Source organism: Taurulus bubalis, assembly GCF_910589615.1.
Source record: "Taurulus bubalis genome assembly, chromosome: 8".
In the NCBI taxonomy this organism is placed as follows: Eukaryota; Metazoa; Chordata; class Actinopteri; order Perciformes; family Cottidae; genus Taurulus; species Taurulus bubalis.
In genome coordinates, this window is record NC_136596.1 from 16,552,674 (window position 1) to 16,811,257 (window position 258,584).

The following is a 258,584-nucleotide window of genomic DNA, read 5'->3' on the forward strand; positions in this document are numbered from 1 at the left end:
TGTCACGCACAAAACAAGATGTATCCAGTTCAGGCACTCAAAAAGAGATCACGAATAAATGAACAAGCAAACAGGCATCTGGTGTATCACTCCAGTTATTAAATGAACAATAACATAGATTAGTAATACAGAGGCATTTTTCTCTCTATTTCTTTTTAACAGCAGTTTCTTATAGAGGCAGACATGTGTTTCTATTTTGTTTTATTTGTAACAAAAGGATTTTTTTTTTTTGGTGCAGATATATAGCTTTGTGCGTATGATGTGTTTTATACTAAGCACGTTATGGTTGTTTGGTTTTACACAGGTTTCTGGCAAGGTTTGGACTTTTATTCAATTGGGTGTATTTTAAGTTCTTTAAGTAAGATTATGCAAGAAACAGTCAATCTGATCTGGCAACACTGTTGACAGATACTAATTCACAGTCCACTAACATGTTCCTCATGTATTTGACAAACCACAATAACAGACCATTTTCATAAGGTTTATTTCTTCCAGAGATCAATACATTGATCACCATGTGTCATCTTGGTTTGACGTTCTTACTGACTAAATGTGTCCAAAAAAACATTTTATGAACACCAACAGTAACTTTTTTTTTTACATTGTCCATATGGCACATTAGTCTAAGAAAGCAGCATTCTGATTTTTTTTGTTGAAAACTACTCCATTATTCTGATAGCATCTGGTTGGTAACAGTCGCCTTTGTCCTGTTTAGCAAACAAACCCCTGCCGTGTCTGGGTTTGGTGACAGATGGCTCGCTCTGAGAGTTGTTGAGGAGTGCTTGCTTACAAAAGATATCATTTTGTGTGTGTGTGATTTTGAACACAGCATATGGTAATTAGATTGAACATTGGATATTTGTGAACTGACTTCAATGAAAAAGCAGCATTCAGTAAAAAAAAAATCTGATAGTGCAGTTTCTATTTACAGCTAGTTAGTTACAGTAGTTTGGTGATCATAATGATAGCGCAAACCAGAGATTCTGTTAAACAAATATATAAAATGGGAATAATTGTAATGCTTAACTGCAGTTGTGTGTATTATGTTAAGTAAAGTACAGTTAGCTGCATGATTGCAGACCAAACAAATGGTAGATTCAAACCCAGTCTTTAGGTGGCAGCAGTGCATCACAGTACTACACAGGACTCTGAGCTCGGAATCAGTGGGACTCATTTGTACAGTAGATGCATGAGTGCACAGTTTTACACATGCAAGGAGGCAAACACAGGCCCTCGTGTAAATGTAAACAGAAATGCAAACAGTCCTGGGAGAATCTGTTCGCCATACTGAGAGCACCTCCTCCTCTCAAGTGATAAACAGAATGCAGTAATTTAATCAAGGCTTGATTCATTCTAATTTTGTCACTTTCACAACAATTATTATTTTCACGTCCAGTCACCCGATCAATAAAGCATTGTTCCCTGAATACATGACAGGCTGCTCAGAATCCCTCTAATGTGGCTTAACGTCTATTTTGCTATTTTCAAAACACGCTCAATTTACTCTCAATTTTCGAGCCATGTGCTCATGAATAATCTACTTTACCTCTCCTCTAACAAATCTGCCAGCGATTAGTGCTGAAGACTTTGTGCACACACCTGTCGAGGGATCCCTGGGTGAAGCACATAATCTTTTTTTTCACTCTGAGGTTAATTTGTCCCTTTGCCACCATGTGGTCGCAAGAGCAAACTGTTTCTTGTCAGACAACAGTAACAGTAGGTGGCAACACACATACAGAGTTTGCCGATGAAAGCGTCTCAGCTGCAGGGCTCCTCTTTCCAGCTCTGAGGCTTAGCATTCATGCAGGTTCTTGAGGAAGTTTAGGAACATTACTATGGCACAGGGAGTGTCAATGTTGTTCATAAAGCATTGTATTTCAAGTGCCTGTAGTCATCAAAATACAATGTTCGAAACCGCTTCTTCAAAATGCCTCTGAGCCGCTGTTCTTTGTATTCTCCCTGGGGTAAAAGAAGGAAATGACCTGAAATACCGAGCATGTGTTTTTGGTCCTCTGTTAAAGCTTGAAATTCAGCTAAAAAAATGTAATCCAACAAAATATTTACCCAAAAAATGTCATAAACTCTCTTAATACTATATGTAACGAAATAACTCACAGGGATAGGTATCGAAGAGTAACGCTGAGAGTTAACAGCAAATCTTTGACCATTTTTTGTGCTGTGTGTCATTTTCTGTCCATCTAATTTTGAGCTGGATCGGTAGCAAAGAGCCAAAGAGGTAAAAAATAGGGAAGATAACGGCAGTTCCATTCCTACACCGCTTACGAGTAAATTGGCTCTTTATCAAATTTAGGCCCCATTTATCAATACAAAGAACGGTATCGAAATTACTTTGTTGGCCACAAATCGTTGGCAATAGATTGAGCCTCTCTTGAAACAAGGCCATCATTTATCTGGTTCACATTTCCTCCCGAGGTGAGAGGGAGCAGGACACAATAAGACTTTTATTTGTTCCCTGGGTGATAGATGTAACCCCCTCAAACCTCTGATTACCAGATTACTGCGAGTAAAATAAGAATCTATTAAACATTTAGACCTGTTGCCCTTTGAGATCCTCTCTATTTCTATCACACAATGCTGTCTCAGAGGAGCTGTAGGCATGGTGGGTCTCCCAACACTGAGAAGATTTACACAGCTACAAAGTATTCTGGGCTACGCAAAGATGTCTAGTTTGTCCCGGTAGGGTGATGTATAAAGGAGAAGTTCATTACCATGGATACAGAGTACTTTTAAGATGTAATAAAAGAGAACAAACACACAGAGAAAAATCGGCACACTCTGAGGTGAAAGGTGATTGAATAGCAGTGGTGAAGGTGAAAGTGGAGGCAGTGAAATTATAATAAAGTTGCAGAGCATTGTGGTTTGGTTTCCCTCAGTTCCATACAGAGAGCTGGAATTATCAGACCAGCAAGTCAGGGCCTAATATCCTTTTGTGCTGGCAGCATATTGCAAAGTGAAGATTGTGGATGGAAATAATCAGCTATTTTAAAGGTCAGAGGAAGTTACAAGCACACTCAAAGTAGACTATGACACATTCTGACTGATAAGAAAAAAACTGTCTGGTTAAGGAAGAATGAGGGGAGTTCACCTTCTCCCATTTATGCAATCATGATTGCTCAACTGTCAGTCAAATATAATCTGCACATATGCGTTCAACCACAACTAGGAAACTCTTTGCTCTGATTAACATACTTTTAGAGTAACAGAGTACTGCATTACAGTCACTGTAGCCTGATAGCATTGTAATATTCGTCTTTTAAGTATTTCAGAACAGCAATATGTTGAAATCATCATAAATTGCATCATGTTAACTTGTGTTTCTGGCCACGGGCAGAATGGATGTTCAGGTATTTACTCTCATTTGATCTCTATGTTTTGCTATTTCTGCTTTTTAGCTTACAGTCAGTTTCGAAAGCTTTTTATAAATTCCATGGAATATTTTGACATTTCCAGGAAATTTCTGCTCCCAGGTGGCACATAAAACCACACACATAACAATTCAGTTATTGTACAAACAAGATATGATGTGTTAATTAGTGAGTGGCAAGATTTAGTAACCATTGGACAAAGCCAGGCTCATTGTTTTTGTGCTAAGCTCAGCTAACTGGCAGCTGTTTATAGCTTCATAGTCAATGGACAGATACTAGAGCTGTATAATTGTATTAATCTAACTATTCACCCTTTATAAAAAAAGAACAAGGGTCGATACCGGCTTAAAATAAACACCCTTTTTGTATCATTCTATTGGTTTATTTAATTGTTTTTGTCTTGTTATAGGAAGAGGCTAACGTTGCTTTCAGTAGAGTTTAGGCAGCAAAATAAAGGACACATCATGTGGGAGTAGACTAGTGACTTACAGCACTGCGGGCTACAGGAAGGTCACCCTTTGCCATCCCTCTGGGCATCAGTCTTGAAAACAGAGTGACGGCCCCAGAGAGGCTGATAAGTAAATACAGTTTTAATGGGCTGTGAATGGCTAGTGGTAATCTGCGCAGGCGGCGAGTGGGCAAGGCGCAGAGGGCGACAGGGCATTCTGCAGCGGTTATTATTAATGCTATCATACATCAGATAGGCCAGGGGAGAACAATGAAAGGTAGTGATGAATTTGGGCCTCCTGTCTACCAACTGACTGGAGGACAAGGTACTAAGGCTGGTTAAGGTCATAGATGAAGTATACCACCCCAAAAGGAGATACAGGGGACGATTCATCATTGAGGATAGGATGGTATATTCCCCAGGGACCTACAGGACTGAAGGTCATGGGGACAATGGGAAAGTTCAAAAATACGGCCTGTCGTGTTTCTTTTCACCCAAATGGTATTCTTTGTTTCTGCATATCCCACAACATGAATAAATATACCACATTTACCAGGAATTGTTTATCAGAAAATATTTGCTCTTGCAGGAAAATTAACTTAAAAAAGTAAAATTTGACAACCGATGTCTGAAAGTGGAAATGCAGTGTCTTTGTGCGTCTGACATTTCAGTCTTGGGTCTATTTTCAAGGTATGAAAGCTTCCAGATCTTCTTCACGACATCAAAGACTTGATAGCTTTCCTCAGACATCGAAGTCGTAAACCTGTCCTTAGGTCTGCGCATCTAAACGGTGGGCGTGTCAAGACACAGTCGCTTGTGTTTGTGCCTCCTAGATTTCTCCTTAAATATTTATTACAACTGCTCTGGCTTTTTTTTTTAAACTTTCATTTTCCCCCCCAGTTTAATGTGACTTATCATCTTCAAGAGGGGGATGGATGGTGTGTGAGTTTTTACAGCAGCCAAGGAAATGGACTTACCATGTGCAGGACTGACAGGGTTTCAGCTACTTCTTTTTAATGACTTGCAGCTACACAGGCGATGTAACCCAAGCCATTCTGGCTCTGTCTGGTGCTCTCTCGGATTTCCAGCTGTTGAAGGGACCGCAGTGTAGTGTGGGCTTCAAGGGATTTGTTTGAGTGTTAGGCTATAGACGGGCTACTTTTGGACAACTACCAGCCTTTGTGTGAGTGATGTTCCAGCTCAACCATTACAGCTCGGGAAGTGACTGCTCTACATCAACACTTTTGTCCCCTCCACCTCTAATGCTTCTTGCAGCTGTAGTGGATTAGTTTCCACGATCAAATTGCACACATTTAGGAGAAAGCAAAAGCTTGGCTCCTTAAGGAGCAAATGGAATTTGAAGTCAGTTTGAAAGGATGGCTTAAATAAGGACAGATGTAGGCTGTAACTATGATTTAGTGTTTAAAGGGTTTTCAAATCTGCTCTTACCTTCAAAAACATCTTCACAACCACTAAAGGAAGTCACATTCACACACTACCTGTGTGAATGTAAGTAGTGCTCTAAGTGATTTCTTTTCTCTCTACCTTTTTATACATAACTGCTGAATAGTGTCAACGTATAGGTTGTGATGCCGCATCTTGATGTACTTTAGTCTAGCTTTTCAGCTGTGATAAACGGACTAGCAGCATGTGAGATGAGTTTTCAGTCGGGCCTGCAAGCTTTATGCATGTAACTAAAATATATCAAATTTGTGTTTTTGATGTAAGTCTGTGAGGTGTACCATAGCCAGAACATTGTACACATCATTTTAGTTTTAAAATGGTTAGGTTAGTATTTGTCGCCTTTAGTGTGTAGTTCATTTGTGATTAATAAACATGATTTTCCTTTGTCAAATTATACTTACATTAATTACATCCCAGAACAGCATGAGCTTCTTTCCTACTATCAAAGTACAAACCAACAGAATGTTAGGTCCCCGCTTACAGTGATCACAGCATGGCGGACAAGCAACGCTATGAAACAAACACTCATGAAAAGAATGATTCGACTGGTGGATGACTCATCTGATATTTCCGTATTTAGCGTTCATGGATCTTTATTTATCTTTCCTTCACAACACCATCTGGCCTGCTCAGAACAAACCTGGCTCACAGTTTAATCAATTACCAGATTACAGTAATAAACCATATTTCATTTCATTTTCCCATCTGAGGTTGTTTTAATTCTGAAAAATCACTCAGAGGTAACAATTACGTTGTGGAGTTGCATGTTTGAAAATTCTTTCAAACATGACCACTTCACTAGATAAAGTCATGGACAAATCGCTGCATCAGAGTTTGCTGATGGCAGTATGCTATTACCCATATTACATGTTTAGTGGACGATGTTACCTTATGAAAAGAGATTGTAATGTTCAGATAGTCTGCTAGAACATTTTAAAGGCCGCTATATACATTCAAGATGCATGCTGGGATAGAGCATATATATGTCTCTCATGGCCTTGAATACGAATACGTATGGAAAATAAAAAGAATGAAGAAGTAAAAATGTAACAGGGACACTAGAAACTCACTGTGGAGCACCACAGCCATGAGTGAACACACTGTAGTGACGGATCTCTCTCAGGCGAATAACATGGCAGTCAAGGTGTCATTGGTAACATGCTTTCATCAAATTGGAGATTTTATCGCTGTAAATCTCTTTAATCACTGGTTTCTAATTGGATCTTTAATGGTGCCCCACAGTGTTACGTGTCCATTGCCTTCTGTCCTCCTCCTTCACGCCTGAGCAGCTCTGTTCAGTTCACTTCGCTGCCACACGGGGTCACTAGTGCATGCCGAGTGGCGCAATCATGCAATCAATTGGACATGTTCGATATCAACTTTTTAAGTCCTTCTATTTGTCCACAGAGGGCAATGGTGTCGGTGGGAAAGTGTAAGGCATTTCGTAAGGAAGAAGATATATGACCTTAGGGGAGATGCCTTTTGGGTTTAATGAGAATGAAGTTGGTCAATAGTGATGAATACAAATACGCATGTGTATTCTCGCCACCTGTAATGAATGCTGTGCTGCTGGAGTGCCACACGCCTCTCCATGTGTGCCTGTGCGAGTTATTGTCAAGGCTCTCGGCTTCTCTCTCTCTCTCTCTCTCTCTCTCTCTCTCTCGCTCTCTCTCTCTCTCTCTCTCTCTCTCTCTCTCTCTCGACGCGCATTGGACGGCTGGCGGTGCGTAAGCTCCACTGAAACTGTAGCCTATTGCCTGTCTACATAAACATAGTAAGATGAAGGCTTGAAAGCGGACTTCAGCAGGTAATTTGAAGCACTTGGTGCCAAAGTGTAATTAGAAGTGGCAGCTGAACATTTGGCTGCAGAGCTCCGCGCGCTCTGCTGCGTGCTGCTAGAGTTGCGCTCGGGACTTGCCTGGGAGCGGATGTACGCTGACCTGTGTAGCAATTTAAACTTCTTTACTTTTATATATTATACCATACATGGTGCCGGGTGGGAACTGCTTCTGTTCGTCCCCAAGTGTTGTACTTTACGCACTGCATAGCAGCCAACTTCAAGTGCCTGGTGATGCGGAGAAAGCAGAACAGACAAACTGACCAACTGAGGACAAGGGATTGAGACGCTTTCACTGTGGCTGCTTTTGGAGAAATTTGTTTTTGGAGAATCATTGTGAAGATGTATAACAACGGACGTCTCCGCACTGGTCATTCTACCAGGCGTCTCAGCGTATTTCTCTTCTAAAAATGCTTCAAAGAGTAATGCAAAGCTGCACGCAAGTTTCTTCTCTTCAGTTCTTGAATTGTCCAGACAAAAACAACTAGATAAGACGCAAGTGAAGAGGATTTCGCTTTATTTTCCCCCACGCACTATGCTTTGTTAGCATTTGCAAATGACTGGATGAGGCATGAGACATTTTATGCCAGAAATATGATTTTTTAATTTTTACTAATGAGGCTGCAAGAAGGACTTTTTTCTTTGAATTAAGCCATTTCGGCTTCCATCTATTTTTTGGGGGGAATTCGTGTTTGCCTACACCGACTCAAGGAAACATGTTGCATATCCTTGCACTTCAGTCGGTGGTGTTACTTTTTGGAGGTAAGCACAATATCATTAAATCTGCCTTTGTTCTATTCCATTGTTTCCACTGAGGATATTGTGGTTACAAATAATATGCATCCAGACATGAAGAAGTTAAACGGAAACTGTCGCCGAGTTCAAGCCAGGTATTTGGGACAAATCCTACCTGACACATGGGGGACACACTGCTGTGTGGGTGTCAATCTGCTCTAATTCATATCTGAATATATGAGCCACACGGGGTTATTTTGCGTGGTATCTAATTAAGTTATACTCCATGACAAAAAATCAGAGTCCGTATCCGTTCAGATATGCATTATGTATTATGAAGACCCCCCCCCCCCCCCCCCCCCCCCTCTGCACCTGTACAACATACCCAGAGCAGTTCTGGCCTTAAATGACATTTATCTCATGCATATTTCAATATGACAGGGATTCTCTTGTGCAACAGAGGCATTGTGGCTGTATTACCTCTTGGTTTATCAGGTTATAACATCAAAATGCATCTCATACTCATGTCATGGAAAAAGTTACAGAGAGGTGCAGTGGTGAGATATCAAATCACAACATGACATAAGCAGTGATAATCACTGCATTCTGTGGACATATATTTTGCAGGACCTTTTCTCTATCTTTCAGATGTTTTGCTAAAACAGTGATAATGTAAGTTTTGCCAGTCATTAATTACCACAAGGAAGAGAGTGGCATTTACTTTGGTCAATTTACAGCCAGAATACACAGATCTAGGGGCCACTAGTGGTCTGGCGAATTATTCCCTTCTGTCTGTCTTGTGGCAAAAGGAGTTAACCAAAAAAGACTGTTTATAAACATCATGTCTTTATCTTTAGATTGTTTAAGTTTTTCAGCTGCAAGTATTACATGTAAAATCAACTGCAATGACAAACATCTTTCTTTCCAAGAATCACCATTTGATTATTGATGCAAAAGTCTATTGCGAATCATCAGTTATGGTCAAACTAAAATAAACATTTACATTGATTTCCATATAGAATTTAGAGGTCATGCATTTCCAGAAAGTTGATGTTAACACGCAAGCTGCATTTCACACGTCTTTTGTCCACGTACACCTTGATTATGCATCTTTCTCACCGCTCAGAGGATGACATCAGTGCTGACTCACTGACTGAAAGTGCACGGTAATGATGTTTTGCCATATGCAAAGGCCTAGTAACCATACACAGTATGATCCTAATTGAGCATTGTGTGTCATAAAGCTGCAGGACACAGATTCTCACTGTGAAAAGTGATGGGAATTGATAACACACTCCAGGAAATGAGAGGATCAAATCCATGCTAGAAAAATGCCTGCACAGCATAATGAAGCCGTAATTAGGGAGTGAAACCTTCTGGTATTCTGGTGTGACTGTGACTATACACTTTATTTGGAAAAGCACACTTTTTATCAGCACAGAGACCTGAAATATTGCCTCAATGTCATCGTGATAAAGTGAAGATAAAAGGTCTAACGGTATTTTTTTCTGTTTTCAGAGAACTGGCCTTATTTAATATATTTTAGAAGTATGTCCTCTCTATTGATTGCACCCGCTAGGGGTGTTCCAGTGAGACACCTCGCTGGGATTCCTGAGTGGAATATCCAATCTTCCCTCCCGTCGTCTTATCCTTGAGCTTAACATGATCCAAAAGGGGATAAAGCAAGGATAGCCTTCAGTCTACATCTTTAAGTACTAAGCACCATGCCTTCTCTTGTTCCTACTATATGCCTGTCCTCATGCGTCTATATCCCCAACAAAGGATTGGTCTTTTCCTGTATTATATATTTTTTTGGAACACCAACATTTTACCGACCCAGCAGAGGTTCTTTCTCAGTGGCAAGTTTTTATCTGTAATTGTCCTCTGAAAGATCCACTGCTGTGGTCCTGCGCCCCTGCACCGTGGCACACATCCAGCTCCTCTTCTCCTGCCCCTGGCATTATCTTAAGCCTTGCAACTCATGTCCTTGAGCCAGCAAGGACCAAGAAATGAGAAAGAGGGTTGACATAGGCTACTGCAGGTGCAGAAAATGGTTTGTTTTCACTAGGAAAAGAAAAATCTGACATAAATCAATGGACTTTTAAAAGTCATCTGTATGACATGTTGGGTTTAAAATCTCGACGGTCTTGATGTCTTTGTTAGCATACTGTCACGTTTGTATTTCTTTCTTTTACGTTGTATTACATCAAATTGGCATTAAACTAACAGATGTTTTTTTTGTTGAATTAAAGATAACCACAAGGCCTAATTTCATCAACATTCTGGTGGACATTTTCATCCTGACTTTACTCCTTGCCGTAGTGTTTTACAGCAATATATGTAAATATTAATAAAGAAGATAAATAAAGATGATTGCCGGAAATCTCATCGAAAACCACTAATCCTAAATTCAGTTTCAAATCATAAACAGATTAGCGATTATTTTTGTATAAGAAGCATTTTATCATTAAGGTGTAAATTAGTATTAAGACTTAAGACCTGTAATATAATTGTTCTTGTTTGTTGGCATTAGCTCGGTAATGGTGTTTGTTTACAGATGAAAAGAGGTAATCCCTGGCTTGGTGGTATTGTTCTCAAGGCTATCTCACAGCTACGCTTTGAGCACACTGTGCTGCACTTTTTTGATTTGTGAGGGAGGACACTGATAAAAAGAGGCAGATTTTTCCCTTTTCTCAAATTCAATTTTGCTGTAGCTTGGGTGTTTCCCGCAGTACTCTTCATGGTAGGAGAAAAGAAAGGAGAATCACAAGCAGCACAGCCTAAGCAGGGTTTGGACTTCTCTGCCGTGTGATTACCAACCATCACAAACGTTTTACGCCAATGGTTTGTGTGTCAAATTGAGCACCTTTGTTTGTTTAATGACCGTAAACACACTGAGTAGGTGGACTCACAAGTAAATCTCATGTATTGCTCTTTTACACTCATAATACTTAGTGTGTCTGTGGGAGGCATACATTGTAGCTTTCCAATCACTGAGTTTTTTTGCCCCCATAAATTCATATATCATCAGTGTAATGTCCTATAATATTCCCACAAAGCACATCTGCCTTGCGTTAATTGCCTCTTTATAACTGCCCATGATCTCACATTCAATTTAATCAAGTTTCGTGATTAGGGAAGGTGAATGGAGGAAATCTGTGTAAAAGCTTTAAACAACTCCTGATGAGAGAAAGCACAAACACTGCAATGCTGATGCACTGTTTGTGCTTTCTCTCATAGTTGTGTCTGAACAGAGGACTTCCTCCTCATAAATCTGTCGGGGCGTTCACAGCCAGACTGTACGCTTCAGTCGTGCTGCGTCGACTAGATGTGGTGCAAAACACCAGAGAACACTAGTTTGTGTCAGACTGCAAGCTGTCTCAAACTCATACTTTAATGTAACTTCACTCTTGAGCATGAACTCAAGCTATGCTTGAAAATTCAATTTAGAATTGCTAGATATCAGATTTAGAACTTCTAATTTAAAACATTTGTTTGACATGATTGTCTTGTGCGGTCAGTATGCTAACAGGCTCACAATAAAAATGGCACCATGCTGATGTTTAGCAGGCAGTGCTCGCCTTGTTCATCATCTAAGTTTAGCATGTGTTTGTATGCTTATATTAACCAACTAACATTAAACCCAAAGAACAACTGAGGCTGGTGTTGTGACATTAGGTTTGCATATATTTGGTCATACACCAACAAGTTGCACAAATCAATGTTTTGACCTGATGGTGGCGCTAGTTGAAAAGACATGGGACCGTCAACATTTTTAGGATTCATTGTCTGGGCGCCACAAATAATGCGCACCAAATTAAAGCCAATAAAAGTTTTGAGACCGTCAACATTTTAATTGTCAACCTCCTTGTTGGACTCGAGGAAAAGTCAGAGGACCAACAAAGCCCGTAGGATCCTCTGGGGACCATGACTGTCTGCATAAAACGTCATTGTACTCCATTCAATAGTTTTCTTGATATTTAACTCAAAATCTAAAATGTCAACTTCATTGTGGCGCAAGAGGAAAAGTCCGTCATTAGGAGCCACCATGACAACATTTGTTCCCGGACCAAAGCCCCATGCTATCCTGAGAGCCCTACCGCTAGCATGGCTTAATATCTTACTGAGAAGTCACTAAAGAGATCACATTTAAGTACGATTTTAAGGGTATTCTTAACTGAATACCAATGACAAGATATTGTTTAAAATGTTATCCCTAACACTCAACAGCTTAGTGTAAAATACTCTGGTTTGTCATGGTTTCAACAGTGTTTTGAAATGTGATGCTTTATTTCTTGCAAATAATGTCCCTATATCTTTACTGTGCATGTTGTTTTTTTTCTGCATGAAAGAGAGAGAAAATACATGTGCACTGTTTATTGTAATGTAAAAGCTATTGAATCATAAGATATTAGAAAGAAAAACATTAAAGTAATGAAAGGATTATGTATTTCCTTCTTCAATACAGTAATAAAATGCCATTAGCCTGGGAGCTTTCTCTGAATAAATAAATACATTCTAGGACAGTATCCCACAATATTAGATATTGATGTAATATATTCTGCATCAAGGCTTACAGTAAACAATATGAATAAACCCAATAACTTAATTTCCTCGTACTGTAATTTTTGGGCTTCAGTGCAAGCACAAATGTGAATTTATGCTAAATTAAATAAAATACTATGTAATTAATATTACATATAAAATCACACTGTTTGTAAAAAATATTTGGTACAAGGCATACTGAGACATATTTTCTATTTTTACAGCCAATTATAGCATTGCTTTTTTCATGTGCTGTTTCTAGCAGAGTCTTGCTTCCTTCCTGTCACCGGAGATGCATCCATAACTCGATTGGTTATGCATTTTTTATTTGAATAAGGTGGCTGGACAATAGGCTGTCACTACCTCTGAGAGAGAGGAGCACTTGGTTGTGTGCAGAGCTGTCACTGTCTATCAGAGGCATCAGAGCTTAATGCATTAGAGGCAATGATCTGACAGGTACATATTGTCAAGGCCCATTGACTTCTTTGTGGTGTGGCTGATTGATTGTTGAGATTATGTTAAAATGGGAGGGGTGCACCTCTCTGTGACTCAGAGTTGTGTGCTCATGCAATAATGCCGAACAGCAGTCTTAAAAACTATCATTGCATCTACATTTTAACCCATGAACAGTCCATTCTGTTTGTGAATAATCACTATTGTCTGCTGCTGCTGGAACAAGGCTGGAGAGTTGGTTGTGCCCTCTCATCTGTGAAAGCAAAACATTGTGCAGTTGCATGAGGAATGGATTATGGTAGATGGAAAGGTGCCTTTGACACAGCACATTTCATCATTTGAAACAAACACCATTATCAGAAAATGAAACTATTTTGGGAATAAGAATAAATCACTGTATGGAATAAACATATATATTGTCAGTTAAACAGCTCTGGGCTTTTACATCAGCAGGGCATGACATACTTATATAGAGATAGATAGATAGTAATTTTATTTATCCAGCAAAGGGACATTTTTTTCCCTACAGAAGCATTTATAGATACCTGGAAATAAAAATGTCAGTTTGACTGAGCCTGTTTGACAAAATATCAATATCTGAATTATCTTATACATGCTTAGCTTGTAGTTTAGGTATCAATAGTGGTGTCTAACAGCTGCTTTATCAGTATTAATTAACATTTATGTTATAATATTGGTTTGCAGGGACAAAGTATCACCAATATGCATAAACAGAGCAACAAAGCACTTTCACTGTGGTAATAGAAAGAGGTTAATTCATGGATATATTTACTTAAATTAAAACTTGTATTCATGTAAAAATGTAATTTCAGTCATGAACATCACACATAGTCCTCATCACTACTGTATATATAACAATGTTACATGCTGAGATAAAGAGTTCCATATGATTTAGTTTGACTGCTGCATTGCAGTAATCCTCATGAGAACCTGACCGATAAGTCGTGTGGGCCAACATATTGGACGATATTAGGTTATCGAGACTTATTGGTTTAGTGTATATATAGGTCATAAAAGAAAAAGAAAAGTCCGGCCATGGTGGAAGAGGCGAGCTTTGTTTATAGCTTGCGAGGTACTGTGGCGCAGGCCTCTACAGATGCCGCGCGAGCTACGCGCATGTACAAACGCATTTATGCTCAACGCGTTGTTCGTTGCATAATTCTCCAAAGCACCAGAGAGCAAACAAACTAAATATTGTGTGAAGAAGCAAGAAGTCAACATGTTACTGGCAGAATGTCATAAACTAACTCGTCAATGCCAGGGAGAAATTAACTGTAAACCTAAAACTGAGCTGAGCTAGCGGCTAGCAGCCAATGATGCTAAAAGCACCGTTGACGTTTCGAGCAGGTTTTTGTTTGTCACTTGTGCAAAGGATTTCTGCTGCCTCAAGATAGCAATGCGCCAACAATGCGCCTAAAGACACCTCATTTTAACACACAGGCACACAGATATATGCAGGGCTCTCAAGTGTCACGCATTGAGCGTGACTGTCACGCATTTCGGTCTTAAGTCACGCCCTCCCGCCACACATCGTATTTCTCACGCTGAAAAAAAACTCTAGGCTATTTAATGTGCCGCAGCGCGCAAACATGACCTGGTCGCGCTGCCCTCACCATGGAGGAATCAAGCACATCTCCCCCGAATCTCCTGCCAATCAATAAAAAGAAATGGGCTACACGAATAGCCAATCAGAAAAACGTATCTGTTGTATCTGGGTGAAATGTAATCCCGGCCGCGCCTCCTTCACAACCCCCCCCCCATCCCCCCCGGCCGCGCCACCGTCCGGGGGGGAGAGAGAGAGAGAGAGAGAGAGAGAGAGAGAGAGAGATGTCACTCTTACCTGTCTTAAAAACTTGAGAGCCCTGTATATGACACAATGTGAGCGCTGGTCATGGTAATGACAACTGCATCAGAACTAGCAATGACAGTTTGCTTTGCGGTGTGTGCCGCTTTGTGATATGGCCTAATATGGCAAACTTGCTAGAAATCAGTAACCTCACGGAGCAATATTAGCATTCATTAGAAGTCATATTTCAGGACAGCAAATGTCGAACACTCACTCTCCTTTTAACTGTTTTGCTCTCCACAAACTCCTGAGGGAAATGTCTTGCTCTTTACCTGCTAAATGCTCCACTATGTTCATTAGCCAGTTGTTAACTTTGTTTGTCTGCAGTTTTGTGCTTGACAAGTTGCGAACACTGGGTTTATCCTTGAAAACAGCTGCATTCGACTGCAAACACAGTTGATGAGATTAAATTAGTGAAAAATGCTCTGAGGGGAGCCAAGTCAGTTGGGTTTATCGCCATTAAAGATCTCTTGCTGTGTTCACACTAAAAGCTTTGCGAATATTCAAATTTCCGCGTCATTCGCGCCGCCCGGTGGAAATTCGCGTTGTTCGCCACCATTCGTATCTAATTTACTCGTTCGAAAAATGTGCAGAGCTTTTGGTGTGAACGCAGCATTAGAGACAGTTCTTATCCATTGTTAGTATAAAAATATTGAGTGGTGCAGCTTTAATGACCAAATTTAAGGGATCCCTATAGAAAATGTTTGCTTATGTTGTGTGTTTATAAAGACAATAGAAATCATTCACTGGCAAACTTCAATGCAAATATACAATGCATACAGTGTGGTGTTTTATTATACACAGGCATTTATAAATATGCATTCAAGTTTGACCAACTGACAAACTAATTTTCAAATGCCGGGTGTTGATTATGGGATGTGATGAATATTTGCAGCCTTGATTTTTAAAGCCGATATCTAACATAAATACATTTACAGAACAATCATGTGTTCATTCATTACAACTCTGTTAAATGTAAATGACCTGAAGTACGCTCTGACCATTGGCTACATGGTACTTGGTGTAATTGGAATGCCAGTGTATGTCTGCGTCCCCAATCGGTCTTGACACAATCACTGGTTCCCAATCAGTGTGAAAGTAATACCACCTCCGAGTGCAATCAGTGTACAAGTTAGTCAGCAGTGGCTCTAACTTAATGAACTCCCTTGAGGGAACTCACTGAGTCAGCGTGACTATGTTTATAGACAAAGAGCACAAAAGTCCTCTTACGCACATTCACTTTCTGGATCTAAAAAGCATTGCCCTTATGTAGTCTTCTATATGTGTAGCAAGGATTTCACACTGTCATTTTGCCCTGGGCTGGCTGTCTAGCAGCCTGCAGTCCTCAGTTTTTGGCAGCTTGGAGCATCGATGCTTCTTTGTTTCTCTCATCCTGGGGGAGAGTGAGCTGATGACGAGGGAGAATTAGATTTGCTCAGTCACAACATTGACAGTGTGGCAATAGTCAGTCATTGGCCCTGTGGGGCTCATGGTGTCGCACAGGCCAGGAGGAGAAGCCCTGGCAGTGAGCGAATCCGGCCGCAACTTGTTCTGAATCACTATCTGTTCCTCCAGATTCTCTTCTTAACCCTCGAGGCCTCTAATTTCACACAAATTGAAAAAAGCCACACCACGCTGAGACAGAATGACCCCAATGATAATGATGGGTTGAATTCAAATTGGGAAATACAATGTATGTTAATGCAACACTGAATGGTGTCTTTGCCACCTGCTCAGGACTACAATTTGGACCAGTATATTAGATCATATTCATTTTTTTTCATACTAGTATCATGGCTTTATGGATGACAATGTTGGTCGGCCTGTTTCTCTATTACCACTTTGGCCCAGACTGAAATATGTGTACAGACATTAATGATGCCCAGAGGGTGAATCCTAATGACCAGTAATCTTATTGATTCTGCTTATTGGTTCGGTTCCTTAACTCTTCCTTATACTCTTGTTTTTATTTTTTTTATTATTATTGTGAGAAAAGAAGACAATTAATTAAGAAAAGAATCAACATTGCTTTATTCTTCTTCTATATAAAGAAATTGTCTTTCTTGAGCAGCACTATAAGAAGTTCCAACATCTTTAAAATACATTCGCAGCTAAACAATTAGCTAAATTATTAGTTTTAATTTATGGACCTATTCTTATTAGCAAACTCCGTATGGCATCGCTAACGCTACCTGCAGTGGGTGAGGATGGACGGCTGCTCGCAAAACAGTCCAAACCTGTGCATGTCTGCAGATTTATGTTCTGCTTGTTTGTCAAATGTTTAGATAAATTTCTGGTATTCCTTACTTGTAGGAGTTTTATTTATTTATTTTATCAGCATCTACTGGAATAAAATGTAGCCACACTTTACATATTTTTGTTCTCTCTGCCATGATGTGTGTCTGCCATGAACCGATTCCCGTTTAGAACCGTGTTCCCGGGGTTATCCCTACTTATGTGATTTCTCTGAGTGAAATGTCTCAACAACTATTGGATGGATTGCCATGACATCTTGTCCCTTCTCATCTAGAGCCATGATCAGGCCAATATTTTAATTAAAATACTTTAGTTTATGACCAAGTAGGACTGAGTGACTGTGGCCAAATTGCTAATTGCAATTATTAATCACAATTATTGATTTGTAAATATATTTATTTCACATTTCAGTAAACCGACAATTGCTTTCCCTTTCACATTGTGCAAAATTCCTGCTAATGAGTAAATTACAAATTACACTTCAAATAAGGTTCCTCTTTACCTGGATTTAGTGCGTTTGCAAAAAGGAGTAACATACAGTATATTACTCTTCTACTCTGGACTGCAACTGTAGGATGCACGCACAGTGGCATGACAGCTTCCCAAAAGTACAATTATTAAAGAGGGTTTCTGGGTTGAAGGTTCAGAAATGTAGACTGGATACAGATCATTGACTGTGTTGAAGGTGCTGGTTAAAACCTTATAATTGACTCTGACCTTTATTGGCAGGCAGTGGAGGGAGGATAACATGGCGGTGGACTTTGCATCCATTAAAAGCTTAGCAGCATTTTTTCTGCAGCATAAAAAAAATAGTACCGACTTAAAAATTATACAAGCATATTGGCAGCATAGAAGTCATGAGTTTAAAAAAAATCCTGTGGCCAAAATAATATTAAGATTTGAATCTTTTTTTGGCGGTGGAATCTATTTGGCAAAATGCAGAATTGTGATGGAGGCCTTCACATGATTCGCTCACAGGACACTAACTATTTCCCTGTATAAGCCAGAGATAAATGCAAACAAGCAGTTGGCAATTGCTTGCTCTGCTGGGTTGCAGTTGACTAATATTGCTGTGTAGTTTCATACTGTTTTTTTGTTTTCTCGGAGAACCTTGAAGAGTGTTGTGTGAATGCCCCATAATTAGATGTTTTGGGAGTAAGGCAACCGCTGAAATTGAGTGATGTAATCAGTGTTCCATCCTTAATTGCACATGCCATGTGGAGGATGGCTAATTTAGCCCGCCAGAGTGAAGAAACCGCAAGCTTGTTACCAGTTGATGAAACAAATTATCCTACAGCATTTCTCTGTCCGGTTGTATTTTGTATAGCCAGTCTGGAGGGACTAACACCAGCTTATATTGTTATATATTATTTTGACAGAGGATGCAAAGTGTATCACACAAGTTGGGCTACCTTGTATTCTTGAAGCAAGCATGACTGCTTCAACAATATCCATGCTAAAGGACAGGGGAAAGCGGAGAAGAAAGTACCGCATGATAAGGAGATCTATAAAACAACTGAGCATGCTGCTCTTATCTGGTCTTTTCAGAGGTGGAAGCATGAGTTGTTCATCCAAAGACATTTTCAGGATCTGACCTGAATTTCGACAAAGCAACTTTTGTCCGAATTATAAATATGTTTGGGAATATACAGTGAGCTGACCAGCAGATAGAGGTGGGTTGATCTCTGAGACACCAGTCTCCTGTGAATGAAGACAGATGAGAGGTGAAGAATCACTCGCTGTGATATGGCACATTAAACATGAGCTCACCGCTGAGACAAACAGTAAGAGACAAAACACATAAATACAAATCCTCTCACACAAAAGCATACAGAGTCCATAAAACCTAAAAAAGTGTATTGTAGAGGAACATTCTATCCATTATTTGATAAGAGTTCAGGAGTTGCGCACAATTTCACAGAAAGACCTGGGAACTTGTATATCTCTTCATGTTGTAAGGAATAGAACAACGCTGTAACAACTGGGCAGCAGCAATAGGTCTTAATGTAGAATAAGAATGTAATTACATTCATGTTTGTGGTCTTTACACACTCTTGGTTGGAGATTTCTCTGCATGTCTCCTTTTATTTACTTTAACGCTGATTCAAATGACCGGATAAAACTGCTCCGGGTCTGTTGTCGATTTAATCTGCTCTGAATACTGCTAATTTGAATTGAAACCACCAACAAAGGTAGGGCTGGATCTATTTTCAGTCAAACCATGGTGTGATGTGAGCAACATGGACCAGTAAAATAATGTATTGATATTGGATATGCATATGTGACATTTCTTTGAAAGCTAATCCAGACAAATTCACCTGCTACACTGTACTCTTGACTGCAGATCCAACTGTGTCCTACTTTTTCTTTATTATCTCTTTGCGGTTCAAACCACCAGAGAAAATATATCAAGCCTTATAGCATAGAAGTGGAGAATAACTTGCTGTCAGGCTTCTAAATATTTTTTTTTTTTTCTTTCACAGGTTTTACAGTATTATGCTGACAAGTACCCATAATCATCCAATGAGCAAGTTAGCTGTCAGTCCATGTGACTTCACACTTGGTTTGTTTATAAATAAGGAAGTGGGAACCCTGGGTGCACGGAACTGAAATGCTGAATCCTTTAGTGTGGAGAATGGAAACCAAATTACAGTCCTGCTAACAGCCCCAAAAGGCTATTGCATGTTATACGAAAATGTTTTGCAGGTCCTGCTTTTGGTGTAGGATCTTCAATTTATTAAATATAAACAGCTCTTTTAATATTACATTTACGAAGATATCACTGTCTTGTCTTGGGCATGGAAGGCATACAGATTTTTGGCAACACTGTTAATGTAATGATGTTTTTATAGCACATTTTTCAGCGCATCACCAAATTTATGAAGGGAGGCAGCTGTGTCAAAGTTATACAGTTAGTAATATTTTACACCTGGAAGCACCATAGCCTCAGCTGTCTGATAGCAGCGCCACTGCAGCAGTATTCAGTTGATATGGATCAGGTGATAATAAACTCTCTCACCTGAGTGTTTAATGGTTTTCAGAGTAATGTCAGAGCTTGTCGAAGATATGTGGAGACATCCCAAAAGCCCACAGGTCATTATTATCTCCAGTAATAGTGTTTCACATCACAGTACTCCAAAACTTATTTTTGGACTTCAGTTAAATGTTTCAGAAGGGACATCCGGGACATGTGATTGACAGGGTTCACACTTTTGCAAGTGAGCTAATTTGCTAGCATATTTACTTTGGGCTGTGCAAGCTAGCTCTCATTACAGTGTGATGGACGACACTTGCTGTTGGTTTAAAGGTGCTGTTTTATGTGTTTTAATGTAACAATAGATAGATTTTCAGAAGAATTTATGTTTAAGATGTATTATTTGTCTCTCTGTTACAATAAGACTGAGCTGTGTTATTTTTCTTCGTGTGAAATACATTAAAACAGTAAAGGGAAAAATCTGCAATTCAACTTTTCTAAATCTAATCTACTAAACATTATGTGTAGATGAATGCACGCCAATAGTTAGTTTCTCTAATTCGTTTATACATTTGACCCTTTTTTTTGTATTGATTACATCCCCATCACAGTTAGTTTCTTTTAAAGCTAAATAGAGGTGAACTAATAAGGAAATGGTGCAGTACTGTAGTAATGGACTGTACTACTTACTAGTGCTAATTAACAAGCTAATGCTTCAGGTACGATTTTGTTTCGCATTCTTCATTGATTGGCTTCTTACAGTAACAGCAGACTAGCTAGCAAGGATAATGAAAAGTTGCACACGACTCCTATAGCTGTCTTTATCTGTGACCCTCATGTTGCAGCGAGGTATAATGGCTAACAGGATTAATTAAATATGCCAAGATTAACTTATTTTTCCTTTCCTTTTTCACAGCAAGAGCATGAGGATTCATAATACTTGCTGCCCCCTCCCGTCTCTGCTTTTCACAGGGGTTCAGTCTGACGTTAGTTAGCCAGGAAAACCTGTGGTGCTTTAGCTTTGCCTATTGAGGATTAACTCAGTAATGTTGTTATTGTTCTGCCTGCAGAGCAGCTCTACATACAAGAAATCTTTGTAGAACCAAAATTATAATTAGCTTCTGTTCCCTTACCTATTTTTTTTTTCTCAAAACAATGGAAAGCCCACGTCTGAAAATTTCACTCAACAGGAATCTTCTAGTCTTCTAGGATTCTTACAGACTTGTTTGCTGGAGCGCGGAGTGAGTTGCTGTCTGTCACTGAAATACAATTCAGCTTGGCAGCTGGACAGGGTGGCTTTTGTAAATAAAATGTGCCCCGTCGCATTGTGAGTTGGAAATATTTTGTGAAAACTAACAAATGTTGTAGGTGAGTGTGAAAGCACACCACTGTTCCTTCTGATCTAGTCTTAAATATAAACATTTCACTACCCTTACTTTAATAGCTTTCTTTTCCTGGCCCAGAATAGATCTACTTGTTCATGGAGTTAGTTTCCAATCTGACAGTTTTTAGGTTAAACTGCAGATTTAGCCAACCCATCTGCAACTACAAAAAAACGCTCTTTGCAGAAGGGAACTAGACAACGTTGGCCAGATGGACACTTCTATGGAGGGAAAGAAAACATAATATTTATATATTTCCAAGTATTAGAAAACTCAATATATATATATATATATATATATATATATATATATATATATATATATATATATATATAAAACTAGTGATTGCACTGACATTGCATTGACAACAACCCACTCGGGAATGAAGACCTTGAACCCATAATGTTACACAGAATCATGGCTCTCAAGTGTCACGCATTGAGCGTGACTGTCACACATTTCGGTCTTAAGTCACGCCCTCCCGCCACACATCGTATTTCTCACGCTGAAAAAAAACTCTCGGCTATTTAATGTGCCGCAGCGCGCAAACATGACCTGGTCGCGCTGCCCTCACCATGGAGGAATCAAGCACGTCTCCCCGAATCCCCTGCCAATCAATAAAAAGAAATGGACTACACGAATAGCCAATCATAAAAACGTATCTGTTGTATCTGGGTGAAATGTAATCCCGGCCGCGCCTCCGCCGTCCCGGGGGTGGGGGGGGGAGAGAGAGAGAGATGTCACTCTTACCTGTCTTAAAAACTTGAGAGCCCTGCAGAATGATGATAGATCTTGATGAGTGCATGTGTGTAGGTTAACTGTTAAAGACCCTTTAGACTTAGAAGTGAAAGATTTGTGCTTTTATTTTGTCTCTTGGTACAGTTTAGTGCAGAATGTGCAGCTCTCACTAAGAGCAGAAAATAGAGACCATGACTTGTTTTAAACGACAAAAAGACCAGTACAGAAAGCCAGTGCGGAGTGCAACATCAACCGTTGCTATTAATCACTACAGTCCTAAAATAATGATGATGAACACATTGGTGGGACTGGCAAGAGGGTGTTTAGTCATTAGCAAGTTTGAAAAATATTGATAGCGGCAAACAAATCCTATGTATGACACCAGGGATTTGTCCTTCGGACTTATAGGCGGAATCTCTCCAAACCTAGGACTCGTGACTGTACCCCTCTGTATCGGCGGGCGAAAATAGTGAATGTCGACTATCTATATAGCTTACTATCACGATATTTTTTAAAAGTCCTTTAAATTGCCTTGAATCCCTGTGTGTGTTAATCAACCTCCTCTTCTGCTCCTGTAACACTAGATGTTGCTGCCTATTGCTTTCTCCCAGCCTGTCACATGATCTGGCCAAAATCACAACATGGTGTCTCACAAGCAAGTGGCCAAATACTGAAGAGCAGCACTATGTGATCCCAAAGTTATGAATATATAAGAGTATATATAAGACTATTTATTTTATATTTGTATATGTATTTTCAGCTCTATAATTTACATTTTCATTAAAGAAATTGCAATATATTGCAATATGTAGCGTATCGCAAATCAAGATATATCGCGATATATCGTAGCATGACACGTGCATCGCAATATCGTATCGTGAGGTAGTTGACAATACACAGCCCGAGCCTGATGCGGTGTTGGTGTGGTTTTAGTCTTGGCTTTCAAAATGGCCTCTCTTTTTGTTTCAACCACATGGAGAAGTCTTCATAACAGAATTCACCAGTGAATTGTTGACAAGAATATATCATAATTAATTCATTGCTATTCTGTGATTAACTGTTTTTGTTACTAACTCTTAATTTCTTGCTCGAGATGAACCTTCAATGTATGCAGACAAATTTTTGCTTCAGTTTGAACTATCTACATTTTTTTCTCTCAATTAACATCTTTCTCATGACATTAAATACATTCGTAACGCCTCCAAAGTTTACTCAGCAATTTATCCAAATGCACCATTCAGTTTTAAATGAAGACATTAAGCATTTATAGGCTAATAGTACTGCAAAGTATTATCCAATTAGGGAAAATGTTCATCATAATTATTGTCTATTCAAATGGAATGCACCTAATGTCCAGTGCAGTAAAACTTAGACAAAGACAAAGTTTCTTAGGAACTCAGGGAGAGAGTCTTGCCGTGTTGCTGCATTTATAGGGATTCAGCCTTGTCAGGAGAGCTCCAGGCAGAATATATCATCCTATATGTGGGTGACCTTAGGGAGAGGTTTACCAGTAAATTTGGGGAGGGAGCACGGTTGGATAAGGAGGTACTTAAGCATACAAAGACACTGTGCTAGAGAACTCTTTCATTTATGAGCTCTGTTTTTCACACCTTCCTATAAATAAAGCGATTTGGGAACATTTCTGTACTGACTATATATAAAGGGATCTAATTAATTTACAGATTTTACAGCTATTATCCTGAGGTCCCTCAGCAAACATTTCAAAGACTTCCCGATTTTGGCTTCTCTGTAACAACTGTTCATTGTGAGATTTTTTTATTCGACCACAGTTGAACTCGGACGTTCTGTTTTTTGCTGGCTTTGTAAAAGTTTGAGTTGATGTGTCTTGGCCCTGGCAGGAGAGAAACATATTTTCATTCACACCCATTTTCATTATCAGATGCAGCCTCCTCACACTCATCAGAGAGACGCTACTTCATTTTCAAGCGGCATTTTCAAAGGCAGGCTTCATAATCAAACTGCTTGATTTTCTTTGGTTCCTTGATTTAGTGCAGTGTTAACATGATTTCTTGGTGATACCACTGAACGAGGGGAACTATGATAGAGTTGGAGAACATTGAAATGTGAATTACAGTAACAGATCAGAATTTCCATTTTTCAATGATTCCTATCAATCGTCATGTAATCTGCCCCAAGAATACTATTTGCTGTGTAATTGTATAATTTCTAACGTAGTTCTCATCAGTAGGTGGCCAATAAGTCCTGGTTGTATTTGTATCCACTTGTTCCTCTGCCCTAACAGAGCTCAATCACCATTAAATGTCCCTCTGCACTCACATAGAGGCCGACTGACTCGGCCCGGCGATTGCCTCTGTATTTAGCCTGATTTACGATATCGTTTCGCAATAAAGGCCAGTGGGAGGGGAAGAGATTCATTAAGGAGCTCAGTTTATGTTTTAGTGAAGTCCGGAGGGCCCATGTGAATACTGATTGTCACACAGATATGTTCTTGTCTCACGCTCCCAACCCAAGCCAAAAGCTCTCAACCCCTTTCCCCTCCAGCCATGTGCACTGGGTGGAACAAAAGAGGAGCTGTTCTCTGTCCGCAGAATGCCCAGGATGCTCAGGGTTCTTGCCATCCAGTCTGCAGTCTCCTGCTGTGGTAACACTAGTCCAGACATATCAGGCCACCTCGCAGCACCTGGAGGCCCTTCTTAGCATCCCATAATAACATCCTCAATGACCATCCCACTAACAGCGGCGCCTATTTGGGATTGCCTCTTGCATCCACAGCTTCACCAAGCAGGCCAGTGGCACGACGTTGCAGTGTTTACTCTTCATCGGTCGATACTCTTTAATCCCCGAGATGACGCTTTCTCTCATGAACTCAAAATAGCTCGTCCTCCTCCCTTGTGAAGGCACGGGCCCATTACTCTTTATTAGCTCTTAGTGTTTTAAATGTGGCCATCCATTAGCGGCGAGGCAACAAACAGCAGGTCCCTCGATAGTCTGCTAGCGCACACACACACACACACACACACACAGACACACACACACACACACACACACACACACACACACACACACACACACTTTAAACAAATTTAAACTGACTCTTAATCAAGAGCAATCATTGTGCATTGGATTCAGCTCATCTCCAAGATAAAGAGTCATCTGTGTAGAATATTCCCTTAGAAGATTTTAAAATGTTGTATTGTGTCCCTACCTCCATCCTCTATGGCTCTTACAGCTGGGCGGACTCCACAGACCTCTATGTGCCTGAATGATTTCTTTTCTATGGAAGCTGGCATGAAGTAAAACCATACTGTGTCATGTATTGATTACTTTCCTAGTCCTTCTTTCTTGAATTTCTTGGTGACTGAAAAGGATAAATCATCTGCAAATGATCCTTGAAGGAAATAGTGTAATTATTATTCTTGACGCATGGTCACAAATTCAATAGCCCTTATTAATAGAACATGGAGAGAAATATGATGTGGGTAATTCAATGGGACTAGAGAGCTTTCAGTCATCCCTCATGTTTAAGATTGTCCTGTTTGGCATTCATGACAAAGCTCAGAATGATTCAGGGTCAGGATGTGGGTCAAAGACAGTGTAATTGTAAACCTCGACAAACAACAGCTTTGCAATAACGTGCTGAAAATCCTTTTGTATGTGACCCTTGTGTAGGAGATCATTCAAAACTGAATATCTTAAGATAATTCGGATATCACAAAAACATCCAACCTTTTCTCTATTACTTTGTCCATTGTTGCTCACCATCTACTTTTGCTACTTCCCATTAAGCATTCTGTCCTTGTTGCTTATTTCTGGTCTGTCTTGACATGTGTGATGAAGCATAAAGACAGGCAACAGAGCAGCCAGCCATTCGCTTCTGTGTCCACCCATGTTACGACAGCCAGGAGTGGACAGCAGGAATGTTGCCTTTCCTCCCCTGGTGTCCTTTATTGTGGCTTTTTACTCAGCTTCTGTGAGTGTGAAGGCTGCTCTTCGCTCCGCCAGTCCTATTCGAGCTCTACATATCCTAGCGTGGAGCCCCGGTGGTGGGATGAGTGAGCCTGGCTGGGTATAGAAGGGGTGCTGCTTGACTAGTTAACACTCACCTGAGACCCTGCACACCTCTACACAGCCGTGTCTGACAGGAAAACCTCGGACTGTTAACCTCAGAAACTGGAAAACTTAAATTGACTGTATGTGTGGGAGTGGCATCAGATATTTTAAAGTGACAACTAAACTAATTGTAGCCGATATTTGTGTAAGGCTTTTACATTCTGTATGCTTGTACACTGCCGTAGAGACTACATTACACAGAAACTGGACCAGTGCTGACAGAGATTGTAGATCCTGTTTTCCACTGAGCTGTGTTATGGCCAGAACTAAAGTCTGTTCCCTCAAAACCATGAATGTAAATCTCATGGTAGCACTAGAAGAAAGGTCAAAGGATCATCTGGGAACTGTGATTGTCTGTCCAGAATTTTGTAGCAAGCAATCCAGTAGATATGGGAATGCTTCACTGGATGAGTAAAACATTTGACCTGCTGGTGGCATAAGATGAAATGTCAGGAGATTGCCAAAGTTATTAGGATTCATCCTTGTGGGACCATTAATATCTGTACAGAACTTGATGACAATACATTCAGAAATTGTTTAGACACTTCAATCTGGACCACAGTGTTGGACCAACCAATTTGGCCTGTGTGAAAATCTAAATAACTACTTTTGTGCAGCCATACAGTGCTTTAATAATGCCCATTTTCCAATAACCATTCTCTGTATTTGTTCGAAATCACCAGGGTCTCATCGGTGAGAGGTCCTGACAGCTGTTTCATGGGGGAAATACAGCTTCAACAGTGTTTCAATTGAGAGAGAAAGAAAAAACATACATCTTATTAAAAGCTGGAAATGAAGAAAGAGCCTCAAACATTTGAATTTATCTGGCTCAGCAAAATGCTGCCAATCGTTTTACAATTTAATGCCACACAATAGGAACATTTAATTATACATGATGTAGATCATAAAGTGTATGCTGAAATAGACATTTTTCTCAGTTGAATTATCATTATTTTTCCTTTGCCTTAGCATTTCTCTGCCAGCTAATAGTTATGTGCATCCCTCCACCTCCCCCTATACGGAAGAAATCTGACTGGTACACTTGGCATCTTTTAACATTCCCCATTAATATTTCTCCAGCTCAACTGCAATGAAATGCATTGCTATTCCTATTTGTCCACTGGGGACACACTGACATGCAGGAGTCATTTCCAGTAGAAAAGAGGACACAAAGTGTTAGGATTTTCAAGAAGAATGGACCAATTCCTATTTCTTCACAGAGTTAAATGAGAAGCCAGTGTGCTTGGTGTGTTCCCAGCAACTTTCAGTGTTCAAGGAACATAATATTTGGTGCCTTTATCAGACTCATCATGGCGAAACAAGAACTTACCAGGACAACAGAGATACAAAATGAGTTGTTGGCAGGTTTGAGGAAACAACAGATCAGCGAGACATCTCAGGATGTTTGTCATCTGTTTATTAATTGGGTTGTGAAGCCTAGAAGCACAGGGAAATGGCCACCTGGCTCTGTCTGAATGTAAAAGAATTACAAACGACAACATGTTGTTTTTACATTTTGTTTTTTGTGCAGATTAAACAAACAATGTCTAACATGTTAACTATATGGGTTTATGTGCTGGTAGGTGCATTTTGTTACAAATTGATAAAACCCGGTTCGCTGTTTCCCCTACTTTGCAGTCTTTATGCTATGCTAAGCTCGCTGGCTTATGGATGTAGCTCTATATTCACTGTACAGACGAGTGCTATCAATCTTCTCATCTAACTCTTGGAAAGAAAACTTTCAGAATTATTTTGTGAAATGTCCAACTAATCCTTTGAACATTATGCTGCACACTTATGTTAATGGTGCACATTCGGCTAATAAACAATCCAGTGAAGTGAAGTAAAGTGAAAGCTGGCCAAAGGGACATTATAACCAGCCAGTTGTAGGGGCCACAGCAGGAGGGGGCCCACACAGACTCCAAAAGAGAGCTTTTATTAAACAGGAGTGCCGTGAGCAATATTCTCTCAGGGGGTCCAGTTATCTGAGCTACACCCCTGCTGCACAGAAAAACAAAGAACCACTGGAGTTTGAAAAGTACGTTTGTACTGTGTTTTTCGATTTCTCCTCCCCAGAACAAAGGAGGAAGCTATTCCTCTTGAAATAGCTTTGTATAATTTATTAATTCCAATATCTAACACAGACGTGCTGATTCGGATTATACTGGATCTAGGTTTGGAGATTTCCAGGCTTTATGTGTCTTGCGATAGGATTATTGTAGTTTATATATTCAATGTTTTTCTTTCCAGAAACTGTTCAGAGAAACGGTTTGCTTAGGCTGCTGCTAGGTGAGCTGGTTCGCAACTGTTTGGACACACACGCACGCACACACAGACACACACAGGCACACACAGGCACACACACACACGCACAGGCACACACACACACACACACACACACACACACACACACACACACACACACACACACACACACACACACACACACACACACACACTGAACAGAAAAACAAGCATGGATTAAAGTCATTTAAAAAATAGTTTGAGCTAAGTTAACATCAAGTTTGACTTTTTTTATCATTGATCCCCATTGTCCAAAAGTAATTAGACACACTGTAAATTCTACTATTTAACACAGTAACAGTTTGGTGCAGACATACCAAGACCATTAGAATTGGATTCTCCATTTTTAGTTTTATTTCCCCCTTTCATCATGTTTACAGCACTTGTAATTTGAAATAGATAGAGACTCATTAATTTTGTCTGGTTCTTAATTTGATCTAGTCTGGCATCAAATATTTACAGAGTAGCGTTTTAGAAGTTCATTATTTGTAATGTTTTTATCATATTCTAACAAGTGGATAATTTGGTCCCTAGATAAATAAATGACAAGAGCCGCTGCACAATGTAAAATATCTAAGTTAAACAACAATGACATGTCCAGTCATAAATCATGAGCGTAATTTTGAAATGATGTTTAATGAGGAGTGATCTGCCATGTTTTCTGTAGAAGCAAAAGTCTGAGCACATTTGAGTCCTGTCTGTCAGCTGTGAAACATCCCATTTGAACGTAGTGAGTAAGGTGCGCAGTCCAGTGGAGAGAGCACTTTGCTTTCACTTTACTTGAGACAAGAGGGCCCAGACATGAGAGTGAAAGTAACATTACCACAGTACCAAGGGACCAGACAATGACTTTGTGCCCGACTGTTGTGTCGTGCCGGACTATCAAGCTTTTCAATTGTCAGCAGCACAAAGCCACGTATACAACAATGCCTATTGCCAGCAAACAACACATGGCTCCTGCTTGTTCAGGAAAAAAATACAAATTGCTCTGTTGCCCAGACGTCTGTGTTCCCTGTCGTAAAGACACGGTCCGGATGAGAGTGTTTTCCTCTGGAGAAGCTAACTGATGCCCGAAGTAGGACTGGTGCTGCCCCTGGGTTGAGGGTCGCAGCCTGCCTGCACCCTTGCACTCCCAGTGGGACAGCAGCACTGAGGTCAAGAGAGGGGCACCATGAATCACAAATCCCTGTCTGATTTGTAAACTATCGGGACATTGATTTACATGGATGATAAGAGGAAAGAAATCCTCTGGCAGCGAGCAGTAAGATTGTGGTATGCTGAGGGAGTGTAATCACACAGCAGATTGCTCTTGAGAAGAAGGTCAAAGCCCTTTCTTATTGTGATTAAAATCTTTTTTTGAGCGGGCTGTGCTGTTCCTCAACCAACAGGCAATAAAGCAAACTGTACTGTCAACTTGATCTTTGCAAAACTGCACATATTCGGCACATATCTGTTTTTAGATGATTTGATGAGCAGCCTTACCAGTACCAACATCCAAACATGATTTATAATAATCTCCTAATTGTGTTGGACCCTTAACAGAGTATATACTAGTTCACATTTTGGTCTGTACCAAAATAAAATGTACATTTTTAAATGTTACATAAACTCAAGAACATTTGCCTTAAAGTTATGATTTCCTACAGAAACTATATGATCAAAGCATAGTAAAGAAGATTGTGTATGCAATCAGGAATTCAATGGTAGATTTGATTTTTTTTGGACCATTTTTGATACCCTGTGTGGACACGTTTCGGTCCAACTCAACAACTCCCCCGTGGCACCAGACACCCAGGGGCCTCAAAAGTCAGACTTTTACTGCATTTTAGTTGGTTTGCAAACTTCTTTTGGAATATAAAGCAATGAAGTACAATATTTTGAAATAAGACATTTCTATTAAATTAGGTTATACAGCACACAGTAAGTTTATCAGAGCATCCAAATATTTCACATTAACCACAGATTTTTCTCATTGTTGTATTTGAAAATTAAATTATCTTTCGTTGAAACAATAAGTAATTTGGTAAATTGTCATTTCCTGAGCAATGAGAAAAAAAGTGTTATTCATGTATGTATTCATTATTTGAAAATAAAAGCAATATGGAGTAGCATGCTGGTTTTGATCATGTGGTCGAGAGTCTGACTTTACACTGCAGTAAATGCAAGACGAAGCATGTTATTTAGAGTTTTGAATTCTGTTTGTAATTTCAGTATTTTGTGTTTAAATGTAATACTATTCATCAAATCTGTTTTACTTTTTGCATCGACAAATTTGCACACAGATATGTTTGTTTTCAGTCACATAGCAGCAAGCTGGAACCAACAAATACACGTAATTTATAAATTGATTGAAGTGTTGTTTTTTAATCGTTTGATTAATTGCTTTATTGTTTCGGCACTAATTATGATGTGATGGAATGTGTCTTCTTTTTGACCGGTGTTATACTGTTACAATACAAAGACTTCACTACACTCGCTTTTATAATTCTCACAACCTAATTTCTATTGACCACAACACAAAGAGTGAGAGACAATTGGCAGGTAAACATATGTAACATCCCATTAAGAATAGGAACTATCAGTGTGTGGTGATTCACCACAGTTCAACATTAAGGTGTGTTGTACCAGTTTGTCATTGCTTCAAATGGCTGTCACTCACTATTTTCTAGTTTTGCTTAAAGACTGTCCGTTTACACCAAGTGAGCTTTCCCTGACTTTGTATTCTCCTCTGTCTTTTAGTAGCCGACTGTCGAGTCTTAGAGGGATTGCAGAGATATTCCTCCAGCCCCACATACCTGCCTGTCAACTATCAGGTGCTCAACGCGGACTTGGCGTTCTTCCTGAAGGAAGCCAACCAGGACTTCATGAGGAACTCAAGCCTGATGTCCCGGACTGAGCCCTTCTTTATCTACCAGGCCAGATGTTTGCCCTCAATGAACACTAGCTATGGGCCCCTCTCCGTGGAACAACCTGTCCCTTTAGAGCTCCTCCAGAGCCCAGGGACATTTCCTGCCTCTTCTGTTTTTACCTTCAACTGGAAGGTGCAGACCTTTATCATGAATACCAGGATTCACTTGGCCAAGCCCAATGTCCAGGTGCTGTTTTATGTCTCAGGCAGGGACTGGGACGATTACAGCGCAATCGACAAGCTGCCCTGCGTGCACATGTTTGCTTTCCATGAAACCCAGGAGGTGCGTGGCACCTGCCAGCTGAAGGGAGGGCTGGGGCTGTGTGTGGCTGAGCTAGAGCCCTTGGCCAGCTGGTTCAGCCCACCCAGTATAGTGCCAGGACGCCAGAGGAACCTCGACCTGTCCGAGGGCACACCAGTGGAGCTCTACTACATGCTGCAGTCCACAGAAGCAGGCGAGTGCCACTCAGAGGAGGCCAGGAAGGACAACTTCATCCGTTCAAGCCAGGAAGGGCTGTTTGGTTCCTACACCTCCACGCCGCTGCGTAGGATCGGTGGGGTCAGGCTCTACCAGAACCCCACTCCACCGCTCCTTGCTGAACACAGGCTTGATAACAACTTCATGGTCATGGTGCCAGCCACACCCATGAGACAGAGGGAAACCGTCTCTGCCTATATCACTGTGTCAGCCGACTCTCCTGTGGAGATGTTTACTCTACGGTAAGAACGCTTTTCTTTTTGTTCTCTGTCAGTCTAAGACTCTGCAGTCAGTGTCTATTGACTCTTTTTTCCACACTAAGGTTTTTTGAAAACGTATACATCAACACTGAAGCTTGGCTAAATCTTATTTTATTTCTATATACTCTTGACACTGAGATGCGCATCTCAGACTTTGTCACAGCAGGTTAAACCTCTGTTCTGTCCCCTGCGCTCCACGATCACTCACTTGTGTTTCATTATAATCACAGATTAGTTGTTTTCATTTCATGAATGGATAGTTACGTGGCTGTATTATTTGGAAGACAGAACGGCAACTTGGTACGTTAAAGTAACAGTTGAATTATTTATTTTCCTCCCTGTCTGCCTGTCTTGTATCGCGGACAAAGAGCTGATAGTGTTGCATTATATATATTCGAAAGATAACTTTTGTGAATTGAACGGGTCAGATGTGACATGAATACCACTTGTCCGCTTGCTGTAAAATCAGCTGTTCCCCGGGGAAGTTTTAGTCCCAATTTTCTAACCCTATCGTCACAATAATGTGTTGAAGGTTTTTCCACAGAGAAGAGAATAACTTTCTACTCACATGCACACAGATATTTTCAGCAAAAGCAGCCCTTATTATGTGTAAGGAGCCTCTATGTAAAATGATGATGTACATTCTTGCGTAACTGATAGCTAAGCAGCCATCGGCTATTATCGGAGCCCAGTTACAGCGATACGGATAATTTGGAAAACTTCATATCAACACAGATTAATCAGTTGACATCTACCTCTAAGTTAGTTTTTTTATGGTTTTAGTAACAAAAAAAATGTGTTAACTTCATAGCAACAACATTATTGAAGTTATGTTGTTGTTTTTATCTTCTCAGGTAACTAAGCATTTCTTCCACAGTGAAAGAGCATGGTTATCTCTCAGAAATAACTTGATTCAGTGAAGCTGTTGATAGGTACTAATTACAGTGAACATATGAGACAAAATGATTTAGATAATTAACATGCAATGCAATGCAAATGAGGATGTATTTAATTAAAATGCACGTCCATTAGTGTAATGACTGAAGCCGATATTAATCACACTGGTTTGGAACATTTATAAACCCTCTGCAACAAGCTGCAACAAGAGGTCAAGCCAATTTGTCAACCTGTGCAAATGAAAACAAGCCTTATGCTGAATAAGAGTGTTTCTGTTTTGGTAAGGTGAAAAGCGATGGCGATTTAAAAATGAAACTTATTGTTTATGAAGATCAATGAAGATCATTTATCCAGCTCACAAAAAAGATACACGAGTTAACAACAACACAATTGGAGCTGAGGTAAAGTTTACAATAGCTGTGAAGTTTGAACAAGTTAAATACATTCTCCAGACTTGTGTTTCATTGAATTACCAAATATTTCTTTCTGAAGTGATAAGGCATTGGAAACTTTTTTCCTCTAAATTGAGGAACTCCTTTCATCAGTCAAATGAGTCGGCCAGGCTGGCCGCAGAGGCAACGCCTGTGGTGTTTTTATTTGGCAGCGTAGCGCATGGCGGGCGCAGGTTGGCCATCTGAGAGCGACAGATATGGAAAGGCCTCTGTGTGGTCCTAGGTGATAAGACTGTCCTCGTACATACATTTGTTAGGACGCGTAATCACCAGAGCGAGAAGACTTTGATCTCTATATTCACAACATCATTATCATCTGTGTACTGCACACTTCTGTGTTAGCCATTGTTGGCTGTGGAGCCCTGAATGCAGAATGAGCTTATGAGGCTGTAAAATCTGTCAAACAGACCTTCTGCCACTTTGGTTTTACATGTTTATTAGATGGGCGGTTTCATACATTTAATAACGAAATCCTAGACCATCATACTTCTTTCAGCATGGGCATATGTGAACAACACGTCTGTATTTAAATGCTCACTATCTTTCTACATATGGCAGAAAAAGATGAAATCCAAAAGAAAATGTAAATGCCCCCGTACCCTTCAGTAATTATTTCCTCTTTTCCAATTCAAATTTCACCTTCGTCTTATCCATTTTGCTGAAAGACTCATGCTGTGATATGCAATGAGAGCTAATTTCACATATTTTTAATAGCCAATCATCCGGCCAATTTATTGCTTTGTGGATTCCCAGCATGGTATGCCTGTCTTGACATGCTACTTTTAATTTGATGGGCTCTGATTTGATATGACCTCTTTGGTGTTAATAGGCTGTGTCACTCAGGAACCAAACTTATTTTACTGTGGTTTACTTTGCTGGGATTTAGAGAGACTTTGATGTTCGGCATCAAATAGTTGCTGCTTTTAGTAACTATCATGAGTCCTCCTGATGTATGTGTAGATTTCTATTTCCTGTCTCCTCTCCCTATGACAAGCCATTGTCCACTGGAGAAATATTTTTTGATTCAGATGTGAATTGAAAGAGAAACTGCCTGAATATTAATATCAAAAGACTATTGTGTTTGCTGTTAATAATGTTTATTTTTACATTTGTTAAAAGAAACTTCCATCATCTGCATGGTACTAATGCCAAGATTGAGGGATCCACCATGTAAACAAATATAACCCTGTAAGGTACTTAAGGAGTGTGCATAATTATTAGTGTTCACCAAATGCTCATGAGAGGTTCTTATTTTATTTGATGGTACAAGCTATACTTCTCATTTTATTCTGAATTTATGAAAACGTTTGGTTTGAATTCAGCCCAGAGTATTATATGTGTATTCACACATTCAAATGAGAGTTACTTAAGTTATTTAAGTGGCTCAGGTTCAATCAGTCAAAATTATTTAAAAAAATTCAACTGTAGTTGTTCAAATTACATTATTTTAAGTAAGACACCACATATCAGGACATTTGGGTGACATTTGGGTGTCTGAATTAAACTAACAAACAGAGCAATATTTTTTTTCTTATCTATCTGAATGTGTGAACTCTTACACTATTACACTTATAAATATGTATCAATCAATTCAGACACTGTTTCAGGGTAAAATATTTAAATGCAATACATTTAGTGGCATTTTCAATTCAACATTTTTTGTTGCTAATAAGATCATCATAGCTATTTGCTTCAAGACAGGGATTCCTGCTTTGTTTTTTTTTATGTATCTTGTAACATCATAGAATATGTACTTAGTTTTATGAAATAAAGGATTCATCTTCCACAAAAAGAGCAGCAATAATACTTCACACAGCAAATGCCAAGTGGCAATCGTTAAGGCTGCCATTTACAAACTGAATTGCTGACGAGACCAGACGCGTCAGAATAGGTGGCTTACCCGTTTCTTAAACATTGTATTTGTTTATATAATAAAGAAAACAGTTTTTTAGAGAAACATGCCAAAATAATGAGGATATGTTTTTTGTTTTTCAACGTTGTCCACATCTGTAAAATGTTCACGAAAACCACAATTTAGTTACAGTTAATTACCTCAAGATGTTTTGAATGAAGTTTAAACATCCTGCATTCATTTTAATACAGGGTGATACACACTGTGTGAAAACTGACTAAAAACACAAGGAATTATTAAACACAACATCTTATGATGGTTTTCAAATGTCTTGTCAATGTCAAAGGATATCCTTAAATATATATTACCGTGAACAAAACTGGATTAGACAGGATTAACTCTTTGGCAGCAGTGTACTGCTCTGTTCCTTCTTTGATATCTCCCTGCTTTCTTGTGCTGAATGAGAAACAGGATCACATCATAGTCTACAGTAGAGCTGTTTCATCGTGAGTAGGAGTCACTCCTTCAAAGACATTTCTGCACACCAGCAGATTCTGCACTGTTGCAGGGGAGTCGAATAAAGGAAAGGACAATGAAAAGGCACTTAGAACTATAATGCCATTAAATTGAATATAAAAGTAATGTATACGCTCATTATCATAATATGTTTTCCGGTATCATTGCGCAAGATTTAGATTGTTGTATGTCATTGATAATTAATTATTATCACTCAGTAGATGGTTCATATGCAAATGAAATGCAGTAAAGGAAATCATTTTAAAGGATATGTTTTTCCTCCTGTAGTTAGTACTATAAAGAAGAAAAAACTGAGCACAAAAGAAAATGGCTGGATGTCTTGGTGCAGTGCTACCATACAGCATGAGTCACTGTACATTGAGGGTCATTACATGTGTATTATCCTCCCTGCGCGGGCTCAGCCATAATTTTAACAATAGATTGTTGAATTAAGTAACACAACATTTCACTATAGCAGACGGTCTCCCCAGCATATTGTATTTATAACCTCTTTGTATATTACTTACCAGACCTGCTTCAGTGAAGTAAAGGAGCACTCACACACTACTGCTGATAGCTCGACAGCCTGTTCAGGAATGTATGAAAATGATTTGGGGGCAGAATTTTATGTTTCAATTAAAAAAAAAAAAAAGTTAGGCCCTCCTCAGCTTTATTAAAAGAGCACTCACCCAATATAGCAAGATCTATCCAGCAGAACCAAACATATCGTCTTTATTACTCCACACTTTTAAAAACCTGGTGCCTACAATACCCACAATGCAACTCGAATGCTGACAATTCAGTTCAGTTCAGAGATTCAGGTGTGCTATGTTGGTAGAGGCTAATGTGTCCTCAAGCAAAGATGAGGGCTGCAGAGGCCCGTTAACCTCACTTGTCTCTAACCCCACAAACCCAGATACCTTTTTTAATTTCGTTGTGTTCAGTACCAACCAACACTCATTCAAGTGACATCACTTGAGACAATTTATCAAATTTTGCGCCTGGCTATGCCAACAAAGCAAGGAGACGATAAGGACACACACAGCGGGAGAGCGACTTCCTTCTCTGCTCAGGCAGCCATTGCTCGACTACACTTTTACTGAGCAATAGTTCTTTGCTTTAAATCCTCCCCATGACGAAGAGAAAAACTGCAACACTTATCCCCCAAATATTTCAAAATTAGTTTTACCATTGATAACTAAAAAAGGCATAACAAAATACATATTGCAGATAGTGTCGATATCAAATACAATATTTGTCACATAGGCCCGATTACACATATCAGAAAATTACCACATGGTCAAAATTACAAGATCGTAACTATTTCAGTCAGTATGAATAACGAGTTATTAATACATACATATTTTTTACGACCACTGAATGATGAACGGGGCAGAGATGGCGGCATTTTTGGGGCTGCATGGTGGACCACTGCAATACATTTTTTTCACCTCCCTCCAAATTATATAAATATTTACATCAAATGATGTTGTGTAAAATGTCATTTTAACCGTTGCCAGCCATGGTCAACATGTTTTAATTAATTTCACTGATTGGAACAAGTTCACAATGTATGATGCTGAATTATGTTTATGTGACACCCCACTGTTGTGCTTTCAGTGAAAAAGTTATTGTTTTTACTGATTACTGTAAAGATCCACTTGCACTGCATTCTCTCACAAGGTACGTTGAAAGTAAACATTAATCTGGAATGCAAACAAGACGAAAGGCCCACTCACACTCTGCAGTAAAAGTCAGACTTTCCCCCTTCAGCTCCTGGAAAGTGCATTTGAGAGTGACCTGGATCTAACAAATATTTGTTTGATCATTATTTGACTTCATGCCATTAATAGGCTCTGCAATGGGAAAGATTGGGATACAATTGGATTCAATGACTGTGAATCAATGAATTCTGTGTTGTCATCAGTGTGGATATAATAATGTTATTGTTGTGGTTGTACTCTCAGCTACGTTTTGTATGTGGTAAAAGCAGAAGCTGGGCTGGTCTGCTTGTATGTATTCTTTGTGTGAGTCTGTGTGTGTGAAGCAGACGTACGGCAGATGCAGGTGAGTTGTGTGATCATGACTGATTGTATGTTTCAGCTGACGTGTTTGCCAACCAGATACACACTGCTGCTCTTCTGCATGCAGTTTGTTTAATTGTTTGCCTCCCTTGGAGAACACTCTAACAAACATAGTGTTTGCAAACAAATAAAAAAACTGTCAGCCTTTTGCAATCACATTTGTGTATGCATGTGTGTCTGTGTACGTATGGGAGTTTTTGTCCGTGTACAGAAGTGTTTGTGTTTGTTTGCTGAGTGCCGTGCCATGTTCGCACTGTGAATACTAAAAGTAGTGTATGAGCCACTGCAATGGAATCAATTTGCCTCGTCTTTACAAGGCAGTGCATCAGTGAACAAATGATCTACCATTACGCTTCATTATGTTTACTGATGGACAACAGTGGCTAATGTATGCAAGAGGCAGGGTCCTAAAATATCAGGGGTTGGGGTGGGATAGAAGAGAAGAAAAAATTGTGTTTAAAAACAGCTTACCTAGGGTACAAGTCACAGTTCTGTACTGCCTTATACACTTTAAAACACTGTACGAGTCGAATATGTTTTCCCCTCGAACCACAGATTTAACAATTTTGCTTGATAATTGACTAAAATGATTGACTGAAACAGGCCATTGAAATTGTTGCAGATTAATTTGCTGTCAAGAATTCGACAATTGTTTTAATTGGTTAATGATTCATTTATTAATCAACTAATTATTTCAGCTTATCAATTATGGTGGCTTACATGGGCCAATAGTAGTTCACATGACACTGCAATTCTGTCTACTGTATATGTCAGAAACATGTGCCCCCTTGATTTTTAATTATGCTAACAATGTGGTAATTTACACATTAAACAGAATGATGTATTCTTCTAAATCGACAACACTCTGACCTTAAGGCTGACAGAATGCATGTGAAGTCTGCTGTACGCATTTGTGGAAGAAGTATTCAAATCCTTTTCTTAAATAAAAGTCACCACTGTAAAAATACTCCACGACCCTAACTTATGTATGTAAGTACTATCAGCAAATGTCTTATATATGATCAATATTACTGCTGCATTAATGTGTTATTACTGTTGGAAAATATGATCTACAGCAACGCACGGTATTTCAAAAGATGGCCTTGTGCTTCGCAGCTGTCGCTGCCCTGTAAAAAACACTTACTGCTGGAAAAGTCAACATTTTATGGGAAAACTCTGCCTTGTTTTCATCTTTGTGACAATGCATTTTCCGGCTGATCCAAGAGGATTTTATAGGTGTTTATTTAGCTTAAAAAGTAAGAGGATAAGTAAGAGGATTTCTTATTCCCAATAAGAAAACACAAGAAAAAATATTAAAAGTTGTGGATTTATCATGATGATACATGATATGACGCAGGAAGGTCATGGAATATTGTAATCTGAAAAAGTAGAAGGATACAGTTGCACAAAATGGTAAAAATTCAAGTAAAGTACAAGTACATTGCATTTGTACTTGAAGCACGGTCCATGAATAAATGTACTTACTGACTGTAGTTACATTTTATCAGTGGCTGTAAACATGTTGTTTCAGTTAGCAGCTGACCACTCATGGCTTGAGACAAAAACATCCCAATAAAACTAATAATTCATAGAAATAAATGAATAACTGCTCATGTTGAGGAATGGATAGCAACATAAATGATAGCCGCGGCTTAAGTATCAGACATAAGACCACAACGCACAGATGAACTCAGGGGTCACACACACCAATTCATTATGGTGCAATCTCATTTGAAAGCCATCATCGCTGGCTATAAACAGCCTCTGAATCACAACCACTAGGGTGCTTCTGCAAGGGGAAAATATGCGATGAAAGACAAAGAAAACGCCTTGTCATTTATTGGCAGGCATTAAAGCCATAAGCCATTTTGCAAAAAAAAAAATCTCCACTTGAAAGTGGGGGAAAGAAGCACTCCAGGGACGAGATATAGATGGTTAAGACTAAACGTATCTGAGAAAGCAGCTTCAAACGTGCAATAACTAAATCTTGTCAGATGTCTCCCAGTCATAATGAATAATTTCTCTAGTTTGTTTATATTTAGTTGGTGAGAGGTTGGTGCAGCAGATTGCTTGTGGATTTCCAAATCCTTTTTTTCTTTTAAAGTGGCCAATGGATGCAACATTATACATTCCTTAAAAAACAAACAAAAATAACAACAAAAACGGCGCACAGCACTGGGATGTTTAGGAACTGTTTTCTTTTCACGCAGTGAGGAGCCCCCTCACGTTTTCATCAAGGCAGCACAACGGGAGCCACGAGGTGTCAAACATCAACGTCTCTTATGCTGAGCTTGCCTATATAAATTTGTCAAATCAAGTTCGCGACATTTTCATAAGCTGCTAGAGTGTGTGGCCTTGCCAACGAGCTACTGATGTCCTGTTAACAAACACTGCTGCCAAAATCTGGGTGCACGGAGAGGTGGAAACTGTAATAGAGCAGGTCCAAGTGGTGCAGAGCTCCCACATCTAGCCCCATCGTTCCCACACAGCTCCACTGGGAAAGGACACCCAGGAATAGCTTTCCTTTCATATATAATTAGACAGCTATACTGTTGGCTTTCTCGTTACATAGCCAAATTTTTTTTCTTCGCAACTCGATGCATATGTATGCCGTTATATTTGTTTCTCTAATATAAAACATTTTTAGCACAGAAAATGGATTTGCTTCTTTGTCTCGTATTGTTGAACATCACATGATTCAGTAGTTTTGACAATACAGTCAACAGTGCACAATACAACTTGCAACTCTGCAACAATTAAATATGTGGCAATATCAAGATAGTGGAAGTTATCAACGGGGAACACTAGATCATATTTGAACACCTCAAAGCTCTTTGCATGCTTCCCTTGGAAACCAGCGTGCCACCTCCTCTGTCACATGATGCATATAACAGCTAATGTGTGCATATTACAAGTAGTGTGTGCATATTCGAGTGGGCTCCGTGTTGAGGTTGCCATTTATATCTGATACTGTATTGGGCGCTCTGGACAAATTTACCACCATCGCACAGTAATGCCCCTGCAGAGAAGAAAGTTCCGCACATGACAGCACTTTGTGAACAAACAAAACATGTGGGGATGTGGTTACATTTCTCATAATGTAAAGTTTCGCAAACTAATAAACACATCAAACATCAAGTCAAATGTTTAAAAGCTGAAACCGTCACCCATGAATATCTTTTCGTGCAGTTATTATTATGTAATGAATAATGTATTTTGAGCAGACAAAAGAAATGTTCAATCAATATATTTTTCAAGATTTTTGCTCTCCACATAAAAACCTCTCTCATTCAGTTTCACCACCTTGTCCTGCCGTCTTGGCCTCTATTCTTTTTGTGATGAGTATGTCTGTACAAAACATAATTAACGCACTTGCAAAAAAACCATCTCTTTATTCAAAATGTCCCATTTCCTATTCACAATTTAGAGACAGATATAGCTCCATTGACTTTATTGGATTTCAGCAGCAGTTTCAGTGTTGTTCAAGCTCTCCTCCTCTACCAATCAGCCATCATTTACATAAAGATGACTTTATCTTTCTGTTTGATCCACTGATTACATTTGTAACCGACTGTTACAGGTAAGATCAGCGTGCTAATTGTATGTCGTACGAAGGCTAATAGAGGCCAAGCTCACACCACTGATGAATATATTGACAAGAACAGAGCTTTAAAGATCACAATACGTTCCCGCTCTCAACATTATAAATGCAGCAGTAATTATGGAGAATGACTGAATTTAATTACAATAATTCACTGTTATTCGGCACTAACTAGTGGGTCAGCTTATTCAGTCCCCAGTCTTTCGCTTGCACTTTTGTTTGGCCCTTTTATTCCTTTCTCAGCATAAACATGATCAAAGCGTTTCTCTTGTAATTAATTAGAGTCTCTAAGCTAGACCCTGTTAGCGGGTAGTTTCATGTTTAATTTAGGGTCAGTATTTTATGGATTCTTCCCGGCTCGTATTAATAGTTGTCCATCCCAAAGTCCTGATTTAAATGTGTCTTTTGTAAAGCATGGCCATTCACCATTAGAGATGAGAATCTTTGAACAAATCAACAAATTATAGTATTAATTTATAGCTTTTTTTACACTCATCAATGGTCATATATATATATATATATATATATATATATATATATATATATATATATATATATATTATATGACACAATCTACGACGAAGCAGATGTAGAGAAGAGAGGTTTATTGGATTTTATAAAATGTGGTAAAGGAACCATCAATCTATCATCCTCATATTGACACAGTTTGTCACACAGACTACACTTACCTCGACTCCTTGGCTCAGTTGAATTGTGTTGTCCATTCGGTCTTGAATGATGCTCAGCTTATTAGCAGTTGGGAAGTACAAACATATGATTTAATGTCGTTTATTGGAGGGAACACAATAAGACAAAATTTAATAAGTTCCTTATTCATTTTCATGGACTTTAATGCTCCTTTAAAACTCAATAATTGTCAGTGTAACTGGTTGTATTATATTATCCCTGACGCTTGAAGCAACTTGTTCACTGACAGTGGCTAATTATCGCAGTTAGTTGCATTATTGCTGTTAGGAAGTAAATACAAAAAGTAGTCAGCGGTTAGAAAACATGGTGATTCTCGAGGGCTCTCTCACGACTGCATTCTTCTGACATCCAGATAAGAATAGAAATAAGAGGATTATCTTTGCATCACATACAACTGCAATCAAATGTATCAGATGCTTAGTAGATTCAATTTGGAAGGCATAGGACATTTTTCAATGAAAATGTTTTTTTTTCTTCCCACAGTACACTCGATGACAGTCTGGTTTGCCATCTTTGGAAATATTATTATTTGCTTCCCTGCCAAGAGTTGGAAGAGATGATTGATACCACTCTCACCACTTTCACATGAGCATCATATTAATTGTCTCATCTAACTCTCATCTAGAACGCAAACAAGCATATTTTTCCAAAATGTCAAATTCTTCATTTATAGCTAATTCCATTTTGAGACCTTTTTCTCGAATACAGACAACAACCAACATAACAAAGGATTTCATTGTTGAAGAACGGTTGCTTGTAAATTGTGCCTGTTATCGTTTTATTAATCAAAACAAAACACGTTGAACATCGCAGATGGCCTCTGGTTCAGTCTCACTAGTTCAAGAGTTTGAAGTCAGAGAACCAGCTGTTGCCTCTATTGAGATCAATGTGAGCATTTTAAAGTCATCTTCATCTGTAAACAGTTAAAGAAAAACTAGTATTACACGTATATGTATTGTAATCTATGCTTTAGCCTTGAAACTAGAATTGAGCAATTTGTGCATTTTAAATTTGACATAACTGCCAGTTAGATTAAATGGGTTTCTTGCAACTTTTTCATCCACAGGGACCAATGTGACAATCCGAACTACACAATTAGTACAAATACTCAAATAGTTAGAGCTACACTCTCTGCACCAACAACTAATTTGAAAATTCACAATCCTCAGGTATTTGACCTAGTGGTTGCCCTGCCAGTCATTTATTTTACACATTATTTGACGACCCCTGTCCAAAATCTGTTGGAGGCCACTTTGAATGTAGAAGTTATTTGGTTCATCCCCACCTTGTGTGTCAACTACAGTGCGAGTCTGGCTGGCTGGGTCTAGGGATCAGGGCAGTAAAATGAGTAGCTAGCAACAGCTCTGCTCACCACAGACAGACAGACAGACCAGTGATGACAATCCCCCAGTGCAGCTCACCCCTACAGAACCGCATCAAATCAATGGTTTCAGGCAGAGCACCATTATAGCTCTATATTGAAGCCAGATTCTTCCCTTTTCCCATCCTGCCGTGCCGTGCCTGCCTTCATGCTGTGAAGGGAAAGTACCAAGCATATCACAAATGCATGATACTAAAATCAATGACTATATGTACAGATGTACTGTATGACAGCACGCGGTGGCCTTGAAATGCTGCACTCACAGTCACCCACAATGATTAAAACCATTAATGACAAACTCGTTTTTGTATTTAATATAGATTGTAGAAGTAAAAGTAGTAATACCACTCCAATACATGTAAAAGTCCTGAATTGAAAATGTCACTTTAGTAAAAGCATGTAATACTAGAGACCTGCGACGGGATCACACAGCCACGTCATCTTATCGGGTCGGAGTGTAAAGTTAGGGAACGAATGACCCCTTCGCAACTTTCTACTCTCCTTCTTCCAGCGCCCTTGCTGTGAGTATTATGTAAATGTATCAGTAGATTATTATTATTAGATTTATTTTACACGTCGCTGAGTAGTACAATCTATAATGCATTATATCTAAAAAAAAAAATCTCATTATAAGTGTTGTATGTAAAACCTTTGTAGAGTTTGTCAAGTGTGTGGTAACTACAGCTGTCAAATAAATAAGGTTGTATAAAGTTCAGCCCTTCTGAATAGTAGTGAAATAAAAGTAAAAAGTTGCATGAGAGAGCGGTGAACGTCACATTCGTTCCCTTCATTACATGCCCTCCATTACATTCATTACGTGCTCAAAGATCACATTATTTTAACTTTATCCCTGCTTTACTTTTGTAAAACACGTACAGCTGAGAAATAATCTACAGGGAAAGCGTCTCTGTGTTGTAAGACCGGTAACCGATTCTAAATCAGTAAAAACAAGTAGTATTGATAAGGAGTTAACGGTTCTGCTATCGGTGCCAGAAGCTACAAAGGTAGGTAGATGTGGATAGCTCTCATTGTCACAAATGCAATAAAACATCAAAGTAATACAAAACATCAATTTAAAACATTTGACGAACAAGCAGAACATGAATCTGCAGACATGCACAGTTCTGGACTGTTTGGCAAGCAGCCGTCCATCCTCGTCCGCTGCAGTTTTGCTAATAAGAATAGGTATATGAATGGAAGCTAATCACTTAGCTAATTGGTTAGCTGCCAATGTATTTGAAAGATTTTGGAACTTCTTATATTGATGATCAAGAAAGACATTTGTTTACAAAGAAAAATAAAGCAATGTTGATTCTTTTATTAATGAATTGTGTTTTTTCGTCTTGTGTACTTCTGTCAAATAACCTTTTAATGAAAAGCAGAATTTATTTTTGTCTTTCAAATATACATCGGTACACAGTAATTAGCATACCTATACATCTATATTATGGAAAAGCTCCATGCTAACTGTTTAAACATGACAGGGATGCTGCTCATAAAGCCACGACACTTGCATGATAAAGAAAATCTATAACCCCTTTTTTTGCACTTTTTCTAAACGCTTTTTCTGAGTTTCTGAGCTCTCCTGAGTTTACTCGCTCGACATTATTCGCGTCATTCGCCTTTTCGCTTTTTCGCGGCGGAAAGGGTGCGCGGCTTTTCCGTGGCTTAACTCCGTGAAAACAGTTCCCTTTTCCGCCATCCAACATTGAAATAACCACTAGTTCTGCTTTATACTTGTTGTGAAAGTCCCTACAAACATCGAAACATCAAACACCATCGTGTCTGGGTTCATAATATTATCCGTAGGCACACACAGCTCCGACCTGCGTCTGAATGACTGCCGCATCCAGCGCTACTTCAGGCGGACCAGCAGCAGTTTGATTCAGCAACGGCAGGACGGCAGTGATGACGGGCAGAGCTTCTCAACGCTGATTGGCTTTCGCAACTCAGCGTCAGGTGAATTTTTCACCTGAGTTGAAATATTTCGCAATTTTTATTTGCATGTAATCTACTCGCACGAATAATTTGCAACGCTTTTGGTGTGAACGCAGCATTACAGAATTTTAAGTTAATTGCACATGTCATTAAAACACATTTTAGGTTTCATCCATGTTTTTGTATGCAACATCATACCCTGACACAGCAGTAGTTAGGTTGACTACACTTCAACATGACCCCAATTTATTAGCTTCCCAGTATATGTATGGAGTGAAGCGCTAGTCTGAAAGGGCATATGGATAGCATCATGCCGGGCATTTGTCTCTGTGGCAACATACTGTGTCCTTGTTGGATTCTAAATGGAAAAGCACTCAAACGGGTTGTATGCATGCCTATGTTTGCATTATTTTCTACTTCGTCAAGTATCCCATGTTGATAAACCATTTCTACATTCAGTCAGTCCCGAAAAGGAAATGGAGCAGAACTCTGCATTATCAAAATGCAAGCCCCCTTATTTACATTTCATCCTCGTCTTCCCATAATACTCTTTAAAGGTAGAAGAGGAGTAACAGTTTCTTCAATCTTTGGAAGAAACTGTTATTAACCAAGAATACCCTGTTCTCGTAAGAGGAATATGGAGATGGAATGTGAAATTACTTAAAGATTAGATTGTGTGCCAGGAAGTTGTGGTGGGATAATGTAATATTTGGCTTGCACGTACAGTACAGGGCTTGAGATTCTTGTTTCAAGGACCGATTTGATGGAGATGCATCTCACCTTGATTGACTCTTGATAATGCTAAAATGCACTCTGACTACAAATGAAACAGCAGTGGTCTTCTTGTATTTCAGTGCACTGGTGGTAGTTATGTCCAGCTCTTCTCACTCTCAACCCAACACCTCAGGATTTGACTGCTCAGATGCTGAACTCTGGCATTTTACATGCACCTCCAAATTTGGTTATGTTATTCAACTGTCTGGCATTTCCAAAGGTCACAACCTTTACTTGTTCATTTGGTGTCTTTGTTGTCAATGTGTCTGTGTTCAACATGAGTTTTTACTGGGCGAATGTCAGAGGTTTGGGCCTTGTTAGGGCTGCAGAGGGGGCTGATCGGCACCAACAATCAATTCTCAGCAGGCCGTCAGTGATCTTTTCTGCCTGTCACTCCCTCTTTGTTCTTCGAGGCCATAATCAGAGAACCTAAGGTTTATCCAACAGGCTGCAGAATTGTCGTTGCACAACAAAGACTCTTTGAAAAGCTCATTGGCACCAAAGCAAGAGAAAACATAAAAAAAAACAGCGGACCCCAAGTTTATCCCTGTCAAGTAAAACAAAAATCAAAATTGCTCTTTTGTTCGTTTGTTTTTTCCTTTTCACAATGTACTCTACAGTATGTGGCTTTCCTGCAGAGAGTAGTCCTGTCCTCTGCGTTTTATTTCTACCATAGACAGACATTGAGAATATGACAGCTCCTCCTGTAGCATTAGGCACTATCTGACAGGGAGGAAAGGAGAAGCGGAGCAAAGTGGTTGGTCTGAGTGGCTAAAGACTGAGAAAGATGAACCGTGGTGGCCTCTTTCTCTCCCCGTTTTGAGCCTGCGGGCCCATGCTGCAGCAGGAAGGTTAGGGATTCATCATTGACATCATTCAAGTGTGTGTGTGATCAGGGTGGCTGGCCCAGCGCTTGGCTAAATGGAAGACTAATGGGCAGAGGGAGCGAACCTGACGGCCTCTCAGGAGCCCTGTTCTCTCTCCCTCCACCTGCCATCCATCAGTTTTCCAGCTGATACTGGGAGATAGCTGTCCTACACTGGTGGGAGGGGGGCCGAGGGATCATGCAGGAGGGACAAAGGGGGGGGCACCAGCTGGCTGGAGACAGGGACGCAGCTACTGCACGCCATTAGGAGCATACAGTGTTTAGCGGCCTTTCTCATTCACAGACTGAGGCAGAGAGGAGCCTGTCTGTTTGGGTCAGGATGATACCTCGAACGATGATCAGACCTAAGGTTCTCGAAGAAGATCTTCATCATCTTCTGAGCTAATTAGAATGTATTTATTATCCTACGCCAGAAAGGATGATAGAGACCAAAATGACTGGCAGTACCAGAGAACGCAAAGGCTGGCCTTGGGACCATCATAATGAACATTGAAGCTTAAGTAAGCAGATTTGAACATTGCGTCTCATTGTCAGTATAAAAGACATAATGGTGTCCATAATGTGAGGGTTAAGCTTTTTTTCTTCCACTGTGAAGGCTTCAGAGGAACCTTTTTACATAATCATTGGCTCTGCTTTTTCTCTGTGAGACAGGGGACACCAGGGAAAGAAAAGCTATTGAAATGGCTTTTGAAAGTCCTTTTATATAAACTCAGATTAGAGTTCTTTTAAAACAGATGTCACCTTGAGGGCAAAGAAACGAGATTATGGATTTTTTTTGTATTTGATCACCTCTCTACTGTGTCCTTTACTATGGCAAAGCATCAGAACCCTCCAGGTAAAATGGCCCTTAGATTGAATAACAGTAAATAGAACAGGTATCCCTAGAAGATTAGTGTTTATTGCACCATTGCGAATAAAATAGGGAACAAATCTAGATCAAAATAATTAGAGTTCAATTTGAAATGCTGGTACATATGTGGAAAACCAAAGCATTCCATTATCTGAGAATTTAAAGGGACAGTTCACTCCAAAATGAAAAATGCATGTTTCCTCTTACCTGTGGTGTATGAACCTTTTTCTTTTTTACTATCTCTATTCTAGAGTGTGGTCTTCTAATTTGAGAGCATTACTAGATCAGCTTCAGTCTGACATGTGGGCTGCTTCTGTGTGCTTGTCAAACATCTGCTCTCAGAATTCTTCTGATCTTGGATTTTGTGTGCAACAACCATGCCAAAATCCCCCAATCAATAGAATCCCATGTTTAGTATTGACCCATGACATAATCCCTTCCTCGTTGTGAATGCATTCTTAATGGGTGGTTGACATTTAACCTACGCTGGCTACTAATACTGGTCCTAACTTTTTTGGGACGTGGTGATTCAACCATGGCCACACACTCATTATCAGCTGCACACAGAGAGCTATCCATTAATGCTAGCTAAAACTAAGCAGTCTGCCCCTTCTTAACCTTTTAAGCTCCGAGGCCCCTATATAGGTTGAATTTTACACATGATAGTTAAACTGTGTAAAACATTACAATAATCATGAGCAAATATATTCATGTTACACATCAAATTAAACAAGAGAACCTTAATTAGTCAGCCATTTCAACACAATTTAAACACCAACTAAAATAATGATTAAAATATCATAATCATAATTTAGTCAGCCCACTCGGCATGTTTCCGGAACTAGCAACCCGTAGCTCGGTGCTATCAGAAAAAAGCAGGTGGCAAAAAGATAATTCCACACAGATTCCAAATATATTCACTGAATCCCTCTGCTCCAAAGCATCACCAAGATATGAACCAAAGAACACAGCAACATGAATCACTTTATCTCTTTACATTCAGCAAATGCTGCCTACCTTTGTTGATTAGAAAAAGAAAAACACATTTCCTCCAGTAAATCCACACTGATATAAGTGTAGTGAACACCATAAGTAATATACAAGTGAAATATAAGGTTTGGTATATGAGAAAATTCAAATGGCACAGATGGCACAGATTTTGGAGACCTCGCCTGAATTCTCTCTGTACTAAACCCTCTCTAACTTTGTTCTGCTTCACTTTTTCAAAGTCAAACTTTGCAGAGAGACTGTTTACATATTGTGCTATGATTTGGGAGAGCTTTAGACCTTCGTGGGGCATAATTTCAAAGATATAAGATTTTTTTTATAGGCGGACCTGAAACTTCTATTTTTGCTGTTTCAATCTTTATTTACTCTTAACCAGTAACATATATACTAATATTTACACATCTGAACAAAAGCTCAAATGGGATGCCTTTATTATAACAACAAACTTATTCAAATAGCCCTTGTGGTTGTAGAGATACACCCTTTTTAATGTGGGTATGTTATTTCGAGCAGAATCCTAAAAAATACCTTGTTTTTCGCCATGGGGCTTAAAAGGTACATCCGTGGTCTGCCCACGTTACGATATCTACCTCTATGTAACTATAATTTAGTCTTGTAGTTTCTTTCCTTTTTCTCTTTTAAGCTTAAAGATACTTATGTTGAAAGTGCCCGATTGTCAGTCTCAGCTAACGACAGCTTGATGCACAGATAACATTTCTTTGTATCGCTCAGCCATGGGGGGTTTTGTAGGTGAAGGTCTCGGTGCCGTGGTATATAATGTTATTGATTTTCAGTGGTATTTCTGTTGACTACTGCTGTAGCATGCTCATGTTATAATCAAAATAGTGAGTTGCCTAGTTCTGGAGATAATTGCCATAGAGATGTGGGCTGCTGGAATGTTTAAAGGCTGCGATTTTTCTTGTTTAATTGGATTTCATTACAAGATGTTTATTAATAGTTTTCTTTTACAAAAACAGTATGCAATGGTGTGAATCTGCACAGGCCTCACGATTAGATCACGATTCACACATCAACAATCTAAATGCGCAACAAAAACAAAACATAAATCCTTTTGCTGCGCATTACAAGTATATTGTGATCGACAAAACAAAAGTTGTTCACTTTGCAGCTCTAAGACAGGTGACCTACTGAATGCCTAATATTGGTAGCCAGCAGACTGCCCAGGGTTTGAGTGTTCAAAGCTCCACTCTCAGTGAAACAGCAACAACGACGAGAGGAGAGAAAGAGGAAAGAGGAGAGAAACTAGCAAGACAATAAATGGCAGCAAAACACAGTAACGACTCTCACTGAGCTGAAATGAAACTAAACTCCCGATTATACTGTCACTGCATCCATCCAGAATCATCCACCACTGCATTGCGATACATTTTAGAACTAATACATTGTTCTAAAGAACAACTCAATGGTATAATAAACATAATGCTAATGACAAACCAGGGCAAGAAGATGTCAAAGACCGGCAGGGGGGGAACATATTGTTGAACTCTAAAAACAGTTTCACATGAACACACCTGAGCTTTTAACTTGCAGTAATGAGCTCAAGCCTATATTCCTGTATTACTCTGTTTAGGCCCAGCTCCCAATTTTACCATTGGCAACAGGTCTGAGTATGTTTGCTAAAATTGGCTCAGATGTAGTTTTGTGCAGGTATGTATCCGTAGCCTGGGTCCAGACTCCAGACCCTTGAGTCTGCTCCCCTTCCACCAAATTCAAATTGACTGATTAAACCTGCCGTGTCACAGTTAACAAGTGTTGACCAACAACAAGCACAGTGGGGGACAAATCATAAACCAATCAGCGCAAGGAGTGGGACAGACAAGCTGTTGTGAAGCACTGTCAGCTAGGCGTTTGAACCGATGAGGAAAAACAACAACAATGGAGACCACTACAGAAGACACTGATGCTGTTATCGAGGCTGTTCTAGTGAGATTACAAGTATTGAACAGCTATTTGCTTTGTTGTCTGAAAACATTATTATTTACCTCTTTCTCAACCCGTTATTTTGTAGCAGTATGAATCTGGCATAGATCTTTTGTCCGTGGCATCTTTGTTGGCGTATCACGGACCGCCACCTCTCTACAATACATTGTGAATCTTTAACCCTGACAAGTAACGTAAAACATTCAAACACATCCTCCAGAATAGACATTAAGTCTATGTGTCTATGAGACTTACCCCAACATCTCTGAATCATTCACTCAATGGCACTCATTCAAGTTTGGGCCCCTTGATTAAAAAATTCATTTGACATATTTTAATATTGCAGGATAGTTCTATTTTTTTTTACTTTCTCTTTTAACTTGCTCCAACGACGGCACAAAGTATGTTGTCATGGTAAAACATGACCTGTCGACTTTAATGACTTTAGATTTAGGCGGATACGTTGGTCTCTCGTGATTGGTTAGTGGAAATCAAACCCTCCAACCCCCTTGTCAGACTGAATGCAGGTGTTAAGTGTTAAGAGTTGACAATTCTTTACAATATTAGGAAAGCATGTTGAGGCCTATAGTTGCAGAATACAATGTCTTTGGTACACTCTAGTCAATCCAGTAATGATACATTATGTTTTTAGTGACCTGGTGAGATTACCTAACCTAATAGGTATTTTTATCACCTAAAAATATAGTATATACTTGCTCATCATCTGCCATTTGGGCCTGTAATCATCAGCCTGTTTATTTTGGATGGACAGATTCAGCCGCTTCTTGATCCAGTCATATGACATGGCTTTAAAAGTGTACAACTAGAAAATATTTGCATTTGCAGGTTTAGTATTTGCCTGACCTTTGATACCTTGAATAGGCTATTTAGTCTAAATTAAATGGCAAGTCTGAAAAAAAAATCCTGAATCCAACTTTTCCCCCTTTTTAATTTGAGTGAAAGGGAATTGAAAGACTATTCGGTAGAAACAGATCTCCTCCCTGATTATGTTTGTGTTTGACGTATTACACATACGTTGATTATACACGTATACACGTATACGTTGATTAAACACGTATTTTTGTTTTATTGTTTTTATTTTTGTGTTTGACGTATTACAAATACGTTTATAATCGTGTGTTTGTGTTATTGTTTTCTTGCTTTATTTAAGCATATTTTAATTTTTGAACTCTGCGGAGAAAAAAGAAAAGAGGGGCGGGGTGAGGCCAGTGACAGCCGGCCACATCAGGAGCCCGAGAGTCGGCCGCACCGGGAGGCGAAGACCGTTTGCCCGCCGTTGTTAGGCCGGTAATGGGCTCGGTCTTCAGACCGCTTGCCCGCCACCGTTTGGCCGTCGGTAACAGCCTCCTTCGCGTCTTCGTTTTCAAAATACTAAATGATATGAATGTGTTCAGAACATTTCTGCTTTCCAAACATCTTAACTGTACTGGTCATACAGAAATGTTGTAATATGTCAAACACAATGTACTGTTACAGTAAAGATGTTCTGATCAAACGTAATTGGGAATGCGTATTAGTTCTGGGGGAACGTAATTTTTAGGAGACAGGGTTGCACGGATACCATACCACAAAATGGAATTCCCAAAACCTTAAATCAAAAAGCTGTTTGTGTGTACATATTCCACCACTTGTACCCATGCATTGTTGGTGCTGTAGTCGTTTATGAGAGTTAATAGAAGTTAAGAGGGGATAGTAGGTGTAAAATTGCCAACGTACACATTCAAAACTGATAAGTTTCCTCATGTGATACCTGCCTCCCACTGGTTCTCACCCGTCAGACTCCCTTCACATATTCTCTCCCTCACCTCTTCCTGGTTTTCAGTGTACCATCTTGTATGGCAGTGGCTCTTGACACTTTTGTGTTCTGTAGCTGTTAAAATGCAAATTTCACAGGATTCAGCTTTCCTGTTCTGTCGGCAATTTACTGTGTGACGTCCCCATCTCCTTGCTGCTGAGCAGAGGACGCGAGTGTCAGCTATATCCATCCTCCTGAGCCTTGGTAAAATGCCACAATATATTTTTGCACAAACTGCAGCACTTCTCTCACTGCAATGGAACACAATGTTGACATTGTTTGTACATCTGATGCAGGTGTTTTAAGCTGGTGTCAGCTCGTCAGCCTTGCTGCACAGATAGCAGAGATAGCTTAAGATACCCTTTCCTCAACATTGTGTGGAGGTGATTTCAAACGCCATTTTACATTTTAAATAAAATTCAAACCAAGCAAGTCTCATAAAGGCAGATGTTTGATGGAGTATTCATGTCACACTGTGTTGTAATGTGACATGAGCATTATGCTTGGCACCTTGCCTCCTTTAGATATTATACGAGAAGGGCACATTGCTCTCTTGCTGCTCTAAAGTTTGTGGATTTGCAGAATTTATTAGACGTGCAGCAAACAGTAAAGTGTTTGCTCATTGCAAATGTACTGATCACATCTGTTCCGAACAGAAAAATCTCTTCTGTGGTCTTTCCTTCAACTGTGGGGAAGAGTGTTATTTGCAGACATTTGCCACACACAAGCTCTACGAACACCTCACTTACTTCCTGTAGTTCAAAGTTTCCACTTTAAAGAATTTAATTCAAGACAATTCAGCGGCAACAACATCGCCACTTTGTATACAAGTGGCATTAATTGTTATAGTCTCATTAACTCACAGTGTATGCCGAGCAAACAGCTTTAGCTAAGATTAAATGAAGCATACTGCAAATGTGCACTTAGCAGTGAGTAGAAAGAGTGTGTGTGGGAGTGTGTGTCTTTGTGGGTGTTCTGTACAATGGATTGGCTTAAGGGTGCTTACAGACAAGTGGAAATAGTAGTGAGAAAGATGTGAGGATGAACAATTAGGAGAGAATATAGAATGGAAATCAGAGAAACAGACGGAAAGAGATGGAAATTAAACAGCATTCCTCCTCTTTCCTTTTCTTTCCTTCATCCTTCACATCCTCAGCCTCATCATGCCACTGAGTAATCAGAGACAGATGGTCATAAATCAGCCTCTTTAATATCACACCCCTGTCAATGGAATAACTAGCCGTGAAATAAGCATCAGCTAATGCACATCCTTAATCCACATAGAACATGACACCCACTTACTAACGGGCATGGCCTACTGACACTATTCAGCATTAACTGCTCCTGCTACATACAGTATGGCAGGAGACTGATGAAGAGGTCAAAGTGACTCACTGAGATGTACTGTAGGCTGCTGAGAAGAGCTGTCTGTCATAAGAATGCCAGACGGGTTTGCATTGGGTTTGGTGTCTTTGGAGCTGGACATCTTATGATTGTGTGTTTGTGCACATGCATGTTGATGGGGATGGTGCATGTCCACCTGTCTCTGTCCTCTATCACATTGTACATGCATGTAGTCCTTTATGGTTGCATCAGCAAAGACATTGAATTATTCATGAAGCACATTTTAGCAATCAGTAGGGGTATAAAGATGAAACGATACATGGCGAAAAATCGATACAAGAGTCTTAGATACAGCTACATCGATACAAAAATCTGAATCCAATTCGCTATAGCGTAGTTTGGCGGTCCAGGCTATGCATAGCTGTGACCCGCCAGGAACCAGAGTGGAAGAAATAGAGGTTGTGAACCCGAAACAAAACAAGTCAGCTTGCTCATTCAATCTATCTACGTCAGAAAAAAGAGGTCTTCAGGAATTGTTTCAAGTAAGCAAGTTGTAATTGTTGTTCAATGCTGTTCAGAGATCAGGACAAGCATTTGCACATTATAGGAATATCCAGGAAGAAGCCAACAGCGGAAACAGCTGAGAGTAAAATGTCCACTATGTGAGAATTTATTCGGCAAAAGGCCTCTCTATTATCCATCCAGCGCATCAACTATTTGACAAAGGCAAAAATGTAAGACGTTTTTTCCATACAGCTTCTCTACTGTGATACTATTCTGTCACATCATCAGATCAGATGAAAGTCACGCAACAGTTAAAACTAGATTTTGAGCAGAAACAAACTAATAAAACGTCTCCATAAAAGGTTGAAGTTGTTTGCAAACATCTTATTTACTGATCGAATATTCATTTTGCAATCTATGTGTTGTCATCTTACAGTTAGTAGGCTAATTAGAATATTCACTCTTGTTTTGTTCTCCACCAGCTCTTAAAAGAAATAAAATATGTTTAAAAAAAGTACAAAACCAAAACGGTTCACTAGTCAAGGGTGAGCAAAACAAATCTGTCTTCCCTGTTAAAAATAAACAAATCACTGTATATCCGTCAAAATTATTTATTTGCTGTAACTTCCGTGTTTACACTTCCCAAAATACCTTGCAAAAACCTTCTTATCGGTAAAAGAGAGGCCCATGTACTGTGGTTCAGGCTGCTGCTGCTGCTGTCTCTTCCTCTTTCATGGTGGAATTATCTCTTCATAGGCCGAGAAAGAAAGAAGCCTGTGTTCTTTGCTGCCAGGCTTTTACGTGAAATATGTACAATTTTAAGATGCTTGACTGGGGAAAGACACAGAATATATGTGTCTATATGTAGCTTTCCTCGCTTTACACTCACACCGTGCGTATGTGTGTGTGTGTGTGTTAGCGTGAGAAACCTGAAGGACACATGTCCCTGCGGGATAGCAAAGAGCCTTGTGCCTTCAGAGCTCTAGGGCTGCTGCTCTGACAGGTGAGAAGCTCCCCTCAGCGCTATGACCACATATACTGCACAGGCCAAGGACACAATTTCCACTGCCCGCTTCAATACAGTGTCACCTGGCCTGTTATAGGCTGTGTCACTTGTCAATCACAGCTGAGTAATGTATTGCCAAGTGCACAGGCAAGGGCAAAATCAGCTGTGGTGATAATTAGCTCTGCAGAAGACCTTTGAGTAATAACAGCGGTCGTCACACCCTACTGTAATTATGTTATTAGTCAGGAATTGTCTGTACTACTAATACTGTTTGCTTCAGGCAGCAGGGGTGGAGTGTAGGGGGCAGTGATCATTGGTCCTCATGCAATGTGGTCTGCAGTCAGAACCATACACCATAAAGAAGTCTGAATAAACACTCAGTTAATGGTCCACAGGTTATCCCTCATAGTGGAACATTGCAACTGTGAATTGCAGTCTGTTATATGCAGCTGGCATCTAATTAGTGACATTTTATCAAAATATTAGTCTGTATGACAGCCAACACAGTCCAGTATTACATTATTTTTAGGAAAAAGTTTATTCGTGCTGCAGCAGGCGTAAATCACCCCAAAAATAAGGACAATAGCCCAAAACAGAAACAACATAATATTGGTGTTCCTGATAAAGTCGTAGTGTTTTCAAGATAAAGTTTTGTCATTAAAAGATATGCTCTCCCAATTCTACAAATACACTACAATCTGGAATTGATTATCATTACTTTGATAAAAACTTCAGAAACTCAAGATCCACTTATTATTAATTCTCACATCATGACAACAGCAGAGCAAACAACTACCAATGAAGACCACGGAAAGTGATTAAAATCTCCAGAATTGTCTGCGAGTTAAAGCTGCACTTGTGTTTATATATTAACAGTGGATCAAATGACTGCATGTAATGTGTAAGTGGTCGCTCATACAGAGGTACACACAGATAATTATCACACAAAGCAGCTTCCCTCTGCTTTACACTGTTTTACCGTCTTTTAGGTCATTGTTCTGGTATCACAGCCCACAGCAGCCTCATGGCTCTCATTAGCGTGTGTTTCTGTTAAACCAACTGCATGCTAACTGCCAAAGAGCAGAAAGGCAAAGCAAGCAACTATGTGATGAAGATAGCATTAAGTGATTTAAGAATACACGGTCAAAAATGAACTTTAGTGCTTCATTATGAAACCAGACAGATGCAAACAAACCTCATAACAAAACCCAGTCTTGTGTTCACACATTAAATCTCTAGGTGAAGACAATGTCCTCTACCCACTTAATTCACCACGTAAACAAGTAAGTCAGATGACGGATTTTTTGAAATTCAGGTGCCAATTTTCCAGATACGAATTGAGTCTTTAATAGACTGCAATGCTTTCTCACTGTACTGTATTAGGCCGTTAGTTTCTCTCCGTGGTTTTGCATGATTAGAAAAGTTGTGTCGTTGCATTAGCTGCCTTCTAATCCCATTTGCTTTGTGGTCGCAAACAAGGTGCCAGCAGAGCCACTCAGCTGAAGGCACAGGGAATCCATCCATTTTTTTCTTCACAGAGCAGTCCTAATTCCATTGACATTACTGACTGGCTTAATGGATTTTACCTGGTGAGCCTGCAAATTGAATATTTTAGGGCATATGAACCCTTTCGGAGTAACTGAAGAGAAAGGGTACCATTTTCATTTTGTGATGATTTGGTAACGAGACGGTGATATACTGGAGATTACAATCTATTTCTTGAGTTCAATTTGATTCGTCTTCGGTAAAGACACTGTCCCTCTTGTCCTGTGGTTTGGGCTTTTAGCTCCCTCAAGCCATTTGATGTTCTTACCCACTGCTTTTTGTTACTGGAACACACACTCACACACACTCTCTTACACTCACATGCAGCACATACACATAACTACATCCTTTTGTACACCTCAGACCTACTCGGCTCCAGGCTGGTCTTTCTGTGAGGAGTCAAACCCTTTGCTGTGTCATCTCATTGAGCGTCTGAGATTGTTATTGTTTTATCTCTCGGTGTGTTGATCTCGCTGTGTCGATCTCGCCGTGCGAGGTGGACGGCCGCCCTTCCCCTGCTCTCTCTGTAAAGGTCAGTGAGCTGCGGATGAAGTTGTGTCGATCAGATGAGTGCCACACACTGACAGCTAATTTTCATCAAAGCAACTGTGAGCGAGGGGGGCCGAGATGCAGGACGCCCCGAGGCTCCTCGCTTCTCTGAGGATTCTCCACTACTTATCGAGCTACTGACTCACTTTGTGGAGATATGGCCCTGCAGTCTGCTTCGATCCAGAGTCTACTAGCGCAATGAAATGTTGAAATTCACATGTAACAGGAGCTTATAAGGATATAGAGAGAATTTTGTGATAAAACATTTTTATTTAGAAAACAGTATCGTCTGATCTGCCAACACCAGCCTTTGCTCCTCTCTGTTAATTGTAATTAATTGTAATTGCTTTGCATTGAAAACTATTTTGTGAGCATTAGAGTAAGCCATGCCGGGAGCAGTTTACTGCTGCAGGCTGTTTATTACCTCATAGTGTGCTTGTGTGTGAACCTGCTCGTCTCCGTGTGAACTGCTGGGTGCCTCGGTTGGGCTTATTTTACTCTCTGAATGTGACTGCACATGCATGTGCGTACGCGCGAGTGTGGAAACGCATGCCTTTCCATTCATGTTTAGGTATGCATGAGCAGATGGGTGCGGGTGTGTATCAGAGATTCCCAGCACGTGCAGGGCATTAGTTCCCTGTTCGCAGGCTATATCCTCATGTCGTTGAAGCGGTATCGGTTGCCTCTGCCACAACACAAAGCTCATCTTTTAGCAACCCCCTTGCGAAGGGGAGACATGGGGGCCGAGTGGGGGTTAATGGGATGTGTGAAAGACGACAGGAAGCTCTTGGCTGGTGTGAATAACCCAGGCATCTGGAGGAAGGTTAAGAAGCCAACACCATGCTGTGTTATCCCTGAAGGACCGAGTTCCCTCTGCACCCACCGAGTCTGTACTATGATGGCATCACATCAGTGTGTCAGTAAGGTCTCTTTTTGTCAGTGACCATCACCCTCTTAATGGGCACCGGCTGTATTAATACTGTTTTGCTGTTGTAGTTCTGAGAGCTTGCAGTTGGAAGCAATTTGGCTATTTTCTCAGACAGAATGCAACAATAGAGTGTGCAAAAGGCTGGACAATACTACCTTACTTTGTTTTTTGTCAAACTCTTCATCACATGAGTTAACAATGGAAAACTATTGTACAGTAGCTCTAAAAGCAATGAGATGACTCAGTGACGTGTTTGGATAAGGAAAATGTAGAAGCAGGAGGGATATTTCTTTTAATAATTGAGTTCTCCTTAAAATCATCTGAAGTATTTTGAATCTCCAGCTTTACAGTAATGTCCCTTTGACCAACCCACCATATGAAACCAGAGATGAGACATCAATGTGTGAGCAGCGGAGACAAAGCCTTGAATCTAGTTTCTCATTTACTAACCATTTCCTCTGGGCATGCAACTATTTATTTCCCCTATTTTCACAAAACTGGAAATGAAATGAAAAGGAGCAAAAACAGGGAGAGAAAAAGGAAAACAAGTGTGTGTTAATCTCTATTGCCAAAGGCAGCATTGTGACATTATCTCTTCGTCACAGCTTAACAGAGGCCTGCTCCTATGGGTTTCTGCGTTTGTTTGAGGGTGCGTGTGAAAACATGTGGAAGCCATACGTGCACGAGTACATATGTGCATGTATGTATTTGTATATTTGTGTGCGTTTGTGTGTGGACGAGCACATTTTCCTGTTTCCTGTGAGCGGCTAGTGTAAATTCTGAGCGCATTTGCTGTTGTGCTCAAAATGATCTGTGTGTGTGTGTGTGTGTGTGTGTGTGTTTACACACAGACGTTCATCTGCAGATTAGCTGCCTGCCTGCCCCAATGCCAAAGAGTGGAAATATAGACTTTTCAGTGGCCTTTGTTCAGCCCCACTACCTGCTCATCCAAATCAGTTCCTCTGAAAATAACATCCTATTGTTAGACGAAACTGCAATTCACAGGCTAGAGGAGCTATTTCACAAACCCTCAAGCTAACTAACTGCACTGATTCATGTTGCAATAATAAAAAGAGACATTCATTTTGTAAAATTTAATTTGTGTCCGGCTTGATTGAAAAACATATCTGTTAAAGTGTAAATATTTCATAAGTCTTAAATTATCTCCCATCCGATTTTTATTAAATGTTTCTATTTTTCTCAGCCTCTTTTTTCCCCTGGCCTGCATTCATGGTTTTTCCCCTCTCGCTGTGCTCTTGAATGTCGTGAAAATCCAATTAGGTGGACACATTCTGCGAGAACACCACAAATCTGCGCTCCATGATAGCAATCATACGAATTCTTTAAATGGGATTTCCGATGCTCCCCTCTGGTTGTACACACCGTGTCTACACAAATGATAGAGTAATTGGCAAACAGATCTCGACACAAAATGTGTTTCCTCTCTCTTTTATGGCCACTCAGCATAACAATGGATGCTTCTGTAATCTCTGCTGTGTGATTTAGAAATGAAAAGCCAATGAAATGTGTCTCCTGGCATGTGGGGAAATGACTGCGACTGTAGGTAGAGCCTCTTACCAGCACCAGTGGCTCACCTATTGACACTTGCCTTATATATTGCGTTGTTTTAAAATATGGCTGTCTATATGCTGTAATAAATGTTATTATTTCTAAATGATTCCTTATCATTCATGTTGACATTATGTAGCATACAAAGAAGGAGAAAATGAATAATTCATACAAAGAGAAAAGGCTGATGTGAGGCTGATAGAATGAGTATATCATGTTTACCATGCTGATCGCCAACAGATAGTGAAAGTCTGGCCCTGCCTCATGCTTATATTAGTTTTCATAAAGGGACATAACACGTTAGGTCAGTGTATTATATTTAAATCAATCTGTTGTTGTCCTATTAACATTTTATGATAATTTCACGTAGCCTGTACGCCTACAAGAGGTGCTCATTCTGTATTCATGTAATGTATAGTATCTGTTTTCCTTCTGTTGAATGATCAAGATGAACAGAACGACACATTGATTTACCTGCAGTGCGCAGTCAGCCTCTGCTCTAACCTGCCTCACTGTTTTTCTATAAACCTAAACTCCCACATATGACATTATCTGCAGCAAGTTATTTCCCTTACCCATATTACCATACTATTTAGAATGCTAAAAATATATTTTGCATGTCACAATACATAGCCATGTCAAATGAAATATGTCAAAAATACCAGAATATCCTGCATCTATAGGCAGACTTTACAGAATGCAAGCCAGCATGGTTTTCTGGCTATGAACCACAACCCTCTGCTCAGTGGATATATGAGCAAGAGGGTTTAAAGTGCAATGTAATGACAAAGTAGTATGTTCCATTTAAATGCAACATGGAACAGTATGTGTTGTGTCAGGTCAGCTGCAGTACATACTAAAAGTAAAAAGAAAAAGTAGTCTACTTAAACACAGCGGTGATTTGAGCTAAATGCTAACACTAGCATGCACATATGTTCACCATGGTAATGTTGACAAGTGGATGCTAACCAGGTATATCATACTTACTATATTCACCATCATGCTAGTGCATGTTGTTATTTGCTAAGTAGCACAAAACACTCATGGGAATGTTTCTAGTGTTGGTATTGGGCAAGATGATGGCCCCAGATGGAAAGTTCAGGTACCACCAAAAATATTTCATCCTTAGGGAAACATGAATGTCTGCACCAAATGTCAGGGCAATCCATGACACGTTTCATTCCAAATCACACATGTCAACCTCGGGATGGAGCTGGAGAAAAAGTCACTTATTTGCGTAATCTGCACCATCCCCTGCAGGACATCAAGGCACAAGGCACTTCCTCCACCATTCTCAATCTTTGGAAAAACATTGAGCCCCACACAAACAAAAGTGGTGGACAAACGCAACATTTCCTTCCTTGTAGCTAACGTTGCTACCTAACTCGCATACATTAATCAGCAAGCAGGCACACCCCCTAGCTCAATACTGTCTAATCACTTGGTGGGGTAGGACTATCAATAATACTACAATGTATTAACACAGGACCCATTGCACTCTCAGACACACACAGACATCAAATCAGTACAACAAATCATTGAAAATACTTGTATTTCTTCTTTTTACGACTTTGCAAAAGTTTTTATGTACATTGCGGAAATAAAATAAGTATTTTTTGATGTGTCACTTCGGAGTGTAGGCGTTTGGCTTGATTTATTTTTTGTCTGCCACTATGTATGTGTCTGTTTCCGATGTCTGCTCCTGCAGCAGTTATGGTCTGTGAAGCAGCATGACTTGCAGATGAGCGCGGTGCTTTACACTGTTCCATTAGCCGTCAACCACAAACCATCACAAAGTGATGTCCTCCTGCTGTCTCTCCACCATTCCCCCCACTCTGCAGCTTCTCTCTTCCCCCATGCCCCACTGAGCTGTTGCATTCCCTGCACACTGTTTATGTAGGTGGGATGGCACAATAAAACAGGAAAGGCTTTCTCGGGCTGATTGTGGATGTATATGGTCCTCAGGGGAGTCAGTGGAGAGAAATGGTCAGAATAGGTCATGAAACCCTGTGATGCATGTGAGCCAGGAGCAGACCAACAGAGCTAGATGGAAGCGAGCCACAGCGGTAACTGAAGTGCAGTCAGGGCCGCAGGACACAGACCACTGGTTGGGGACTCCCATTGTCGTCCAGCCGCAACCTTATTGGATTTCTCTGGAAATGTTTATTCCTTTCACTGTCCCACTGAGGAGGAGCTCTCACTTATCTCATCACTATTTATTAAGGGAGCCCCTGTAGAGTCCAAACATACAATCATGTGTGAGGGTATATGGACAGCAGGGGCAGGGGAGAGAGACAGGGGTAAGAAAAAAAAAGAATAAGAAGATAAAATGGCACAATAATCTGGATTGGACTGCTCTGCGGTCTCTGATTGCCTCTGCACTACCTGCATTCACTCTTTGTTCTGCACAGTTTTGCTCGGACATACTATAGTGCCAATGAATACTCGTCAGGTTATTTTATGATTTCTGACAGTTTAAAAAGTTGTTACCCCTCGTCTCTCTGTGCACTGGTGTCTCGAAACGTCCCCTCTAGTTGTGTAATACTTGGTATTCAGAACGTCCAATCTTAATTGTAGCTCACAGGAGACCTATTCAGAGAAAAAGGAGAGCCCAGGTGTATTGATATAAAGTGTTCCCTCCTCCTTCATTTTCAATGGGGGTGTCAGCTTGTTAAACTTTGAGGTGAGTTCTACACAATTGTTATCTGGCTTGCCCTCGACTTCACTCCTTATTTGTGTCCTGGAATGCCTCCCAACAGAGTGATACAGTTTAGTTGTAGAAACTGGAGCACAAGACCGCAACATTGAGGAAAACATACAAAAATACAGCTCCCTGAATCATTGATCATGCACTTTTTACGTTATATAAGACGCTTATAATAGCAACAAGGGCAACATGGCTCGAGGTATGTCATGTCATTTAGTTAAAGGGTCTTTGGGTCATTATACCACGTTGGTCCAGACGGAATGTACTACTGGATGGAAGGCTATGACCGCTTGTGCAGACATTCATGGTCCAGAAACAATGACTCATGACTTTGGTGTTATCCTGTATTTTCCTTAAGCACCACCATGAATTTTTACGTGCGATGTCTCTAAAACTATTTGATAGATTACCATGACCTTTTGTTCAGACATTCACTCAGGATGATTTGTAAGTAATTTGGTGTTCATCCTATATGCACCATCATGAGGTCAAATTTCCAAGTTGTGCAATAACTTGGTTTGTGATGAAATAGCTGTCAAACTAATGACGTTCCCACCAGCCTCAGTTCATGTTAGCATGCTCCCATGCTTAACTATGAGGGCGGACATAGTAAACATTATACCTGCTCAACACCGCCATGTGAGCATTGTCATTGTGATCATGTTGCATTGTGAGCATGTCCATTTTAGGATTCAGTTCAAAGTAGCTAAATGCCACAAAGAAGAAATATTGTTCACACTCTCAAAATCTTACTTATGTAAATATACAGTAGGACTATAAGCAGCAAATTGTAATTAAAGTAAGTACTCATTATGGAAAATGGCTCCACTCCAAGTGTTGCATTTAATATATAACTAGAAAATTTCACAAGAAATTTTGAAAGTGTGGCTACTACTGCCGTAAGACGTCGCAATATATATACATTACCGGTAGTGAGATGTGCTATTGAGGTACATTATTTATTTATATATATATATACATATATATATATATTAATTCTTTGCATAAATATGATCAAAAGTCAAGAGTCTGAGTGCACGTGACCGTTTTACCATGTGCACGCGCGCGCACCTATGTGTGGATTGGATATATATATATATGCCAACATTAGCTGAGAGGGCTTGATGGTGTAAATATGAATGGGACAGCACTTTGCTGCAACATATCACGTGATTACATAACACAATATTGTGTACAACTGTCTATTTATTTTCTATTTAATACAATAATCCTCATTTTAGCTTTATGTTAAGATACACTTAAATCATGGGGCTTTTATGTTGAAAGGGAAGACAGAGAGACAGACAGGTAGACATAAAAGCCCTGCCTGTCACAGCTTGATTGATTGGCTAATTGGTAGCAGCTGTGACACTGTCACAGAGCAGGAGACTGGACTGTGGATTTAATGAGAAAACAACCTTTCAAACTATTGTATTTAACAGACAACCGTGGATCCCATCACGAAAATAACGCAATCATGAAAAGCACAAGACTTCTGAGAACGTTTCCGTGTACTTAAATATTTGTAAGGATTTATAAATGAGAGCGTCAATTCAGTTTGTAAAGTGCTCACGTTTCCGTCATGAGAGAAAATTGTGGTCTGATTTAACATGGAGGTTGATGGAGCAGTTGGCCGAACTTCATGTCGCTTTCAGGCTTGCTGACAAAACAGTATACATTTGTTGGATTCCACAACGCATGTGTACCACAAGCACAATATTTCCAACATTTTCATATATAAATTATGCCTCAAAAGTCAATATTGTGGAATGAATGGCAAAATACAAATACAAAAAGGTTCGTTAGGACACAGCTACTCGTGCTCTAGCGATGACATCACAGCTCTAACCTTCCCCATACACACCCATTGTAAACTCTGAAATGGTTCCCACATTTTCCTAAACTTGAACAATAATTGCATGAAAACTGTGCTAGCTATCAAAAAATGCCCAATTGGGCAAATAAACTCCAGACTTTTGTCAACGTTTTAAACTTTAAATCATTTCTCTACTATAAATTATGGCGAGTCACTGTGGGCACAAAGATGTATGTTTTTTTGCTCTCTTCAGTCCGAAACCCCAGTCAAGTGAATGGGACAATTTCTCGCCGTTTTTCGCACTTTTCGACTTTTCGGCCGGTCGAATCTCTAAGAAAAGTCATAGCACACGATTCCCGATCAGGCCGCACGTTTTGATGTATTTTTTACGCATGTGCTGGCAACGCTGTGGGAGGAGATACGCGGCAAAGTTTTTGTGGGAATATGATTATTAAGCCCGAGCAATACTATGAAGTGCGCTTTGCTGCAGGGGTCTATGACCCTGCAGCTGAAGCCACACTTAATAACTGTGTGCATCACCACTTGAGCAGCATCTCAAGCCGGTAAAGTTTATTTTGTCCCGCCCCAGTTTCATAATGAACCAAAAATATTTGTTTGGATGAATGCTATTTAACCTGCAGGAGACTGGCTGGTTACAATGCCAAATTGACCATATAGTCAATAAAAGACACTTCAAACATACTCAGTAAGCTTGGATATGGTCTGTGTAGTAATGACTGTCTCCCCTCTGAGACTTCACTGTGTTTAAAACATTCTGAAGCTTCACTGGTAACCACTGATAGACATCCTGATCACTGAAGTGTAAAGAAACCAGATACAAGGCCCCGCTGCTCCCGTTGGGGCCCGAATGAGCTCTTTGTGTTACAGTTGTATGCACTGCCAGTAAGTTCCTCCTCAGCACTTCCTTTCACCCTGGCTTGAATAGAGGAGCTTCCATTTAGTGGGACAAAAATATACCCTTGGACTGACACTGTAAGATATTTTGTGATGTCCTGTGTAGTTCAGTATTTGTTAAGTGTTGCTATTCACTTTTAGCCACTTCTCATCCATTTATTCCAGTTGAAGTGGACAATTTAGGTGATTTTCTGATTTTCCAAATTTTTTGAGTTTAGTAAGCTTGTTCTTGTTGCTTTCAGAGGATGAAAGGGAGAATACATATTGCATTTTAGAAACTACACTACACTGTGAACATTGGGGATTATTGAGGGGGCAAATATATAATATCTTATGGTTCCTACTTATACTACTGTAGTAGGAAAGTTCAGTAGCCTCTATTTGTATTTGGTATCAAACAATGTTTATTAATTTTATTTCAGTAATTCATTTATTTGTATTAATTTTCATTATTTTCATTGTTATAACAACTAGTGCAAACTTTCTCCCTCTTAAACTACGTCAGCTGCTCTGACCGTGTAGTAATGATGTGGGTTGTTTTACATTAAGAGTTAGTTAAATGCCCGGGACGTCTCATACAGACGCCAAAGGGTTCTCAAGGGCGTCCGTTCAAACGAGAGTCGCCGACCAAGCGTGCCTTCTTCTGCCGATTTTGACAACATTCTCATTGTGTTCCATAATGTTCATCCGTACAAGCACAGGGTACTGGTCAAAGCATGGATTTCCCCTGGAGATAAAGCTACAGCTAAAAAAAAACTTGCCCACAGTCACCTACATTGTGAGAGTATCTCGAACAGAGACCCGAAAAAAGTGTACATGGCTTATTGCAGCAGTACAACTGTCTTGCACAGACACTTCCAATAGTGAAAACATCCAGGTATATAGGTAAATAGGTAAAACAGATGTTTCTTCAACGCCCCCATTATAATCATCATTTCTGCCGGTATGATAAAGTAATGTTACTATATTTTCTGTTTATTGTTCTGTTCACGCTATTTATGAGTGATAAGATGGCCTAAACATAAACATTTCACACTGTTGTTACAGTCTGTAGATTATTTCAATTATTTCCCTTGCCCCACACTGATGCAAAAATAGAATTCCAGTGATTAAATAAAGCCATATCGTGACCCTTTTAAGTGCTTAAGTAGAAATACAGATTCTCCAGTTCAGGGAAAGGGCTGCTTTGACATACAGTGATACATTAATCTATGTGTCACAACCATCCTTTTGTATTTTCTGTTCAGACCTCTGACACGTAAGGTATATTATCTTGTTACATTTGTTGATGAAGTTGACTGAATAAAATATTAAAATATTAAACAGACACGTTTTCAATATCTATTTTTGGTCAATTCAATGTTATATTATACAATCTTAAGAATAACCGATAATTTAATGAATAGATAAACTGACAGATAAAACAGCCCTACTCCTTACTACACAACTATAAACACACGATGTTCTAATATCAATAAACCATAATGTTTTAACTGTCAGCCTCTGGTCAGGGGCATTACATCAAAGTAATCACACCTGTGGCACCATTTCCTGCACACATATTATGCTGCCCGCCCAAACATGCACCCTCTTTCTGTTGACTGCACAGAAACCACCTTCACTGCTGAGTTATGATGAATGGTTCAAGGTTGGATTTAATTAATAAATCAAATATTTGTTGGCGTTGTCAGGTGGAACAGTCACCTCACAGTTCACCCTCACGTCACACACGTTGTGAATGAAGGCGAAGACTGTTCGGGGTCCTATGAAAGGACGGAAATATTGTGTAGTGTGACCATAAGTCTAAATATCTGATGTGGCAAAATCTGTAAATGTGTCTAGGCCTTCATTCATAGACACACAACAGAGAGGGAAGCAGCTGGCAAAAAAGATATCAAATCATATTTGGAAGACTGCAAAGCACACTTACCCAAACACATTCAGACTGTCCCTCAGATGTAGTGTTTATCTTCATTCTTATAGAAAGGGAAAGCATACCCTTTGTCATATTACCTATTTCTACTTCGCATATAATCCTCATCACGACATGACATTACATCAAAGAAAAGAAGCATGACTGGAGAGGGCAGATGTGTTCATTGGTATACAGACAAGCAATCACAAAGTGCATGGTAGAGTGGAGCAACACATTCAAGATGAAAGCAAAGTCCTATTTTTGGTCTCATCTGCCAACCTTGTATGGATTGGATAGGGAACATTATTCTCTTATAATGTAGTATTTTCTTCAATCCTGGAACTTTGCTGTCACCCTCAAACAAAAACACACTGTTCACATGTTATGGAACATTAGTCTTAATATATTTGATGTCAAGACTTTCACCCAGATCACATATTTACAATATGGGTTACATGTATAAGAGATTTTCATTTAGTTTTGTATTTTTTTTTCTTCTCATTTTTCTCCTTTGTAGTCGACTGAGCCAAGGATATTGATGTTCTAATTTTGCCGCAGTCAAAGACACCTTTTCATAATGTCCTTTTCCAGATTGCGAGACGGGGTGAATGTATAACTGAGAGAGGTAAAGGAGGAAGAGGAGTGGCATATTGGGATGGTCATATCCCTCTTATACAGCACCCTTTTTGGCAAACAGCACATTCACTATGGATGGCAGATCCCAAAGTATGAGAGAGTTCCTTTATATTAGCTCATTTTAGCAAACAAATAGATTTTAGCAAAGATCTACAAAAACACACTCAGACTGTTTCGGATGTATTAACTGCTCATTAAAAAGCAGGTGGTTGCTGTGTTTCGTTTACTTGATTGACCAGTAGAACAGGTGAGATAACACACATGTTTAAATACAGCCAATTGTCCTAGCTGTTATCAAAAAAAAGACAACAGCTGGGACATCTTTTGAAGACAAGACAGTGCAGGAAACCATCTGGATAATGTACTGCTCGAGTGAAAAATGGCAGAAAAATAATTGTCTGTCTGGACGCAGCTGCCACGCATGGATCAGCTGGATACGTCCAATGACTCACTGAAATTAGGATATTGTTGGTAACAGAAGCAGGATCTCTCAGCCTAATACGTTCTTAAGCGCGTCTTTTTTTCTCCACAGAGTGAAGTTGAAAGAAGGATTGACGTTTCTTGGGGCTCGTCCCAGCAATCCCACTCAGTGGATAGTTAGCCAGGATGTGAGGAGCGAAGGTCACCGAGTGGTGACCCTCCACTGCCGCAGGAAGGAATCCGGATACGATCAGCAAAGGTGAGCACAGAAATTACATCACTATAAGGAGTATACACCAAAAATACACCAGGAACTGACAGTTTTGGTCACGTGGGGGAAGCACAACAAAACACAACATTTAGGACTACATACTGCCCTTTTTTGTGAGTATGCATAGCTTTTTTTTGTCACAAACAGCTGCAGGCTGCCAACAACATTCATGGGAGCCATGAGAGTTAATCCAAACATTAAAGTTTAGGACCATAACGTCACAACAATGATCTCCACAGAGATGAATGGAACTACAGAACTGGTTGATAATTCTCGGTGGGTTTATCATAACTGGTGACCCGTTTCACGTGACACGGTAATGTTTTCCATTGTTTTTGGTCTCCTATACAGGCCTCTGTCTTCACATTTAGTTGACACAGCAGATGTAATGCATTTGTTGTTTAAATGGTCTGACTTTTGTAGTATTTGTTTTTTACATTGTATGCACAAAACAAATCATTAGAAAAAACAGATTTTGATCCTGTAATTAAGAATTACTTGATCGCACACAGCTGCTACAAATTGTCATCCTCTCACTCTTGTGATACTCAACCATCGAGCCCCATCACGAAGACTGAGTGGCGGTTCAATCTCATAAAACGTTTACATTTTTCTTAGAAATTGCTTTCAGGGATACTTTTTTGCAAGAGATACATAGGACCTGATATGTAGAGTGTGAGTGTATCTAAGGGAAGTTCCCTCTGCTGAATGACACACTTGAGATAAAGACCTAAGATGCTTGTTGAGACCACTGTCGGAGGGAGGAGTTATTAGACCATTGCTATATTCACTCTTTTCTCTCTCTCTCTCTCTCTCTGTCTCTCTCTCTCTCTCTCTCTCTCTCTCTCTCTGTCTATCCTCTACCCTTCCTCTTCCATATTTTCTTTGCATACTTATTTTCTTTGCTGTCCACATCCTCCAAGTTGTTTTGGTCATCTGTATTCACGTCCTGAAACTAATCTGGCAGATACGGGTGATTGCCAGAACTGGGGAAAAGGTTGCTGTGTTAATTAAGTACTGATTGAAGGCCTTTGTGTTTTTTAATGGTTTTCCCCTCTCGAATCAGGAAGTAGTTTTAATAGATCTAACTTTCTAGTGACAGGTGTAATTTTTTGGATTAGAGGCAGATTTGGGTTTTGGGTAAAGCTCCACTTATTTTCTCTTCGCTTTCGTTCCACTTAACAAATTCTAAACCACTCCCTTAAGAAACAGGACACTTGACATCGCAACTGCAACTTTATAATCAAAGTTGTGCAAGGGTTATTTAAGTGTAGAGCAGCCTATGAAACATGTGTAGTTTGAATCAGTTGGTCGAGTGATTTGTTTAGACGTGCTGCTGTTAATGGATCTTTATGAGGAATGATTATAGTGTAACTGCAATGCACACAGCATGTTAAACCAAGATGTATATGCCTGCCTTTGAACTGCTGTAATAGACTCCTTATTCAGTGCATTGTTGTGTGATACTGCAGAGCCATATGCAGACCTGCAGCTCAGTCGTTGTTGATCCTTACACCACATCTTGTTTTTTTTACATGAGATTACTATTTTCACTTCTCAGAACATACAACTTTATTTTATTGTATTAGCAGTTTCAAACGGTCACCTACGCAATGAAACTTCTTTCCTTCCAGTTAGTCTTTTAACAAGTTTTGACATATGAAAATATACCGGGATCCAAAATTTTGTGTCAATGTCAATTTTCTTTGTATCTGCCTTAGCCAGGGCTTGACATTATAGCTTTTCCATTAGTCTGGGGCCATTAAACTCCATGTTCTGGCAAGTGGAATATAAAAATAAATGTGATCTCTATTAGGGGTCGATATTCAGTTAAAATATGTAATCAAGAGATCAGCATTAATTTGATTGAATTGTCGATCCTTGATAATGCTACATTGTGAACAACAAAACCGTTGAAATCGGCCAGGTAGCTGGCAGTTTGCAGCACAGTCCTGTTAACATTTAGAACTTAATTTAACTTAATTTAACAAGAAATGTATGCCTATCATATTGTAATTCATTATAGTGCATTTAAGCTCCAAACTATACAAATATATAAATATAATCTTTTAAAATTAAGTTTTTGGTGATAAAACTTGCATAAATACAATAATATACAATAAATACAATTGTTTAAAAGATATGTTCTCACAGCGATATAAAACAGATATAAAATTGGGACTTGTCACCTGTTTATATTCCTTTAGCAACAGTTTATAATACACAACTAAAACAAGTTTGATCAAAGCAAATATTGAAACTAGAAAATTTCACAAGAAATTTTGAAAGTGTGGCTACTACTGCCGTAAGACGTCGCAATATGTATACATTACCGGTAGTGAGATGTGTTATTGAGGTAACACATCTCTCAATAACACAATAACCTCAATAACCTCTGCCACCTTCAGAATTATCAGATCAAAGGACTTTCTTTGAGAGGGTGAAAAACGTAGTTTCTTACACAATGAAAAAAAAAATCCTTAACCGAAAGCCAAATAAAAAAGAGCCAATCAGACTTCTTCTATGGGAGGAGCCTAATCGGATTCGTTGTGTTGTCCATTTTTCCCCAGCAACAACAGACTCATTGGGTGAAAGGTCGATCCAAGTTGTATCTCCTCACTCACCAACTTTCTGGGGTCAAAAAACGTGCGCGCACACACACGCGGGCGCACATAGACACACACAGTCAATCGTTTTGTGATAATTCTGTGTGTGTCTAAGTCTAATGTATGATATATAAGAATGTGTGTGAAACGTTTTTTGTAGAGTTTAAAATAGATTTCAGAAATTTCTAAATTTCGGTTAGGGTGTTGTCTGAGATGTGTGTGTTTGTGTGTTAATGGGAGGTTATTAAGGGGTTAAACCCGTATATTCAGGCTTAACGAGAATTATACCGAAGAAAGATAAGGGGTAAAGTACCTGTAGTGGATTTCTATGTTCCTGAACTTGAATAAAAGCCAAGGGGATTGAATAAGTTCAAGGATTTAGAGATTAGTTTATATTTAACATTAATTAGAATAGGAGGAGGGGAGAGGAGCTCTTTGCAGGGGTCTGGGTGAAAGTCTCTGTGGGTGCAGCTCATTTGCATAAGGCGGGAAAACCGTGGGTGTGGCTCATGAGCGTCTGACAGAGGACGTTATTAATGGTCTAAAATGTCTATTTGTGTGCCTTGTTGGTAATATTAGGATGTTTAAACCGTGTCTATGAGTCTTAAGCTTGTTTAAGTGTTTAATAAGAGGAAGCATATGGAAGAAAAGAAGTTAAGAAGCGTTTATTTGTGTCTTGAGACCGGTGTAAGTGTAGGTAATGAACATGGGCCATTATTCGAGGTAGGGCGCAGAATTGAGTAGGGAGGTGTGGTTACACCAAGAAATAATACTATTGTATTTGACAGACAACCATGAATCCCATCCCATCACGAAAATAATGAAATCATGAGAAGCACAAACAGTCAGGATGTCAGCTGACCAACTGACAGTTCCTCCTGCGCGTGTGTGCGTGTGTGTCACCGTTGCCATGGCGTTCACTGAGAGAGAGAGACAGGATAGTTGATTTAATGAAAAAACTAACTTTCAAACTACTGTATTTGACAGACAACCATGGATCCCATCACGAAAATAATGACATCATGAGAAGCACAAGACTTCTGAGAACGTTTCCGTCTACTTAAATATTTGTAAGGATTTATAAATGAGGGCGTAAATTCAGTTTGTAAAGTGCTCACGTTTCCGTCATGAGAGAAAATTGTGGTCCGATTTAACATGGAGGTTAATGGAGCAGTTGGCCGGTCTTCATGTCGCTTTCAGGCTTGCTGACAAAACAGTATACATTTGTTGGATTCCACGACGCATGTGTACCACCGGCACAATATTTCCAACGTTTTCATATATAAATTATGCCTCAAAAGTCAATATTGTGGAGTGAATGGCAAAATACAAATACAAAAAGGTTGTTTAGGACACAGCTCCTCGTGCTCTAGCGATGACATCACAGCTCTAACCTTCCCCACACACACCCATTGTAAACTCTGAAATGGTTCCCACATTTTCCTAAACTTGAACAATAATTACATGAAAACTGTGCTAGCTATCAGAGAGAGAGAGAGAGAGAGAGAGAGAGAGAGAGAGAGAGAGAGAGAGAGAGAGAGAGGCAGGAGGAGAGAGAGAGAGAGAGAGGCAGGAGGAGAGAGAGAGAGAGGCAGGAGGAGAGAGAGAGAGGCAGGAGGAGAGAGAGAGAGAGAGACAGGCAGGAGGAGAGAGAGAGAGAGAGAGAGAAATCAGATTAACTAATATCATGTCAGCCACGGAAAGGGGGGGGCCAGACAGAGTTAGACAGACAGGGGGCGGTATATAGATCGAATGGCGGGAAAAAAATAGCACTCAAACACTCATGCGAAAAGCCCATTGGGAGGGGCAGAAGAGGGAGAAGACCTTGAAACAATCATGTCAGCCATCAATTAACCAGAGCTGCTCAATGTAAAAAAGTACAACTTTGCCTCTCTCCTACCCAAGACTTCAGTTGGTTTGTTTAAATAAAATGAAATGAATAACCATGTTTAAATCCATGAGTCAGTCACAACAGATATGAATAAAAGCAATGAAATCATGAGAAGCACAAACAGTCAGGATGTCAGCTGACCAACTGACAGTTCCTCCTGCGCGTGTGTGCGTGTGTGTCACCGTTGCCATGGTGTTCACTGAGAGAGAGACAGGATAGTTAATTTAATGAAAAAACTAACTTTCAAACTATTGTATTTGACAGACAACCATGGATCCCATCACGAAAATAATGACATCATGAGAAGCACAAGACTTCTGAGAACGTTTCCGTCTACTTAAATATTTGTAAGGATTTATAAATGAGGGCGTAAATTCAGTTTGTAAAGTGCTCACGTTTCCGTCATGAGAGAAAATTGTGGTCCGATTTAACATGGAGGTTAATGGAGCAGTTGGCCGGACTTCATGTCGCATTCAGGCTTGCTGACAAAACAGTATACATTTGTTGGATTCCACGACGCATGTGTACCACCGGCACAATATTTCCAACGTTTTCATATATAAATTATGCCTCAAAAGTCAATATTGTGGAGTGAATGGCAAAATACAAATACAAAAAGGTTGTTTAGGACACAGCTCCTCGTGCTCTAGCGATGACATCACAGCTCTAACCTTCCCCACACACACCCATTGTAAACTCTGAAATGGTTCCCACATTTTCCTAAACTTGAACAATAATTACATGAAAACTGTGCTAGCTATCAAAAAATGCCCAATTGGGCAAATAAACTCCAGACTTTTGTCAACGTTTTAAACTTTAAATCATTTCTCTACGATACATTATGGCGAGTCACTGTGGGCACAAAGATGTATGTTTTTTTGCTCTCTTCAGTCCGAAACCCCAGTCAAGTGAATGGGACAATTTCTCGCCGTTTTTCGCACTTTTCGGGAAAATGGCTGGTCGAATCTCTTAGAAAAGTCATAGCTCACGATTCCCGATCGGGCCGCACGTTTTGATGTATTTTTTACGCATGTGCGGGCAACGCTGTGGGAGAAGATACGGTCCAAAGTTTGGCGGAATAAGAAGAATAATAATAAGCCCGAGCAATAATATGAAGTGCGCTTTGCTATAGGGGTCTATGACCCCTCTAGCTGAAGCCACACTTAACTAGAAAATTTCACAAGAAATTTTGAAAGTGTGGCTACTACTGCCGTAAGACGTCGCAATATGTATACATTACCGGTAGTGAGATGTGTTATTGAGGTAACACATCTCTCAATGACACAATAACCTCAATAACCTCTGCCACCTTCAGAATTATCAGATCAAATGACTTTCTTTGAGAGGGTGAAAAACGTAGTTTTTTACACAATGAAAAAAAAAAATCCTTAACCGAAAGCCAAATAAAAAAGAGCCAATCAGACTTCTTCTATGGGAGGAGCCTAATCGGATTCGTTGTGTTGTCCATTTTTCCCCAGCAACAACAGACTCATTGGGTGAAAGGTCGATCCAAGTTGTATCTCCTCACTCACCAACTTTCTGGGGTCAAAAAACGTGCGCGCACACACACGCGGGCGCACATAGACACACACAGTCAATCGTTTTGTGATAATTCTGTGTGTGTGTGTGTCTAAGTCTAATGTATGATATATAAGAATGTGTGTGAAACGTTTTTTGTAGAGTTTAAAATAGAGTGTCTTGGATGTCAGCTGACCAACGTCAGTTGGCTCCTCCTGCGTTTGTATCACCGGTTGTCGTGGTGACAGCCCTGATTGGCTAACTTAAAACAGGTGTGACACTGTCACAGAGCGGGAGACTGAACTGTGGATTTAATGAGAAAACAACCTTTTAAACTATTGTATTTGACAGACAACCGTGAATCCCATTACGAAAATAATGACATCATGAGAAGCATAAGACTTCTGAGAACGTTTCCGTCTACTTAAATATTTGTAAGGATTTATAAATGAGAGCGTAAATTCAGTTTGTAAAGTGCTCACGTTTCCGTCATGAGAGAAAATTGTGGTCCGATTTAACATGGAGGTTAATGGAGCAGTTGGCCGGTCTTCATGTCGCTTTCAGGCTTGCTGACAAAACAGTCAGCAAGCATGTGTACACGACGCATGTGTACCACTGGCACAATATTTCCAACGTTTTCATATATAAATTATGCCTCAAAAGTCAATATTGTGGAGTGAATGGCAAAATACAAATACAAAAAGGTTGTTTAGGACACAGCTCTGTAGTGGATTTCTATGTTCCTGAACTTGAATAAAAGCCAAGGGGATTGAATAAGTTCAAGGATTTAGAGATTAGTTTATATTTAACATTAATTAGAATAGGAGGAGGGGAGAGGAGCTCTTTGCAGGGGTCTGGGTGAAAGTCTCTGTGGGTGCAGCTCATTTGCATAAGGCGGGAAAACCGTGGGTGTGGCTCATGAGCGTCTGACAGAGGACGTTATTAATGGTCTAAAATGTCTATTTGTGTGCCTTATTGGTAATATTAGGATGTTTAAACCGTGTCTATGAGTCTTAAGCTTGTTTAAGTGTTTAATAAGAGGAAGCATATGGAAGAAAAGAAGTTAAGAGGCGTTTATTTGTGTCTTGAGACCGGTGTAAGTGTAGGTAATGAAGATGGGCCATTATTCGAGGTAGGGCGCAGAATTGAGTAGGGAGGTGTGGTTACACCAAGAAATAATACTATTGTATTTGACAGACAACCATGAATCCCATCCCATCACGAAAATTATGAAATCATGAGAAGCACAAACAGTCAGGATGTCAGCTGACCAACTGACAGTTCCTCCTGCGCGTGTGTGCGTGTGTGTCACCGTTGCCATGGTGTTCACTGAGAGAGAGAGACAGGAGAGTTGATTTAATGAAAAAACTAACTTTCAAACTACTGTATTTGACAGACAACCATGGATCCCATCACGAAAATAATGACATCATGAGAAGCACAAGACTTCTGAGAACGTTTCCGTCTACTTAAATATTTGTAAGGATTTATAAATGAGGGCGTAAATTCAGTTTGTAAAGTGCTCACGTTTCCGTCATGAGAGAAAATTGTGGTCCGATTTAACATGGAGGTTAATGGAGCAGTTGGCCGGTCTTCATGTCGCTTTCAGGCTTGCTGACAAAACAGTATACATTTGTTGGATTCCACGACGCATGTGTACCACCGGCACAATATTTCCAACGTTTTCATATATAAATTATGCCTCAAAAGTCAATATTGTGGAGTGAATGGCAAAATACAAATACAAAAAGGTTGTTTAGGACACAGCTCCTCGTGCTCTAGCGATGACATCACAGCTCTAACCTTCCCCACACACACCCATTGTAAACTCTGAAATGGTTCCCACATTTTCCTAAACTTGAACAATAATTACATGAAAACTGTGCTAGCTATCAAAAAATGCCCAATTGGGCAAATAAACTCCAGACTTTTGTCAACGTTTTAAACTTTAAATCATTTCTCTACGATACTTTATGGCGAGTCACTGTGGGCACAAAGATGTATGTTTTTTTGCTCTCTTCAGTCCGAAACCCCAGTCAAGTCAATGGGACAATTTCTCGCCGTTTTTCGCACTTTTCGTGAAAATGGCTGGTCGAATCTCTTAGAAAAGTCATAGCTCACGATTCCCGATCGGGCCGCACGTTTTGATGTATTTTTTACGCATGTGCGGGCAACGCTGTGGGAGAAGATACGGTCCAAAGTTTGGCGGAATAAGAAGAATAATAATAAGTAATAATAATAATAACTAGAAAATTTCACAAGAAATTTTGAAAGTGTGGCTACTACTGCCGTAAGACGTCGCAATATGTATACATTACCGGTAGTGAGATGTGTTATTGAGGTAACACATCTCTCAATAACACAATAACCTCAATAACCTCTGCCACCTTCAGAATTATCAGATCAAATGACTTTCTTTGAGAGGGTGAAAAACGTAGTTTTTTACACAATGAAAAAAAAAATCCTTAACCGAAAGCCAAATAAAAAAGAGCCAATCAGACTTCTTCTATGGGAGGAGCCTAATCGGATTCGTTGTGTTGTCCATTTTTCCCCAGCAACAACAGACTCATTGGGTGAAAGGTCGATCCAAGTTGTATCTCCTCACTCACCAACTTTCTGGGGTCAAAAAACGTGCGCGCACACACACGCGGGCGCACATAGACACACACAGTCAATCGTTTTGTGATAATTCTGTGTGTGTGTGTGTCTAAGTCTAATGTATGATATATAAGAATGTGTGTGAAACGTTTTTTGTAGAGTTTAAAATAGAGTGTCTTGGATGTCAGCTGACCAACGTCAGTTGGCTCCTCCTGCGTTTGTATCACCGGTTGTCGTGGTGACAGCCCTGATTGGCTAACTTAAAACAGGTGTGACACTGTCACAGAGCGGGAGACTGAACTGTGGATTTAATGAGAAAACAACCTTTTAAACTATTGTATTTGACAGACAACCGTGAATCCCATCACGAAAATAACAAAATCATGAGAAGCACAAGACTTCTGAGAACGTTTCCGTCTACTTAAATATTTGTAAGGATTTATAAATGAGGGCGTGGAAGTTTGTAAAGTGCTCACGTTTCCGTCATGAGAGAAAATTGTGGTCCGATTTAACATGGTTATTTAAGTTAACATGGTTATTTAAGTTTATTATTATTATTATAGATTATAAATAATCTAATAAAATCTAGAAAATTTCACAAGAAATTTTGAAAGTGTGGCTACTACTGCCGTAAGACGTCGCAATATGTATACATTACCGGTAGTGAGATGTGTTATTGAGGTAACACATCTCTCAATAACACAATAACCTCAATAACCTCTGCCACCTTCAGAATTATCAGATCAAATGACTTTCTTTGAGAGGGTGAAAAACGTAGTTTTTTACACAATGAAGAAAAAAATCCTTAACCGAAAGCCAAATAAAAAAGAGCCAATCAGACTTCTTCTATGGGAGGAGCCTAATCGGATTCGTTGTGTTGTCCATTTTTCCCCAGCAACAACAGACTCATTGGGTGAAAGGTCGATCCAAGTTGTATCTCCTCACTCACCAACTTTCTGGGGTCAAAAAACGTGCGCGCACACACACACACGCGGGCGCACATAGACACACACAGTCAATCGTTTTGTGATAATTCTGTGTGTGTGTGTGTCTAAGTCTAATGTATGATATATAAGAATGTGTGTGAAACGTTTTTTGTAGAGTTTAAAATAGATTTCAGAAATTTCAGAAATTTCTAAATTTCGGTTAGGGTGTTGTCTGAGATGTGTGTGTTTGTGTGTTAATGGGAGGTTATTAAGGGGTTAAACCCGTATATTCAGGCTTAACGAGAATTATACCGAAGAAAGATAAGGGGTAAAGTACCTGTAGTGGATTTCTATGTTCCTGAACTTGAATAAAAGCCAAGGGGATTGAATAAGTTCAAGGATTTAGAGATTAGTTTATATTTAACATTAATTAGAATAGGAGGAGGGGAGAGGAGCTCTTTGCAGGGGTCTGGGTGAAAGTCTCTGTGGGTGCAGCTCATTTGCATAAGGCGGGAAAACTGTGGGTGTGGCTCATGAGCGTCTGACAGAGGACGTTATTAACGGTCTAAAATGTCTATTTGTGTGCCTTATTGGTAATATTAGGATGTTTAAACCGTGTCTATGAGTCTTAAGCTTGTTTAAGTGTTTAATAAGAGGAAGCATATGGAAGAAAAGAAGTTAAGAGGCGTTTATTTGTGTCTTGAGACCGGTGTAAGTGTAGGTAATGAAGATGGGCCATTATTCGAGGTAGGGCGCAGAATTGAGTAGGGAGGTGTGGTTACACCAAGAAATAATACTATTGTATTTGACAGACAACCATGAATCCCATCCCATCACGAAAATAATGAAATCATGAGAAGCACAAACAGTCAGGATGTCAGCTGACCAACTGACAGTTCCTCCTGCGCGTGTGTGCGCGTGTGTCACCGTTGCCATGGTGTTCACTGAGAGAGAGACAGGAGAGTTGATTTAATGAAAAAACTAACTTTCAAACTACTGTATTTGACAGACAACCATGGATCCCATCACGAAAATAATGACATCATGAGAAGCACAAGACTTCTGAGAACGTTTCCGTCTACTTAAATATTTGTAAGGATTTATAAATGAGGGCGTAAATTCAGTTTGTAAAGTGCTCACGTTTCCGTCATGAGAGAAAATTGTGGTCCGATTTAACATGGAGGTTAATGGAGCAGTTGGCCGGTCTTCATGTCGCTTTCAGGCTTGCTGACAAAACAGTATACATTTGTTGGATTCCACGACGCATGTGTACCACCGGCACAATATTTCCAACGTTTTCATATATAAATTATGCCTCAAAAGTCAATATTGTGGAGTGAATGGCAAAATACAAATACAAAAAGGTTGTTTAGGACACAGCTCTGTAGTGGATTTCTATGTTCCTGAACTTGAATAAAAGCCAAGGGCATTGAATAAGTTCAAGGATTTAGAGATTAGTTTATATTTAACATTAATTAGAATAGGAGGAGGGGAGAGGAGCTCTTTGCAGGGGTCTGGGTGAAAGTCTCTGTGGGTGCAGCTCATTTGCATAAGGCGGGAAAACCGTGGGTGTGGCTCATGAGCGTCTGACAAAGGACGTTATTAATGGTCTAAAATGTCTATTTGTGTGCCTTATTGGTAATATTAGGATGTTTAAACCGTGTCTATGAGTCTTAAGCTTGTTTAAGTGTTTAATAAGAGGAAGCATATGGAAGAAAAGAAGTTAAGAGGCGTTTATTTGTGTCTTGAGACCGGTGTAAGTGTAGGTAATGAAGATGGGCCATTATTCGAGGTAGGGCGCAAGAATTGAGTAGGGAGGTGTGGTTACACCAAGAAATAATACTATTGTATTTGACAGACAACCATGAATCCCATCCCATCACGAAAATAATGAAATCATGAGAAGCACAAACAGTCAGGATGTCAGCTGACCAACTGACAGTTCCTCCTGCGCGTGTGTGTGTGTGTGCGTGTGTGTCACCGTTGCCATGGTGTTCACTGAGAGAGAGACAGGAGAGTTGATTTAATGAAAAAACTAACTTTCAAACTACTGTATTTGACAGACAACCATGGATCCCATCACGAAAATAATGACATCATGAGAAGCACAAGACTTCTGCGAACGTTTCCGTCTACTTAAATATTTGTAAGGATTTAGAAATGAGAGCGTAAATTCAGTTTGAAAAGTGCTCACGTTTCCGTCATGAGAGAAAATTGTGGTCCGATTTAACATGGAGGTTAATGGAGCAGTTGGCCGGTCTTCATGTCGCTTTCAGGCTTGCTGACAAAACAGTATACATTTGTTGGATTCCACGACGCATGTGTACCACCGGCACACTATTTCCAACGTTTTCATATATAAATTATGCCTCAAAAGTCAATATTGTGGAGTGAATGGCAAAATACAAATACAAAAAGGTTGTTTAGGACACAGCTCCTCGTGCTCTAGCGATGACATCACAGCTCTAACCTTCCCCACACACACCCATTGTAAACTCTGAAATGGTTCCCACATTTTCCTAAACTTGAACAATAATTACATGAAAACTGTGCTAGCTATCAAAAAATGCCCAATTGGGCAAATAAACTCCAGACTTTTGTCAACGTTTTAAACTTTAAATCATTTCTCTACGATACATTATGGCGAGTCACTGTGGGCACAAAGATGTATGTTTTTTTGCTCTCTTCAGTCCGAAACCCCAGTCAAGTGAATGGGACAATTTCTCGCCGTTTTTCGCACTTTTCGGGAAAATGGCTGGTCGAATCTCTTAGAAAAGTCATAGCTCACGATTCCCGATCGGGCCGCACGTTTTGATGTATTTTTTACGCATGTGCGGGCAACGCTGTGGGAGAAGATACGGTCCAAAGTTTGGCGGAATAAGAAGAATAATAATAAGTAATAATAATAATAATAAGCCCGAGCAATAATATGAAGTGCGCTTTGCTATAGGGGTCTATGACCCCTCTAGCTGAAGCCACACTTAATAATAATAAGCCCGAGCAATAATATGAAGTGCGCTTTGCTATAGGGGTCTATGACCCCTCTAGCTGAAGCCACACTTAATAAAGATAATTTATTCCCCAATCCGTTGAATTGTGTATGTATATGCAAATAACCACTATACATGACAATACTACATTCAATTGATCATTTTTAGAATTTCTGACGGTTTTTTTGTCCAATTGTCCAACTCCCTTTTTATTTTATTTTATTAATATTAGGCCTACACTTTCCATCTCAAACAAGTAAGTTGGCTATTGGGCAAGTAAAACATCCCAGCTACCCGAATAAGCTTTATGTCAAGCCCTGCTAATCCATGCTCTTTTGAAAAGGTCCAATGTGAAGGATTTAGGGAGATCTATTAGCAGAAATGGAATAACATGTTTTCTTTAGTGTATAATCACATGAAATAAGGAATGTTGCGTTTTTATTATATTAAAATGAGCTCTGCACGGAGTTCGCCATGTTGCACTACAATGTTTCTACAGTAGCCCAGAGTGGACAAACCAAACACTGGCTCTAGAGAGGCCCTAATGCATTTTGGGCCACACGTTTGGGAAGGGATGGGTGAGCAGAGGGGTGTTCAGTTGGTTGCAATCTGCAACTGCACTGCTAGATACCACTTAATCCTACACAGTGGTCATTCAATTGAACTAAAAATGATGGCCAGAATATTGTCTTCAATTGTAAAATGAAAATTCTATTATCGTGATCAGATTTGTTTTTGCTATACATTACGATTTCTACTTGCCAGCACAACTAGGGCTGGCAGAGGCTGCCCAAGTTGAATTCTTGGCCTTTAACAATAACTCCCCCATCGAGGTAATATATTATGCCTCGGTGTGGCTGTAAGTGGAGCTGCAGCATCACTAACAACAAACCGTAAAAAGGAGCTTTTCAGCAAACTGCAGCAGGGAGCAGCAACACTTGTCAGCTGGCTCCTCCTTGCCTCAGGAGCCACTCTGCCCCTTTCTGCACGTTTTTTTCTCCCTGCCTGGTCTGATGACCTCTCCCTCTCTCCCACCCACACACACAGATTTTTTTATTGATTTTATTGATTTACTAAGTGAAGGAGCCAGAGACAAGAGTGAGCATATTTAGTCTAATCCCTGCTGTTTGGGCCATGTACGATGGACTGCTCCTTAATCCCCAAAGCTGTCAAAGTCACTTCACAAAGAAGACCCAGGACGCCTCGTGATGGCTATACAATACACAATGCTCCAATTTTTCTTTCGGCTTGTCCTCCCCGCTCCCAGTTATTTCTATGGAGCTCTTTTGAAAGAGGATTAAACATAGCTATCTCATCTGTTGGGCTGTCATTCATTCAGCCAGCTTTCTTCTTTTCTGCTCCTTCCTTGATGATAGGGAGACGATGAGGTGTGTGAATGCAGTAGGTCAAAAAAATGTGGACCCTGTTTGCACCTTTCTTTGAACAACAAGGTGACCATGATTATCCATGAATCCACGTGACTTTTATTCTCAAGAGCCCATGTTCCTAAAAAACGTATTAAACAAAAAGGACCTATTTAAGTGACACTTACTTTTCTACTTACTAGTTTAAGGTACATTTGTTTCATAGTTACATGTCTTTATCCTATTTGAAAAAAAGGTAGTGCACATACATGTGTAGGGTAGACATATTTAGTAGATTACTGAAAGTCTTCACTTCAAGTCCAGTCAAAAAGGAGCAATGGTACGAAATCATCTCCCCGTACAATCTCCCAGCTTTCTTTTTACCTTTCGAAAATTGGAATCAGAGCCTGAAATGTCAGCCGTGGTACAAATGATTGTTGGCAATGAAAGTGCACCTTGGATTTTGGAATGGACTTAAGTGTCACTGAATAATGCGCATGGGATAGTTAATTGAAGCCGGTGTGTATGTGTGCCATGATGGGAGCCCAACCCCTCTGCAAGCATGAGAGCACAGCAATTCTGATGGGTCAGATGTGCTCTGAGGTCAGGTTCACTCAGTTACTTGAAGCTGCTCACCCCGGCCAGCTGAGCCACTCATTTCTGCCCCGTTCACATCTGATGCTCCAACCACGCCTTACTGGCTGTGAACACCCTTTTTTAAATCAAGAAATCAAATAGATACATTGCCATTTATTCTTGCCGACACGCAAGCTTCAAATTGACATCTGCTTTACAGCTGAACATAGTATACATTTGTGTCAGTATTCATCAAACAATATGTATTTTTGCAAACATTATTTTCAGAGATGTGTCATATTTCGAATCTATTTCGCAACGCTGCAGACATGGAATCTTCATATGTTAATGCAAACCACACTTTCCCTGACTGGCGGCTTCCAGCCAAATAAAATACATACTGAGGTGACAGTTTTTCATCAACGGGTGCTACAGTATAAAGACAGGATGGGCTTTTGACTAAAAGAAACAGAGCTGAATTCACCCTCGAGGAAATGCCACCAAACAGCTGATTCTCAGTTCTTTTAAATTCAATGAAAGAAATCTACTGAGCCTGCACTAATGAGTTAATTGCTGTCTGCGATTTTGTCATGAGAGGTTTTCATGAAAAGCCAGATTTGCTCCAGCTACACTGCATGCAGGGTCCCACACAGTACTTTAAAGCTGCAGTCATGTATTGCCAAATCAGACTGCATAACAAAAGCTTTTGGGAAAAACAGTTGTTCATAAAGACCTCCAGCAAGAGATGGAATTTTCTGAAATTACCCCTCATCATCAGATACTGTCAGATAATGTGCTCATTTACAGCGTTATTACTTTAAATACTAAGTAATTAACTGATGGATTATTGAAGGCTTTTAAATAAATGCGTTAACATTAATTAATTGACTGTCCATTAAGCCCCGCCCCTGAAAAGCGATGGCCAATCTTATTTTAGCACCTATTACAAGGCACCTGATAGTACAAGGTCTAATAAGGAAACCATTCCGTATTGTAAAGAGTTTGGTATCTTTCTTTTTAAATCACTATCACAGAAGTGTGTAAGAAATTGATAAAATAAATAAATTAGGGCGTTTGTGTATTGTAAACTGCAATGTGTGCCATGCAAAAGTAACAAAGAGGAAAGGGCTTATTAACTCTTCATTTGAATTTTGTTGGAAACAGTTTGTTATTTGTCATTTTACAAATAATCAATTGATATGCTGTAAAGAAAGCGTGGGTTTCCTTACAGAACGTTACATTTTCTGTATGAGTTTGCATCATTAGGCAGTCGAAAGGTTGCATTTAGCGTCAAATGTTTTAACCTTCCATCATATTTTCATATTTTAAAGGGAACATGGCATCCTTTCTTTGACAGGTTAAGATTTTCACCAATGGTGCTAGAGCACATAAAATAAATTAAAAAGAGCCCTTATGGAAAGGGGCAAAATTGCAATGTGTGGTACACATAATACTGGCTGAAATGCACTCTGGTAGATTGAAAAGTTCACTTTGTCACCATTAAAGGCAAAACCATTCAAAACAAAAGCAGTCCTGCTTCCTCAGCATGTCATAAGCCATAAGTAGAGGCCTCAGTAAAAGTGCCATGTCTGGGCCTTGGTAGTTCATTAAGACTGTCTGGGTGCAGATGGATCTCCCTTGTGAGCCACCACTTCATTAATCCCCCACACCACACCCAGCAGCGGGACATCAGACAGTCCACTCATTACAGCCACTCCACAAGAGAGCAAGTGGGAAGGGGATATATAGAGGACATATATATATATATATATATTTAAATATCTTTTTTAATTCTCCAAACTTCAAACAGCCTCAATGTGGCCTGTTTTTACATTAAATCAAATCTGCAAAGAGTTTGGATTAATTAAATTAAATTCAACATACATTAATTTCACTATAAAGATGCATGACTTTTCCTCTAAAGCAAGCTTGTAAATCTCATCAGTGTGAATGGTTAGGATCCCAGAGGGTAAGAAATCATACAGCTATGTAATAACGGGTGAGATTTGGCAGCGACCTCACAATTTATCTCAATTTCAAAGTCTAGAGAACCTTTAAGAACATAATTATTTATAGTTTGTGACAATTACTGCAATACTGCAATGAAACAAAGGACCCAGAATATCTATTTTCAGCCCTCAAGGACCCTGAATTAATTTTTTACCATATCAATACAAGGATGTATTATTCTTTCTCTGATATCTTTGAATGTGTGCCTTTGAGCTTTGCTTCAGAGATATGGAAAGGTTACAGAAAGAATGACAAGGTATAAGACACCATTTTTTTCACAATCAGTACAGGGCATGATTCGTTGACAAGACTTGTCATTTACTAAACTAAGTAATTTACTAAAAATCCTTGATACAAATTCGATGCATCGAGACTTTGTTTAACCTTGATGATGAATCAGTGGAATAATCGGTAGAATACTTGATGACTCAAATATTCGATAGCTGCAGCCCTTTTTCCAACTCGATTTGAAATGTGTTGCTAAATCTCCCTGATGTGATCAGTTTTTAATAAAGGTGCAGCAGTCCTGATAATGAGCCACAGGCCGCAGGCTTTAATGCTGTATAATGCTGCATAAATCAAGGCTGAAATTAATTGGTCCAATTACATTAGGGCCAAACAGGAACGCTAGCTTGATAGTCTTAACGCTAACGCCTTTGATAATGAATCAGCCCTATTTCCCCTGGCCTCCATGAACCGTATACACTCTCAATGGCAGTATTTACCAATATTTACCAACTGTCTACACTGTTCTAGTTCCTTGGTCATTACTTGATGATAGAAATTACGTTGAATCAATGCTCGTGTGTGGCAGCCCAGACATGTCACCACGTTTTACACTACTACTTTTTATTGATTTATAAATCAAGATGGAGTCACCGAGGGTGATATTAGGTGCCGTATTGTAAGGTTGATGAGAAAGAAACTTTCAGATGTACGTAGTAGAATAGATGTGGCTTAGTTTACTATATCAGGAACGGAGCAGAGATGAAGCATATTCTTTCTCCCCGGAACAGCCATCTGATTACAGCAGTCAGCCCAGATTACATCTGACTGTTCAAGCTGCTCCTCTGTTCCTTTGCCAAGGAAACAATATGGGGAAATAATGTCTCAGTGTGCCTCATTGCACTTTTCCCCCGTTCACCAGAGAGACAGTAATACTGCAAGACTCAATGGGGAAGGTCTGATCTGTAGTCTTTACATCTTCGCAAAGTGACCATGAAGTTGCTACGGTAACCATTGTCAAAGGCTTCACGCGGTGACCTAAATTGTTTTTTCCGTGATTTAAGGAGCAGTTTGATTACATAGTAGCTCAGGTTGACCCAAATCAGGCCGTGGCGGATGCTGTCCATTAGAATGTGTTTGTGCAATGCACCACTAGCAGTTAATGCAAGCACAGTGGAGAGACAGATTGAGGTTTGCATGAGTCAGAGTCAGTGAGAGTTCCTGTGTTTCAGATTTATAAAGGTTTATGAGTGAATATCCTGCGCTCTTAAAAGCTTAATCCCCCAGAGGATTAGATTGAGGCTCCCAGTGTTTGGAGTGTTGCATTACCAGAGGTTATCTGTTTGTGTTAGAGTGGTTACTTACAGTAAACTGCTTTTTAAAAATTCTAACGTTAAAAGTTAGCATGTCTGGCTAACTAGCTTACTGCCGTTAGCCTATTTCCAAAGGTAAGGGCATGATATTAGCTTATGCTATACATAAATATACACATACATATATATATATATATACATATATATATATGTATATATATATATATATATATATACATATATATATGTATATATATATATATATATATATATATATATACATATATATATATATATACATATATATATATATATATATATATATATATATATAACCAGTTGTATTGCCTTTTTTTACACAAACCTAAGCAGTTTCACCAATAGTCATACGTACAAGTTAGTTCTAACAAGATTACTGAACTACTAAATAAAAATGGAAAAAAGTCATAAGTGACATACAGTATAAGCAGTCACCTTTGGATCATTATGCCTTTAAAGTGTATGTCATTCATACGCCATGATGTGCCATTTTTTAAATCCTTTTGTGGTTTAAAAAGTATATTGTATATATATTGTACATACCAGTTCATTACTTTCTGAATATCAACAAGTGAAGTGAAGAAGATAACAGCTTACTGTGAAGCAGGCACGGGAGAACCAGAAGCAGACTGTCAGACACCTGCTTCAGTAAAATCTAAAAGGTTTCATCACACACCGCTTCTGTCCAGAGGCACCGGAGAAATTGACACCTAATAAAAGTAGTAGTAACCCTGTAGTAGTAGTAACTTTAACAAGGAACATAACAACTTTACAGTTACATTATTTTGCAATGATCATCCAAATAAAAATAGCGTTGGGGTAATTACATTGTGTATCATTGTAATTGGAGAGCAAAGCATTAGGCTAAGCCAGGAAGAAGCTTATTGCTCGATAGCATCATTAGTAAATAGTGGTCCAGCTCACTACACAATTGGAACGAACAGACTGACTCCTCCCTGCATTTACATCCTCCCTCTGTGAAGTAACGGGAGCTTTTGTTTTTGTTTTAAAATGCTTCAGTGTGAAACAAAAGCCACGAATAAACAAAATTCCTTCCATACATAAATGTATGAAAGTACCCTCTGCAGAGATTTCCTTGTGTTTTCTGAGCAGACGGACACCGTTTAGACTTGTGGTTAGATCAACATTTTTGCTATGCTCACTGCAGGTAGCACTCTGCCAGAGAGGCAAAGTGGGTTGAGATGTAAACATGCAATTGTCGACAGGAATTCTGACAAACATCCAGGATGTTTCTCTTCTAATTACGTTTTTGTAGCGTCTATTTAACAAACACTCAGTTTGAATTTCATCGCGGTTTCCCTCATTCAGCACTCTCCTGATGAGCAACCACACAGCAGTGAGAATAAGCTCTACTAATATTGCCGGTCAAATTTCCGGCAAAAGCTCCTTCCCCACAGATTTATCGAACTGAATAGGCAAAAGAAACTTTGGCCTGCATTTGCCTCCAATTAACCTCAGTTTAGCTTGGCCTTCAAGATGATTGGCTTTTATACAGAAGCATATTCCACTTAAAGAAATGCCTGTTCTGGCACCAATGTTGTCTCGTTTCTATAACCTGCACAGGAGACATATTTAAAAAAGCCTATTAAAACAGGCCCTGGGCTGTTGAGAAAGGAATAGAAGCAAATTAGAAGAAGAAGAAAATACAAGAAGAGTGCAAAAAAGAACGGATGGTGAGACACTCAGCCCATGGAACACAAATGGGCAGCTCTGCTTTCAATCAGAAGCAGATTCAATCAACCAGAAGACAAACAGAGAAGGCACAAGTCACATCCTCTCATTTAAACTACACCACTTGAGTGTGGACTTATTGACAAGCAATGTTTTGCTGTCCTCTGTTATCATTCCCAGTCTAACAGGTTGAAAGCACAACTACATCCAGCTGATAACGTGCAAAAGGAAAAGCACAGGATACCACCATCTAGGCTCTCCCTCCTCTTGCCTGTTTAGCAGGACTTACAAGCCCTGACATGTAATCAGGCGGTGTGCACACCTCAGTGGGCCACAGAGATATCACAAGCTGCACCCTCAGCGCCTCAACATAGCAGGACCAGCGGACATGTCCACGCCTCCAGATGAGATGCCACGCTTTGTACATGTCATCTCTTCCACCTTGGACCTGCACCCACAAACACTCGGCACAGACACATGGTTGGGCATGTATGTCAACACACACGGACAAATGCGTGTGAGGGTGATTGGAGTTTCAACCTCAGGTGATAGCCGTCTGTGGTTTGTGGAGGTCACACTGGAAGGACTTCCACAGAAGCTCCAAGTGACGACTTTACTGCCTTTACCATAATTTGTGCGAAGACTATATTCACGATTAACCATTAGACCTTGATAGATATCTGAATGTTTTTCATAGCTGATGTGTCTGTCAGTGACGGCAAAGCCACAGTCGCATCTTAGTCATGTCGCGCAAGCGGCTCCCGCTGATGCAGTCAGACGTCTCGGACACTTGTCATTAGTCTCTCATAGTGTCATCTAACTCGACTCCTCACAGCCTCCAGATCAGTCCTCCATCTCCCACTGGCTGCTAGTGGGCAGGAAGCATTAAATGACTGTGCTGAATATGTAAATGGCTGCCATTAAAGCTCTCTGTCTTTAATTAGTCCTTAGATTTCATGACTGAGTGCTTCCAATTATGGATCAATGTCTCCTTTCTGCACATGGACCTCTGGGTGTGTGGAGGCAGTGTTTCCGTTAAAAAATGCTTTATAATTTCTCCTCTGCCCAGACGGCCGTTCACGTCACACTCTCTAACTGCTGACCAATGAGAAATTCTGCTGCTGTAAGCTTACTGATATGTGTATTATGTGCACCCATAGGATTTTTTTATATGGACCTGATCATATTTGAACAAATATGCATTTTGATTTATAGATTGGCCTGTCTGGATTTGTAGTGGATGCAGTGTGTCGAGAAATATACAGTTGATATGTGTGTGAGTGTGTGGGTGTGTGTGTAATTGCTCTGGTAGTCATTTAGCACTGAGCTCATTAAATGGGGCATAAGAGGGGGCTAAATTCTTCTTAATAACTAAATGCACTCCTGACTGGGAGTTGGGCGCATACTGGCAGGAGGTGCTGATATAGCGCTTTGAGACTATGCTATTTATGTGTTTTAAAAATGGCCATTAGGGTCTGTGGGTTCAGGTAGCCCTAAAAGCTGCTTAGGGGTTTTAGGAATCCAAAATGTTAAATATGTCTTACTGTTAATTGGCTTGAGACCGTCAATGTGTCCAGGTGCAATGCTAGCACTCATGTATAAAAGGATTTCAAAAGCATTTACTGATGAGGGAAGCTTCCAAATTTCTGATGCAGATTGGTTGGGCATCCCAAGAGCAAGTAACTTCAGAATCTGGAGCTTGCCAGGTTCAATTCATTTTGTCCCAATCTACAGACTGTAATACAGACTGTTATTCATCCTCTCAAATTATGTTTGTTTCCATACTTTTCAAGAGCAATCAAATAAGTAATCAAAGAATCTGTGATACAATTACTCAGTTTTCACAGTAAATGAGCAGCCGAATCATTATATTGTTCAAAGTGGATGCAAATTGACCACTTTCGCCTTTCGACAAGCTGCTAATGCACTGGCCTTTTATTGTTTTACAGCTAGAGCACATGCAAATATTTGCATAAACAGTGATACATGAGCAGTGAAATAAAATCATTCTTGGAAAGAGAATGTATTCTCAGCACATGTGGAAGCCAATCTCTCTTCCAGGTGTGCTTGAAAACAATGTACGCTAGAGGAGATGTCAAAGTATCACCAGTGTGTGGGTGTCACGTAGATGTATTGTGAGTCTCTGAATTAAAATGGATCTCATAAGGACTCCCTAAGAAGGTTGGAGTTGTGCAGGACTGACTCTCCATCACTGCCTCTTACCCCTCTGATCTATGGCACTGCATTAAGAGTAAAGAACAAGGCAATCATGCCCACACAGCCTCCGCATCACTTCCTCACCAACACTGCAATTATCACAAACAAAGCAGCTCCATTTACAAATATGAAACAGCAGGAATGTGACTTGTAAATGTAAGTGTGTGCATCTGAGCTAATGCAAGTGTACATGTGCATATTCAGTGCACATGCATTAGTTAACATGTATTGTATGACCTTTACTAAAAAGATCTTTGCACTACTTCTTCATAAGATGCTCCCACTGATCTCACTCTGCCGTTACAGCAAATTTGACATCTGGCTGTGTGCTGTACTTATTTACCACCGACCTGCTTGCAGAACACATGCTGTAATTCCCTTTCAGCCTTTTTCTGTCTCACAAAGTCGGAGCTTAACTTTACACATCCTACAAGCAGGGGGGTAAAGCATAGGTTGCATTAGAGTACCATTGATCTGATGGTCTGGACGCTTCTGGTCAATGACTCTTGTGTGTCCTCCAGGTTCCGTTGCCATGCCAACGATGGCAGAGCTGAAAGAACCCCAGGTTTTGTGGGTCTTTAAGGACTTTTCCGAGGAGGACAGGCGCTGCCAGTGTCGCAGCACCTGCAGGTGCAAGGGCAGGCCCGCAAGGTCACATGATGTCACCCGCAGATCAACCAGGGGGAGCATGTGGAGGGGTGACGGGGGAGGGAGAGTTTATCTGCACTTATCTGCACACTTATCTGCACATTTGCATCACTGCCCCAGGGCTCAGTGTCTGCTGCCCCCTAGTGTGTGTGTGGCTGAGTTATCAGCAGCTTTGCTGGCCATTCCCTGTGCTTAATGCCTGTTATCCAGCCTTGAGATGAGTGCTTTGATGTGAAGAAAATTGAGTGTAACTGTCGGGACAAGTAGCAATTTATTATATTGCAATTTGCTACTTATATAGCTTTGCTATGAATGAGACAGATATAGAGTGCAACTGACTGGGAAGTGATGTCGGATGCTCAAAGGTCTGAGGTCACCGGTGATGATAACTACCGTCATTAGGGATCCATTACACCATGGAGCCTCCTTCAGCTGATGGACTCTAATGATGTTGCACTGCAGAAAAGCATTTAGTTTTGATTAGACGATTGTTGGCATGGTGCATTTCATTAGCTCCAAGATGAGATGTTGTTGTCTGGGAACTGCTATGCCACTGTTTGAGCCCGAGCTAATAGACTGCGCCCTGTATCCCTCAAGGCAATCTGGAACACGTTAAGAAACAAATGGAATAATGGAATATACCCCTCTTGACACTCTTCTACCTTTTGCATCGAGCATCCTTCCCCTGTTTATCCCCCATATAACAAATCAACTTTTAACTATACTGTCTGGAGATATAGGGGCTCTACTTTCTTGGCGCAGCCTATTATAGCACTGTTAAAATGTACGTGTAAAATATAGTCTTTTAGTTTCTGTGTAGAAACCGACCAAACTGCCAACTAAACATTGTTATGAAGTGGCAGTAAATGATTTGAGTGATATAATTTAAAGCAATGAGAGAAGCTCTGCTGTGTCCAATTCAAGGCCACATTTGGCAGTTAGTTATTTAGAAAGAGGATTCTGCCTTTTCCCATGTACATTTAATCATGTGTGTGACAGTTGGTATTACTTAGGGAGGGAGCGGGACCAGCTGAGGAAGGAGATGCGAGCAGCGAGTATGGTGGGAGTTGAATATCCGGCGGATGAATGCTGCAGAACACTGTTAAGCTAATCGGAAATTTGATCCCCTTTTTGGGTTTGATGCACATAAGCCAGAAGCATTCGGTTTGTGCCCGTGGTTCATTATAATCGTATAATTAATAGTACTCAGCCCTTTTCTCTGTGTGCTCGTTAGAAAGGGGAAAAGAATAAATGATTAAATTAAAGGGAATCTGACGCTTATTAAAAGTGGGTTTAATTCAAGCACTGTAGGTTATTTGAAATGTAACAGTGCAATCTTTTTTTATGAGCTCCTGGAGAATAAGATGAATGTAAATTACATTTCCCAGAATGCCTATTGGGAAGTAAAAATCAGTACGGTGTAGTACTGTTACTGTATTAAAGCATTATTTTTATTATTTTCAGAGAATGTAATGTCCTAATTGGATAGCAAAGTGTAGAGATGACAGGAAATGAGTGGAGCGGGTGAAGGTTCACAAAATGCAACGAGGTTTCTTGACTGGACACGAAATGCATCAGGGTTCCCCATAGATAGACTACTTTTTTACATGGGTGTTCCTTAATAATTTTGTGAAAGTGGTAGACAATAATCATCTCAAAAACCTCCTGTAAAACAAACCATATTGGATCCTACTGGGTTTATATGGTAGTTATCATCAGTGCTGGAAAAAGTATACAACTCAAAGGCCCTCGCCCTGCATTCAAAATAAAGTGTTGAGGTATAATCAGCTAAATATTCTAAAAACAGCAAAACATTTGTCAGTGAATCTGCAAAGTTGCTAGTAACTAAGCTATTTAGTTGAGTGGCAGTATAAAGACGCAGTACACTACTTCAGAAATGTTACTTATATTCAACAGTGCTTAGCTTGTAAGTTACATATATAGTAAGTTACATATAAGTTACCTGAATGATAGTACCCCCTCTGTATTCTGGTTTAGGGATAAGGGTTGGTTCAAGTCTAAGTAGGCAGAAACCAGACTTTAAAACACAGATGTAGTCACCGTGGCGTAACCCATAACTTTCTGAAGAAGCATTTTGAAGCTCAATGTGGGTGGCTCTAGCCGACACCATCTTGGCAGTGAAAACCCAACTTAAATCTAATGGGACAAGAGGTGGATCTTCAGTGAAGCTGATGCGGGCTCCGATGACACAGCAGAGAAGACAGCTAGTGACCTGGTACGGCACTCACTTGTCACTCGAAGCAGCGATGTCCTTAATTATGCATACATTTAAGCCTTAATATAATTTATGCGGGTGAAAAACAACCCCCCTAGAGTTGTCATGAAATTGGTAATGGAAATTAGCTGGAGACCATAACCGTTTTTTGTATCAGGCTTTTAACATGTTACATTCTGCTTCAAAGTTAGACATTTTAACATGAGTAGAGCCAGCCTCAAGTGAACATTTGAGGTTTTTGCAAATTCCGCAAGGGCTTCAATTCTGAGCCCCTGAGGTTGCCGCTCAGTGTTAACACATATTGACGGGGAAACAGTATCTGTGCATAAAGCACCTTCAACTCCTCAATGAACTTGTTAAATCTATTCGGGCAGCTGCCCCTCTTGAGATAACATACGGTCCTCCAAGTTCTTAGGCAAACATAGGAAAAACTGCCTCTGGTTAAATGTTTTGTAGAAGTGTTGACGAACTCCTGGGACAGCGTACAGAACATGGTGCTGCAAATATGCAATGTTCTCAGAGGCCCACTTACTAAATTTCAAATGATTTCCATGATATAAGTCTTGTGGGAATAATTAGAATGTATTTTCTACTCTGCACAAGTACAACTCTTACCGCAGTGCTCACTCGTTGTCTGTGTAATTGTCTCCGTTTGAGTCTAAAAGTAACATTTTATTGAAAATATATGATGTAATAATTTCCCAAATCAACAACATGTTTTTATTTAACAAAAGATGATGCTTCAATACATATTCGTTGGTGTTTAGCCTTTCATAAACAACATTTTCACTGCGATCATGCATGTACACAAAACCGCACAGACACTCAAAACTTACTTCAAAAACCCCAATAGAAGCTTCAATTATACTAAAATAAATTTGGTACAATCCTAATGGGGTTTACAGGCCTCCATTTAAAATAATCTGTATGGTATAAATGGTATGGCAACAGTATCACATTTTTCAGTTCTCTAGTTTGCACAACAATCGTGAATGCCCACATCCCCACATGCTGCATTGTGGGACCTTCAATTTTGCAGTCAGGAAACAGGTCAACCATAATAAGACAATAATACTTCATAGCTCACAGTGAAGAATCACACCTTTTTTCTTCAATATAAATAGACAGATATGCACACCTTAACTTGTTGACCAAAACACCCCGCACTGCAGCAATGTCCTTATTCTCCTCCTCCCTGTTTTGGGTGTTATGGCATATGTCTTTGGCAGTTCTGTGTTCTTCGGCCCATCACTAATTAGGGATTGGATTACATTTGGCCAGGAGCAGACCAAAAAGATTCAGAAAGAGTAAATATGATGGATTCGTGCAGAGCGGCACAAGGTGCAGATCAAGTTCATTTGAGAAAATCCTCGCTCACCACTTATGGGAATGCTATGTCTGTTCCATCCTCTGTCCTAAAAACTGCCTCTGATTTAAGTGTTTTTTGTCGCTGGGTTTTTGTCCGGTCAGTGTGATGCTCTGGAAAGAGTTCAGCGTAGCTCCCTGGCAGATGTATGCAAAAATGATGCTACTTTCTCGTTTCGAATCTCGAGTGACAGTTCAAATCATTTTTGCAATGCATTGCACATGATGGCTAGGTTGTTTACAATGTATTGGGAGGTATGCACATAGCAAGTCTACTTTCTGCTTCATATAATACTTGTCTAGTGTTGCTGGCTAGTTCTCCCACACTGCTTCAACTGTTCTAAAACTTGATGCCAACCACCCAATGTATAATATTATACCTATGTATAGCTGGACATCCAAACGCTTGGCAGACTTTCTCAACTCCATTCGTTTCGTCAGATGTGCCATAAAATGCATATAGCTTGTCCATCAGTATTTTTAAATGATTTATAGCACTCATCCCTTCCAATACATTGCCTACTGCGAGCTTAAGCCGATAAACTGAGCTTGGAGCCTGCTCACTACTATGCTATTGCGCCATAAAATACAAATAATTTTAGAGATAAATTCATGGTTAAATGTATGCGCTCCACAGTGAACAAAAGAAATGACGCACAGTCCCTTCAGCAGTTAGATAATATAACAAGCCTGGGCACTCTTTTTGTTTAAAAAGAAAGTCACATCCAGCATTAGACTTTTAGAGTTTGGATGCACACTATTATACATTTAACTGAAATAGGTTTGTGTATAATGGCACATGCAGCATTGGAATGAATTCTCATGTGACCGATAACAACCACATTCAGCTACACAATCAATCTCATGTTCAAAGTCATTGGTGTTTTCATCACAAGCCAGGAGTATTAGCTATGTCTGTTTAATTTTGAGCTGAGTTGCTGTCAAAACAATTGTTTTTCGCATCCCTGAACTGTCACTAGACATCCCAAACGTTTCTCTCCTCTCCTGTAACGTTAACTCCTCCTGCGTTGTACCTTACCCAAATTTATGTTTTTCACCACACTCCTACATTCCCAACACAACATTTAAAAACAGAGAGCTTTTTTTAACAGCCCAGTTTAATATTTCCATTGTCATTCTGCCAGTTTAGAGGGGTGTAAATGAATGCCAGTTGAAGCACCATAAATCAAAGGTGATGGTTTAGTTTCTTAGAGGAAATGATTGCAACATGAGGGATGATCTGGCTCGCTTGATTGTAACACAGGGCTTTCACTGCAGCCTCCATGTAGGAAGCGTGATGACATGTTTAAAATACTGGAACCCAGCACACAAGCATGGATCCATGCACACTTGAATGCATATACACCCCACACATGCAACACACACCCATACATTCAGAGGCAGCTATGTGTTAAAGGTCAATCAAATGTAAAATTGGCGTCGTTTGAATGTCATATTGACAAGTTAATGTTTAGCGCTGGTGGCTCCTGTCAGCGGGCACTTTGTACAGAGGGATCTTTATGGCTTACATCCTGAAAGAGGATATAAAGAGCACTCCTGACTGCAATGTATTGCTGCTGTCAGGTGAAAGGAGATAAAGGTGCTTTGAATTTGATGTTTTTCTTTTCTCACTTTGTGTCAAACCGAGAGGGAAATTCTATATTGGCACTTGTTCGGCCGTGGCATACTTTAAATCGGCTAGAAACCTTCCATGAATGTGATTCTTGAAACATTTACTTATACTGCAAAGGTGTTATTGCATTTGTTCACTTTGTCCTACTAGTAATCAGCACATTGAGTATCAACAAGGCATAATACACATATATTTTTCTCTCATCTGCCTCAATGCTTCATAAAAATGAATTCAGTGAAAGACGTGTTGTCTATATTTCTGTTTCCACCATTGGCCGGAAAGTACTTATTTTATATATCATCACATGAATCCAGACTACTCTTTTATCTGAAATTGTCTGTATTCTTGTCTGATTTCTCTCTCGTATATCCGGCTCTAACTCTCTTGTGGCCAGTACATATCTCTGCTGCTGCACAACCATGAACCTCCAAAGCCACAGAGGCAGCTACACTTCACTGACATTTATCACTATTATTCTCATCCCTGTCTTCCCTTTATTTGAAAGTGTTTCAGGGGGAGTTTACACCTTTTTCTCTCCTCCTGTCACTATCTACCTTTCTATTATGGACATTGAAAAGGTTGACTGGTTATAGGCATCTGAGGGTGCTTTTCCTCCTACACAAACTTGCAATCCCCACGTCCCACCCTTTGGATTCCCTCCTTCCCTGATCCCCCTTCCTGTACTTTTGCAGAAACATGCTGGAAAACGATCTTTGGAATATCAAGATACTAATGGACTTACCATACCTGGATTTGTATTCAAGTTCCTCTGCATAACTTGCAAGAGTTTAAAACATCATTTCTTTTTTATATATTTTGTAATAAGTAAACAATATGGAAACAGCAGTCCATATGCAGTGGTTCTACTCTTTACTTTTCAAATCAAAGCTCTATACTTTTTGTAGATTGTAGAGTGGCTAATCAGATGGCTGGACAATCTGACTTAAGGACTCTGGTTTCTGGTCAGGGCTCCGCCAGCAGAGAGATTGGGCTTCACGCTGTGTCCTTTCTCAGATATCAGGACTAAAAATATGCTCTGACCTCTGAGATGGATGCTTGTTGGAAGTGGTCTGAAAGAATTGAATGGTCTTCAAGCTATAACCTTTTTTTTGTGTGTGTGTTATAAACAGTCTTGAGCATTAACTCTTTCTATTCATGTCATAGTATTGGTACGACGTTGTAAAATGTTATCAATCAGACACATAATCCACTAATAAATATGAATTCTGCATGAGAATATATTATATGTTATATGAGTTATATATATATTATATGTTATATGTATCTCTTCAACATGAAATTGCATGTTAAATTGATTGAATAATCAATCAATTGATTAATAGAAAATGAAAACTGTAACTATTTGGATAACCAATTAACAATTTCAGTTATTTTTATGCAAAAAATTCCGGACATTTTCTGGTTACAGCTTCTTAAAAGTAAGATTTTATATATAATGTCTTTGGGTATAGAAATGTTGGCCTGATCAAAACAAGGACATCACCCAGGAATGAAAGGAATTGTGATCAACATTTTTCACTGCCAATTAATCAAGAAAATAATAGGCAGATTAATTGATGATGGAAGTAAATGAGAAATGAGAGTTAGCACCTCCAAATCTGAGGCCATGGTGCTCTGCGGGAAACCGGTGGATTGCTCCCTCCAGGTGGGGACAAACTGCCTACCCCAAGCGAAGGAGTTAAAGTATCCCGGGGTCTTATTCACAAGTGAGGGTAAGGTGGAGCGGGAGATCGACAGGCGGATCGGTGCGGCTGCAGCTGTAAAACAGGCGCTGTACCGGTCCGGCTTGGTGAAGAGGGAGCTGAGCCGGAAGGCAAAGCTCTCCATTTTCTGGTCGGTCTACGTTCCAACCCTCACCTATGGTCACGAACTTTGGGTCGTAACCGAAAGAACGAGATCTCGGATACAGGCGGCCGAAATGAGCTTCCTCCGTAGGGTGGCCGGGCTCAGCCTTAGAGATAGGGTAAGGAGCTCGGACATAAGGAGGGAGCTTGGAGTCGAAGCTTCGTGTCGAAAGGAGTCAGCTGAGGTGGTTCGGGCATCTAGTCAGGATGCCTCCTGAACGCCTCCCATTAGAGGTTTTCCAGGCACGTCCAACTGGTAGGAGACCAAGGACACGCTGGAGGGATTATATCTCCCGGCTGGCCTTGGAACGCCTCGGGGTCCCCAAGAATGAGCTGGAAAATGTTGCAGGTGAGAGGGAAGCCTGGGTCGGCCTGCTGAACCTGCTGCCACGCGACCCGACCCCGGATAAGCGGTTGAAAATGGATTGATGGAAGTAAATAAAATTAAATAAAGTTTTAGCCTTAAAATCAAGCTTTTTGTAATTGTATAATTTAAATATTTGAAATAGTTTTTCAGTCTCTTAAAGAGGCATACTTACTCATCATTGCAGCACTACTGTTTTATAGCAGTGGTGTAATTGAGCTTGTTGACACAATTGCATATTACATTTGAATTTACAAACTGATGTGCTGCTTTGTGCATTTGATAAAATGTCATCGTGGCATGCAGTATAAGGTGTTGTGGAGATGCAAACACATGTAGATGCTATTATATTTCATAGTCAAGACATTGCATATAATTATGTTTATATTAGATTGAGAAAACTTCAACTAGATTGAGTGATTAGGTCCACAATGTTTGCAGGCAGAGATTCATTATGCATGGATGCTCTTGGGTACAGTATATCCTGTGCATGCACATACATGTATGCATAGCTATTTGTGCGTGCGTGTGTGGAGCTATGTGTGTGTGTCCGGGCTCCATTGTCCTGACTGGTTTATTGCTGTTCCAGGTGATGGAGCATGAGAACAGCAGAGCTTCAAGGTGCTGCTTTCAGGCACCACTGAAGCCACAAATTTGATTATTTTTTTCCCCTCCACAAGTAGTTTAGAGTTTCCATGAGGCCCCCCGCTCACACACACAGTTATACACACAATCACACACACAAACACATTCATAACAGCCTCAAACTGCCGTGGACCGCATCTCCTCTGGTTCCAGCAGCCTGCATTATGCATCTTCATCTGCCATTCTGTTTCCGTTCAACTTCTCTTGTTACAGTGAATCAGCAGTGTTGGACGTGCTGCTCTGCTGAGGTTTGTTATTGCCCTTCGTGACATGTACTCTACATCTTACTCTATGTATCGTATATATAAAACATACAAAAGTCCGGCCTGGGCTGCAAATGTTTTGCCAGACATCATGTTGTTCTGATGTTAGATACATGTCCAGAATACTTGATGTACAAGTTGAAAAATGGAGAAAAAAATTGTCCTGAAAATGTCACTTTATCTATCCCACAAAGCCTCTCTGTCTATCTCTCTCTCATTCTTTAATCCGCATTGGGTGCAGCAGTGGGCACGTGGATCTTATCACATCAGGGGGAGATTAAACAAGGAGTGTCACAATGACACAGTGAGTTTGATAATGGGACAATAGAAGCTCTTTCAATTACAGCTCTTTCTCTAGAGAAATCTGCGAAAAAGGAAATTCCTCCAATAACTTTATCCTGTTTCTGTTTATTCGTTTTGACATTTAAATCTATCTTTCTTTAACCTTCTTGCAGCCTAAATTCAATAGCTGTCTTACATGCTCCATCAAGCTAAGATGGACCCAAATCACCCCTGCAAGGAGCTTTCTACGCTGTGCAATTAGTGAAGAGAAGTTAAAAAAACAAAGTTTGGATTTGTTGGTGAAACGTTTTGAAAGGAATATTATTCCAAGTTAAAGGTTCTCTATTACGCTTAGTGGAGTAATCTGAAAGCGTTCTGCTAATGACTTGGCCTTTTTAGCTGAAACTATTAATCCAATAATCAATTTGATAGACAAAAAATAAATGCAATTATTTTTGATTAGGTACGTCTTAGGCTGCTTTCAAGCAAAAATGCCCAAAGATTCTCTAGCAATTATCAGGGCTTGCTTTTGTTCTCTGATATATATCATATCTTAAGATTTAGGAACAAAAGAGAATATGTAATGGCCATTTTAGAAGACTTTTTATAGATCAAATTATATCTGATTAAAGCAGTAATTAGACATTTTGGGCATTATTTGCTTACCCGTTAACAGTAGTGTGAGAGGTACAGTCACCGGTCATCACAACTGCTACTTTTATTCATGTCAAACATTACCTTTACACCGTCATGTGTAAAAATGCTAAATGTAGCATCTTAAACAGATACATTATGGTGCTAAGCTATTCACTTATGTCTCATTGTGTGTCACTGCATGTCCTACAGATCTGCTAGTGTTGTTGAGATTAATGAGCATCCTGAATATGCCTAAACAGCATCCTCACAGCCATCTCTCTGCTATTCCCAGTGGGTCCTTTGTCAGCGGTCATCGGGCAGCACCTTGTCAAGTCCTGTTTCCTCTCCAGTTCGCTCTCTGAAGCCAGAGGGCCAGCTGCTTCCAACTTGAGGGCCTGTTATCTACTGAGCCCTCCTCTATTGCCTTTGGCTGCCCTCCGGTCATCCGTCTGGTCTCAGATGTAGTCAAACCACAGCTAGTTTACAGATAATTATCAGGTTGAGACCAGCTGCGTGGCACACATCCATGGGCCCTTTGTTGCTAATTGAATTAGACCCCATGCTGGAAGTAACAGAAATGAACAGTTTCCCCCAGCGAGCCATGTGATTAGCAGACGTGGAGAGGGGAGGTCGGCTCATAATGTCACTCTGGTGTCTACAGTCATGTCTGTGACTCAATGTCTGAGTCACAGATGATTCTGTCAGGTTTCCTTTTATGACGTGTGTCAATGTGGGTTGAGTACAGCAGACAAAAATGGACTGCTTACAGACTTTCTACATGAGGTTAAGAGCCCAAAATGTCTGTTTATTATTCCTTGTTTTTGCCATCTGCTCAACAACTTACTGGCTCGCTAGATATACAGCCTCCAGCAGCTTTGGTTTTTAAGACTCATCATAAAACATGTAATAAATAATCCACTTTCACCATGAACATTGTATTATAGTCGTAGCTTTCACGATTTCTTACTAAAGCACACACACATTCTCCATACACTGGAGTATGGCTTCCATTCATTTCCATGTTAATCAAAGTCAAAGAATGACGAAATTATAGTTTGCATTTCTTTGCATGTCATTGCTCTTGTTCTTGATCTCAATTTTGCACTTCTCCAAAATCCTATTTCTCCGCTTCCCTTCACTCATCACCGTTTTTATGCTGCTGTCATCTTTTCAGATCCTCTTTTGAAGATGAATATTTCTGTCACAAAAATGCTGAATTAACAGCATGTCTGCATTTGTTGTTGGTATTTTTATTGTATGAAGAAATAAAAAAACCTCATAAAATTCATAGGATTCACAGCTGCTATTAAACTCTGCCAACTGGATCATGCGAGGAGGGAAATAATCGACATCTTTGAAGAGTAGAAAAAGCTAATAACAGTCAACTTCTCTGTCTTTTCTGGAGGCCCTTTAACTTTGTGAAGATGTGAATTTTGCTCCTCTCCTTGGTAGTGTAATCAAACCTTTCTGCTGTGGAATCTCTTTCATGCTCTGCCTGCATGTCTTGTTGCATGCCCAAAGTGTGCAATGTGTGCTAGAGCAAAAAGCGGCCTGTGCTGTGGAAAGTAGGCCATTTGGGCTGATGACACAGGTCCTGTGTGACGCTTGCTGACTCTGGAGCTCTCAAAGGTTTATTTCTGGACGTTCAGCGCATCATCTGTTAACTTTGTTTGCCTGATGAACCTTGTGGCATTACCGGCCTGAGATTAGCATCTGTCTTTTCCCACAGCATTGCGGGACGGTTATGTAAGTCCATGATGTCCTACTACGCCTTCAGAGGCTTGGTGCTCTGATTGGTACACTGTTATGAAATGTGACACAAGTTATTTGGATGTCATGTCAATTATTCATACACACCTTTGTTAGATGTGAAAATTGGGTTGTTGTGCTCTTCCGCGCAAGAAATCATTCATTCTCTCAGAATAAAACTGAATAATATGAGAATGATGTGGAAAGACCTTTGTGAATACAAGTGCAGTTGATACAACATTTTCCATTATTTATTGTTTTGCAGTTTTAATTTCCATATTCATAATTTAGGATGATATACATTTGTTGTGTTGTCTTTCCACATGTATCTCATATGTATTATCTCTCTTCGTCAATGTTTCTGTTGATTTACTGGCTCTGCCTCTTTTTTTAAACATATTTACGACATGTTACAAACTCCTCTCCAAACAAAGAACAAAGTGAATTTATTCATCTCTCCTATTCTCTGTCTCTTCCTCTCTCACCATGTTCGAATTACACGAAGCTGTTTTGTGCCGCTGTGCCACAGAGACCATGCATGAAATTTATTGGCCCTGAGTTCTGCCATTTGACACGCAAGACACGGCTAACAGATCTTGTGCCATTCCCCATCTCCTCCGGCTCCCGTGTAAAGCTGACCTTTCCTGCCTCCAGGCTATATTTAAACTCTGAGCATCAGAGACTTATGGTGCTATGGTAAATTTTATTATCGACGCTCTCCATTTGTCTGACTTAATTCGGGGCCTGCCGTAGATCGTGCCAAAGCATGTCGTATATTTACGCTCTGCTATATCAAACAAGGTCACATGTGACAAACCTGACCATCAACACCTTAGCGGGGGTGGCGCCTGGTGAAGCATTCCTTTGGACTGCTCTGAGGACCAGCCATGAGATGATTTGGTTTACAGTGCACAGCACATGTGGAAAAGTGTGAGAGGAATAAGGAAAAAGGGCTGCAATATTATTCCATGAAGCAGAGGTTTTACCACAGAGGCAAACACAAAGGGACTTGACATTTCGAAGCGTTTCAGTTGCTAAAATGTCATAGATTTCCGCCACAGACACATTCATCAGCCTTTACTATTTGTTGTCATTAGAGCAGACAGCAGGTGGAATGAGCTCACGAGCACAAACTTTCGTCCAGTCATCTGCGTGATCGTTCTCTGACGCACTTTTTTTCTATTCTGTGGCAGGTCTGAGATGGGAGTTCAGAGGGTGCTCCAGGTGGATCTGAAAATGGAAATCTTTCCTGAGCCGTTGGGCAGCCGCTGGATGGCCTGGCAGGTGGAGTACCCGGCCAGTCGTGCCACCACACAAGAGGCTGAGACAGAGATCCAACTGGCGCAGGAGGACCTGGCGGGCATCGTGCCCCTGGCCATGGTGAGTCATGCCACTTCCAGCTCAATGCCAACAGCTTGTCAATGAAGAATTTAGTAACATGCAGTGTATCAGTTAGGGCTCTGCAGTGGTGGACTGTAGTGGGAAGTAAACAACACATACTCAGGAATGAGAGGGACATGTTGTATTTGACATGGATCTGACAGCTATAGTTGCTACTTTTTCAGATTAGGATTTACATGCAAAACGTGACGAGTTTATCAAATAAAATGACTCAAGAGCATGCTGGTTCTACACGAACATGAACAATTATTTTGAAAGAAAGAACACAAAACATTCAGAACTAATTATAAATACCACTGACACTATCAACGCTATATTATTTCATCTTGGAAACATCAAACATCAATGTTTTGCTTACATGCTCATGCATCAGTAACAATAACACTCTGAGAGGGAGCATTCTGCAGACAGTTTAATTTACTTCAGTACATTTTGCTGATACATTTATTTTAGGACAATTTTGATGGCAGGACTTTTATTTACTAACTAACAGAGTACTATTATATTTGAGTATTACTTATTTTCCTTGAGTAAAGGATATGGAATACTTCCTCCACTCATTGCTGCTTAGATAAAGAAGGCAGAGGCTAAAGTGGGTCTGTGTTCAGGAGCATGGCAGGAAGAGAGCTCCAAGCAGGCCTCAGATGGTCCAGGGTCTGGCTCTGGCCCGAGGGTAAGCCTGGAGCTGTGTGTCTCCGTCAGCAAGGCGCAGGTACTCTGTTGTGTAGATTAAGCCAAACTCCTATAACTCCCCTATATAACTTATCATAGAGAGCTTTGTTTTGTGAACCAGAGGGCAATTCTTCTGATTTAGATCAAGAGCATTCAGTTGAACAAATGAGCAACATCCATTTGTGTTGGCTAAACAGAAAGACAAGATGTCACATCAGCGCTGATTACTAAAACAAACTGCCTTCATTTCTATTTCAGTGCTTGTGATCTGCATGATACAGACCTGACTGGTGTGTCAGTGTTATTCTCTAAGTATTGCCTGTAGCTGTGTAGATGATAGATGCATGTGGGTGGCTGTTCCTGGATTCAGAGGAATGCAGCGCTTCCTCACCCACTGATCCATTCTCTGGATAATTGAAGTAATGTGTTTAATGCTGCAGTATTGTCGAATTCCTACTCTCACTCTCTTTTCATGGCACTGATGTATCAACAGCCTGCTGTTGTCTAAGAATACATAGTTTGCTCCCACACAAAAGTTGAAATGCATGATTATCTCATAAAGGTTTTACTCATAAAGATAATTTAGAGTGTGCTGTTATCTTCTTAATGAAAATCATATTTGAAATAAAATATTTATTTGATTAACTAATGTGGCTTTTTGGCAAGACAGAGGAAGAAATCCATCTTCTGTTGAAATGAATTCTCCGAGTGCCGTCGCCTTAAAATCTAACAGGCACTCCTCAATCAATCCTGAAACTGTCTGCTTTTTAATATTCTGCTACGTTTTACACAGTAGAAGGGATTTTAATTGCTAACTATAAATCATGTTACTTGTTTTCCCCAGTGACAAAAATTCATCTCAATTAACCTGATATTACAATTATTTGCTAAACTTGGCAAAATCAATTAGGGCCAGGATAATTTAGGCAGGAGCCTGTCAGGAGATAAAGATGAACAGTGTTTCATGTGTACAAAAACTGTGTGTGTGTGTGTGTGTGTGTGTGTGTGTGTGTGTGTGTGTGGTGTGTGGTGTGTGTGTGTGTGTGTGTGTGTGTGTGTGTGTGTGTGTGTGTGTGGTGTGTGGTGTGTGGTGTGTGTGTGTGTGTGTGTGTTTGATTTGTCCCTTCCGTTCCTTGATGTGCTATTCTTGGACCTGTCAGTGAAGCAGCTGCTATCATGCAGGCTGTTCTCATACAGCGTCCGTAGTTATACCTATGCAAATGAATGCCCTGTAATTTGTAGATATCCCACAAAATCAATTTTGTATGTAATCCATGTAATCATAAACCAGGAAATATAAAGACTGCATGAACCCATACAGAGTGAGCGGGAGGGAAGTCAAACAAAAACCTATTGTTCATGACCTCTGTGAAACCAGAAGTCAATGTTGACTTATTTGTCACATAACCGTACTTAAGAGATGCTTTTTCCTAGTAATTTGAACAAAACCAGTTTAGGCAACGAAAAAAAGCCTAACCAAGTTGTTTCCCGTGAAAACAGAGGTTTATTTATACATTTCTATGCAGGTAAAGAACGGAAATGTACCTGTGTTGCTGGATTTGAAACATGAAACATTTTCATGATCTGACTTTAACTGAAAAGATGTTGATTGGGATAATTATGTTACATTTTATTTTGCTCCACCATAAGACTTTTGCTTTTTCTACTTCTTCCAAGGGCTTCTCCCATACAGATAACTTCCCCTGGTACTAAACACACAACACAAACAATACATGCAGAAACATTCAGAACTCATTACCTCTGTCTGTCTCCCTCTGTCCACTTTTCTCTCTCTCTCTCTCTCTCGCTCTCTCTCTCCCTCTCCCTCACTCTTATGCACACACACACACACACACACACACACACACACACACACACACACACACACACACACACACACAGACAGACAGAATGTAAGGCTTTTGCAATCTGCATGCACCAATATGAGAGAAGCACACAAGCGAGAAAGAGGAAGGCTGAATTAGATTACTCGGGATCACTGTGGCATGAAAGGCCCACAGATAAGTTCCTCTCTCTTCCCCCTGCTACACTCCTCACTGATAGAAAAGAGGAAGTAAAGTAATGTAAGAGCAGTGCCGTCAACCCCCCTTACACAGACACTCACATACACACGCACACACACACACGCGCACACACACACACACACACATACAGACACATCACCCTCCACCATCACCACCATGCTTCGAGGAGAAAACAAAATCAGGTTTGCCAATAGAAAAAAAACAGTTTCTGCACAAAGACCTGAAGTCACTAATAGAGTAGTGAAGACGAAGATGTAGCAAAGACTTAATATAAGTAATGTGGGCGGACAGAATATATACATACACAGTAATAATTAGCTTCACTGATAGTAGGGATGTAGTGGTTGTTGTGATCCAAGTGTTCATGCAAGAGATGTCAGATTATGTTAAGTGGTCCAACCAATCGTGCAACATGAGAATATAATAATGGAAAACCATGCAGAATAGTGGTCCAATGCTCATAACTGCTACAGACTGTTGGCAGTAATCTTTCCCCAGATTTCTTCAGATGTACACCAGAGAGAAAAAAAGAGTAAAAGTTAACTGACCATAATACATTTTCCACTACTCTTAGGTTCAAATGTTGAAGCCTTATAAAAGGAAATGGATCTTTATATATTTTGGCCTCGGATGCAAGAGTTGCAATTTTTTAAGCCACAAGGCCGCCTTGCAAATGGTGTTTGATGCTGGCAATGTTCAATTCTGCGGAAATCTCTAAGCCTGTGGTTACTCAGTAATCAGCAACTGATATGAAATGTATTGATGTATCCCTTATGGCAAGCTTTAAACATTAAAAGTAGCATTAATGATCTTTTTAAAAAAACATTTTTGATAGTTTGTTGAAATGTCATTACATTCTGACAGCAATCAATTAATCAAATGCTCTGACAAAAAAAGAAACCCGTCCAATCATTTCATTTGGCCCGAATGTTATGATTGAACAGACTACCCACCTGTCTGCCTACCCACCTGTCTGTCTGCGTTTACGCTTCCCTTGCATTGCACTCATTGCTCATCACCGGAGCTGTGAGTACTTACTAATGTCATGTTCATTGTTTACGGTCATACTGATCATTTTAGCAATATTAGATCACAGACAATAAATGTTATTAAAATAAAAAGTATTGCTTCATGGAAATTTGAAAGGAATACAATTGTCTTGCTGACTTTGTAGGTACTTTGCAGTAACTCCAAGTCAAGATGAACTAAAAGCTCTTTTTAACATAGTTTATTTGGTGTTGTTATGGTGACTACTCTTTTGCAATAGTAGATCATTGTTGTGATCAGTGATGTTGACATTAAATGAAGGTTACTGATGAAAGAAAGATGAAAAGAACAGCAGAGGAGATCCAGACTTAGAGGAAGAAGGGGGTGTTTTTAGAGATAGGGAGGGAGACACACAGAAGTATACCCTTTTTTTAAAAAGCGACTTCACAGAGCATGCTGAAGGCATCTGTTGGCACATCAGTTCTCTGGTTTTGCTCTGGAAGATAGTTTCAGCTTCAATTAGCACTAGTATAATAAGCTCACTGCATTTTGTTGTATTGGGAAAGCTGCTGTAATTATGTTTTGACCAGAAATAATCTCATTTTCTGAATGAGGAATCATAGCTGACCATATCATACAACCAGGTTGTAAAGTAATAAAGCTAACGGCTATTACAATCGGGAAGCTTATTTTGGGTTTAATCATATTTATGGCCTATTACTTCAATGGCTCTTCAGACCTGTTCCCGGCACATTTATGTCATGTTCTAAATTACTGCGCCCTTGCTGGAATGGATTATCATAAAAAGGTATTTTTATTGCATTTTCCCAGCCAAGTGATGGGCTCTGCTGCAGGTGACACCTCTGAGAAAGCAACGGCATCGCTTGGAAAGATGAAACTCTCTTTTTTCCCCTGCTCCCTTTGAAGAGGGCTCCTCCTGCGTGTTGCCACAGACCCACCTGCATTGGGAGGGCTCAGGGCACCGCTCACCACTTTGTCACCAATTTGAAACCTCGAAGCAGGAGTTCTGCAAATGCAGCAATTATTTCAAAAGCAGAAAATGAAAAGAGTACTCAAAAGTTTTAGTCAGTTTAGAGCGAGGAAACGCTTCAGAACTCCTTCTGTTGACTGTGAAAGCGCGTGCCTGTCCTGGCTTGTCTTCTCTTCACCAAATCTTTCCCCACCTCTTCTCTATGCCTACATTGTTCTGCTTGCTTCAGACAAACATACATTAATATATTAACAATGTAGATTAATCGCCTCCCTTGTCACCCTCCGCCTCCTTTCGTTGGCATCCTGTTTCATTTAAGTGTGAAAGATCTGTGTTTTTTTGGGTCATTTTGAGATGGAGCTTAACGGCAGTAATTGGATGCCTGAGCAGAATCCTCAGCACAGTAGGAGGCTGGTCCATTATCTTTTTTACCATCGTGAAGTAATGCGCTCCTGTCCAGGCTGCCCTCATCATCATTACCCATGCTTTGGATGCCTGGTGATGGAGAGGGAGCAGGAGGACAGGGCATACATCATATATGGACTCATCAGTCTTCCTGTTCCAGCCGAGACACCAAACTGTGCTCACTCACACCAGCATTCTCGGGCATAGAGAGGAGGAGAAATGAAAGCAGCCGTTTGTATTCACGTACCGCTCCAATGTATCGTTAAACAATACATCATCACCCTGGCCCTCTCTGGCCACTTCTGCTCTCACATGATAAAGTCATTTATCAAGATCCTCCAATGAATGTTTCATTTTACTCCTTTCGATTTCGATTCCATTCTCTCTGTTGCAATGCACATCTTCTCAGCCAGACAAGTTAGATCTTGGGAGTCATTTATCAAACACATAGTTAGACATACAGACACAAGCACTCATAAGCCAGCTAATCCTGCAGAAATGCCACATGAACGCATGTAACATCATACAAGCTGTTACTAAAAAGAGCATGCACTGTACACCTTGCTTGAAAGTACCTGATTTCAGTTATCTAATAACCTCAGCCACTCAGTTCTACTCATGCTGAGGTCTCTGCGGCAGGTCCCTGCTGTTTTAGTGGAACAGGATAAAATATTGCTTTTTTTTCCCACATGAATCATACGGTTTACAAAAAGGGGTTGATGGATGGACCCCCACGCGACCAATCCATTAGCAGCTACTACAGCTCAGAGCCTGCTGATGAAGTGGTCGCACAAATTGAGGCTGCCGCAATATGCATGTGACGTACTAAATGTAATGCTAATTAGGACAACAGATTGTGACAAATGTTCACTTATTTCAGAACATGATCGACCTTCTTGGCTATTTATGCCCTGACATTTTCCATATTCCTTAACCTTTGCCATCGCAGGATGTATGAGGTACTCAGGATGACTGGCACTCTTTTTCAATGTGAATGCATTCAAGGTGACAAGTGAGAAAGAGAAAGGGTGAACTTCTGTACTTTTTTCATCCCACTTATGCACACTGAGACATTCCTCCAATGTCACTCAGGAAGACAATATACCCTGAACTGCTTTTGCAATTGAAAGTGAGTGGGATGGGTTTGTTACCTTTTAAAACACAAACCCACACAACCTCCCTTGTGCGGTATGTGATCAGAGATTCAGAGGAAGTCACTGCTGCAGAAACTATTTTTGCAAAGCTTGCTCATTATGGTTCAATCGGAAAACAATCAGTCACCTTTAAGAACGCTAACCATCCCACAATGCTGTTGAAAGCAGTGAAGTCAAATTACTTGTTTACTGTGCCATTGACATTCTCCGACGATGACCCACAATGCATTGTGTGATTGATGCATTTGTGTAAAAGTGTATTTTCCTTTGCTAACAGAAAATGCTGAAGACCTGACCCTGAACCACTTATATTCTAGTTTCTCTAATATAATGCTGTGAACCTTCATCCCCGTCACTGTAAATGGCCCTGTACTTGTAAAGTGCTAGGCTATTCTTCCGACCACTCAAAGCGCTTTACCACTACTTGTCATCATTCACCCATTCAAAACCATTCATACACTAATGGCAGGAGCTAAGGGGCCATCTAACTAACAATTATACAAAGTTGGCACAGCTACGGGAGCAATTTGGGTGTTAAGTGTCTTGCCCAAGGACACATCAACGTGCGCAATCAAAGGATCGAACCACCGATCCTCTGATTGAAGGACGACCCTGCTTACCACTGAACCACAGTTGCCCGCTGGAAGCCTCTTTGTGCCCCTCACCCTTTCAGTTATGGTGAAAATAGTTTGTATAGCAAGACAGGAAATGCAGCAACAAAGTGAAGGGCGGGATCCGGACTGACAGATCAATCTCCTTGTGACAGGGTCTGCACACATCCATATCTCACATCTCCCCATAATTGTTAACATCCCACTTCACTCTCTGGCCAAGTGCTAGTCGTTCTGACTTTAATCTTGGCACATTGAGGTTTGAGAGGAATGTGTATTTCTTTCTTTTTTGCGGTAATGGACTCTACAGTGGAGCTGACCTTTGTGTCTGCTGAGAGAGGTCTGTGTCCAGAGGGCAGCTAAGCCAAGCTAAGTCAAGCTAAGCTGCCAGTATGGATCTCAATCACAACTGGGTGAAGAAATCTGAACAGAGATCAGGAGGTCATCTCTCGCAGGCATGGTTAGCCGTTGGTGAAGAACTCTTCATCGATCGGCTCAATGTGATAGATATTGGCCTGAAATTGAGCAAACTGGCGGAGGCAGGTTTGTTTCCTGGCCTTACAGCCTTCGGGCCCCGACTCAATGGGCAAACAGCAGGGGCACCAGTGAGACATCACAGTACCGGCGCCAGCCTCAGTCAAAGTCCCCGCCAGCTCCCTCCCCTGAGTCCCTGCTGCTCTTTCACTCATCTCTAGGTGAGCACAGAGCTGGTGCCTGACCTTCATTCTTCTGGTGCCGAGTCTGACTGTTGTTTAAATTCACCAGGGACGCCCGCTCCTCCCTCCTGACCCATTGATCTAGATGTATTACAGGTACGGTATTCTTGAGGATTGCAGGGGATTTGTCCTATAAACGTAAAATATTGTATTTCTACGTCCAGCCATGTTTTATTCACAAGCTCCTTTTCTCAGCATGAAGACCAATTCGTGGCCACTGGACTCCAGAGGGTGTCTCCCTCCCTTCAGGTCTCTTTTGAAAATTAAACGATAGATCCTTCCAGTGCATAATATAATTAATATTTGGCGGGGGGATTTGTCCTGTCAGCACGTTGTCATTGTGACAGTCAAAGTTCATCCGTAAATCGTGTGCACTCATAAATAATTTACAGTTGAGAGCATTTCCACGTGACTAAAACATCAATACAGTGAACTGTCGTGTGAATCCTCATGCAAAACTGACCAAGCTGCTCAGATGAAGAGTTCTTGAAACGTCACTGGTTGCCCTTCTTTTTAAGTTTCTGATGGAAACAATACAGCATAAATCATTTCACCACTAAATCCATTGTATGCTGCTGCACTTTTTCAGGATCAGTGCCAACCATTTTGTCTTCAGATGTTCTCTTTCTTACCATGCTGTTTCACAATCACACTGGCCTGGTCAGACATTCAGATGAAGTTTATTATTTTATTTCAGTCAGATACACTTACAGTAAGTCAAGGTATTGAATATTTAAAGCGTGGAGTTATACATTTTGATTTTTGCAGAAAAGGCTCTGCTCTTTAAGGGACCTCTGAGAATTTGAGCAGTAACGAGGATTCTGTGGGAGATTGGTTCCCCCTTGAAGGGAGAGATCTATTTTGGAACATACAGCTGCTTTCTGGAGACTTGTCACTAACATGATATGATCAGGCATCCAGCAGAAACTCTCGGAAAACTTCAGCCAAAAATGTGTAAAGCCAATAACTCCCTGTAAGAACAAACATGGATGTTTGTACACTTGTTTTTGAAACAATTAAACCAACGAGAGAGAACATCTAATTAGCTACCAGTAGAGGTGCTGGTAGTGTTTTGTATTTTACCTTTGGACAAGGCCATGCTAGCTGTGTCCACTTGTTCCCAGTCTTTATGCTCAACTAAGATATTTTGCTGCTCATTGTAGAATCATATTTAACATTCCAATATGAAAGTGGAACGACATTCTCTCAACAAGAGAGCAAAGAAGCTATTTTGAAAAATGTGAAACTATTCCTATGATACACACACGTGTTCAATGAACAATACAAAAAGCACATTAAGATGAGATTGTGATGGAGGGAGCTGTGGCAGCAAACCCGATTAACAGTAATCAGTAATCTACACTCGTCTATAACAGCAACCAGCCTAACAATTCATCTCATTCACATACTGACATTTTGTGTGTGTAGACTTCCACTATATAGTATGAAAGGGAATGAAGTGCCCACTCAATAATGCTACTGAAAGGATTACTATCCCGATTTTCAACCTGCTTTGTATTGTTCCAAAGCGGGAGGTTTGTGTAAATGAACGATAGTCGGCTACCCCTCCGTGGTACCGGTGCCCAGAGCGTTGGAAATCGGCAACGTAGTCCCCAAACATGCCTGCACCCATTTATCCTGTGCATATGATGCTTCCATAATCTCCCATTACCCCTCCTTTTAAACTGTCACTTCGCGGATCCACTATCAAAGCAGCCACCGGGTTAGTCTTCTCCCTACCAGCCACAGCTAACAGTAATGAGCAGATCAGATCTCTGACGGGCATCTACAGGGCACTGCCAGTCACTGGAAATGGGCTCTTTGTGCACCACGTAATGCCGCCACCTTCATCCAGTGAGCCGGGAAGAAGAGAGGGAAAAGGGGTACGGGAAGACTGGAGAGGAAGTGGCTCATTGTTGGACGAACAAAGAGTGGAAAGAGAAAAGAAGGGAGCAAGAGAGAGAGATCCTCATTAAAAGGCAGTGTGTTGGCTACACAACCATCCCACCACTTCAATGCGCTGTCATGCAGTGATGTATCGCTCTGCATGGTGCTACCAAGGCCTTTATTCCCACTCTCCTCCATGTTTCTAGTTTCCCAATTAAACGCCCACTGGAATGGAAGGGAGGAAGTGCCACATTGAGCATTGCACAATGTGGAGAGAGAAGCTGATGAAAGGACATGCCTCTTTTTGTCTGCTTAATAGCTTCAGGACATTGTCTGAGTGACGTTTAATGTCTACAGCATATCATTCCTTCTTCCCTCTACTCCCATTACCGTTTCCTTGCACGTACGCATGCCTTATCGCCAAAGGAGGAAAATGTTTATCAGAACTCTGAAAATTTCATTCAGTGTAGGCGACTATTGGCATACTTCACGGCCCCTTTTAATGGTTTTGCAAGAAAGATCATAAAGAGGAATTCATTGTTATGATAAAAGCACCAAATTAGATGAACTGGTTATAGTTTTGTTTTTACTACCCAGATTTGTGATTTTGAGTTCATCTGGTGAGCTAGTTGGCTTCAGGACAGCCACGACAATAAGGGGCTGACAGGAATACACACTAAGCATAAACACTGTGTGTACCACCCTCTCTCGGCTGCACCATGAATAATGCAGGCTCTAAAATCCCCAACTCAACACTGTGCTTGACCTGTTCATTTGTTGTCGTATAGCCAGGATGGCGAGGCCAGAGTGTGGATGTGTTAGTGCTGGGTAGAAGCAGAGGCTAATAGCAACAGCAGGACGGGCAGCAGCTTAGCTACTTCTCATGCTACCCGTGTCACTCAGGCTGACACTATAAATCTCACTTATTTTCAGATCCAACCGAGACACAGGCAGAAATTACGGCCCAGAACACATTACCAGCCACAGCAGCGTGCTGAATGCTAACACAGAGAGAGAGAGCGAGAGAGAGAGAGCCCTGATAAAGCAGACGGGCAGTTCTCCCACAGATTATTGAACAAAATCTGTGCGACTTGAGGACATATTTGCTAGTAAGAAAAGCACAAACAACTGCAACATGTTCTTCGTTTAAGCATTTCTATGTTAAGTGGTACACACATTATCATTATTATTCATACTAACAGGAGAAGAGAAAATAACCAAAAGAGGATACATGGCAATAGGGAATCACAAATAGATTAAGGACAGAAAGATGAAACAAGTAAATTATGACTCAATGCTCATTTTTACTTCACTTACTAGTTTCAACAATACAGGTTTGGGCTCCAATGCAGGAAAAGGATGAGGAGGCAGCAGGAACAATTAAATCATTTAATAAAGAACCATTTTCACACGCTGAATGTCCGATGGCAGACAGGAAACAGGCAGTAACCTAATCCACCGGGCCCGACCACAAGAAATACATTTAAAAAATAGGTGAAACACAGCACCGTACGAGCTATGACGAACTGACAATGAAACAGGGGAAGCACAGAGGGATAAGACACAAGAGGAACTAATCCGGACGGGGCAGAAATCACAAAGGTGGGAAAACACACAAAGATAAGAAAACCAAACATGACAGATGAGGAGTGAACTTTCAAAGAAAAGCAGAGGATATAAACACAAAACCTACCATGACCCATTGAGGTATTTTTATGGTTTTATATGTAATAGCATAGATACCACTCGAATACTCATTTGCTTGGTGTGCATTATTTTCAGATAAGTGTGTTACGTTGATACACTGGATTACCAATCAGCCATAGTGAAGAACTGCCAGGACTGCAGGCTAACTTTGTGGTGAATGTTATTGTTTGATTATTTGTAAATGAGTTCAGTAATACTGTATACATCCCCAACAAACACAATCTAAACTGGAATGACAGGCCTTAATGTCCATAATTACATATTCTTATATCTTTTGATCTAAAAGGGACCCAAAAATGTGACCCTAAAATAATTATGGTTTTATGGCTCTTGTAAAGACAATGCCTACTATTCTATTTAAAGAGCCTATTGCCCCAAAAAATAAAAAGCAATATACTCCACTGTGCACTTTGTTGGTCAGTAGTCATGATGTTGTGTAAGCAATTTAATCCAATTGCACTTCTAAAGAATATAATAATATAATAATAACCACTGCCACTTTAGCAGTAAATAATAGACAGTACTTGTGACCAAAATGAGGACACTACCAACAGGCACTGACCAAACTGCAATTTAAATGTTGTGGGATTTTGTTATTATTGATTGTTATTTGATACAAAGGGAGAATGCTTTATGACAGAAAATGAAAAGATGTGTTTACTTTGCAACACATCTGCATCATGTATCTTCTACTCAGGCTGTTTAAATCAACCTACCTGTTGATGAACCTCATCTGAATATTGTTTCACAGATGTTATCAAGGATTACTATTGTTTTTTTAAATCCTTTTTGGAGTAAATTCCCACATGACAGAAGAGAACGGGGCATTTAGTAACACCGTTACATCCTGCAGGCAATATACCTGAGAAACACAAATTGCTACTTGTTGCACCTTTTAATGTTCTATAAATAAGGAACATAAAAACAAAGCAGCTACATAACTAATTGTTGAATACATTTTGGTCATATTCCCCTTTTCAATAGCTGGCGTCTCATGTAAGAAACTCATTAATCTCTGACCATAACAGAAACTCTCATCGGGTCATTTTTCCAGTTTCCCAAATGTCTTCTTTCACACGAAACTGTAAGATATTCAGTCGAGTAATGCTGCAGGTCTCCATTCTGTGTTTAATTGCGCTGTCTACCTGAGTGTTGGACCATTGATGCATCACTGTGGGATCCCGCTGCGGCCTATTACCGCCAAGCTCTGCTCTCTGATGCTCTCAACCTGCTGGGTCATCTCCAGCTGCTGTAATATAACACTAGCCTCCGCTTTCACCAGGTCCCAACCATTTACCCCATCATGTATTATAGATGACCCTCTGGAAATGGAGGAATCCCAGCAGACACAGAATTAATTTACAGCAACACTCGATTTTAAGGGGAATTGAATCAAAGTCAGAGGCACAGGGAAAGGAAGAGGGGCGGTTATATTGCTATACAACACTTTTTACAGTCTATAAAATTGTAATGAAAAGCCATTTGAAGATTAAGTGTTTTTTTGTGATTCATAGCTATCTCTTGCCTCAACTAATAATCATTTCACTCCAAAGCTGACTGGTCTCAGTAATTGATGCTTACAAACGACCAGGCTCCTTTCAACCAAACTTAATCCTTCTTTTTCTCGCTCACAAACACAAGGGGAAGTGTTTAGAAACTGAGTTAAGAGGGCAGTGTACAAATTGTGTGTTCTTTCCTGGTGACAATGGGATACCCATGAATGTGCTTACAGGAAGTCAGGCACTGTAGATTGCTCCTGTCTGCGCTTGTCTGGTTTAACAATATTATTCAAAACAAATGTGACAATGTATTCAACAGGCATCACTTCGGAGTAAGATTTCAGTGTTAAAAGAAAAATAATAGCTTCCTCAATAGAAAAGCACTGAATTGTCTTCAGTGCTGGCAAAGCTTCAATATAGTGCCAAAAAAAGGTGTTTTGGGGTTCCTTCCCATTGAAATTTTGTAAGATCATCCCAGTAGTAGACTAAAAAAAACATAGTACAATAAGAGGTCTTTGACACGCTGTGCAATTAGCTATGGAAAGTAATTTCAGTTCCTCAATGGCAAAACAGCCATGTTCGTTACACAGTACAAGTAACACTTTGACCTCCAAGGCAGCTTTTTACTGAACTGTCCAGGGATCCATAGCAATCTTTCTAATTAAAGAGACATTTCCAATCCAATGTGGCTTTAGAGAGAAAAAGTTACCTCAAACTCATCTTAATTGGCCCCAATTATCTTCTGTGACAATAGTGGTGTGTGGGAGAATGTGTGCATGTGTAATGAAAGGTTAAGATTTATGTTCATAGTGATGAATCTGTGCCATCAAATTTAAAGAAACCATGGCTGTCTAGACTGCTGAGGCACCTCTAATACAGCCCAGTGGTAAATTGCAGCTTTAGTCACACAGAGGCTATGGCTGATTGGCCAATAAGTACTTATTTACACAAGACTGAATAACTAAATATTTAGTCACAATTCGAAAATTATTATAATTATAATTTCTGTGCATAAGAGAACTGCAGTCAAGTTTTTACTTTATAGTGGGATTCATGTGGTCTGGTGTGGTTAAGTTACCTTTATAGCACATATGTGAAGTAAATGTGTTTATTATTGATAACATAAACATTAATGGGCAGACACCAGACACAGCGACACAGAGATAGTTAATGCATATGCACCATGGAGTGTACATGGTTAAAATAAGGATATTTTATGGATAAGAAAGCTAAAAGAACACAGTTTGCTGAATTTTATTTTTCCATTCTGTGAAGATTATCCAAATGCAGAGCACAGTTTCTGCATTTATTTCCCCAGTAAACTGCTGGCATTACAAACTTCTGCTCTGCAGTTTGCCAGCGAGCCTAAAACACTTTAAACCTTTAATCTCAACTTCACTTTTTAGGGCATATGTTTCCTGGTACCACTTGTGTTTTCTGTTTACTGCACTTTGCATTCCTGTCAGAAAAGCCCTTTATCAATAAAATGTAACACTGATCATTTATGTATGAGCCTGATTCTATGATGTCCTCTCCAATCTGTCCAACCTCCCTGTGGTCTGGGAGATAAATGCTTTAGGGCAGAGGGTTTGCTGGAACTGTTTAGTTTTCACATTGAGAATAGAGGCCAAACGTATCACTGAAGGTAGAAACGACATTCACTATGTATTCCAAACAAGGCAGTGTTTGAGACGTCTTCTGGGCAATTATACATGCACAAGAGGAGGGTAATCACAACCACCACAGTGACTGCCAAGAGTGCCATCAAATTGCTGTGGATCCAGGACACGATGAATAAAGGCCACTGCCACAGAAACACTCAGTGCCTTCATGTCACTGCATCACTGTGCACGGTGACTCAGCAGAGAAGTGAATGACTCATAGAAAAATGTTGACGTATGAATAATTTCACCAAATGAAAATACGATTATTTAAGCGTATAATTTGTCTCCTGTTGATAATCAAGTGAAATCAAAATGTTATCTGCCGATCAGTAATATTTGTGACCAGCCAAGCACAATGTTATGCTAATTAGTTTAATCAATTAGCTGGCTGAAGAGCGTGGCAGTGAGGACAATGTTTTGTTTTCATCTTGACAAATTGCAATTACAATAATTAGAGAACCCAGAAATAGTTATGGCTCATTTCATATATCAACTCAGCTTAGAAACTCAAAAGTAGCTATTCAAAAATCAATCAACATCAAATGTTTGCACCTTTAAAATATGAATAATGTATTTCCAGGAGAACAAAGGTGCATAGTGTACCTGGTCCAGCTGAATTTAAATAACAAAAACAGATACTTTTAACTGCTGCACCACCGTCCACCCAGCAGTGGATCTGATGAGCAGTTTGCCCGATAATCACTAATTGAGCGCTGCAAAACCTCCTAAGCTCATTTTCAATACTATTTATATTCTTTCTGAGCTTGTAATCATGAAGGGTCTGGTATTGGATGGTGGTGGATTAGAGAACATTGCGGCGCTCATCTCTCTGCCTCTTTCCGTCTCCAGGACTCTGAGATTCTGAACACCGCCGTGCTGACTGGGAAGACAGTGGCTGTCCCTGTAAAGGTGGTGACCATTGGAGTCGACACCTCTGTCACAGACGTCTCCGAAGCAGTCAAGTGTCGCACGACAGACGAAGATGTGGTCAAGGTCAGTAAGATGAATTGATGGAGAAACAAGCCTTTCCATCCACCTGTTTATGCACATTTTCCATTTGAGCAAAACTCAAGAAAACCTGAAAAATACAATTTAAATATATTTTTAAAAGTTCTTACGCTTGGCTGAGGTGGACAAGTTGGTATATTGAAAAAACTAAAACTAAACCAAGACAAGACAAACAAAACAACCGCACAGGACTTTCACCCAGAAGACTGCTGTTTGTTTCCTATGTGAAACAAGTTCTTTAACATATTTATAAAACTTTTCTGGGTTCAGGAACGTCAACACTCAAAGTATCCCGTGGTTTGCAGAAACATACAATACCAACATCATTCCTGGTAACTGAGATGAAATAGGTGTATTTAATGACTGACACAACACAGGTATTGTTTGACAGACACTACATTAGAGCTTATGCGAAAGCAATACTGTGAATATTAAAAATGTGATGAGAAGATTTTCTATGTTTAGCACATCTATATAAATCCTCCAGAAAGGATAAACAAACACCAGCAAACAACATGAAAGTGTCTGTTTGATATGCAGTGCTGACAGGTTGCTCAAGTGTTCTTTTATTTTTAGAGCCCCTTTCAAACCTGGGGCACGAGGCACAGCAGAGCGAAAAGTCCCTTATAAAGTTGAGCCCTGGTATCAGTGTCGCTCTCCAACAGAATTCCAATGACTTCTTAATAATCTGCAGAAAGACTCAATAATAACCAGAGAAATAAATCACATCTGTTCGTGTTCTGTTTCCAATTATAAGTGGCTGAGATGTTGCTGGGCATAGAAACTGCACCCTGCTGTGCCAGGGCCTCCTTCCAATTGTGTTTGAATCTGTCAAGATCAGAATGGACCGGATGCAGAAACTCAAACGGAAGTCATGTACACCAAAGAACAACAATGAAACAAAAGCATGAAGTAAAAATATGATATTTTGCCACAACGATCGACTTCATCATGTCTGATGCGTGTGTGGTGGTCATGGTTAAGTGAGTTCAGAAGGAAATTAAAATGTAGTCAAAGGAGTTTAAAGAAACAGCCACAGCTCTGCGGCTGACATCTCTTGGTCAGAGCTTTCGTCCTGCACTCTCACTCGTGCTCACTCAGGGAAGTTCTTCTTTAATCAAGCCTGGGTTCATGTATGTAAACATGACTAATTTATCTAATTTTGACCCGGGGGATTAGTGAGAAGTAAACACAGAGCGACATTAAACTGGAATAATGAATCACTGTGCACAACAGATGATGACCGAATGAATTGCAGTGAAATTTTAAGAAATACCCTGGGTCACATACTTTTTCTTTAAATCTCTTTCAAGAAAAAGAGGTTTAAACTTATTTAAACACATTTTGTCTGACATGTAGCCTGACATAAGGCTCTGTCTCCATTATTTATCATGCACATGTTGAGCTTTCTGGTTTTGTAGTTTTGAGTTCAGTGTAGGGCCAATTGCTTGGTTAACTGGCTGTGAGTGGGTTTCATAGGACCACACAACTGTGCATCTACAACTGTGTTATAGTTCTCATTGTTGTAACTGCAGCTATACAGTTAGGACATTTTCAAAGACTAAAAGCAGCTTTTATCAATGTCCTTATATTACAATGGGTCACATGACTACTTTTATGTGTTTTAGGGGTCAAGGACAGCAAACGTCCAAGTGAAAATAAGGGACTGAAGCCCACAGACTGATTTGTTATTGCAGTTTTATATATATTTCTTAGATAAAAAGGTCCAAACATCATGCTTTTTCGGGAATAAAGCATGTTTCCGTTTAACCTGCGACTCCTCGTTTTTTTTTCTATAGAAGAAAATATTTCAATTGCTCACAAGCACACACACACACACGCACACACACACACACACACACACACACACACACACACACACACACACACACACACACACACACACACACACACACACACAATAATATTGAAACAGCAAAATCAAAAGCACAAAGATGTTCCTCAATTATGTTATGTGTAAATGAATTTCCAGAGCAAATAGCCATGAACTCCACTTACTCATGTGGTCATGCTTTTCAATTCAATTCAATTCAGTTTATTTTGTTTAGCCCATATATAGCTATGGGCTCCTATAACTACTGCATATCTTCAGACCTTCCCGTTGCATTAAGTGAGCGCTGTAACTTACACAGAGGAGTCTGAGCGGCTTAATTGCTTCTGTCAAGCCGACTGTGTGTACAAACCAGAGACAGGCTCACCCCACCTTCATGCTCCCTACTCCCATCGTTTATATCTGCTGTGGATTGTGTCCGTCTGGTGAGTTGTTAATTTCCTGGGCTAGATCCAGAGACAGCCTTAATGTCCTCTGTAAGTATTCTCCCGCTAGCTGCCTAATGCGTCTGATTAATGTGGCAGTGGATTCTCCTGGACGTTGATGATACTTTGTGAATCGGAATGACGGAGAGTTTGTAATTCACAGAGACAGTCCCACCCTCGGCCACAGCACACATCCTGCTGGCAGAGTGTATGAGGGGTTAAAGGCTGCTGATTAATTCAGGGTGTCTTTTTATGTTAAAATATTGATTCGGAGCTATGTCGGCCAATGATACAGCACAGCAGGAAGGTGTAAGTCTGTCAGTGTAATGTGTTAGGATGTCAGCTGTCATGTTTGCCATAATTGTTTCCGCTTAGATTATTTGGGAATAGATCAAAGAAATGCCAGCAGGCAGTTCATTTCCCTGTCATGGGACATTTTAGAGCAAACCTCTATGCTAATAAATCCCACACTCATTACACGTTCTTTTCCTAACACAAATAAGGGGAAACTGACTTCTCTGATTTTTGTGAATCTGGCAAAAAAAACTAGACCGGTAGGCATAAACATATTTGCCAGCAACATCGTCTTTATTGATCATCCAAATCACTGTTAGATTTGGTTAATGAGCCTTGCATGAAGCCCACTCAGATGTTGTCTCGCCTGCGAGCTAGCGCTTATGTGGACGGGTTGCAGGGCCCCGACTTGTGAGAGAAACGAGCTGTTAAAGGCACTCCAGTATCAGCCGACTGAGTGCAGTGAGAGAGACAAACAAAGAGGGCTGATAACGAGCAGGGACTCCTCTGACATCTTCATCCGATCAAACCCACTCTCACACTGGAAGCTCTGACGGAGCCCGGTCTGATCCATGACCGCCTGTAGCCAGGGAGCACCACCGCCCGTGTAGAAATGTTTAAAAGCTTCATTAAGCTACTCTGCCGGTCCCTGTTACTTTGGAGTGTTGTGCTGTATTAGTGCATGAGCAAGGTGTGCTCATGCAAGGTGAACGTGTGCCTTGTTGTATTGGCTGTAATAACAGAGCACCACTGATCCTCCAGTCCTTAGCAAGAGTTCTCAGATGGTTGGCTGCAGCCTTGTATGGTGCCCTGCAGGCTGCCGCAGGCTTTTCAGCTTTCTTACAGGGGTTTCTAGTGATTCTTGTTTTGAGTCCACTACTTTTGTGAGCTTGCTGTTTGGTGGGAAACCTCAAAGTCAAAGTCAAAGTGAGCTTTATTGTCAATTTTCTGAAATTTCATTTTTGGTAAGAAATTAGATTTTTGTGTTCGGCAACTAAAAACATAGTTGTGTGTTCTGTTTATAGTTCAACTCACCACACAGCAGCCTTTAGGCATTTTTCTGTTGTTTGCTAACAGACAAAAGTGACAGGCACCTTCACACAATACAAAATGCGATTAATTATTTTAAATCCGGTGTGGGCGAGATTTAATTAAACTCTGTCTTCATGCTTTTTCTACAAATATGTGCAAAATCGTATTATTTAATATAACATAACTGTGCAGTATAGCTGCAGTATCATAATACACATTTCCTTACACTCAAGTGAAAGGATTTGTAAAAATGTAAGTTTGACTTTAAAATGTAATTGCTTTTCAAATGATAATAGGCACCTTGACTCATTGTAGAATTGCTGAAAGATCTTTTGTACTACACTCATATTGCATGATTGGGAGAATTAATGAATTCCTTCAGGAAATTATGTTCATTTATCTTTTACACTTACAAGAACAGTAAAATAAAAGTTCAATATGTTGCACTATTCAAATGTCCATATACTGTAGAAACTTGCATCATATTCATTTACACATTGAAAGGAATCAACTGGAATGACTGTTTTGATTAAACCAGCACTGTGGTACTAATTGTGTCACTTATTGTGTCCGGCCACACACTGGTTCTTTAGGACCACAGCACAGAGTGTAAAACAATCAATCTCAAGTATCTGCTTGTATGTATATCAACAAGATACAATTAGTTTCCACACAAGTATTGTGTTGGCTTTACTCTAGAGGTGATGTGAAGTGGAGGGAGCTTGCACAAACTGTCACACACAAAGTGTTCTTCCTGGTCACAGAGGATATCCTGCCGTGGCTTCATGATTAATGGCTGTTTATGGTTTCATCTCGTTGTGGAGAAATAACTTGGGAATAGAGAAAAAAAGATATTTCCCCAGACCATCTAATTCCATCTGGTTCCAGCTGTGGTAGGCCCCTCTATGATGGGATCAATAGGATTGACAAAGTGCCCAGAAGAGAACAGGCTATCTCTGTTAAAGACATACTGTGTCTTCTAAATAGTCTTGAGATCTTCTTTGGCTTTTGTGTATTTGCATAATGTTATGTGTTTGTTTTGCTTGCATTGCCATATGATAAGGCTTTCAAAGAGATGGAGAAAGAGGAGATTCTGGACATTAATCAAATGCTGTTACAAGTACCATGAGAGGCTTTGGGAGGGGGGGCTTCAAAGAGAGTGAGCAGCACAACGCAACAAAGAGTTGTGTCTTTCTATAGCACACATTTGGCCCACTTACGCCTTTTGCAAAGCAATTTATGAAACAGATGGCTTTGAGTTTGGTAATTTTATCAAGAGACAACTGCTCTCCTCTTAGTTTCCATCTGTTGGTTCCTCTTTTAGCTGTAGGCAGAAATATAATAGAAAAGCAGACCACGACCTGTTTTCCCTGAGGTTCAAAGATGCACTCGCTGTCCCCGCTCCCACTTTTCCTGAGTGTGGAGCACATACAGGACCTTTCATCTTGTTCAAAGTAGTTACAGGAATACTGCATCAGTGAGGAGTGTAAACCTGATAACCAACTTGGAGAGCCCAGGCTACAGTCTACCCTATGCTGTATATTGCACTGTGTAGTCATCTCGTGCAACTGTCAGAAGAGCTCAACTTCTTAATCCTTCCCTCTCCTCTCACACAGGTGTCAGACAGATGCGACTATGTTTTCGTGAATGGAAAGGAGATGAAGGGCAAGGTGAAGATGATGGTGAACTTCACCTATGGATACCTGAGTGCTCAGCTAGAGCTCAACGTGTGGATCCCTCGACTGCCCCTCCAGATTGAGGTGTCTGACACAGAGCTGAGCCAGATCAAAGGGTGGAGGGTACCCATCATGGCCACCAGTCAGAGGTACAGTGCTGCATGCTTCTGACAGTTACAGACCAAGGTGTCTCTTATTCAACGCACGTTTTTAATCTACAGTGTTCCCCTTTAACAGACTCAATGATGAAATAGTAGTTTATTCAGGTATCTCTCTGGATTTGTCAGGGTGAGATTAAACCAGAGAAATAGAGATCATCGGAAGGTGTTGCCAGGTATGTTTGGCTAATTGGACACACTATAAATTGATTCAGTCTTTACGTTACACTTTACGTTTGTTCTTTTTCCGTGACAATTCAACATTCTGCCAAGGGCTCATTTTCTCACTTCAATATTGTTGTGTCATCATCTGTACAGTGTAATTCAGGCACAATTTCCAATTAATGAGTGCAACAGCATTACGGTCATAGTTTGTTTTTTTTTCATTCTCCACCAATAGGGCTTCTAGATTTACTTGTTGGCATCACAAAAAATGCTCCCAATCAGAGCCTTTTATCCTCCTTTTCGGCAGCACCAGCTTCTTTTAAGATGGCAACGAATGGCCTTTAATACAGGTGATGTATTTGATTTCAATCATGGCAGCCTAAGATAAGATAATGATGAGACGTGTGACTGAACACCACTCCGCTTGTCTCTTCCTGACTTTGGTCCTGCTGACAGTTCTTGACTGACCTGTGCAATACAGCTTGTCATTACGACTGGCTAAAGGTTGCCTGCCGTTTTGCCTCTTAGTCGTCAGTAGAAAAGAACATAATTAGAGCTGCCTTGAGGTCAGACCTCTTCGGGTGTCTCATCACTAGCAGCACCTCTGCCAAAACCGCTGTGGCGTGTTTCTCTGCAACTGTTGGAATCCATCAATTTATGAAGCAGCTATCAACCTACCTCCAGTAATTACCTCGAGAAAAGTGTTGAGGTTGGTCTTGGCCTTTGAGTCATCCCACGCACCAGTGTGGCCGCTCTAATTATCCCTGCTCCCCTCTTATTTTGAGTGACATAGGTACAGCATTCGACTAATGCCATGGCTTGTCTGGGATGTTGCTTTCCCACCTGTGTGCTGGTACGCCTTTATCAGCGGGGACAGCTGAGTTGTGTTGTCATTGTTGACGCCGGCACCACAGCTGACGGACAGCAGAGAGCTTCGTTTCTATGTGTCTTCCACCCGTCTTTGTTTATCAGGGGATAACAGCCGTGACCTTGCAAAGTGGCACAATGCCTGTTGGTGAGAATGGGCACTACTCCACTGTCCATAAGCCCACAAGGAACTGAGTCACAGAGTGACAATAGCAAGTAGCGGGACCTTCCTTTATCAGCCAGGCGGGCATGTCGGGGCCACATTGGGTTGAGAGAGAAATGAGAAATAGAGATATCAGGCCAGCAAGTTGGATAGTCACAAAAAGTACTCACACTGTTTTTGACTGGCACTGCCTGTATGGCTCACCTCTTCCCTCCCTAAGCCGTGTCAAAACAGGGACAAGATAAGCCTCCGCAGACAGCGAACCTGAGTGTAGGCGTAGCACTCAGGCATGTACCACTCCTTTTACACATCTCTCAAGATGTGTATGTTGTGATTCCTTTTCCTCCTTGTTGTATTGTGTTAACAAAAATGTCTTGCAATTACCCTTTCTACTGTAAAACAAACTTGTACTTGAATCCCCTACAAGATTACAATAATAGAAAAAGAAATCAAGCGTCAGATGGAGCTTAATGGATCTGTATATATAGAAGCAGCCCTGCCTTCTTCTGTCTAAATGACCTTCGTCATGTTGTATCAAAAATAATATGCATCGAAATGCCAAAACAAATACAGCACACGATCCACGGGGCACAACAAAAACAAAGCATGACACACACACAAATTAATATGCAGCATCCCCTCTGAAGTCACAACTGGGCTAGAAAGTGAATGAAGCGGAAAGAAAGATTGCTTTGTGAAGCAGGTTGTTCTCAACACTGAGTGTGATTTGTTTATTAGATTAACCTTAGATTAGATTTTGAGGTGGCAACACAAACACCGGTATATCAGATTTATATAGCTGAGCTAAAACGATCCGACTTCACTATCATGTTGTTTACTCCTGAAACCATTACATCCTCCTTACAAATGCACTGTTTGAACGCCGATTCAGTCAATATGTGGGTACAGACTCCTGGAACATCAGTGCCATTTGTCAACTCATCATCTGTGAATGTCAAATAACAAATTCTGTTTACGCTCAAAACACTCACAATAAAATTCAAAAGGATTTAACTAAAGCAGTCAGTGGTGAGAAACCTTCAATTACTGCCATTGGAATAATTGGAAGGTGGTGACTGAAATCCTCGGCAGATGGTTTTCTCCTCTGCATATAATATGTAAATGAGTGGATAGTCAGTCGTGAACAGGAATATGTTAAAGGAGAAGAGAACATTTTAAAAGAGAAAAATCAACATCAAATTAATGTTAAGAATTGAGGAATCAAAATTCATGTTGGTCAGTTGGAGTCTCACGTGCTACATGTGGTGCAGAAGGTTCTTTGTGGATCAGAGTCACTCGGGGAGGAAGCTTCATACATTTGACGAAACTAAAACTATTATTGACCAGAAGGACTCCTGTCTGGAAATGTAATGCAGTGTTCCACTTTTGTGTGGAAAGTGACATAAAAATCATAAGCGAGTTAGCGTTTCATGAATATGCATTAAATGTGTCAGGTCTGCTTAGGCACAACGGATCTGCTATGTTAATCTAGTGTTACAGGCGTTTCTAAAATTGTGCCAAAAATGAAACTTTTTAAAAACACAGTTTGGAAACATGCTCAGTGCTCTGCAAAGGACTAACACCAGACGCAGTACAAACAGATTAACAGACATGCATCCTACTCTGGTATTGTGATAAGACTGATAACACCATTAATTTCCACTTCATGGAGTTTAAAAAAAACTCCAATGAATTTGATGTGTCCTTATTCATGAAGAGGAATTTTCTTATTTCCTACCAGAAATACAGTATATAGTCATTAGTGTGCAAGTTGTTTGGTCACTTTAATTAAATCTGACCAAGCCACACTCCTACACACCCAATTAGCATGTTATCTGCATGGTTTAAATATTAAACTCTTGTTTTATGTAAATTTAGATTTAAAGTTACAACACACAACAACATCAAACAAATAGTGAAATAATTTGTTGGCTTTAATTTTGTATTGTGTTTTGTATTTGAACACAACAGTAAACATGTTAAGGCACTTGGGTCCAAAATACATCTCCGGGATGTTGTCACTTGGCTAATCTCTAGTTGTTCTGGTTGAATCCTGAATCTAAAGGTTTCCTTTTAGTGATCCCACAATATCCAGAGTAAAATCATTTACTCAGTGAATGGCTGTCTTTCAGTTGCATGTGAAATCGGTTTTAAGCCCTTAACTCCAAATCTCACTGGCTTTTCTCTGGAGCGTGCAGCTAACATCTTTATTCCCTCGGCTTCACGTGCAGTCAGATTTCTCAGGGGATTCAAACAGAAAAGAGACAAGCAGAGCGGATAATCCCAAGAAAAACTGTTTAAGCGATTATGTTATTTTCTCCTCCACTTTATCATGATGGAACTTTGCTAGTGTGTTTGTGTGTGAGAGAGAAAGAAGACGGGTGCCTCTACATGCAGTATATGATTAGCAGTTTTGTTGACAGAGCACTTTTTCTGTTGGAAAGTGTCCTAACTGTGCCCCAGTGTAAAACTGAAGAGCTAGAGCAGCAATTATCAACCGTTCAAACATTGCTTTCTCAACATCTTAGTGTGCTTCATCTGTTGCTTGCTCAAGCGAAATAAAAAAAAACAAGTTATGAGCTAAATCTAATGATATTGCAGCTGTATTGTAACCATTTAAACCCAGTTTGTCACACTCAAAGCAATTTTCCTGGTGAGCAAAAGCTGAGCCCTGTTGGCTGATTTGTGGCCTAAAGTAATATAATTAGATTTCCTGGCAACAGAGCAATGAGGGAGGCTATTAAATAAAGCACTAAGGAGGTGTGTGCACATTCAGAACCCGGACCAGGTGCTACGGCATCGTGAAGGAGAAAAATGACCCTCCCTTGGTGGCTTCATCAACAACATTGCATCGTTACTTCATCTGTGTCGGGTAAACCTGTGTGTGTGTGTGTGTGTGTGTGTGTGTGTGTGTGTGTGTGTGTGTGTGTGTGTGTGTGTGTGTGTGTGCGTGTGCGTGTGTGTGTGTCAGACATCCGTTTACGTTAACTACTGCTGAAAATACCACATCAATGCAGAGCTAAAGTGCCTTTTACTGTGCCTTTCTTAGACTGTAATATAGCAATAATCCCAAACACATTGCTATCCAAAAAAAAAAAAAGTTCCTACTATAGTTTGCACATCAGGTTTTTATTTTATTTTATTTGAAGGTCCACACGGGACAGCGAGGATGACGAAGAGGAAGACAGAAGAGGGCGAAGCTGCACTCTTCAGTACCAACATGCCATGGTCAGAGTCCTAACCCATTTTGTAGCTGAGTCAGCTGATCCTCGAGGCCAAACCAGCTTCATGCTGGGCACTGATTGGCAGTTGGACATCACAGAGCTGGTGTGGGACTTCCTGAAAGTAGAGGACCCGCAGATTGCACAGCTACTGGACAGGAGGATACTGGTGGGACTGGACATGGGGATGACAACAATCCAGGTGGGTCATGTTTTAACTTTTAAAGGAGTTCATGTTATTATTTGATAATAATTCAGTTCGGGAATTATTTTTGATAGATTTGGACATCATTCTGTTGGTAATGATACAATTGTATTCACCAAGTCCCATTGCTGAGAGCTGGGAATGTTTCAACATTACTTAAAGAAAGTTGATATGACAGTCAATCAGAGAGTTTGCCAATAAATCCTCAGGTCAGCCAAAACGTATTATAATATATATATATATATATATATATATATATATATATATATATATATATATATATATATAATATTATAAAATATTGTGATAATAAATAGAAATGATGGCTGACACAATGAAAAAAAGACCAAATTGTAATAAACCTGAACTATTCTTCCACTCAACAGTGGTTTGTAAACAGGCCGAAATGAAAAGATCCGAGTTGGTAACCTTCGTCTCATGCTTGCAGCATTGTTAATGATAGAGGGAACACGAGCAATTTCAAGGTTCCACTTGTGCCAGTAGTGTGTTCATACATTTAAACTATATTCCCCATGAGCCCTGTTGCTTCATGGCTCAAAGAAGTACAAACCACTTGTCCTCCTTCCTCAGAGCTCTGCCTGCTTCTTCTTGTACAGATTCCTCCCAAAATCTAATGATGTAAAATGCAGTGCAGAGGTCACTGGAGGCTGCCAATGATCTTGGCAAAGGTCTGATTTAGCAATTACAGAATATAATATTAATCTGATATTATTATGATAGCTCAAAACTATGACAGAAAAAGTATCGCCAAATTGCACGTTCAAATTATTTGAAATATGATATTAAAGTCATGTTAGAATAGAATGTAAGACTATGAACACATGGTTTATTCCAGGGATAAACAATAACAGCAGCCAAGGACGCCGCTGTGGTCTGACAAGTACCTCCTTTGGTCGAGTGAAGACAGGTGCTTGCTGATGTGTCACAGCCTGTCGGTCTACTGCGGGCTCTTAGCAGTGAGTGGGTCCTCCCCCTCGGCCCTTTGGTCTGTCATGTTCTCCAGGCCAACTGGATGATTATCAGCCTCCTAATGGCATCTCTGTGAGTGGGCTCTGCTCCCCGCCATCGAGGACTCATCTGTCTATCTTTGTGCAGACGCGTCTCCACCTTTGCAAAAACATCCACGCGCTAACAAAACAAGCACGGAGCGGAAAACACAATGAGCGCGAAGGTCTGACAGCTGTGACTACCTGTGCCACGCGTCACACAGACTGATGTACCGGGAGACGTTCACAAAGACGTGCATGCGGGGAGTGTCACACACGGCACGAAAGCCATTCATCATAAATTCTTCTTGTCTCCGAATTGGGGTTAAAGTGTGCCTTTCCTCTGGATTGCTAGTATTGATCAAAGGGAATGGATTCTTACCTGCAGGAGGTATTGGGGTTGGATGGCAGCCAAGTCCAGTTGTTTGATCTACACAGTCTGAGTAAAGAGCTAAAATATATATTTTTGAAAGTAGGTTTTGCATACTGCGCAGTGGCTTGTGAGCTTTTTATGTTAGATGAAACACTTGGAAAGACGTATTCTTAAATCACCTATAACTCGTGGTAATCCGCTTTTTTCATGTCTGTGACATCTTCACTGCTAAGCGCTTATTGATGGGATGTTTTTGCATTCCACCTGCCAGGAATCCCTTGTCAGTCAAGCGATGTGACCAGCGTTTACTTTTTTCTGCTTGGAGTTGCTGTTGATGAAGTTTCTCTAAGTAGTGCTCTTTTTCTGTGTTCAGCTACATTTGCTGTTCGCTGCTGATTTCTCCTGGGAAAAATCTCCCCGGCCCCGGGTGTTTAGAGCAGGAAATGAGAAAGGTTTCATGAACAGGGTATACAATAGGTTGATTCAATATTGTAGAGTAGGACAGCAATAATTGATCATACCAGATTGCCACAGGTTATTGCTTGACAATCACTTATTTCAGGAAAATGTTGTGGAACAAAATCAAATTCAACATCTTTTCCTTTTAAAAAAATCCTTTAATGAAACAGTTGTAATCATTTTCTGTCTCTTTTCTTTCTTTACTGTCTTTGCACCTCCTAGGTGTTGTCTCCTTTGTCAGATTCCATCCTGGCTGAGAAGACTATCACCGTGGTGGATGACAAAGTGACCATCACAGAGCTGGGGGTCCAGCTGGTGACGGGCCTCTCCATGAGCCTCCAGCTTAGTCCAGGAAGCAACAGAGCCATCCTGGCCACCACGACCACACAGGAGATTCTACAGAGCCCCAAACAGGTCAGGATACTGTAATACAGGCCACAGATTGGGAGGCTGAACCCAAACACAGGCGATGGACAGGTGGCAAACAAGTCTCTTTATTAACAGTAAGGTGAGATGGAGGCTGGCTGAGGTGAGGGAAAAGGGATCCAGGGGAGAAATAACTCAGAGGGAAGAGCTCGTTGGCTCTACAAATAGACAAGGCAGGCAGGTTGTCTAGTACAGGGGAGAACAAGGTGTAAGATACCGTATTGCGAGCAGGCAGACAAACAAACAAACAAACTAAAACGACAGAAATGTCAAACTGGCAAGCTATAGTTAAGCACTGGCCGCGAGGCACGTTGGCAGCCCGTGAACAGCACAACAACCCCGTAGAGAGGAGCTGTTGGAGCAGGATTTTATTCAGGAAGAGCACCTGGCTTGATTGGCAGACAGGTGTGTTGATTGCAGGTGACGCGCAGGAACGTTGATTGCAGATCATGGCCAGGTGAGCAGTGAGAGAGAGAGACAGGGAGGGCAAGAAGGGGAGAGGAAATCAATACACACCAAACACTTGTCACTCAAACCAAGGCAGAGAACAAGAAAACACAGGTGTCAGGTGGAGGATCATGACAATATATTGATGTAGAGCTTCAACAATTAGTTGATTAATCAATAATCGAGAGAAACTTAATCTTAAGATAATTTTGTCATAATTTTGTCCCCAAATTTGCGTGTTCCACCTTCATCAATGAATGAGATGCTTTTCTTTGTCATATCTGATAGTAAACAGAATAATCTAGGTTTCGTGGTGTGGGCCTAATAGAATAAGCTATTTGATCATCACCTTCATATCACATTAGGCTGCATTTTTCCACTTAATTTTTTGACATTTTATGGGCCAAGCTATGAATTGATTAATAGTGGAGATAATCAGCTCAGGTTAATGGATAATGAAGATAATTGTTGCAGCCCTGTAAGAGACCTGAGGTGAAGTTTGAAACAGAAATTAAGTGTGAATTGAGCTTTGCTTAGCCACCTCGGTTGAATACAAAGAATCTAATCAAATAGATTTGAAAAAAAGACCAGTAATTATTTGCAAACACAGTTTTGCCATGTCTGATTTAAAAAGATAATAAGGTTAATTAGTTTTACACCGGTAACTATTATCTCCTAGCATTCATTTTATTGATTCTTATCAAAAATAGACTTTTGTACTCTACTGTGTATCTACTGAAGACAAACAAATTCTGCAGCCTTGATTACTGTGCTTTTCAAAACAAAAGACTTCCAGATTCCATTTCAATCTACCAGGGTCCTTGAATGAGCAATTTTACAATCAAAAAAAGCTGCGAGTGTGCATGAGCTTGTGAACACGTGTCTATTTGTTTGTTCTACACCGTCCCTAACCCTCTTAACTCCAAGGCCTGAAAGCCAGAGTGTGACAGAATGTGTTTCCTTGGGCAGCTAATAGAAACTGGAGCTTAATCTCAGAGCATGCAACAGCAACACCACAGCTTCTGTACCAAAATGTGACTCACAGCCCAAACTTTCATATTTTACTTCCCTTTCTCTTTTGCCCTGGCTACTCTCATTGTGGCCCCTTTGATCTGCCCATCAAGCGCTCTCACAAGTTCTCTGGACTACTCCTGTACATTCCTCTCCCCTCCTCCAAGAAAGGACGAGAAGGCCATTTATCTCCCCTATCTCCGCGCGCAAACTGTGAGGATAAGCATGCAGCGCTGCACTGTAAGTCCCCTGGTGTCAGTCATTAGGAAGCGTTGACAGACCACTGTGGGGATCTACTTGTGCGCCTTTGGGGATTTGTCCTTTGGCAACATTAAAAGGCAAATTGTGAAATTGCAGTCGGAGAGGGCCTTGAAATGCCTGTGTGGCAAATCCTCACCCGTTTAATGTTCCTATTTGATCTTTTCTGCTTATCTTTTTATCTTTATCCCCCTTAGTTTAGAAAGAATAGCTGCTGAGATATTAGAAATGCGCGACTTCGTGAGCTTGTATTGGTCTTACAATGTCTTCCACAACTAGAACGTTCCGTGTTTGTCGTAAGTCTAAGTGGTGCATTGACCAAAGGAACACTATATGCAAATAATCACTGTGTGCCTCATTTTTACCATTTCCCTGTACTGAGTGTAGAAGCCAGTAGCAACAAGCAATGGTCTATTACACGGTACCTGAACAACAACTGGTGAATGCTCTAACTCTTCAACAAAGAGGCTTTGCAATTTCAAAATGATTTCAGTGCTAATGCATTGAAAACAATTTGATCTGTTTCCATTCCTTTGTAATATGAAGGAACAACATGTTGTTTGTGTCACTGCTTATTTTCTCTCTTTTCTCTCTCTCTCTCTCTTTGCATGTTGTTGTTGTTGCTGTGGTGTGTGATCTCACAGGAGGCCTTGATCAGCGCATGGCTGCAGTTCAGCGACGGCTCTGTGGCTCCTCTAGACCTGTATAATGCCGACTTCTTTATCCTGACGGCCACCTCCCTAGATGAAGAAATAGTAACAGTGCAGCAGAACCCCTCGTGGAAGTGGCCTGTCATCGTGACGGAGGCGGAGGGCCAAGGCCTGCTGGTCAGGGTGGAAATGACGGTTTGCGAGGTCTGCCAGAAGTTCAAGCGCCGCAGCATCCTGGCAGCAGGGAACTGTAACGTCAGAGTGAAGTTTGGTCATAGTGACAGTTCAAGGGGAGGGAGCAGCGACTACGGCCCCGATGGAGACGACATGGAGAACAGAGGCAGGCTCTCCCCATCCCAGGACAGGCCTGGCCCTGGCACTCACTACTATGGCAGCTCCATCTCTGACATGGAGGACGGCGTGTTGAAGAGAGCCACCACCACTAGAAGCGCAATAATGCGCAGACCCAATGGGGATAAACTTTCAGATGATGGTAGGCAGAACATGCCTATTGACTTTGCTGACTTCCCTGCACAAGTGGACCTGCCCCGCGGCCGCAATATGGATGATGACCTCATTCAGACTGCTCGTGGGCTCACAGACCTGGAGATCGGCATGTACGCCCTGCTGGGGGTCTTCTGCCTTGCCATCCTGGTCTTTCTCATCAACTGCATTTCATATACCCTGAAATACCGCCACAAGGAGCTCTCCATTGAGGGCCAGGAGAACATGAACCATGCCCACGATTGGGTATGGTTGGGGAATGAGGCCGAGCTGCTGGAGAGCCAGATCAGCCTGTCGCCCCAGCAGGAGGAACAGACCTCCATGATGGACTCGAGCGGCGGGCTTGAGGAGGGCAGCCACTTGCTGAACGGAAGCTCAGCCCAGAAGAATGTGCAGGGCCAAGTGCACCGGGCAGCGGACACTGGGTGCATAGTCAAGGATAGCAAGGGAGACTCACCCACCACCAAGAGGAAGCGAGTCAAGTTCACCACGTTCACCACCATCCCCTCAGACAGTAGCTATCCCAATGTTAACACACTGACTGGAGGCCACAGCCAGGACATTAAGTGGGTTTGCCAGGACGTGGAGCTGGGAGACTCTAAGGAGTTGCGCAATTACATGGAAAGGTTAAATGACTGCGCTTTAAAAGAGGTGGCATAATGTACTGTGTGCGCTTGTAACAAACTCACCCTTATGCCTTTCAGAGGAAAGTGGGTCTGGACAGAAACCGGACCCGGAAATTGACTTGAGAATCACCCCCAAACTGCCAAAGGGTCATTTAATTAAAGAGGATTGTCATGATTCCACAAGTGACTGATGATCACTAATGAAGAAAAAATAACTATGAATTAGGACATCAGGTGTGTTTTTTTTCTTCATTTGTTTATCAGATGATTACCTTTTTATCATAATTTTATTACTACAGGGTTTAGATCCCAGGACTATGTAATATTCATTAAACATGTAGATTTTAAAACAAATAGTAACATCACTAGATAGATGTTCTGAATGTGAGTGCACATTAAATGGTTTTGGAAGTTTTGTAACATTTGAATATTAATTTCTTATGCCAGAGTTCTGGAAAAGCCAAAGCAAGCAACCAGAAATATCTGCATGTCGATGGTAAAAAAAAAGAAGAAGAAAAAAAAAAAAAAAAGGCCCAACATTCTGTTTTATGATCATCCACCTTAACACGGCAGAAAACCTGATGTATATATATATATTCACATATATATACAAACAGTCTCCACAGCATTGTATTGTTGCTCTGTATATTGTATTTTTCATAACATTTAAGAAATACACAACAATGTCAAGAGTGTGTATCAGCTTTTATTGATCACAGCATTATTAAGCCTTTCAATTCTCAGCCCTTAGGTCAGCTGACGAATGTGGTTGAGGAAGAGGAGCCAATTACACATTCATCTTTGTATCAAGAGTATTTTATGAGATGCAATTTACCCACAAGCCACAACACAATCTGTTCCTCTTTAATGCTGGTCGGTGGAGGAAGGCACCACCCATAAATACTCTCATTTTGTCTATTAGATGCCAGTACCCTAACATGACAGCCAATGTATGTAGGAGCGTTTAAACTAAATATCTGGACATCATGGTAATTTGACATTTGATACTGCAAACCCCAGTTTAAAGTTAACTGAGCTTTGAAGAAAATGCCAGTTAAGGTCTCGTTAACCTCAGTGCCATAGCCTCCAGGAAAAGCATGCTGATGGACTAACTGGGATGAAATGTGCTTTCTATCTCTCGGGGAGACCCGAGATACAAAGAGGGGTAATTACAGGCAAGGTGGGGATTGTTTCCTTTTTGGAAATGGATCTTTTAGTATTCAGATAATTGCTTAAATAAGAATCATCTCTGAAAAACTTCCTAAACAAAGGCAGTCGGCTGAAAAATTGCATTTTGCTCAGTGAATGTTATTATCTTTACAGTGGTGCTGGCTGATTGCATTTTTTGTGTTATTATTTTCCATCAAGCAGAGAAATGTTCACATTATGTTAACTGTTGCTGCAGTGTGGATCAGATTGTTAATCAGCAACGCTCACAATATTAGCTTGGAAGAAGGGAGGTGAGATAGTCAAGCAACTACCGTGAGTGTAATTATGGGATGCCATTTAGATTAGGTGAGTTATGTCAGCACTGAATGGAGCGCCTCCAGACACCTGTATGAAAGTTCACTGGCTTTTCTACTTTTATTTAATTAGTTCAAGCAGCTTGTCGACTGATTCTCTTTTCTATTTCTGCGGCGCTGCTATTGATTCACTGGATGCTGTTCCACTGAATTAACACAACAACATCAAATCTATAGATTTAAAATAGATAGATGACAAGTCATGATAGGTTTTGATATAACTGAAGGAGCATGTTTGGGAAATATACTTATTCGCTGTTTGCTTTTGTACAAGATTTATATCACCCTCTTTTATTTGTGTTGAATATGAAGCTAGAACCAGCAGGAAATTAGCTTAGCTTAGCATAACGACTGTAAAAAAGAGGAAACAGCTAGCCTGGCTCTGCCCAAAGGCAAAACAACAATCTCCCTGCAGCACCTCTAAAGCTCACTAATTTATCCTTTATAATATTATTCATTCAAACTGTATAAAAACTGAAGTGAAAACATTTTACATAAGCTGTCAAATTGTAAAATGTATTGTGTAAACACACACACACACACACACACACACACACACACACATAGAGGAAAAACTCTCCATGCTCACTCTTTTGTCTCTGTTTCTGCTGTCCTGAAATGTTTTGGTTTTTTTCCTGCGGTGCGATTGGCTCTCTCCTAGTGATTTTCCTGCTCCTGTGGCTCTATCAGTGACTGCAGGGGATTGAAGCGAGTCCATGTGCAGCGTGTGCTGTGCGCCGGGGCCGTAGATGCTGTGCTCAGCTTGTGGACTGTGAAGGGCGAGGAGAGCCCATGCAAGTCTGGGAGGGATTTAACTGTCAGCCACAAGGGGCATGATTGATGAAGGGCCCTGTGTAATTAAAACACCACTGTGACTCTCTTTCCGTGACCGTCGTTGGTGGCTTCAGCGTCTTCAGGTAGGAGAAGAACAGCGCAGCCCATTAAAGACCTACCGCCTCCAACCCCTTGAGGCTTTGGCTTTAGACATGTGTTCACACCTGCTGAGATGTGGCACAGGAGATGTAAAGATTGATTCACCTCCACTCTTTGAGCGTGGTAACTCAAGACTCATTTGCGTTGGCCTTGATATCTTGACTTCCCTGAAAGGAAAAGAAAAAGCCGTCCCAAGGCCTCCATCATAAATGGATTTTTAATTAAATTGATGATGTGAGACCAACAAACTCACACTAATGGTTGCCAGAGCTCCCTGTGGTCCTAAAGCGCCGGGTCTGTATTTGCAATTTCCAAATGATTATTCGCTGTTTGATTTATGTTGCTTCCTGTGAATTCATTTTGAAATCAGTTCACAGTAGTTTCACAGCAACTAAACATGCACAAACAAGCAGTCGCGGAGGAATGACAAGGTCAGCTTGACATTCCAGTCCGACCAACTTTTACAGATGGAGCCGCAGGGAAGAAAAGACAACAGCGTTCATACACAACACCCTTGTGCCCAATCTGTGTCTTGTAAACACAATCTCCCACCTGATCATTGCACCACAGCGGGTAGACAGACACCAGAGCACACACACACAAATGTTCAGACACAGAGTTACATGAAAGGGTTCTTTACTGACTAAAGTAAGCCGAGCCCCTCACCACAGTCTTGACCTGAATCTAATCATAACTTTACAGGATAAGGCTGACATTATTCTGTAGTTTTCCAATTGTCAACAAATGCCGCAAAGACCTACCATGTAGTAGTTCATCGCTCAATACTTTGACTTTCCTGTCAGTGGCAGCTGAAGATGTAAGTTTACAAAATGTATGAAAAACAAATGTAATGTCGTAAAACAGCTGGGCTCTTTATTATTTATTCATTTTTAGCAAATGTTGTTCAAACATGAGTTAATATAGCAGCTGTTGGGGACTATTTTTAGCTGAGGACTAATACATATTTGGTGTTCTTGATTTACAACTGCAAGTGTTAAACCAGTTTTTTAACAACAATGACGGAATCAGTCCTGTCCAGGCCTTTGTTGGTTTTGATGTTTTTGGATTAGTTGACAGTCCAAAAATATAGAATACTACCAGCTACAGTATTTCTCGTAAATTTAACCGTAAATCCAATTGGCCCTAAATAAACTGAGGAGAATGAAGGTACATCTCCACAACACCTGTTTAACAATCAGCTTCTGATTCTGACAATGTGATGTATACACAAACTCGCACACAATGGTACATACATATGCACTGAAAAAAGTATGAGCCATGACTCAAAACTGGCAACAAAAAGGCAAAAAACTGTTCCAGTAGCAAGGGAAGCCTTTTAGCAGCATGAGGTGAGTATCCAAGCATGTCATTTAGAAATAGCAGCCCAGCAGGAGCAGAGCACCGGGCGCAGGGGAGCGACATATAAGCCAGCGCCCTGAGACAGGTCGGGGCATTTTCCTCTCTGCCGGAAAACAATAGAAGGTCAGAGGGCAACCAAGATACGGCAAGCTCAAATGATCTCGGTGTGGCTGAGAAAAATTTATCTTGATACCTGTACTGTTTTGTCAAGCCCCATTCTGGACAAATAAGATGGTCTGAACCACACATAATAACTGAGGTTGATGCCGTGAATCCAGATGGATGGGGATGGATGTGCTCATTTCCCAGCGCATTGTCTGAATGAACATCCTTAACGCACAGATGTGCTCGGTCCAACAGAAAACAGTCTTTCAAGTGACAAAACAAACACACTTTCTGAAACATGAGATTGTGAAAAGCTCTACATCTGTTGTTTTTTTTCTCCACTGCTCATATTCTCAGCACAACTTATTTGGAAATAGCACGTTATAGACAGATCAACCCTGAGTTAAACAACTTTGTCTTGTGCCCAACACTGTCCCATTTAAAATCTCGTACAGAAAAGGCTGCAGGATGCCGCTTAATAAAGACAGCTCAGATAAGATAATTAGGTCTGCGTAAATGCAAGTGATTAGTACTTAGAGATGGGCAATTTGTCTGCTTGGCCGTTTTCTTAAATATTGTGTCTGCATTAGCTTATCTTAATTAACATGTGATGATACTTCCTAATCCTCCAATTACTGAAGGAACATCTTCTGGAGCATCTGTCGGTTGCTCATTACACAGGTAAGACTCAGTAATACAATTAAAAGCAGCTTAGTATTTTGTAGATTATGTTATACTACCACATTGGCAAATGACTGTCAAAGGCATGTAGATACAGACACCAACTTCCTTCTTTCCTAATTGTCAATATCTCAATATGATTTTTTTTTTTTTGGAGATTAAAGTCACTGACTGAATCGTACTTTCACCTTTAGTATCTTAGTATAATTGTACACTAAGTATTTCCACTTGTAGAATGAATGCCATGTTAGTTTAGCAACTCTAATCTTTTGATTAGCACAAAAAAGTACAGCTGAGGCTGATGAGAATCATTATTTGTGCAGGGGTTTGGTCATAAACCAAAGTATTTGATACAGAATTTGATTTGAATAACCTGATTATAGCAGAGGAAAATGATTGTATCTCATCCTGAAGGAGACATAAATGTGTGTACTAAACTTAATGGTAATCTAAAACTGTTGAGACATTCCACTCAAAGCACAAATGTCGACCTCTTTGTGGCACTAAAAGACAAATCAGGGAGTCTCCTAAATCATCAGGATGCATCCTCTGGGAACCATGAATGTTTGTCCTAAATGTTGTTCCACAGTCCCAATCCATCCAACAGATATAGGGATATTTCACAGGTTAAGTTAAAACTTTAACTTAAATTTCAGTCGATCACCAAAGTCATCAGAATTAATCCTCTGAGGACCATGAATGTCTGTACAAACTTTCATAACAAACCATCCAAGAGTTGTTGAGATATTTCACACTGAACCGAGGTGGTGGACTGACAGACGAATCCTCACCCATTCTACGTTGGTTTAAAAAATAATTCGATCAAGTTTAGAACTCTATAAAGTCCAAAAGCAATAAATGATACTGGCATTACCTTGGGCCCTGGAACATGCGAAAAACATCAACACTTAAAAGAAAAAGAAAATAAAAACAGTAGCAGGTATTATTATATATGCTAGAGGTGCTCTCTGCTTAAATCTTGGCCAATAAATCAACTTAAATATTTGGTGGACAGATCCAAAACTATGTATCTCAATGTTATTGCCTTGCAATTTTGCCTCCATAACCACTTTAACGTGTCAGAAATTCCTCTCAACATGAGAAACAAGCCGCCACACTGGAATTATGACCCGGAGGCATTGTGTTGGTTTCCAACATCAAGCTGTCTGCTCAGTCACGGCGATGTGGGCTCTCTGACCAATTTAAACAGGAAACGGCCCTCTCCGAGCCTTGTGGCTGCGAGGGCTTAACATTAAAAAATGATCTATGACGACGTCTTGATTTCAATCGGTGTCTGATGAAACTAAGAAGAAATATACTGCCTTCCCCAATGGGAATGCAAAATGAGGCTTTAAACCTCTGTTTGCAACCTTTCCCCTAACAGCCGTCCACAGGGTGCGTTTTTTATAAGATAAATCATTTACACTGTCTACTTTGGGTTTCCCGTCGGAGCAAAAAACCACAGCCCTAATCAAGAAGGCATCCTGGCAGGCTTTAAAAGGCACAATCCGTGATTCTCATTTAAACAACAGGGTCACTCTGCTGCATGAATTTAAAATGTTCAATGTTCTCTGGTTCTTAAAAAGTTTGTTTACAATTTATAGGTATAAATGTTTGGAATAAAACAATTAAGAGACACATTATTCCCAATATTCAATTTAATATACTTTAATAATGGCAACAAATGTATAAGCGCAAAACAATTCTGGAGCATCATTAAAACAGAATATAATTCCAGAATAAATATTTCTGAAGAGGACTGAAATGACAAAGAAAGCATGTATGGAATATGCAATAAAACAAGGAAAATTGAATTATCCGACCAATTAAACACAACAAATAGCTTCTTGTTTTATATGTGCCGTTACACTATTCCTTGAGCCCTGAGTTTTCTTGTTTTAATAAAATTCAGTACCTTGTGTTATACCTACTCACATACAACAGTATAAAGCTAAAACAAATGCATCACAGTCTAATAAATACAACAATAAAGAAGCTTATTTTTCAAGAATTCCGGGCAAAGCTGCAAAGCCACGATAACACTGTAAAACGTCCCTGAAAACAAATACTGAGAAAGTTGTGCTTTATTTTGCTATGGAATTAAAACTATAAAGAAGATGTCACTGTGAATGGGTTACGTTTTTCATTTTTATATCTTAAGTCTGCACTTTTTAAAAAAATCATGAACGAAGACTTAATGCAGGAGATATTCTAAGAGCTACACTCAAGGTTGCCTTTTATGCTTCAGGTTAGTTTATAATTAGTTGTTTGTCATGAAGTTTTGCAGCTTGACCAGAAATGAAAAACTGCTGTGAAGCTTCATAGAGTCATGGAATATTTTTAACATGAGGAGTTATTATTATTCATGTATGGGTCCGTTTGAGGATTAATAGCAGATTTATAGGATGGATTTATGTGGATTTACAGTATGTAATCGCAGACAGTAGTAACAAATATGGGAGATTTTTTCTCCTAATATTAGATAAGTCAAATCTAAGTGAGTTTCTTTGGAGTCGCACCAAACAAAAACCCTAATCTGTCAATAAAAGCAATGATTCTGCAACAACATCAAGTTACCTCACATTTCCTTTATCATTAAAACACATTTCCCATTAATTCAAAACTTTATAACTGCATAGATATTTAAAGTTCTCAAAAGGACAACAGTGGTACCGTAATTGTAATCAAGAAAGAATGCACAATGTACATTTAATGCACAACATTTCACATCAGTCCAGAAATCATTTAAATACTCAGTAAAATGGTTAGCAAAAATCCTAAAATAAGACTGTTGGAGCACAAACAGTAAAAATGTAACTATAAAAACAACCGAGCATTCTTCGTCATAAGAAAATATCTAGATATCGCATATTTTTATGCCACCACTCCTCAAGTCAAGTGCAAACGATCAAAGAAAGGCAACAAGAGTAAACACACAGGAGTAAAGGGTACAGTAGAAATGATTTAAACATGACTCCTGCATTCATCTTGATACTTTCAGTGGTACCTGTGCATTCATCCAGTTATGTAAAACCATTATTGTTATAAAAAACAGGATAAAGAGTCACCACTTAAAAGCTAAAATAAACATAAATACGAAACAGTCTTGACCAGATAATTTGTGACTGAAAGAGGTAAACCAAACTTTTGTAGGATTTGATAAGTACCAATTCAACAGGGTCTCTGGGCACTGAAAAAGGCAGGTAAGGTGAGGCGGAGATGGAGTAGGTCAAGAGGAGACATGTCTCTGCCTTTGGCTTCCCTCTTTGCCCTTCTGCTTGTCATACTTGAAAGAGATAATAAGGAAGATCAGCAAGGTGACGCCCTGGATCCCTGCCAGGAGGAAGAAGTAGTAGTGCAGAGAGCAGTCATTGATATTACCTGGAAAGAGAGAAAGCAAAGACATTATTTTAATGACATATGTTACACCCGAGCTGAAACTCCAAACAGCTGAGAAGCAAGACTGGCATTCAAATGATGCTTAAAAACTGTGAGTTGCACGGCAAAATGACAAATATGGAAATTTGGAGAACAAAAGAGTCAGTCACGATGCAGTCAGAGGGTGACAGCAGGAGGCTTCTTTTATCACAACGTGTTAAAAGAATACCAAAGGCAAAGGTAAACGACCACCAGCTCGCGAGTGTGGCAGGTTGTTGTGTTTCTTTTTGCTCGACATAAAAGGCAGACTTGAAGCGAGCATGGCAGGGAAACGCGATGCTGTCAGGATTTAGGATTCAGCGGAGGGGCTTGTTACTTCACATCTCAACCGTGGTGAAACCTTCTGAAAGTGAAGACGGTTGACCCCGCTCATCGACAGAAAGGCGGTATTGATGATGTGGGACTGAAGCGTCAGAAATAACAGAGCAATAGAGGCGCACAGCTGCGATTCGAACCAGGGAGTCTTTCATCCATATTAAAGGACGTTGTGTTTCCTCGTGGGAATTGGGATGCAATAAAAAGGAAACAAATAAACCGATACATCCCCTGTGATCTGCTGTATGACTTCTGCACAAGAGGGGGGGGGATATGACTGACAGAACTAAGGGCATACAGTTAGTTTCAAGATACCCATTATTTTTTCCTACTTTAACACCCTTAACGTTGGCTGTAGTGTTGATTGAAGTGGTCGTCCTCATTCAGCAAAAAAAAAAAGCTCAAGAGGGGAGCTCTAAACAAATCTTGTTTTTTCGCCATGCTCGGGTTTTAGATGAAGGGCAAAACAATAAATAGTTCCACTGTTCAAGTATGGTGACAATTAGATTGGCATTAGAGTAGCTTTTTGTCCTCTTGACCATGGCAGCAAACCAATTGACTTTGGAGCCAACAGCTTGAGATGAGGCGGCTCACAACTTTTTCTTGAATAGGAGACATTTTGAGGTGAGCTGGCTGCTAAAGGTTTCTAATACAAACTTGTTCAGCACATTTTAAGATCATGCCTTTGGTTGAACAGGCTCCATGTCAGGCACAGTTTCAGCATGGGACAGAGATACCTATAGCTTACATACTACATTATCGTTAAATGAGTAAATGTGAATCCCCGGCGTAATCTGCCGTCTTCCTCAGAAAGCTCCATTAGAAACGTGAGGTCTTTGGGGCACGAAGTGTGCCGGGGCGTCTCCAAGCAGACCTGCTATTTTGGTTCATGTATTTGCAGCAGCACTAAGTGCAAAAGGGCTGGCTGAAGTCATATAGATCGGAGGGTGTGGTGAACAGCAAATACACTCAGCCAGTTACATCACTGGTCTTATCGCTCTGACACAGCTGTTCCAATCACAGTGAAGCATGACATCAATAGCTCAACAAATGGAAAGACGCTTCCCCAGGAAATCATGTATCTGTCTGGATGGTGCAGAGCGGCACGACGTGAACACACAGGACCACGTCAGTAGGCGTGGAAGTGTATGGGATTATTTTGTAGCAGCCTGGTGTCAATAGGCGGTAAACACCGCGGACGGCAGTGCGTAAAGACACTGCACTGTGACGCGACACTTCTCCAATTGGAGGCTGTAGAATTATCAGCTCAACTGTCCTGCTGCCTTCAGATGGCTTCAGAGACCCATCAAAATACCAACAATGTGCATTCCACTGGCTCATGGGAATGAACCACCTGTTTGGGTCTCTCCTCCCGCCGGTGTAGCATGTTCTGGGCACCAATATACCAAATAGAAGGGCAAAGTTAATGAAATGGTCAAAATGCTGGTCGATGCACCACCACAAAATGAGTCTACAGCCATGCAAAAGAAACGATTTGTATGCGCGCCTGTAAACAAATTCCAAAAATGAAAAGAAATAACTTAAATATTTGCATGTGTCGCCGACTGCTGTGCTTGGACTAAAACACTGTCTTGGTTAAAGTAGCAATTAATCAGACTGGAACAAGCTAATATAGCTAGAAAATATACAAGATGTTCAATCTTGTATATTTTCACTATAAACCAAATTAAAGAGTTCTTTCCAGAAAACTCAAAAAAATATCTAAAAAGGGTTGCCAAAGTTTGACCAGAAAGTAAAAACATACCACCGGATGCTGAATAAGACATTTGTAGGTGACCAGAAAGGTTCAAATTAACTGTGATGGATTGGAAACAAAATTTAAACGGGTAAAACGTGGACAACTCCCAGATCGGACAACGTTGTGATTTAAGAGAGATGGTTTGGATTTAAGAGAGATGGTATTCTGTAAATTTACACACAAATCTGCTCATATGCCAAAACATAATCTATGGACTGTATTACAATAGTTAAATGTCAACAGCTGTGATTAAAACATGGCAGTGTTTCACAACAAAGGGCGGTGTGTCACAACGTATCCCCAGCACAGAAACCTTCATGTTCTTGTTCAGGGTCTAACACGGCGTCTGCTGCGCATCAAAGAGCAGGATTAACTCATTTCAAACAAGTTATCCCGGTGCATGATCACTTGTGATCAGTAGAGCGGCTCACTCTCTGTAATGTCACCAAGTGTATCGTGCATATACATTATTATTTTTCCAGTCTCTGTTGTGTGCATGGTCTTGTGGGTAATTAGAAATCGAGCAGCATAAAGTAACACCGTCCTCTTAGTCAATGCCGGAGCGACGCACTGGGCCATCTCTATAGCTTGAAACCTCTAAACTAGGAACAGAGAGCTGGATGAAGACATGATACTTGTACCCCTGTCACAGTTTTAACCTATTTTGTTATCATCTTAAATTTGGTCAAAACTGTAAATTGTGAAAAACAGACCAAGAACCAAGGTAGTGTTTGAATAATTCATGCAGAGCAACGTGTTTGAGAGCATGGGAGGAAACGGGAAGTGCATTAGCAGCGCGGGCACTTGTATTTTCAATCGATAATTTCCCTTAACGGATAAACCATGGGTCTACCACTGCAGTCTTAATTACTGGAGCAATATGGCTTACAAAAAGCAGGGAATATAGCAGACAAATGTTGAGGGAATATCCAGAGCGTTTTGGAAAATATGATCATTTTAAAGTAGAATATGTACGGTATGAAAATAAGTGCAGTATTTACAGCAACATATTCAACACTCCCCGAATTTGCCCTGAAGCAGGCACCGAGAAATGGAGCAAATCATGATTTTAGGACATTTTTACTGCTGAGGAAAATGTTTCCGCATCGTTAAGATTATTCTGACCAGTGAGTGGATCTCAACCAGATTTCAAAACGTCTCTCTGAACTAAGGACCCAAGGAATGCAAAGAACTGGCAGCAATATCATTTTTTTTTTTAAAGCCTGAACAACTGTGCAATGTTTCACTTGTGTAATGGCTCTTGATCTAATTTCATTATACATTAAGTTAAGCTCTACCTCCTTCTTTTGCAGCCTCCGCCAACAGGCCTAATCACTCAAAAACATGGAGGCCTAATTACTGCAGAAAAAGACTAAACAAGGACTTGCTGTAAACCACATTAATGAAGCCCATAAATATTTGACAGTTATTTTAAAGGGAAATTCTTGAAAGGGAGAAAATAGTGGAAACCAATCAGAGTGGATCATTTTGGTCGTTACACCCTTCCACATGTGAACCTGTTTTATAGCTCCGATTTAGTGAATGACAAGATTATGATTACACTGAATGCTCCAACAGAATGTGTCAGCCAGCTAATATCTGAGATATATAAACTCGTGGGACAATTTACCTGCAAGTAGGTTTGAGCAGACCATGAGAGTCCAGATGAAATGGGTCAAAATCAATTCAACGTTTGAAAATGGATCAATTGACCTTCAGTGAATTGAACCAACATTTTAACGCTCCTATGCATTCAATACCATCCTCAGCCTCAGAATGAAATCAGATGATCAGATCAATGAATGTTTGTTTCAGCTATAAATATAGTTTTTTAATACATTTTCTGCAGTTCCCCTCTTGCTCATGAAACTTTGTGATTAATGCTGGAATTTTGTAAATGCCTACAAGATGCTTATTATTTATATTTGCCTTTTGTTTCCTCTGCCATGTCTAACACATGCACCAAAAAAATACACTGTCCGACAAAGTAAGAGTTCTTGTTACATTTGCCAGATCTGACATTAAAGTCTTCCAATAAAACATTGACATTTCACTGAATGGGATCCAACACTTCATGAACAGGGTGTGCGAATGTCAGCTCGCTCTGAATGTCTGAACACGTCCCAGACATCCGATAGAAGATCAGACATGACTTGAACACTGGTCAAAGGAAAAGGCTGCTTCTTGTCATGTGACCATAGGGGCTCACATATAAAACATTCACTTTGAGTGAATGATACGAGCAATGATAAAAGCAGAACAAATTGAATGCAACAATAGACATTTTCAAGGAACAAAAAGCTCCTCATTTGTCGAGGATAATGCTCATGGAGAAAGGATAGGTTGATATTTGATTGACTTGACTTATGGAGGTTAAAATGGCTCCATGTAGGAAAGGATGAGCTGGTGTTGTATGCTCTGCCTATAAAAATACCAAATAAAAGTGTGATAGATGACTACTCAACCAGATGTCACCATAGTGGGGAATCGTTGTGCCGTGAGGCTTGAAGGATCAATAATTTCAACACATGAGCTCACTATGTTTTAAGTTTTAGAGCAGATGGAGCTGAAATACTGTTTAACCATCTTCACCACTGCTTTGTAGACGGATGCGATGGGCTTTCTATCACACATGGCCATTCACTCCGCTGTGCCAAATGGGAAAGTAATTTGCTTTTTGAGACTAAAAACTCGAAGAACAAGGTAATGATCTTGCTTTATGGGTTTGTGAGGATATGTATGTATGTATGTATGTATATATATATATATATATCTCTGACACAATTCGAACAACGCGATTTTGTTGCGATGTGCAAACATTTGGAGCTTTAATTCTCTGATTCATAATGAGAATGATTTTTAGTTGCAGCCTTATGATAGGCATTCATCAACAATGTAAACCTTTCTAGTTTTATTGTTATTGAGACTGATCTCACCCCAAAATTATGTCCAAATTATAGACATCGAATAGTTGAGCCAAAAAGCTACAATGAATCTGCATGGGACAATTACCTGCTTATTTAAGATCGTTAACGTCACCATTGATAGTCACAATAAGTAATATTTGAAAAAAGAAACCCATGTACATGTCCCAAGAGTTTGAGACGTGTTCTTTCCCATTTACAAACCAGCTGGTAAAACCATAACAAAGGGCAGACTAGAAGGGCTTTTCATGTGACACTTTACTGATGCTGACTAACATTAGCTAGTGCGAAGCAGGGAGAGAAGAAGCAACACTACACACACACTACAGGAGAGCTGAGCAATCCACCAGTGTGATGCCAGACTAGCAGTGCCATCTCCATGTAATGCTCCAGGGACAGCTTTACTTATCCGGGGCTATGTAATCAGACCCCCAGCCTGTGATTAATGTTGCTCATCTGTCTTCGGGCCCATACAGCTCAGTACAACTTAGCACAGCTCATCCAAAATGCTGTTTACTGCACACCATTTTGCCCGCAGCCATGGAAATAAGTTGAATCCATTCCACCTAGAGAGCCATGAGATGTGGAAGAAGCTAACATGCAACAAAGTGTGAAAAACAGCCACAAAAACAAACTGCATGATCCCCGACTGTATTTTATGCCTTAGCTTTGTGCTGTGTGTTTTTTTTTCCTCAGTGGCCAGGAGGATGTTTTGTTCCATTTCTGCAGCTCACCTTTTAAATGACTTGTTTTGGAAAGCAAAAACAAGTCATACAGGCAATCTGGCTCTAGTTTAACTGCCCCTCAAGTGAAGCAAGGCTGAGCAAAGGATGGATTTATGAAGCGTGCCAAGCATCTCCCAGTGCTAACATCATCAAAAATACCCCCCCACCTGTCAGCACACTGTATTAATGAGCTATTAGGTGTTTGTGGGTAAACAATTTACAGTGTTGGCTTATTTACCACATGCTCAGAGAAAAATGCATCTGGGTTGGGAGCCTCCTCTCGCTAGAGAGCCCATCCATCTGCTGCCACCACCGCACTATTCATTCTACCACTTGGACAGATTTACACAAACCTTTTGTCGTTAGTCTGACATGTCTATTTATTAAGGGGAACACTCTTAAAACAAGAGGAGTGCACAGGGTGCTGTCCCATGCTCTCTGCATCTAATTTATAAACTCTTTAAGTGGATTTTAAATCAGCACAAGCTATGAAAGCCCTGAAAAAAAACGTTCTGCATTCTGAAATCAATACTAACAATTCTATTACAAGTCCATACATACAGTCGATGTGCAAAGTCAATGGTGCACTCCACATGCACTGAGCATCTAACAGCAGGCTTGACAACTGTAATGCTCAATTCAAGGGGATTATGGGCAGCCCTAAGAAAACTGTGTGAGAAAAGATCAATCACCTCAATGATATTTTGAAGAGAGTAGCCTCTTTCTTTAAATTGAATCCCAGAAAAGTAATGTTTCCTATGAGTCTGCATGCATGTCAAAGGCCCTATGGGGTTAATCTTCCAGCCATTAGGTAAATTGCTTGTTTCTGTGCAGCGTCAGGGCTATTGCATATCAAGCTTTATATATTCTATACCTCTTAGATCAAATAAAAAACAGATAAAAAAGCAACATTATCATTCACTTTGACCTGTGTTTCTGACCACCTGGTGGTTTGGTCAATCTCGCTATGTTCACCAGCTCGTCGCTAACTTTGTCCGTTTGGTGCCGAGCTGGTAGAGTAGAATGGGTTTTTAGAGCGTTGAAAACAGATGCCTGCTGAGGCTGAAAATGACGCTATGGGAGCAGCGAGACTGAACCAAGAAAAAAATACCATAAAGCTCCTCCATACGTTTAGGAACAGCAGAGTGAAGTGATAACTATCTGTGCATGCAGCCCCAAGACTCCCCCTTTTCACATAAAATGTATTTGATCTGTTAAAAATATTGATTATAGCTGATTTAATCTCTTATGTTTGCCTCTTGTGTGTTGTTTGCAATGATCATTACACATGAGTGTATAAGCTACAGTATTCCCTTACCAAAGTCTTTGTGGGATGACATCCAGCCAATCTCCTTGAGGGAGACAATAGCCAACAAACCGGAGCCCACGAAGGAGCCAATCCCAGAGAAGAAAAAGAAGAGCCCCATGATGGCACTCTGCATGGACTTGGGGGCTGCAGAATATGCAAACTCCAGACCTGCAAAAAAAAAGAGAGTAAAAAGACAGATGTTTCTTGAAAAATTGGGTATATAACAGTGAAGATAGTTTACATGCTATGACCTGTAACAACATGTAATGTAGCCTGTAATTGTATGCTCTTATGTCATTTTTAGTCTGTTTCGTCCGTGACAGTGGAGCAAACAAACTAACACTATGTGCTGAGGTATAATATCTGTCTTTATGCATCAATGTAATATGACGGAGCTTGTTGACACTGACGGTTTTCCTTTTAGTATATTGTATATGAGACCAAAAGGCAGCTCATTTTCAATGGCGGCACTGGTTTGTGGTTTATGTTCTCTTCTTGGTACTGGTCTCGAAATATTATTTTATTTCTGGAAAAACACATCACTCAGGATCTACTGTGTCATGAAAAAGAAGAGAAAGGGACTGAGAAAATGGGCAAGGAACCTAAGAGAAAGAAAGACACACTTTTTTGCCAAGTGATCCGTCTGCCTGCAAGCTGACATTGATAATTTCATGGCACCTCAAACATGTGATTTTTCAAATGAGGGCCTATAGCTACATCTGTCAGTAGAGATTAGGGAGCTGCGGTTAAATACATTTGCCTTTTAAGACCTTCCCTGGAGGGGGACATTGCACAAATTAATGTGACGAGCAGTTTCTGCAGATACCTGCGCTAGTTGCACAAAAAAAACCTTCAGAAGAAAAGGAATGAGATAAAAGCATGGCAAACATATTGTTATTACTCAGTGGAAAGCATGAATGACCTTTCCAAAAGTTCACAATGATACATTTGTTTATCGCCTAAGCTAACCTTTTGATAGCAAAACAACACTGGTCAATATCTATGCATATCACAGGGGACGGCAAAGGTTGGTTAGGATTCTAGATGCAGCTTTGCACAGTAAAGGGACCGACTAGACCAATATTGTAACATGATGTGGAATCAAGTTTGTGTCCGTTTGTGACAACAATAATTCAAGAAACAATCAAGCTTGACCTTTCTCGACCAAAGGACATAATTATTATTTTTATAATTATTTTGAAGAAATTGGAATTTAAAAACGCATAAATATCGATGTTTTTTTCTTCTTTCTTAGAAAATAACATTAGCCTTTAAGATTTTCAGAAGTACAATACATAATTAAAATACTAAAGGGAATCATTTTGCCAAAGTTTTTGCATATTTGTATTGCCTGCAAGCAGACAAACTTGGGTGGGGTACAAGAAAAGAATTACAAATCATCCTTCAAGAATGCAGATTGCAGCGAGGAAGTTTGACGGCACCGGAGGTTTTAAACAGATTTATTCAAACAGAGGAATACTAAGGGGAAATACTTCTCTTAACCAGATATATGTCACAATTCTGTCAGCCAATTTTCCTTTAGGTAAGCCCTGCGGGATGGTATGGAGGCAGAGAGGCGAGTAAGTCTGTTTTAAGGATCCCTATAGCTTTGTTACGTCTGGATTTTACTTTCATGGAGACACTGATACTTTTGTGCAAATTCCAGTGTTTTAAAGAAGCCTATGGAGTGAATGTGTATGTTCATTCGTACAAACACCCTGCATTCCCCGGATCGGCTTGATAAGCCATCCACTGTGATGAAGAAAAGAAAGAAAAAAAAAGTCTTCACCCTTGGTATAGAAATAAAGCGAGTGCTATATAGAGGAACCTACAACAGCATGACCCATAGTAATAGGAGAATGTCTCAATCATGGCTCCAGGCTGTAACAAATTCGAATCACTAAGATAACTGAGGCCTGAAGCCACGATCATTACTGTAGAGGGAAAGGCAAAGTGAAAGAAGAACAAAAACTATAGACATACAACAGATAGATAAACGCAATACGAGGCAGATGTCTGTAGTTTCTGATTTCAGATTTTGCAGTCTCTATTTTATGTAACATTAGAGCCGTTTCTCACTTTGTTACATTGTATTACTGGAGCAATATGGCTTTAGTCAAAGTAGCTTTTAATGAAATGGCATTTCCCGCTTAGACAAAAAAAAGAGGAGCAATTTTCAGCTGATACCTTGAAATTATCAAAAATACGTTTGCAGCTGACAGTTCCAGCAAGTATTCTGACCGGCTTTAATTTAATGCTTTTCTTTTTATTCCTTTCTAAGAGAAGAACAGAAAATCTATTTGTCAGGGAATGCAAACACTATAGCGTTTCCAGTGAAGGATTATGTGGGGCCTCATATTGTTGACCATGTTTCTTTGAATGATATTAACTGAATGAATCATTTCAGCAGCAACAGTAATTAGTAATACTCTGTTTAATCCAAATCAGATTCAGAACTATATTCACAAGCTTCCCAGTGTGAAAAGAGATGTAAACAATCTTGAATTGTCATATTTTTGAAGAAATTCTCCTATCTTCTGTTGATAGAAGATTAAAGCTATTCACAAAGGATTTCTAGTCACCATTAAAACACAGAATAAGGAATCAGGATTATTACAGGTTAATCAAATGAGAACAAGTTGATCACAGTCACAGCACTCAGTTTTGGTTTATTGTGCCAAGGTTTTGAGATATCTGCTTTTGGAACTTTGGCTTCCAACCTAATGCGCCAATAGAGATTGATCAAATTTAGTTTGTGCTCCACAGTGAGAGATTTGTCAACCTGGTGATTTTGTATCACCCTTTACAATCAATGAGCCAGACCGGTGTATTATACTGCCTTCTCCTTTGGCCCTGCAGTCATTAGAGTCCACAGTATAATGCCTCTGAAAGTTGGAGGTCGACATGGAAATATAACTTTCAGCAACCTGAAAAGACATAGCATCATGTTTTATGTATCCATGTTTAATATGTCTCTATGAGCAGTGTGAAACTGCATACTAATTGGATAATTATGAGTTGAACTTCCAGTGTATGTCAGTAGAATTAGTCAGGTTTATCTCTTGAGTGTGATTTAGTGTGGGAGAGAAGGCAAGGGGTGTTGCTAGTCACAGTAGCAACACAATGAACATCATAACCTACACTTTTCACCTCCATGTTCATTCACATGGAACATCCATCTTGTATTCGACTGTATGTTTGGAAACAAGCAGAGGAAAACCTGTGTGGCTCGTCACTGGCCGGGTTGAAGTCATAGCTTTCATCCAGATTTCAAATTTAAAAGGTTACATTATCCGCACTGTATTTATAAAACGTCCCATTACTGAATAATGTCTTCCATCAGGATTGTCAATTATCGATCGACTTATTGGTCTCTTTAATATGGACTTCAAGCCACAACAAACACATTAAGCCGGGGCAGGCAATGAATAATCAAACAAACTATTCAAAAATACTTTATAGATTATTTATCATCATTGCATTCTGCTTAGAAGAATGAGCTCTACGGTTTTGTAGCCCACAGTCCATTCATCGTGGCTCAAGTCTCAAATTAGAAGGCTAATCACTGGAGGATTCTGTATTTTACTTTACTCATCACGTCTACCTGATGGTGGTGCTAAATGAGACACAGGAGATATCAAACAACTGTACCTGCAATGCTGGCAAAGACTTCGCTGATTCCTATCAGCACATATTGAGGCACTTGCCACCATATGGGTAAATCTGCCGCGTAGTAGGTAACGTGGCCAATCAACTGGTCAATGGTATCACTTGATTTGACAATCTCCAGGCGTTTGGTCTCCAAAATACCTGAGTGGACAGACGCAGAAAAAAATGCACATCAGCACAGTTAGCTGAGGGAGAAAATGTTGATAAAGCATACATGGTCAAATTCTGCAACATACATACTAAAGCTAAAACTGAACAGGCCAACGGGTGACTCTCAAGGCTGACAAAACACTTGGTAAAGATTTAAGTCTGTGACATCAACAAACAGCCTAAACGCCGCCAGAGTTAGAGGATTCAGTGACAGTTCATTAAACATTTAAATAGTGTTAAGACTATCCAACCACTTCATTAAGATCACATCTGCGCGCTTCCATATTATGGCAGTTAGTAATGGAACAGTGCAGACGGTTCAATAATAAGAGCCAAGCAGTTGTCATCAACCACTGCCTCCTCCTAAAAGCTTTATTTGATAGAACTATTATCATGTAACCAGCGGCTATTTCCAGATAACTCCCAGAGACAGCCTCCTATCATAACTACACTTAATGCTGTATTTGAGAGGAGTTGTGGGCTTGTAATCCGGCTATCCCATAATACCAGCTGTTCATCTCAGGGAGTGTGGCCACTGGGCTGCCTAGAGCAAGAGTCACACTTTAAACACACACCCGTGCGTTCCCCCCCTCCCCTCCCCTCACTAAACATCACAGATCAGACAGCCAAGTGTGATCCCTGGCAACTCTGCTCCAGCTTTTATGAAGAAAAAAAAAAAAAAAGCGACGCTTTTGGACACCTAAAAGCCATTGAGCTTTAACCAAAGCAGATTAATATATAAAGTTAAGGGAATGTGATAAAACATGCTAAAAAAAAAAATCTCTTCTAAAGCAATTTCAGGGCAGCTTTTCAGAGCTGGCCCCAGTATGTGGTTGAAGTCTGGGACTGTTGTACAAGCGGATCAGAAACAGTACACTGTCGGCTTGACAGCATGTCTTCTGCTGTCCCTTTGCGCTACATGGGAGGTCCAGCCGTCCTTGTGCCACGCGTGTCAGTGAGCAAGATGAAAACCTGTGAAATATCGCCACACCAACGACATCATGACAAATTTCGGCACATTTGTTGCACATGATGATGAAAGTGATTCTAACTCTGAACAACAGTGGTGTGGTCAATGTTGTGGACACAGAGTGGCGGGCTAACAATGCAATGTGTTGGCCTAGCTCTTCTCCGGACAAATGATGCCACACTTGGTCGTTCACAACTCTCCGTCTGTCAGTCTCTGAACACAACAACTAGTGGACAGATACAGATAAGCACTGAGGGAAATGCAGTTTAAAATGTAATAGCAGTGCAAGGCAGGTCCCAGGAGTCAATGTGTGTCAACTGAATTCATGTGAAGCAAGGCCATGCAGGGGATGAACAGGACAAAGTCCAAGGGAATTATTCTTGGATGAATAGTTGTTATAAATAAGATGCAGATACAATGTAATTAATACTGTATCTCAATAACTAATCTCACAAAGTACATTGCTGTACAGATTTGATCAGTCGTCTGATTTGAGTCCTAAAATACTGTGTTACACACTAGTTGTGTATTCACGTAATGTGCTGATCTGTGACCAATGGCCAGACCACTGTAACATCATAAACCTTTTTTCTCCACTACCAGGACCCAAAATTGCTGCCTGCAATATTCAGAAATTCAGTTAGCTTGAATTCAAATGCAGGGATTGCACTTTCTTTCAAAGAAGCCAAACGGAAAAGTAAATACCTAAATAGCTTTTGAACATCAGAAAATGAACATGTTAGAGCACCTTTCCTTCCTGGAATGCTCATGTCCTCTGAAAAGAAAATATAACTTTAAACGGAAAAGTAGACATTAGATTTGGTTCACAACTCTCTGATTGAAAAGGATATTTTTGATGGGCTAAGTCAGGCTTTAATAACTTGCTAGAACATCTGAAGACTCTCCCTCAACAAACTTTCTCATCTCTTCTTCTCCATGTTTATATAAAATAGGAGGAGAGTTTAGTCCATCACCTTTTCCTCTCTCTTACCCTTAAAAACACACTCAGACACCACACAGATGTTTAGAGGGGTACTCTTCCCTTTCATCTGCAATCTTACATCCCGTCTATCGATCAGTCTCGCCACTTATGTATATATGCTTGAATCAGCAACTATTAATATGTTAACTTGGATTTAAGATGTCAAAAGGTGAGCTTTGACCATATATGGAAAAATATAATGCTTCTTTTAAGATAGATATTTAACCAAAAATGAAATACTGTGTTGTCTACGTATTTGTCTGTTGACCATGTGGCCTTTTACACATTCTGCAGTGGAAGACTATAAAGAAGCAATAATTACTACCTTTATTGTGCAGATAAAGACTCAAAGAACCATTTCTCCATACAACATGACACATACAGTAAGTATAATCTTATTTAGCGGCTCCAGTGTTGCCATTCATGCAGCATACACAACCAAGATGTCTTCTCTGGACAAAATAATAATTTGAAAACAATGAACAGAGCTGACCAGACCTCTTATAGGCTATTTAAGGGTTTAATATTAATAATGAGCTAATCAGATTATATTTTTTGCTGTATCTAAAATGTTTTTTCGTCTTTTTAATTTGCATGAACAAAATAATGTACTTAATTCACAATACAATGGAAGTATTCTTCACAATTGTTGTCCAACTTGATTCAGTGCATCGTTAATAGTCAATTGGCAATCTGGTTGAAGCAAACCAGTCAATATCTAGAAGGTCAGTAATGACAGAATAGTACATATTCTATAAGGCGGGTGGATGTATTGTGCATCTGAGAAAAGGCTGTGGTTGTGGAAATATGATGTGCTTTGATTCTCAGGAGTGTTAGTGATTTGCTTTCTTGCTGCCTTCGGACATGTCTCTCATAAGATTTGAGCCTGGACGTATCAATGCAGCAGCACCCGCTGACAGGCCTGGCTAAGACTTTATTTCCAAAATAATCCACTGTCTAGAAGTGAATAGTACTGAGCCGCGCTGCCGCATTCGGGTGCAGTCACTCAGGACACAAAAAGTAAGATGCCACAGCTCCCCCTGTGCTCTACAAGGCGAGTTAAAAAGACAAAACTCTGGGATTGTTTTTCCCATAGCATGTTTCGACTCAGTTCATACAACTAAAACAGACAATCTGCCGTGTCCCACAAAAAGAAACACAGAAGAGGCCCCCAGGAATCTAAAAAAAGGGTTTAGCCAAATACCTGTTAATCACACTTAGAGCAGATTAAAAGACGCCTGAGCAACAATATCAGCACTATTCAATGAACGTATTAGTACCACATTTCAAAAGTCCCACAAAAACAGTATTTAGAAATGTAATTAAAACTAAAGCTGCTGTGCTCGTTGTCTTGAATTGCATGTGGCATTTACCACAAGCCCTAACTTTGTTGTTTCAGTGTTTGTTTGGCATACTCAAGTGACAGCATAGAGAGAACATTTCTGCTTTTTGCACTCACCCGCTGCCACGGCCGACCACATAACAAAGAACATCCCCACTGCAATCCTCTTCAGAGGGGAGGGCAGCAGGCCGCGACGTTTCAGGATGGGGTCCACCACTTTGTCCTTTAGGGGAATCAGCATAAGGATGAGCACTGCGTCAAACATGGTGAGCCAGGCAGCAGGGAATTGGAACGTCATCTGGGTCTGCGGAATCCAGAGAAGAAAGATGAAGAAAAGCCGTTCAAAAAGCCACAAAGCATGAAAACTACAGAGAATGTCAGTGGATTCCAACACAGTTAACCATGCATTTGTGTGCAAATGAGTGTACGTGTGTATGTGTACATGGGGCTTGACTTTGCTTTGGCACCCCCAGGTGGTCAGAACTAAGCACTAATGAAATGAAAAATATTCATCCATTTCTAAATTGTAATTTGCACACGACACAAAGTGTACCTGACTGAATTCAAAAATAAAAGTTTTCAGCACAAATAGCAAACGTAGTACTATAAAGTGCAAACAGACTGGATGCAATATCAATCTGACAAAAAAAATCCATTGTGAGCATACAAATGATCCATAAATTGAGGCAATATCTCACCGTGAGCAATGAAAGTCTGCAAACTGCTGGAGATGTTTTTTTGCAATTCAAATTCCAAGTACCATATGAGCTCCTGATGTGCCCTGATGTGGTTTAACACTTCTGATAGCATCATTTGTTCTCAAATTGAATTTCCATTTCTTGAAACAACAGCTAGCAATCCATATGCAGCTCCTTTCCCTCCTTTGTTTGTGCATTATCATATTCAAAATGATCAAAAAGTGCTAAGAGAGAATGTTTCCTTTACCAGGAAAGCCTGGCATGAATGATAAAGGTGTCCCAGCAGGCTGAGGTCTGTGGTGCGTATGATGTTCTGCTTTTTATTTCCCCAAATTGATTAGATACATATGTATTGTATGTACAGTATAAATACTCATGTTATTAGGTTGTGAACTCAGGGTGATAAACAAGTTAGAAATAAATACAACATTTTAAAAAAGCTAAAGAGGTTGGAAACCCCTTTTCTCGATACTTCACAAGGCACTATAAAGATACATTAAATGGGTAAATTATGTAATTCAAATAATTACTAATGTAGTCAAAAAGCACGTCCTATACAATCATGGAGACATTAATTATATACCACTACATTAGAGTAGTAATCTGAGGATCGAATTTGAATTATACCAAATTACAACACTCGTGCCTCCCAGTTGTTCTTTTTTGTTGTATTTGTTCAGTTTTTCCATTGACATGTGTCAGGTGAGATGAGGTGAGGGAGCACGTCACAGAGGTATCTAATCTCACTTCCCTTTTGATGTTGAGAAGTGTTAAGGCTGGTAGCAGAACAGGCTCAGTTTCGTTTTTGATACTAGATAAACAGTCTGTGAAGGGGGGGGGGAAGGCCAAAATAGTTCTTAAACACAGTTAAATATTGTGGGATATGAGTGAACAAAACAGAGAGTTGCAATGTCTCAGGGCATAGTATTGTGAAGTGTAAGAATAAATATTCGATATATACACACACACACACACAGCACAAGCTTACATTGTGTGGTTTAAAGGGTTTCACTTCACCTTTCCATGAAGTCAGTGCACTTCACTATCACCCCAAGCATGCCTCCTTAAAAAAGAAGAACAGGCGTACTATACATACAACATTTCCTAGTATTTTCCAATTTCATCACTTTTAGACCTTTGATTTTTGAGGAGCCGTCTATCATGTAGAGTAACTGAGGGGATTTCAGTCATCAAAGCCCTCCAGAACATAACATGCAATATGTCAGAGAGAGACACGGGTACAGCAGCAACACCAGTCAGGAAGAATCAGTTGGAGGCGCTGCTTTGGAGAAGTACAGTCACAGCCAGGTTTCTGATCTGCGAGGTATTAGTCTGTGAAGCGAAGTCTTCATTCTCAAGACCAACCTTTGCTGCTGCCTCCAGCTGTTGCCTACCATTGTGTGTCAGGGACCTACTGACTCCTTCAGTTTCAGTGAAAAATCTAGTTCAAACCTACTTATGAGGAGGCAGGTTAGAGCTCCAAACTGGCACTCAATAGAATGAGACAATAGTTGCTTAACATGTCACCACACTGCTGCTATTTCTTGAGAGTAAACGTAAAGGTGCTTGGACTGAGTGTCACCAGTTTAGGCTACCTTGTGGGAGTCAGAGGTGTTTGAGGCAGGAATCCTTAGATGGAGGCTCTGCAGGACGTATGTTGTCTGCATCTGTGAAACAATCAGAGTCTCAGCATGAGGTAATTCTCCACTTCATGATCACCAGGGTGTCTCCAATATTGAAAGGGAAAACAATCTTCCCTTGTATTAACACATGCATGTGCGTAGCTGCATCCAGAAAGCTTATTTCCCCATATTAAATTACTTTATATAATTAATCTTGTGTGAAATACGGCTCATGAATTTGGATTCAACTTATATGGGTTGATCTTACCTGGAAGTACACAGTCCAGTATGGGATAAGGGCAAAGAAAACTGGGAGGATTTTCACCAGGGATTTCACTTCCTCTACTTTCTCTTCCGGATATTTACCTCCATAGGTCACTTTGGCACTGTCGAGTAGGGTTGGTTTGTTGCTTCATGGAAAAAAGAGAGAGAAATAACCTTTAAAATACTAATTTGAAAACTGAAGTGATTTGTAGTATAAAATAAACACATACATAAACAAATACAGAAAACACAACAATAATTCTAAATTATTGAAGTGTGAGACTTAATCAGCCTTTTTGTGTGTGTGTGTGAAGATCTTACCCTTACAGCATTTCGAGAGATGGGAAATAAACTTTATTCTAAAGCCTATAATCCACATCTCTGGAGAAAATGTCTTAATATGGAATTCTTGAAAGACTGTGGGATTGGACAACTTAAAACATTCAATGTCAAGTTTTTGAACCAAATTAGCTACTTTTGGTTCAAAGTTAAGTAACAGCTCTTCAGAATAACTTTTCACCACAGGGAATGAAGATGAATGCCCGGACTAGTGGAAAGAAAAGACATATACTGGGGGGGGGGGGGGGGGAGAAATCAATGTAGGCTTTAACATAAAAGGTATACCAACAACACCTAGCTGTAATATTCCGCAGTAGTCACCATCCCACTTAACTTTGCCATGAACTAAGATACTTGCTTCACTGTTGGAAAGAGCCTTCCCATTTAGATTGATGAATGCTTTGCTCCACCAGTTATTGTGACCATGCTGTTTGTCATTGAAGGAATGACTTTACCACTAGTACTGCTGGACAATACAGTGCGATGTCATCTTTTTCCCCCATCACTACATATGTACATACTACATGCTCTAAAATGATTGACACATAGAGGTGACATGCCACTCTCACCGGAGCAGACTGGGCTCCTTTGGTTTCTTAGAACAGCAGGCGAAGGTCAGGATCTTGAACATATCTGTGAAGGCACTGCCGTCAGCAGGCTTGGTGATGAAGACGGTACGGCCCAAGAGAAAGACCAGGAAGGAGATCCCGAGGCACACAGTGGGAATGATGTAGCCGATCTCAAAGTTGAGGTTCTGCTGTATGAAGGCCACACCTCCTAGAGACAGGATGGCTCCTAAGTTGATGCACCAGTAGAACCAGTTGAAGAATCTGCGTGTGGCCTCTGGTCCTCTGTCTTTGACCTAAGAGCACATATAGTGCAGGATGACAGCAACCAATCATGTCAGTGTAAATTGGTCAAGCCTACAGGGAGAATATAGAAATAAATATATTTGCCTAAATGGGAAAAAAACGTTGCTACAGCTGTGTCTCGTTCAAGTCTGATCGCTAACTAGCAGCATTTGTCGGCTATAAAAGAAGTGTAGTCATCAGCACATTGATATGAAAGTTTCTTAAACCACATTAGGAAAATAACTTCACCAAGAAGACCAAATCTTGTGCGTTTAAACAGCAGTTGCAATAGGTAACAAAACTACAAAGTGCATTATATAGACCAGCTGATGACAGGAATTACATAAAAATAACTGTAATTAATGTGATAATGATGTAATTAATAGTGCAATCTTTTTGCCGCCCTACCATGGAAGTATGAAATATCTATATGAAACTGGTAGAAATATAAAGACACAACACAAGAAGGATTTCTTCAGAACTTAGGTGAGGGATAACTAAAATAACAACAACTTGTTGTTTATTAATTTTCCGCTTCCTACACCACTATCTTAATAAAACTGAAATACATTTTAGTAAATGTCTGTGAAGGCAAATATTATTATTCTCATAATGGCACTGATGCATTCTGCATGCAGTTATCCCTGTGGAGGAAACGATTGTATCAATGTATGATTAAGTGGATATGTCTTTTATATATGAGCACAAAAGATGCTGCAATACAGCTACAATTAACTATAGGGGAGATAAAATGTCACAGCATTCACAAGCTTATGCTGAGCATAAATCTCTCTGGGGCTCCACTCTGCAGTTGTGCAATGTCAGTGAAGAAAATAATCTTCATGCTCAAACTGACCACCTGATTATACTAGCATAATACATTCTAAAATAATACATACATAAAGCAGGGTACTTGTATAGCTCCTACATTTAGTTTTGACACAAGATCAATTAGTGTAAGTAGTTGTGTTACGCCGAGCCTTTAGTAATTTCAGGACAATACAAATCTAATTTACCGTCTTGTTTCAGTGCTGACCCTCCATCAAACACAGAATATGATCAGAACATTAATATGTCCAAAGGCTGATAGACACTACATCTGTAGTGACTCATTAAACAACGAGAGGCCTGTATCTTAAAATCTATCCACCACCAGCTGCCTGCCCCATTAATCTGTAACTGAATGATCACTATGATCAAGTTCCACATCAATAAAAAATACTCACAACATTGACCATGGCAATTTTCACACTGCAAGAAATCAATCAATCAGACTGTGAACTGAGCACAGGTAAAGTGTTATCAGCTCCCATTGCCAACCTTCATCTGGAGGACAATTAGGAATAAAATATAAAAAATGTTTGGCAACTTGTAAAACGACTTTTGCTTGACCGTCTGACACCTGAAAAATGGGCTGATTTATTCGATAATATTGGTTTTTTTTTTCCTGTTGAGCACCACTGTAAAATGTACCCGTTTCTGTGTTTCTCTTTGGTCTCTCTCTAATGTATGGATTTTGCTTGATGTTGAGTATTGTGTGTGTTTTTGAACATGATCAAAAGGAGCATTGATAGAAATGTGAACATCTTGTAATGAGCATAGTGGGATCAAGAACTAATCATATTCGCCCTGCTAGCCCCCTTGGAAAAGTGTTACCCTCTCATGGTTAGATTATTTTGGAAAACAATGACCCTATTGATTAACTTTTCCATCTCTGTGACTGCATGTTGTAGAGCGCCTGACATAATTGTATCACCAAATAGATGTGTTGTGTGTTCACTTCTTATTAAAGTGTCATTAGAGGCATTGTTTTTAAGTGGTTGTGTGTGTGTGTGTGTGTGTGTGTGTGTGTGTGTGTGTGTGTGTGTGTGTGTGTGTGTGTGTGTGTGTGTGTGTGTGTGTGTGTGTGTGTGTGTGTGCGCACTGTAAGAAAAAGGTTATCATTGATGTCAGCAACTGTCATGGTTCAAATGAAATCCATCACATGACATGTCTGACCTCCATGATGTCACACTGCATACCGAATCGTATACAGGCCCATGTCAGTAAACACATCTCCATGTCTACTTTCAGCATTCCTAATTTACAACAGACTTTGAGAAGTGAAATTAATTGTGTTCATACTCTACCTGATCTGCCCCAAAGGGAGTGATGTTGGCCTTCACAGTACCCACGCCCAATGCAATTAGAAAAAGTCCACCGTAGACTGCTGGGCCACAATATGTGGCGCGAATAGGGCAGGGGACATTACTTGGAGTGGTACTGTTTGTGCTCAGACACTCAGCAGGTTGGACAGGAAACGCCAATACGTCTCCACAGAGTTGTATCCTGGTGTCATCGTTGGAAATAAAAGGGAAAAACAGCATGCCAAGAAAATACAGGATCAAACTTGAAGCAATTGTCCAGAATTTCCCGAAGTATGCATCGGCCAACCAGCCACCAAATGGTGAAATCAGGTAAGTAACTCCCATGAACATCAGAGGTGTCTGGCTCGCCTGAGTGCCCTGCCAATAAAAGGGACTGCTATTGAGGAAGAGTACCAAATTGGACGTGATGCCGTAGAATGCAATCCTTTCTAGGGATTCAGCCAGCAGGATGGCTGCACATGCTAGTCTTCTTCCCTGGAAAACCGATGGGGGTGAAGGTCTGCTGTTCCCAGAGTCCAGCAGAGGGGTGCTCTCATTGTCGTCCCTGTTGTTAGCCATTCTCAAACAACTTGAAAGGTTTAACGTAGGTTCTTCTTGTTTAGAGTTCAAACCTGTGAAGAAAATACAGAGTTAACATGTTGGTTAAACTAAACGTTGTCATCGAGGTGACCGAAGAGAAAACGGCTATGTTGGCTTTACGGAACTCACAACATTAATTTTCCAAGAAGAGCCCCCTTCCTCATCTTACAGTTATAATAACTAACGCTACATGCGCAGAGTACAAACTTTTAGTAAGCTAGCTTTAGCAATAAGACAGTTTGTTTTACGTTACCTTTATGTATCGAAATGCGTCCTAGTAGTCTTTAAATGTCCCCATTAATATACGATATTAACCGCTCAAACGTTTACTGTGGGTCGTCTTAAATCAGTACTTTGTCTCAGCAGAACTGGAAGTCAACAGAAACAGTGTCACAGTACTGTCGCGTGACACACGGCTCGCAGTCAACAAACCGTCACGCTCGCGCTGCGCTGCAGGCGATCTGAAAGTGAAAAGTACCCGACGAGCCCTGTAAAGCGACGCGGCTGCGGCCCATCCGGATGGTTTGGAAGTTTGTTCCGGTTACGCAGACGTACCATGGAGAGAAGGAAGTGGTGGTAGTGCCTTTTTTTATATTCCGCTGATTATGCCATTGACACACATGACAGCAGACAGACTGACTGTTTTTTATTTTTTTATTATTTTTATATTCACTCGGTGTAAAAACAACGATGGTCTCTAAATAGTGCCCGTACAGTATGTGTCACCGTCATGTGTTTCCAGGGGATCACATAGGAGACGGACTTGTACACATTTCCAGCGTGGGTGCGCTGCCAGTGCCAAGCACCGAGCTGTCCCGGTGGCGCTCTCGTCTCGCTTTGCTTGACTTGGTAACTTGTAGCCATGGGTTCAGGAAATGTGAGAGGACTCAGGTTCAGCGAGCCGACTGAAGCAGCACACACACAGACTCGGCTTGCTGCCGTTTTCCCACCTGGTTTTCCCAAATGTGTACGCGTTAACTAACCCTGTTATCTCGGCAGACCAGCCTTTAGTGAAGATATGAGATTACTCTTCCTTGCTTGTCTCAGCCCCAAAACTGGAAACCACACTACAGCTGAGAGAATAAGGTAATTTGCATTGTTGCTAAGTGCTAACAGCTGTTGCTTATGATTATTTACCTGGTGAGGCCTATATTAGGCAGGAGTAGTGGAGTTCACTGTCAGCCAGGGCCATCTCAAAATGCAGCTTTCTACTTTTCTCTACATGGCCAATGGCTTTAGTATATCAGCTATAACATGATCCAGGAAGATAACGCTGTCAGTTAGAACACAGTGTAGACAAACAGCAACGCACCAACCCGACTGTTGATGGTGGTAAGACAAGGCTTTTGAGAAGAAAAAAAGTTTGTTTGAATGTTTGTAACTTAATTTAACCATCCTGCCTTCCTACCCGCCAGCCATAGTCATATGTGTCTTTTCTTTTAGGTCCCACATTGAATCAGCAGGACATACCTGTGAGCTCAGAGATGCAGCAGCATTTCAGTCTCCTGCTGAGGTGGCAAATCTAATATCTCAACATCCTCCATTTGAGGGTGCACTGGCCATCCATCTGCTCAGAGCAGGCAGCCTTCTCTTAGGTAAACATCCTTGCTGTTATATGATCTATTCACTTATCGTATTTGTGTTTGTCAACATACCATTAGGCCTGCAAGTTGCTACCTGTCCCAAAAATGTCAAGACCTTTCTGTTTTATGTCTAACCTTTACACCAGACATCCAAGTACCCTTTGGCGTTATCTTTGGCGGAACAGATATAAATGAAGATGTGAAAGTTGAGCAGAAGCGTGTGGTTATGGAGCAGGTGCTACTGAAAGCCAGGTGATGTTGCTGCAAACTACTATTTTAACCTATTTAATTCATAATAGCTCCAAAGTTGAAAATATGTGTGGTGCTCTGTCTGTGAAGAACTCCAGTCACAATTTGCTTAGTAACAATATACACAATGAAGTATATGTTTTTGGTCCCAATCCATTTAGTCTAACTAACAACATGAGACAAATTATCTTTTGTCTGTTTGAAAAAGTTATGTGTTGTGAGTGTGATATAAATGTAAAAGTGTCTTAATATATCAATAATAGATTTTTTCGCCTATTGGTACCAAATATGCCAATAATGTATCACAACGTGTTTTACTTACTTCCTTTTATAGAGGTTTGATGCAGATGTCACCGCCCTGAAGTACAAGCAGGAAGTAAATGCGACCATTTGCACCTTAATTTAACTTATCCATATCAAATCAACGACACCCTCTGATTTTTAACCATATGATTTTCAGTCTGGGACATAATAACAAATCTTGTATTGCTTTACAAGCAATACAAGATTTACATGATTTATAAGCTCAAACCAAAGTTGGTGTCACATGTGTGACCAGTGGGAATTTTACCCATAAATCACTGTTTATGTGGCCTATTAAAAGCAATCATCCTTCTATTAATGTAGATATTAAGAATTGCATGAATTTTCACCATTACTTGAATTGTTGGAAAACATTTAAGACTTATAGACTAGTAGACTGTAAGATATAGAAAAAGACTAGATTCCTGTAAAATCATCCAGGGCCAGTACTGGCGTGAAAGAATGAGGCTGAACACAAGCTGGCCAGCTGTGCAGGTTGCGTGTCCTCTTCTTCCCCAGTTTAACATTAAAAAGTAAACGTCCACACAGGCTTATCAATATCCTGCCCTGCGCCCTAACACAAGACCCTGGTGTCTTCATTATCATTATGATGAAAATGCGGGAGATAGTAGGGCATACATCCAGTAAATCTAAGGGGATAATTGCCTTCTGGGAGAACGGAGGGGGGATTCAAGTCTCAAAACTTCAAACATCTGAATCAGCGCACCTCCCGCTGCTCGTGCCTTCACACACAAACCTTGATCATAAAATTCAGTCACCACTCTGAGCCCGTTGGCCTATTTAATAATGCACGCAAATTAATATCTCCTCACTGTTCTTTGCTCTACATTTCCTTTGTTTTCCTCTTTGTATTCTTGCTGTATTCATCCTTAAATCCTTTGCCTTCAAACCACAAGCAGTTCCTCTGCTCTCACGTGTTCAGCCCTAGCCGGGAGACTTTTGTGTTTTACTCTTGTTTCCAAATTTTCATTGCTTGTAAAAAGCTAAAACGGCATCAATGAAATTTCTTGTTTAACAGAAATGGGTTTTTAAAGTGGTGATCATAACTGTTTTTTTTTTGTTTTTTTTTTATCAGGTTTGCGGTTGCATTTACCGACAAACTGAAAGAAGAGGCAGAGTTTTTTTTGGTACGATTATACTCTTTTGTATTGTAATAGTCCAACTGCAGTAGTTTATATTTAATATGCACTGATGCTTGCATGACATGTGCAAGCCGCTGCATCACGTGACATATGGTGGTTGTCAGTTCTACTCGGGTGAGTTTTACTAGAAAATGTTTATATAGTGTGTGTGTGTGTGCCTAATTTAATATGCATATATATATATATGCTGGAACCCACTGTCACATAAACTAATTAACTAACTGTCATAAGTAATATTTCAAAATAAATAAAACATTGAGCCCTTTATTTCAAAGCTACAATTGAAAAATCGAGTAGTGAGGGCAGAAGCTTTTTGTTTGCATTTTACGGCACATCAACATACAGCAGAAGCCTGACAGCTTCAATAAATACAACAGAAGGGCTTTTACAATACAAACACAATGTCCTCCCCTGGCCCGTAATAGTTGGGCATTAAAACAATATTAACATGTTTTACTTTCAGATTAGATTCCAGCCGTGTGCTGCAGATTGAGGCGAGTGGCATGCTTTATCTCTGCCATTTAGTGCTGACAGCAGGCAGACAGGACAGGCACTGAGAGGCATCACCACACTTTTTATTGTGACAGAAAACACACATGGGGGATGGATCCAGTGTGATAGCGTGCAGTCAATTTCCTTTCCATCCACTCTGATTTGTTTTGTAGCAACCCCTTTATCTCAGCAAATGCTTTCCTGACTCTTTTCAAGTTTGGATTTTAATTGAATACGTTTGGTGCACAACAGGCATTAATTGGCTGTTTATTTTGTGTGACATGCGGAGAAAGAAGCATAGTTAGTAGTAATCATGTGTAATTTGTACAAACAAATACTACCAATAATTACTGATTGATTTAAAACACTTGCGTATCTATGTTTTTATCTGTGTGTTTACCCGAATGTTTCTATGTTTCTCTGAAGCTGTCCCAGAGCAGTAAAATCTATGTCCAGCCCCAAGGTAAGCTCTGCAGCAGGAATATCCTCACTTGACTGGACATCCCTGTTTGCCATTGAATTGTTAATCAGCTTTGACATATTTTTCCTTCATTATCATGCTGTCTACAGTACAGAGTTGCATTTGCTCTTGCCATTGGCCACCGTGACATGTAGGACAGCCCAAATCACTCCTACATGTTGTTTCCCACCAGAAGCCTTTTTTGGCAAATAATGTCCCTCCATAGATTAGAGGAGAGCCGTGGGCGGCTGCATGACTGATCCCTGACCAGTGAAAGTTTAGCTCTTATGCTTAGATAATGTTCACACTGAAGTGCTTTTGACATCCACCACACATATTAATGTTTTTAAATATGAATCTGTTTTGTTTATTTTACATACAGATATTAGATCCACACAAATATGTTTCATACGAATAAAAGCTTAGGCAAATATTAGATTTGATTGATGAACCTAACTTTGAGTGTCACATAACAAAGTTCAAAATCTGAAAAACAATTGTGGATTTACTTATTTAAGTATTTAACTAAAAGACACACATTTATATCATTCTGCATAATTAATGCTAGCATTAATTTACAGTAAAAGCTTTAACATGAAGACTGTGCCTTGTTCTTGTCCGTGTAATTTTAAAGGCATCCAGACGGAAGTGAGTGAGAAATTCCACTGGGCTGAATTCTTGAGGAGCTCAGGTACTATTACTGCTTCAACCGGTTGTCATTCCAGCTATTGTCTCATGGGAAACTTGATCATCCACAGGCCACATCATTGTGGATAGTTTTCACGAACTAATTTGTTTCGTTCGTTATTTGCCTAGAAAATATTTCCAAGAAAAGCTATTCTGAGGGAGGTCTTTGGATCATAAGAGCTTTTTTGGTGTACTGACCCTTTCATAGCAGGACTGAATCATACATGTTTTAATTAATATGAAGGTATTTGTTATACTTTGAATATACTCTTTTAGCTTAATATTTTGTGCTCTTTAACAACAACTTGTTATTGGCAGTCATTGGAGTCAGTCTGGTTGAAGCATTACTAACTTCATGCAAATTTAAGCTTTTGTACATAATGCCATATTCTAGACTGCATCCTCCTCTTCTTTCCTCCACTATTAGTCATAGATTGTGCAGTGCAGTGGAGCCCCCGCTGGGAGCATGATGGGGAATGCATTCGTACACCCCCTACCTGAAAAGTACCAATCAGAGCATAAATCTACTCTGTGCTGTGTTCAATGCATCAATGTGGTTGTCAGCGAGGCCAGAGTTTGTCCCAGAATTCCCTTCTCTCCTCCAGTTCTCCAACTCCCATTTGAATAGCTCAGTAAATATGCGCCGTTACTCAGAGCATCCTCTCCACAAGCAGCCCTGATTTTAACAATTGCAAGATGATGTCCATCCCAGGTACATTAGTGTTCATATAGAGCAACGTTGAATACAAAGAGCACCAATTGATTAATAGCTCCGACCCGGGTCCATTTGTCACCGCGCTTCACCAGTGCAAGTAATAGTAATTGCCCACAGTCACTTCTCCATTGTTTTTATACTGGAGATAGAAGTCAAACGTATTGTGCTTTCCCTCAGTGATGTGATGAAAGTGATCTGACTCATGGTTGCTTTTAGTGCTGTAAACATTGTTCTAGTTTCTGCGTATGTGCTGTCTGATTGTGGTAATTTGTTGTGGATATGGGTCAGATGGGTTTAATATCAGAAAGACATTTTGGGGTATTTTCAATGCATCAATGTGTGTGTGTGTGTGTATATATATATATACACACACACAACCTTGCCACACCTTATTAAACTAGCATATATATATATATGCTAGTTTAATAAGGTGTGGCAAGGTTTTAATGTTCGGATTACATATATATTATCCTGTAGGGCACACTGTAAAAAGACCTGTCACTGAACATAGAAGCTGACTTAAGATACATGACGATATCGTGTGTGTGTGTTATCCTTTGGGTGTCATGAACCCTCCACAGACCTTAGCACTGCGATCCAGAAGCTGTCAGTCCATGAAAGCCACCCGGTGCTTGTGAGATTGAAGCATACATGTAGAACAGCACTGTGAGGATTTGAGTCACTGAGGGATGAGAGGGAACGAGCAGGGGGTCTGTTGTCACCTTGTCCAGCTGCTTGATCCTTAAGGGATAGATAGTATGCTTATTGAATATATATTACACAGGGAGCCTTCAGTGAAGTCTGTATGAATTGATTAAATGTAATTAAAAATCAAAAGACAAGGTTAGGTGTGACGTCGAACTCCTATTATCATCATCCTATAGTGTGGCAACATGATTAGGGAACAATGTTTGTGCCATTGCAGGCATATCATGTGGCCTTGTGTTCCTTGGTGATTATATTACATTGAGGAATTTGCAGTTGCGTCAAGCTCCGCTTTATATAATTGTAAGTAATGTATTATCCATTCAGTCATTTTTGTTTCCCAAAAATGTGTCTTTCTCCTCTGATATCTGGCTTATCTGACCATCCTGGTGTGGTGAGAAGGAAAGACATTTCTTCTGACTTCTCAGATATTTTGACAAGCACCTGCAAACTGGACACAAACTATTTTCTCTTTGGAGCTTGTTGGCAGCTTTAAAACATTCTCTGGAATTCAGTAGACTGGTTGATTATCAAAAGCTCTTTATTGACTTCATGTATCTCACCTGTGAAGCTTTGTTAGTAAATACTATTTTGTTAGGTGTTTTTCATTTAATTTGGTCCGGTCCCTGCCGTATCTGTTCGCTGTATCACCCTGTGCCACTCAACAGATTAATAGAAGCTCTTCAGATAGATATGTGCTGCCATATCCATGCATGCACACATACAAATTAAAGCATGAAGGGGTTGTTCAGAATACCCTTCTGAAATCAAAGGCAAACGAACAAAAATGTGTTTTTCTCAGAACTCACAGAGAGAGTTCTGAGAGAAAAGAGTGCTTCTGGCACAGCAGATAATTTGTACAACTGTGTGTTTCTCCCCCGAGGAAAGATGAATTGCGTCGTTGAATCCAAAAGGATTTTTTTTTTTTTAATTATTTCTTTGAATTTCTTCTTCATTGTGATATATCTGTGCTCCTGTATGATTCCAGCTATCCTCCTCTTGCATCTGCTTCTGAGGTAGTGACATGTTTGTTTCCCTCAGCTGACGCGATCTCTCATCATGTGAATCAATGCGAGGACGTTCATTACTTCCCGCAGATGAAGAGCCTTTTTGACAATCGGTTCCTAGGATCAGGGTCATTGCCCAGACTCCACACTGTCATTTTAAGATGCTTTAATAGCATTAAAAGAGCTGCCTCAGCCTCTTGATCTGGGCTTATCCGGCAGCAGGGGATTTCACTCAACTGTCACTGTGCTCTCAGCACGTGATCATGTCTGTTTGGTATTATTTTCTAAATGGTCTGTTTCTCGATTTGTCACAGACACTTTGAAAATACATTTTTATTATTGCCTTATTTTGTACTTCCCTTCAATGTTGGTTCAACACTGCAATCAGTACTACCTCAAAATGTAGGATTTATCCATTTGGATCGTTGTTGAGCATAATGGGTCAGAGATTAAAAAAGGGTATGTTGGGTAGCCCTCTAATGTTAAAACATCCCTCTACATCTGCTTGTTTTAGTATAATATGTTCTTATATTCAGCCAGTAGACCGTGGCCTTAAAGTGTTGCCTTTACACCAACCTGACTTTAAGCCTACATAAAATCACGACTGCCTTCTCAGGCAGTAAAGAACGGGGCATAACAGCTTCAAAACCGATCTAACATCCTGTCACAACAACTACAGATGTTCATGGTTCACTCATCCAGTGAAATATCTTAACATCTACTGGATGGATTCCCACAACATATTCATGGTTGCCAGATGATGTATCCCATTACTCTATGATCCCTTAATGTTTCCTCTAGCACACCCATCAGGTTGACATCTGTTTTAAATGAAATATCTTGACAAAGAATGGATGGAAGGTCATGCTATTTGCTACAGACATAAATGTATAAATGTAATCATTTTGGTGATCCCTCAACTTTTCATCTCAGACCATCATCAGGTCAACATTTAATTTCACTCAGATTAACGACCAACTCTGCAAAGCTAGTGATCGTCCTAACAGCTGTAGCTTTGTGTCAGCGAGATGGTGAACATGGTAAACGCCGCGCGAAACACGCCGCTCTCATCAGTGTTAATAAAAGATCCCTGATGTTTCTGTGTGTTGTGTGATTGTGATACTTTATAGAGGAAGTATGTTGTAATTTATTTAAATTCAGCTTCTGCTAATTTGTGAGAAGTCAGAGACTTAGACTTGTGTCTGTGTGCGTACGCGTGTGTTTTGTCGTCATCAAAGTGCAGGGCTGCATCGTCAGGGTCAGGACTTGTATCTGTTGCTTTTGGGAAATCAGGTGCAGAACAGTAGTTGTTGGCAGGGAGCACAGTTGTGTACCAGTTTCTGATTCATCTCTGGATTGGATGATCTAGGAAAAGAGACTATTTAGTGGCACTTCCTGTAAATTAGAGCAAGGTTCTCAACGTGTAATGTTGTCAGTATGCTGTTGGGTTAGCTCATTTTATTCTAAAGCTGTTCAGTGAGCAAATTGTCACCCAAACCCTGTGGCTCTGTAGTTATGATGCCGTATTACACAGTGATTAGGCTGCAACCTTCCAATGTATTCTGCAGCCTATTTCCCTGCTGAGTGTTACAACTCTGATCAGAGAATTGTGCGAGTACATTAGTCACTGCTGTCTTATTCTCCTCATGACCTTGGGTGATGTATTGCTTTCATTATCTGCCGACGTACTCGGGATGTTCATTATGCAGTGTTTTGATATTGTGCTGGCTACTCTCCAGGTGTGAGCAGTGAGCATGTGGATGAGCTACGTGTCTTCCTGTTGGTCTGTGGCCTCAGAAGAGTCAAGGACCCCCTCTTTCTGGTGGAGATTTTTTCAGGTAAACTATCTATTTTATAAAGTTTATGCACTAGTAATGAAAAAACTCAAGGGAAATACATTGTCAAATAATATCGCAGCTCAAACAAAGGGGAGGGTATCTCGTGCTGTCAAGTTTTCAGCAAATTAAAATGTCAAGCAAATTCTCAAATTGCAAAGCCTTTCTGACTGCTTTCCTGTAGGAACCTATGGCAGAGTCAGTGGCAGTGTCCTCATCAATTAGGAATGAAGTAAGATCTCTGTGGTTGAGTTTCAGAAAATTAAAACATTCATGTGAAAGTGCAGTGAGATTCTCCTGACAGCTCGTGTAGGCTCAACAAAGACATTGTGCCTTGTTATCTCGTTGAGCCTTACTGTTATGCTTTTTCTTTTTATGTTAACTGTTATATATCTTATATGTGTCTAATATATTACATTTTGAGATAGCCTTCGATTTTGCAACATCCGTAGGTTCCTTTTTTACATCCTCTTTTATTGTGTGACTTTCAAGCACAAAGTGATAGTAATGAGAGGGCTGACAATTGTATCTTGGTGTTTCAGCCAGATAGGAAAACTAGTTGTTTGCATTAACACACGTATATGTTTTTAAAAATACCAACATACGGTGCACTAAGAAAGTATAGCTGTAAGAATGTTGTGCAAACAGCTTTAATGCTGCTGCTGTTAATTATTTCCTCAAACGTTTTTGTTTTTTTGCATCTTTCAGAGTGGCATCGTGAGAACCCGCTGAATGTGTTGGTCGTGATTGGGCCACGGGTAAGTACACATTATACCTGCCATGTGTCTCCCTCTGTACCGTGACATTCTGTGCTGTCGAAATAGAAACCTTGCCTGGGAATTCAAGCGTCCACTAATTGGATGTAGCAGAGATACTGGCTTTAGCTGTTTAGCTGGAATTAACAGGCAGTGCCGGGAAGAACAGGCAATCTTCTGCAAATGGGGCGAGGGACAGCAGCACAGGTCCTGTTTGTTTTTGTCTAACTGGCTGACTGATTGATACATTGATGCATTGCTTTCTCCAGTTCAGCACTTGCCTTGGAGCTGTAAAGAGCTATCTCTGTTTAATACTTGAGGATGGGCACATATCTGGCCATGTGCTGGAATTGCAGCCAAAGCAGTTGGCCCATACCATCATGCTTTCGTCCTGTGCATCATACCTGAAGACACATGTACATATACAGGCACTATGGCTTCATGTCGCGCTCGTCAAATAATTGAGGGGAAAAAAGCAATTGAATTCTTACAGCCTATAATTGACGATATTCATGAATCAACCAGACAGTGAAATCATAGGAGGGAGTTTTTTTTTATACAGTTACTGTCAAAGCTTTGACTGATTGCACCTTGTTAGAGTGAAGTTATATCCCAGCAAGCACCATCAGCCTCAGTGCTCTTACAACTGTTCTTTTTTTCCCCTCGTTTTGCTTCCAGGCTCTCACTCGTTTTTTTCTCTGTATGTTTGTCTTCGTCTTTTCTCCCCCTGACTTGCTTTGATTTGACACCAATATACAGTATTTTAGTATCTGTGCTTTCTTTCAAACAGTGGTGTCAGAAAAAAGGTATGTTCTGCTTTAGTTTTGCTCAAAAACAACTCAATTAGGCCAGGGGCTTCTACAGTGTCTGACTGCCGCTTCCTGTCCGCTATGCTTTGTTGTTTGATGAAATGGTTCAGTGGAAGTGCAGACGTGTGATTCATCTCGACACCGTGAATCACAGTGAAATCGTGTTTGTTTGAGAAATGAAAAGCCATATATTATTATTGTTATTATTATCAATAAAGAACATGTATTTGTATGACCGACAGATTTTCCCTTGATACTTTAAAGGATTTCACTTTTAAATATAAACATCATTCAATCAATTTAATGAAGAAAAGTGCTAAAATTACAAACTGAGAATGAGACATGCTTTGCTCAGTCCGTCATGATGTACTATAAATCCACAGCTACTATATTCTAGTAATAAGCACTCTGGCTGCATGGCATCTGTCATTAAGAGGTGAATTCAGGTCAGTTTGTCAGCGATGCCACATCAAGCATCACGTGCCGCATATTCTGAAGTATTAAATCAAAAAGATTATTCTAAAAATGTAATGTGAGCTCTTGGGATATTAGCACGCAAATATCAGTTGCTTAATAATGTGACAAAAATGTAAAAGTGAAATAATAATAAAACCAATGATACATATTTATATAGTGTCTGCCTTCCCCTTCTGACTAGCCATGGCTTCCCCTCAATTCCACCAATACATAGTATACAGAATCAGTGCAGTGCTTACATCATTTGTGTTTGTTAATACTGCCTTTATTGTGATCTATCCCCTGCTGGTTGTACAATAGCTGCTAAATCCCAGATTACACCCAGATACAATTTTTTTTTTTTTTTTTTTTTTTTTTTTTCTCAGTACAGATTGTTTGATTTTAATACACATGTGCTTTAAAGCAGATTCCATGTAGAATTTCCATGAGTTATACACTGAAAGTGAAACAAGTAGGCGCTTGCTTGGCAGAATCTTTGACCTAAATTGCTATGCTTTGACTTTTCTGTGGGCATGCTAATGCACGCAAATCCCACATTGCAATTAATCAGATTGGCCACCCACCCTGACCCCAATCTCTGAAAATACAGGATTTTACAGAGAATGATTTGCTCTTGATATAAATTATTAATTGTGTCATTGTTTGTATTCCATCCTTTCACTTGTCTTTGTAACCTGTCTCTCTCTCTATTAGATCGATCCTGTGTTTACCGTTGAAGTGGAAGCTGTTGTTAAAAAGTAAGCTTTCTTTTTTGAGTTTTCCTTAACAGTTATATATAAATCCTATAAAAGGAGAATTGAGATGTGACAATTAAGACTTTCCTCCTGCAAGAAATGTGAATGTGGCACAAGAAAATATCTACGCAAATGTAGCTCGCATTTATCTTGACATAATGTGAACTGAATGAAAATCTGAGGGGAGCACCAAGATCCTCTCTTTATTTTTTTGTCTGTCCTCCCACTCATGAGTCTTAGCTGATCTTTCAGTTTTTCGCCAAGGGCCACAACACCACAACAGTGCTCTTTGCGGCAGGAAGCTGCCTTCTCTGGTTTACCTGGACTCTGTGTGCATGTCACACACAGTGCATCTGTGTTTCCTTCCCTGGGCTTGTCACTGCCCTTTAGCATCATTCACGCCTCTGTTAGCCCTGAGTCACACCGAACTGAGCTTTGCCGCTGCTTCTGCAGAACAGCAGGGGTCTTCTTGGCCCAGGAGAGGAGCCAACGGGAGCTTCATGCTGCCATGAAAAGGTGCTTCACCGTGGTTAACAGCTCCGTCTCAGAGGGCATGTCAGCGGCCATTTTGGAGGTAAACATCTTTAGCGCCTATGGGTAACTGAATAGCATGTCCTTACTGACTCCAGTAATTCAGCTGCTAAACACAATATTATCTTGTTATAGCTCATGCAGTGTTGTGCAGAATATTATCGTAATTTGTCTTTAAATGTAAAAGGAGAATTTTCCAACCAAAACCCATGAAAAAAATGTAAACTGAGTGAATATTTACAGGAGTTCTTATCTCGCTGTTTCTTGCTCTGCTACAATATTATCTGACCACTTCAGGGACAATTACCCAAATGAATTGCTTGACTGCAATCTCCCCATTCCGGAGTAAGCAAAACCCGCAAATCCACTTAATCTCTTTTAAACACAGTCGATTTAAGACAATCCACAGTGGGCTTAATGTCTGATTAGTATGTTAGCATGTTGCACTCAACAACCTCCTAGTAGCAGCTACAGATCTGTAAGTAAACCAAGGCACTGAAGGGCAGAATGGCTGCGCTGTACAACCTCCTTTTTTTTCATGATAATGACAAAGTAAATAAGTCACAGTGACTTTTAAGCATTCAATGTCTCTGCTTCAACAGGCCATGGATCTCGGGGTACCTGTGTTGGCCAGGGACATCCCAGGAAATGCAGCCGTAGTGCACCATGAGTTCACTGGCCTGCTGTACTCGTCTCCTCAGGTATGGTGACCGCATCCGTTAAGCCCTATTAAGCTGTCACATTGACTGTGTTGATGGACTACAAAGAGGATATACTGCATATACACTGTAGCCAGCAGCTAGTCCTGTCACCTCAAGCATCCAGAAAAGTGCTTACGGTTAATACTGTAAGTAGAATTGAAGCACTGTATCAGGATGACTGACGGTTGCGGATGTCCTCTTCCTGGCATAGATGTATCTTTTTAAAAAGTCACACAACTTGAAGTAGGAAAACTTTACATCATTTTGTAAAACTTTTTACTTTAAATTCTTATCATTAGTCTAAATCAAACAAAAGTAGCAGATGTTTCCCCAGGTGCTTAGATTAGGATAAAAAAGGGCAGCCTTCAGGGATGGAGCGAAGATACCACATTGCCATGTGGTGATGCAACACATGGCATCATGCAGGAAAGTGCAAAATGGGGAGCTCCCATGGGGAGCTTTTCAGTCTGATCTATCATGAGGTTTGATGCAAAAGAAAAAAAATATCATGGGTTGAGGCTCGTTGGTGGGGGGCTTGAGCGCCGTGCTGTCAAGACACCATGCTCTTGCGTGATGTTGTTGTGAGGGTGGACATAAGTCCTCTCCGGGGGGGGGGGGGTCACGTGTGCTCAGCTCAGCTGCCAGGAGGAAGCTCTCACAGATGGTTGTAGCGACTTGGGCTGGATAAACCACGACCTCAGCCAGGACCGATAGGCAGTCAGTGCTCGTCTTTCAGCCAAAAACTTTTTCTTCAGTGGATCACACTCAAGACTTTTTCTGCATGCTTTAAAATCCCCTCTTATTTTTGATTGACGGTTTCTGGTTCTCTAAGCCTTCAAATTAATTACACCAGGAGTGTAGCTATCAATAAATGTGTCAAAAGAAGAAGAAAAAACACACAAGCACACAAGCTTTAAAGAGAAAAATGGCACTTCCTGTCTGGTTCTATCATTAGGACTAAGAGTGAAATGATTATAAGCATTCAGTTCATAAATTGAGCTTTAATCCCGTTGCTGAGGATTTATAGCTCTCATGTGGTCATACAGAGGAGCCGTTTCCTACCAATAGCCGCTCCAGACATAATCACATCACTTGAATGAAGTAAAGTGAATTGGCCTGCTGACAAGCAGTGGCTAAAACTTTGTGTGCCCATTGGCTATCGTCTTCAGCAAATGGTGGCTGCCATGTTGCAGGAACACTTCAAAACTCTTTTGAAGGATTCTTTCAGTCTTTCGGGCAACAGATTAACAACTAGGATTCAGGATGCCATACGGATACATCACATCTCAGTCGATGCTCAGCGATGACACCATTACTCACTTCTTAATTATCTCATTTGTATCCCCATCTTCTCCTCCCGGTGTCCCTGGTACAGCTGGTGTGAGAGTATTGTTAAACACTATCAGTCACTTTGTTTTTTCCATAAGTAAACAAGAGGTGGCAGCTGTTAGGATTGACGGAAAAGGTCTATTGGACAGCCATATGTGAATCTGATGCCACAAATATCTCCATCCTTTGGCAACGTACAGACATTTTTGAAGTATTTAGTAATCAGCGCACAGTCTCCGATCTGAGTTTTGTTCCTGTGCCTTGGATGATCTTTTATGATTTAAAAAAATATAAACATATCTTCAGGCAACTTCAGTGGTAAGCCTCAAGTGACATTTGGCAGTAAATGACTCATTTTGCTTTTATCTCTGCCAGGAATTTGTGCATCAATCTCAGAGGCTGTTGTCAGATCATGAGCTGAGAGACAGAGTGGTGAGGAATGGAAAGCTCTACGTGGAAGAGCATCACTGCCTGAAACAGGAGAGAGAAACCTACCAGCGGCTGGTGGACACTCTGCTCTGAGCGTAAGGTCACAGCCTTCAACCTCACTCTGCATACTTTCTCAGGAACTGCAACGACAGAGAGCTGGCCATTACACCAGCTTATTTATAGGTTAGAATATCATCGATGTCTTTATTCCCGGCCTTTTAACAAATCAAGCTACAAAGACACTGTACAAAATAAATCATATTTTATCTGCTCTGCCAGATTGAAATTATGCTGCAGAGCACTTTGAACCAAAGACTCATAGTATAAATGGTTGTTTAGTTAATATATTTTATGTACTTGAAAGTGATGATGTACTGTTATTTATGGTTTGGTATGAATATCTAAAGGCATCGGTTCTCTGTTTATGCATTTTACATAATAAAAGAGGCAAACTTCACTTCATCTGGTTGTTTTTGGGTAGATGTTGATCTGAAAATGTACTTTCATTCCCTCTATTGAAGGAATGAAACTTGGGCAAAAAGGGTTATTTTATGTTGCTGTTCCAAAAGGTAACTTGAATGTTCTCTCAAAAACTTTGCAGTACGCATCATTTTTGGCTCAACTGTAAAATTGAGCATTACACATTAAAATATTGATGAACATCAATAACCAACCAGCATACTGTTATCAGAGGTCATATGCCTCATTGTTTTTAAAGTCAGTACTTAACAAAAGAAAAGAAATATTCAAGATCAGTGTTTTAATAAAAAATAAAATGAAAATTAGACTTAAAATTACAAAGAAAGGGGTCTTGGATATTGCATAATAGAACATCCATTTGAGTGAGAAGTATGTTGAATCAAAGCCACATTCTTGGTGAAACCCTTATCCGTCAGGCTGCGTTCTGTATTTCAACTTGTAACTAATTCATTGTTTTTGTTATTTTGGATACTTTTTAAGTGTGTATTTGTACTGTGTGTACCAGCATGTGAGTGTAACATTTTTAGAGAAGTTGATATCTACATGCAGCATTAACATTTGGTGGCTTTAAACATTGAGTAAATACGACTCCCATCTGGTCAACCACCTAACACGCATCCACACTCCAATATTAACAATAATATACAGTACATGTACATGTAAAAGGCCTTGATAGGTAATGAAATGTAGAGGGGGAAAATTCCAAAATCACATATTGTAGACAGTTATTGTTGACAAAGGCATTGAGGTGATCAAAGCCACATCAACTGTACAGGTGAGGTCGGATCAGGCTCTGTATTATAACTGGTCCCCAGTCTCTGTCATGGGCACCTGGGGTTCCTCCTCACAACTGTCCTGCTTCCCAACCCAGTGGATGCCATAGCCGTTCTCTCTGGGCGGGAGATGTGGCGAATGCTGGCGCTCCAGAGTGGAGAAGGTGGTGAACTGGACTCTCTTTCTCTTGCTGGTGGGCGAGTGGAGGGACTCGGTGTGCATAGGTTTGCTCCTGAGGGAGCCCACGCAGCTGAGGGGTGAGTCTGTGACGGAGGCTAGACAACTGGGCCTTCTGGACAGAGAGCAAGTCTTATCAGGCCCAATGTCTATGACGGTGGTTGCAGTCTGGGAGTCCTGCTGGACAGGACTGCCTGGCACGCTCATCACCAGCTCAGCGTCTGTGCCGAGCCACACCCAATCATGCCTGTGCCCTGTGGGCTCCTGGCCATGAGAGGGAGGCTTCTTGTGCCGGAACTTGACAACATAGGAGATGCAATTAACCAGAAAAACCAAAATGGCCAGGCAAAAGACACCCAACAGTGCGTACATGCCAATCTCCAAGTCTGTGAGCGGCCTGTTGACCAACATTTCTTCACCACCAGTTTCTACCTCCTCTGTCTCCTGCCCAGATACCTCCACCTTAGTGGGGAAGTTATAGTTCACAAGGTTCCCAGGGGCCTTCACAGTGCTGGTAAAGCTGACACTGCTCATATCCTCCACTATCATATTGTCTGAGCCGTATGCCTTGCTGCCGTCACTTGGGCTGTTCATCATGCTGATATTCACCAAGCTGGTAGGACTGCCGGGGTTTCCTGAATTGCTGGTCTTACCCACTCCTCCGAGGCTACCGCTGGTGATGGAGGTTCGTTCTGTAGATTTGATCGTGGTTGTGATCTTCAGCATGACACTCTCCTCTCTATCTAAGGTTGAGCTGCGAGGCGGAGAACCATTGGACGGCTCCCTCTGCTTTCTCTCACTGCCCACCTCCTCCCCATCGTTTCCATAATCACTGTCGTTGTTCTTGTTGCTAAAAGTGTTGCTGTAATTGCCGCCTGGGCGCCGACTTTTCACTTGAAACTTGACCTTGAGGCTACCGTTGCCCACAGCCACTGTGCTTTTGCGCTTGGACTTCTGACATGACTCACAGATGGACATCTCTACTCTGACCAGGACTCCCTCACCCTCACCCTCTGCAACCACAGTGGGAAGAGAGCCCTGCACTGACACCACCCCCGGATCTAGAGATGTCACCGTCACTCTGTAGAAAGCAGGATCATAAATATCAAGAGGAGTCTGGTTGCCGTCACTGAACTGCACCCAGGTACTGACCAAGGCTTCCTGAAAGAAGAGGAAAACAAGATAAATTGTAATTGGGCTTTTACTCATCTTTTGGACATTGTATGGATTCAGACTGTTACCTGTTTGGGGGTCTGTAGAAACTCCTGAGTGCTTGTAGTAGCCAAGATGGCTCTATTGCTTCCAGTACTCAGCTGTAAAGTTATGGAAAGGCCTGTAACCAGCTGGACCCCCAAATCTGTGACCGTCACTTTATCATCCACCACTTTGATAGTTGTCTTTGCCAAGATTGCGTCAGACAGTGGAGAAAACACCTGTCACAAACATTAATCAGACACAGTAAATACATTAGGGTGCCTCAGCCTGTATTTATTTGTCAGGACAAGTTCAATTCATAAGTTTAACAGAATTGTGTAAGTAAAACCAGAGAGAACCAACCCATCTAGTCCAGGGTCTAGCCACTTCTTGCTTTGACATTGGTAACAGGCTGTTCGGTCCAAGGTTAAACCAAGAAGTAGTTCAGTTTATTACCTGGATGGTGGTGGTCCCGAGGTCTCGTCCTGACAGCACCCTTCCTGCCTGCAGCCTAGCCACTCGAGGGTCCTCCACCTTCATGAAATATCGAACCAGTTTTGTGACATCCACTTGCCAATCGGAGCCCAGGAAATAAGCCTTAGGATCCCGAGGATCCGCCTGCTCTGCCACGAAGTGAGTTAGCACCCGCACCAGGGCGTGCTGAAACTGAAGCATGCAGCCCTTTCCCTTCCTGTCTTCTTCACTGTTCCAGCCAGTTCTAGGACATGAGAACAAAAGGACACGTGCAACTCACACCTTTCACATGGTAAATGCTTTGACCTGCTCTGGTCCAATCACTCAAGCCTGTCTCTTTGCTTGATTAGATCACATTGAGATATTGCAGTACATTATATAATGGAATCAAATCCCTAAACCCTTGGAAAAGATATAATTTGGATTTGTAAGGACTAATGGACGCTTCTGGAAATCCCATCTAGAAACAAAATAAGGAGAGTTTTTATGATGAACAAGTGGTTTATTTGTGTGTCCCACCTTTTTGAGGTTAGTATGGGTACCCTCCAGCTTTTGATTTGGCTCAGCTCTGTGTCTGACACCTCAATCTGGAGAGGAAGTCGGGGCATCCACACGTTCAGTTCGAGCTGAGCACTCAGGTAGCTATAGGTAAAGTTCACCACCAACTTCACCTTGCCCTTCGTCTCTTTGCCGTTCACGAAAACATAGTCGCACCTGTCTGACACCTGGATGGAAAGAGATAATATATATAAAAGTAACAATCCATCAGAAAATGAATATCATCAGTGCAGTGATGAGTCAGAAGAGTTTGTGTAGTACGCTTGTGTAAACAGTCTACATCAAACTCAGAATGAGATTGTTGTCAATGAAGGAGATATTTAGATAGTTAGTCATCTAACCAATGACAAGAAATAATCAAATATTCTCATAAAAGTCAAAATTTTAACAAATAGGCCATTCTTACAACAACAAATGGCCTTGCAGCAGTTTTGCACTGCATGTGTTACCATACTAATGTCAGATAGCTGTAATAAACTGCTGCGATGATCACCGGTCCAAAGCGTTAGGAAGAGGCAGCATTGCAATTTTATGTTAATCAAAATATCATGTGGTGCAGTACTGAACATCAGTCCTTCACAGCCAAATACAATCATTACGCCGTGATTTCAAAGGTGACCTTGGCAAGTTTGTGCGACTGCTCAAAGATCTCATGGACATTTTGAGACACGAGTCAGGAGGTTTTCTTCAGTCCTCTCAGCAGCCACTGCTTTAAACAAATTGGATAATTAACGCAGCATTGCAATTCAGTCACCAGACCCTGGAAGTACACAGGGGAGAAAAAAAACAGTGACTTTGACAGAATGCCTGAGGAGGAATACAAATAGAAATGATTTGCGTGCTTATCAGGGTGAACACAACAGTTTGCGAGGAGGACATCTTATGACAGCGCATCAGTCATCCTGCACCCATAACCAGAGTTTAAGCTTTAGAATGACCACATCTCTGTGTGTCATCCTTGCTGTTAGCTGAGATGCCCTCTTCCCTGCAAATAATTCTATGCTTGATTTATATCCAAACAGCAGATTTACAACATTTGCCACTGAACGGTTGTTATGGAACATTTCTAATGCAAGCATGGAACAACAGACGAGGACTGATTGAGTTCCAGTGAAGTCGTCTAGTCGTCTTAGAGTTGTTGTTGTTTTGTTTTTTTTTGGTGTGGAGGCAGTCAACCAGTCATCCATGATCGAAGACACTTTGCTCTTTTCTGCTTTTTCAGAGAAGCATCTTCCACTAAACTTCCATGAGCTATGTTCAAATAATATTCTGAAGTATCAGTTCAAAGTGAATGCCATTTTAAAGTGTCATCCACCCACTCATCCTTGTCACAATCTCATTTTGCCTCCAAGAATATCCCTTAGTGTTTTTGGTGTCAAAATAGTTGTTTGTTTTAAAATGCGATTTTACTTTCATCATTGGGTACAGTATGAAAGACTGGCAGAAATATATTTAAAGAAATACTAAAATGCATGTTTGACTGACACTGCTGTGACAATAGTTTACTTGTGCAAATAAAGCAAGTTAAATACGTTTTTTTAGGGGCAAATTACGTTCACACATTACACCGAGTTCAGGCTTGATGTTGATTGTCAAATTTCCAAGGCCTAAAAAGTCCCGATTAATCAACCAAGTAGACATCTATGCTCAATATATCCCTGCTTAAAATGTTCAAGTGTCAATTCAATCCTGAACTGACAAAGAGAATGCTTATATATGCACATTTTAAGTCTCTCCATCATTCATGCACATTTGGAAAAGCTTTCCATCAGGACAGATTAGGCTTTTGTTTTGTCATATAAGCTAAACATTTTTCGATAAATCCTTCCCCATCTATCACTAACAGATTTGGTACTCTTCAGGCACACCAGAAGAGAAAAGATATGAGTCAAGTTTTTAGACTAAGAAGATTAAAGGAATATTTCTAACTGAAGTTGCTCTCTGGTCAGCAAATACATTGAGAGCCATACTGTAGGTGTAGAACCGTTAAGTGGGCTACATTGCAGGGTTGAAAAAAAAAGATACAGTCCAGCCTCTTGACATCCTCATGTAGTCCTGCTTTTCTTATAACTGACACCAATCTGCACTTAATATATGTCCACGTATTGTCTACACTGTATTGTGAATCTCCTCATGGAGTCACAATACTCCCATTTATTAGCCGAGACATCTGTTGCTTGCTTCACGTGACCAGTAAAAATAAACATTAGCTGGCTGTAGTCCACTGAATGTCTTTATTCTTTGTCTACAATACCCTTACAGGTTGGGGCCTGCCTTTCAATTTCATCAATAATCAAAGTGGGCTTTTCAGCCGAGCTCAGGTTCACAGGACAAACGTAGCAAGTCACTGGATGGGAGCACACTGGCAGACTGAGGTCATTTGTGGGGAGCGATTTAGCTCAGTGGTTGTTCATTGTCGGGAGATTGATGGCCGATGTTGTCGGAGCCCAGATAATAGTTTGTTTTACTGTGTGGAAAAGAGACGGAGAGCCGGGGTGACTTTGGGACAACTTATTTGTCTGCATCTGTCCTTACCATCAAACATATAACCAACCTGGCCTTGATGGAGCCTTTTTTTTTAACAGCCACTCTAAATTTCCCTCCTGCCTAAACTTTAGGGTGGGCAGACAAGACACAAACGACTCACATTCTTCCATTTATGGCTGCTAGTAAAGTTTTTGTTCTCAGTTAACCATTTACCAGTAGTGATTGAAAATGTTTCACTCTATTCTTCTGCAGCGAAAGTGATTTAAGGTTGACTACAAAAGGTGTATAAAAACACCCACAAAAAACTTTTAGAATCATTACATCCCCATAATAATAAAACAAATACATTATGATCATTGGAATGTGGGAAACCAAAGAAACAAAAAAACAATGGATCAGAAGGTTATTGTTCCCTTTACAATAAGTAGAGGGAACAATCAAGGAGAAGGAGTAAACCTACCTTAAGTACATCTTCATCATCAGAGCTACAGTCTGTGTACTCAGAAACATCAGTGACCACACCATCTTCTTCCACAGCTACTGTCCTCACAGGCATCACCACTTTCTTTCCAGTCAGAACAGCTGTATTCAGGATCTCTGTGTCCTACAAAGACGCCAGGGAAACAGCCATCAAGTCAGTACATATTTAGTCCCATTGAATAACAAATAACATGCAATCATTTGGTTAGTTTTCATTTGACATTTTAGACATTTGGCTAATGATTTCATGCCGTGCAAACATGTTTTTGGAATAGGACTACTTTGGGGTGCAAGTAGAGGAAAGTAGGAGAGATGGAGGCGATAAAGTGTGACTCAGCGATCCTGATGAGGTGAGAAGGTGAGTCCCCCTCTGGCCAGGTCACCTCATGGAATGGAAAGCTAATCTTGGATTTGTCTGCACAGGTATATCCCTCAGAGCGCTGCCATATCCGCTCAAACATGATCAAGTGGCTATAGCAATGGACGTGGAATAAAAAAAATCTCTACATATCTCCAGTACAGCCTGTTCTTTTAATGCTCAATGTGTTATTAAATAGGCCGGCTGTGGCCAGTAGAGCAGGGTTGGTTTTTCAATCCCCTTGTCCAAGTGTCTTTTTGTCCAGCGACTTGCATGCTAAGTGACTTCAAGTGGGGAAGTATTTTGTAAAAAATGTAATTGATATGAATTATTGGTAGTACTGTATATTGGTAGTATATTTCTGTCTCACTCTGTGTGTGTTTGTACATACATGCATCTGTATGCACGCATGGATAATCAAAGCATGAAAATGGAGCAGATGGATACGTGTGGTAAATTAGTATGAGAGCAGTGGAGCGGAGCCAGGTCAAGTTCTGTGAATGATCAGTTGAACCTAATTTAAAGAGAAGCTTAGCCACTCAGTACGAAAATGAAGCAGATGGATATGTGTCTATCCATTGTAAATCTGGTTTAAATGAAGCTGAAATATCTGAATATAATTTTGTCATTACAATATGGTTAAAAAATACAGATCAGAAGCCTATGTCAGGGTGGCTTTCGCCATTATATAGAAGTATTGAGCAGCAGCACTAGATGGAGTTCACAGAGCTGGGCTAAGAGTGATCAGTCAGCGCTAATGTCCCCTCGAGCAAACCATCAAATCTCCTCGTGTTTGGCCCTCTGCCTGAGGTCAGCTTCTAATCCAAAAGAGAGATGAACCATGTCAAATTTACGAATCAGGATACTGTAGCGTATCCTCATAACGTCAGGCACCGGTATGATGGAAATGCAGCAGACTGGACATACAGTGCAAGTAACCTGCTGCCCAAATGTATAGCATAAAATAAAAATAATTCTTGACTTTTATTGTACATATTTGATCAAAAGTATTTGATGCAATACATGCTAGGAAACAGAAAAATGTGGTCTGTGTGTACTATGTGATAAGTTGTTGTTGTCATTCCGGCAAACAATGGCGTACTAAGAAGTCACCGACTGCAGGTGACACATAACTCAATATTGTGATTCAGAGGTGTAAACTCTTGTGTAGTGTTATATCATGGATTGATTATCGTGGTAGCATGATGAAGAGGCCCGCGGCACCAAAATAGAAGCTCATGAAACATCTGTTAGGAGGAGAGGATGACCACATAGGCTATTGCACGCCAGAACAGAGCAGAACAACACAGAAGAGACACATCAGCTAGTTGACAGTCAACAACACAAGGTCACTCTCTGCTCTAAATAGAACCCACTTACTAAACAATCCAAAGCATATTCAGCCTTTTGTGTCTGCAAACCAGACACGAATGGATCAGAGCAAAGTGCATTTTATGACATTTTCATGCACCAACGCTCAAAAGGATGGTGTTTGCGTTGCTGTCAGTAACGTCGATGTTGGTTTTAACAATGATTAGGTGTGACATGGGCGCTGTCAGCTAACTCACCATTACAAGAGGGGCCAGGCCAACAAAGTCTCTCTGTGTAGTATAGATCCTCATGGCTCCTTCAGTCTTGGCTACATTTTGGGACTCAGATGGTAGTTCCAGCCTCCATATGATCACCTGACTGTCGACAGGACTGCTCAGCTCCTCCACCTCAAAATCCATCTGAAGCACCTCCAGCAAACTGCTCTCAAGCCTGAATGGGAAGCAGGATGAGTTACAGATATGCAAACCCTGCAAGCATCCATGCCACTACGCATATTTTGTTTTCCTAAAGTTGATATGGAAATGAAAATCATCAAAACAACACACTGTAAAATAGATGTTACTTCAACTCTCCATTGTCGTATTATGTTATCATCATTTGGTGGAACAAGTGCCCCATTTGTGTTTTAAATGTGTGAGGGATCTCATTTTCTCAACTTCTTGGTAATGCAAATTAGCACCAGAAAGAGATAATTTTTCCATCACAGCCAGCCACTGATACTTGATAGGATTATTTCACCATCGGGGTTTGCAATTATCTCAGCACACGTTCAATTCCTGTTGAGATAAATTTCTGAGGAAAAGGAAAGGTTCAGTGATTATGCAGTGCATCCTGTGGCTCCTTGCTCTCAGTGCAGACAAATCTACGTGATCATAAGTGAAAACAGATAACTGAATAGACACCGTATCAGCCAGGATGATCAGGCCAAACTTTAGCAATCCTCAATCACTTTAAGCCCGAACCAGAGGTACAGAAATGTGATGTGTTGACATTGCTGCTCAGAATGCATCAGTAACACCTCATTTACTGTACAGTGCAAATAATGTAAATATTTCATATTCATGAAACTGTTGGGAATATTGTATAAAACAAGCAAAGATTGAGACTAGATTCTTAGAAATATCCAGCTCAAAATTCAGGCGAGGGATGTGATCCCAGTAGTTCTGACAAGACCCAATCCTCTTTGTTTGGTGGAGGGCTTTGCATCTGGAGGCATTTTCACAAGCTAAATCAAAAAAGAATAGAGCAGAATTTCACGTGAACTGAATAAAGGTGGTCCGAGGACAGCGGCATCCTGCATACAAAACAAAGTATAAGCCTTTGTAACTTATAATAGCCTCTCAGTGATGCCACAGAACAGAGTGTCCCATCTATGGATTCAATTTTCTCCTGTGGCCAAAGTTAGTATCCTAGGTTTTATTTCTTGGCACTGTATTGAACTATAGAAAAGATATATTGGTGGACAAAAACACAATATGCATGCACATACCCACGTTGAGATTATCAGACCCAATGCATCTGTGTGTACATGTTATAAATATCTGTGTCAGGGCTGTGCAGACAGTCCTGTTTACAGCGTGAAAACGACCTCTAAAGGGTTGCATACCAGCCGCCTTTCTGTATTAAAGCAACAACAATTGGGGAAACTGCAAATCATATTTTATTAATCCTCCATTAAGTTCCAAAGTCAACAACAACAACGTACAAAAAAACGCCTCTCTGCATCGATCCAGTACTCCATTATATGTTACGTTATTAAGGGCAAGACAGAGACTTAGTGTAATTGAATTACCTTAGCATATTTCTCCGAAACCTGAGATTAAAAGATAATAATGGGATTCAAGCATCACAACAAGATATGCTTGAGTTGCCTAAGTATGCACATATCCCCTTAAGTATGCATTAACATAGATATCTATAAGATATGGGATGCTGCCATGCTATTTTACGCCCCCAGTCACTTGTGAAGCTTGCACAAGGATGGAATTTAGATCAACAACTTGTTTATGGCGGCCACTCTGTCTGTGAAAAGCAGCGCTTTAATATTAAGAACCAAACCAAGCTGCTGTGACAGAGGATAAAAAAAGCTTTAATGTACAAATACAGCGAATACTTTTAGTGTTCACTAAAGCCAAGACAAAAAGTCAGAGAAATCCCCAGAGTGGTGTAGCAGGGCACACACTGCAGGGGTTCTGTTAGCTTCATGGCATTTTACAGAGGATTAGCCAAAATGAGTGAAAGAATATGTTAACCCATAAAGAGGTTGTGATAAACAATGTCATAATCCACACCAAATAGGGAAAACAATCTAATGAGGTCAAAGCAATAATAACAAGCACATATAAGGTCAGTGTTCTGCTTCAGTTTAAAGGAAGCTTGGTCTATTGTTATACGACCTCTAACTAGTCTGTGTCGGACAAAGTTAGGAATTTAGATCAAAAAAATGTTTATCCCCGTGATGGGATGAATTCATCTTTTTGATTATATCGAAGCAAAGTTCACTGAGAAATGTTATTGTCTACTTGTATTAGTATATTTGTAATCCTGGCTGCAGACATTTGCTCTTCACAAGCTATGCCAAACATGTAAACACAGATTAGAGCTTTAGTTTTACAAGCATTTTTTTCTAGCTTCTCTTGAGGCACAAACTCATACTGTTTGAATTAAATCTCAGTGGATCTGTTTTTGAGGGCACTGGCAAGCATGAGTGACAATATAAGAATTAAAAGCAAGTGCACAACAGCAACATGAATAGTATTCTCCTGAACGTATGTTGTATTCAAGACGGCTGAATGGTCAGCAGAACAGTTAGCTCCCCATTATGACTTATCGGCCAAGCTAGCAGTATGGCAATGTCCACAACTTACATCCAGACTGAAATATCTATCATTATCCAGTCATGGCTTTGTTCTCCGTTACTTTTCCTTCACTGGTTTTGAGTGAAAGGTCTCCACAACGATTGGATGGATGGCCACGAAGTTTAGTTCAGATATTTGTGTCCTTTAGGATAAATCAAAATCACTTTTCTGATCCCTTTACTTTTCATCTAACATCGTCATCAGGTCAACATTTTATTTTGCCCAACACTTGCAAAACGTATGATATTAACAGCCTCAGCTGTAGACCTCCATTGCGTTTCACAAAGTTGTGTTAATTAGCAAATGTTAGCACGCTAATAGTACACTGACATATCATTTCCACGTGCTCTGAAAAAATTGGTGCATCATCCTTGTTTTGTTGACTAATTATGACAGAGGAGGTTCATACTCAATGACAAGAAGTCAGTTTATTTACTACTTTGACACAAACATAGATGAGGAAGATTGGGGCAGTTCAATAATGTATTCCAAAAAAAAGAGGCTCTCAGACAGTGAGTCCAAAGCGATAAGGTAGGCAGGTAGGTAGGTAGGTAGGTAGGTAGGTAGGTAGGTAGGTTGCAGGCAGACTGCAGGCAGGCAGCCAGGCAGATAGACAGCTATAGGTATGTATGTAGGTAGATAGGTAGGCAGGTAGGTTACAGATATACAGGTGTAGGTAGGCAGCTAGGTAGGCAGGTGTAGGTAGGCAGCTAGGTAGACAGGTATGTTACAGATAGACAGGTGTAGGTAGGTAGGTAAGTAGGTTACAGATAGGTAGGTAGGTAGGTAGGTAGGCAGTCAGGTGGGCAGGTAGGTTACAGGTAGACAGGTGTAGGTAGGTAAACAGATAACAGGTTAAAAAAAATCGAATCCATATAGCAATGATGATGATCTGTCAAAGGAGCAATGGACGTGAAACCTGTATAGTCAGTGAGTGACTGATTGGACAATTAGATGCAGGTGACAAGGTGGGAGTGGAGGGCCAAGCTTATATCACTTTTAAATTAACTCTGCTCACCTCAATGTGAAATCAATCGCACTCAACTCAAAATAAAAGGGCATCTGAGTTAAGCTGCTTGTTGGGGAAAGGATGTATCCCTGTTTCATGAGGTTATAGTGAAGTACCTCTGAGAAGCCCAATGAGTTGGATCAGAATAGCCAGCAGATGTCTTGTAAATAGTTTTAGTGCTATGTTTGCAAATGGCTCACAACGGTATTGCTACAACAACCTTCCCTGCTTGCTTACTGTTTACTGGGAATGCATGGTGAACAGCTGGTAAATGTTTAGAGATTATTAAAGCTTTCAGATTACAGATGAGAAGTGGACAATAAAGGGGAACAATCCATATCTGTTTACAAGGGGCAGCTTTACAGGAGCACCTGCAGCCACCTGTGCTTAGAGAGTATAAGAGATGTCCTCCCAGGTCACAGCGCAGTATGCTTCTGCAGTAAGCCGTTGTAAGGCTTGCAGGGTGCAGATGGTTTGTTTTTTTACTCCACAGGCGCAGAGACAAATACTGATACTCTTTGCAGGACATACTTTACTACTTTATTAGTCACTTTCATCAGCTAGACAACCAACAGTACTTTAATAATTCCTTTTGAAGTGTTATTTGTTCATTCAAACCATAGCAATTTAATTACATACTGTACACTGGCACACAGAGTAATGTGAAGAGAACAGACTTGCCTTTTCCCAGGTATGGGAGCTTTCTTCTGACAAATAACAGCGATGGCTCCATCTGCACCCATATCCAGAGTGATGTCCCACAGTAAGGAGTTACCGGGTGTCGCTGTTCGAAAGGTCACACCTTTCTTTACTGTCGCTCTGTGGAAAGTCAAAAACAAAAAGGTCAAGAGTGTGGTAAATGTGAAATGTCCTATATTAACAATCAATGGAATTCGGGACAATTTTCTAAAGTCTAGGTGAACGTGAGCAAATAACCAAACATATTTGGACACTTTCAGTATTTCAGATATAACTTTTTTCATACCTTTTTGAATTTTCTTGTGACAATTTTTTTAGAACACATTGTTCTCACTCAGTATGTTATGGGATGGTATATTTAAAAATGCAGTTTCCTCACACAGATTATACTGTTTTATGATTTATACTACATGTTCAGGTTATCAGAATAAATCCAGGATTTCTAGAACAAAAAGGCAGCCTTATATATTTGATATTACACAAAGTGATGAAACTGAATATACACAAGACTGAGAGGAGAAATCAATCACATAAAAACATTGATTTACTACCACTCCCTCAACCAACCTAATTCCTATATGCATTTGAAACGGCAAAGAAAACATTGTTCTCTCTGTTCATCGTGTGCTCATTATTCAAACTATACTAATGGATTACTCCTTTTCTTGGCCTCTAATTAACATGATTTAAATGCAACTGAACATGTACATCTTCCCTGTGGGTTTCCTCAGCATAAGCAGGTTGCAGTAGGTCAAATGTTAATGAGATATTCTTCAACAAGAATTCAACTGAATGTAGTTAAGCCAGGGGAAGCACACATGTAAAGATAAAGTCCTCTGCCTCAGCAATACCTAGTCATTATGGTGAACTTTTCTCACTTAGAATTGCTTCTCTATGAAACTCAACGCTCTGATAAGACTCCATGAATACTCATGAACAGCTCAGACAAGTTGTCTCAAATATTTGTAATTCTTTGGTTTTCATCTGCATGCAAAGCTGGTTGGTTTATCTCTGAATCTTTTAGATAAACACACATTTTTGAGCGCATTATGAGTCTCTGAGGAGGTGTAATCTATGATGGGAGCAACAGCAATCTGAGCACTTCTCCTGCTTTGGGCTGGGGGTTTTGACTTTGAAAAGAAGAGGAGACATTGCTCCCTGTTCAGCACAATGAAACAAATCAGTCTACCAACACGCACAAACTTCTAATTGAAATATATAAGATGTGCTCTTAATGGATTTGCGGTAGTTTTTGTGTGCACATGTGCGTGTGTGTGAACCCTTGTTCGTGCCAGCATCTGTACGTCCAGCATGTCATTTGGAAGGAAGGTCTCAAGTGGCCACTGATCTCAGCATGGAAGTCACTGCCGTAGAGCCACAATGTCTGACACGACCCACTGCCCTAAAAGGAGTGCAAGATAGAAAGGCCTCCCTTTTTTGACTCTGTCTCTTTGACAGAAAGAATGGATTTGGCTCATCTTGTGGCATTTGCGAAGCCGCTTAAAGTTAAAACGGACAAAGAGCTCACAGGTCAAAGTTCACAATTATAAAGGGATGACCGAGAATTGTCTTTTTCAATAGTGGTTTTAATCTTGTACAATTGCGCCCCCGATGACAGCTGGTTTCGATTCCACCTGGACACAGCAGCAGTTGATTTATCTGATTAACTCAGGTTCAACCGGGAGCAGTAAGCTAGAAGGTGGAATCCTCTGGCTCTTGGAAATAAAGTCCTGCAATTCTTCTGGTCATTATTGCACACAGCTGAAGGCCTCCGTCCATACGGGCGCTTCAGCCAATGGCGAAACGTAACCCAGGAGTTTTCAAATGTGTCCGTCCACGGGAGCGCTTCCAAACTCCTCTGTTTTCTGCGCTCTAAAACTCTGGTGTAATGTGGACGCTCAGTGTAAACGTAGAAAAAGATGTGCATTTTAAAATGGAAACGTAGTAGTGTAGACATGGCCTAAGAGTCAGTGGACACGTAATAGCCATATTATTACCATAATGTAGGTAGTTGTGTCGAAGCCTTTAAACTCTCACTCTCTGCCAACAGAGGTTGTTGCAGCAGACGTGTCTCTTGAAACACACTGAACTTACAAAATGAAAATTCCAACAGCTTTGAGCATTTCTCATCAAAGAAAAAGGAGCCAAATACTCTCAAGGCTGCATGGTATCTGTGTTTGTATAGTGAATGAAACTAGCTCCTCTGTGTACTTTGTATTAGAGTGAATGACAGTAGCGAACAGAAAGGGGTGGCCAGTCCGTTATCAGTCTGAGGGTTCCCAGGAGGCAGCAGAGCCAACAACACAGGGGCTAAATGGGCAAAGAGAAATACATGCAGTGTCGATCTAAAAAGGCTTTATGACTGTCTAGTTAGGAAAGATGAAAGATAAGGTGATAACAAGAAGAAGGTGGTTGCACCCTGTTATCCATGCAAATTACAGATTAAAAGCCTGTTAATTATTTCTGTTTCTACTGTTCACATTGAGAACCACTGGTCTCCAGTCATGCTGGCATGAAGCACAGCAGCTTTACGCTTAATATAAACATCAGCATGTTAACATGCTCAAAATGGCAATGCTAACATGCTGATGTTTGGCAACTGGAATAATATTATCTGGTATAAACCATCCTAGTTTACCATGTATGCATGTTAACATTTTCAAATTAGCACGTCACACAAAGTACAGCTGAGGCTGATGGGAATGTCATTGGTTTTGCATAAACCAAAAATATTGCATTATTATTATGTGGTTATTACAGATCCTCTTGAGGGGCACATGTACATTAAATTGTATGACATCAAATCCAATCAGTTAATTTACCCCAACCCACAAATGTGAGCTTCATGGTGGTTCAAGAGGAAAAGCCAGAGGATCACTTAAGTAAATGAGGATTCATCCTCTGGAAACCATGAATGTCTGTACCACATTTCAGGTTAATAGTTTTTGAGTTACTTTAGTCAGGAGTCACAGCATAGCATAATAGCATGTAAAGCATTACACATTGCACAGTTCTCAAAGCATTACAGTATGGTTTTCTGTAACTAGTGCTGCCTTCACCAACTTGCTTTTCCCCTTTCTTTTTCAGAATTACACCACTAATGCTGAATGTAGAGAATTGTAAGTGCAATGTAGTCCAGGCATAATCAATAAGGTAAGCAGGATGGCATGCGTAGTGTATTAATGAGAAAACATTGCTGTTAATCAAGTAATGACTTCTGAATAACATGTCCTGCTGTGATGAAACACCTCTTTGTATTGAGCTCCGTGGAGCAGAGTTTAACTAATAAAAAGTGTCAGTAACAAGAAGACTTATCGCAAGCTTTTTTTTTTCTCTCAGCCAAAAAAAATAAAAATAAAATCCCCTGTGATTGGAAGAGGCGTTTTTTCTTCTGAGTGGTTGGTAGAGGGAACCAGTGTCCATGGCTTTGGTTAGCCGGCCCTGAAGAGGCAGCAGGCGGGGGGAGGCACCAGGGCAGAGAAGATAGATAGCTTTGGAGACTGAAGCTGACAGTGTGTGAGAAAAGCAGCTCTCAGGTGCTGCACCGGCCATCCATCTCACTTCTGACCAGGCAAGGCATGAGTGGCACTATTCTTTCACCTTTTACATACTCTTCATTCACTCACACACACAACTCACACACACATACTTGTAGAAATGTAACTCCACACACGAAAACTGGTCACAGAGCCATGGCTAACAATGCAATTAATACAGTAAAACAGAGACTGCGATCAAAGATCTACGATATAGTTTTGTCAAAGCCTCTAAACTCTCAATCTCTGCCAACAGAGGTTGTTGCAGCAGGCGTGTCTCCTGAAACACATTGAACTTACAAAATGAAAATTCCAACTCTGGCTTTGAGCAGAGGTAAATACATAATACAGTAAAACAGAGACTGTGATCAAAGATCTACGATATAGATTGTATTCTCTGTGTGAGCAGCCTGGCCCATTAAGCTTCATCACCCGCTATCGAGATGCTATAGTACATAGGGTTTATAATTGCTTCACCGCTGTAATTTGTGTCACCATCTTTGGCTTTGTGACTGCATTCACTGCAGGACTACCGGTGAAACAGATGCAATATTTAATTATGCAGGCAAATGTACACCATTTAGCCAGTCTGATGACCAGCCACCAGCAACGTGCTTATCAGACTTATGGAGCAGTTTAGGGAGTTGGGGAGACGTTCATGCCAACATGCCTGCCAGATGGAGGGCACCACAGCACTAAACATGGATGTGAAAGTCCTATTTGTCACACAGATGAATGATTAGGCTCCCGAGTTGAAGCGCTCACTGACCTGGTGTCCTGTTGACACAGAATTGCGAGTTTATTTGTTTGCCACACTGCTGTCTTTAAATAAAACCCATAGAACAAGATAAACGATTGTGCTTCATTGCTGAGTTTTAATAGCTGCTCAGATTAACACCAAAAGAAAAATTGTAAGCACATACTTCTTGCCAGTCAACTTCCTGAGCAAACACTCAAGGGATCAGCTAATTTACAAAAGCATGGGTGTGTGATTACAATACTTTATCAATGACCTTAATCAAGCTCTCACAGAGAATGACAGGAACAGACAGGTGTGGCTTTTCTATTTTTCAATCAACCTCAAATTTGTATGTCCCTTGACTCCAGCTATAGACATCAATAACAGGTTTATAATGCTGACGAGAGAATATTAAGCAAAGCTTAATGGGACATTCAGACAGTGGTAAAGAACACAGACAGCTGTTGAGGACCGGATGCACAGGGCTTGTTAATGTGCTGATAAGCTGGGGAAGGGTACTGAATATAAGTGTTCAACAGTTAGACAGTGAGTGTATTTTTCCATGTTAATTGGATGCAAACAAATATAATAGTTCAGAGTTTAGTGCATCTGTTTTTTTTGTGCATAGCTCTATGCTATGACTTCTAATGCCACTGTGATGTCCACATCAAATAAATAAAGTCAAGTCACCAACACATTCTACAAAGACACAGCCCATCACACAAGTTTAATTACTACAAAGCTTCCTAACAAGATTGCCATCAAGAGGAGAGGAGAGGAGACACTATCTTTCTGCTATCTGCTTTTTGTTCAGAAACATGTGTGACTGCGTAAATGAATTAAAGCAGCAATGATTAAAAGTGGCAGAATGAAGAGCAGAGATCAGAATGTTTTTTTTGGCTTCTCTGCTAGAGAGAGAACACAAGGGAAGCAGCTAAATAATTTAAATACATTGTCTAACCCTGTAAAGTACATTCAGAGTCTGTAATTCCCAGTTCTCAGATTCTCTTGGAAATCCAGACAACTCATAAAACGCAGGATAAACACCTTCAGCATTATGTTGCTTTGTTTTACTGTATTTTGGTACACAAGAAAAAAACAGAATGACCTGAGAGAAATGTTGAGGGACTATTGCAGACTCAACTCTGAAACCTGTAAGGACAAGTCCATCCGCGCACAGCTGTTGCCTCAATCAATATTTACCTATTGCAGCATTCACGATTGATCTGACAAAGTAACCGTCTAAGTGAATGAATACAGGACCAAGGGAAAAGGGAATTAATAATCCATGACTGTCCCCTTAAGGGCTCACCTCCACTGAAGCATGTATTTGCAAGTCAAGACGGAAGTACCTTACGAATTATTTCTTTTTCAGCGAGTATTGATTGTGTAACGCAGCGTTTTTCAATCTACAAGGAAAGGCTGTAACTATTGTCCAGGAACCAACACACTTTCAGACAAGCTGCCTTCAAGGACTTTCCAGTAGAGACAGTTCTTAAGTCAGGACACTGAACTGGACATCATCCAACAAACGGCGAACAGCAACAGAGATTATCAATCATTACATTATGTGAAACCACATAAGATGGAAGGATTTATGACATACTTTATTGATGATCTACACACAAACCAAATGAATAACCGAGACAACGTATTTCCTACCTCCTGACAGTCCATTATTCACTGGCTTGGATTAAAGCAGATAGTGTCTAGAATAATAATAAAAAAACTCTAATTAAGTTAGCGTAAATCTCTACTTGTCTGTTCTGACAGCTAACCTCGACAAATCTAGCTATGCTGCAACATGGTTCTGTTTGAACTCCATCTAGATGATGATAATAAAAGGTATTAGGCCGCGGATGACCATGAAAACCAACAATGAAGCAGTGAGAGCGAAATGGAGGCATGTAATGCACATCCAGTTTTGAGGTGCCAATCTCCCGTGTTGCATCATTTCACCTTGAAAAGCGAAGTAATAAACTGACATATTGAGAGAAAGCCATGAGAACAGAGTCTTGTTTTTTGAATTTTCTTCTTCAGAGGTTGAGTCATTCATTCTCAAGATATATACTGTATGAGTACATTTCTTTAAAATCTTTTTACAATTATCTTATATTACCAAGAAGGTCACAGAGACCTCCAGAGGAATAACTGCTACTTTGATATGGGACTACAAATGCTCTCTTCTCCGCTCTAACAGGAACATTTTGCTTTGCAAAGTAAGAACAGATCCTTAAAATATATTGAGATATACTGGTAATCCCCAGGATCTTCAAACATTTAGTAGCAGCGCATTGAATTACCAGAGATCCCGGACATACCCTTTAAAGCAGAGCAATAATGAGTCACAAGCTTACACGTGATTTCATTTGATCCATGTCAACCTTGATGACTACCACTCTTGAAGCAGCACTTAATGTCATAGGGCTGTGCTCACTGAAACTAAAATAATCTCCAGTTCTCTGAAAGACGGTTAACCTCTTATCGTATGCCATAATCCATGCTAAATCTCAATTCCTCCAAAATTCCTCATTTTTGATGGCACAGGATTTGCGCAAGTACTAGATAAGAGGAATAATACTATTAGGGACCAATTCCCTGCATTGAATTCTTATTAACCAATTTATTTGGACTACATTGAAATTGAAGAGTCCTCTGAAGTGATGGCAGTATTTCACCTCTGTGTATTGCAATGGATCTTTACACTATAGCCAGTCAAACTGTGAGGCAGCAGAATGCACTGTCTTACCTGAGAGTGAAGTTAGTCAGCTGAGCAGAGCTGGCCATGAGTATGTAGAAGGTGGCGATATCAGTCTTCTTCAGCGGTTTGGAGGATGTCCGTATGACAATGGCATTGCCGAGCTTGAGTCGCGAAAGTGTTGCCATTCCTTTAGGCACTTGCAGAAGACGTACACTGCCAATCCTCTGCATGGGCGTGACAGGAATAAACTCTGGTGTCTGCTGCTGTGAGCCACCCCAACGACTTCCATCAACAGAATTACACTCCCCATTTACTTTGGGTTGTGCCTGGTAGTACAGCTCCACAGGGTTCCCAGTAGTCGGGTCCCGCCTTTCCCTACTGGTGCCCTCTGACCCCATAGCAAACCAGCTAAGTGCAGGAGCCAGCTCAGCCATGCAGGTTCCTCTGTCGCCTCCCATGGCACAGGAACCCCTCACCTCCTGGGTCTGCCAGAAAGCGTACACTGTCACACACGGTAGCTCATCCACAGTTCCTTCTCCCCGGCCCCAGTCCCTCCCCGCAACATAGAAGAGCACCCGGACTTTGGGCTTGGATGAGAAAACCCGAGGCGTCAGCACAAAGGCCTGGATTTTCCAGTTAAAGGTAAAGACCTCTGGAGTGTTGAAAAGCTGAACAGACTGGACTAGATCTAGAGGCACAAGCTTCTCTGTGGACATAGTGCTGTAGCTGGCGTTGACAGCTGGCTGCCGGCTGGCTCTTAAGATAACAAAGGGCTGTGTGTGACTCTGCATGCTGGAGTTTCTCATGAAGTCCTGGCCAGCCTCCTTTAGGAAGAGATAGTCAGCATCTCGTACCTCGTAGTTTACCGGCAAGAAGACAGGGAAAGGCACTGGGCTCTTACTGTCAGTCAGCTCTTTACTGCTCAAATCTGTAAGATAAAATAGGAAAGGGTAGGCTGGTTAAACACCATGAGAAGAATACAGTGTATCTCATAATACCATATTTCTAAGCAGCTCATTTTACTTAAAACAAAAAACATTACTGAGGAATTGGGTTTTCTGCATTTGAGGATAAAGTACTCTGGAAAATACCAGGAACCCTTGAGCACAAAAAGTCAGCCGAGGCCAACTGATCTACTGAGTGATCCATCAATGTATTACACTAAAAGGCCTCTGAGATTAACCTTAAAATCAATGTAACAGAGCACATAGGTGAAATAACGTAAATTACAAGAAGGGAAGCATAAGAGGCTTTTTCTGAGGCTGGGACAGAGCAGTTGACCTCTGTGACTTTGCTTAAAGACTGTACAGAAAGAATTGATGTGAGGAGGCCTCCTCGGGGATATCGCTATTCCTTTGAAACCTCCTTTTGAGTTAGAAACCTCTTGAGTTAGAAAAAACTGCAATACCCTTCCCTCAAAATAATATAAAGTGTTAGATTGGTGAAACTTCTTTAATCGTGTACTGCAGTTTTAATCTTAATTTCTTCCTTTAACTTCTAATGTGCACCACAATTTACACAGTATTAAACACAGAATGAGGAAACAGAATTATCATATAGTAAAGTATGCCTTAATGAGCAAGGTGCAAGTTTATGTTGTCTTTTAGACTTACTATTTACCAAACTATTAATTACATTTGCAATGGGCAGCTGAAGCTTATGGGAATGAGTGGTCGTCCTGAAACTGTAAGGTAGCCGGTTCGATCCCCTGACTCCCCATACTTTGCATGTCGAAGTGTCCTTGAGCAAGACACTGAAGCCCTAGTTGCTTCCCGGGTGCTTTTCAGCAGCCCACTGCTCCTAAATTGCTATGGAGACCAAATGTCATGTATGTATGTAAAAAGTATGTAATATGACAAAATAAAGTTTCTTCTCTGAAATAATATAGTATAAGTATATAGTATACGTTTTGATTTGAAAAATATGAGACCCCCCTTTCAGCCGAAAAAAGAATAACATTAGCCCTAATAATGTTTGTACAGTCCCTAAATAATAATACACAGATAACTAATCATGTCACAGGAATATAATACTAAAAGTAATAAATTCAATTCGTTAGAATTTATTTTTCAAAACCTGTTTACTCATATGGAAATGCAGTGTCAAGTGAAGTGATTCAAGCTTAAAATTGAATTAGAAAATATTGCCTGTCCCCTTACATTGCCCCAGTTTCACCTCTCTCAAGGGTAATTAGCTTGGGGAGGAAAGGTGGATCTGATCAATTTGGCACAAGGTTGAATTCAGCCATCCAAAACTGGGATTAAAATGTATTTTTCAGATTGTAGGGGAATACCCAGCAGATACTAAGAAAAGAAAAAAACACTCTTGTTTTTTGTTGTTGCCCTTTGTTGTTGTATTTTCCGAAAAGTAAATTACGAGATTCTAATAAAACTATTAGGCTAACTAAAGCAGAGATACATCTGAAAATGTATCTGTGTATCATTCAGGAAGATGTGATGTTTGCAGCGGTTGCTTTGTGTTGGACAGTAAACCAGGACAATGATCACAAGGATTACTGGCTGCCTGTTAAATACTGATCACAAGTGCATAGAATTATCTTTTTATATGAGTGACTAAAAACAAACCAACAGCATAAATATTTTCTGATCTGGTTTAAAAGCTTAATGGTAAGTGTTTGTCACAGTGGACATGAGCAGAGTTCACCCGGCCATCATGTGTCCTCATTAAACGTCCATTTTGATAGAATTATGAAGATTATAGCTGCTGAACTGAGACTGCACTTTTTATCTGGTGGCTAATTGCCCTACTTTGTGAATTAAAGACAAAAATACTGGTGTTTACTTTGCAGATTACAGCGAAAAGGATGGAGCTGCATTAGCATGGCAGAAAAGCAGCTTCAGTAGCATATAAGACAAAAACAAATCATCATCCCACTGGTATAGCAAAGCCAACAATGTCTGACAAAAGGGATAATGTCTCGATCTAGACTTGGATCAGTTGCATTTGTGAACTTATGACAAAAGGAGCCAGATAGAGAGTTGACTGTCCCTCAATTATTTATTTTTATTTATCTGACAAGGACCATTTGAAGCTTTTCTGTGTCAAAATCAGTCCTCATGTCCCTCATGGTTGCTGGCATATAGTCGGCCATCATGGCCTCTTCTGCTTTTTATCCTCACTCATCCACCCTGGCAAAGAGCCTGTCATGATGGTCTGACAGTTCACACAGAAATGACTATACTGTATGTGTCAAAATCCTGTCACCCAGCAGCCATCGTCGGAAGACAACAGCATCGCTCTCTCTTCCACATACAGACAAGAGTGACAGTCATGTTTGCTGATGGGCGACACACTGCATGAGGCAGGAACTGGAGCTGGGAATGTGGCTGTCCTGGCTTGGCCTCCCAGTGGCTACAGCGACAGATGTGCTATTTAATACCAGCTCTGGCTGGAGTGAATATAAACTGTCTCACTGTCTCCTGGAGGGAGGATGCACCGCCAATGTGCCAACAAACTACTTCACATGCAAGCTCATCCTTTTACAGATGGGTTTGATGGGTCATCTGTGCTCTCCTTGTTATTTTGCATGCTGTTCCTGTCAGAAAACTAAAAGGAGACCATCTAAATCTCAGGCATACATCAACTTGGTAGCAGATTTTTCAGGCTTGCTGCTTTTTTTTAATTATTATTCATGACATGTAAGAGATGCATCCTTCTCCTTTGCCAAAATGTTGGATGTTTAACAAGTAGCCAATGTAAGTAAAACTGTACTTCTATGGTTCTCTCATCATGATGAGAATTCTGCCCTTAACTGATAAACATGAGAGCAAATCCGCTGTACCAGCTGTTCCAGCCTCTCAAATCACTCATTTTGAAGAGCCTGAGCTTCTCTTCCTCCTTGGCTGAGTCAGAAAGCATCAGTGTTGCCATGCAGATGATACAACCACCTCTAAAAGCCACCTCTCCAAGACTGCTCATTTGCAATGGCTTGTGTTGTTTCTACAGTATGTTGGTTAAGTGCTTTCCAGGAGGGGTGCAGAAGATGCCCTTTAGGCCAAGGTTCAAGTCCTATGTTGTTGTTCCAAATATTTGTCATCTAGGAAATTGGATTTTGGAGTTGTTAATTTGAAACTACCTCTTCTGTTCCTTTAAGTGATTGCAGAGATTCAACTTTAAGCACAAATTGTTTTTTTAAATGGATATGTGACTTCATGAGTACAATATTCCTAATTTGTTTTGTTTTTTTAGCTTGGCCACATGTATGAAACAACAGTGCAATGAGGCTTTACTGCCATGCATTAGAATGTATACGGAAAAGTATACTTTACTTTGAAAAGGCTAATACAGCAGAGATTTGTTCTGTGGTTTAAGGGGATTAGGACTTTCAAAATAATGTTCCTCATCACCAGTTTTAATAAAAAAAATATAAAAAAAAACTGGTGTATCTAATGAGCTACATTTTGCCCTGCAGTTTGTCTCAAGGCTGTATATTAAAATATTTTCATAGTCAGCTAACTTATTTTCAGTGTGGCTGTCTTTGAGCCATATTTCTCCAATCGTAATCAATCTTTGTACTATTTTATTATAACGCTGAGGAATCACTGTGAATTCTAATGTGCAGTAATGACTTTTACCATATGTGCAAAACAGCTTGCAGAAGTGAGTCGACTCCCAATAGCATTTCAGAGGACGACAATGGATGTTTGCATTTTAATCAGTAATTGAAAGATTAAAAGAGTTTTTATTTTGTTGTGTCTCAAAGTTTTTAACTTTTCATGCTGTCAACCTCAACCTCCTCTGTTTTACAACTGATGTTAGCACTTTGGGTTTTAATGTTTTGACTGGCTGACCTTTCCAATACATATACTTTTAATAAAGTCCAAAAACGTCTCATTAGGATCTGACAGCTTGCTGATAGGTTAGTTATTATAGGTTAGCATTGTGATTAGTTATCAAAGGTCATCTAGAAAGTGAGAAAAACTGTGATCCATGGGCTAAAAAGGTCTGAAAGACACCCATTATGTTAGAAACAAAAGCAGTACAGTGTGGTGACTGCTCCAGGCACCTAATGTAATCACGATCTCAATTAAATGAAAAGCCACAAAGATACACTTCAGTATTTTAACTTGTGCTCTGAAATGTCAGGATTGTGACAATGAGCATGATGCATTAACAGGACATGATCAAATATAGTGTTCAAAAGAAAACTGTTCAGTCTCACTTTATTGTATGTTCTGCAGGCAAGACTCTCTTGCTGATTTCCTGTTGTGCCATTTATTTTATGTCATGAAAGTGAATTATGTGCTGACAAAGTGGAGCTGCGAAACAAAAGTTCGACGACAACACTTATTATCAATCGACTCATGGTCAAAATACTTTTTACGTTTTCTTCTGACATTAAGTGCTTTTCTATAAAACATACGCAATGATGCTCTGATCATCAGCATGTAATGCCCCAAGGGCCTGGGTAGAGACAGGGTGGAGAGGACAGGCAGACAGACGGAGAGAGGAGAGGCTTAAGGTTTTTGCAGTGATTGGTAGGGATTGCTATGTCCAATGAGACTCTTAAAGCTGCTTTTAAAAAAATCTTCTTTGTCACATTTTTTATTTTTTGTATTCACAATTTTGTAATATAAACCCATCACGTATTTTACTCTGATTTACACCTATTTCATCCTAAATGTTGAATATCCCACTCACTGCTGTCACACCCCTTTGCCACAATACATAGATGCTCGTTTTGGCTCACTAGAAAGCTGTTTCACTGTGGAATAAGATGTAAGTTTGGGGTACAAATTGGAACGTTTATATATTATTTACTCATCTAGAAAAAGCTGTTTTACACGTTTGCACGGGATTGACAGTTGTTTTTCAGCTGATATCAGTACATGCATACACGGTATGAATGCTTAAACAGTGATAGTCGCATATAGCTTCAGGTTAATTAATTTCACTTTGACACCAGACGCTGGTCTTGTACTTATCTCCGGTGGACAGTTTCTAGTTAAACACATCCCGACACGCAAACAATTACTTCCAGGTCACTTACCTTGTGTGATAACTGCTGTAATAGTTGCAAAGAATATCTGTAAAATCCTCCTGCTCTGGTAGTTAAAGCTCATTTTGGCACCCTGAGCGGCTCGCTGTTCCAGGCAAGTTCCCAGTATCCGTTGTTTGGTCTCGTTTCAGCAGAGCATGGAGCGGATCGCTTCATCCATTCATGCAGTTCGCTCAATTAACATAATCACAACTGTGAGAGCACAGATTGCAGTGACGTCCGTGCTGCAGGTGACAGCGCATCGAGATCCGTTCATCGGCAGGTCCCCGGTTGTGCGTAAAAGTTGTGCGTAACGATCCTGGAGATGTCTCTGCTGAAGACTTCGTGCCCGTTGAGGAGATATGGGAGTCTTGAGCTGCGACCGTGTGACGGAGAATGTTCCGTTCGGTTGAATATTATCCCTCGAAGCGAGACAACTCAACAAGTCCTCCAGATTGAGTCGGTCTCTCAGTCTACGGTGTTAAACGGCAGTTAGCAGATCACTGACTGTCTTGTGCGCAATCCTCAGGGCACTAAACTCATCATCTGTCACTGTTCATCCGCTCAGAAAGCCACGTCCAGTACGCAGCTGGTAGGATTAACCCTGCGTTGGTTTTCCTGCCATGTCAGTAGAAATGATCCAACATGAAATATCTACTGTCTACTGATTGTTGATCACATAATCTGTGAACGTAGGACTTCACTGTATGACCCAGTCAACAAACAGTGAAACCAATAGTCTATAGCCATTAAGGAGGGCACGCATTCAGGTCTACAGCAGAAACTGTACATTACATGGAATCAATATGTATGGTGTGAAGTTGTGAGAACATATACTCGAATGAAGTACAAAACAAATGCAAACATCATTAGGAGTATTGTATAAATAGGAGCCCATTGCTGACTGAAATAGATACATTGCATGAACCAATTGGGGGAAAAAAGCAACTTTAGTGCCACAACTGCATGTACTATAAAGATGACACGTTCAATTCAACCAAGGCAAATCAGGCTAATTAGGACACAGTTTGCATCACACTTACTTCAGTGTTATATTCATTACAAATTTAGAGATTTGTAAAAATGAATCCTGTTCTTACATTATAAATACAACCAAACACAAACACATGTAGTTTTCTTCATTGCCCAGAATAATACACTAGCTTCAATTCCAGTTATATTTAGATTATAATGGTCTTTGAGTGGTTGAGAGCATCAGGTGGATTTTAGTGCCCTCTGATGGTTAAGAGGAGTTTCAATGTTAGTAAAGCAAAGGTGAGTAACTGACTATTGCTTGCAGCCCAGTTGCATCAGATATTATTACGTTTTGAACTGGTGTTGGCTCATTTTGTTAACAGAGAACCTAATAGATATAGAATTTATATTCATGCATGCATCCAAATAATATTTGTATGTGCAAGTGCTGCGTGCAAGAGGTGCTAACACTTGTGCAACATTCTGTTATTGCATGCTTAAGAATAGGGAGCATATTTTAGTAGAATGAAATACAGCCATCCACCATTAGAAAGAACACAGGTATTTACACGCACAACTTAACGGTTAAACCTGGTGTATACCCTGACTTCTTTCACTCTGACAAAACTTACTTGTTTGCACACTAGTGGTAAATGTAATGGGGATTTATTGACTAATAAAGAGGATTAACCAACATATCAACACAGAGTGAGGGACCAAACACAGTATCTGGAGACAGGAGGAAGTTGCTACAAGCCACTGCTGTGAGCTTATTTGAGCTCCTCCCTAGCACTGCAGCACTGTGATAAGTAGCAGCAGCAGTATCTGTGTGTTGGGTTGCTCCATGCTCTAGTGCTGCCGTAGGACAATTTTGATCCTTTCCTATTTACCTGCGCCTCGCACACTCAGAGAAACAGCAACTACACTGTGTATTTAAAACGGCTGAGAAGATGTACCCCCCAAAACTGGTGCTGAAGTTATTGTAGCGGTACAGATACACCCTCAGTACTGCATCATACTCACAAATGAAGAACTGGAGGCTGCATTAAGAGGACATGTTTACTTATCATATATGTACACAACTACAACTATTTAATGAGATTCAGCAGGCCTTAATAGCATGAAGTAAACAGAACCCAATTTCTTCTCTGCTATTTGGACTTGATAAATTGGCAGCTGAATGCTTGAGTAATCTCCAAACCAATTATCAATAAAATAGCAGAGGCATGTTCTTATAAGGAAACTGCCCTTTTAGTCACCTGATGTAGCGCATATGGGGAATCACTTGTCAGAAGCATCACATGTTCAACCTTAATTTAACATAACGTGAAGCTGTGCAAAAAAAATAAAATCTGTGTCCTTCTGGATAAGAAGCATTCATAATAACTTGCAGATGCAGAGACAACATATGGTGAAACCTGTCAAGAATATGTTATGAACACTTAACGGACAGAGGAACAACACAGGCCTCCGGATATGCAAGTTAGGGCTTTGACATAGATGGATGTCACAGGAGAGATGTGCTAGAGTGGGAAGAGTGGCCATAAACTGGTGATAGATGTGAGTGCCACACGGAAGGGAATGTGTTTTCAATGTACATCATCCTTCTGTTTGACAGATAGTGGTAGCTTCTGCTGAGGTGCATATAGCTGCATGTTCTCATTTTCATTGCAAACTCAGAAAGTGAGTGAACAAAATGTTCAAAGTGTAACTAAAAAAAGCTCTACAATAACATTGTTCCTAACCGAGGAAGGTTGAGTATGTATGTGTGTGCATGTGCATGGACTGAGTGCTGTGTGATTCTACCTGATAATAATGCAGTTATAAAAGTGTGTAATCTTTTAATAAATAGGCTATTTGTGAGTTTCTCAGTTATCAGGCATCTGCTGTTGTATTGTCGAAGCTTATTTGACTTCTTACTGAGAATTACATGAGGAGACTGACACCACTCTCATGTTAAATTACTAGTTAGTCTTCATTTGGAGAACATTGTTGTCAGGGGTGGTAAAGTATTTCAATTACAGAGAAACATTAAGTAAGCCCTTTTCATGAAGTGTATATAATGCAACATATGGCTTTTTGGGAAAAAAGGCTCACAGTGTTCACTTTCTTGCAAAGGTATTCATACCCCTTTCAAACATAGACATTGATCAGGAGCCGCCTGGAAATTGTGTTCACTGCAAGCTTTATGGTGTTTGTACGTTTTTACTAATTTTTACTCAAGTTATTTTAAGTTAACAAGTGTTACTATTTCTCACCGGATAAATTAACACATCTGCAACTATGGCTCAATGTTAAAATCTGCTGAAAGTGTTTCATTAGCTCATGAGAATCCTGGCATCATATTGATTTTCAACACTCATATTCTTCCGAACCCAGACTGGGTTCTTGTAGTACCAGCAGGCAATTGTCCAGAAAAACAGGACTTCAGCAGAGTTGGTAACACACTGATTGGGCTTTCTGAAATGACAAGACCTTCTTCACAACAAAGTGTTATAAGTAGAACAGGGGAAGACATGTTGTTTGGTGAAGACATATATATTTTTGCAGGTAGTGTTGGCTTTGACCAAAAAAAGGAACAAACTGTGCACCGAAATAAAAACAAAATGCGAATAAGTATAAAGTTTCACTACACCCACTAACATTTCAAACCATATCAATACACTGCACTACACCACATGCAATTACTGCTTGGGATGCTCCCACCTGCAGTAGGCTCCATTCGCACTTTCTCGCCCAATAAACTGTCAAAGAGTGTACATTGTTCCAACTGCAAAGACAAACAATCCCTCTACTAGTACAAAAGCACACTTTTCTATGATATTCTACAATTGATAAAACGTCAAAAGACAAATCTTTGATATGCTAGAAGTATGTTCCCATTAAATAACAAATGAAATGGTTGTGTTTCCTCAATAGATGGGAAGCAAATGGAGGCTTTTAAATAGTACATGCTTGTACAGCATCCACTGCACTCCCACGCGAGCTGCTCTCCAAACATTAATTGCAAGTCTGTTAAACTTGAAAGGTTCAATGCAGGGACCTGGACAAACATTAGCTCAAAAGGCTGAAATACACACAGGAGCTAGATTTATCTTAATTCCCCAGGGTCTTAGAGGTATACAGGTTGGCTCTGCACCAGGCGGCAACCTCGGGGCCTCGAAAGGGAAGCCAATGTTGAAGTGCCTTAAACATGCATTCGTTCTAATAGCCATCAGTGGGTGGCTCTTCTGGTTTAAAAAACGTCCGATTGTAATGAAGTCGAGAATAAAATTACCCTACTTTAATTTATTACCTAAATAAACATTGTGACCATGAGTTTATGGTCTCAATCACTAGTTTCAAGTCTATAAAGCATATTTTTAATTTAGTAAATGAAGTTTCCCATTTAGAGTAAAATAAACAATGCAGGGTATTATTTTAGGGAGTGGCTATACCTAAGTCACTACCACGTTGTCTAGTCTGAGAGTTGACTGTGTTTGTGTTTTACAAAATGTACCCTTTCACAGTGTGTTTTGAAAATGAAATGTAAAATTTTGGTCATTCGGTTTTTGGTCATTCGGTTGTCATTTGACACCATCTTTAGAATGTGCATTTGCATAATATCATGCCATAGCTACACAAATAGAGTGAACATTGTAATGCTTATAATTGCAAATATACATATCAGTTCACTTCTTTATTTGAATAGCATACTAATAGTTGTTTCTCCAAACTCTCGTGCAGAGAAATGTTCTCTGCAGCATCCTAATCTAGCACAAAGTGGGCCATGAGAGACAGCTCTGCATGTTTGGGTTTCACCCCCAGGCAGCCGAAGAAGAGTTTGTTCAGCCTAATCTCCACTGTGTGATGTGTGACTTCTTCCCCTGCTGTCGTACTCATGTAATGTGCTGTTTGTGTCGCTTTAAGTCCAGGGAGTAGCGAGAGGTTGAAGCGGGAAACTACATGATGGGAACTGTCATCTCTGTCCCATCGATGGGTGCTGCCAGTATCCTGCTAATCCCCAGAGTAATCCCAGCACCACAACAGGGAAGTCAGACACACCAAGGCAGGACAGGGCTCTGCAGCCCTCTGCAAAGCCAATGCATACTGTAATGTACACACACACACACACACACACCCACACACACACACACACACACACACACTCACACACACCGTTAACACAGCCACTTTAGAGGGAAATTGGCTCTCACGCTTGATTGACGACTGAATTGATGTTTACATGTCTCAACGAATAACTAAAATGCATGAAGGAATTGAGGATTGTTTGCAATTTCAACTGAAATTAAGTCACTTCTCCAAAATCAAGAATTGACACAAGCGTCCAATGGGATGTGTGATTGAGATTTGTGGCATATGCCCGTGTTGCCATGTCTTTTCACGACTTCTCAAACAATTAAAGGAGAGCACTCACATAAATACTGTTCATAAATGATATCTCAAATTCAAAGAAGGATGGTAAATGTTCTTACAAAAGAAATACAACTTTGAGTATGATTTTATTGTTGTTTTTCCCCCTGAATCGATGGTTATGTGACAGCGTAGAATCTTGAGAATCATTGAGCCGAAGGAAAAATTCTAAAGACAAAAAGATCTGATGCCATCTCCCTGTGCCGTGTCACTCACAGCTGCCTTGAAAAGCAGAAACCAGATTTACTTCTCACTCATCCATACATATATTTCTCTTTTTTGTCTCAGGAGGATGCTTTGATTCTTACTAGAGGCTGCCATCTTGAAGATTGTCCAAGAAATGTGTTAACAATAGTGACATAAAAAGAAATAATAATCTATTTAAGGCATGTATCAAACAGTTAGTTTATGTCCTCTTAATAGTATCTGTTAGATACATAGTCCCCATGGTTTGGCAATCGTCTCAATATTTCCAGTTTAGTTATCTTAAGGAGGTTGTACAGGGAATGAAATCAGTGATGCAATATTTAGGCCACAATTAAGCCTCTCATGGGAGAATCATTATGCCCCCCCCCCCCCCCCCCCCCCCCCACACACACACACACACACACACACTCCATCCCATCTATCTCACTCATCTATCATTTATATTTCCATTTTTAGACACGCTATAGCATGAAATATAGCAAGTAAAGTAAATCATTGAATGAAAGTAGTTTAATCCTGCCATATATTTACATAAAATGAAATGTTGATTGTGTTTAAACACCACATACTTGCATGTGAAATTTAATTTGAATACTTAATACTTTAATACTTAGTGTCTTACTTTTCATTGGATTTAAATGTTTGCCCTTAGTATAAAATGTATTTAAGTTGAATATACATTGGTAAACAGTTTAGAACACATTTCAATCTTTTTGTATGAACTGTTATCAGTTTTGTCTTCGCTCAAGGCGTTTCCTAGTTCACAATAACTAAACGAAAGGCAGACATCCCAAAATAATTCAGGCAGTCTTGATAACAGACTACAAGTCTAATGATTCCTAATTTCATGGTTATTGTGTGGTAGACAATACCTCAGAGGCCTAAAAGGCAAGTACTCAACATCTATGAAATCTCAACCAAATCAGACAAGAATAAGGCAAACAAAGACAATGGGTTGTTTTCATTCTGACCAAATGACTTACTCTAACTGTAGCTGAGGTTAATCACTATAATCACCTGAACTTTTTTCATTCTCTCTGCACTTTTACTTACCATATATAGAGAGATTATGCTCATGCAATTTTCATCGTAGGGCATGAAAAAAGTATTTTATAGGCAAATATATATATATATATATATATTATATATATATATATATATATATATATATATATATATATATATATATATATATTTAAATACAAACCATGGGGATGGTGACCATGAGATGTCTGATTTTCTTTCGGCAGCCCTGCCTTTACATCAAAAGATCTCAATCATGCATCGCGAGTATAGGCCAAGCTCAGAAAATATTACGGATAGGAGATCTACCATGGTCAGTCACCTCACATTATAACATCTCAACAATATATAGAACAGGAAGGATAAACAAATAATTACTAGCTGTCTAACGCCTTGAATGTGCATGGACATATTACATATATGCACAGAAAATATGACCTCGGCCATCATGATGATGTAGTTTAGTGTTTAAACAATTTGTATAACTCTCTCTGGTGACACTATGTTTGCACTGCAGGTTTATTCATAACGTTGACATTCAAATGATCATTATAAAAAACCTAGCTACGTACATTGCATGCAATAATTCCCCTTCCACCTACTCTTGAATTCTCTCTCTGTCTAACATAAAGTCAAATTTGAATGTAAAAAGATAGATGTGATTCATCAAACAAATTATTCTGCTTCAAATAATATCTGTGCCCTTTAACATTTAAAATTTTTTTTTTTTACTCCTGTCAAAAAACGGTTTGCTGCACACAAATTGCCACACAGGCATTTGAAGCTTCATTCAGAAACCTCAGAGAAGCTTTGAATGTAAAACAAAAATGCATTCCTTAACTGAACAGCCCTTACTCACATTAACTTCATCACTTTGTGCTGGGGCTTGTCAGTTTTATAAATGTTTTTAAATGCTTTGGGTCTTAAAGATCTGCATATGAGCCAAATTAAATTGCATTTAGGTTATTCAACATTTATTTCATTATAATTCATTTTCAGAGCTTGTGTAAAAGCATTAAAGTAGACCACGGATATCCACAAATATTATATATCAGTTTACACTTAGTTAAAATTCCTCCTCGGCATAGTGGAGGTTGGTTTATGGTGTTTTGCAGATGCATGAGCCAGATTAGCTCGGTCTTCCAGATCGGCTCGGGGTCCAGCCTTCAGAGATGACTTCACAAATTATGATTAGTTGTGTGTGCGACATTCGCTATGCGCCCCGACTCTGCGGCCTGATCTCAATGTCCCCCCGAAGGCCTCAAACCCTGAACCCTGGGACGTACCTATTAAGTTGTTGAGTGTGAGAGGCTGTAAGGGCTTTACATGGTGTAAATACCAATGAGACAGCACTTTGCTGCAACATATCACGCTACCGTGACAAAATAAAAAAATATTGTGTACAATTGTAGGTATTTATTTAATAGTTTTTACTCCCTGATTTGAACAGCTTGCAGGCTCTTTCCTCACGAGATGAGAGGTAATTTGTGGGTATTTCCCTTGGGCAAAGTCTGAATCTAATGGTGACTTGGGTTCATAAAGGGCTCAAAATGTCTGCAAGAGAGTACCAAACACTCGACAAAATTGACAATGGGACAGCCCTGAACCCTCAAGGTCTTTGCGAGACGTGCCTCAAAGTCTGTGAGTGCGTAAGATTGGGCCTGAGTCTGACCCTTCTAGGCCGTTGCTAAACGCCTACGTTAGCCTAGCTATAATGCTACTTGGCGCTACGAATTGAAAAGCCCAGGAAGAGAGGTTTGTTTCCGTAGCCGAAGGAAAGCTACCCTACTTTTTACAATTGTCATAAGCTATTTCATCACTATATTGGCTTCTGGTTCAATTTTTGAGGTGAGAAATCAACTTTGCACATTTTTTTAACATTGGCAGTTTTATTAGAATTGATGTTGAAAAAAAAAGGGGTGGGATGGCTGCGAAGTCAAGCCCAGGGCCGAGCATGCCCTATCAGCTGTCCTCCAGTGTCCACACACCCCTGGATGTAGAGTCTGACCTCCAACATGTTCTGCGGCAAGGGCGTCTTTCCTCTCACCCGCTATGACTGAGATGCGTTGACTCTGGAGGACAGCCTTTAGCGGGCACTCTGCACTGGGCATGAATCCCGTAGTCCTGCCGCCCTCCCTCTGGTTCTCCAGCAGCCAGGCTTGACTCTTAGCCGCCTGGCTGCCTCCAGCAAGCCTCACAATGCTCTGCTCCTCTGTCCGGGGTCTTGTGGACAAAAACCTCCCATTGTTCAAACCGGGTAGCCTACCTTCGGACTACGGGAGCAAAAGCTCTCTTCCTGGGCCTGTCCAGTTTGTAGTGCCGCTTAGCATCATAGCTAGGCTAACTTTAGACTTTGGCAATGGCCTGGAAGGGTATAGCCAATCCGATGCAGATTAGGGGTGGGTCGTAAGAATGGCCATTCAATTTCTAATTTCCTTTTTTTTTCTACAAACTTGTTCCGTATCTGGTGGATCGACATACATTTAATTAATTCAAATTTTATTAGAATCCCCTCCCCCCAAAAGATGCATTTTAATCAAGTTGGTGATCCCCTCAATTTCCAACCAGCTTCAACATCAGGTCATGATTTTAAAGGGTCTTACTTTGGTTTATTTCCAAATACCTACAAAAGTAATCACATTACCATCAGCCTCAACCGTAGCTGTGATGTTGCCCATTAACAAATGTCACCATCTTAGTTTAGCTAACATGCTAAAGTAAGATGGTGAACATGGTAAACATTATACCTGCTAGACATAAGCATGTTAGCATTCTCATTGTCAGCATGCTGACATTAGCATTTAGCTCTGCTGTAGCAAACGTCCCTTAACTGCTAGCAAGGCTTTAGACTATAGAAGTTGGGGTCAGCTTGGGGTTATAAAGGAATATCTCTAAAAAAGAACCTCCTCATTTCCTCGGTATTCCCTCTTTTATTTAAACTGTGTAGAGGTTAAGTGGGGAAATGGATAATAAAGGACTGGGTTTGTGTTTTATGGCAGGATCACTGGCTCCATGACAGCTATAGTGGATTACATCTCTACTATAATACAGTTTGGGTGACAGCTCCAGAGGTCAGACAAGGAGATTAGACAGACTCTTAATTAAGTTGCTGGCAAGCTGAGAGGTCTTGACCCACATTTAATATGTTTGCCAAAAGGACATGCACATACTCAGTATGTTGAGGTTGTTTTCTGCACACCTTTTCAGTGAAAGAGAACCAAGAATAGATGATAAAGTAAGGTCTAGCCTTGTCTATCATCGGACAAGTGAACTAAAGGGCAAAGATGACAGGTGCAAGGACAGTTAAGTATAATGCAGGCAGACAGCAAAGATATCAATCCACTTTGAGAGTGGCCCATAAATGCTACCCAAAGGACCAATGAGGCCGATGAGGTTGATGGAGGGGTCACAGCGAGTGAATTGAAACACCCCATTGGTTGAACATTAAGGTCATGAGGTGGACCTTGGTAGAATCAGATTGTCAAGGATGAGAGGTGCCAGTGGCAACGTTCAATAAAACATGCAAGCAATCTTCTCACCAGAAGTAAAAGTACTCGGCAGTTCAACTCCAGGCAGCCCAAAGAGATTTCCCCTGTGAGTCAAAAGCACTGCAGCTGCTCATTCACCACGGCTGGCAATCCAAGCTGCCATCAAATCGACTGCTGTTGCCAGAAATAGTGCTGAAAATTGGTCAAACTATCATAGTATCTGACCTCTGACAAAGCTTATCTTGCACAAGAAAACGTATGGAGCTGAAATGATAGTGTCTCTCTGCTCCAGCTCCTCTTTCTGCCTCATTAGTTGCTGATATTGGATAGGTTATCTCAGCTTAGAGCACATTGTAAGGAAGCCACCTAAAAATGCTGCACCGAAAAGGTTACATTTTTGTGAGAATATCACACCTGAAACTCCTTTTGAATATGGTGATTAAATGTGTGCCCACTGCTTGCCCTATATGTCTCCTGTGCAGCAATGAAGGGGTTTCAATGATGGCTACATCCTGAGTTTGTTCCGTTGCTGAAGTCTGCCTGCTACAGGGCATGAAATGAGGAGACAGATGATAAGCTTCTCCCTCACGCTGGGTAACACAGTCAGCCATGATGGAATGAATCGTGACGGGCAGGAATCTCAGTCAGATTAGTATGTATACACCAACACCACAGGATGCATTCACAGACACAATATGGACAGCCCATATTCAGACGTGGCCACTGGACCTTGTTGCATGGGCTCCCTGAAGCCTAATCATGTCTCAAGGCTATGCACAGTATGGATGCTATATGTTGTCTGTTGTAATTTACTGTGCGCTACTCCTTGAATATAATATATGAGTTATATGTTGTTATATGTTATATCTGTTTCAGTTTTGAGTAATTTCCCCCACCTGATCAGAAACAGCAGCCTGAAAAATAAAGCAGTAATAAGTAGTGTAGACTGTAAACATCAAACTTCTAAGTCTTCCCCTTCAGCACTCTTAAAGACTCTTCGCAAGACCAGAGGGCTCCACATCTTAAACCCAATTTCCATTTCACTGATAAATTATAGGAATTACCTGGCAAACTGCGATCAGGTCCAGAGGATTACCAAGAATATTTATTCTCTTCCAGAAGTCAGACTCCAGAGTGGTTTCGGAAAAGGCCAGTGAATTGATGTCAGAGCTCAACTTTAATTTATGTATATTTCTTTTAGTGCAAGCTCACAACAGCATGACATGCAGGCTGAGTAGTTAGCCAGCCATGTTATTAGATTTTTTTCTGTTCTTTACTGTGGAGGATGGTGCGCACAATGCTTTTTTTGAACCGGCAACATGTTAATCGAACAGCAAGTGAATGGACACATATGACATAGCATGTAATCACGTTATGTCATAGAAATGATCAGGTGACATGTATGAATGTCTAAAATATTAATTAGGTAGTGGTGCAGCAGTGTGGTTGTGCTGCCATCTAGTGATTCGAGGCGGCACCGCACTGCTTGTTACAGGGGGATGTAAAATGAATTCAGCTCTGACTGCATTCATTTTCCTTTCATTTAACTCCCAAAGTATTTTTTCCTATGGTTTACTGCCACAAATTAAATTTGCTTTACCTATATTGTATTTAGGTTGAGAAATAAATCTCAAAAGGCAAAAAACTGTCTGAATGACTGCATTACATGAACTGAGAAAATAGGACATATTGACATTATATGAGGCATTCATTTGTGTCTTGGACACAATTATTGTCTCAAAAGGGTAAACTGTCTTACAGTATGTATTCATAAATGCTTGACATCCTCATAACTTAAATCTATTTAGATGTCGCTTAACAAGCTGACAATCAGAACTACAAACCAGCTGTGGTTCATTAATATTGTGGCACGAGTAAAAGTAGCACAACTGGTCCTTTATTGGACCTACAGTAGCAAATTATTGTGTCACTTCAGGTGATACAGATGTCATCTCGAGTTTTGTTATTGCTCTGCTGTCCTCAACAGGCTGCTGTTGTACTGTGGCTCCACACTGTGATTGACTGTGTATGCAGCACGAGGAGCCACACCAGGACAGAGCCACTTATCACTCTGGGAGCAATGGATGACCCAGGAACAGAGATGCAGCCTGGACCGCACACTGTGTCATCTGTCAGCCTGGCCACGGAGGTGAGCCAGAGGATGAGAGGAGATGAGCAGAACTGAGATTTAGAGCCTGGCCTTCCTCACATTATCACCCCGCGCACCATTGCTCATGTTGTGAAACCTCCTAAAGCTACAACCGAGGGGGGAAAAGGGGACAGCTGAAGGATGAGGGGAAGCATGCAACACTGTTGTGGTTGGATTTCTAATGAGGATTAGACTCCAAATCACCGTATTCATGAAGTACAGTGAGTGTCTGGGAATTTGTCTTTTCTGCACTGATGCAAGAACATATTGACAACTCTGCACCAATGCCAGCTTGACAAATCTCAGTATAATTATTTTCATTCAAGGAGTGGAGTTTACAGTTTGATTACAAAACCTGCACTTCACACTATAGTCTTAACCTCTTTGGTTCAGATAGTTTTTGCTAATGATGGCTTTACAGCTGTGGTTGGGCCAATGGATGATCCAAAGAGATACAAAAATGCAATACAATAAAACTAATTTATCATATGTCTGCATCAAAATAAATGTACACATGTGAACTGACACAGCCAAAGACAATCATTTAAAAAAGCTCTTTCCATAAATGTCTGCACGTGCAGTTCAGTCAACTGCACAACTTGCCTTGCTGTGTGTGAGGTAGTAAGCAACGCAGTCAGACACATCTTTCCATCCGGGAAGATCAGAGGGAGGGATGGTGCATTCAGTGGCGCTGACAGGTACCTACCTCTGATTCAATGTGATTTATTTCCACACAAAGCTTGGACGTGGCCAGTGCATCGGCAGGTCAATTTGGTTTGGGTAGAAGAAGAGTAGTCTGATTGATAGAGTTGGAGCCGGCCATGTTCTCTATGCTCGGCTCCCCCTCCATCAGGGCCCCAGCTATGGCTGATTAATCCTCTGCACACAGAGCAGTGGCTCTGCCGGGGATTTTGTGTGTGTGTGTGTGTGTGTGTGTGTGTGTGTGTGTGTGTGTGTGTGTGTGTGTGTGTGTGTGTGTGTGTGTGTGTGTGTGTGTGTGTGTGTGTGTGTGTGTGTGTGTTTGGGTAAGTCTCCATCTCTGACCTAAGACTCCCCCTGGAAGCAAGCTGCCGTCTCATTCATGTTGGCTTTGTTCCTTTTCCATGATATGAAGCCAAGACCATTATCTAAAAGCCTATATTACCTAAAGTTCAATTCAATTCAATTCAGTTTATTTTGTATAGCCCAAAATCACAAATTACAAATTTGCCTCGGAGGGTTTTACAATCTGTACACATACAACATCCCTAACCCGGGATCTCACATCGCATCAGGAAAAAACCCTTTCACAGGGAAAAAAGGCAAGAAACCTTCGGGAGAGAAACAGAGGAGGATCCCTCTCCCAGGATGGACAGAAGCAATAGATGGCATGTGAACAGAATGAAAAATGTAACAGAGTTACAGCACATTCAATAAATATGAGAGAAATTATTCATATAATGAGTAGTATGGACCACAATCCAGATAACCACGATCCATGTCAGCAGAATGAGGTAGAGAGGAGGGGCATGGGGGGAAATCTCTGACAGAATCACGTTGTGAGTTGCCCTCGCCAGCCCCAGCTATAAGCGCTATCAAAGAGGAAAGTCTTAAGTCTACTCTTAAATAAGGTGACCGTGTCTGCCCCCCGGACTGAAAGTGGAAGCTGGTTCCACAGAAGAGGAGCTTGATAACTGAAAGCTCTGGCTCCCATCCTACTTTTTAAGACTCTGGGAACCACAAGTAGCCCCGCATTCAGTGAGCGCAGCTCTCTAGTGGGGTAATGGTACTATGAGCTCCTAAAGATATGATGAGTAACATGGACCTGCAGAAATTGTGATTAATCAAATACTTGGTTGTCACCACTAGATGGCAATATCAGCTAAAACGTGAATTTAACTATTCCTTCCAGTCCCTGCTTCCACCAGACTACTAGTCAAATGAAGAAGAGCAAAGAGTTCCTGACTCGCTGCTTTATCAGTCACAACAGCAGCACAGCCAACCTGCTCCCTGTTGCTCACTTCAATCCCACTCTCCTGGTGCTTTCTCTGAGTGCTCACCCTGTGCCTGGCTGTGTTGGATGAGGCCCCTTGCATCTTCAAGGCTTGGTGCGGTCAAAGTGTTGCCTGATGTCCCACTGACCCAGCCCACCTCTGAGTATCTGTCCAAGGCCTCCTTTTTTTGCCTGAAACCACCCAAAGGCTTTTTATCCCTTTATCCAGACATGAGATCAGAATTCCAGATCAGGATTAGGGTCAGTGTCTGGATCAGTTGTATCAAATATCTATTGAAGCATATCTCTCCATCTCTCTTTCACCTGCTTTGCTGGTCCACCAAAAGAGGTTTTATCTTGTGTTCTTCTTCTCCTCTCTCCTGGAGATGAGTGACACATCAGAGATAGCCGTCGTCTAATACTATCCTTTATGCCCTGTAAAAGTAAGTTGCAACCCCATAGCCCTTTCACACTTCATTTGTTGTCGTTGGAAATCATACTTAATGTCATGCTCGACATCAGATGGGAGCTTTTTGTATTCAACTCAGTCAGTGATGTGCCCCTAAAGAATAGAAGAAACTTAAATATCAAAGTGAGACAAACATTCTTCCAGTCAAGCGGTTGGTTATTGTTGGAATTGCTCCAGGAAATAGTTGGTGAATGCATTGGCAGTGTGCCTTTCAAGCCGGGTTTCTGTTAGGTTAGTGAGTTTTGAAAGCTTCCCACACTGCTGTTATTATACAACACTGCACTCCAGACAGCAGGGCTTGATAGGCAAGGCTGTGATGATACAATTAAACTTTCTCCTGTCTCTATCTCTGTAGCATCCATAAGAACTCCTTCACAGGTGAATCTGACTTATGGTACACTGTTAAGATGAGGTTGTCAGGGGTTTCTACTTTCTACTTTGCTTGCATATGTGCACAAATCAGTATTAGCCATATTTACTAATTGGTCCAGCAGGTGGTGATGGAGAGCTAGTGTTCTCATAGCCAGGCACTTAAATAAAGTTAGAGGGAAAGAGAGAGAGAGAGAGAGAGAGTGTGTGTGTGTGTGTGTGTGTGTGTGTGTGTGTGTGTGTGTGTGTGTGTGTGTGTGTGTGTGTGTGTGTGTGTGTGTGTGTGTGTGTGTGAGGGGGAACTATCCCCAGAGCTTCACCTGACCTCCCATTCCCCTCTGCTGCACACACCTTGTCAGCAGGTTCGGCCTTATCTCTCTCCGACTGAAGTGAGCCATTGAGCGCACACTTGACCTTGTCATTATCTTGTAACTAGCTTTGTTTCCACTCTCTTTTCACCCTTTTGTGTGTTTCCTGACTTTCCTTTTCCGCTCTATTTGATCAAAGATAAGAACAGATCAACACACACACTCTCACACTCCCACATCCTCTCTTCTCACTTTCTCTTTTCCTTGTTTATGAAAGAAACCTTGTGTTGATTACAAAGAGAGGCCCTGACAATGACCTTTCATGGCAGTTTGAGGTGTACTAGTCAACACCACTCAGTCTTCTTTCTCTCATTTACAATATAGAGGAAGGATCTCACTTTTTTTCATCTTGAGTACAAAGCATATGGTTGCTCTTAGTAAATATTATTAAAGTCTACATACGATGAACTTACTTGTTTGATAAAAAGAAAGGCAGGAAGAGGAACACATATACCTTAAATCTCACCATTTATGTGCAGCATTATCCCCAAATAAAGAGCTAAAAGAAGGCGAGAAGGTGGTAGATCTTCACAGGTATAACTCAATAATATGTCCAAAAGGAATGTCAAGGAATAGTTGTTGGCAAATGTGCTTTCTTGTCAAGAGTTAGATGAAAATACTGATTCCACTCTCATGGCTGTTCATCCATGGCACAACAGCCTCGAGACTGTTAGCTTAGCTTATTATGAAGGCAGAGAGGTACAGCTAAGAAATCGTCCTGCACATCACCCCTGTGAACAAATTGTTGTTTTTACTCACTTTTTCCCGTATTAAACAAACGAGAATATCATTAGTGAGCTTTAGCTCATCTCTAGCTAGCCTGGCTATGTGTGAAGGTATAGGCAAGCTGTTTCCTCTGTGTTAAGCTAACAGGCTGCTAGTTACAAAATTACAATGAAGAAACAAATGTGAGAATGGTATCAATCTTCTTGTCACACTTTTGGGAAGAAAACTAATAAGCCAATTTCTCAAAATGTAAAACTATTCCTTTCATAGATAATGTATAATCAGCTATTATTGGAGCAGCTCAGTAATTATGAAAACAAGACTCGTAAGCTATTGTTCAGCTAATGCAGCCAAGTAATTGTAGTTATGTCCATTTTTGTGAGAATTCTTCTGACATGAAATTAATGGAAAACTGTGCTGTTTAGGGGCTCATTCTTACTATCACCGAGGGATGCAGTCAAGTTACTTTTGGAATTACAATAGGCATATGCTTTCCATAAAGCAAGTCTCAATATATCTGTCCATCAAAAGGTTTACTGACAGCATGAGGAGATATGTTGCTCGCCTTTGATTTTAATGCTAAGAGCATAATTTATGTAAGATGTTTGAATGGCTTTTTGAGTAAGAATAGATAAAAGGAAGTTTCATGATTGAAGAGCCAAAAAAGTGCCGGCAAAGCACTGTTTTTACACTCCTGGGGCTGCAAGAGGGTTGATGAGCAGGGCGGTTGCAAATGGTGATTAGCTCAAGCCATTTATTGCACTAACAAAACAGTGTGCCAATCACGGCCATCCCTTGAGTTTTCCTCTCTTTTCTGCAAATATGAAAGACCTTGTCCCGACAGTGACTTCAAAGGTGGCAGCGGCAGGCCCCATACCAGGCCATGGCGTCTCCCTGAGCCCTTCCCCTCCACACATCAAACCCCAGCTGACAAAAGCAGCTCTAGGTGGCATAATGAGATGCATCACTCCTTTCAACTATCTGTGAAGTGTGACATTCTCTGTTTTCTTGTATCTTGTGTTGACATTGCGGCCTGTGTGTGAGGAGTTGACCAGTCCAGACAGCCCTCGTTCATTGGACACTAGCCACTGAGGGCATGCATCAAAGCCCTGCTAGTTCCTTAGGTCAACAGTCATGGCCGTGTACACACACACACACACACACACACACACACACACACACACACACACACACACACACTCACACACACACACACACACACACACACACACATCTGACTCCAAGGGGGAGAAGAGTAGTTTTGATGCAGCCTTCCCCCTCGTAGTTTCCTCAAGATTGTTTTATTGTTTGCTCAGATGAAGGACTGCAGACCAAAACATCAACTGATAACTCAATTTTAAGGAATCTTTTTTGGGAGGCGGTGCCGGTCAACTGTAAAGCCGTTTTAAGAACCTATGTTTCACGCACATGTGCACCCTATCAGATAGGAGATACTGGAAGGCATGCTCCTGCCTTGTGACTGCCTCTCTGGTATTTTTTGCGTTGATGAAGCCCATTATCAGTGGATTAACAGAAACTAAAATGGTGGGGGCTCATACTGTTGAACATACTGCCCTAATTCTCCCTCGCCTGTATCACATGTATTACCCTTGTCCACTGACCAGCAGATAAGATCCCTTGGAGAGATGGAAGCTATGCAACCACGCGCTGCACCTCTCATATGACCATGATGCCAGAGCCAAAAGTTAAAGACAAGTTCAGTAAGCTGTTCAAAGCTGATCCATGCTCCAATCCACAGACAGCTTTTCACATAATCAGAGGACACCTGGGCTCAGAATCCTCCAGAGACACATAAAGTAGCATTCAACATGTCACAACACAGCCAAAAAACAAACAAAGACTGGTTTCTGCACCCTGGACACACACACACACAACAGCTGCATTCATATCCCCCCCTTCATAACATAATACAATTGGACAGGTGGATTGATAATCTAATATGGCTGAGTTGTTTTTTATCCTACTCCTCTCACTTTTCAAATAGTTTCCTTGGAGCCTGAGGGTGTGAGCCATTCTGTTTTCTATGGCCACCGAATTACCTCAGAGCGCGCTGTGCCTAGCTCGCTGCCAGTGAGGGAGGCGAGTATTGTTTTCATGACAGAGATCAATGGGTGGGTGAATGTGCTTTAATTCTGCAGGAGCTCCTCTCCCAGGCTAATAAATGCAAGCCTCCCTGCTGACTGGGTTGTCGTGCTGAGCCCAGCGGGGGTCAGTCTTTTTGTGTTCTTGTGCCCAAATTATGGAACCATCAATACGGTCCCTGGAACCAGTCAATAGAAGCCCGCTTTGTGGCCGAGGGGAGACAACTTCAAGGCTGATCAAAAAAAAGGAAAGGAAAAAAAAGAAGAAGAAAAAATAAGCTCTGACACATTTACCAAATACGATCAAAATCAGAATGCAGAAATATATTATACATTAAAAAATTCATAATCACTTGTATTACTTGTGCAACAGATATTGAGTGTCAAAGGAATGCATATAGTCAAACCTGTTTGTTTTACTTTTTTAATAATCATGTACATGTTGCTAATTATTTTGCAGCAGGAGGCAGTGCACTATAATTGTACTTTGAACATGAAGCCACTTTAGAATAACTCAAGTTGTGTTCTGAAAGTCTATAAGGGAATAAAGTATGCCATGGCTAGATATTATCAAAAGATAGACTTGAATAAGTGTTCACTTTCAAAATTATCTTAATTTTGTAGGCAGGATTATTTAAATCCATATTTGAACATGGGTTGGCTTTTGAGGAACCCTGGAAAAACATTTTTCAACAAAATACTACATTTCTGTAGCCTGGGCCCGGGGTTGTGACACACTTTCTTTTGACAACGCATATGCTATGAAAACTGTTGTCATGCATGAGTGTGTATACATACTGCCTCACTGCTTGTAGCATCAAGTGAATTATTAAGTATCCAGCTTCAAAAAGCTTGTAAAACTCTGTCCTCCTCAAAACCTCAAACTTTTTTCTTCTCCTCTCGCCTTTTCTCTTCCTCCTTTATTTTTGTTGGCTTCTCAAACATCAAGTTGTCTCCGGATTTTCAAACGGGCTGAAAAATAAGAGTTTCCCCAGCTTGCAAGCGCATTCAAAGGGCGCGTTCGTCAGATGTGCCACCTTGCAGCGTGGTGGTGGCTGTGCAGGAACAGGATCATTCAGATATGCTAATGGATCAGCAGGGTAGCTCCAAGCGCGGCTTACCCCGCTTTAAAAGACAGCTGCCTTCTCCCTTTCTTTTCATGCCCTACTCTCAGCCTGCCTCTCTCTTTCCCACTCTACATTGATAGCAGGTTGAAATTTAATAACCATTACATTTCTACTAATTAGACAGATAGAGCAATTAGCCGGGTGCATGTAAATCCAGGTTGTAAAATATGTTGGACAATGAGAGTTCAGAGGATGAGTTTGGGCAGTCGTTGAATGCAGCTGAGGTTAGAGTCGGCACAGTGTAATGATATCATACTCAATGCAGAGAGCTGTAGATAATAGAGCCAGTGCCCACTGGCCCTCCCCTTGGTAAAGTGGCCCTCTGTGTCAGCGCCTGTGTTTGAGTCGTTGGCTCTGCCGCCGAAGCCCCAGTCCCACACTCTCCTGGGCTATCTATTCTCTCCAGCCAGAGTCATGCTGCGCAGGAATCCTGGATGATTGGGTTTCTTTCAGGGGCCTTATAGTCAGTCATAAATCGGAGGGGATCCTGCCCGGCCCCTCGCTCTCGCCCCTAACCCTGGCTCCAGCTGGCAGGGGACGATTGTTGGAGAGCCGAGGTCATTGCAGGGTCGCTCTCTGTGGCGCTTCTTAACTCCCCTTGCCTATTTTTTTTCTACCCCTCCTCTTCACTACCCCCACACTTTTTTTTCTCTGTCTCCCGGCTGAGGTTGCTAGGGCTTGGTATTTGCTTTTTAAGACCATGTTGTAATTACAGAGGAGCTCTACTCCCCTTGCCGCCTCTGGCTCCCTCTCCTCTTTTTTATCACTGTTGATTGGTGGAAGAAGCTACTGGGGCCATCTCACCCCCCACAACCGGCTTTTGTGCTGCCTCTTCCTTGGACACATACAGAACGGATTCATTCACATCTCCTAACCTTTACAGAAGGAGAAAAATACCAGGGTGGCCTCCTCACACCAATCGGACAGCGACCGGAGGAGTTGATGGGACTCACCTACAGAGAGGAAAGGGATGCAGGTTTCCCACCATTTATCAGGAAAAAATGGTCCCTCTTAAACCAACTGTAGAAAACCCGGTATTATCAGTACTACTGTAGGTGTAGCCTAATCTTAGTGACATGTTTTTTTTATACAAATCTACCATGTCTCAAAATCTAGGAGGACAATTGTAATTGCAAAACAATACAAACTTATTCACTTGGTCAACACAACAGGTTGCCACAGGCTCAGGCCTTTCCTGTAAAGACCTATGGCCGCTCTGTGTTTTGGTAGGAAGTCTGTGTTTGCTGTTTTAGCAGCGCTACGCCACAGAGAACATCAGACGCAGCGCTGAAATGTATTTTCCATCGGATTGCACCCCTCCGCCAACATCTGGGACCATAAACCAAGATCAAAATGTGACAGCGAAAACAATACCACAATGACAACAAACAATCATGCTATTGGACAATAAGTGGAGGAGAAGTCGCCTGGAACCACATTTGGCCAGGGACGTCCTCACAAAGAGGCGAGCAGTCACTCAACTATCTCTAGTACTGGCTTTTTTGTATGTCTTGAATTTAATCTAATTTGTAATATAGCAAAAACAGCTGTAGGTACAAACTGCGAATGGATAAGAACTAAAGTAATGTACTGCAGCTGCTGCTCAAACTGTCCAAGGCCTTCAAGACAGAAGTCTGAGGTTCTGCAGTCAATCATAAATATACCGTACGTATAAGCATTAAAACACAGTCTGGAACTAAATTATTATATCCGCGTCACAAATCCTTTAAAGTGAGCGAAGCTTTTGATGCTATGCACAGGCTTGTCTCTCCTCTGACACGCTTCAAAACAAACGGAACAAAAATATCACAAAGATGCGTACAGTGTATAGCTATAGAAGCATGGCTTGTCTTTCATGTGTATGGAAAAATGCCACAAACTAGGCATTGTTCCTATGAAATAGGATACAGGCGTGGAAGAGCCATTGTTCTATTTCAGTTTGCTTGAATCTCCTCTGTTGCATGTGTAACCACTCTGAGACTGGCTCGCTGCTTCACCGTTCTGACTTCTGACAAACAGCATCTGCACCAGGGACGCCACTTCCTCCCACGAGGCAGATGGGAACAAACCCAGTATAATCACTTCAAATAAACAGGATGGCATTAATTGTTTGCCCCATCAATTGAAGTATGTCCCTTGGTATTTAATGAGAATGTGATTAATCGTTTTAATGGTTTGACTTATTGGATGCCAATCAGGAGAGATAAAAAAAAAATTGGCAAGGAAAAAATCACTGGTTGAAGCCTATATTACTCTGCAGAGGCCAAACTTATTCATAACTATATACGGCTATATCATTTGTACTGTAGCACAACGTAATGGCTATAGAATAATGACACCATCAACATTTCAATGAGTTCACTATAAGCCTCATTCTCACTTTGCAATTCTGTCTATTGAGAATCTATAGAGAAAAGGAAGACTCGATTTACGGCACTGAGGAAGTGCATTCAACCATTACGCAACCAAAACAGGAAGAGCAGAGCACTTTTATTATCCCTGGTATCTATCAGTAGCTTTTCCCTTACTGACCAGTATCCGTGTAAATTCTTGCATTTACTATTCCTAGTAGGGGAAATGGCACGTTATTGGAATATATTTGAATATCTTTTTGGTCTGAATAGGTCACTACATTTGTTGCTACTAGTAGACTCTGGGGAAATTGAAAAGCAATCTGGTTGTCTTTGCTACAGTATACTAACAATAATACCACTTGGAATCGCTGTCTTGCTGTCTTCCCCTTAAAACGTGACCAACTTGACGAAATAGGCAAGTCCAAGTCAAGGGGCCACAGCTAGTTGAGACATGTCTGTAATCACCATTGTGTACAGCAGAGATAATAGCTAAACATTTGGAAACTTTACAGGTTTACTTCCAAATATAGAATACATTTTCAATTACAATTTCTGAAAAATGAATGCAGTACATGAGAATATGAGAATATTAGGACTTGGCTTTACTAAGAAAAACAGTTAATGACGCTAATCCTCCATTTGGGCGCCATTAAACCACTGCAGAAGAAAATGTAGAAAACTGGAAAACTGGAAATACAACAATTACAGGCATACCTGACTTTAGCTCTCAATACTCTGTGTGAACATGTACGAAACGTAAAATGATACAATAAAATGCATGCAAGGATGCCATCAGGAAATGTTATCTTCAAACCTCTGAGCTAAAACAACAATATCAAACATTAACGTCTCACAATGCACTACATTGCTCTCAGGAATGAATAGATATCGCTTACACATATCAAATGTCAACACTGAGCCAAATGCCAACAGACGTAAACAAACACCTCCAGACAGCGGAGCAAACAATTGTTAGAGAGGGAGCAAACAGAAGGAGTCTTTGCTGAACTGAGGACTTCCTACCAGTGTTCTCGGGTCTGTCTGCTTTGACATTGTCACAGTGGTACAGGTTAACAGCCTGGCCGTGGTCAGATCACAAGGGCTGTGATGGCTGGATTACAGGCCTTCACCAAAAGATGCTAATAGAAACATTCTGAACCTGAAACACCAGTCTCTCTGTCAAAAGCAGGAGGTGAGAGAGAGGGAGAAACAGACACTAGAACGTAGAGAGGCTACCGTTGTTTGTCCACAGAGAGAGAGTCATGGTGGTGCATGCCTTATTCGGTAAAGATAGGGGACAAGGGTTTCACAAGGGAGAGGTGTTGCGTGTTTGGGGAAGTGGGGGGCACCAACAAGGTTGTGTCAGCACCCAGAAGACAGGAGGCCAGTCTAGCCGGTGTCCTTTTTCACTCGTGTTGACCTGTGTGAACTACAGTGGGCCGTCCGCTGTCACCCTGTTTAGACAGCTAACACTCTGCTCATTCCGAACCCAGACTTTCAACAGCACTTGACACTCAAGACGACACTTAAGACACATACGTTTTGTTTACCCTCCTTTTGGTCTTCTTGAAGGGTGAATGAAAGCACAGATCTTTTCTACATCTGTAGTGAGGCTTACACAGAATAATGCTGAGATGAAAAAGGTTGCTGTCCTAGTGAGGTTCACACTGATCTCACCCTGAATGTAGTAACAACTGCGAGATGATACCAGGAAAAATTTTAAAGTTAGATGGTTGTAACTTCTATCTGCTGTTGATAGAAGTTACAACATGCACAAACAGAGACAAACATATTCCAATTGTGAAATAATGTCCATTACGTTGCAACATCAGCAGCAATTAGAACATCAATTAGAGGACATGAACTTTATTGTTGTGTCAAGTTACATATGCCAGTGGTAGAGCAGGTTGTCCTTGAACTACAAGATTGGCATTCCCCGGTTTGTACTGTCCACATACCAAAGTGTCCTCGAGTCAGATACTGAACCCCAAGTCACTTCACAGCAGCCCCCTGCTCCTTAAATGTGTAGGATGAGTCAAATTGTATTGGTATGTTCCATGTATTTAATGCTTTAAATCTGTACAGTATAACAGCCGGAGTACGGATTTTTTAAGCTAGAACATTAGAGCAAATATTTCAGTCAGATTTATGCAAATAACGTGAGGCGAAAAGTGAGCATACTTTTAGTTAAAACACATAAACTCTTTTTTACTAGGTTACCATGATAGTTAGTGGTGAGTGGTTTTAAACAAATAATTACCTTAAAAAGCAGACAAAGAACTGCTCTAAGCTTTCGCCCATGAATGCTTTTACTAACGAGCTTAAGAGCTCAAACCTGGCCTGAGTCTGTCACACCCAATCTGCTCCAGTCTCTTGTACATTGAAACAACAGCCATCTTTGAACATTCAGCGTGTTTAAGTCACAGGCTTCTTTCTTATCAGAGACTTCACCAATACAACTGCTTTCAAATCCCTCCACTAAAGCTTCCACATCAACATCCTTTCCCGTGACAAGAGGCAGCAGTGGTCTCATCTGGTGCACTATGAAGCAGAAACGGGAATGGGTGTGTTTGCACGTGTGTGTGATAGATAGAGATACATGTGATGTGTAGTAATAGTAAAAACAGGCCTTCCCCAAAGATATCGGCCCTCATACTTTGGCAATAAAACTAAAGTGTATCAAAACAGGATGTCTAAAACCTGCTTGTCAAACGGGACCAGGTTTGACTGACAGTGTTGTATATGTCGTAGGTTCCCCCATCGATCACTCAGGAGGCCCTGGTGTGAAATGGAAATCACTTGATATTAGGTTTGATATCACCAGACGCGTAGAAGTCAAACAGCCACTGAATTTTCTCAGCGAGTAAGGGAAGAAAAAGCGCACAGGCACTTTCCATAACTGGGTTACCAACAGCTGTCTATTTGACAGGGGCTGAAATGTGTGAAAACAAGATATTTGTATTGCTTGACCATTTATTTTGTTTCTAAGGCAATTTACTACATTCCACACTGTAGACATAAAGTTCACTTGATAACAACATTACTTTATTTCAAGATTACGGCTCAACTTTTGGAAATGGAAATGTTCCCACAATGGTAGAACATTGAAGGTGCTAAGATCTAGCGAAGTTGTAGCAACACAAATGAAGCTAGAGCAAACCTCAGCGCCATGCGTCTGATCCCATGGGACTCTCCCACCGGATCAGCAAACTTTCTGCTGCTGCCATTACACAGGTTAGATCTAGTGCTGCCGTTGGGGTTTGCGCTGGCTGAATGAGAGTTGCTACAGCTAATCTCAAAAATAAGACCCGTCTCACAGAGTGACCTCCGCATGGCGAGGGGTTCTTCTGGTGTTGGTGGGAACAAAATGATTTCATCCAATAAACTAACTATCTAAATACAGTATTATTGACAAGCTCGAGAGGCTGTTCACTTTCTCTTCTCATAGGACTGAGGACAGACTAAATGCTACAGCAACTCACTGTCGCCTCCCGAGGTACAGGTCATAGTACAAGCTGCTTAGCATGTTTATTTCAGTAGATATGTCTGCAACACAATACATAGACATTGTTGACATAAAGTCAACACTGTAACCTCTTCACATATAGGTGATAATATTTAAATTATAATTCTGGTCACATCTCACACATTGGACCTTTAAACTTAAAGGTTGTACCATTGCAGGCTAATTTCTTCCTAAAAAATGGACTACAAGCTTGCTCATGCAGCATCTGGGAGAGAGCATGACAGGTTATTTAGGGCTGTTTTGATATTTGAGCCCAAGGAATGCCTACAGATACAGTGATCCCTCTGTCCTAAGAGGAAGTTTCATAGATGAGGTAAGACTGCTTACAGCTATGAAACAATATCTGAAACAGATTAAAAGACCTTTTCCTCAGCTTGATTCATGTTCCTTTCAGCTCGCCCAGGTGTTACACCTTACAACAGAAAGGTGAAGAAAGCATAAAAGATGTGCAAATGCACTCTTGCATGAGATGCAGAAAACAAAGAAAGGTTCATATTTTGTCAGTCGTTGAAGCCTCCAGTGTCGATTGACAGACATTTTAGATTACTCATCAGCTTTCCGACAACTTTTGCTACATTGTTCTACTGTAGATAAAAACGGACGGATGTGCAAGACTGTGTAAAGATCCAACATGAGGAGAATTACACCAGAAAGAGAGAAACACTCTTGGTCTGCGGTGTCTGCAGACACTGATTGTTCCAGCTTGTCTTCATACCTTCTCAGGTTTCACTGCGAGGCTTGTCAATCCTTCCCAGGACTTCAAACGCAGCACTGAATCCCTCACCTGCACCTTCACTCATGCATTCACACCTTGCCAACAACCTGTAAATTACACATAATTACCTAGGTTTGAGCTCAACATAACAAAGACATTTTCTTTGCTGTTGTGTTATTATTGGAACACCACATTTGAACTAGCTCTCTCTAATTAAAGCTGACATTTTTTCAATGTGCAGTTATCTGCTGTGCAGCACTGAGAAAACTTAATCTGGGCCTGATTCTTTGTTGTATCACTGAACATAAAAGCAAATAAAATAAAAAAAGGCCAGAGAAATGTCTGTGAAAGACACACTTCAAAAGATTTTGCAATTCTAAATAAACTTCTGAGAGATAGGCTTCACATTCTCACGTTCCTTAAAAAAGAGATTCCTGCACCGGATGAGAAGACAATGACAAAAATATGGCTCTACACGCCTGCTTCTATCCACAGAATCACAGCTAATAACAGCACAAGACAATGCCGGTCCCTTGCTCGCTCTTCATGCAACACTCATGCTTGCCATTAGATGTTCTCATTATTATTCCCTGTGTCTTAATGCAAAGTGAAAACACATTTGGACGGCAATGAAAAGTTACCCAATCACTTAGATCTCGAGCGCTGTGTGAAATCCGTTTATCCCTGATCATTATGACAGTGTTTTTCTGTCTGTATCGATACTCATTTCCTTTCTCCCTGCAGCAGCCTCAGAGTCTCCAATGCTGGCGCTGAGCACAGCACAGCCAGCACAGTCCCACGGAGTGCAAGCAAAGGAGGAAATCAATAGAGAAAATATTGCTGCAGGCTCAAACATTTTTATCTTGCTTTGAACGAGTCAGCTTTAATTTTGCTTTGATCTCAATTTGCTGCTTTTGGGATAGCTTGGCTGCACATTGAACCAGGAGGAATAAGCTTCCACTCGGGCTTTTTTTACAAAAGACCCTTTCAAAAGAGGCCTTTATTTTGCCTATATGTGTCAGTGTCCATTACTGGTTTACAAGGAATAAAGATACAAGGAATCAAAACAACTAATAATACAGGACTCGGACACACTGGTGCACGTCTCATGTAGACAGTTCGCCAACTGCACTTTATCTATTCTAGTCAGGGAGGATTTACGGCCAAGCAGAGCAAATGTTGGACAATGTTAGCGAGGGGCCACAATAAAGAGATCCTTAGTGTTGCTGTCAGAAACGGCTCAGTGTTGTTGTGGGGTATCAGGTTGACATGATGCACAGCTGGCGTTGTTCTCACTGCTCTGCCACACCACTCTTCTCCCCCCCACCCCCACATCATTAGAGCCGACACACCAAAGGGATGGCGATATTATAGCATCACCTCAGGTCTGCTAAAGATGTCTGCCCTTCCCTCATCCTTTTCCAAACCAGTGCATTCTTAGGAGCGGAGTTGTTTGGGAATTTGTTTCTCTTTTATAAAGCAGAGACAAAAGGGGAGGATAAATGACCGGGCAGAGAAAAGACCAGCGCCTTGCTGGGGAGAAGGGGAAGGGTCTAATCTAATTTGGTCAGATGAGGATGTGTGTGTGTGTGTGTGTGTGTGTGTGTGTGTGTGTGTGTGTGTGTGTGTGTGTGTGTGTGTGTGTGTGTGTGTGTGTGCGTGCGTGTGTGTGTGTGTGTGTCTCACAGTGTGAGTGGACTGTGGGAATGGGACAGGAGGGTTGCGCTATTGAATGGAGCCTCCAGAGCCAGAAGCAGTGGGGAGTCTCCCCAGACGTGGTGATTCCGAGCCGGCCACTCAAAGAGGGATTAGACCAGAGAAGGCCTTCCTGATTAGCAATTCACACTCAAGTGCCCCCACGAGGACCTCGACTAATAATATTGCCATCAGCGTCCTCCACCAACGAAGGCAATAAAATGTTTTCTCCCTTTTTGACTCTTTTTCTCCTCCTCCTTTTTCTGTGACGTCTACTAATCGCTCTCATGTTTTAAAGAACTTCGCAGAACTTTGCAAATGTCTCTAATGTGTCTGATGTGACTTTCTGAAACAAAAATGTGTTTTACAACAGCTCATTGTAACTGTTTTGATTCATTGCTTCATCTCAAGCTGCTGAACTCCTACAACCCTCCTACGCCAGCACTTCTTCCTCCCCTCCTCTTCTCTTTGCTATTAAACGACCACCAAATGAAAGAGTATGATGTAAGAACACGCCACTAAACTAATAATCCTGTTTCAAAGCAGCCTCAACCCAGATGTTATTGAGTGTCATAACAAAAAAATTCATTACAACGCTGTTTATTGCAGATTGGCCAACAGCTTCTCCAGTCATATAAAGGTCCACCATGCTTATAATTGTACTAATCTACTTTATAAACACTTGAAAGGTTTCAATGACGGAGTGACTTCCTCTTATCAACCACAATACACAATGATTGAGGTCAACGGGTTAACCTTCAACCGATGGGACTCGCGCCATAATGACAACAGTGAAACAAAGCATTTTAATGGAGCAAAGTGAAAAGGAGAGCGAAACAAATTAGTCCTCATTAATAAGTTACTTTATTGAACTATTTAAACCAGATGAGCAAAGAATACTGCAGGCTTTGATGTTGACAGAGCTCTTCAATAATTAATTGCTTGATTCATATGCGTTTCCTCAAAACGTCTGACCCTTTACTAAAACTAGCGCCCTTATTAAAGCTCCAGCATTTCAAACGGGACGGAAAGATACCATGTATGATATTAAACAGAATCATCTTCGCCTGCAGTTGCAAAAAATATTTTTTAAAACTGGGATAGGAAAGAGTTTTACTATATTTAAGTATTTTAAAATGATTTCACAACAAGATTTTTACTGTCCAAGTTCAGATATTTTCCCATCATATTATATATCATATATAAAAACTCTTCACAAATTGTGGAGTGGCAATAAGAAAGAAAATAACGGATTATGTTGATAAATTGGATCCACCTGAGCTAAACGCTGAATGCGTGCGATCAGGAGGGCGAACAGGATCCTTGGACAATGTGCAGGGCATGTGGACAAATAGTCTCACCTCCAACTGAGTGTGTTGTGTCTTCTTATTGTGCCCTCTGAAAGAGAAGAGGAGGGCCTTGGTTAAGAAGATTATAGCCCTACCCCACCCGTACGTTTAATCAACATGCCCTTTCAACGCTGACAACAATGCCAAACATGTCTAAAACGTCCCCCATCTCTCTCATAGCATACCTCACATGTTGGAACAGCATGCAAGTCATCTCACCACAGCAATTAAGAGAAAATACTATGATTACTCTCACTGATATAGAGTTGGTGTAAGCAGATCATGTTTCCCATCAAAGAGCTGATGGCGTAAATTTTTGAAATGTCACAATCACAGTTGCGTGTTTGATTCCCATCTAATTTCAGGCTACGCAAACAAAAATGTATTAGCTTCAACTCTTTTTTTACTGATCAAAATTCCCCCAAGAACCCAAGGAGCTTTGCTTCCTCACCCTGCATTTCTTTCATCCATAGTTAAATATGTAAATAAAATGTCTAAAGTCATTCTTCAAAGGGGAACAAAAGAAAAAAGGGGGCTGAGGGAAAAGACAGCCATAAAATTCCTCCGATTCTCCATAACATTAGCCAGAGGGGGGCCAGCTTCCAGCCAGAGCCGAGCAGCAGGGGAGCGAGCTCGCTCCATAGAATCACACATCGCAAATCCCACACACAAAAAAATATATATCTTTTCAGCTTCCGCCATCAAAGCCCCCTTCACTTTATTAGTTACAGAATTATCTCACAGTCGCTGATTTTCAGAGATGGAGCTGCGCTGCTTTTCTTCACCGCACTGTTGTGGTTGCAAAGATGAGATAAAGTTTCTGAGAGAGAGAGAGAAAGAGAGAGAGAGAGAGAAAGAGAGAGAGATAGTGTCTGTGTGTGTGTGTGTGTGTGTGTGTGTGTGTGTGTGTGTGTGTGTGTGTGTGTGTGTGTGTGTGTGTGTGTGTGTGTGAGTGTGTGTGTGTGTGTGTGTGAGAGTAGGAATGAGCTATAGAAGGGGGCTGTATATGAAACAGGGGATGGTAGACGGAAAAAAATCATAAAAAGGGACAATAGCTGCTGAGGCTACAGATGCTAAAGACTGAACAGGCCTGATTCCTCCTCTTTTCTTCTCATTTTCAAAGAGATATCATCATGACCGAAACAATCACGAAAGAGTGGGAGGCAAGAGGAAAGACAGGAGTGAGCACAGAACAAAGGCGATGAATTACAACAAACCAGTAGACTGTGTCTTCTTATTAGACTGTGTGACAGTATTATCTTGTCAGCTTCATTACACCAAAGGCAATGATAATAAGGGCAGATATTTGCTTTAAAATGTGCCAGACAGAGTTTCCCGAAAGCCAGATGATCAGTAAATGGAGATCATAACTGGCTCTGGGATCACATTGATAATACATTATTCGTCTTCACATTAAAGCTGTCATCTCGTTTTGTTCTACTCAGATAAAGGCCAAATGGAGGGAGCGGGACAGAGCAGGCAAGTCAGCTGTTGTCCTGGTCTTTGTGAGGGGGTCACAATATATAAAATGCATGCTGCTGCTACATCTGAGCTTTTTTGACAAAGAAAAATAATTTGCCTATCATTATGAATTTCCCAGCAAACTGACTTTAACTTAACACAAAATACTGCCGGGTTAAAATATTAGAATCTGTCAGGAAATCCAACAACTGTGGCGGCTAAAGGCATTGATTACAAACTGAGAACACATTAGCATATGTCTTTTTGAAATAAAGTGATGAGCATGAGATATTTCTTTTCTCAAGTTCGGACCAAACCCCTTCAAACGGTAACAGCTGGATAACTGGAATCTGAGAAGCACATGTGCTGCATAGGAGGAGGGTATTGTGTTCCTGAGTGTATTCATACCCTATATTTATGCCCCTTCTGCTCCACACAGTGAGCGCTAACAGCTGAAATGCCACCACTAAGATACGCTGTGCTTAAACCATTTAGGCACGCTGTTGCCAGGTTTCTCATCTTGCCCGGACACATTTCTGAAATACTTCTAAAAGCACTTTGGTGACTCTTGTAAAAAATATACTAAAAGCACTCCTGTTTACTTGTGATCAGTATTTCCCCCTTGATGAAGACCATGGCCAGGCTCGAGGATAAATCTTACCACTACAAACTCTTTACAAGGTAATGTGAGTGAGGATCTCACATACATAAAAAAAAGGCCTCATAATCTTCTCTCAAGCAGTTCTCGCCATCAAGTTCCTGAATGAGGAAACTGACGTAGAGTACAACCAAAATGGAGTTCTGATTCACAACAATGCAACATCGGTTCACAGATGCAGTTTATTACTGAAGTCTATGTGTGGATGCGTTCAATGTATTCAGTTTATTTCCCTTTGACTTTGGTGCTGCCGTGTCTTATGTAGGCCGGCTCTCTACAGGAATTGTTTCGCTTTAACAGGCCAATAAAAGCCCATCCATCTATTCATTTTCTAAACCACTTTGCCTGTTCAGGGTCACAGGGTGCTACAAGAGACAGGATCTGTAAGTTTAACACATTTGTACTCATCATTTGGCAGTGTGAGAGGAAAGTGGATGAAGTAAAAACATATTGTGAACATCCAGTTGGTCACTGTGCTTTATGAATGTTGTTCAGTAAATGCATGATTAGAAATATATTTCTGTGATTTATGGGAATGTTTCATCACATACTGGTTAATCACGCACAAGAACATTATCTACACTGCAGCACCGTCCTGCAGGCTTCAACCTAAATGTGAAGCCTATTAAAACATTTAAAGAAAACAAAAATTCTATTTACATGAATGTGTCTGTTGACATTCACTGTGTAGTGAGAGACTCTTATTAGAATCAGTGTTTATAACAGAGGGTATAGAGGGCACATAAAAAGGTGTCCATGGTTTGTTCATTTGTGCATTCAACTTTCCAGGATTCACAAATAAATGTGTAAATACTGGTAGATTTACATCACCCAGAGCTTATTAAAAATCAAAAGACACTGTAGATTGTTGTGGCAGTTTATGTATGGCTCCAAGTGTAACACAACTTAAGAAATAGACGTAAAAATGGGGAAAATACTCAAATTGTCCACATCAGGTGAGAATACAGATGTCACTGTGGGAGAGCAAACCAGTATCTGAATTATTAATACAAGCTCTTTTAGGCCATACAGCAGAACAATGTCAACACTTTCAGGTGACATTTGTATAATAAATCTAACCTTATTAATTTTTTTGCTGGACTACTTCCTTCATTGAAAAAGACAGGAAATGACTGCAAAGTGTTTGTTCTGGTGCGTTCAAGATGTGAATGTTTCATACAGTATACATACTGACAAACACTCAACACAATACAGCTATTGTTTCTAACTATTCACATCTATTGTCTTTTTCTTGTTGGTATGTGTGTGAATATTGTTTGGAAATTCTCCTTGATGAGTATGGCATATTCAAATGAACTGAATTAAGTTATAAGATATCGCTAACCCAGTAGGTCTGCCTGTCTCGTTGTTTAATTTCTTTCTTTCTTTGCAGGATTAATGTCAGTCTACAGAAAATGAATGACAGTCATGGAACGTATTTAGCTATATTTACTCAAATACTGTACATGAATATGTTACTCATGACCGTCATGTCTCAGTGTGTAGTAAGAACAATAGGACATTGTTTTACGATTTTAGTATTATTTAAGGCATGAGTTAACTTTCATTGTTGACCACTCAGCCTAGATGGAACCCTTAAACTGAGATTGCAGTAATCCAAAACATAAAAAGTAAAACACATTGATAATGTGTGACTGCAGAATGCAACAATAAAACCTGAGAATATGTTCTGTTTGTCGTTGTTTTACCTGTTATTTAGGGCATTTTAGAGCTGCATTAAGAAACTTACCAAGAGGAAGCAATTAAATGAAAGGGAATCATTAAAAAAAAGAATATTATATAATAAATAAACTTGCCCTGCAGTAGCATATGTGCTGACAGTTAAAACATAAATTGTAACCAAAGCTCTGATTTTGGTCCGCCTTCGGACTGGTCTCAATATTGCGCAATATTTTTCTAGATTCTCATTAAATGTGTCTGTGTCCTGTTGTAGGAGAAGTTTGCGGTTGAGCACAAACAAACAGAGAGAAGGAAGTTTGCTCCGAGCCTTTGAAACTGCTGTAATGAACAAGCTGTTCCGCACGATTTGAAAATAATCCGCGTGTCAGTGTCATCTTTCTTATGCAAAGTGGCTGTCTTTGAAGGCGGATCTCTTGGCAGGTTAGACCGGGACGGAGGCTCCGACCAGCTCAGACGAGCGCTGCCACCAAACGCAGCAACTGCTGCTCACGGGAGGAGCATAGGACTGCATTTCTGGGATCCAGTTATTGTTATCAACGAGGATATTTATCTGACGTATACGGCCGACTGATTCACCGTTTCTGTTGCTTTATGAGCAGCCATCCCCACCGCATTAAGCACTAGAGGAACGTCTTTTTTGTTGTTTTCCCAAGTTGTTGCGCACGAGGACTGAAATCGGAGCGCTACACAGATAGACACTCCGGGAAAAGTGGCATGATACGTGAGGACGGATGAGTGAGTATTCTGGGAACGAGTAGGGAACACATTGGATCACATCAACGTTCACTTTTACTCACAGTTGACCGATATGCTCCGTGCAAGAGACCGAACAAGTCGCTCCAACACTACAAACTGAGCGCTTAAAAGCATGGACCTGAACGCACGCGACTTCCAGCAAGAAAACATTTTTGGACCCACGCGGGATTTATGTTTTTATTAAATTCTAAAAACCTAACATGAGGAAACGATGCTCTTGCAGCAGATAGTTCAGTAAGTTTTTTTTTTCCCACATTGATCTGACACACAAACATCACGGACTTCTTAATGAACTGAACTTGTGTGTTGTGTTATAGTGGTGAATATTTGGCCAATCTTTTTCTTTAAATCAAGAGGGAGAATGTGTTCAACTGTTAAACTGAGCCTCATCCATGTGCTACTGGTCCTTTTGGCCGGTGGGGGTTCAGCCATCAGCTCAATTGACCCCGACTGGTCAGGAGAGGGGAGATGTCAACACATCAACATCCCCCAGTGTAAAGACATTGGCTACAACATGACAAGCATGCCAAATCTTATGGGCCACGATGACCAAAAAGAGGCAGCAATAAAGCTGCAGGAGTTTGCGACACTGATCCAGTTTGGATGCCACAGTCATCTCAAATTTTTCCTGTGTTCGCTGTATGCTCCCATGTGCACAGAGCAGGTTTCAAACCCCATCCCAGCATGTAGAGTTATGTGTGAGCAGGTCAAGGTGAAATGCTCGCCCATCTTGGAACAATTTAACTTTCCCTGGCCTGACTCTCTGGACTGCGCTCGGTTGCCGACCAAAAACGACCCAAACAACCTTTGCATGGAGGCGCCCAACAACGGCTCAGATGAGCCTCCCAAAGTCTCCCACACCCAGCCTCCAGATTTCCGGCCACAGCGGCCTCTGAGCGGGCAGGACCTGCACCTTAAGGACAGCAGCAGCAAGCAGACGTGCAGCAATCCGGGCAAGTTCCACTTTGTAGAGAAGAGTGAGTCCTGTGCTCCCAAATGCTACCCCAAAGTGGATGTATACTGGAGTCAGGGAGATAAGCAGTTTTCTCTGGTGTGGATAGCCATCTGGTCTATCCTCTGCTTTGTCTCCAGCGCCTTCACCGTGCTCACTTTCCTCATAGACCCGCAGCGATTCAAATACCCAGAGAGGCCGATCATCTTCCTCTCTATGTCCTACTGTGTTTACTCTGTGGGCTACCTCATCAGACTTTTTGTGGGAGCTGATAGAATAGCCTGTGACAGAGACAATGGGGTCCAGTATATTATCCAGGAGGGTCTGGAGAGCACCGGCTGCACCATTGTCTTTCTCATCCTGTACTATTTTGGCATGGCCAGCTCCCTCTGGTGGGTTATCTTGACCCTCACATGGTTTCTGGCTGCAGGGAAGAAGTGGGGTCATGAGGCCATCGAGGCCAACAGCAGCTACTTCCACCTGGCAGCGTGGGCCATCCCGGCTGTGAAGACCATCATGATCCTGGTGATGAGGAAGGTAGCGGGAGATGAACTGACGGGCGTCTGCTACGTGGGCAGCATGGACGTCAAAGCTCTCACAGGCTTTGTGCTTATTCCTCTCTCCTGCTACCTTATTATTGGCACTTCATTCCTGCTGTCTGGCTTTGTGGCCCTCTTCCACATCCGTAAGATCATGAAAACGGAGGGAGAGAACACAGACAAGCTTGAGAAGTTGATGGTTCGTATCGGGGTCTTCTCCGTGCTCTACACTGTCCCGGCCACCTGCGTCATCGCCTGCTATTTCTACGAGAGGCTCAACATGGACTACTGGCGCATTGTGGCCGGGGAGCAGGAGTGTGTGGACAGCAGCGGGTCGGAGTCAGACGAGTGCGTCATGAAGACTTCCATCCCCGCTGTTGAGATCTTCATGGTGAAGATCTTCATGCTGCTGGTGGTGGGCATCACTAGCGGCATGTGGATCTGGACCTCAAAGACACTGCAGTCGTGGCAGAACGTGTTTAGCAGGAAGCTAAAGAAGAGGACGAGCAGGAAGGCTGCTAGTGTGTTCACCAGCAGCAGGCCTTACATCAAACCTCACCCATCTCTCAAAGGGCACAGTACTAAGTATGAGCCTACACGGCCCCCTCCAACATGTGTATGAGCTGGCTCTCTTTGAATAAACCCCAAAAATACTTGTAAAGCCCTTACCTAAATGAGACTTTGTAATCAGAGTGCCATCAAAAGAATCAAGGTTCATGTTTTATTTATGCAAACTGCGTTGAAGATAATGTTTTTATTGTGTCCGTGTGTCTTGAGCCATCTCATTCAACAAAAGCTGCCTTTGTTTTAAAAAAGTCTGTTACTCCTGGAGTCACTTATCCTACTGAAGAACTTGGTCAAGAGAAAAAAGAGTGGAATACATGGGGTCACTTGGATAATGTGCAATAACTGTTTTCCTTACAGGCAAAAAAAAGACACTTGTACTGTTAGTGATGCAGTTCCCTGTTTTTATTATTAGTATTAAACATAAGGAAAGGACCCCCACAGACAATGGCAGCAAGCGGTCAGAGATGAGTGTTGTTTGGAGACTTTTTATTGGGAATCAAGGCAGTGCCATACATGTTTGAACTGGGGTGAGAGCAGCTGTTGAAAAGAGCTTAAGACCTTCCAAACTGCCCATAATTTGTGAGGCAATTCCATGGCCTAAATTAATCAAGCACTCGTTATTGAAAAGTTATTTGTACACGCAGTTGAGCTTTCCTTTTTTTTCTTTGCTGTTTTATAGCACAAGGGAACATTTGTATATATTTAAAAAAAAATGTTTTTATAGAAAAATTAATAAAACGTTCTAGTTTTAAATGTTTGTTAAGCCGAAATGGTGTGTCGCAGCTGTGTTGTTATTCCCTCTGCTGGAGTGAGTCTTCATTCTCATACGACCACATTAAGCTTGTGGGCTTTTTTTTTTTTTTTTTTTACTGTTGCAGCACTTGTGCTCACTGTACACTGTTCAGTTGGTAGGAGTCATTTAAAAAAAATCTAAATCATCCACCATAATTTGTGAATGTGATATGTCAGAGCTGGGTTCTAACAATACGTTTGGCAAACAGAATAGCTTTAAATTGAATGGACTGAAACAGCATTGTGTAAATGGCCAAAAGAGACATGTTTATCATATAACTACGGTAATTGGTTTTGTGACTAATCAGAATCAGCTTATAAACGTTGTACATACACTGTGTATCTCTTGCAATGAAAAGAAAACATGCACTTTTACATATAAAAAAGAAATGTAACCATGTTTGACATGTTGATGCTAGAGTCAACACACACAGGAAACATTAACAGTGACATTTATATTCTTTTTTTTTTAAATATCCATAAGGAAACAATGGGACATACATGTGTGTCTCCCAGTGGCAGCATCGAAGACAACTTAAAGCAAAAAAAGGGGATTGTCCTTGGCGTTTCATTATCTGTTTATGTTCAGGCAACAAAGTCACTTTTTACATTTAGTCAAAACATTTTTCATATAAAATCTCCTGAAAAATCACACTTTATTCACAAATTGTGTTTAGGGGCTTTTGCAATTACAATGTTTGATGAGAAATTTCTCCTTGAAACAGTGTGATACATAATTACATTTACAGGATGAATGAACGTTTTAGCCAATATTCATACAGATGAAAAGTGAAAGCGGTGGTGTCATCCAAAGGACAAATTAACATTTTCACAGGTTTTTTTCAACGACCAAAATATCCAATGTTCATGTTGTGTTTAACATGAGGGTTTATTTTTTTTATTATTAATATATGTTTTGTATATCCTTTAGATTATTTATGCTGGATGCTTATATAACTCTTTGTATAGTTTGTTACCTCAGCGGAAGTAGATATACAACTTTATTTTAGTCCACTCTCTCTCTCTCTCTCTCTCTCTTTCTCTCTCTCTCTTTCTCTCTCGCTCACTCTCACTCTCTCTCTCTCACTGTGTTGCTTGTGTCGGTGTGTATCAATGAAGGGGGTTATACAACAATCCAGCTCTCATTCAAGACAGGATTAGATCATTTGAAGGGTTGGACTTTGAAAGGAAGATCGCTGCGCAAACCCAAAATACTGAACATCTCTCATCTCCTCTCTTCTTATCAGTAAGGCATAGTGACATTTCTATAGACACATCTGGCTTGGATTTGAAGTAGCAACATATTGACTGAAGCGGCTTTCTAACGCATGAGCAAACTGAATACATTGTGTTGTATCCTTAGGTGTTTGGTATTAAACGATCCTTACGTTGTCAGCAATTTAAAGCTCCATGCTCTGAGAGCCACAAGTCTAGTCTTGACTCCAAGCAACAGCAATTGTTTTTGACTTGACAGTAGTGTTGGAACAACGGGAGAACATGGATACTTGAAGACATATATATCAAGACATATATATCAAGACAACTGCATGAAGTTGTGCTTCTAAATATTTGTAAAAATACATAGTTTTGGTGTACAAGACCTTTTCTACCTTCATCTGCCTCACTTTCAAACCTTTTTTGAGAGTTTAAAACCTGTGGTAGACAGTCTTCTCTGGTTTAATAAAGTTTCAGAAGTGTAGTAATGCTTTATCCCGGAGGGCATTCAAGTTCCAGCATCAACCCAACCCATTTTAACAGTCAAAAGCACATGACTCACAACCTCTATGTGGCTGTATCAAAGTAAGCTAGTGTCTATTGATACTCTGAGTTGCAAAAAAGGTCTGAGTGCTTCTGAGAGCTTCAACAGAGGCCACCTGGATAACAGCCCCCGAGGTGTCTGGGAAGGCTGTAAATATAAATGACAGTTACCACCCCCCTCCAGGGCTTCTTCAGCCAAGCAGGCTTCACTTCTCTTCTTCTCCTCTCTTCAAAGGAAAAAAATCCTGCTCAGAGCAAGGGCAAACTATTGCTGGCAAGAAAGTTTTTTTTAGTTTTTTTCAGGGAGGGAGGGGGGGCTCAACTGTATTGGTACTTATAAGCCTTTAAAAGTATAGATCTTATGACAGTAGAACTCGTCTGCCGCTGATGATCATAAATGTTGTTCCTTGCAAAGTTTTATTTGACAAAATGAGGAATCCCGCTACAACCATGTGACTAAGGCTGATGAATCTCAGACCCACACATATCGAAACTCCGCCAGGACAAACGCTGTCATCCCACTCTCATCCACTTCCTGCCTCTCATTTTGACTGCTGTGCCATGCAGGAGGTAGCGGTGTCTGCGTTGGTTTCGGATTTGTTCACAAAAAAGAGCTTCTGCTTGTGATCGGTGTTGAAAACGGCATCAAACCTTTGATAATTACTTGATTTCATTTAAACTGACTGCTTTGCCAGCGAGCCAGGATTTTCAGCTTTACACACTCTATAATTGAGCTGATGTAAAGTGTCTTTCTGGAACCGAGCAGTATTAGAAGCATCAAGTTGAAATGACTCCTCTGCATGTCAAACTGATTCCAGTTCAGAAGGAAAGCGGCAAGGAAACATCTTCACCATATAAAACCATAAAAATAATGTATGTATCAATAAATGACTACACCTTCTTCTTTATGCCATTGTATTGTATGCAAGGTGGTGTTGTTTCGGGAACCAGTGTAATTAACTTTGTCTGCTGCTTTTGCAAACAGTCATAAAGTTCTCTGACACAGTGACATAAATCAAGTTGTTGAGATGATTGGCGGATGAGGCAGCTCCTCTTTGATCTGTCTTTGTGGAGACGCCCCATGTCCTCATCCTCAGCTGCTCCAGCAGCACCTGTTTACTAGTTCAGACCTGTCTGTTTGAAGAGCAGTGCTTAGCCTCTCAATGTCATAGACTCGTACATGACACACACACACACAACACATGACACACAAAGGAATTTGGCTGGTGCTCCCGGGTGCGTGGGTTCCTTCCAACATATATGCTACTAATGTGCCAGACCCATACTGATTCTTGGCACTTGTTTCTCTTATTGGACAGCTGCTGCACATGTAAATATGTCACCTTTTGGTGAGTTCTGTCTCATTTGGTTGTAATCGAGAAATAAGATAGTTGATGCAGCATCACACATGAACAGCTTTGTTTTCCTGCTGAAGAAGTAACTTAAAGGGTTATTGAAGGAGGAGAGTGAGCTTCAACTTTCATAGACCAAAGTGTTATCAGAGAATGCAATGAAAACCTTTCATCCCTCAAATTATTCTGGCACATTAACCCCCGAGTTCTGAGGATTATGGTTGAATGAGGTTTGGGTGGGCTTCATGTTCTGAACTAATCTATAGCAAAGAATCTAGGGCAATGTAAAAGTACAGAAAAGGCCCAATCTGCAGTAACAAGCCATGCAACCAGCTCACAGACACACACGTCAGTCTGCCGTGGAGGCAGTTGTTCCCAGCCACTGCTAAAGGTGAGAGTAATTACATAAAAATTTGGCAACAATGACTTCTCTTTCTGCAAGGCGGGGGCAGGGCACTTTATTCAAATGTGTAAATGAACTGCCTCGCAGGCCCTCTGCTGATCAAACAAGTGTTTGATAGTGGCTTTGGTTTGAAAGAGGACTGAATATGTTTATTTGCATGTGGAGAAGTGAGGGACTTTGAGGTGGAGATCAGGCAGATTAGTGTTAACTGACAGACCTGTGCAAACAGACACTCCCACTGCATACAAGCAGGGCAGCAGCGCACTTCCTCAGAGGACGGGTTAGGCTGAATGCAACATCAGACAGACAAGAGCATGGCAACTCCTTCTACTTTTCAGACATTGTTCTTTGTATGTTAGCCTCCTCCCATAAGACTGACTCTCTCATATGGTTTGGATGGTGAGGTTTGATGCATGTGTAAGAATGCACACTGATAGCTGGAAAACTAAATAAGAGACGAGAAAACCAATAGGTGGTGGTTATTCTTCGAAGATATTTTCTTAGTACAGAACCAAGTTCAAAATTCCAATCACATTTAATGAACGAAAGTGACAACTCTATGGGTAACTACCATAGGCTGAAATGCAGTGTGTGCATACTGAAACACATGGAAATGGAATAACAGGTGCGAGGGGATTTTCAGCAGATTTCTGGTCATATGAGACCACAAAATCTCATCAAGATTCAACCTTAGTTCATGCAGCATTAGCGTCTCTCACACTGTAAACTCACTTTACAAAGCTTTCAAGATGGTGAAATAAGTATTCAGAACAAAAGCTCCACTTTTACTGCTCAAAGCATTTTTGTATATTGTATGCTTATTCGCTCTCCAGAAATGAGTGTGTACTGATCTAACTAACATCTTAACTCTCTGCAACTGGAACCCTAACGAGTCAAATACTACACATTACACATTAATATTAATTACAATAACAAATAACAACCATATAAACACACATTGTTGTGCATAACTAATACTTTTACATGTAGTACCCTAAGTATATTATTATGATGATATTTATTTACTTTGATTTAGGTAAGATTTTGATTGCAGGACTTCTACTTGTAATTGTTTATAATGTTGTATTCCCACTCAGCAATAGACAATTGCCTTTGTGCTTTATTCAATTCAATTCAATTCAGTTTATTTTGTATAGCCCAAAATCACAAATACAAATTTGCCTCGGAGGACTTTACAATCTGTTCACATAAGACATCCCTGTCCCAAATAAAGATAGTAAAAACCCTTTCACAGGGAAAAAAAGTAAAGAAACCTGAGGGAGAGCAACAGAGGAGGATCCCTCTCACCGGATAGACAGAAGCAATAGATGTCATGTGTACAGAATGAAAAACCAAACAGAGTTACATCACAGAGCTTTAGCTCTGATGTAGGCTGGGATTTATTTGCACGTATAGCCTGATTTTAGATCATACATTATTACTTTAAAACATTATTACATATTTAAAATAATGCATAAAACCTGTAAATATTAATATTTTGTTGTTGTCATACACACAGATTTTGTTTACTCATATTGTGACAAAGGCACACTAGACGTCTACTAAACTTTCACTAATTAACCTTGAATAATCTTAATTTAAACTAAACAGACAAATATATGTATGATATAAACACAATAAACATATTAGCAATATAAAATGTCCACTTTTCTCGTTGCAAATGTCCATCAGCAGGACGTGGTCAAGACAGAGTCTGGGTTTTTGTATAAAATAACTGTAACTTAGACTGCTTACAATAAGTAAATAGCCTATAAGTAGTCATTAATGGTTTCATTATACCTGAAGTACCTATATATTATGAAGCATATTATATCATGGGTAGTTGTAGTAGTAGTACTAGTAGTAGTACAATTGTGTTCTTGCTGTCCACCATACTGAGTTTATGTAAAAATAGTAAAATATCTGAATTCAGTATATTCTTCCAGCAGGGCCCGGATGTTTTCTCCAAGTTTATGTGACAGCTGATTGTGTAGTTTCCTTTCATGTTCTCCCCCTCTGTGCCATCTTTCTTTGTTAAGTTTGCCGAGAGTGTCTTTGAACCACAGGCATTTTCTCCCAGCGGTGTTCATGAGCCCTGCCAGATCCATCATCATCCCTCTCCCTCTGTCTATCCCTCTATGGCTCCTATATTGTCTGTAAACTCACACACTCAAAAAGATATACACATGTAGACAGTCTCCTGTTGTGCTCGCTCTCTCCACTCCGCCATCAATCCTGTCACTGCCTTCATAACATTGTTGAAAAACCAATTACATATTACAAACAAGTGCAGGTGTTAAACACACACAAGTACGCAATGCACTCACACATACATGCAGTTATATACATTTTAGTGCTTTACGGGATGTCATTTAGGAAGTCGTTAATTTTCTGGAAGAGACATGAGCATCAACACAAACACGATTGTTTGTGTGTCTGTTGTGTATGTGTGGGGGTTTCTGTTTCAGAATGTCCACCATCAAAAGAAAGCCGCCCCCTCACTCCTGCAATTCTGCTGCTGTGTTTAAGAACGATCGCAGTTCTTTGCAGTGTGGATTAGGAAGGTGACAGATTAGAGTCTGCTGCTAATCACCATGGCAAAAACCTTGCTTCCAGCTGACACCAGACGATTCACATCCTTCTAACCACATGCCCTTGCCTTCTCAGTCACGTTGCAGTGCATGGGTGCTCTGACAGTCTTGTGTTGAATTGTGCTTATCCGTCATTGGGATGGTAGAGAACATGTGCACCATGTTCTATTTGTTAATCGTTTGACATTTTGGGAAATATGCTTATTCCCTTTCTTGCCGATAGTTAGATGAGAAGATTGAAGATTGATGAAGCTGCAGCTGGTTATCTTAGCCTAGGCTCCATCCTTATTACTACGTTTCCATTTTAAAATGCATATCTTTTGCTACATTTACGCCGAGTATCCACAGTACTCTGGAGTATTAAACCCCCAAAAACGCAGGGGAAGAAAACAAACAACAACAGCCTTCATTACCGATCGGCTACCGGTTAATTCAACATGGATAACGGATTATAGGCGCTGCTGACCTTGTTGTCTAGCAGCTGTTGTGCAGTTAAATTCTGCATTTTACACATGATACAACATATTTGTGTTAAGTCACTTCGTATTAATATTTTGCAATTCAAAGTATTTTAGTTAGTTGTAAAACAGAAGGTAACAAAAACAGACTGTTTATCAGCATGTTTGTGTTTTTACAACCATATTCTCTTCAGCATCCTTGCAGCTTGCAGAGTATTTCCTTTTCTCTCGAGGCATCAAGTTAATAGGAATGGGCAGGCACAACACATAACATGTGTCCGTCTACAGCGGTCCAAGACAATGTCCCATTTTGCTCCCAACTTGTTTTATGCAGTGACATGACTGGAAGCAATTTGGGATAAATATCGAGGAACAGTTGGGGAGATGATAAACGACTGTATCTGATAGCGGTGCACATGTTCCTTTGAGTAATCAAGCTATAGCATGGCAAAGGAATCTCGGTTTCCTGGACACTGGTAGCGGGCCAGATTGTCTGGTCCAGATAATAGTGATGGGAGTGATGGCAGCAGCGGCTAATCTACACAGAGAAAGGGTCAGAACCCACTTATCTGGCCTGAGTGGAAAATAACGGCCCACTTAAAGGGCCAATCTGTGATTGCAGTTTGACAACCCAATTGAAACACTCTTGCCCCACCGCTGTCTTTGTTTACAGAGTGACTTATTGGCTTTGAGGCATTTTTTTTACAATGAAATGTATTTCCTGAGCTTTTGATGTGAAACTTGAGACAACTTGAGGTTTGTTTTTATCTGTAAACTTGTCAACACTTAAATAAAATGCACTTGTATTTGATGGGTTTCGGAAAGTCTTCAAAAGATTTACTTCATTCTAGATGTCAAAGTCTTCAAGAACAGATGTGAGCATAGCCAACATTTACAGCTGTCTTAAGTACAAGGGAAGCCCAAGCCAAAGGCATGCCATCGCACTCTTTGGTAAAGGCTGTTTCACAAAAGCATGCAAACTATGTGTCCACATATTTACTCCACAACACCTGCATAGTATGCTTTTGGATGTCCACAGTGTATCATAAGCAAGAGTGGTTGAAATGGAAATGCAAAACTAAATGTAGCTCTCTGTTTGATCATTTCCTTGGGTCACGGACAACACTTTGAACCAACATGGCAAGATTCACAAAACAACATGAAGACAAGCCTCTGTTCTTCTGCGCTTCAAAGGAGCAGTGCAGCCGTCAGACAACAAAATGTTCTCTTAGGCAGGAAACTCATGACTGGATGTAGTTGGGTATTGAATTGATGGGTGGTGCTGCTGTAGGAATGCTGCTCCGGTTGTGGCCTGTACTAGGAGTTCTTATGTGCTTAAGAAATGTGTTTTATTTATTTAAATTACATTGTTTGCAGTGTCTGCCATAACAAAAGTGTTTATATTGTGTAGCACAATAGTTCCCAACCTTTTTAATCTGACTTTTTAATCAGGTACCCCTTCACTGACCTGATGTTCCAAATGTGTACATTTTAATTGATTTTAAGACGATGTTAACGATCCAGTGTGTAGGATTTAGGGGACTCAATGTTTTCAATGTTCCATATTTTCATCCGTGTATAATCAGCTGAAACTAAGAATAGTTTTTTTTTTTGTAACCTTAGAATTACCTTTCTATCAGCTTGATGTTCATTTGGTAAATCCTTTTTTTATTTTTTATTAGCTGAGCTTCTCAGTAATCTTTCCACGTAACCCCCCTGGCAGCTGCAGAAGTACCTCTGGTTGGTAATCACTGCTCGAGCAGACAAAAATGAACTGGACTGACTAAGCTGCAAGCAGGAATGTATGTGCGCTGTTTATGTGTTGTTTAACCCTGTGGAATCAGTCTTTCTGGTCTGAATGCGGCAAGAGGCTGGAAGCAGGTCAGGAGAGGTCAAAGAGGACAGCAAGACCTTCTTATGTGGGTCGGGGACTTTTGAGGACTGATGCAAGGGGCACTGAGTCAGTTCATTGATATTCAAGGATTTGACCCGCTGACAACAGGGATGTCACTGAGGTTAAGACAGCCGTGCCTCTCCACATTGTGCCGGGCCGAAAAGCCAGCCCCCCACCCTCCTGCATGGTTGTCATGGTGAGCAGATCAGTCCGGCAGCACTATGTCACACTCATGTGGGCACATTCTCTCTTTCTTCCTCTTTTTCTCTTTCTCTGACTTTCTATCGTGCTGCTTTACCGGGGGGCTGCCAAAGAGAGCTTTCGGTCCACTGACAATGCCTGGTGTGTCATGGACATCCCCATACATATACACTGCAAAGGAAAGTAGGCTCTGAACGTCCAATGGCTTCCCTTCCCAAAACACATGGAAACGGATATGTTTCCTCTCTGTTGTGGAGCTGAAAGGGTGTTTTATATCCAAGTATATATGTCAAGTCAGGTGGCAAATCCATGCTGCAGGTCACCAAGTAACCGTCAACTATATTTCATCCCACAGATGGAGTGAAGGACGGTTGCACTAGTTACAATTGAGCTGGTGTCATGTGCATTAATACTTTCAGCTGCTATTGTATCCTTACACAAGTCAGTTTGGCAATGGCACACAGTAAAGTGACCAAGTAAACCTCACTGATAAGAGCAAAAATCAATCAACAAAAATTAATCTGATTCCTCGGAGAGCACACGTTCTTCATAACCTTACTGTGTCCTCTAATGGAAAACAATTGACTGATGTCTGGCGCTGCAGTTTCTTTCACAAATATGTTCCTCAAGCCAATGTCAAGGAGATTAGGTTGAAGGGGAAATTGCAGCTGTATTTAACTGTAGACTTGGTGAGTCTCTGCTCTCAGGTGATGGGGCATGCCTGTGCTTTACCCCATCTGAACCTGTCGGCTGCTGCGATTGGCACTGTAATTACAGAGGTTATAGGCATAAATCACAGAGCACTAGGTTGGAGAGAAGAACAGAGAGAGAGATAGGCAGAGAAAGTAAAGAGAGAGCTACTATAGCCTCAGGACCAGAGGAGGCCCTGACACTAAGACACATACTGTTCCCTCCTAAATGCCCCCCCCCCTCTTTTACTTTCATTCTTTTTTCTTTCACTGGGCGCTCCCACACAGTCAAACACAAACACACACTTGCAGTCTGTCTCTAAGGGTTCACATCTTTCCTGTGGCGGTGGCAGTTGGACTACAGTGGGTCCTTTGCTGGTCCTGTGGGCTCCTGATTACAACACACTCCTTCATGCAGTACACATTAAAGCAGTAAGCGCCAGACCACAGGAAATAATGCTTGCGACTGCTGATGTGGATCTATGCCACTATTCGTGTTTTCATCTCCCCCTGAAGGGAAATTTTGGATTCTCAACTAAATCTGTCACAACAAGCATCACAGCATAGACCAGATATTTTATTTGAGGATTTTACTCCTCTCATATTTTTGGAGAACAGATATCTTTAGGAGAGAAATACATAACATAGTATTCTGTATACCACCATGTAAAGATATTATACAATTGTACCGAATGCCACTCTTTAATCTGTTTTATATTTAATTCTGCATACAGCTGCCATGCCACGACAATTATATTTCAATGTAATTTAATTATATTAACTATGATTCAATGAATAGAAATCAGATAATAATAAATACATTTGATGAATATTAAAAAAAATAATAATTGAAGTGTTTTATATGAACATTGACGTCCCTGCCTGCATTCTTTGATGGTTCATTGCAGCATATCTTGGTGTGTTACAATGGTCGTCACCTGTTGATCAGTGGAATTGTGAGAAACCACATGTGTCACGTCTTGTTCAACGCTTGTAGTCAAACATTCTGCGAGCCTTTATGCTTTGGTTAGGTTTAGGCACAAGAATGGTTTGGGGAAGCATTGTGGTTTGGGATAATATCGCTACTTCATAAAGGTTAGGGGACTTTCATCAGCATGGCTACAATAATAACCACATGGTTATCGACAGGAAATAACTGTGACCATGCTTAAAAGAAACCCACGTTGATCAGGCAATGGAAAACAAACAGTAGTCTCCTGTGTTAACAGGATTTTGTATAACTTTTTATAACAACGTGACACTACCTACATCTTTGCTCCAGAGAGACAAGAGTCACGATTTCTACAGCAAAACGTCTGATGCTCTTTTCTTCCTTGGGAGGAAACTGAACTTCATGTGTAAAATCAGTGGTTTGCCCCTTTAAACAAACAAAAGCAAAACGAGAACTACAGAACAAAAAAGAAACTTATTATTACATGTTATTTTTAAAAGATCCGTTTCATTCATTTAAAGAGCACTGGTACATGGTCCTACTGGATTCACAATTCAAAAGCAGCTAAATTGCTTGATCAGTCAAATACAGTGCATTAAAAATACTTTTAGAGGAAGCCTTTGATCTTGAGCTCCTCATGCTTTCCATAGGGAAAAGACTTTTCAAGATATTTAAAAAAAGAGGAAATCTTACAAGCTTGTGATAGTGTAACATACTGTAGGTCACAAACAATTTCTGATCCTGGACTACTTAAACCTCACCCTACAGCATGTGTTGCTATATTTTAATTTGCTTGATATTAGATCTTTATAAAATAGTTACCATCAACAATAAACAAAATGCAGTCAGTCGTTATTAAAGACATGGTATATCAGCTCAACTAAGACCCCTGGAATAGGACAAGCAATCTTTTCTGATTGTCTGTCAGCTTCTATATGGTCAAATGATCCAATACCTTTCTGTTCAACAAGCAACATCCATAGACTGTCATGACAAAATCCACTGAGTCTGAATCATTTCATCCTTTAAGCTGTGGAATAGAGTGAAATGTGGAGTCTGCAGCCAGCCGAATTAGGACATATGGAAATTAACATATCTCTGTCACGGGCTGCAGTTTGTTTCATCCATATCAGATACAGACGTAAGCACGGCACTCAAGGTCAATGCTTTTCATGAAAAGATAATGTTGCTAAGAAGACAATCAACACTCCTCATTGCATTTAGAGCCAAAGACTATAATATGACTTCGTCTGATCCACACAATCATTACCGAGAAGCTTTTAACAGGTTCCAAGGACCATGGCTTACTTTTTGAATAAAATATAAACAAGGGAAAATATCAAACCCATTAATCTTTCATTAAGCTCCCGGATAAAAAAGAATCGCTTAAAGTATCATTCGTTACCATCACTGCGAGTGCAAAAGCCCCCTGCCAACATCAAAGGCTTCTCAAAGAAACAGAGCGGGAGAGAGTCAGTTAGCTGAATTTGGCTGAGAACCAGCTTGTGGTTGGGTTTTAATTTCCACTGACTCATAATGGCAAAGAGGAGGAAACGGGGACCCGGTCTATAAAGGTTTTTGTGGCATCAGGGCGTATTTAAACAAACACTCACATAAACAATGCGCCGCTGTTATTAAAAGAGCTGCGGGTCCAGACTGGATGTTGACAAAGGTTGAGGGCCCATCCTCATCTTGTACAAGTCTTTGTGTCATTGAAAGATCAGAGGCTTCTCATGGCCAAAGAATGGGCAGACTCCATTTCAAATATACATAGCCGAGTATACATGCACACACGCACTTGTGCAGCAGGCGGAGGGGTGGCTGGCATGTCTGTGAGGGCATTGTAACAGAACTCTTTATGAACAGACTTCTTCATGTTAGGGTGGGGCATCTTGGCCATGCCACTATTTCGCAACTCTTCAATGGAGGATTATGAGATAAGTTTGAAAATTGTTGGAATTTATTTAATAAATCATTAAACAGATGCTTCCACTGTTTGTGATTCATGATACACTGAACATAGATGTACTTCAGAACTGGCCATTGTAAGACAGATGAGGCCATAATAACGCCCTTCTCTTTTGCATTAGCTCTCTTACTGTCATTTAAAAACACTGGCAGTAATTCCAAGTAGGTTAGTGTCATGCAGTGGATTAAGATTTTAGTATGTGCATTGCTGCTAAATTAAAGAAATGATCTACCAGGGAATAAAATAAACCTATCCCAACGTATTTCCCTGACCAGCATGCCCGTCAATATACAGTGACACATTTATTTCAGTCTGTAGTACACAATGCAAGCAAAGAAGCTTTCGACTGAGAGGCCCCGTATATTACATGAGTTAGTCATGATTCATACTGAATTAAACATGGGAAGAAGAGTTTCTTTTTATCTACAGCCAAAGTACTAAATCTGACCACTGCAACCGATTCTAGCCTACTTCAAATCCTCCCTTTGATAGCAAAAGCGTGAGCTTCAAATACATCAGTTTTTTCCTCATTTTTAATGGGTTTTAGTCACTGATAGTGGTTGATGTTTGCTGCTGAAAACAAAATTATACAAAGCTTTCTTTCTTCTGTCTCATTCCCTGCAGAGCAAATGTGTCACCGTTTCTCCTTGGTTCTTTCATATATGTATTTATTCTGTGTTTCCTGCACAGGTAGATTTAATCAACCAACAGCAGGGTGAGAGTTTCCCTCCAAATCATCTCTGTTGTTAGGGGCAATAATAATTACAGTGGGCATGAAGAGAGAGGCTTGTGATCTCCCACTGTTCTTTGGAGTTGGATGATAGTTCAATAATGCTCTGTTCAGCGCAGAGATGTCACAGGCGTGTGTTTTGGGTGAGCAGGACTCATCTTTGCTGGTGTGGAGTTGTGATATTTTTGGACAAGCAAGGATGAAAGCCTGGGGTCCTGTGGCTAATGAGATACAGAGGCAGTGGGAATGATGGTTTTAATTACTGCCCAGGACTGGTCCAAAGGGGGTGATTGCTGAAGAGCATGCTGAGTGTCCTAGGTTGGGAGTTCAGACCGATGCCAGTCCTGCTGTGCCTGGCTGCCTTTGATGCTCACTCCCCTCTGCTTTATTCCCACATTGTGCTTATTAGATTCTTTGCTGCTGATGCTTCACTGCACCTTTGTTCAAACCAATGCTTCGGACAAAGAGAGGCATAACCACTGAGATTTCAACTTCAAACCCCAAGAAAGTTTCAGTGACGCAGAACACAACTTAATCTTTTTTGGAAATTAAATCTGCAGGGCTCCCATTGTGCTGCAACTCTCTGGCAAAGAGGAGATGGATTGTGAGTTTTCTTGGCGGAGACCGTGTGATATTTATTGTTGAAGAATCTAAAATGCATGAGTCCAAGGGTTCGAATCCAACCATGTACTAAAATGAGTGCTAAAAATAGGAATTGCTTCTGAAATGATGAAAACTGCACTGGGGCCTATTCCTCCCCGCTGTCCACTCACGTTTCAGGGGAAAACTCTAGATTCACAGGCAGGCTGGAAGTCCTCTGTCTCCTCTGCTGCTCCCAGCAGGAGGGTGTTGCTACGTGTCTGCTCTCTGTTCCCCTGCAGCCCAGCTGTGGACCAACCCTTGTTGACTTTTCAGAGATCACATGGCATCCTCACTGTGGCTGGCTCCTGAGGGGGTTTTACCTCTGCAGGACTCTGCTATGGTCAGCAAAGGCCTCCTCATCCTCCTCCTCCTTCTCCTCCTCCTCCTCCTCCTCCTCCTCCGCCTTCTCCTGCTGTCTTTACCCCCTGCTTCTCCAAGAAAAAGGTTGGGCTGGATCGTGTTTGAACACACCACGCATATTCACAAACACAACATTTTAAAAATGCTTTCATGCAACAGTCAAATGTTGCCATTACTTCCTTTATCAACAAACAGACAAATAACTAACAATATTTGTCAGTCCTTTACTTTTGTAATGTTTTCTTTCTTTACTTTATTTAGCGGAAAAATCCTTGGCTATTGAATCAAACCATTTTAAACACATATTTATTGTATATTAAGTATACACAAATAGTCTGCAAACAAGTCAAGGCCACCAGCCAGAGGCTTTTGTTATCTAACAAACAGGAAACTATATTTGCCAAATAAATGGAATCTGAATGGGATATGGCCTTGGTGTTCTGGCTTGCAGGAAGTATAGATAAGGGCTTCAATCATCTTTGAAAAAAGTTGGTCTGTATTGTGAAATCTATGATGATGATAATGTGTAAACACAGTTGATGTTTTGGTTTTATATTTAGCAAAGTGTGTGTGGTTTCCCACTAATCAACAGATAAATGTAGGTTATGAGACATAAAGGATGGTCATGGTGTCACAAACTTCATAGTTAAAACACATTTAGTGCAATGTCACACATCATTAAGTTGTCTATTTTGTAATGTTGAGTACAATTTATGGCTTATTAATTATTTAAGTTAACAAATGTTTTCATCAATGAACGTAAGAGACTCTTTGTGAAATGTTTTGGGTAGGAAACCATCTCTTAAATCATTTTCATTCAGAATCTGCTTGGAAATGATCTTCTCCTTCTGATGGAGGATTGCTATTGAAAGTGAACCTTAGTGATTCTGACAATACCAACTGTTCAAGATTTCTAACCGTGTTCTGTCTCCATTATAACTAGATCACCAGTTTGTTTTAGATTTAACATACCGGATGCTCTGTTTGACTGCTTATTCAGTATGGGCTCAGAAACCCATGGTGCATGTGTGTGTGTGTGTGTGTGTGTGTGTGTGTGTGTGTGTGTGTGTGTGTGTGTGTGTGTGTGTGTGTGTGTGTGATGCAGTGCCTGCGTCTTTTTAAGAGGGAGCACACTGATGCAGAGCAGATTAGGTTCCTCGGCAAGCAAGCGAATAATCTAATTTTCCTAACCCGCTTACTGATATCATGGCACGGTAGATCATTATTATTCAGAATCCCCTCTTGTTCTGGTTTTGCAATCAGGAGCTCAAACTTAATAGGACCGCTGTGATTTATGTAGAACGAATGCTTGATCCTGTTGTTTTGACACAGGAAGTGAGGTTGAATGCTATGACTATCATAGGCCTACAAATATGATGTATTAACACAGAAACGTGTTCCTGGCAGGGTTGGTGATGGTCACATCCTTGGTTGTGATGATAATAATGTAAGAATGACGGGGGTGTATTTTGAGAACGTGCAGCCAGTTTGATATGCTAACTGTGTTGCATGTTTTCTTTCATCAGCTTTGGGTCATAGTATCTCACAGAAGCATGATTAGCGTAAGCGTGGAATCCACACCGCTGGGGGCTGCAGGGCAAGTTTGAAGCCTGAAGCGCATTCATCAACGTCCCTGGCAGGGTGCACCTTTCTCAGCCTCGCACTGCTCAGCTTGCAGCCCTCTCCCTGGCCACATTTCCATCTTTTTCTTTAATTCTGACTCTTTTTCAATGGCCTTTGTTGTGGTTTTAAGAGATAGCATGGTTTGTGTTGTTGTTATCATGGCTTTTACAGTACTGGGTAATTTGTGTAAGCTAAATATTGGTCCGCATTTGACAATATAATATTATCTATGTGTGTTTAATGTTGAATTGCTTCTGGTCAGATGCTCATAGTTCTACACCCTGGTGTAATTCTGTGTATTTCTGTGTCTTATGTGGCTCTCCATGTGACTTTACTTTTTTACCCAACAATCAGGCTCGATGACACTTGTGTCCCTGCCTTTTCCTTCATTTCCTCTCAGTTTTCTTCATGCAGATCCTCCCAGACTGGTCCATCAGGTCTGAATCAGTAATCACTTTCAGATCCAAGACATGAAAGACTTGAGTACACCTTCTTAAAAATGCCCTCAGTGGTGTTCAAGTTCAGCTTCAAATGGTGGAATTTGAAGAAGAGAGGAAAAGTTTGGGAAGAAATAATAGCTTTATAATAGCTCAGGAACCTCTTAAAATGATTTGCATATGAGGACGTTCTGCTTTTTAAAAGCATTCTTAACACTTACAGCTCTGAATTGACCATGTTTCATTATGGTCACAAGTTAAACTTGATGGAAACAGAATAACAAAGACATACACACGGCCTTCTTATTGTAGAAAAACATGTCTTCATAAGTCCTCATCGTAGAACGTGTCAGTACTTCATTCAATACCACAATCAATCAAACTTGGTCTGTCAGTCAATACTTTTAAGAAAACTCATGATCATACTTTCTTTTCATTCATACCCTTAACTGGAATCAATGCTCCCGTAAGGCTAGTTCATTCAGTAGAAGGTTAAATCAACCTTCACTTATAAAACACCAACAGTTGAGTGTGTTAGAGCCCTGAGTTTCATCAGAGACGTGTTGGTAACCCAGACAGCCCGAGTCTGTATACTTTATATATTGTACGACGAGCTTTGCTGACATCTCGTGGTCACCATTGACATCGCACTGTTAAAAAAAATGCACACACACAACAGGCCGACGATAAACGGACCACTGCGCGTAAAAAAGTAGTTCACAAGCGTTTCTGATTAATTATTTCAGCAACCTTTCAATAACGTCTTTATTAGATGAATTCTGAATAACTGACCGCATGATAGATAATATTGAGATATTAAAACTGAAGAGGTGTTTGATAAAAAGTAAAACATGTCTTTACAGGCGTATTCATTTCCGAAGTGAAGAGGCCTCAACTAAATTGGTGTTCATCGTGGCACCTGTGATCAACTTTCTTTCTTTCGTCTGTTAGTGAGCGAGGAGGAACCTTTCTTCAAAAGTGAGTCGGATATACAATTATAACGGGGATAAAGGCATATTTTATGGGTGAATCTGTGTTTTCGCTTTAATGTTAATAGAAATTAACACTGTAACCAATTTTAGCCGGGAAGGTCATCGCCATCTGCTAACTTAACTAAGTTAATGTTAATGTTAGCAAACTTGTATTTCAAGTAGTTTCTACTAATATGGGACTAGCTACTGTCGAGTTATTAATGTCGAGTTTAACAGACTTGCCTAGCGTTAACTCAAAAATGTAATGCATTAAGTTAGTGTCATGGGGATAATTGATCTGACTGTTAGAAGTTAAGCTAATTGTGGCTAGCCTTGATTAAGCTCGCTGGTTGAGCAATAGACCGCACGCATCTAGATATATTAGAAAGCGCCATCTTGTTAGAAGGCGCCATCTTGTCTGCAAGC

At 40.5% G+C, this 258,584-nt stretch overlaps 5 protein-coding genes across 5 annotated transcripts; 3 read left to right on the forward strand and 2 right to left on the reverse strand.

The window, feature by feature from the left end:
- Window positions 1-7,851: 7,851 nt before the first annotated feature.
- LOC306740530 (transmembrane protein 132C) lies at window positions 7,852-135,207 on the forward strand (the record flags this gene model as incomplete). Its single annotated transcript, XM_079222713.1, has 9 exons — window positions 7,852-7,897; window positions 31,221-32,109; window positions 68,798-68,944; window positions 103,801-103,987; window positions 119,196-119,339; window positions 124,574-124,782; window positions 129,136-129,409; window positions 131,474-131,665; window positions 134,038-135,207. 9 exons carry the CDS (start codon window positions 7,852-7,854, stop codon window positions 135,205-135,207), a joined length of 3,258 nt encoding a protein of 1,085 aa, XP_079078839.1.
- A 7,168-nt stretch (window positions 135,208-142,375) lies between these two features.
- slc15a4 (solute carrier family 15 member 4) lies at window positions 142,376-164,136 on the reverse strand. The gene is made up of 9 exons (XM_079221675.1): window positions 164,111-164,136; window positions 163,261-163,889; window positions 160,850-161,142; window positions 159,946-160,087; window positions 159,651-159,722; window positions 157,475-157,655; window positions 153,896-154,054; window positions 150,254-150,412; window positions 142,376-143,155 (listed from the first exon to the last, which is right to left on the reverse strand). The coding sequence occupies exons 2-9, from the start codon at window positions 163,834-163,836 to the stop codon at window positions 143,004-143,006; spliced, it is 1,734 nt and encodes a 577-aa protein (XP_079077801.1). The 5' UTR covers window positions 163,837-163,889; window positions 164,111-164,136; the 3' UTR covers window positions 142,376-143,003.
- Window positions 164,137-164,770: 634 nt separating this feature from the next.
- Window positions 164,771-179,262, forward strand: glt1d1 (glycosyltransferase 1 domain containing 1). Its single transcript, XM_079222419.1, has 12 exons — window positions 164,771-164,943; window positions 165,301-165,452; window positions 165,587-165,692; window positions 167,089-167,140; window positions 168,074-168,110; window positions 168,742-168,798; window positions 172,961-173,059; window positions 173,765-173,814; window positions 175,791-175,834; window positions 176,285-176,405; window positions 176,965-177,063; window positions 178,768-179,262. The coding sequence occupies exons 1-12, from the start codon at window positions 164,876-164,878 to the stop codon at window positions 178,912-178,914; spliced, it is 1,032 nt and encodes a 343-aa protein (XP_079078545.1). The 5' UTR covers window positions 164,771-164,875; the 3' UTR covers window positions 178,915-179,262.
- Window positions 179,263-180,099: 837 nt separating this feature from the next.
- LOC306740493 (transmembrane protein 132D) lies at window positions 180,100-204,760 on the reverse strand (the record flags this gene model as incomplete). Its single annotated transcript, XM_079222652.1, has 9 exons — window positions 180,100-181,413; window positions 181,494-181,685; window positions 181,903-182,164; window positions 182,440-182,645; window positions 185,426-185,569; window positions 187,372-187,564; window positions 191,684-191,821; window positions 198,726-199,605; window positions 204,688-204,760. The coding sequence occupies 9 exons, from the start codon at window positions 204,758-204,760 to the stop codon at window positions 180,100-180,102; spliced, it is 3,402 nt and encodes a 1,133-aa protein (XP_079078778.1).
- Window positions 204,761-238,639: 33,879 nt separating this feature from the next.
- On the forward strand, window positions 238,640-241,131 carry fzd10 (frizzled class receptor 10; the record flags this gene model as incomplete). The annotated part of the gene is made up of 1 exon (XM_079221752.1): window positions 238,640-241,131. The coding sequence occupies one exon, from the start codon at window positions 238,640-238,642 to the stop codon at window positions 240,389-240,391; it is 1,752 nt and encodes a 583-aa protein (XP_079077878.1). The 3' UTR covers window positions 240,392-241,131.
- Window positions 241,132-258,584: the final 17,453 nt, after the last annotated feature.

Coding starts and splice junctions, on each gene's coding strand:
- slc15a4 (XM_079221675.1), bottom strand. CDS start 163,836: ATGGCTAACAACAGGGACGACAATGAGAGCACCCCTCTGCTGGACTCT. Junction 159,723..159,945: donor ACTGGACTGTGTACTTCCAG/GTAAGATCAACC, acceptor ATTGTTTCACAG/ATGCAGACAACATACGTCCT. Junction 143,156..150,253: donor GTCATCCCACAAAGACTTTG/GTAAGGGAATAC, acceptor CTCTCTTTCCAG/GTAATATCAATGACTGCTCT.
- glt1d1 (XM_079222419.1), top strand. CDS start 164,876: ATGAGATTACTCTTCCTTGCTTGTCTCAGCCCCAAAACTGGAAACCAC. Junction 165,453..165,586: donor AGCAGGCAGCCTTCTCTTAG/GTAAACATCCTT, acceptor CCTTTACACCAG/ACATCCAAGTACCCTTTGGC. Junction 165,693..167,088: donor CAGGTGCTACTGAAAGCCAG/GTGATGTTGCTG, acceptor TTTTTTTATCAG/GTTTGCGGTTGCATTTACCG.